Source organism: Nerophis ophidion, linkage group LG21, assembly GCF_033978795.1.
Source record: "Nerophis ophidion isolate RoL-2023_Sa linkage group LG21, RoL_Noph_v1.0, whole genome shotgun sequence".
In the NCBI taxonomy this organism is placed as follows: domain Eukaryota; kingdom Metazoa; phylum Chordata; class Actinopteri; order Syngnathiformes; family Syngnathidae; genus Nerophis; species Nerophis ophidion.
Window position 1 is genome coordinate 9,173,482 of NC_084631.1, and position 238,058 is coordinate 9,411,539.

At 42.0% G+C, this 238,058-nt stretch overlaps 11 protein-coding genes and 1 long non-coding RNA gene across 29 annotated transcripts in view; 7 read left to right on the forward strand and 5 right to left on the reverse strand.

The window, feature by feature from the left end:
* npr1b (natriuretic peptide receptor 1b) overlaps positions 1 to 6,387 on the forward strand; it is a 69,151-nt gene extending 62,764 nt beyond the window's left edge. The window contains exons 21-22 of the mRNA XM_061881797.1: positions 5,700 to 5,798; positions 5,869 to 6,387. Coding sequence (XP_061737781.1) covers positions 5,700 to 5,798; positions 5,869 to 6,014 — 245 coding nt within the window. The 3' untranslated portion in view covers positions 6,015 to 6,387. The remainder of the gene's footprint in view (positions 1 to 5,699; positions 5,799 to 5,868) is intronic.
* A 5,107-nt stretch (positions 6,388 to 11,494) lies between these two features.
* Positions 11,495 to 23,150, reverse strand: dek (DEK proto-oncogene). Of its 8 annotated transcripts, none has more exons than XM_061881805.1 (12): positions 23,038 to 23,150; positions 21,144 to 21,248; positions 20,973 to 21,065; positions 20,778 to 20,887; positions 18,496 to 18,590; positions 18,297 to 18,426; positions 17,932 to 18,228; positions 12,174 to 12,287; positions 12,038 to 12,107; positions 11,831 to 11,970; positions 11,676 to 11,744; positions 11,495 to 11,596 (listed from the first exon to the last, which is right to left on the reverse strand). In XM_061881805.1, the coding sequence occupies exons 2-12, from the start codon at positions 21,226 to 21,228 to the stop codon at positions 11,585 to 11,587; spliced, it is 1,215 nt and encodes a 404-aa protein (XP_061737789.1). In that variant the 5' UTR covers positions 21,229 to 21,248; positions 23,038 to 23,150; the 3' UTR covers positions 11,495 to 11,584. The 8 variants fall into 8 exon arrangements, with proteins under 8 accessions (XP_061737789.1, XP_061737791.1, XP_061737790.1 ...); XM_061881807.1 differs by having other exon boundaries at positions 12,038 to 12,098; positions 17,932 to 18,231; XM_061881806.1 differs by having other exon boundaries at positions 12,038 to 12,101; positions 17,932 to 18,231.
* A 1,128-nt stretch (positions 23,151 to 24,278) lies between these two features.
* On the reverse strand, positions 24,279 to 26,309 carry LOC133539445 (expansin-like protein 7). The gene is made up of 4 exons (XM_061881445.1): positions 26,272 to 26,309; positions 24,898 to 25,253; positions 24,722 to 24,826; positions 24,279 to 24,658 (listed from the first exon to the last, which is right to left on the reverse strand). The coding sequence occupies exons 1-4, from the start codon at positions 26,306 to 26,308 to the stop codon at positions 24,620 to 24,622; spliced, it is 537 nt and encodes a 178-aa protein (XP_061737429.1). The 5' UTR covers position 26,309; the 3' UTR covers positions 24,279 to 24,619.
* A 4,176-nt stretch (positions 26,310 to 30,485) lies between these two features.
* tg (thyroglobulin) lies at positions 30,486 to 77,756 on the reverse strand. Of its 2 annotated transcripts, none has more exons than XM_061881810.1 (48): positions 77,603 to 77,756; positions 77,442 to 77,532; positions 77,284 to 77,381; positions 77,059 to 77,214; positions 72,838 to 73,006; positions 72,669 to 72,775; positions 72,464 to 72,607; positions 72,203 to 72,385; positions 71,632 to 72,125; positions 71,185 to 71,569; positions 68,368 to 68,406; positions 68,052 to 68,282; positions 67,877 to 67,981; positions 67,657 to 67,734; positions 67,480 to 67,586; positions 62,268 to 62,379; positions 62,026 to 62,187; positions 59,038 to 59,229; positions 58,814 to 58,941; positions 58,603 to 58,753; positions 58,394 to 58,531; positions 57,129 to 57,272; positions 56,869 to 57,039; positions 56,698 to 56,802; positions 55,228 to 55,331; positions 55,048 to 55,153; positions 54,801 to 54,980; positions 54,560 to 54,730; positions 54,393 to 54,479; positions 54,258 to 54,314; positions 52,249 to 52,386; positions 51,970 to 52,146; positions 48,635 to 48,749; positions 48,505 to 48,572; positions 48,279 to 48,425; positions 48,149 to 48,211; positions 39,525 to 39,659; positions 39,278 to 39,460; positions 39,009 to 39,213; positions 38,855 to 38,933; positions 36,291 to 36,441; positions 35,975 to 36,165; positions 31,732 to 31,908; positions 31,525 to 31,662; positions 31,263 to 31,450; positions 31,101 to 31,205; positions 30,893 to 31,033; positions 30,486 to 30,827 (listed from the first exon to the last, which is right to left on the reverse strand). In XM_061881810.1, exons 1-48 carry the CDS (start codon positions 77,670 to 77,672, stop codon positions 30,569 to 30,571), a joined length of 7,125 nt encoding a protein of 2,374 aa, XP_061737794.1. In that variant the 5' UTR covers positions 77,673 to 77,756; the 3' UTR covers positions 30,486 to 30,568. The 2 variants fall into 2 exon arrangements, with proteins under 2 accessions (XP_061737794.1, XP_061737793.1); XM_061881809.1 differs by having other exon boundaries at positions 54,258 to 54,317.
* Positions 77,757 to 80,990: 3,234 nt separating this feature from the next.
* LOC133539704 (uncharacterized) lies at positions 80,991 to 95,726 on the reverse strand. Its single transcript, XM_061881811.1, has 7 exons — positions 95,612 to 95,726; positions 95,200 to 95,547; positions 86,650 to 86,916; positions 86,461 to 86,557; positions 81,517 to 81,577; positions 81,318 to 81,430; positions 80,991 to 81,119 (listed from the first exon to the last, which is right to left on the reverse strand). Exons 1-7 carry the CDS (start codon positions 95,655 to 95,657, stop codon positions 81,062 to 81,064), a joined length of 990 nt encoding a protein of 329 aa, XP_061737795.1. The 5' UTR covers positions 95,658 to 95,726; the 3' UTR covers positions 80,991 to 81,061.
* A 4,392-nt stretch (positions 95,727 to 100,118) lies between these two features.
* On the forward strand, positions 100,119 to 117,371 carry syt11b (synaptotagmin XIb). 2 transcript variants are annotated; one of them, XR_009803475.1, is made up of 5 exons: positions 100,119 to 100,369; positions 104,970 to 105,889; positions 112,825 to 112,945; positions 113,016 to 113,673; positions 113,763 to 117,371. XR_009803475.1 is itself a non-coding variant. In XM_061881812.1 (4 exons), the coding sequence occupies exons 1-4, from the start codon at positions 100,336 to 100,338 to the stop codon at positions 113,324 to 113,326; spliced, it is 1,386 nt and encodes a 461-aa protein (XP_061737796.1). In that variant the 5' UTR covers positions 100,119 to 100,335; the 3' UTR covers positions 113,327 to 117,371. The 2 variants fall into 2 exon arrangements, 1 of the variants encoding a protein (XP_061737796.1); XM_061881812.1 differs by having other exon boundaries at positions 113,016 to 117,371.
* A 5,670-nt stretch (positions 117,372 to 123,041) lies between these two features.
* Positions 123,042 to 133,575, forward strand: plin6 (perilipin 6). Its single transcript, XM_061881813.1, has 8 exons — positions 123,042 to 123,212; positions 126,776 to 126,815; positions 126,881 to 127,079; positions 130,359 to 130,441; positions 130,550 to 130,787; positions 130,852 to 131,033; positions 131,126 to 131,392; positions 131,909 to 133,575. The coding sequence occupies exons 1-8, from the start codon at positions 123,058 to 123,060 to the stop codon at positions 132,287 to 132,289; spliced, it is 1,545 nt and encodes a 514-aa protein (XP_061737797.1). The 5' UTR covers positions 123,042 to 123,057; the 3' UTR covers positions 132,290 to 133,575.
* Positions 133,576 to 135,105: 1,530 nt separating this feature from the next.
* dcst2 (DC-STAMP domain containing 2) lies at positions 135,106 to 146,285 on the reverse strand. The gene is made up of 15 exons (XM_061881814.1): positions 146,174 to 146,285; positions 144,511 to 144,767; positions 143,044 to 143,214; positions 142,874 to 142,975; positions 142,606 to 142,800; positions 142,472 to 142,537; positions 141,127 to 141,340; positions 140,906 to 141,063; positions 140,666 to 140,830; positions 140,430 to 140,597; positions 140,255 to 140,355; positions 138,422 to 138,555; positions 138,237 to 138,355; positions 135,623 to 135,716; positions 135,106 to 135,557 (listed from the first exon to the last, which is right to left on the reverse strand). The coding sequence occupies exons 1-15, from the start codon at positions 146,194 to 146,196 to the stop codon at positions 135,533 to 135,535; spliced, it is 1,992 nt and encodes a 663-aa protein (XP_061737798.1). The 5' UTR covers positions 146,197 to 146,285; the 3' UTR covers positions 135,106 to 135,532.
* Positions 137,544 to 141,079, forward strand: LOC133539708 (uncharacterized). Its single transcript, XR_009803476.1, has 3 exons — positions 137,544 to 138,570; positions 140,190 to 140,434; positions 140,515 to 141,079. It is a non-coding gene; the product is annotated as an uncharacterized LOC133539708 (long non-coding RNA).
* On the forward strand, positions 146,206 to 168,859 carry dcst1 (DC-STAMP domain containing 1). Its single transcript, XM_061882836.1, has 16 exons — positions 146,206 to 146,296; positions 146,425 to 146,604; positions 146,665 to 146,739; positions 146,814 to 146,942; positions 152,277 to 152,416; positions 152,488 to 152,656; positions 156,229 to 156,372; positions 156,440 to 156,561; positions 159,342 to 159,496; positions 164,009 to 164,108; positions 164,222 to 164,317; positions 164,424 to 164,550; positions 164,626 to 164,742; positions 164,816 to 164,958; positions 168,180 to 168,266; positions 168,329 to 168,859. Exons 1-16 carry the CDS (start codon positions 146,206 to 146,208, stop codon positions 168,413 to 168,415), a joined length of 1,962 nt encoding a protein of 653 aa, XP_061738820.1. The 3' UTR covers positions 168,416 to 168,859.
* Positions 168,860 to 173,860: 5,001 nt separating this feature from the next.
* Positions 173,861 to 208,166, forward strand: adam15 (ADAM metallopeptidase domain 15). 6 transcript variants are annotated; one of them, XM_061881817.1, is made up of 24 exons: positions 173,861 to 174,197; positions 185,288 to 185,385; positions 185,643 to 185,719; positions 185,786 to 185,864; positions 185,959 to 186,035; positions 191,821 to 192,031; positions 192,115 to 192,180; positions 192,259 to 192,321; positions 192,389 to 192,558; positions 192,622 to 192,706; positions 197,119 to 197,267; positions 197,336 to 197,513; positions 197,583 to 197,675; positions 197,745 to 197,940; positions 198,020 to 198,128; positions 198,189 to 198,384; positions 200,026 to 200,103; positions 200,164 to 200,275; positions 200,335 to 200,488; positions 200,549 to 200,657; positions 200,778 to 200,843; positions 206,421 to 206,486; positions 206,593 to 206,708; positions 207,910 to 208,166. In XM_061881817.1, exons 1-24 carry the CDS (start codon positions 174,080 to 174,082, stop codon positions 208,010 to 208,012), a joined length of 2,769 nt encoding a protein of 922 aa, XP_061737801.1. In that variant the 5' UTR covers positions 173,861 to 174,079; the 3' UTR covers positions 208,013 to 208,166. The 6 variants fall into 6 exon arrangements, with proteins under 6 accessions (XP_061737801.1, XP_061737800.1, XP_061737803.1 ...); XM_061881816.1 differs by having other exon boundaries at positions 173,862 to 174,197; positions 192,259 to 192,330; XM_061881821.1 differs by lacking the exon at positions 173,861 to 174,197 and adding an exon at positions 180,860 to 181,718 and having other exon boundaries at positions 192,259 to 192,330.
* Positions 208,112 to 232,122, forward strand: nudt17 (nudix (nucleoside diphosphate linked moiety X)-type motif 17). 4 transcript variants are annotated; one of them, XM_061881823.1, is made up of 9 exons: positions 208,112 to 208,273; positions 222,799 to 222,924; positions 226,235 to 226,345; positions 226,453 to 226,636; positions 226,709 to 226,734; positions 226,801 to 226,896; positions 226,962 to 227,060; positions 231,097 to 231,230; positions 231,311 to 231,873. In XM_061881823.1, the coding sequence occupies exons 2-9, from the start codon at positions 222,850 to 222,852 to the stop codon at positions 231,519 to 231,521; spliced, it is 936 nt and encodes a 311-aa protein (XP_061737807.1). In that variant the 5' UTR covers positions 208,112 to 208,273; positions 222,799 to 222,849; the 3' UTR covers positions 231,522 to 231,873. The 4 variants fall into 4 exon arrangements, with proteins under 4 accessions (XP_061737807.1, XP_061737806.1, XP_061737808.1 ...); XM_061881822.1 differs by lacking the exon at positions 208,112 to 208,273 and adding an exon at positions 220,140 to 220,268 and having other exon boundaries at positions 231,311 to 231,863; XM_061881824.1 differs by lacking the exon at positions 208,112 to 208,273 and adding an exon at positions 220,140 to 220,268 and having other exon boundaries at positions 226,979 to 227,060; positions 231,051 to 231,230; positions 231,311 to 231,511.
* Positions 232,123 to 238,058: the final 5,936 nt, after the last annotated feature.

Genomic DNA, 238,058 nt, shown 5'->3' on the forward strand with positions numbered 1-238,058 from the left:
TCTTATTATTTTTAATAACATTGTTATTCTGAAGCTAAACAACGAATAAAATACTTCTTACCATTATTGTGACTTCTTGAACTTCATGGGTGACATTGTTATCACCAGGAAGGATGAGATCACCTACCTAGGTTCCATTCTAGAGGCTAATCTTTCCTGTGATAAAATGGCAACCAAGGTGATCAAAAAGGTCAACCAAAGAACGAGATTCCTCTACAGAATCTCCTCTTTGGTCAACAAAAACACCTTGAGGATTCTAGCGGGAACTCTCATTCAACCCTTCTTCGATTACGCTTGCACCTCCTGGTACCCCAGCACCTCCAAAATCCTCAAATCTAGACTCCACAAATATCCCAGAATAAGCTAATCCGGTTACTTTTAGACCTCCACCCCTGATCACACCTCAATCCAACCCACTTCTCCAAAGTGGGCTGGCTCAGGGTGGAGGACAGAGTAAAACAACTTGCACTGAGCCTAGTCTATAAAATCCGCTACACCTCCTTGATACCGAAGTACATGTCAAATTACTTCCTTAGCGTAAATGACCGCCATAACCACAACACCAGGGGGAGCTCCACAAACCACGTTAAACCCAGATTTCGATCTAACAAAGGTCTTAACTCATTCTCTTTCTATGCCACATCAATGTGGAATGCACTCCCAACAGGTGTAAAAGTAAGTGCATCTCTATATTCCTTCAAAACCGCTCTAAAACAACACCTCCAGGCAACTTCAACACTTTACTAATACCCTCCTCCTTTCACATCCCATCTCCCCGGATTATAAACAACTCAAATGTACTTCTAATGTATATACTTGTTCTTATGCTATCTGAACTCACTATGTTCTCTGCTGGCTGTACATATCCTACTAAATAAGACCTACACTGTTTCAATGTCCACATTTCTCTGTTGATGCAATTGTTGATGACTGAAGTACTGATATCAACCGAAGCTCCTCATCCCACCCCCCGGATTGTAAATAATGTAAATAATTCAATGTACATACTATGATGATTAACTTGTGTGATGACTGTATTATGTTGATAGTATATATTTGTACCATGAATTGATTAACGTGGACCCCGACTTAAACAAGTTGAAAAACTTATTCGAGTGTTACCATTTAGTGGTCAATTATACGGAATATGTACTGTACTGTGCAATCTACTAATAAAAGTATCAATCAATCAATCAATGAACAGGTGCGGTAGAAACCGGATGGATGGGTTGAAATGCATGAGAATGGTTTATATTCAGACCGTTATTTTTAACACTGTGATTACTAGCGGAGTTATTCATTACTTATCGTGTTAAGCAATGTCAGCTAAGATGTATCTGACAGCCAGGTGCAGTCATCAAAAGAGCCACATCTGGCTCTAGAGCCATAGGTTCCCTACCCCTGACTTAGAATATGACCAATGTATGATCCTGTAGCTACTTGGTATCGGATGGATACCCAAATTTGTGGTATCATCCAAAACTAATGTATAGTATCAAACAACAGAAGAATAAGCGATTATCACATTTGAACAGAAGTGTAGATTGAACATGTTAAAAGAGAAAGTAGGCAGATATTAACAGTAAATGAACAAGTTTCTACCACTTGTCCTTAATAATGTTGACAAAATAATAGAATTATAAATGACACAATGTTACTGCATATGTCAGCAGCTAAATTAGGAGCCGTTGTTTGTTTACTTACTACTAAAAGACAAGTTGTGTCGTATGTTCACTATTTTATTTAAGGACAAACTTTCAATAAGAAACATGTTTAAAGGCCTACTGAGATGAGATTTTCTTATTTAAACAGGGATAGCAGGTCCATTCTATGTGTCATACTTGATCATTTGGCGATATTGCCATATTTTTGCTGAAAGGATTTAGTAGAAAACATCCACGATAAAGTTTGCAACTTTAGGTCGCTAATAAAAAAGCCTTGCCTTTACCGGAAGTAGCAGACGATGTCCGCGTGACATCACGGGTTGTAGGGCTCCTCACATCCTCACATTGTTTACAATCATAGCCAGCAGCAGTTAGAGCTATTCGGACCGAGGAGGCGACAATTTCCCCATTAATGTGAGCGAGGATGAAAGATTCGTGGATGAGGAAATTTAGAGTGAAAGACTACAACAACAACAAAAAAAGGCGATTGCAGTGAGATCGATTCAGATGTTATAAGACACATTTCCTAGGATAATTCTGGAAAATCCCTTATCTGTCTATTGTGTTGCTAGTGTTTTAGTGAGTTAAATAGTACTTTAAAGTCGGAGGGGTGTGGCCACGGGTGTGTTGACGCCAGAGTCTCTAAGAGAAGTCACGGCAGCTGCAGGAGGTCGCTGGCTCCGCTGATCTCCGGTAGGAGGCTACTTTTTACCTCAATTTTCTCACCGAAAACTGCCGGTTGACGTGGTCGGATCCATGTTCGCTTGACCGCTCTGATCCATAGTAAAGCTTCACCTCCGGGAATTTTAAACAAGGAAAGTGTTGGCAGTGTTGGCATTGTTGATATGCCACCTTTAGTGTGAGATGTATGGCTGTTGAGTAAGTATGCTCTTCATTCGCTCGTGTGCATTGTGCTTGAAAGCCTATTGAAACCCACTACTAGCGACCACGCAGTCTGATAGTTTATATATCAATGATGAAATATTAACATTGCAACACATGCCAATACGGCCTTTTTAGTTTACTAAATTACAATTTTAAATTTCCTGCGGAGTTTCCTGTTGAAAAGGTCGTGGAATGATGACGCGTGTTTGTGACGTTATTGGTTGGAGGGGACATATTAGCTCAGCACCACTTGCGGCTAAAAGTCGTCTCTTTTCAAAGCGCAATTACACAGTATTTTGGACATCTGTGTTGCTGAATCTTGGGCAATTTGTTCAATTAATAATGGAGAAGTCAAAGTAGAAAGATGGGGGAGAGAAGCTTTTAGCCTTTAGCCACACAAACACACAGTGTTTCCTTGTTTAAAATACCTGGAGGTGAAGCTTTACTATGGATCAGAGCGGTCAAGCGAACATGGATCCCGACTACATGTCAACCGGCAGTTTTCGTTGAGAAAATTGTGGTAATAAGTCACCTCTTACCGGAGATCAGCGGAGCCAGCGACCTCCTGCAGCTGCCGTGACTTCTCTTAGAGACTCTGGCGTCAAAACACCCGTGGTCACACCCCTCCGACTTTAAGGTACTATTTAACTCACTAAAACACTAGCAACAAAATAGGCAGATAAGGGATTTTCCAGAATTATCCTAGGAAATGTGTCTTATAACATCTGAATCGATCTCACTGCAATCGCCTTTTTGTTGTTGTTGTTGTAGTCTTTCACTCTAAATTTCCTCATCCACGAATCTTTCATCTTCGCTCACATTAATGGGGAAATTGTCGCCTTCTCGGTCCGAATAGCTCTAACTGCTGCTGGCTATGATTGTAAACAATGTGAGGATGTGAGGAGCCCTACAACCCGTGATGTCACGCGGACATCGTCTGCTACTTCCGGTAAAGGCAAGGCTTTTTTATTAGCGACCTAAAGTTGCGAACTTTATCGTGGATGTTCTCTACTAAATCCTTTCAGCAAAAATATGGCAATATCGCCAAATGATCAAGTATGACACATAGAATGGACCTGCTATCCCCGTTTAAATAAGAAAATCTCATTTCAGTAGGCCTTTAAACATGTTTCTTATTGAAAGTTTGTCCTTAAATAAAATATTGAACATATGAGAAAACTTGTCTTTTAGTAGTAAGTAAACCAACAAAGGCTCCTAATTTAGTCTGCTGAACAATGCAGTAACATCCATCCAGCAACACTAGAAAGATAAGGGATTTCCCAGAATTATCCTAGTAAATGTGTCTAAAAACATCTGAATCACTCCCAATGCAATCGCTTTTTTTTTTAACTTTATTTTTTTGTAGTCTTACATTATAAATTTCCTCATCCACGAATCTTTCATCCTCGCTCAAATTAATAGGGAAATTGTCGCTTTCTCGGTCCGAATAGCTCTTGCTGCTGGAGGCTCACATTATAAACAATGTGAGGATGTGAGGAGGCCTCACACCGGTGATGTCATCGTCTGCTACATCTGGTAAAGGCAAGGCCTTTTTATTAGCGACCTAAAGTTGCGAACTTTGTCGTCGATGTTCTCTAGTAAATCCTTTCAGCAAAAATATAGCAATATCGCGAAATGACCAAGTATGACACATAGAATGGACCTGCTATCCCCGTTTAAATAAGAAAATGGGGGGCGGCATAGCTCGGTTGGTAGAGTGGCCGTGCCAGCAACTTGAGGGTTGCAGGTTCGATTCCCGCTTGTGCCATCCTAGTCACTGCCGTTGTGTCCTTGGGCAAGACACTTTACCCACCTGCTCCCAGTGCCACCCACACTGGTTTAAATGTAACTTAGATATTGGGTGTCACGATGTAAAGCGCTTTGAGTCACTTGAGAAAAGCGCTATATAAATATAATTCACATTCACAAAATTCACAAAATCTCATTTCAGTAGGCCTTTAATGTACACTAAGATTTTTTTTGTAAAAAACAAAAAACAAAACAAAAATAAGCCAATAATGACATTTTTTGTGGTTGCCTTTTATTTAGAAAAGTACCGAAATACTTTTGGTACCAGTATGTGTCATTTGTTGGTATTTTACTTGGTAAAATGTTTGATCCGCACGCTGTGCATGTTATTATTTTTACGTTTGTAACGTGCTTTATTTATTACAGTTTTCACGGTGAATTTGAAGGGAGAGGAAGCCTTCAAATAAATCAGTTCAAGAAAGCCATTGTGTCTGTGCTATTTGGAGGGAGTTACACTTTCTAACCTCACTAGTGCCTTGCATCATCTATATTAGATATATAAGAACGGGCGGGTGTGGGTTTGATGAAATGTTGGTTCGGGTGGGTGGCGGGTGGATGACGACTTTACTGATCGGGGTTGCGGATGATATAATTGCCTATCCGCGCATCTCTAATATATATATATATATATATATATATATATATATATATATATATATATAAATATCGATTTCTTAGGTCACTGCATTTCGATGCTGGGTGCGATTCCTTTGCCTTCTAAAGTGCAAGCGGTAGAAGATTTTCCTCATAACCTCCACTATTACGGCACTGCAGGGGTTTTTGGGCATGATTATTTTTTATAATCGGTTCATTCCTCGCGCAGACTGATTGACTATGATTCAAATTCAGGGACGGCGTGGCGCAGTGGAAGAGTGGCCGTGCGCAACCCGAGGGTCCGTGGTTCAGTCCCCACCTAGTACCAACCTCGTCACGTCCGTTGTGTCCTGTGCAAGACACTTCACCCTTGCTCCTGATGGGTGCTGGTTGGCGCCTTGCATGGCAGCTCCCTCCCATCAGTGTGTGAATGTGTGTGTGAATGGGTAAATGTGGAAGTAGCGTCAAAGCGCTTTGAGTACCTTGAATGTAGAAAAGCGCTATACAAGTACAACCCATTTATTATTTATTATTTATTTACCAGTAACAAAATGTTGGTATCGGGACAACACTAATACACACACACACTGGCAGAAATGTAGATCGGCGCCTATGGGTACTTCTGCATGGTTTATAATGAACACTTAGGCCTACTTCGCTACTTGGAGAGCCAAGTCTTTTCTTAGGTGTTACTTGCTTTGAGAAAATGTGGTTTTCAAAATAAGAGTCCTGCTTGTGTGTGTGTAGGTCCGGTGTGTGCGGGTGTGGTGGGCCTGAAGATGCCTCGTTACTGTCTGTTTGGTGACACGGTCAACACCTCGTCCAGGATGGAGTCCAGCGGAGAAGGTGAACACATGACATTTGTGATGTTGCCACGTTGACCCACGCCTGTCTGTGTGTGTGTGTGCGCGCGCAGCTTTGAAGATCCACGTGTCGTCCGCCACCTGCGACGTCCTGCAGGAGTTCGGCTGCTTCCAGCTGGAGCTGAGAGGCGACGTGCAAGTCAAAGGCAAAGGAAAGATGACCACCTATTGGCTGCTGGGAGAGATCAGCAGCCAATGAATGGAAGAAAGCGGGACCATGCCGTCATCACGAACATGAACGTTCGCCTCCCCACCGCCCCCCATCTTATCCCGATTGGAGCAGTGAGCAGCTTTGTCCACTAGATGGGGGTGTTGTCACGTCTGCAGCAGCAACGCCCTGCCAGGTTCTAAGGTCAAACAAACAACGACGTCATCTCAACCACACACTTTTGAGTACACTATGTTCTCTAAATGTTGTAGTACTGTCCCAAATACATGACTGTTGTACACGCATCCATCATGATATTCACCTTCTTCTGTCCACTACTGTACTTTCCATCGCTATGACAGACCACCTCAAAAACGGATCGGAAGTTTTCCCAAATTAAAGCTATGAACGTTAAAACACTGAATATTAACATATGGAAATCACTCCTCGATGACCCACGTTAAAATACAGCAGTGTTGCAGGCCTAAGTACTCATTAAAAACAAAGCAGAGGTTTTATTTAAAGGCCTACTGAAATCAATCAATCAATCAATCAATGTTTACTTATATAGCCCTAAATCACTAGTGTCTCAAAGGGCTGCACAAACCACTACGACATCCTTGGTAGGCCCACATAAGGGCAAGGAAAACTCACACCCAGTGGGACATCGGTGACAATAATGACCCAGTGGGACGTCGGTGACAATGATGACTATGAGAACCTTGGAGAGGAGGAAAGCAATGGATGTCGAGCGGGTCTAACATGATACTGTGAAAGTTCAATCCATAATGGATCCAACACAGTCGCGAGAGTCCAGTCCAAAGCGGATCCAACACAGCAGCGAGAGTCCCGTTCATAGCGGAGCCAGCAGGAAACCATCCCAAGCGGAGGAGGATCAGCAGCGCAGAGATGTCCCCAGCCGATACACAGGCAAGCAGTACATGGCCACCGGATCGGATCGGACCCCCTCCACAAGGGAGAGTGGGACATAGAAGAAAAAGAAAAGAAACGGCAGATCAACTGGTCTAAAAAGGGAGTCTATTTAAAGGCTAGAGTATACAAATGAGTTTTAAGGTGAGACTTAAATGCTTCTAATGAGATTTTCTTATTCAAACGGGGATAGCAGGTCCATTCTTTGTGTCATACTTGATCATTTCGCGATATTGCCATATTTTTGCTGAAAGGATTTAATACAGAACATCCACGATAAAGTTCGCAACTTTTGGTTGCTAATAAAAAAGCCTTGCCTTTACCAGAAGTATGTGCGCGTGATGTCACCGGTGTGAAGGCTCCTCACATCCTCACATTGTTTATAATGTGAGCCACCAGCAGTAAGAGCAATTCGGACCGAGAAAGCGACAATTTCCCCATTAATCTGAGCGACGATGAAAGATTTGTGGATGAGGATATTGATAGTAAAGGACTATAAAAAATAAATAAATAAAAGGCAACGGCTCCGGCAGTGTGAGCGTTTCAGATGTAATTAGACACATTTACTAGGATAATTCTGGAAGATCCCTCATCTGCTTATTGTTTTAATAGTGTTTTAGTGAGATTGTAAAGACATACCTGAAAGTCGGATGGCTGCGGTGAACACACCAGTGTCTCGGAGAGAAGCCAAGCTCACAGCTGCCTTTTTTGACAGCTACTGCAGGAGGACGCATAATCCACTGATGTCTCCGGTAAGATATATATCACAATTTTCCCATCCAAAAATATGCCGGTTGACATAGAGAAACATGTTCGCTTGACCGCTCTGTGTTAAAGCTTCACAACAAACAAAGAAACACCGGCTGTGTCTCGGTGCTAAAGACAGCTGCAATCCACCGCTTTCCACCAACAGCATTCTTCTTTATAGTCTCCATTATTAATTGAACAAATTGCAAAAGATTCAGCAACACAAATGTCTAAATTACTGTGTAATTATGTGATGAAGAGACGACTTTTAGCCGTGTGTGGTGCTGGGCTAATATGTCCCCTCCAACCTGAGACGTCACAAACACGCGTCATCATTCCGCGACGTTTTCAACAGGACACTTGGCGGGAAATTTAAAATTGCAATTTAGTAAACTAAAAAGGCTGTATTGGCATGTGTTGCAATGTTAATATTTCATCATTGATATATAAACTATCAGACTGCGTGGTCGGTAGTAGTGGGTTTCAGTATAGGCCTGTAACAGGTATATGTAATATGTTTGGCCTCTGTAACATTACTCACAGTTTGAACAGTCACACTGTGTTTGAATATAGGGAAATAAAACACTGTACTTTATACAAGTGATTATTTGGCGTACCAATAGATCAGGGATGTCAAACTCATTTTAGATCGGGGGCAACAAGGAGAAAAATCTACACCCAAGTGGGCCGGACTGGTAAAATCCCGGCACGATGACTTAAAAATAAAGACAACTTCAGAATGTTTTGTTTGTTTGAACATAGCACAAGCACATTCTGAAAATGTACAAATCATAATATCCTTAGGGGTTTTTTGCACTTACATGTTGCGGTTAATAGTATTCTACCTTTGTTTGTCGTTATTTATATTTTCTGAATAAATTAGGTGATAATGTTCGTCAATTCATTAGTGTTAATTTTCAATCTGTCAAGATAAAAAAATAATAAAATCAAATTACAGGATGTTATTTATGTAGTTTGCTAATTTTCCTCAACTGGTGTACGAACATGTGGTTTATTTTAAAAAAAAAAAAACATATTAATCATCATCTACACCAGGGGTGCCCACACTTTTTCTGCAGGCGAGCTACTTTTCAATTGACCAACTCGAGGAGATCTACCTCATTTATATATCATTTATATTTATTTATTTATGAAAGAGACATTTTTGTAAACAAGTTAAATGTGTTTAATGATAATACAAGCATGTGTAACACATATAGATGTCTTTCTTTCACAAAGACAAGAATATAAGTTGGTGTATTACCTGATTCTGATGACTTGCATTGATTGGAATCAGACAGTAATGATGGTAACGCCCACATTTTCAAATGGAGGAGAAAAAAAGTTGTCCTTTCTGTACAATACCACATGAAAGTGGTTGGTTTTTGGCATCTAATTCATCCAGCTTCCATACACTTTACAAGAAAAACATTGGCGGCAAATTCCGTAGCTTGCTTGATTGACATTCAGGGCACCCGAGGGTCTTGTGAGATGACGCTGGCTGCTGCCAGTTCATTATTATGAAAAAATGACAGAGAGGAAGGCGAGAAACACTTTTTATTTCAACAGACTTTCGCGCCGTCCCTTCCGTCAAAACTCTAAAAGCCGACTGCACATTTCCTATCTTCACAATTAAAGCCCTGCTTCATGCTGCCTGCGCTAACAAAATAAGAGTCTGGGAAAGCTGGCGTGCACAAGTGATGTGCACCCCAGTTTTCTGAGGGATCGCTTGTGCACGCCAGTTTTCCGAGACTCTGTATTTAGTTAGCGCAGGCAGCATGAAGCAGGGCTTTTATTGTGAAGATAGGAAATGTGCAGTCGGCCTTTAGAGTTTTGACGGAAGGTACGGCGCGAGAGTCTGTTGAAATAAAAAGTGTTTCTCGCCTTCCTCTCGGTCATATTTTCATAATAATGATCTTGCAGCAGCCAGCGTCATCTCACAAGACCCTCCGGTACCGTGAATGTCATTTAAGTGACGTCTTGGTGAAGATTGATGATCACTCATTTTTAGGTCTATTTTTTTTAAAAGCCTGGCTGGAGATCGACTGACACACCCCCCCGCGGTCGACTGGTAGCTCGCGATTGACGTAATGGGCACCCCTGTTCTACACTAATGGACACATTTAAAACAGCAGTTTCTTTCATTGAAAAATTTGGGCTCATTTTTCTACTCATCCCTCGGGCCGGGTAAAAACCTGTTCGCGGGCCTGATCCGGCCCACGGGCCGTACATTTGACACCCCTGCACTAGATGGAGCCAACGTTTGTGTTGTTGGTTATTTGTGGACACTACATTCAGAGTTGAGTATAAATAAGGTGACGCATTCAATGCAGATTAAAGCAATTTATATCGTTTGATGATTCCACACTTGAAATGCACTACTTTTACATTTTACCACACACATGAAGTATATTTGCACAAAGATACCAGCCTGAATTGTACTCTGTATCGGATGGGAAACAAAATCTGCGGTATCACGCATCACTAATCGCCAAATGTTGCCCCTCAGCCGCCAGTATTTCAAATGAGTCCCTCCGCCATGTAGCCAATTGAGGGCGCACTTTGTCATGTGTGGATCGATACTGAAATATCGACACCAGCTCTAATATCGATTCTCAAATTAAAATACTGATACTTTAAGTATAGGGGTGTCCAAACTTTTTCCATCACAGGCCACATACTGGAATGTCAAAAGTATGCGGGGGCCATGTTGATATTTTTGATTTAAAACATTGCCAATACAGATAATATACATATTTAAAGATAGAACTTAATATTATAGCTATAATATTATTGATAGTTAAAACATTCAAACTTTTTCTCATTACATCCCGTTTTGTTTTTTTTCTTACATTTTCTGCTTTTTTTTCCTCTGTAAGAATAATAATACGATTGTGTAACTGTAAAACCTGTATGAAACTATTAATGTTCAATTACTCATTCAACAGTGTTAATTATTGTCATTTTTCAATTGATTTGTAGGGATTTTTTTTTTTAATTATCTAACTAAATGTTCTTTATATTTTAAGTGCATTTTTTTATTTTGAGAGCTTCTGATATTTTAGATCAGGGGTGTCCCAACTTTTTCCACCAAGGGGCCAAATCCTGCAAAGTCAAGTATGGGGTAGACTATTTTGATATTTTTTTTATTTGAAAAAATGCTTTAAATAACAACAAAAAACAATAACATTTAGGCAAAAAGAGAAAAAAAATTGGATTGTAATTAGAAAAATATTATTTTTTTAAACTAGTAATAATATACTTCGTCACCTAAAACAACATTTAGTCTTTAAATATGTATATCATTAGTACTAGTTTAAAAAAATTATTTTTTTGTCAGTATTTTCATATTTTTTTGCTCTTTTTTTCTTACATTTTTTATTTTTTTTAGATAGAGAAATTATTTGCAAACACAACTTTAGGTTGATTGGCAACACTAAATTGGCCCTCGTGTGTGAATATGAGTGTGAATGTTGTCTATCTGTGTTGGCCCTGCGATGAGGTGGCGACTTGTCCAGGGTGTACCCCGCCTTCTGCCCGATTGTAGCTGAGATAGGTGCCAGCGCCCCCCGCGACCCCGAAAGGGAATAAGCGGTAGAAAATGGATGGAACTTTAAGTTTTTGCAGACACATAAGCGATATTTGCACAAAGTATCGGACCGGTATCGTCGATACCAGCCTGGATTTTAGTCACATTGGAAAGAAAATCAGCAGTATCGCATATCCTTACTGCACACTCCCAGTTTGGAGTACATTTTACTGCATTTTGATGTACGTTTCAGTGTGAGCACTTGTGTACTTAAGTAAGAATACTGAGTGCAAGTACTTAGTGAATTGTACTGATGGAAGCATACTTTTAGTTGAAAGATTTTAATTAAACATGATAGAAAGGAAATGTACAAATGTTCTCACGATGCAACATAACTGTAAATCACGTCCACTCTTCATGTGATGAGCTGCGACACACAAACACTCGTTAATACTTTCTGTGTTTAAATGTGTGTGTGTGTGTGTGAGTGTGTGTGCTTGACTCACGGACTTGACCGACTGCTTGATGAAATTTTTCCTGCCGCTCAGGTCGTGATCAGCATACGTGTCAAACACCTGCAAAGTTTTCAAGCTGTCAACCAGTACGAGGAGCTAAGCCCCGCCCACCCCAACCCCCCGCCCTGGTAGGCGTGGCCACGCACCCTTTGGCAGATCTGCTTCATGGTCATCTCCTCCAGGTCGGCGTCCTTCAGAAGAGCGCGCACGGTCTCCTTCAGCTGCTTGTCACTCGGCGCTCGTTTGACCATCCTGCTGAGCGGCTCGTCCTCGTCCGACGTGTCGTCTGCGCCCGGCAGAGGTGAGAGTGGGCGCCGCCAGAAACGGGCCTGAGGCGTGCAAACGGGTCTCACCTGAGTTGGTGTTCCTGCTGCTGCTGTCGGCCTTCTTGGTCCTGGCGGCGGGTTTCTTCTTCTTCTTCTCCTTAGCCGGACAAAACAGGACGTTACTCAGCGTGGACAAACGCTATTGGGGGCGTCGACGGTTTACCTTCTCCTCGTTCTCGCTGTCTAGGTCGTCATCAGAAACGTTTGTCTTGAAACGCTTTCTGGGGGGGGCCGTTTTCTTGGCCGGCGTTCGGGAACGCTTCTTAGGCTTTTTTACCTGGTGAATTTAAAAGAGAATTTTGCCATTTTGTCCTTCACAATCCTTATGTAAGCCAAAAAACACATTTTTCTTTTTTCCATCCATCCATCCATCTTCTTCCGCTTATCCGAGGTCGGGTCGCGGGGGCAGCAGCCTAAGCAGGGAAGCCCAGACTTCCCTCTCCCCAGCCACTTCGTCTAGCTCTTCCCGGGGGATCCCGAGGCGTTCCCAGGCCAGCCGGGAGACATAGTCTTCCCAACGTGTCCTGGGTCTTCCCCGTGGCCTCCTACCGGTTGGATGTGCCCTAAACTCCTCCCTAGGGAGGCGTTCGGATGGCATCCTGACCAGATGCCCGAACCACCTCATCTGGCTCCTCTCGATGTGAAGGAGCAGCGGCTTTACTTTGATTTCCTCCCGGATGGCAGAGCATCTCACCCTATCTCTAAGGGAGAGACCTGGAAACTCATTTCGGCCGCTTGTACCCCTGATCTTATCCTTTCGGTCATGACCCAAAGCTCATGACCATAGGTGAGGATGGGAACGTAGATCGACCGGTAAATTGAGAGCTTTGCCTTCCGGCTCAGCTCCTTCTTCACCACAACGGATCGGTACAACGTCCGCATTACTGAAGACGCCGCACCGATCCACCTGTCGATCTCACGATCCACTCTTCCCCCACTCGTGAACAAGACTCCTAGGTACTTGAACTCCTCCACTTGGGGCAAAGTCTCCTCCCCAACCTGGAGATGGCACTCCACCCTTTTCCGGGCGAGAACCATGGACTCGGATTTGGAGGTGCTGATTCTCATTCCGGCCGCTTCACTTCATTTTTCTTTTTTATGCATTCTAAATAGTAAATAAACACTCGCAAAAGTTAGCTAACAATGGAGCCACTAACAGTTCCTCTATTCTGCCTATAAAGCGCTCTAAAAAGCCTCTATCAATGTTTTAAAAGCACGCTGTAAGTATATATGTAATGTAGTAAGATTCATAATATGTAATACTATTTTAAGAATGTGGTAACGTATTAAACCCACTACTACGGGCGGCGTAGCTCGGTTGGTAGAGCGGCCGTGCCAGCAACTTGAGGGTTGCAGGTTCGATTCCCGCTCCCGCCATTCTAGTCACTGCCGTTGTGTCCTTGGGCAAGGCGCTTTACCCACCTGCTCCCAGTGCCACCCACACTGGTTTAAATGTAACTTAGATATTGGGTTTCACTATGTAAAGCGCTTTGAGTCACTAGAGAAAAGCGCTATATAAATATAATTCACTTCACTTCACTACCGACCACACAGTCTGATAGTTTATATATCAATGATGAAATATTAACATTGCAACACATGCCAATACGGCCTTTTTAGTTTACTAAATGACAATTTGAAATTTCCCGCGGAGTTTCCTGTTGAAAACATCGCGGAATAATGACGCGTGCGCGTGACGTCTCAGGTTGGAGGGGACATATTAGCCCAGCACCACACACGGCTAAAAGTCGTCTCTTTTCATCACATAATTACACAGTAATTTGGACATCTGTGTTGCTGAATCTTTTGCAATTTGTTCAATAATAATGGAGACTATAAAGAAGAATGCTGTTGGTGGAAAGCGGTGGATTGCAGTGTTTCTGTCTTTGTTGTGAAGCTTGAACACAGAGCGGTCAAGCGAACATGTTTCTCCACGCCAACCGGCGAGTTTTTGGATGGGTAAATTGTGATATTAAGTCGGCTCTTACCGGAGACTTCAGTGGATTATGGGACTTCCTCCTGCAGCTCAAAAAGGCAGCTGTGATATTGGCTCCTCCAATGGCTTCTTTGAGAGACACTGGCGTATTATTTTTTTTTTTCCCCTTGGCCTCAGTCTGCACCCCCACTCCAGGGCCTAGGCTAAGACCGATTTTTTAATTTTATTTTAATCTTCTATTTTTTTCCTCCCCCCCCTGTTTACCTGTATGTCATCTTTTTTGTAAGGGGCGCTGGAAGCCGGCAGACCCGTCACCGATCCTGTTCTGTCTCCCTGTAATGTTTGTCTGATCTTGAATGGGATTGTGCTGAAAATTGTAATTTTCCTGAAGGAACTCTCCTGACGGAATAAATAAAGCACTATCTATCTATCTATCTAGCCATCCGACTTTACAATCTCACTAAAACACTATTAAAACAATAAGCAGATAAGGTATCTTCCAGAATTATCCTAGTAAATGTGTCTAATTACATCTGAAACGCTACCACTGCCGCCGCCTGGAGCCGTCGCTTTTTCTTTCTTTTATCTTATCCATGAATCTTTCATCCTCGCTCAAATTAATGGGGAAATTGTCGCTTTCTCGGTCCGAATAGCTCTTACTGCTGGAGGCTCCCATTATAAACAATGTGAGGATGTGAGGAGCCCTCACACCAGTGATGTCATCATCTGCGACTTCCGGTAAAGGCAAGGCTTTTTTATTAGCGACCAAAAGTTGCAAACTTTATCGTGGATGTTCTCTACTAAATCCTTTCAGCAAAAATATGGTAAAATCGCAAAATGATCAAGTATGACACATAGAATGGACCTGCTATCCCCGTTTAAATAAGAAAATCTCATTTCAGGAGGCCTTTAATTTCACAGACGCATCACAACCTTCGCTTTTCCTTCAACAACAACAACAGTACTAATCATGGCAGACTTCATGAGATACAAGAAAGACAACTTTGGGACAAACAATCCAGAAACTTCTATTTTTAAGGCTGAATATAACAATATAAGTTTTCGGTCCGGTGTGTCCAAACTGTTTCCATTGAGAGCCGCACACTGAAAAAGTCAAAGCACGCGGAGGCCATTTTAATATTTTCCTTTTAACTTATTTTTTAACCATCGGGGCTCCCTTCAAGTTGGGTCCTTGTGAGCCGGAATAGTCTGTCATAAAAATGTTGAAAACAAGTCATATTTTATTTTTGACTCCTGTATTCAACCCCTAAATCTCTACATCATCTGTTGATATGTTTTTTTTAATGACGTTTTATGATCTTTTTGTCCACCGTCCACTCACCATGGACAACCAAACTACCATTTTCCAAGTTCAAAATAATTCCAAGAATTCTCGGTGTCCCAAAGCTCTTTTTTTCACCTCTTCCTGGAAAGTTTTCACAGTCCGCATTTTTCAACTGTTTCTGACCGTTCCACCTTCAAATCATTACTCTTCGTCGGGACAACAAATGTTCTTATTTTTTCTTTCGTAAAAATGTACGTTTTTCCCGAAATTCCAAAATAACCAATTAAAATTCAAAACTACGTCAACATTTTTCAACCGTTTCGAAAAATTTCAACACCGACTCTTTCATATCATTTAGGACAACTATTGTATTATCTATATTTTCTAAACTTATTGTTTTATCCAAATTTCCAGGAAATTAAAATGGACATGGGGCGGCATAGCTCGGTTGGTAGAGTGGCCGTGCCAGCAACTTGAGGGTTGCAGGTTCGATTCCCGCTTGTGCCATCCTAGTTACTGCCGTTGTGTCCTTGGGCAAGACACTTTACCCACCTGCTCCCAGTGCCACCCACACTGGTTTAAATGTAACTTAGATATTGGGTGTCACTATGTAAAGCGCTTTGAGTCACTTGAGAAAAGCGCTATATAAATATAATTCACTTCACTTCACATATTTATCACCAAAAATGATTCCCGGACGCGGCACCACTGCTGCACACTGCTCCCCTCACCTCTCAGGGGGTGATCAAGGGTGATGGGTCAAATGCAGAGAATAATTTCGCCACACATAGTGTGTGTGTGTGTGACAATCATTGGTACTTTAACTTTATAGTTCTATAATGGCCGCTAAAACATTAGCTGCGGGCTACAAATGGTCCCGGGCCACACTTTGGACACCCGATTTAGAAGCTGTTTGCTTAACAGATGCAGCTTTAATGAAACACTAAGCATCATGTACCATGAATTGATTAACGTGGACCCGACTTAAACAAGTTGAAAAACTTATTCGGGTGTTACCATTTAGTGGTCAATTGTACTGTACTGTGCTATCTACCAATAAAAGTTTCAATCAATCAATAAGCAGTAGGGGTGTAACGGGACGTGTATTTGTATTGAACCGTTTCAATACGTGGGTTTCGGTTCGGTTCGGAGGTGTACCGAATGACACGGACATATTAAGTAGCGCACCATGAATTGATTTATGTGGACACCGACTTAAACAAGTCGAAAAACTTATTCGGGTGTTACCATTTAGTGGTCAATTGTACGGAATATGTACTGTACTGTGCAATCTACTAATAAAAGTTTCAATCAATCAAAAAAACAACACACGGCATGCTAGCAACGACTGGGCTATGATAGACTGACCACACCTCCTCTTTTCACGGGATATGTCCTCTTTTGCAGGGCTGTCCGGGTGGAGTTTATTAAATGCCTCGAATGTCCGGCATTTTAAGTTAGGGTTGCGTGTATTTTCAATGTACGTTCAGGGTTGAGAAGGGGTTAAAAACAAAACAAAAACGTGGTGCACGCGGCATCATTCGTGAGGGAGAGCGAGAGAGTTATGATAAACGCGCATGCGTCACCTGGCTCCGCTTTTTATCCATAGATTTATCAGATTTTATTTTTATTATCTATAGCAGGGGTGTCAAAAGTGTGCCCCGGAGGCCATTTGCGGCCCACAGCTCATGTTTTAAAGGCCCACAGCACATTCTAAAAATACTGTTAAAATAAACAAAAACATAAACAAAAGTGAAATAAAAAAGCTTAAAGGCTAAATGTAATTAAGAAAAACTTGCAACGTTGACTAATAAAACAAAGCTGTTTTTTTTCTTTCAAACTGTCATTGCCCAAAACATAATTTTGAATCAAAATCAATGTTATTATGAATTATTGACTTATCCAAGTTTCGGATTACTTCACATCAAATATTCCACTAAGAAAAATATTTTTGCTGGAAGATTTAGCAAATTTGTTAAATAAATAATCAAAAAATGTCTATTTTGTTTTCTTACCGAACCGAGATACGTGCCAAACCGAAATTTTTGTGTACCGTTACACACCTAATCAGCAGTATTGCTAAGTGCAAAATGAACATAAAATTATCACTTACTGCACAATGTCTGCTTTCACTGGGATAAAGACTGATGGGATGTTTATATCTTGCCGTTTACATGAAGAATTAATCACAATCCTCATGAAAGTAAAAAATTTTAAAAAGCGTCTTTTCATGTCTTTCTCTGCATGTCTAAGTTGGATGTCAAAGCTGACCAACTTGTGGGTTTATGTCCACAACCTTCTACTATGATTTATAATCGAGAATTTACTTTCACCAACTCAAAGGCGATGTAGCATCTCAATATGTTCATATAGCAGCATAAGCTAGTTAGCGCTCTGTGATCAAAGCTCTGCAAAAAAGTTTGTCTGCGTTAGCGCTTATGATAACAATACTGCTAATACTTGGTTAATATTTACGACATGTAAATAGAGTATTGTTAGCGAGTTTGGATTTTTTTTTTTTTAAGAGTCATTTCAGGGCGCAATAGTAGCTGCATTGTTAGCCGCCTCATACTTGCCATATTTTATGACTAAGAATGCATTAAAAAAAAAAGAAAAACCTGTACTTGTCCAAAAAGAGCGCCCTTTAAGAGGAACAAATAATGTGTGTGTGTGTGTGTGTGTGTGGCCATCTTCCGTCACCTCTTCATCTTCCTCATCTACGGACTGCTCAGACGACTCCTTGTCTTTTCCCGACGACTCTTCATCCTTTTCCGACGACTCTTCCTCTTTTCCCGACGACTTGTCCCCCGCCGCCGCCTTCTCTTCCTCGTCATCGGTGCTGGAGTCCATGACGATGGCTTTGGACTTGCTCCCCGCTCTGGACTTCTTGGGGCTGGACGAGGAGCGTCCCGCCTTGGCGTCGCTCTTCTTGCCCTTGGCGGCGGACTTGTCGGCAGACACTTTTTTCTTGGACTTCTTCTTTTTCTTGGCGGGAAGCTGCTAAGAAGGGGTTCAAGTCAGACCGAGGACCGGAAGCGGAACCTACTCCGGGGTCAGGCGCTCACCTTGCCGCTGTTCTTGGGCGAGAGCAGGTACGTCAGGATCCGGTCCACCATATCTGAGTGCGTCCCTTTCTTCTCCAGATCCAAGATGCTACAGATGACCTTCAGCTTGGCGTTGGTCAGATGAGAAGCCCTGCGTCCAATCAGGCCACGGTGCCAGGTAAGCGATGAGCGAAGATGCCGGCAAACCGCCGCGACTCACCTGAGAAGTTTTTCCCGCTTTTTCATGTACTGCTCGCTGCCGGCGGGGAAAGGGAAACCATTGAAGAGACGTAGGTTCTTCTTAACGGTGGAAATCTGACAGAGAACAAAGGTCAAGGTTAAAGATGTCCGATTGATATCGGCCGATAAATACTTTAAAATGTGATATCGGAAAATAGCAGTATCGATTTCAAAAAGTCAAATGTATGACTTTTTAAAACGCCGCTGTACGGAGTGGTACACAGACGTAGGGAGAAGTACAATGCAGTTGCGTCTCCCAGTCATACTTGCCAGGCCTCCCAATTTTCCTGGGAGACTCCCGAATTTCAGTGCCCATCCCGAAAATTTCCCGGGGCAACCATTCTCCTGAATTTCTCCCGATTTCCACCCAAACAACAATATCGGGGACGTGCCTTAAAAGGCCGGCCCAGTCACATAATATTTACGGCTTTTCACACACACAATTGAATGCAAGACATACTTGGTCAACAGCCATACAAGTCACACTGAGAGTGGCCGTATAAACAACTTTAACACTGTTACAAATATGCGCCACACTGTGAACCCACTCCAAACCAGAATGACAAACACATTTCGGGAGAACATCCGCACTGTAACACAACATAAACACAACATAAACACAACAAAACAAATACCTAGAACTCCTTGCAGCAATAACTCTTCCGGGGCGCTACACTATACGCTCCCACTTCAACCTCCTCATGCTCTTTTAGGGAGAGCATGTCCCTAATTCCAAGCTGATGTTAAAAAAAATTATGCACTTTTTGACTTCAATAATAAATATGGAAGTGGCATGTTTTTCCATAACTTCCATCCATCCATTTTCTACCGCTTATTCCCTTTAACTTCAGTTGATTTATTTTGGAAAACCTTGTTACATTGTTTAATGCAGTGGTTCTCAACCTTTTTTCAGTGATGTACTCCCTGTGAAATTTTTTTTAATCCACGTACCCCCTAATCAGAGCAAAGCATTTTTGGTTGAAAAAAAGAGGTAAAGAAGTAAAATACACCACTATGTCATCAGTTTCTGATTTATTAAATTGTATAACAGTGCAAAATATTGCTCATTTGTAGTGGTCTTTCTTGAACTATTTGGAAAAAACATATAAAAATATATGTGGGGCTTCACGGTGGCAGAGGGGTTAGTGCGTCTGCCTCACAATACGAAGTTCCTGCAGTCCTGTGTTCAAATCCAGGCTCGGGATCTTTCTGTGCGGAGTTTGCATGTTCTCCCCGTGAATGCGTGGGTTCCTTCCGGGTACTCCGGCTTCCTCCCACTTCCAAAGACATGCACCTGGGGATAGGTTGATTGGCAACACTAAATTGGCCCTAGTGTGTGAAAGTGAGTGTGAATGTTGTCTGTCTATCTGTGTTGGCCCTGCGATGAGGTGGCGACTTGTCCAGGGTGTACCCTGCCTTCCGCCCGATTGTAGCTGAGATAGGCGCCAGCGCCCCCCGCGACCCCAAAAGGGAATAAGCGGTAGAAAATGGATGGATGGATGGATGTAAAAATAACTACAAACCTGTTGAAAAATAAACAAGTGATTCAATTATAAAGATTTCTACACATAGAAGTAATCACCAACTTAAAGTGCCCTCTTTGGGGATTGTAATAGAGATCCATCTGGATTCATGAACTTAATCCTAAACCTTTTTTTCACAATAAAAGACATCTTTAACATCAATATTTATGGAACATGTCAAGAAAAAAAACTAGCTGTCAACACTGAATATTGCATTGTTGCATTTCTTTTCACAGTCTATGAACTTACATTCATATTTTCTTGAAGTATTATCCAATAAATATAATTATAAAGGATTTTTGAATTGTTGCTATTTTTAGAATATTTTTGAAAAATCTCACGTACCCCTTGGCATACCTTCAAGTACCCCCATTCGAGAACCACTGGTTTAATGCATCCAGCAGGGCATCACAACAAAATTAGGCATAATAATTGGCCCTAGTGTGTGAATGTGAGTGTGAAAGTTGTCTGTCTATCTGTGTTGGCCCTGCGATGAGGTGGCGACTTGTCCAGGGTGTACCCCGCCTTCCGCCCGATTGTAGCTGAGATAGGCGCCAGCGCCCCCCGCGACCCCAAAAGGGAATAAGCGGTAGAAGATGGATGGATGGATGGAATGTGTTCATTCCACGACTGTATATATCAGTATCGGCAATTAAGAGTTGGACAATATCGGCAAAAAAGCCATTATCGGACATCTCTAGTCAGGGTGCAACAGGCGCGCCGGCGGCCATCTTCCTACCTTCCCCGGCCGCTCAAACAAGATGACGTGCAGGGGCTTCAGGTCGCCGGGCTTCAGTTTGTTGATCTGCAAGTTGGTGCGCGGAATGTCCCCCAGCTTGTCGCCGCTTCCTGCACAGACAGACAGACGGACGGACGGACGGACGTTGGCCGGCGTCGACTCGGGCGAGGCGGTAAAAAAAAGAAGTCCACATACCCTCGCCGATCGTCAGCTCTTTATGCTTGGGCGCCTGGAAGTCGAGTCTGTCCACGCTCTTCTTGGCCCGCTTTCCCTCCACGATGACGTCCCCTGCTCACAAACACAGTGTCTAGCAAGCCCCGCCCACACCGCTTGACGGTGGACAAACAGGAAGTGGACCGGCTCTACCTGTTGACTTCAAGAAGGTTTCCTTTGCACTCAACTCGTCATCCTGCGATGTCTCCAGCAGCTCGGCCTTGAACTCGTCCGCCATGTTGCTCAGAGCAGCGCCACCTGTTGAACACACAGTCTGATAGTTTATACATCAATGATGAAATATTAACATTGCAACACATGCCAATATGGCCTTTTTAGTTTACTAAAGTACAATTTTTCATTTCCCGCGGAGTTTCTTGTTCAAAACGTCGCAGAATAATGACGCGTGTTTGACGTCTCGGATTGTAGCGGACATATTAGCCCAGCGCCACTTACGGCTAAAAGTCGTCTCATTTCATCGCATAATTACACAGTAATTTGGACATCTGTGTTGCTGAATCTTTAAAAATGTGTTCATTTAATAATGGAGACTATGAAGAAGAATGCTGTTGGTGGAAAGCGGTGGATTGCAGCTGTCTTTAGCACCGAGACACAGCCGGTGTTTCTTTGTTTGTTGTGAAGCTTTAACACGGAGCGGTCAACCAAACATGGTTCTCTACGTCAACCAGCAAGTTTTGGGATGGGAAAATTGTGATATTAAGTCTGCTCTTACCGGAGACTTCAGTGGATTATGGGACCTCCTTCTGTAGCTGTCAAAAAGGCAGCTGTGATCTTGGTTCCTCCATTGGCTTCTCTCAGAGAATCTGGCGTTCACCGCAGCCCTCCGAATTTCAGGTATGACTTTATAATCTCACTAAAACACTATTAACACAATAAGCAGATAAGGGATTTTCCAGAATTATCCTAGTAAATGTGTCTAATAGGGACGGCGTGGCGCAGTGGGAGAGTGGCCGTGCGCAACCCGAGGGTCCCTGGTTCAAATCCCACCTAGTACCAACCTCGTCACGTCCGTTGTGTCCTGAGCAAGACACTTCACCCTTGCTCCTGATGGGTGCTGGTTGGCGCCTTGCATGGCAGCTCCCTCCATCAGTGTGTGAATGTGTGTGTGAATGGGTAAATGTGGAAGTAGTGTCAAAGCGCTTTGAGTACCTTGAAGGTAGAAAAGCGCTATACAAGTACAACCCATTTATTTATTTAATTAATAACATCTGAATTGCTCATACTGCAGTTACCTGAAGCTGTCGCCGTTTTTTTTTTTGTTTTTTTTAGTGTTTCACTCTTAACTTTCCTCATCCACGAATCTTTCATCCTTGCTCAAATTAATGGGGAAATCGTCGCTTTCTCGGTCCGAATCGCCCTTCCTGCTGGTGGCTATGATTATAAACAATGTGAGGATGTGAGGAGCCCTACAACAAGTGACGTCACGTGCACATCGTCTGCTACTTCCGGTACAGGCAAGGCTTTTTTCTATTAGCGACCAAAAGTTGCGAACTTTATCCTCGATGTTCTCTACTAAATCCTTAGAGCAAAAATATGGCAATATCGAGAAATGATCAAGCATGACACATAGAATGGACCTGCTATCCCTGTTTAAATAAGAAAATCTCATTTCAGTAGGCCTTTAAAGTGAGGAGTCACGTGATCATAACACGGCTATCCGGATCACGTGACTTTGAGCTTCCGAGTAAACAATGTACATTTACGCCAAAGTAGTGGTTTAAAAAAAAAAAGGTTGCATGCAACATATAGATGGCGCCAAAAACAAAGATTACGTCGCAAATCGCGTGGAAAGTTCGGGAACAGCGCCGATGACTCCACGCAATAGATAAAAGAACCTTAGCGCTCATTTTTCAACGTCAAACTTTCTTGTTCATTTTGACTTCCAAAAGGACAGTTAGCACGTTAGCCTCACGTCCACCAATATTATACCAACGTATAACATGTTAGACAACTTGTAAAAAGCCACAGCAAACACAAACACGCACTTGGTGACGCTGTTGTGGAAAAAAGCTGCTAAAGTTGTTACCTTGTTGTCACGCGAGGAAGACACTTCCCTCTATTTGAGTCCTGATGGCGGTTTATTCGGGGGCGGGGCTACGGCCGCATTGTCTCCGTTGATTGGATAGGAGAGCAATGACGACATGTCGAACTTCTTCGATAGGGGATAGTGGCGGCGTGCAGAACTTGCTATCGCCCTCTAGCAGTCATAGCCTGTATTACGTCAACAACTCAACCGCAGTATCTCGGAGTCTTTCCCGGAAGTTCGTATGTTTTTAATGTTTTAAAGGCCTACTGAAATGAGAGTGTTGTTATTTAAACGGGGATAGCAGGTACATTTGTCATACTTAATCACTTCACGATATTGCCATGTTTTGGCTGAAATGATTTAGTAGAAAACATCGACGATAAAGTTCGCAACTTTTGGTCGCTAATAAAAAAGCCTTGCCTTTACCGGAAGTAGCAGACGATGTGCACGTGATGTCACGGGTTGTAGGGCTTGTCACGCCAAATTTCTTTCCCCCCTACAAAAAGAAACCCCCCATTTTTCCTCTAACGTCACACATGTTTCCTTTTACAGTGGGGCAAAAAAGTATTTAGTCAGCCACCGATTGTGCAAATTCTCCCACTTAAAATGATGACAGAGGTCTGTAATTTTCATCATAGGTACACTTCAACTGTGAGAGACAGAATGTGAAAAAAAAATCCAGGAATACATATTGTAGGAATTTTAAAGAATTTATTTGTAAATCATGGTGGAAAATAAGTATTAGGTCAACCATTCAAAGCTCTCACTGACGGAAGGAGGTTTTGGCTCAAAATCTTACGATACATGGCCCCATTCATTCTTTCCTTAACACGGATCAATCGTCCTGTCCCCTTAGCAGAAAAACAGCCCCAAAACATGATGTTCCCACCCCCATGCTTCACAGTAGGTATGGTGTTCTTGGGATGCAACTCAGTATTCTTCTTCCTCCAAACACGACGAGTTGAGTTTATACCAAAATGGATACATGGATGATACAGCAGAGGATTGGGAGAATGTCATGTGGTCAGATGAAACCAAAATATAACCTTTTGGTATGTGTATATATATATATATATATATATATATATATATATATACATATATTTGTGTTTGTGTTTATATATATATATATACATATATATGAATACGTGATTGGCCGGGAGTGTGGACGCCCCCCCGGCCCACACAGATTTCTGACCTAACGAGTCGCCCCATTTGGGCGTGAGCGTTGCTCCCAATGGGACATCAGTATCCATGTGTGTACGATGTAATCTGATTACAAATGTATGACAGAGTCCGACAATTGGATGATTGTGTTTATTGATCGTCTCACGTCCTTTATGCTGAGGTGATTGACGAGCAGGTTGCCATGGAGACCAAAGACCCGGTCTGAGTCACCGAGCCAAGCCCCAAAGGAACCACTTGGACTTGGACCTCCGGCATTCCTGGCCGAGGTGCTCCACCTTCCCCGCCGAAACATTAATCATTATTTTTGATCGATCAGCAAATACCGGAAACCCGCAAGAATTAAAAAAAAAAAAAAGCAAAAAAAAAAAGTTTTGTCCCGCGCCTTCGCAGACCCTCACATGGCGGCCATCTTGGCGGGCTTGTCCACGTCCTCCTGAAAGACAGAAGAGGGTCGTACCGATGTTCCCCTGACTCACGCGCCTCGGCATGGACTCACGTAAGCGCCGCTTTTGGAGGGCCAGAAGCGAGAGTGTGTGGTGTAGAGGGGGACGTCGTCAGGGCGCTCATGTCGCCCTTTAGAGCTGCAGCAGCACCACGACAGCTGGTGGGAAGAAAAAACGTGATCAGCACTGATCAATAATCAATAATAGTAGTCGTCATATAAGTAGTGACCAGTCCAACAAGCAGCAAGGTCAGTAGCAGCAGAACCAGGGCAGCCAGAACCAGCAGAGCGATTCCCCAACCGGGAACGCCCGCCGCCGGGGGCGCAGTCTTGGTGGTCGAGCCTGTCGTGGTCGAGGCCGTGGTCGACGCCGTGGTCGAGGCCGTGGTCGAAGCCGTGGTCGAGGCCGTGGTCAACGCAACGGTGGCAGATGTGTAGTCACCGGGGGTGCTGTTGGTTCCCGCAGATACAGGATGTGCCGTGGACTGTTGGGTCACGACGGGGTCCTCAGAGGTTGCCATGGTGGCGGTCGTGTTCGTCTCAGCGCCGACTGTCGCCAGGACGGCCGTCGTGGCAATGAACAACGCTGGAGACGAAAAGGAACAAACAAACACGGTAAAAGTCCAGTGAACGGATGGATGAGTCCATCCATCCATCATCATCTTCCGCTTATCCGAGGTCGGGTCGCGGGGGCAATAGCCTAAGCAGGGAAACCCAGACTTCCCTCTCCCCAGCCACTTCGTCTAGCTCTTCCCGGGGGATCCCGAGGCGTTCCCAGGCCAGCCGGGAGACATAGTCTTCCCAACGTGTCCTGGGTCTTCCCCGTGGCCTCCTACCGGTTGGACGTGCCCTAAACACCTCCCTAGGAAGGCGTTCGGGTGGCATCCTGACCAGATGCCCGAACCACCTCATCTGGCTCCTCTCGATGTGAAGGAGCAGCGGCTTTACTTTGAGTTCCTCGCGGATGGCAGAGCTTCTCACCCTATCTCTAAGGGAGAGCCCCGCCACACGGCGGAGGAAACTCATTTCAGCCGCTTGTACCCGTGATCTTATCCTTTCGGTCATGACCCAAAGCTCATGACCATAGGTGAGGATGGGAACATAGATCGACCGGTAAATTGAGAGCTTTGCCTTCCGGCTCAGCTCCTTCTTCACCACAACAGATCGGTACAACGTCCGCATTACTGAAGACGCCGCACCGATCCGCCTGTCGATCTCACGATCCACTCTTCCCTCACTCGTGAACAAGACTCCTAGGTACTTGAACTCCTCCACTTGGGGCAGGGTCTCCTCCCCAACCCGGAGATGGCATTCCACCCTTTTCCGGGCGAGAACCATGGACTCGGACTTGGAGGTGCTGATTCCCATTCCGGTCGCTTCACACTCGGCTGCGAACCGATCCAGCGAGAGCTGAAGATCCCGGTCAGATGAAGCCATCAGGACCACATCATCTGCAAAAAGCAGAGACCTAATCCTGCGGTCACCAAACCGGAACCCCTCAACGCCTTGACTGTGCCTAGAAATTCTGTCCATAAAAGTTATGAACAGAATCGGTGACAAAGGACAGCCTTGGATGGATGAGTCACATAACACAAAAGTCTCACCTGTGATCCATATTGCGAGCTCATTCCCAGACCACATTATGAAGTGTGTGTGTGTGTGTGTGTGTGTGTGTGTGTCACTCTTATAGCCACCTGCACGCCGGCAAACCACACCCACAAGCAGCCAGGAGTAATAACAGAGCACCACACAGTGGTAGTGTTGTCCCGGTACCGGTACCAAATTATATGTTGGTACTTTTTGGTACTTTTCTAAATAAAGGGGACCACAAAAAATGTCATTATTGGCTTTATTTTAACAAAAAATATTAGGGTACATTAAACATGTTTCTTATTGAAAGTTTGTCCTTAAATAAAATAGTGAACATATGAGAAAACTTGTCTTTTATTAGTAAGTAAACCAACAAAGGCTCGTAATTTAGTCTGCTGACCAATGCAGTAACATCCATCCATCCATTTTTCTACCGCTTATTCCCTTTGGGGTCGTAGGGGGCGCTGGTGCCTATCTCAGCTACAATCGGGCGGAAGGCGGCGTACACCCTGGACAAGTCCAGGTAGACAGACAACATTCACACACTAGGGCCAATTTAGTGTTGCCAATCAACCTATCCCCAGGTGCATGTCTTTGGAGGTGGGAGGAAGCCGGAGTACCCGGAGGGAAAAATACTGGAGCTAAGCAGAAAGGCAAACAAATGGTGCTAGCATGGAAGCTAGGAATACAAACAGAAAAAACTAAACTTGGCACAAAGGCACAAAAAAGGGAAAACAAACCATCAGCATGAGAGCTAGAATAAAACAAAGGCGTAGCATGTAAGCTGGCGAGAATATACATACAAGGCAATCGTCACTTGTTGCGCGAAGGCAAATTAGGATCCGAGAATGAAGAACGAAAAGGGGCGAGCTTAAATAAGGGAGGTGATTACGAGAAACAGGTGTGCGAGAACCGAGAGTAGCAGGTGGAAATAATATGTAACCATGGTGACAGACTAAACAGGAAATGGAACCAAAACAACAATCTGTGAAAATCCAAGCAGCGGATCGCAACAATATTGTGTCATTTATCATTCTATTTTGTCAACATTATTAGGACAAGTGGTAGCAAATGAATTATTATACTACTGTTAATATCTGGTTAATTTTTTAACATGTTCTATCTACACTTCTGTTTAAATGTCATAATCACTTATTCTTCTGTTATTTGATACTTTACATTAGTTTTAGGATGATACCACAAATTTGGGTATCAATCCGATACCTAGTAGTTACAGTATTATACATTGGTCATACTACTCTAGCCTTTAAATAGACCTCCTTTTTAGACCAGTTGATCTGCCGCTTCTTTTCTTTCTCCTATGTCCCCCCCTCCCTTGTGGAGGGGGTCTGGTCCGATGACCATGGATGAAGTAGTGGCTGTCCAGAGTCGGGACCCAGGATGGACCGCTCGTCGGGACCCAGGATGGACCGCTCGCCTGTATCGGTTGGGGACATCTCTACGCTGCTGATCCGCCTCCGCTTGGGATGGTTTCCTGTGGACGGGACTCTCGCTGCTGTCTTGGATCCGCTTGAACTGAACTCTCGCGGGTGTGTTGGAGCCACTATGGATTGAACTTTCACAGTATCATGTTAGACCCGCTCGACATCCATTGCTTTCGGTCCCCTAGGGGGGGGTTGCCCATACCTGAGGTCCTCTCCAAGGTTTCTCATAGTCAGCATTGTCACTGGCGTCCCACTGGATGTGAATTCTCCCTGCCCACTGGGTGTGAGTTTTCCTTGCCCTTTTGTGGGTTCTTCCGAGGATGTTGTAGTCGTAATGATTTGTGCAGTCCTTTGAGACATTTGTGATTTGGGGCTATATAAATAAACATTGATTGATTGATTGATGATATTCAAATTCCTTATGTGTCCAGGGAAATATTTCCTGACTTTATAAACATAACATATATCAATAAAAAAAAAGAAAATATTTTATGATGCTACAAAATATTGATGTAATCATAGTAGTATCGACTAAATACGCTTCTGTTATTGGTATCATTACAGTGGGTGTAGATCCACCCATGGCGTGTGTTTATATTGTAGCACCCAGGAAGAGTTGGGGCTGCAGGGAATTCTGGGAATTTGTTCCGTGGTGTTTATGTCGTCGTTGCTTAGTGGAGTTCCACTATATGGAACATGTTTATGACTGTATTGGCGTTGTTCAAATGACCACCTTTAGTGTGACATGTATGGCTGTTAACTAATCAATCAATCAATCAATGTTTATTTATATAGCCCCAAATCACAAATGTCTCAAAGGACTGCACAAATCATTACGACTACAACATCCTCGGAAGAACCCACAAAAGGGCAAGGAAAACTCACACCCAGTGGGCAGGGAGAATTCACACCCAGTGGGACGCCAGTGACAATGCTGACTATGAGAAACCTTGGAGAGGACCTCAGATGTGGGCAACCCCCCCCCCCCTCTAGGGGACCGAAAGCAATGGATGTCAAGCGGGTCTAACATGATACTGTGAAAGTTCAATCCATAGTGGCTCCAACACAGCCGCGAGAGTTCAGTTCAAGCGGATCCAAGACAGCAGCGAGAGTCCCGTCCACAGGAGACCATCTCAAGCGGAGGCGGATCAGCAGCGTAGAGATGTCCCCAACCGATACAGGCGAGCGGTCCATCCTGGGTCTCGACCCTGGACAGCCAGTACTTCATCCATGGTCATCGGACCGGACCCCTTCCACAAGGGAGGGGGGGACATAGGAGAAAGAAAAGAAGCGGCAGATCAACTTGTCTAAAAATGAGGTCTATTTAAAGGCTAGAGCATACAGATGAGTTTTAAGGTGAGACTTAAATGCTTCTACTGAGGTAGCATCTCGAACTGTTACCGGGAGGGCATTCCAGAGTACTGGAGCCCGAACGGAAAACGCTCTATAGCCCGCAGACTTTTTTCGGGCTCTAGGAATCACTAATAAGCCGGAGTCTTTTGAACGCAGATTTCTTGCCGGGACATATGGTACAATACAATCGGCAAGATAGGATGGAGCTAGACCGTGTAGTATTTTATACGTAAGTAGTAAAACCTTAAAGTCACATCTTAAGTGCACAGGAAGCCAGTGCAGGTGAGCCAGTACAGGCGTAATGTGATCAAACTTTCTTGTTCTTGTCAAAAGTCTAGCAGCCGCATTTTGTACCAACTGTAATCTTTTAATGCTAGACATGGGGAGACCCGAAAATAGTACGTTACAGTAATCAAGACGAGACGTAACAAACGCATGGATAATGATCTCGGCGTCTTTAGTGGACAAAATGGAGCGAATTTTAGCGATATTACGGAGATGAAAGAAGGCCGTTTTAGTAACGCTTTTAATGTGGGACTCAAAGGAGAGAGTTGGGTCGAAGATAATACCCAGATTTTTTACCGAGTCACCTTGTTTTATTATTTGGTTGTCAAATGTTAAAGTTGTATTATTAAATAAAGGTCGGTGTCTAGCAGGACCGATAATCAGCATTTCCGTTTTTTTGGTGTTGAGTTGCAAAAAGTTAGTGGACATCCATTGTTTAATTTCATTAAGACACGCTTCCAACCGACTACAGTCCGGCGTGTTGGTCAGCTTTAGGGGCATGTATATACTAAGTATAACCTTCATTAGGGGCGGCATAGCTCGGTTGGTAGAGTGGCTGTGCCAGCAAATTGAGGGTTGCAGGTTCGATTCCCGCTTGTGCCATCCTAGTCACTGCCGTTGTGTCCTTGGGCAAGACACTTTACCCACCTGCTCCCAGTGCCACCCACACTGGTTTAAATGTAACTTAGATATTAGGTGTCACTATGTAAAGCGCTTTGAGTCACTTGAGAAAAAAGCGCTTTATAAATATACTTCACTTCACTTCACATTCACTTGTGAGTAGTGTGTATGACGTTAAGATAGTAGATGGTTAATTATAACTGTGTATGGGTACCGGTACTTTTTAGAGGTGGTATAGTACCGAATATGATGCGTTAGTATACCGTGCAAGCCTACACAGTGGACACAGTTTGTGTGTACAGTGTCTCACACACACACACACACACACACACACACACACACACACACACACACACACACACACACACACACAATGCCGATGTTAGCAGTTTGATTGTTTTATTGATGATTGAATGAAGACAGAAGTGTTGATTTGCTATATTGCAAAATGATGATGTCATCGCTTCAGCTGTAGGAATCTTGACCACACCCACACACACACACACACACACACAATGCCGATGTCAGCAGTTTGATTGTTTTATTGATGATTGAATGAAGACAGAAGTGTTGATTCGCTATGTTGCAAAATGATGATGTCATTGCTTCAGCTGTAAGAATCTTGGCCGGCCTGCGATTGGCTGGACGGCGCAGCCAACGGGAGCTCGGGCATCAAAGTAGGCTCCGCCCCTGACGTGAGCAGCTCCCCCAGGTTGTTCCAGAAGGAGCAGCTTCTCTCGCGCAGGCCCCGCCGCTGACGGAGGGCAGGGCTTAGCTCCAAGTAGGCGGGCGGAGCCGCAGAGAACCCGACGGGAAGCCAGCGGGGAAGAACCGACGTCGGCCAAAGCGGTGACGGGTTCGGGTTCCTGCAAGCAAAAGGGTGTTGAGATTTTGCCACCTGGTTACGGTTGCTATGGCTGCGTGGCCTCACCCGGTTTTGACGAAGCTGGACACGTAGCTGATGGCGGCCAGCGAGAGGCGGCGCTCGGCCAGGGTGAAGCGGTGCCGGCTGATTGGCTGGTGAGGAGCGCCGAGCACCAACTGGACGTCCAACGGGACATGAGCATCGGCCCTGCGAGCAGGAAGTGAAACGTCAGGTCAGGAAACGATCGCAGCTCGGGACAGGAAGCGGCGGGCACCTGCTGCGCGTGCCAGCGGCGGGCTGATGATACAGGAAGACGTCGGCGTTGCTGTTGGCGAAGTGTCTCGCCATGCGCAGCGTGGGACAGATGATGAAGAGGTCTCTGCGGGACAGACACGTCAGCGCCACGCCAAAATAAGGACGACGTTTCACCTCGGACCTTGTAGCGTTGTCCAGCGCTCGGGAGAACAGGTTATAGCCGGCAGGGGCGGAGCTGTGGTCGAGGGAATAGAACCAGGCCGCCGCCCCTTTCAGGAGCTCGTTCTCCTTGGCTCCGCCCAGCGAGCGGCTCAGCGCCTCGTAGAACAGCGTTTTCCCGTCAGCGCGACCCCGCAGCGCCTCAAAGTCCTGTCCTCGCACGGTTCAAAAATCAAATGACAAAAGTTGCAAACTTCCACGCTCTCGTGCCGGTGACCTCAGACCTTTATCCTCTGCACTCGGCTGATCAGGCCGTCGTGTTCCGACGTCCCCAGCAGCAGGTCCACTCTGTGGAGAGACGGCGGGGGTGCGGCGTGACGCGTCGGCGACCAAGACCGGAAGGGTCCGGCGGTGGCCAGCAGCTGCAAGACGAGAAGCTGCGTGAAGAAGACAAACGCAGGCGCCCGCTCAAGGTGTGGCGTTGAGTCTACCTTCGTCTGAGCGGCGTTGAGCACGTGCACAGGGGTTTCTCTCAGGCACGCCACCATTCCGCCATCGTTGTCGGTGAGGTCAGAGGTCACGCAGTTCACCTCTTTGGCCAGACGGAGCATCTGCTGTCTGGCGGCCGACGGCGTTTGGGCAAATGATGGAGAAAAGATCGACCCGCCCTGCACAAACGTCACGTGACATTAACCGCAAAACTAACCCAAACCTAAACTTAATCTTGTTAGAACCTAAGTAAAACTGTACCTGACAAAGCAAATTGTAACCTAACCCTAAACCTTAAAGTGGAACATTATCACCAAACTTATGCAAGCATCAATATATACCTTGATGTTGCAGAAAAAAGACCATGTATTTTTTTAACCGGTTTCCGAACTCTAAATGGGTGAATTTTGGCAAATTAAACGCCTTTCTGTTTATCGGTCTTGTGGCGATGACGTCAGAACGTGACGTCACCGAGGTAACACACCCGCCATTTTCATTTTCAACACATTACAAACACCGGGTCTCAGCTCTGTTATTTTCCGTTTTTTCGACAATTTTTTTGAACCTCGGAGACATCATGCCTCGTCGGTGTGTTGTCGGAGGGTGTAACAACACTAACAGGGAGGGATTCAAGTTGCACCACTGGCAAGAAATCTGCCGCCAGACCCCCATTGAATTTGCCAGAGTGTCTGCCGGCGATGCTAAGACAGACATGGCACAGAGATGTATGGATAACCTGCAGATGCATTTGCAACGATTAAGTCAACGAAATCACAAAGGTGAGTTTTGTTGATGTTGTTGACTTATGTGCTAATCAGACATATTTGGTCGCATCATGACTGCCAGCTAATCGATGCTAACATGCTATGCTAATCGATTTACGCTAGCTGTATGTACATTTGAAACTACATACCCACATTTAATGCGAAACAAACACTTACCAATCGACATATTTAAGTTGCTCCAGTGTCACAAGATGCGAAAGTCCTAATCGTTTGGTCCGCAGATTTTACCGGCGATGCTAATAAGGCAGCCATGCTATGGGCCACTTCATTAGGTACACCCATGCTATGGCCGAATAGCGTCAATAGCTATTCGCTCAATAGCTTCAGTTTCTTCTTCAATTTTGTTTTCGCTATCTGCCTCCATACTCCGACCATCTGTTTCTTGAAGATGCATTTGCAACTATATTACGTTTCCTTCCACCTACATTTAATGTAAAAAAAAACACTTACCAATCGACATATTTAAGTTGCTCCAGTGTCACAAGATGCGAAAGTCCTGATCGTTTGGTCCGCACATTTTACCGGCGATGCTAACGCAGCTATTCGGCCATGCTATGGCTATGAATAGCATCAATAGCTATTCGCTCAATAGCTTCAGTTTCTTCTTCAATACTTTCATACTCCAACCATTTGTTTTAAAACATGCGTAATCTGTTGTATCGCTTAAGCCGCTGAAATCCGAGTCTGAATCCGAGCTAATGTCGCTATATCTTGCTGTGGTAACCGCCACGTTGTTTGTATTGGCAGCCCTGTATGACGTCACAGGGAAATGGACAGTCGCATCGCAAATAGCGAAAATCAAGAACTTTAAAGCTTTTTTTAGGGATATTCCGGGAGGTGTAAAATTTTGAAAAAAACTTCGAAAAATAAAACAAGCCACTGGTAACCGATTTTTATTGTTTTTAACCCTTTTGAAATTGTGATAATGTTCCCCTTTAACCAAATTCAAACTTAACGCAATTATAACTTTGACAGAAGCCACACTCAACGCTAACCTACTAATAATCTAACCCATAACAACCTATACAAACCCTAACCCGACCCTAAACCAAACCTTACCTGAACCCTTACCAAATTCTAACCTTAACCTAACATATTTATAAGATAAAACTAACCCATACTCAACCCTAACCTAATCATAATCTAACCCACAATCTCCCAACCAAATCACAACCTAACTCTAAATCTTACCTACACACTAACTGTATTCAAACCTAAACCTAACTTAATCATGACCTAGACACAACCGTCCAATCAAGCCCTAAACCTAACCCAAACTAAATCCTCCCCTGATCATGATCTAAACCATAACCAAAGCCTAACCTAACCCTAAACAAAACATAGAAACATAACCAAATTCTAACCTAAACCTAAGATGTTTATAACTTAAAACTAACCACAAACTCAACCCTAACCTAATCATAATATAACTCATAACCGCCTAACCAAAGCCTAACCTAACCCTGAAACCAAACCTTATATAAACCCTAATAAAATTCAAACCTGAACCTAACAATCATAACCTAAAAATAACCCAAAGTCAACCTTAACCTAATCATAATTCAACCCATAACCACCTAACCTAACCCGAAACCAAACTTTACCTAAACCCTTACCCAATTCTAACCTAAACATATTTTTAACCTGAAACTAACCCAAACTCAACCCTAATCTAATCATAATCTAACTGGTAACCGCCTAACAAAATCCTAACCTAACCCTAAACCGAACCTTACCTACACCCAAATGGATTCAAACCTAAACTAATAAGGACCCATACATAACCATCTAACCAAGACTTAGACCTAACCTGATCCAAACTTAACCCTAACCTAACCTAGCCCTGAAACCAAAACATACTTAAACCCTAACCAAATTGTAACCTAAAGTTAAAGGCCTACTGAAACCCACTACTAGTCTGATAGTTTATATATCAATGATGAAATATCAACATTGCAACACATGCCAATACGGCCTTTTTAGTTTACTAAATTACAATTTTAAATTTCCCGCCGAGTTTCTTGTTGAAAACGTCGCGGAATGATGACGTGTGTTTGTGATGTTATTGGTTGGAGGGGACATATAAACCCAGCACCACTTACTCTTTTCATCGCATAATTACACAGTATTTTGGACATCTGTGTTGCTGAATCTTTTGCAATTTGTTCAATTAATAATGGAGACTATAAAGAATAATCCTGTTGGTGGAAAGCGGTGGATTGCAGCTGTCTTTAGCACCGAGTCACAGCCGGTGTTTCTTTGTTTGTTGTGAAGATTTAACACAGAGCGGTCAAGCGAACATGTTTCTCTACGTCAACCAGCATCTTTTTGGATGGGAAAATTGTGTTATATATCTTACCGGAGACATCAGTGGATAATGCGTCCTCCTGCAGTATCCATCCATCCATTTTCTACCGCTTATTCCCTTTCGGGGTCGCGGGGGGCGCTGGCGCCTATCTCAGCTACAATCGGGCGGAAGGCGGGGTACACCCTGGACAAGTCGCCACCTCATCACAGGGCCAACACAGATAGACAGACAACATTCACACTCACATTCACACACTAGGGCCCATTTAGTGTTGCCAATCAACCTATCCCCAGGTGCATGTCTTTGGAAGTGGGAGGAAGCCGGAGTACCCGGAGGGACCCCACGCATTCACGGGGAGAACATGCAAACTCCACACAGAAATATCCCGAGCCTGGATTTGAACCCAGGACTGCAGGACCTTCGTATTGTGAGGCAGACGCACTAACCCCTCTGCCACCGTGAAGCCCCCTCCTGCAGTAGCTGTCAAAAAAGGCAGCTGTGAGCTTGGCTCCTCGGCTTCTCTCTGAGACACTGGCGTGTTCCCCGCAGCCATCCGACTTTGAGGTATGTCTTTACAATCTCACTAAAACACTATTAAAACAATAAGCAGATAAGGGATTTTCCAGAATTATCCTAGTAAATGTGTCTAATTACATCTGAAATGCTCACACTGCCGCCGCCCGGAGCCGTCGCTTTTTATTTTGTTTTATTTTTTTATTTTTTTTTCTAGTCCTTTACTATCAATATCCTCATCCACGAATCTTTCCTCCTCGCTCAAATTAATGGGGAAATTGTCGCTTTCTCGGTCTGAATTGCTCTTACTGCTGGTGGCTCACATTATAAACAAGGCTTTTTTTATTAGCGACCAAAAGTTGCGAACTTTATCGTGGATGTTCTCTACTAAATCCTTTCAGCAGAAATATGGCAATATCGCGAAATGATCAAGTATGACACATAGAATGGACCTGCTATCCCCGTTTGAATGAGAAAATCTCATTTCAGTAGGCCTTTAACATAATCATAACCTAAACATAACTCAATCAACCCTAACCTAATCACAATCCAACCCATAACCACCTTAACCAAATCCTAAACCCTAACCCAACATAACCACCCATAACCTAAACATAGACCAACCTAACCCTAACCCACCATGAGCAGCATTCGCTGGAAGAGAGGGGTGGGCGACAGCAGGTGGTGGCTGATGATGTCAGCGCCTCCACGCTCCGCCCCCACAGTCACGCTGCTGTTGTCTCCGCCCACCAAATGAATGTGGGCGTTAACCCAGTCAAGCACCGCCTCTTGGTCGGACAGACCGTAGTTGCCACGGAGACCTGATGAACCTGAGGTCACATGTAAGTCAATGAGGGCGTTACTGGTGTGTGTGTGTGTGTGTGTGTGTGTGTGTGTGTGTGTGTGTGTGTGTGTGTGTGTGTGTGTGTGTGTGTGTGTGTGTGTGTGTGTCTACCTGTGCTCAGGAATCCAAGTGCAGCTGTTCTGTAGCTGGCCGTTACCACAATAATATTCCCTGCAGCAGCCAGGGTGGAGCCATCCAAGATTCCTCCTGTCTGATTGGTCGAGGGGTTGAAGAAGAAAACGAGTACCGGGACACGACCCCTCTGAAACACACACACACCAATGTTATTCCTCTAGTACAGGGGTCACCAACGCGGTGCCCGCGGGCACCAGGTAGCCCGTAAGGACCAGATGAGTCGCCCGCTGGTCTGTTCTAAAAATAGCTCAAATAGCAGCACTTACCAGTGAGCTGCCTCTATTTTTTTAAATTGTATTTATTTACTAGCAAGCTGGTCTCGCTTAGCTCGACATTTTTTAATTCTAAGAGAGACAAAACTCAAACAGAATTTGAAAATCCAAGAAAATATTTTAAAGACTTGGTCTTCACTTGTTTAAATAAATTCATTTATTTTTTTTACTTTTCTTCTTATAACTTTCAGAAAGACAATTTTAGAGAAAAAATACAACCTTAAAAATTATTTTAGGATTTTTAAACAAATGTACCTTTTAAATTCCTTCCTCTTCTTTCCTGACAATTTAAATCAGTGTTCAAGTATTTTTTTTATTATTGTAAAGAAAAATAATTATTTTTTTATTTGATTCTTCATTTTAGCTTCTGTTTTTTCGACGAAGAATATTTGTGAACTATTTCTCCAAACTTATTATGATTAAAATTCAAAAAAATTATTCTGGCAAATCTAGAAAATCTTTAGAATCAAATTTAAATCGTATTTCAAAGTCTTGAATTTTATTTTATAATTTTTGTTCTGGAAAATCTAGAAGAAATAATGATTTGTCTTTGTTAGAAATAAAGCTTTGGCCAATTTGTTATATATTCTAAAAAAATTGCAGATTGGATTTTAACCTATTTAAAACATGTCATCAAAGTTCTAAAATCAATCTTAATCAGGAAAAATTACTAATGATGTTCCATAAATTATTTATTCAATTTTTTTCAAAAAGATTCGAATTAGCTAGTTTTTCTCTTCTATTTTTCGGTTGAATTTTGAATTTTAAAGAGTCGAAATTGAAGATAACCTTTGTTTCAAATTTTAATTTTCATTTTCTTTTCCTGTTTTCTCCTCTTTTAAGCTGTTCAAGTAAGTGTTTTTTTCATCATTTATTCTCTACAAAAAAACTTCCATAAAAGGAAAAAAAAATTTACCACGGAATGACAGACAGAAATACCCACTTTTTTATATATACCGTATTTCTTTGAATTGCCGCAGGGCATATAGTATGCGCCTGGCTAGAATTACTGCTGGGTCAAACTCGCTTCCCAAAATAATTAGCGGTGTGAGAGTGGCCGTGTGCAACCCGAGGGTCTCTGGTTCAATCCCCACCTGGTACCAACCTCGTCACGTCCGTTGTGCCCTGAGCAAAACACTTCACCCTTGCTCCTGATGGGTGCTGGTTAGCGCCTTGCATGGCAGCTCCCTCCATCAGTGTGTGAATGTGTGTGTGAATGGGTAAATGTGGAAGTAGTGTCAAAGCGCTTTGAGTACCTTGAAGGTAGAAAAACGCTATACAAGAACAACCCATTTATTTATTTATTTATTTATTACCGCCTGGTCAAACTCGTGATGGTACGAGTGACACTTCCCCTGTCATCATTTTCAAAATGGAGGAGGCTGATTTCAATAATTTGAAATCGCATACAGGGAAAAAGATTATGCGCTATTCAGTAGGATTTAAGGTCCAAACTTACATCACACTCAAATTTTTACTGCATGCCTTTGGTAAGTGCCGGAGTGAAAAGAGGTTTTAAAATAATTAGTGTATGCTTACTTTTACCGCATGCCTTTGGAGTGAGAAGAGCTTTTAAATTAATTAGCGCCCCGGCGGCAATTCAGGGAAATACGGTATATATAGGTTTATTTAATAAAGGTAAATTGAGCAAATTGGCTATTTCTGGCACCACTAAATTGGCCCTAGTGAGTGAATGTGAGTGTGAATGTTGTCTGTCTATCTGTGTTGGCTCTGCGATGAGGTGGCGACTTGTCCAGGGTGTACCCTGCCTTCCGCCCGATTGTAGCTGAGATAGGCGCCAGCGACCCCGAAAGGGAATAAGCGGTAGAAAATGGATGGATGGATGGGCTATTTCTGGCAGTTTATTTAAATAAATGATAAATGGGTTGTACTTGTATAGCGCTTTTCTACCTTCAAGGTACACAAAGCGCTTTGACACTACTTCCACATTTACCCATTCACACACACATTCACACACTGATGGAGGGAGCTGCCATGCAAGGCGCCAACCAGCACCCATCAGGAGCAAGGGTGAAGTGTCTTGCTCAGGACACAACGGACGTGACGAGGTTGGTTCTAGGTGGGATTTGAACCAGGGACCCTCGGGTTGCGCACGGCCACTCTTCCACTGCGCCACGCCGTCCCATTTAAGTGTGTATCAAACTGGTAGCCCTTTGCGTTAATCAGTACCCAAGAAGTAGCTCTTGGTTTCAAAAAGGTTGGCGACCCCTGCTCTAAAACGTGTGTTTGTGTATGCTGTGACATCACCATAGCAACAGGGCGGAAGATGTTGAGGAAGAGGCAGTCCTCGCTGGTGTCGAGGACACCTGGTTGGACGCAGGGGGACCTGAAGAACACGCACAGATGTTCACTGTCAATAGAAAGCTCCGCCCCCCAGCTGGTCGCCCATCCGCCCGCTTACCGCGATCTGGTGGCGTCCCAGGTTCCCGTCCAATCAGGTGGCTGCGCATCTTTGAAGCGTAGCGCTCCGATTGGCGGACGGGCGTACGGGACTCCGAGGAACTGAACCACTGTCTTCCTGTGTGGCCCAAGCGACGTTTCCACGGCGACACCCTGCAGGGTGCCGTGACCCGGGATGGCCACGGTGGTAAGTGGGCTCGACGACGCTGGGGGAGGAAACCAGCAGGTGAGCCATGTCGGCTGGGATGCCGAGACTTGGGATTGGCTCACCTTTCCTCAAGTACACCTCGGGGGCGGGCTCTCTGATCACCAGACGGCACGAGGTGGCGGGGCTCGCCGAGTCGGGGGTGGAGCTTAACCCGCACACTGTAGTATCGGGATAGAGGACGCAGCGAGTGGCGGACTCCTCCTCGGCGACGGACACGGCGGTGCAGGAGTCCGCCTCCTGACAGGCTGAAACAGGAAGCCGTCGACACGGTCATATGGAAGCGGTGATGTCATGTGACATGTATGTTACCATGGAGACACCAGTCTCTGGTCTGGATCGGGTCTGTGGCGATGTCGCGGCTGATGTGGATAACCTCGTAGGAAGAAAGCGACACGTCGAGCAGAACTGCTGAGTCAGCAAGGAGACTCCACTGGTCCTTGGGCACTGAAACACATCGGCAGAACTTACAACTCAGTGGAACTTAAAACTTAGTGGAACATAGCAGGGTTTAGGGTTTAGTAAATCTCAGAAAAACAGAGTAGAAATCAGTAGAACATAAAACTCAGTAGAACTCAATAGAACCTAAAACTAAGTAGAACCTAGTAGAACTACAGAATTTAGTATTTACTGGAACTCGGAAAAACTTGGTAGAACTCAGAAGTCAGTAGAACTCAGTGATAAAATTATAACAAAGATTCGTAAGAAAGATTTGAAAATATATATCTTGACAGTAAACTTACCTGAGGTGTTTTAAAGTAGAACTCAGTTGAAATCAGTAAATACTAGAACTCTGTAGGATTTGAAACTTAGTAGAACCCAGTATACCATAGTGAAACTCAGTAAAACCTAGACCTCTGTAGAACTTAAAACTTAGTAGGACTCAGTAGAACTTAATAGAACTCAGCAAAACATAGTGGAACTTACTAGACAGCAGTTGAACTTAGTAGAAATCAGTAAAACGTAGCAGAACTCAGAACTCTGAAAAAACTTAGTAGAACTTAAAATTTAGTAGAACGTAGCAGGGTTTAGTATTTAGTACAACTCAGTACACCTTAGTAGTTCTCAATAGAACCTAAAACTCAGTAGAACCTAGTAGAACTACAGAATTTAGTATTTAGTAGAACTCAGAAAACCTTAGTAGAACTCAGAACTCAGTAGAACTCAGTGGTAAAATTATAACAAAGATTCGTAAGAAAGATTTGAAAATATATATCTTGACAGTAAACTTACCTGAGGTGTTTTAAAGTAGAACTCAGTTGAAATCAGTAAATACTAGAACTCTGTAGGATTTGAAACTTAGTAGAACCCAGTATACCATAGTGAAACTCAGTAAAACCTAGACCTCTGTAGAACTTAAAACTTAGTAGGACTCAGTAGAACTTAATAGAACTCAGCAAAACATAGTGGAACTTACTAGACAGCAGTTGAACTTAGTAGAAATCAGTAAAACGTAGCAGAACTCAGAACTCTGAAAAAACTTAGTAGAACTTAAAATTTAGTAGAACGTAGCAGGGTTTAGTATTTAGTACAACTCAGTACACCTTAGTAGTTCTCAATAGAACCTAAAACTCAGTAGAACCTAGTAGAACTACAGAATTTAGTATTTAGTAGAACTCAGAAAACCTTAGTAGAACTCAGAACTCAGTAGAACTCAGTGGTAAAATTATAACAAAGATTTGTAAGAAAAATTTTAAAATATATATCTTGACAGTAAACTTACCTGAGGTGTTTTAAAGTAGAACTCAGTTGAAATCAGTAGATACTACAACTCTGTAGGATTTGAAACTTAGTAGAACCCAGTATACCATAGTGAAACTCGGTAAAACCTAGACCTCTGTAGAACTTAAAACTTAGTAGAACTCAGTAGAACTTAATAGAACTCAGCAAAACATAGTAGAACTTAGAACATAGTGGAACTTACTAGAAAGCAGTTGAACTTAGTAGAACTCAGTAAAACGTAGCAGAACTCAGAACTCTGAAAAAACTCAGTAGAACTCCGTAGAACTTAAAACTTAGTAGAACGTAGCAGGGTTTAGTATTTAGTACAACTCAGTACACCTTAGTAGAACTCAATAGAACCTAAAACTCAGTAGAACCTAGTAGGACTACAGAATTTAGTATTTAGTAGAACTCAGAAAAACTTAGTAGAACTCAGAACTCAGTAGAACTCAGTGATACAATTATAACGATTCGTAAGAAAAATTTGAAAATATATATCTTGACAGTAAACTTACCTGAGGTGTTTTAAAGTAGAACTCAGTTGAACTCAGTAAAAACCAGAACTCTGCAGAATTTAAAACTTAGTAGAACCCAGTATACGATAGTGAAACTCAGTAAAACCTAGACCTCTGTAGAACTTAAAACTTAGTAGAACTCAGTAGAACTTAACAGAACTCAGCAAAACATAGTAGAACTTAGAACATAGTGGAACTTACTAGAAAGCAGTTGAACTTAGTAGAACTCAGTAAAACGTAGCAGAACTCAGAACTCTGAAAAAACTCAGTAGAACTCCGTAGAACTTAAAACTTAGTAGAACGTAGCAGGGTTTGGTATTTAGTACAACTCAATGCACCTTAGTAGAACTCAATAGAACCTAAAACTCAGTAGAACCTAGTAGAACTACAGAATTTAGTACTTAGTAGAACTCAGAACTCAGTAGAACTCGGTGATAAAATTATAACAAAGATTCGTAAGAAAAATGTGAAAATATATATCTTGATAGTAAACTTACCTGAGGTGTTTTAAAGTAGAACTCAGTTGAACTCAGTAAAAACTAGAACTCTGTAGAATTTAAAACTTAGTAGAACCCAGTATACGATAGTGAAACTCAGTAAAACCTTGACCTCTGTAGAACGTAAAACTTAGTAGAACTCAGTAGAACTTAATAGAACTCAGCAAAACATAGTAGAACTTAGAACATAGTGGAACTTACTAGAAAGCAGTTGAACTTAGTAGAACTCAGTAAAACGTAGTAGAACTCAGAACTCTGTAAAACTCAGTAGAACTCCGTAGAACTTAAAACTTAGTAGAACGTTGCAAGGTTTAGTATTTAGTACAACTCAGTAGACCTAAGTAGAACTCAGTAAAACTCAGTACAACTTAGACTTAATAGAACGCAGCAAAACGTAGTATGACTCTGAACATAGTAGAACCTACTAGAACTCAGGAGAACTTAGTAGACCTTAGTAGAACTCAGCAAAACCCAGTAGAACTCAGTAGAACTTACAACAGGGTAGAAGTTACTAGCACTTAGTAGCTTGGAACTCTGTGAAACTTAGTATAACTCAGCATGACTTAGGACTTTGTAGAAATAAGCAAAACCTGGTAGAACTTAGTAGAACCCAGCAGATTTTAGAACATGGTAGGGCGTTGTAGTACTTACAAGTACTCAGTTGAACTTAGTAGAACTCCGAAGACTTTAGTAGAACCCAGTAAAAGTCAGTATAACTTAGGAATTAGTAGAACTCAGTAAAACTCAGTATAATTCAGTAGAACTGAGAATTCTGCAAAGCGTAGTAGAACTTAGAACGTATTGGAACTTACTTGAACTTAAAACTTAGTAGAACGTAGCAGGGCTTAGTATTTAGTAGAACTCAGTAGACCTTAGTAGAACTCAGTAAAACTCAGTACAACTTAGACTTAATAGAACGCAGCAAAACGTAGTAGAACTCTGAACATAGTAGAACCTACTAGAACTGAGGAGAACTTAGTAGACCTTAGTAGAACTCAGCAAAACCCAGTAGAACTCAACAGGGTAGAAGTTACTAGCACTTAGTAGCTTGGAACTCTGTGAAACTTAGTATAACTCAGCATGACTTAGGACTTTGTAGAAATAAGTAAAACCTGGTAGAACTCGGTAGAACTTAGTAGAACCCAGCAGATTTTAGAACATGGTAGGGCGTTGTAGTACTTACAAGTACTCAGTTGAACTTAGTAGAACTCTGAAGACTTTAGTAGAACTCAGTAAAACTCAGTATAACTTAGGAATTAGTAGAACTCAGCAAAACTCAGTATAATTCAGTAGAACTGAGAATTCTGCAAAACGTAGTAGAACTTACAACGTATTGGAACTTATTTGAACTTAATAGAACTCGGTGGAGCTTGGTACTTTGTCAGACTTAGTAGAACTCATCAATACTTAGAACTTATTAAAAATCTGTGACACCTGTTAAAACTCAGTAGAACTTAGTAGATCCCAGTAGATTTTAGAACTTGGTAGGACAGAGTACAGCTTTGTAGAACTGACAATAACTCAGCGGAGCTTGATAGACCTAAGTACAGCTTAGAACTCAGTAGAACTCAGTAGATTTTAGAACTTTGTAGGATGTAGTAGAACACAGTAGACCTCGGTAGAACTCAGCATGCCAGAACAAAGTATGGGACAACTTGTGGCAATGTTCTGTTTAGTCACCTTTCAAGCTGTCCCAAAGCGTTTGAAGCACATGGCAAGGAAAAACTGAAATTTTTTTCATATCATGCAATACATTGAAACTACCGTATTTCCTTGAATTGCGCCTGCCTTGAATTACTGCCGGGTCAAACTCGCTTCGCAAAATAATGAGCGCATGCTTAGTATTACCGCCTGGTCAAACTCGTGACGTCACGAGTGACACTTCCCCTGTCATCATTTTCAAAATGGAGGAGGCTGATTTCAATACCGGTAATTTGAAATCGCATAAAGGGAAGAAGATTAAGATCTATTCAGTAGGATTTAAGGTCCAAGCTTACATCACACTCAATTTTTACTGCATGCCTTTGGTAAGTGCCGGAGTGAGTCGAGGTTTTAAAATAATTAGCGCATGCTTACTTTTACCGCATGCCTTTGGTAAGCGCAGGAGTGAGGAGAGGTTTTAAATTAATTAGCGCCTCGGCGGCAATTCAAGGAAATACAGTAAGTATTCCTGTTCATTCTTCATGTGTTAATAACTTGAATTAGGTATGTCTCCCATGTTCAGAACCACACCAATTATGCCTTCAAATAAATGCCCTGCCACCTCAAATCAAAATGTTTGAAGTTGAGAAAGTACATTTTACTATGAATTGATTAACGTGGACCCCGACTTAAACAAGTTGAAAAACTTATTGGGGTGTTACCATTTAGTGGTCAATTGTACGGAATATGTACTGAACTGTGCAATCTACTAATAAAAGTATCAATCAATCAATCGATCAATCAATCAATCAATCAATGTACCCACAAAACCTATATATTACAAATTGACAATGTTATCCGGATTAATGGAGGAATCCTCTGAAAAAGGAACTCGCATGACGTCATCTTTCCTCTTTTCTGTCCATCACCTGTCAGGTTGCGGCAAAAAATAAATAAATAAATAAAATAAATAATAATATTAACATTATTAATAATAATAATATTAATACTAAAATAATACTAATAATGATAATATAAAATAAAATAAAAAACTGTCCGGTTCCGCTAGTGCGCGCGCACACCTCTCCCCTCGAGAAACCAGAGTTGACGAATCAAAAGCGAGACTAAAAATTGTCAGAAACAAAATCCAATCATATTCGAAATTGTCAGGTAAATGGGCGGGGCGAGTTCGGAATATATCCAATCACAGTTATCGAATAGCCTACATTTTGACAGAGGGTGGAGTTAGCGAGAACGGTGGGCCAATCAGATGCTTTTCCTTCCGAGATGAGGAAGTTGAAGTTGAACGTCTCACCGGCAGCGCCAAAACTAAAAGTTACCGTGTTTCATGTTATGTGAACACCTGGAATAAAGTCATTAGGACACCTTTTCAACACTATTTGTTTCATGATGTCTGCAGCAGGCTCGCCATCCATCGTGACATCAACACAACTGTAAGTTAAAACTCTTTTGTGTTTCCTTCTTAAACATGTTCTGTCCAAATGAGCTGTTTGGTCCTGTTTAAAACGCTGATGAAAACCAATATTTTAGCCGCCACGATAAGCGAAAATGTGGACTTGCAAGAGTACATAGTGAAATAATATATTGTAGTGATGGGTTGATGAGGCTTCATGTATCGTTTCGACACATTGCAAAACTGTATTGATACTGTGTCAATACTCCATCCATCTTCTTCTGCTTATCCGAGGTCAGGTCGCGGGGGCAACAGCCTAAGCAGGGAAGCCCAGACTTCCCTCTCCCCAGCCACTTCGTCTAGCTCTTCCCGGGGGATCCCGAGGCGTTCCCAGGCCAGCCGGGAGACATAGTCTTCCCCACGTATCCTGGGTCTTCCCCGTGGCCTCCTACCGCTTGGACGTGCCCCAAACACCTCCCTCGGGAGGCGTTCGGGTGGCATCTTGACCAGATGCCCGAACAACCTCATCTGGCTCCTCTCGATGTGAAGGAGCAGCGGCTGTACTTTGAGTTCCTCCCGGATGACAGAGCTTCTCACCCTATCTCTAAGGGAGAGCCCCGTCACACGGAGGAGGAAACTCATTTCGGCCGCTTGTACCCGTGATCTTATCCTTTCGGTCATGACCCGAAGCTCATGACCATAGGTGAGGATGGGAACGTAGATCGACCGGTAAATTGAGAGCTTTGCCTTCCGGCTCAGCTCCTTCTTCACCACAACGGATCGGTACAACGTCCGCATTACTGAAGACGCCGCACCGATCCGCCTGTCGATCTCACGATCCACTCTTCCCTCACTCGTGAACAAGACTCCTAGGTACTTGAACTCCTCCACTTGGGGCAGGGGCTCCTCCCCAACCCGGAGATGGCACTCCACCCTTTTCCGGGAGAGAACCATGTACTCGGATTTGGAGGTGCTGATTCTCATTCCGGCCGCTTCACACTCGGCGGCGAACCGATCCAGTGGGAGCTGAAGATCCCGGCCAGATGAAGCCAACAGGACCACATCGTCTGCGAAAAGCAGAGACCTAATCCCGCGGCCACCAAACCGGAACCCCTCAATGCCTTGACTGCGCCTAGAAATTCTGTCCATAAAAGTTATGAACAGATACTGTGTCAATAGTGTGTCACTAAATACTGACATCTGCTGGACATTAAAAGTCACTACAGGCAACCTATGGACCGACTCAACTGACACTGATTTTATGACCTAGTACAGGGGTCACCAACGCGGTGCCCGCGGGCACCAGGTCGCCCGTAAGGACCAGATGAGTCGCCCGCTGGCCTGTTCTAAAAATAGCTCAAATAGCAGCACTTACCAGTGAGCTGCCTCTATTTTTTAAATTGTATTTATTTACAAGCAAGCTGGTCTCGCTTTGCTCTGTGGGCGCAATTTGCAAAATGCGCAACCGCATTTGAAATAATATGTTGTATATTGATAAACATTTTTTTTTTGCAAATAATCATTAACTTTAGAACTTGATGTCAGCAACACGTGACAAAGAAGTTGGGGAAGGTGTCAATAAATACCGAAAAAGTTGAGAAATTCTCATCAAACACTTATTTGGGACATCCCACAGGTGTGCAGGCTAATTAGGAACAGGTGGGTGCCATGATTGGGTATAAAAGCAGCTTACATGAAATGCTAAGTAATTCACAAACAAGGATGGTCACCAATTTGTAAGCAAATTTTCGAACAGTTTTAGAACAACATTTCTTAACGAGCTATTGCAAGGAATTTAGGGATTTTACCATCTACAGTTCATAAAATAATCAAAAAGTTCAGAGAATCTGGAGAAATCACTGCACATAAGCGATGATATTACGGACCTTTGATCACTCAGGCGGTACTGCGTCAAAAACCGACATCAATGTGTAAAGGATATCACCACATGGGCTCAGGAACACTTCATAAAACCACTGTCAGTAACTACAGTTGGTTGCTGCATCTGTAAGTGCAAGTTAAAACTCTGCTATGCAAAGCAAAACCCATTTATCAACAACACCAAGGAACGCCGCCGGCTTCGCTGGGCCCGGGCTCATCTAAGATGGACTGAAGCAAAGTGGAAAAGTGTTCTGTGGTCTGACGAGTCCACATTTCAAATTATATTTGGAAAATGAAGACGTGGTGTCCTCCGGAACAAAGAGGAAAATAACCATCTGGATTGTTATAGGCGCAAAGTTCAAAAGCCAGCACCTGTGATGGTATGGGGGTGTATTAGTGCCCAAGGCATGGGTAACTTACACATTTGTGAAGGCACTTGACTATTAATGCTTAAAGGTCCATACAGGTTTTGGAGCAACATATGTTGTCATCCAAGCAACATTATCATGGACGCCCCTGCTTATTTCAGCAAGACAATGCCAAGCCACATGTTACAACAGCGTGGTTTCGTAGTAAAAAAGTGCGGGTACTTTCCTAGCCCGCCTGCAGTCCAGACCTGTCTCCCATCGAAAATGTGTGGCGCATTATGAAGTGTAAAATACGACAGCGGAGACCCCGGACTGTTGAACGACTAAAGCTCTACATAAAATAAGAATGAGAAAGAATTCCACTTTCAAAGCTTCAACAATTAAGTTTCCTCAGTTCCCAAACGTTTATTGGAAAGGTGATGTAACACAGTGGTGAACATGCCCTTTCCCAACTACTTTGGCACATGTTGCAGACATGAAATTCTAAGTTAAGGTTCATTTGCAAAAATAAATAAAGTTTATGAGTTTGAACCTCAAATATCTTGTCTTTGTAGCATATTAAACTGAATATGGGTTGAAAGGGATTTGCAAATCATTGTATTCCGTTTATATTTACATCCAACACAATTTCCCAACTCATATGGAAACGGGGTTTGTAGTTTCCTTGAACCATTTTGTAAGAGCTGAAAGTTAGCAATCAGCAGGTAATATGAGTGCTAAGAGACGATTATGCGTATCTTAGTGTATTTTTGTTTTTTTAATTTGTTTTAGTTTACAATTGTATTGTACTGTTCATTGCTGTTTACCTTTTATTATAATTCTGGGTTAAATTTTTAAGAGATATACATCCTGACTGTAAAGTCACCTTAACTGGGATGCTAGCTAGCGTGCTACTTACCGCTTGGGAAAGTTGGCAGTTGAAACGCAGGACACAACGCTGGAGACAACGTCCACTGATTTACTGAAAACACAACCACGCCAGTTTTATACACATTTTGTGTGTGTGTGTCCACGTGTTTTCGTGCTACCTGGTTTCTGGTACCAGCCAAAGGGTTTTGGTGTGGTCTTGACTTCAGACGGTCTACAGTCTTGTGTCCCCCAATCGGTCTGATGGTCTTCACTGCACGTTTGAATTCCGAGGCTGATTAGAGACACACACACAACACCTGTGCTCCCTATATAAAAGGAAACACACGTACACACACAGACAAAATTTATTGGCGTGTCATATGACGTTGGATTTTGTGTGTTTACCATCTCTGATGAAACCGAAACCTCGGCAACAGGTGTCCTCATCACAACGTCGCTCACAAGCCTTAAACCTGAAAACACATACCTTGTCAGAGGTGTGTGTTTGTGTGTGTCACGTGTGTGTGTGTGTTACCCTTCAGTCAGCAGCGTGTTTTCCTTCAGGCTTACTCGACTGCGGACTGAGTAAGAGACCATTTTCTGGAAGGAAACTCTCTGGTAGAAACTCTTCACTGGTCCCGAAAGATCCACTATACACACACACACACACACACACACACACACACACACACACACACACACACACACACACACACACACACGTAAACATTTGTTGTTGCTTGACTTAAAGACCTACTGAAATCCACTACTACCGACCACGCAGTCTGATAGTTTATATATCAATGATGAAATATTAACATTGCAACACATGCCAATACGGCCTTTTTAGTTTACTAAATTACAATTTTAAATTTCCCGGGAGTTTCGTCTTGAAAACGTCGCGGAATGATGACGTGTACGCAAGACGTCAAGGGTTTTAAGGAAATATGAGCGCTGCACACACACACACAGCTAAAAGTCGTCTGCTTTAACGGCATAATTACACAGTATTTTGGACATCTGTGTTGCTTAATCTTTTGCAATTTTTTCAATTAATATTGGAGAAGTCACAGTAGAAAGATGGAGTTGGGAAGCTTTAGACCAGGGGTGCCCATTACGTCGATCGCGATCGACTGGTCGATCTCGGAGGGTGTGTCAGTCGATCTCAAGCCAGGCATTAAAAAATAGACATAAAAATGAGCAATCATCAATCATACCAAGACTTCACTTTCGTCAGTTGTTTGACATTCTCGGCACCCGAGGATCTTGTGAGATGACGCTGGCTGCTGTGAGCTCATATTTAAGAAAAAAATCACTAACAGGGCGGACGCAGAGAAACACATTTTATTTCTAGAGACTCCGTACCTACTGTCAAAACTCTAAAGACCGACTGCACAGTTCCTGTCTTCACCATAAAAGACCTGCTTCATCCTGCCTGTGCCAACAAAATAAGAGTCTCAGAAAGCTAGCGTGCACAAGCTAGCAAGCTACGGAGTTTGATGCCAATGTATTTCTCCCCCGCCCTCAGCGACCGCTTTCTCACTTGCTTGCCCACCCGCACTCTCACTGACGTCACTCACCTGCTGCCAGACATTAAAGGGCCACACACATATGCTACTCTCATAACAAAGTGTTTAAAAACGAGTATGCAAGTTGGACAAATGAGATGCCAAATCCAACCACTTTCATGTGGTATTGGACAGAAAGGAGGACTTTTTTTTTCCTCCATTTGAAAATGCGGACGTTATCAGCACCACTGTCTAATTCCAATCAATGCAAGTCATCAGAATCAGGTAATACACCAACTTATATTCTTGTCTTCATGAAAGAAAGGACTCTATGTGTGTTAAACATGCTTGTATTATCATTAAACACCATTAACATGTTAACAAAAATGTCTCTTTCATAAATAAATAAATATAAATTATAAATAGGAATGAGGTAGATCTCCTCGACTTGGTCAATTGAAAAGTAGCTCGCCTGCTGAAAAAGTGTGAGCGCCCCTGCTTTAGACTTTAGCCTCACAAACACACGGTGATTCCTTGTTTAAAAATCCTGGAGGTGTAACTATACTATGGATCAGAGCGCGGTCAAGCAAACATGAATCACGACGGAATGTCAACCAGCAGTTTTCGGTGAGAAAATTGTGGTAAAAAGTCGCTTCTTACCGGAGAAAAGCTGAGCTTGTGCCGTCCATAAAGCTGCCGTCGACTTCCCTGAGACATTGGCGTCAACACACCCGTGGACACACCCCTCCGACTATCAAGTACTATTTAACTCACTAAAACACTAGCAACACAATAGAAAGATAAGGGATTTCCCAGAATTATCCTAGTAAATGTCTCTAAAAAGATCGGAATCCAGTAATCCAGTGTTTCCCACAGGTCAGGCATCTATTTGTGGTGGTGTGGTCGGGCGGTGGGGGGATGGGGGGCAGCGGCGGCGGCGATGACCAAGAAGAACGCGGAGTTGGAATATAATTACAACACTTTATGTACATATTTATATAATATTTACATATTAATATTATATGTAACTACAAGCTCCATTCACAGACAGAGTCCCATTGCTTTTATGAGCGGTCGAGCTAGTCAAAAGGCGAAAAAATAATAATAATAATAATAATTTTTTATTTTTTTTATTTGTGGCGGTTGTAATTCTTTCGTGGCGGGCCGCCGCAAATAAATGAATGTGTGGGAAACCCTGGAATCCGTACCAATGCAATCGCGTTTTTTTTTTCAACACATTTTTTTAAATCTTTTTTTTTTTTTTCTAGTCCGTCGCTATCAATATCCTCAAACGCGAAACTTTCATCCTCGCTCAAATTAATGGGGAAATTGTCGTTTTCTCGGTCCAAATAGCACTTTTTGTTGGAGGCTCCCATTAAAAACAATGTGAATATGTGAGGAGCCCCCACATTTGTGATGTCATCGTCTGCGATTGATTGATTGATTGATACTTTTATTAGTAGATTGCACAGTACAGTACATATTCCGTACAATTGACCACTAAATGGTAACACTCGAATAAGTTTTTCAACTTGTTTAAGTCGGGGTCCACGTTAATCAATTCATGGTACAAATATATACTATCAACTTAATGCAGTCATCACACAAGTTAATCATCATAGTATGTACATTGAATTATTTACATTATTTACAATCCGGGGGGTGGGTGGGGTGCTTTGGTTGATATCAGAACTTCAGTCATCAACAATTGCATCAACAGAGAAATGTGGACATTGAAACAGTGTACGTCTTATTTAGTAGGATATGTACAGCCAGCAGAGAACATAGTGAGTTCAGATAGCATAAGAACAAGTATATACATTAGAAGTACATTTGAGTTGTTTATAATCCGGGGAGATGGGATGTGAATGGAGGAGGGTATTAGTAAAGTGTTGAAGTTGCCTGGAGGTGTTGTTTTAGAGCGGTTTTGAAGGAATATAGAGATGCACTTACTTTTATACCTGTTGGGAGTGCATTCCACATTGATGTGGCATAGAAAGAGAATGAGTTAAGACCTTTGTTAGATCAAAATCTGGGTTTAACGTGGTTTGTGGAGCTCCCCCTGGTGTTGTGGTTATGGCGGTCATTTATGTTAAGGAAGTAGTTTGACATGTACTTCGGTATCAAGGAGGTGTAGCGGATTTTATAGACTAGGCTCAGTGCGACTCCCGGTAGAGGCAGGGCTTTTCTCTTAGCACCGAAAGTTGCGAACTTTATCGTGGATGTTCTTTACTAAATCCTTTCAGCCAAAATATGGCAATATCGCAAAATGATCAAGTATGACACATAGAATGGACCTGCTATCCAAGTTTAAATAAGAAAATCTCATTTCAGGAGGCCTTTAAATGTTAGTGTACGTTACCTGTCTTGCTGTATGTGGTTTTGGGTCTCCTGTCCAGTAGGGGGCGGCAGGGGCGTCTCAGGGGTGTGTCGTAGGCGCCGCACACCTGGGTGTTGGCAAACAGGACGCAGCTGTAGAAACCTGGCAAGTCGGCGTCCGTCAGATCGGCCACGGAGCACTGAGGCTCGCTGTCGCAGCCTGCTTACACACACACACACACACACACACACACACACACACACACACACCGCGTGAGCTTGAAAGGCACAACCACTAGAGGGCACTAGTGTGAGGACGCACGTGTGAGGCACCACAGCAAAGCCTGCTGGGACGTGTGCTGGTTTTTGTTGATCCAGAAGGAGAGAACAGGAATTTTCCTCTGAGGATCCACCTGGACGTTGTCTTCTGACAGAGAGACAAACTTCCTCTGGACTGAACCTACACACACACACACACACACACACACACACACACACACACACAGCTATCATTAGTAGCAAAAGGCACCGTAGGAGGCGCAACTTTCAAGGCCTACTGAAACCCACTACTAGCGACCACGCAGTCTGATAGTTTATATATCAATGATGAAATATTAACATTGCAACACATGCCAATACGACTGGGTTAGTTGACTAAATTGCAATTTTAAATTTCGCGCGAAGTATCCTGTTGAAAACGTCACTGTATGACGACGCGTGCGCGTGACGTCACGGATTGTAGCGGACATTTTGATCCAGCACCGATCCAAGCTATAAGTCGTCTGCTTTAATCGCATAACTACACAGTATTCTGGACGTCTGTGTTGCTGAATCTTTTGCAATTTGTTCAATTACTAATGAAGAAGTCAAAGTAGAAAGATGTAGGTGGGAAGCGGTGTATTGCAGCCGCCTTTAGCCACACAAACACAGCCGGTGTTTCCTCGTTTACATTCCTGAAAGCTGACGGTGAAGCTTTACTGTGCAACAGAGCGGTCAAGCGGACATGGTTCCCTACCACATGTCAACCGGCAGGTTTCCGTGAGAAAATGGTGGAAATAAGTCGGCTCTTACCGTAGACATGAGCGGAGAGTTTGCGTCGTTCCTCCTGCAGCTGTGGACTCTCTTGCCTTCTGCCACCGGCCACCCACGACCGTCGGATGGTTACACCGTGGAGGAGAGGGGGGGGGGGGGGGGGAATCTCAGCCCAGCTGCCTTTCCTCGTCGAGAAACGTGGCTTCCATCGGAGACACTGGCGGTCACCACACCCCTCCGACTTTCAGCTACGACTATATAATCTTACTAAAACACTAGTAACACAATAAGCAGATAAGGGATTTTCCAGAATTATCCTATTAAATGTGCCTAATAACATCTGTATCGCTCCCACTGCCCTCGTCTTTTTTTTCTTTTCTTTTTTCTAGTTATTCTGTCATGATCCACATCTTGGATCATGGCATATTCTGGTTTTGGTTTTGTTTATCACATTCTGTCTAGTATTTGTCTTCCTCAGTTCTTTGTGGCACTTCCTGGTTTTGTTTCCGTTGTCATAGTTACCCATTTAGTGTCACCTGTCTCTGCTTTGATCACGCGCACCTGCCCTTGATTATTTATCTCCCTATGTATGCCCGCCTCTGTTTGACATTCAGCCTTGGACTCTTGTTTGCTCCCACGCAACAGATGATGTCACATTCCAGCATTGTGGTAACTATTAGCGCTCGATTAGCTTCCACGCTGTTTTGTTTGTTCTTTTCCCTAGTTCTCACGCTAGCGCTTTCTGTTCTTCCTAGCTTCCACGCTAGATCTAGTTTTGTTTGTTAGTGCCTTCATGCAAAGTGTTTTGTTTCCTAGTCTGTTTTATAGTGTTCTTTAGTGTGTAAATAAATCATTATCTTTACCCTCACGCTGTGTTCCATCTTTGCTGCACCCACGAGAGAACAAGTCGTCACCACAACGCCACTGAGACATCACATCTTCACTCTCACTTTCCTCATCCACGAATCTTTCATCCTCGCTCAAATTAATGGGGAAATCGTCGCTTTCTCGGTCCGAATCGCTCTCGCTGCTGGTGGCTATGATTGTAAACAATGTGAGGAGGTGAGGAGCTCCACAACCCGTGACGTCACGCGCACATCGTCTGCTACTTCCGGTAAAGGCAAGGCTTTTTTATTAGCGACCAAAAGTTGCGAACTTTATCGCCGATGTCCTCTACTAAATCCTTTCAGCAAAAATATGGTAATATCGCGAGGTGATCAAGTATGACACATAGAATGGACCTGCTATCCCCGTTTGAATAAGAAAATCTCATTTCAGTAGGCCTTTAAAGGTACTAACCGTCTAAAGGCGGAGTTAAGCCCGCGACAGGATCACAAGAACTGGCGGCCGACCTGTCTTCTAGAAGAAATAAAAAAGTCATGTGACCTTGTCAGCATCAAGCGAAGGATGTAAAGTCAACGGTTTACACAATACCTGTCTTCAGGTAGACGGCCTGGAAGGATACGATGGATGTTTGGTAACCTTTCCCGTCCTCCTTGTCCACTGGAAGAGCTGATGCAGCTGAACAGCAAACGTCACAAATGTTAACTCTACTTTTTGATCATCTGACTTCTTATTGATTGATTGTACTCCCGTCTTGCCGATTGTTAGGTTTTGTCCTCCAAAGTTGAACAGGAAGCTCCGCCCCTGCTCGTCATAAGTAAGCCCCGCCCCGCATACGCGATTGGCGGCTGCTTGACCTGTCACGTCCCAGTCGCCCCGCCCACACATCAGGATGGACGGCTCTCTCAGCCAACCACAGAGCAGAGAACCTGTGGAAGAAAGGGTGGGTTAGGCTGAGCCACAAAGGGTTCCTCTAGTAACGTCTCCGTGGCAACGTACCCCCGCTCAGGCTGTTCTGGTTCAGGATGAAGCCGCTGCAGCAAGCGTCACTGCGGCAGCCCGTCTCACAAAAGCGGCGAGCGTCTGCGAGCGACGCACCGGCGAACACTTGAGTCCTGAACACGCCCGAGAGTGCCTTCGCCTGTGCTAGCCTAGTGAAGCTTGAAGAAGACTCCGCCCCTGAAAGACAGCTGACTGTCAAAACAAGCACACATGTCCCACCCGGTGGTTGCCATGCCGACATTACCACTCTTCCTGATGACGAGCACATTTGAGTCCCCGCCTCTCACCCGCAAGGAGCACCTCAAACCACCAAAGAGCTCCGCCTCAGGATTACCCAGAAAGCCACTGACCTGCCATAAAACACACACATCTCCTTGGTAACATCATCAAAGACTGCTGTCTGTGAGTGCGTGCGTGTGTATACCTTAGTAGAGGTGTTGCAGTGTGTGTTGAGGGTGTGTGTACTGTATAGTTGACACTGGCGGTTGAACAGCGCCACATGGTGGCAGGAAGTGTTCACGGCACACGCTGAGAGAAAACAACACCACAATACGCAATGTGTCAGTACACATTGTTAAAGGGGAACATTATCACAATTTCAGAAGGGTTAAAACCAATACAAATCAGTTCCCAAAGGCTTATTTAATTTTTCGAAGTTTTTTTCAAAATTTTACCCATCATGGAATATCCCGAAAAAAGGCTTTAAAGTGCCTGATTTTCGCTATCTGTGAATCCACCCGTCCATTTTCCTGTGACGTCACTGCGTGACGCCAATACAAACAAACATGGCAGAGAGAATAGAAAGATGTAGCGATATTAGCTCGGATTCAGACTCGGCTTAAGCGATTCAACAGATTACGCATGTATTGAAACGGATGGTTGGAGGGTGGAGGCAGATAGCGAAAATTGAATTGAAGAAGAAACTGAAGCTATTCAGCCATATCACGACGGACAAAGGCAATGAGTATGAATTCGGCGATCGCCTTCTAACCAACAATTGCATCTTTTGACCACTCGTGTAGCTGAATCCGTCAATTGGTATGTGTTTGTTTGGCATTAAATGTGGGTGGAGGGAAAGGCTGGATGCAAATATAGCTACAAATGTACATACAGCTAGCCTAAATAGCATGTTAGCATCGATTAGCCGGCAGTCATGCCGTGACCAAATATGTCTGATTAGCACATAAATCAGTAACATCAACAAAACTCACCTTTGTGATTCCGTTGACTTTATCGTTGGAAATGCATCTGCTTTGAGTGTCGCAGGATATCCACACATCTCTGTCGTAGCATCGCTATCGTCAGTAAAACGTGCAGAACAAACGAGGGACTTTTGCATCTTTTGACCACTGGTGTATTTGAATCCGTCGATTGGTATGTGTTTGTTTGGTATTAAATGTGGGTGGAAGGAAAGGTTGCATGCAAATATAGCTACAAATGAGGCATAATGATGCAATATGTACATACAGCTAGTCTAAATAGCATGTTAGCATCGATTAGCATGCCGTGCTAATCGATGCACACTCCACGTAAGTCAACTTGAATCCGTCCCTGATCGTGTTGTTACACCCTCCGACAACACACCGACGAGGAATGATGTCTCCAAGGTACGGAAAACAGTCGAAAAAACGGAAAATAACAGAGCTGATTTGACTTGGTGTGCGTAATGTGTTTGAGAAAATGGCGGATTGCTTCCCGTTGTAACGACACGGGTGAAAGGTTATCACTCCGACAGCGAACAATTGAAAGGCGTTTAAATCGCCAAATTCACCCTTTTAGAGTTTGGAAACCGGTTAAAAAAACATATGGTCTGCAATATCACGGTATATATTGAGGCTTACATAGGTCTGGTGATAATGTTCCCCTTTAAGGCTGTGTGTGTATGTGTGTTTACCTTCAGCACATGTTCGGAAGTCAGAGGTTATTGTTTGCAGGACTTCAGTGTCTTCAGCTCCAAAGATCACTTCTGATTTGGGAACAGCCTGGAACCTTATGAGTACTACACACACAAGCACGCACGTGTCATTTAAAGGCTCTTGCGCTCTGATTGGCTGTTAAATTTCACCTGAGCAGTCCTGGTCGGTGAGAGGAGTGTCACTCTTTGTCCAGTCAAGCTCCGCCCCCTCACTGTTAAAGCAGCTCCACCTGCCGGACAGGAAGTTAGGCTGTGCCGGCAAGTAATTACCTTGGTCAGAGCAACGAAGGCCCCGCCTTTCACAGTCGGAGTCGGTCACACCTGCGCACGTGCACACAAACATACGCACTGGTGAGCTAGCAGGTGTTGATGTTTGACCAGCAGGTGACATACTGACATGGACGACTCACATTGATTGACAGAGAAAGACCCGGCAGCTGAGGAACCTCTAGGACACTTGTTACAGAAGTCCCGCCCCTCTGTATCCTGGTAAGTTCTCTCTGGACACAGAAGACATGCTCCTTCCGTGGAATAACTCCCGGCAGGACAAATGACTGCGGACAGAGACAAGTGATGTCATCAAGTTGGCGCCGCAAAATTTCCAGAGCACGGACAACTCTGTTTCAGAGTTGGTCTCAAACATGGCCCCGGGTACTCACGTGAGGGGTTTGCGACTAATCAGAGAAGAGTATGGCTTTTTTTTTTTTTCCAAGATGGCGCTGCTGTAGTGGCTGCTGTAGGCAGGAGCTCTGTGCTCTTGTGTCATCCTTTTGTGTTTCCCTCTTGTTTTCATGTGTTATTATATTTTTTTGCATTTTGGTCCGGGACCCTTTGGGACTGTGTGACAAGGGGTGGCACTTTCGTTACCTCTGTGGTGCTTTTTTTGTGGACTTCTTGATCTGCCTCCCGGGAGCCTCTTGGCCATGGAGACCAGCAGCTGGGTCTCTGCTACACCAGAGTCTGTTTGGAGGGACTGGAGGAGATGCGGATGAGGGGACAGGGCTGCGGAGCTAGCACTGAGCGCTGGGACGGAGAGGCTACGCGGTGTCTTGACTGGGTGAGCAGGTGTCGGACACCTCGGTCACCTTGGACGTATCCTCGCTCATCCATGCGGACTGGACATTGGCCGAGAGTGGAGTCGGCTGTCTTGGTTGCTTTGTTGGGTCTGCTCCTGTCTCTGGCCACGCTCCCTCCTCCCCAGCGGACGATGGCGTGGAACACCGCAGAGGCCACCACAGTGGATATGTTTCTTTTACTTTTTATTCATAGCTGTATGTAGAAGTGTCTGGTTGTATCTGCTGCTTTAATGTCTTTAATGTCCTCTGTGTTCTTTGATGTTTGATGTTTCCCTCTTACACACATGGAAGAGGGATGTGTACTATGGCTATGAGTTGTTTACCTGTATGTCATCTTTTTTGTAAGGGGCGCTGGAAGCCGGCAGACCCGTCAGCGATCCTGTTCTGTCTCCCTGTAATGTTTGTCTGATCTTGAATGGGATTGTGCTGAAAATTGTAATTTTCCTGAAGGAACTCTCCTGACGGAATAAATAAAGTACTATCTAATCTAATCTAATCTAGACAATCTCTTACATGATAGGTCAAAATCCCCTCTCATGACTGCATGGCACCATGTTTGGGACCAACTCTGAAACCAAGTTGTAGCTAACCAGACTCACCGCAACTGTCGCCTTGGTCGCTCAGGCGGTAACCGGGGGAGCAGCCTAAGGTGGGACTGGTCTCAGAAAGTTGTCCAGGCTGCGAAGTGAAGCCAATGTGCGTCACCATCCCCTTAAAGTCCTCTTGGAGTCGACTCGCTGAAAACGACAGTATTTTAGTGAGTTCTAGAACATTCCACGTACATGCTCTTTGGACGTGTGCTGCTCACCAGCGTCAAGGAGGTCAGGTAGATCTGAGGCCGGGAGGTCCGACAGCAAGGCGGTCCAGGTGACCGTCATCATCAACACGTCCTTGCCGACGCAATGCATACGAACCGACGAGTCGTCACACAGCAACACTTGGCGTCCCAACGCTGGCAGCTACAGACCCAATTGTTTGAGCATGTGTGCGGGTATGTGTGTGTGGGTGTGTGTTTTTACCTGAGCAATGCAGAGCCCCCTGCTGGTCATATTTTTGAAGAGCAGGGAACGCAAGGTCTGCAGCTCGGAGCAGGACGTCCTCATCATCCATTGCTGTGACATGGACACACTCTGTGCGGGCTGACCGACTGAACACACAGACACACATACACACACTGAGGACTACCCAACAGCGTGACCAGTAAAAATGTTCTGGAACATGGGTCCGTGTTTAGTGGTCATACTCTGGCAGGCTCCAGGCAGAGGTTTGTTGTCTCCCTCCCAGCTACGGCCAATCATGTCACACGTGAAGTTTTGGACAGAAAGTGAGTTCTGGTAACCACTAAGACAGATGAGATCGCATGTTTGACGGCCATCTTGGGTGGGGCGGCAAACCAGAGTGCCGTGCGTGACATCGGAGTCGGTACAGGCGGGCCCTGGACACCAACAGAGGACAGGGCGCCTAGTTAGCACAGTAGCTTGTGTTGGTTGTGTGAAACTATTTTGATACCACTTAACTGATTCAAACATTCCAAAATGTTCAGGTGCCTCATGTATTAAGCGTGCATGTGCACAAATAGTAAGAAAGTACGTAAGTACAAAATATAGGTGAATTTGAAAAAAATATTAAAACAACAGAGGCTACTTTATACAAAGGATAACCTTTACCAAAAGATTGTTTGTAAAACAAAGTCTTCAAATGTTTGTTTTTTTTAAAAAGTCAACGCAGAGAAGCAAATACCTAAGAAGAAACAGATCGAATCGTGTTGTGTCCCGCTCCTGGTGCATAACGTTGACTGCCATAACAAGTGGATTTCTGCCATACGGAGCATGATACAAAGGGATCACCCGATTCCTACAGAACACTCCAGAATGTGCTGTGAACATTTTGCCTCTGGAGCTGCCATGCAAGGCCCTAACCACAACCCATCAGGAGCAAGGGTGAAGTGTCTTGCTGAAGGACACAACGGACATGACAAAGCTGGTGGAAGGTGGGGATTGAACCAGGAACCCTCAGGTTGCTGGCACGCCCACGCTCCCAACCGCGCCACGCCTTCCCCACGCAGTCCTCTCCAGCTGCAGCCGCATGAATCAATCAGCAATTTACATGATGAGGCACCACGCTTCTTAAGCCAGCGCAACCTGCATTCCGGGGCCAGAACATAGCCCCCTCTATGCGTTTCTCCGTTTCCTGGTTTCCAGCTGTGTCTCGACTCCCCGTAATCCCTCTGGTTCCCTAGCTGCCTTCCTGGATCTCGACTTCTCGCATGGACACAGACCTTGACGCCTCGCTCCTGCCTTTGACCTCTCACCTGCCCACTGACCTCCGAGCTTGCCTCGCCCTCCCTGGAATACCGCATCTCGCTTAACACGCACCTTCAACAACTCCTGGTAACATTCTGTTAAACACAACACATAGTCACACCATACATATCTTGATTTTTTACACGCATCATTTTATTATAAAAATAAATACACCTAGAGCTAAACAATGGAAAAAAAAAAAAAAAAAAGTCAACGCAGTCAAGTTCCTGGAGGGACTGGTGCAAGTCATTCCAGAGTTTGGGGGATACAGCCTGGATTGCGAGGTCTCCTACGGTTTTAAAATTAGTTTTAGGGAGCTTTAGGAGACCCTGGCCTGTAAACCAAAGGCTGCGCCCTGAAGTGTAGGAGCGCAACAAATCAGCGATATACTGAGGGGCCTTACCCTGCAACGCACGGAAAGTCCATCCATCCATTTCCTACCGCTTATTCCTTTTGGGGTCGCGGAGGGCTCTGGTGCCTGTCTCAGCTACAATCGGGCGGAAGGCGGGGTACACCCTGGACTAAAAGTCTGGACTAAAATCTTAAACTATGCAAAACCTCACTGGAAGCCAAAGAAGACTGGGTGCACCGGTCAAAAGTCTGGCAGCCGCATTTTGTACAGTCCGAAGTCTCTTTACAGTTGACTTGTTGAAACAAGTGAAAACAGAATTACAATAGTCATTGTGAGACGAGATGAACATGTGAATGATCATTTCGAGATTCGATTTTGCCAACAAATTTCTCACTTTAGAGATGTGACAGTTTTGGGTCAGTGGATGACCATGAACCTCCAAAGACATGGACCGATCAAACACAACCTCAAGGTTTCTGTGGCTGGTTTTAACAGATGCACTCAGAGCACCAAGGGAGCTCTTCGTCGGGGGGATCTTTTTATCGGGAGCAATGATCAGAGTTTCCGTTTAATTAGAATTTAGGACATTCGAAGACAACCGGTTTTTGATACAGGATACACATTCCAAGAACTCTGTTAAAAGGTGAAACTCTTAATCATTGAAGGCACAATACAGCTGAATATCATCTGCATAGAAATTATATGACACATTTTCAAAACTATGGATCAACCGATCAAGACAATCAGATTCGGACTTCCTCTGAATCTGATGCGAAAAGATCAGATTTGAAGAACTTGGGAGCTTTTACACCGGCAAACAAAGTCAAATGTGTGGCAAAAAATACGATTTGGTGTGCACTGTAAAAGGGGCCTTTGGCAAAGGATGACACCTGGTTCATCAGCCGCTTTACGTTCCCTCGAACGCTCTTCCTGGAACAGTGAGCAGAGCTTAAGGGCCGTTTGTAGAGCCTATGCCCACACAAGTGCTGGAAACACTGGGGCATACTCTCACCTGGGGCCTTCCAGAGAGAACTGGTCGACTGATCAGAACAGGTTGGGAGATACTGTTGGGGACTAGACCAAACCTTGGGAGCCTCATACATCAAAGAGGTGAATGCCAATGACACAAGCCTCAAACTCTACTCCCAGCATCGCATTGCGTAGAGCAAACGGTTTAGCGTACAGAAACCCAGCACTACCACTACCTAAGCATGAAGTCAAAGACTTCCTGATTGAATATTCCTGATGGACAAGGTGCACACCCATGAACAAGCTGGTGTCATCGACTACTCAAATTCTACTAAGACCTGAGCTGACCGTACCATCAGAGGACAATCTAGCAATGTGGAAGTACAAAAACATTCCAACAGATATTAGTTCGACCACCAAGTTACAAGCGCTGTCACAGAACCAACTAAACTCGTAAGCTGAGGTACTTCTGTAGATTAGAAGTAAATATTTTGTGACACCAGTCCTGGAACTAGTCCGACCCAAAGTTTGCTTTGCCGCATGACTACAACCACTGTGACGATGCCCTCGAGTGGACAACGCGTTGCCGATGTCGTCAAACACCTACGGTCACATGACGGCGTGAGTTCTGCCAGACGTCGTTTCCGGGTCCCCACCAGTTCGTGTCCGTTGTCAGACACGCACCAGCAAGAAGTGACATCACATTGGAGCGGGACGAAGCCACCGTCGGAGTCACACTGGCGTCCCTGAAGCTCACACCAACTGGGACCTGAACGCACCGCCAACACAAACCTTTTTACTGCATTGTACTACGCGTGCGTGTGTGTGTGTGTTTTTTTTTTTTTTTACATGTGAGTTGTCCATCAGGGCTGAGGGTGGCGGTCTGCATTGTCTCTCCACTCAAAGGGTTCACACACCAGCCTGTAGTGCCCTCAGACTGCAGCACTGAGAAGCGACCATCCTAAAATGTAAAACCCACATTTTGTCAATAATTATTTGATCTGTGACGTGCATGTTTCGCTGTGGCCTTTAGAGGGCTTATCTTCATCGTGTCGTCCTGTTTTATTTTTTACTTTTTAAAAACTATTTTTAGGGCCAGTCGCAAAAAGCTCCGAAGACCCTGTTGAAATTGTTTCGTTTACTATCACTCTCCAATTTCCGTCGCATTTTTTAACGTTTTAAATGCACAAAGACTCAGATTTGAGCAAGTATGTACAGTCTAGAAAAAAATCTGATATTTTAAGGGTCCCCGACCCAGAATTGGTTCTCTAGCAGCAACTTAAAATGTGAAAATTTTGTCCCAGGATCATTTTTCATCACAAAAATTGCCGGTGACATCGATTATGGCAGGACGAACCTAAAGATCTCAAGAACCCATTATTGAAAACAAACGGGGTGTCGGCCATCTTTGTGTCCGTCAGCCATTTTTGAGTCAATAATTGTTAATAATTATTTGATCTGTGATGTGCATGTTTCGCTGTGGCCTTTAGAAGGCTTATCTTCATCTTGTCGTCCTGTTTTTTTTTTACTTTTTAAAAACTATTTTTAGGGGCAGAGTCGCAAAAAGCTCCGAAGACCCTGTTGAAATCGTTTCGTTTACTATCACTCTCCAATTTCCATCGCATTTTTTAACGTTTTAAATGCACAAAGACTCACAGATTTGAGCAAGTATGTACAGTCTAGAAAAAAATCTGATATTTTGAGGGTCCCCGACCCAGAATTGGTTCTCTAGCCGCAACTTAAAATGTGAAAATTTTGTCCCAGAATCATTTTTCATCACGAAAATCGCCTGTGACATCGATTATGGCAGGACGAACCTAAAGATCTCAAGAACCCATTATTGAAAACAAACGGGGAGTCGGCCATCTTTGTGTCCGTCAGCCATTTTTGAGTCAAAAACAGGGGGCATACTTCAGAGAACTCCTCTTGTGGACTTGGACCAAATTAGTTGCAATTCAAATGTAAGATACTGGACATATGGTTGATGATAAATTGTGAAGGAATTTTGCCTACGCCGTAGGATGTGGGCGTGGCAAGGGGCCAAACTTTGATTTGATGGCTCGCCACAAAACTTTCAACATTTATAACTTGGCTCCACAAATTCTGATCCTGAATGTGTATTCATTATCATCCAGAAGATGATAATGAAACCCTGTACTGGGGGATGGGTCAGTACCTACTTTTACCCATTCATTGTAGGTGGAGCCTGACGGCAAAAATTGCTCCTCGCCATCAACCATCCAACGCTCATTACTTCACAGATGATCGAATCGCCTTTCAAACTGATATGAAGCTTTTAGGTTGGGACTAGATGTTAATATCGACACCAACATCGCCCCCTTGTGGTGGAAAATTATAACAGTCGTAACTTCCATCTACATCATTTTTGATGATGTGTCGGGAGTTGGGTTAAGGACTGGACTGCATGCGTCACGCTTGCCTGCCGGTTCACTGGAACACCGAGTTGCATGGTGGTGCGAGAGCCCTCTTAACGCTGCTCGCAGCTTTAATTAGGGCCCGGGCAGCGGAGCAAGAATTGCGGGTGCGATGCAGAGCGCCGCTAGGGCCCTATTGAATTTGCTCTCTTTTTAAAATTATTATTATTATTATTATTATGGTGCCTTTTTAAGGCCCTTAACATGCACAAAATGTACCCAAATTTCGCAAGCACTTCCATACTTGCCAACCCTCCCGGATTTTCCGGGAGACTCCCGAAATTCAGCGCCACTCCCGGAAGAAATTTTCTCCCAAAAATCTCCCGAAATTCAGCAAAGATGGAGGCCACGCCCCCTCCAGCTCCATACGGACCTGAGTGGGGACAGCCTGTTTTCACGTCCGCTTTCCCACTATATAAACAGGTTTCCTGCCCAATCACGTTACAACATCTACGGATTTTTAATAAAAAAACTGCACACACAAGGAGACGAAGCAGAAGAACAAGGAAGTTACAGCCATGGCAACGCTGTCTGTAATAGAGTGATTCCCTGTTGTCTGTCGCCATCTCCTGGTGAATGTTGGGGTTGCTTTTTGACTGGCCAACGATTTACGTGGTGTTGTGCACCTGACGGCAAGTGACTCTCGCCAGTACGCAAATGGCAGAACAAAGGTTACTCAAATAGTGAAAGTTAGTAAGCAGCAAGCACAGTACAGTTAGTAGAACAACTGTGTTTTTATTACTGTGTATTTGATAGGTGCCATCTGAAATTCAACTATTTATTTTATTTATATATATTAACATTTTGAAGTGAAGTGAACTATATTTATATAGCGCTTTTCTCTAGTGACTCAAAGCGCTTTACATAGTGAAACCCAAATATTTAAGTTACATTCAAATCAGTGTGGGTGGCACTGGGAGCAGGTGGGTAAAGTGTCTTGCCCAAGGACACAACGGCAGTAACTAGGATGGCAGAAGCGGGAATCGAACCTGCAACCCTCAAGTTGCTGGCACGGCTGCTCTACCAACTGAGCTATACCGCCCCATAAATAAATATATATAGCTAGAATTCACTGAAAGTCAAGTATTTCATACGTGTATATATATTTATATATATATAAACATACATATATATAAGAAATACTCAAGTTAGTGGATTGTAGATGTAAATATACTCCTCCCCTCTTAACCACGCCCCCCGCACCGACCACGCCTCTGCCCCACGCCCCCCACCTCCCGAAATCGGAGGTTTCAAAGTTGGCAAGTATGGGCACTTCAGGTATGGCGAAAATGTTTATATTTCGGGGTTCCCGAAAACAAAGTTTCAAAATTGTCTCTTTAGCGCCGCCTTTAAATGTGAGAAAAAGTTGCCCCTCACCGGTTTCAAGTAGCCCCACAAAAATCGCTGGAGACGTCTATCCTATCATATCACTTAAAAGTCTCAAGAACTTGAAAACTTTGTTTCCGCCGGCCATTTTTCGGCAAAAAATAAAGGCCGCACTTTAAAGGCCTACTGAAACCCACTACTACCGACCATGCAGTCTGATAGTTTATATATTAATGATGAAATATTAACATTGCAACACATGGCAATACGGCCTTTTTAGTTTACTAAATTACAATTTTAAATTTCCCGCGGAGTTTCTTGTTGAAAACGTGGCGGAATGATGACGCGTATGTTGACGCGTGCGCGTGACGTCTCGAGTTGGAGGGGACATATTAGCGCAGCACCACTTGCCGCTAAAAGTCGGCTCTTTTCATCGCGCAATTACACAGTATTTTGGACATCTGTGTTGCTGAATCTTTTGCAATTTGTTCAATTAATAATGGAGAAGTCAAAGTAGAAAGATGGAGGTGGGAAGCTTTAGCCTTTAGCCACACAAACACACGGTCTTTCATTCATCCATCCATCCATCCATCTTCTTCCGCTTATCCGAGGTCGGGTCGCGGGGGCAACAGCCTAAGCAGGGAAACCCAGACTTCCCTTTCCCCAGCCACTTCGTCTAGCTCTTCCCGGGGGATCCCGAGGCGTTCCCAGGCCAGCCGGGAGACATAGTCTTCCCAACGTGTCCTGGGTCTTCCCCGTGGCCTCCTACCGGTTGGACGTGCCCTAAACACCTCCCTAGGGAGGCGTTCGGGTGGCATCCTGACCAGATGCCTGAACCACCTCATCTGGCTCCTCTCGATGTGAAGGAGCAGCGGCTTTACTTTGAGTCCCTCCCGGATGGCAGAGCTTCTCACCCTATCTCTAAGGGAGAGCCCCGCCACACGGCGGAGGAAACTCATTTCGGCCGCTCGTACCCGTGATCTTATCCTTTCGGTCATGACCCAAAACTCATGACCATAGGTGGGGATGGGAACGTAGATCGACCGGTAAATTGAGAGCTTTGCCTTCCGGCTCAGCTCCTTCTTCACCACAACGGATCGGTACAACGTCCGCATTACTGAAGACGCCGCACCGATCCGCCTGTCGATCTCACGATCCACTCTTCCCCCACTCGTGAACAAGACTCCTAGGTACTTGAACTCCTCCACTTGGGGCAGGGTCTCCTCCCCAACCCGGAGATGGCACTCCACCCTTTTCCGGGCGAGAACCATGGACTCGGACTTGGAGGTGCTGATTCTCATTTTTTTGAGAGAGAATCAGCACACGGTCTTTCCTTGTTTAAAATTCCCGGAGGTGAAGTTTTACTATGGATCAGAGCGGTTAAGTGAACATGGTTCCCGACCACTTGTCAACTGGCAGGTTTTGGTGAGAAAATTGTGGTAAAAAAATCACCTCTTACCGAGATCTGCGGAGCTTGCGCTGTCCATGCAGCTGCCGTGACTAATTCCCTCAGAGACTGGCGTCAAGACACCCGTGGACACACCCCTCCGACTATTAGGTACTATTTAACTCACTAAAACACTAGCAACACAATAGAAAGGTAAGGGATTTCCCAGAATTATCCTAGTAAATGTGTCTAAAAACATCTGAATCGCTCACAATGCAATCGCCTTTTTTTTTTTCTTCTTTCTAGTCCTTCGCTATCAATTATGCTCAGCCACGAATCATTCATCCTCGCTCAAATTAATCGGGAAATTGACGTTTTCTCGGTCCGAATAGCAATTTTGTTGAAGGCTCCCATTATAAACAATGCGAGGAGCCCTCACACGGGTGACGTCATCATCTGCTACTTCGGGTAAAGGCAAGACTTTTTTATTAGCGACCAAAAGTTGCGAACTTTATCGTCGATGTTCTCTACTAAATCCTTTCAGCAAAAATATGGCAATATCGCGAAATGATCAAGTATGACACATAGAATGGACCTGCTATCCCCGTTTAAAATAAGAACATCTCATTTCAGTAGGCCTTTTAATATTAGTATTATTATTATTCATCCATCCATCCATCCATTTCTACCGCTTATTCCCTTTCGGGGTCGCGGGGGGCGCTGGCGCCTATCTCAGCTACAATCGGGCGGAAGGCAGGGTACACCCTGGACAAGTCGCCACCTCATCGCAGGGCCAACACAGATAGACAGACAACATTCACACTCACATTCACACACTAGGGCCAATTATTATTATTATTATTATTATTATTAAAAATTATTTCACACCCTGTCAAACCCCGAGTGCGTTTACCTTTTCACAACGTGGGCGGTACCATGACATGGAGCCACTGACATCAGAAGCTGCCATCCAACCAGAGAGCAGCGAGTGACTCTGTGCTCTCTGACAGCGCGTGAGACCTGCACCACACACACACACACACATTTACACCATGTGCACATTACCATTTTTGCGGGTGTTCTACCTTACATTTGACCGGAGGATGTGGGCGGCTGCTCAGCGATCCAGGAACGTACTCCCCATTTTCATCAACACACCAACACTGACCTGGATACATGCACACACTGATGAGCACAACCTGTGTACATCTCTTTTTTTTTATATTTGTATCATTTTTAAATTATATTTTACTTGTTCTATATTGAAAAAGTTTTGTATGTGTTTATCTTGACAAGTGTGTGTGTGAGACCTGTGCTGCGGTAACACTGGGTGGGCAGCCAGCCTCCATCGGTGTCGCACTGGGGGCTGAACATCTGTTTGGAACGACGTCCTGGCGCCAGCAACGTCCGGGCGGCTGAAAAACCAACAATCAGGACATGAAGGAGGAGCAATCAGGTCAGAAAGTGTAAAAGGGCGGGACTCACTGGAAAAGGCAGCCAATCGCAGAGAAGCTCTGGAGTTGCTCAGAAGCCAATCTGCGACGCGCGGCGCCTCCTCTGATTGGCCGACATCCAGCTCCTTGGCGGTCAGACGCAGACCCTCGGCCAATAGGAAGCCGTATCCCGCCGGGAATTGGGCGGAGTTGGAGACAGCGACGACTTTGTCCACTTCCTGTTTGAATGCGGACACTTCCTCCAACGCGCGCAAGCACTGACCTGCAATGAGCTCTCAGCATGACTACCGGCTAAAAAACAATGACCAAAACAGGAAATCAACTTTCAAATACTAGTTTCTCCTCACCTGAAGGGGACGGAGACTTCTGGGGTTTCGTGTCTGAACCTGAAACAGAGAAGAACGTGCGAGCTAAAGTAGCTAGCAAGACGGTGAAGGGGAACTGCACTTTTTGGGGGATTTTCGGCTATTGCTCACAATCCTTATGTAAGACAAGATCACATTTGTTTTTATTTTTTATGCATTCTAACTCGTAAATACACACTAGCAAAAGTCAGCAAACAAGGGAGCCAATAGAAGTCGTTTTATTCTCACTTGAAAAACCGATAAAAACCTCCATCAAGATTTTATTTTTACACTGTCCGTATATACAGTGGGGCAAAAAAGTATTTAGTCAGCCACCGATTGTGCAAGTTCTCCCACTTAAAATGATGACAGAGGTCTGTAATTTTCATCATAGGTACACTTCAACTGGGAAAGACAGAATGTGAAAAAAAAATCCAGGAATTCACATTTTAGGAATTTTAAAGAATTTATTTGTAAATTATGGTGGAAAATAAGTATTTGGTCAACCATTCAAAGCTCTCACTGATGGAAGGAGGTTTTGGCTCAAAATCTCACGATACATGGCCCCATTCATTCTTTCCTTAACACGGATCAATCGTCCTGTCCCCTTAGCAGAAAAACAGCCCCAAAGCATGATGTTTCCACCCCCATGCTTCACAGTAGGTGTGGTGTTCTTGGGATGCAACTCAGTATTCTTCTTCCTCCAAACACGACAAGTTGAGTTTATACCAAAAAGTTCTATTTTGGTTTCATCTGACAGTACACATGACATTCTCCCAATCCTCTGCTGTATCATCCATGTATCCATTTTGGTATAAACTCAACTCGCTGTGTTTGGAGGAAGAAGAATACTGAGTTGCATCCCAAGAACACCATACCTACTGTGAAGCATGGGGGTGGAAACATCATGCTTTGGGGCTGTTTTTCTGCTAAGGGGACAGGACGATTGATCCGTGTTAAGGAAAGAATGAATGGGGCCATGTATCGTGAGATTTTGAGCCAAAACCTCCTTCCATCAGTGAGAGCTTTGAATGGTTGACCAAATATTTATTTTCCACCATAATTTACGAATAAATTATTTAAAATTCCTACAATGTGAATTCCTGGATTTTTTTTCACATTCTGTCTCTCACAGTTGAAGTGTACCTATGATGAAAATTACAGACCTCTGTCATCATTTTAAGTGGGAGAACTTGCACAATCGGTGGCTGACTACTTTTTTGCCCCACTGTATGTAATGTAATAACATTCACAATACCATTTAATATTTATGTAATTTGCTCATTTTAAGCATACGGTGGCGTATTAATTTCACAGACTCATCACAACGTTCACTTTTCCCTTCATCAACAAAAACACTACTAATAAAGACAGATTTCATGAGACAAAAAAAAGACTACTATGTATGAGGATGATCTACTAGTTTTAAAAGCTGTTTGGTAAACAAATGCAGCTTTAGTGAAACACTAAGGATCAGGTAGCTGTATTGCTAAGTGCTAAACAGGATACACAAACATAAAAAAATAATCACCTACTGTACAATGTCTGCTCTCACCGGCATGCCCATTGATGGGATTGTTTATATCTTACCGTTTGGAAGAAGACTTATTCATAATCCTCACGAAATGATGAAAAGAATGGAGTGCCATCTCCGGGTTGGGGAGGAGACTCTTCCCCAAGTGGAGGAGTTCAAGTACCTAGGAGTCTTGTTCACGAGTGGGGGAAGAGTGGATCGTGAGATCGACAGGCGGATCGGTGCGGCGTCTTCAGTAATGCGGACGTTGTACCGATCCGTTGTGGTGAAGAAGGAGCTGAGCCGGAAGGCAAAGCTCTCAATTTACCGGTCGATCTACGTTCCCATCCTCACCTATGGTTATGAGCTTTGGGTCATGACCGAAAGGAAAAGATCACGGGTACAAGCGGCCGAAATGAGTTTCCTCCGCCGTGTGGCGGGGCTCTCCCTTAGAGATAGGGTGAGAAGCTCTGCCATCCGGGAGGAACTCAAAGTAAAGCCGCTGCTCCTCCACATCGAGAGGAGCCAGATGATGTGGCTCGGGCATCTGGTCAGGATGCCACCCAAACGCCTCCCTATGGAGGTGTTTAGGGCACGTCCAACCGGTAGGAGGCCACGGGGAAGACCCAGGACACTTTCAGAACACTATGTCTCTCGGCTGGCCTGGGAACGCCTCGGGATCCCCCGGGAAGAGCTAGACGAAGTGGCTGGGGAGAGGGAAGTCAGGTCTTCCCCGCTTAGGCTGCTGCCCCCGCGACCCGACCTTGGATAAGCGGAAGAAGATGGATGGATGTAGAAAAAAAAAATGGTGCCGCAAACGAGCCTCTTTTGGTGTCTTTCTTGCCATCTTCGGGTCTAAGTTGGATGTCAAAGTTGACCAACTTCTCGGTTTATGTCCTCAACCTTCTACTATCCAGGTGAAAGGCATGATTTAAAATCTGGAATTAACTTTCACCGACATTGCTGCAGATAAGCGAGTTCGCGCTCTGTGATCACGGCGCTGTTAAAAGTAATCCCTCGACATTAGCGCTCATAATAACAATATAGCTAATACTTGGTTGATATTCAGGTCATGGCATGTAAATTGAGTAATGCTTTTTTGGTAGTTTTTTTTTAGAAATCTTTATGAGTGCAATACTGGACTCATCACCAGAGTCACTGGTGATTGCCAATTTTACGAGTTAGAATGCATAAAAAAAGAGAAATTTGTTCTTGTCATATATTAGGATTGTGAATGATTGATGTCAAATTTTTGAAAAAAGTGAAGTTTCCCTTTAACAAGTCGAAGATGCACTAAAGTGTCCTACATGTAACGACACCATCTGCTGAGACGGCATTCGCTGGCGCCCCTTGGCGGTCCACGCAGAAGCACTGTGAGCCCACGCACTGCAGCGACAGGAAGTCGCCATCCTCGGAGCATTCTGGGACATGGAGGACGCTGCCCGCCGCCATCGTCTCCTTCAGCTTCAGCGCTGCGGATTGGGCTTCCTCGCAGCGAGACGGACATCGAGGTCTGGCGCCGGCGACCCGTGACCCCGCAATCTCTTGACCTTGCGGTGTGACGCACCAGCACTCGCCGCCCTGACACTGAACTTCCTGGAAGCTGCCGTCAGGCGCGCAGCTGGGCACCAGGGCGGACGCCGCTTGTTCCTCGCTCTCGGCCGAGCAGGACGCCACCACGGGCGCCAGGATCTGGAAGACAAGAGGATAGTCACCGATGCAAAAAGGTGTAGAAAACGTGCTCAGGAGGATACCTGGCGCAGAGAGGCGGAGCCTGAGCTGCCCGTGGCCCTGAGTGTGTGGCGCAGGGCAGACAGGAAGTCAGGGTCCTCCAGGACCTTGCTGACAGAGCGAACCAGGTTCTGCTGTTTGCGCAGGGAAGTAGGTGTGTCCACGCGAATGACTCCTTGTGTTCCTACGGCGCCGCTCAGGTTGAAACTGGCGGCGTTCTTCAGGAACTTTCCTCCAAAGAGATTCTCCTGGAAGCGACGAGGTGAAGAGTGAGACAGCGCCTCTAAGGCCCCACCCACTGAGGGAAGGAGCCCCTGGAGGACTTCCACCATGATGGACAGGAAGGAAGTGAGCTCCGCCTGCGGAGGCAGGAGATCCCTGATTGGCCTTAAGAGGGCACGACAGAAAGCATCTTGTTTTTCTGAGGAGGCAGGAAGACGAGGTTCCAGCGGGCCCGAAAACAAGCGGACCAGCGCCGTGCGTCGGTGAGAGCGACAGTCGTCAGCCACGCCTCCACCTTTGATGATGGTGTTAAGGAAAGATATTAGACACATGACAAGAACTCACGTTGGCGACACGTGTCACCATAGCTACCACAAAACAGGACGTCTCCATGCTGTCGCGTCCCAGGAAACTCCGCCCCTGTGGGGTCCACACACCAACACTGCCCTTGGTGGCACTGTTTGGAGGCATAGGCCCCGCCTTCCTCGCAGGACGGAATCAAAACGTCGGAGTCCTCCGTTGCCGCCCGCCGCGCCTCCTCACAGGGGGAGGGACCTGCCGGGGTTAAAGGAGGCTTTTTGTATTTAGCAGGCTCCGCCCCTTAGCCCTAGAGTTTATGCGCAGCGTGTTTACATCTGAAGCGTCCGCTGACGGCCAAGAGAACCCCCAACGTCCTCCTGCTCAGAACCTTGTACACGTTGGACTCGGAGAAGGAACGGGCCATGCCGGGTCCGGAGAAAGCAGAGTCATACACTTCAGAAAAGAGGAGTTCCACGCCTGGAAGCAAGCGTCAAATCAGCGTCCTCGCCATCTGAGGGGGCGGAGCTATCTGAGTTACCTGTGTCGGCCATCTCGCGGCCTCCGCCGTCTGAGCAGAAGCAGTAGGACGAGACAAGCGGGAAGGACTTCCTAAAAGCGGCAAATGTCGCGAAGGCTTGCGGGAAACTGCAACGAGACGAAGGCCGTCAGCAGATGACGCGGCGTGAGCGTGTGTGCGCGTGCATTACGTGTTGAAGGCGTGCAGCAGGTCCAGCTCCCGACGGTCCGTGGTGTTGATCAGTTTGCACTGAACAGGAAGGAAGCGGCCGTCCTCCGTGCACTGAGGCGGCGAAGGTGGAGAAGGAGACTCGGGGGCGTGAAGTAGTCCCCTTGCTCGCACCTCACAGCTGCCGGGGCCTGCAGGGACAAATTAAACTTCCAGAAGAGCGACATTGTGGCTTCTCAGTCATCCATCCATCCATCCATCTTCTTCCGCTTATCCGAGGACGGGTCGCGGGGGCAGCAGCCTAAGCAGGGAAACCCAGACTTCCCTTTCCCCAGCCACTTCGTCTAGCTCTTCTCGGGGGATCCCGAGGTGTTCCCAGGCCAGCCGAGAGACATAGTCTTCCCAACGTGTCCTGGGTCTTCCCCGTGGCCTCCTACCGGTTGGACGTGCCCTAAACACCTCCGTAGGGAGGCGTTCGGGTGGCATCCTGACCAGATGCCCGAACCACCTCATCTGGCTCCTTTCGATGTGGAGGAGCAGCGGCTTTACTTTGAGTTTCTCCCGGATGGCAGAGCTTCTCACCCTATCTCTAAGGGAGAGCCCCGCCACACGGCGGAGGAAACTCATTTCGGCCGCTTGTACCCGTGATCTTTTCCTTTCGGTCATGACCCAAAGCTCATGACCATAGGTGAGGATGGGAACGTAGATCGACCGGTAAATTGAGAGCTTTGCCTTCCGGCTCAGCTCCTTCTTCACCACAACGGATCGGTACAACGTCCGCATTACTGAAGACGCCGCACCGATCCGCCTGTCGATCTCACGATCCACTCTTCCCCCACTCGTGAACAAGACTCCTAGGTACTTGAACTCCTCCACTTGGGGCAGGGGCTCCTCTCCAACCCGGAGATGGCACTCCACCCTTTTCCGGGCGAGAACCATGGACTCGGACTTGGGGGTGCTGATTCTCATTCCGGTCGCTTCACACTCTGCTGCAAACCGATCCAGTGAGAGCTGAAGATCCCGGTCAGATGAAGCCATCAGGACCACATCATCTGCAAAAAGCAGAGACCTAATCCCGTGGCCACCAAACCGGAACCCCTCAACGCCTTGACTGCGCCTAGAAATTCTGTCCATAAAAGTTATGAACAGAATCGGTGACAAAGGACAGCCTTGGCGGAGTCCAACCCTCACTGGAAATGTGTTCGACTTACTGCCGGCAATGTGGACCAAGCTCTGACACTGATCATACAGGGAGCGGACCGCCATAATAAGACAGTCCGATACCCCATACTCTCTGAGCACTCCCCACAGGACTTCCCGAGGGACACGGTCGAATGCCTTCTCCAAGTCCACAAAGCACATGTAGACTGGTTGGGCAAACTCCCATGCACCCTCAAAAACCCTGCCGAGAGTATAGAGCTGGTCCACAGTTCCACGACCAGGACGAAAACCACACTGTTCCTCCTGAATCCGAGGTTCGACTATCCGGCGTAGTCTCCTCTCCAGTACACCTGAATAAACCTTACCGGGAAGGTACGCAGTACACCTTTAATAGGTGTACTGCGTACTTAGTCCCCGAGTGCACTGGGAAGACTCAAAGCGGTCATATTATGACTTGTTATCTATTTTTAAAACACTTTATTTTGGTCTACATAACATGTAATAACATCATTGTCGACACCAGGACCTTGAGGGTTCCAGGTTCAATTCCCGCTACTGTCCTCCAAGCAACTGACGTTGTGTCTTTGGGTAAGACACTGTACCCCCGACCTTCAGTGTCACCCACACTGGTTTAAATGGAGTTTAGAGATGTATATCAGGGGTGTCCATACTACGGCCCCTGCCGACGTCTTCAAAGGGGCCCGCAAGATGTCATGAGTTTAATAAGGAATTTTTCCAAATTTGCATTCATTTTTAAAGTCGCCACATAGATGACATCAACAGATTTTCCTGGTCGATTGCCTTTTATTATGCTCTGAATGGGGCCCTGCAAAGAATGTATTTATATGACCAGATGCAAACAACCTTCACTAGTCATGGTCAAAAAATAAAATCCAACCGACACAAAATGTCAGCTGACATGGTCCCTGAACATTATGGACAAAAAAAGTCATATTCACCATAAAAATGTTCTAAATTACACCCATGGGAAAAATGCAAAACTCCCTCCACACTTATCCATGTTTGGCGCATTTTAGCTCCTTAACATTTCTGATTGATTACAAAACTTTAAGGAGGCCTAAACCTAAGCTTAGGTCAGGCTGATTAAAAAAAACAATTACTAACCAAATATACTGCACAAGAAGGGACTCATAAATAACTGCCGAAAAATATATTACAATCTAATTATATTGTGCTTAACTAAATTATTTATAAATATGTTACATAAGTGAACTGTCAATAAAATTAAAGTGCAAACAAAATACAACTTTAGTCTTAATTTTTGCACTTAAGAAACCCTATGGTTAAGAAACACTGATTTAGAAAGGACGACATTGTGGCTTTTACAATTTCTCAGTACACTTCAGTAAGAACACTGCGTACTTTGTCCCTGAGTGCACACAAAAGTGCGGAAGTGCTGTACTGTAAAATGAAGTACACTGTCAGTCCCAGGATGTTGTACTCAAGCACTGAAAAGTGTGAGTGTGCAACTAAGTACACATAGTGTACACCAGGGGCTCTTAAACTTTTTGACATGGGAGGTCCAACTTTTCGACTATAGAGGGGCCCGGGACCCACTCAAAAATTAACACTTAATCTGTCATTTTACTCTTGATTTCAATCCCATTCAATAATTATATCGAACTTTTTTTACAGTTTTCAAGGTTGTCAAATTATATGAAAACATATGTTAATCAGAATGATTATTATCAAGGCTAGGGTCAGGCTGATTACAAAAGTAAATGCTTATCAAATTCTACATACAATTACGCAGTGCTAAAATGAATAAATGATATCTTAATTAATAATAAATGATAATAATAATTTATGTTTCTTTTAAAAACTGTCAATAAAATTAAAGTGCAAATGAAAACAGAGTCACCACTTTGGTCATAATTTTTGCGCTATATAACTTCTCTATGACTTAAGCTCAAGACTTCTTCTGTTTGTTTATTATTGTCTTTACTGCCACAGGTGGTGGAAAAGTGTATTGCATACGGACCTCAGCTGTGAAACAAATGTTTCACAGCTGCCCCCTCTTGGCTAGGGTCAGGCTGATTACAAAAGTAAATGCTTATCAAATTCTACATACAATTACGCAGTGCTAAAATGAATAAATTATATCTTAATTAATAATAAATGATAATAATAATTTATGTTTCTTTTAAAAACTGTCAATAAAATTAAAGTGCAAATGAAAACAGAGTCACCACTTTGGTCATCATTTTTGCGCTATAGAACTTCTCTATGACTTAAGGTCAAGACTTCTTCTGTTTGTTTATTATTTTCTTTACTGCCACATGTGGTGGAAAAGTGTATTGCATACGGACCTCAGCTGTGAAACAAATGTTTCACAGCTGCCCCCTCTTGGCTAGGGTCAGGCTGATTACAAAAGTAAATGCTTATCAAATTCTACATACAATTACGCAGTGCTAAAATGAATAAATTATATCTTAATAATAAATGATAATAATAATTTATGTTTCTTTTAAAAACTGTCAATAAAATTAAAGTGCAAATGAAAACAGAGTCACCACTTTGGTCATAATTTTTGCGCTATAGAACTTTTCTATGACTTAAGCTCAAGACTTCTTCTGTTTGTTTATTATTGTCTTTACTGCCACATGTGGTGGAAAAGTGCATTGCATACGGACCTCAGCTCTTGGCTAGGGTCAGGCTGATTACAAAAGTAAATGCTTATCAAATTCTACATACAATTACGCAGTGCTAAAATGAATAAATTATATCTTAATTAATAACAAATGATAATAATAATTTATGTTTCTTTTAAAAACTGTCAATAAAATTAAAGTGCAAATGAAAACAGAGTCACCACTTTGGTCATCATTTTTGCGCTATAGAACTTCTCTATGACTTAAGGTCAAGACTTCTTCTGTTTGTTTATTATTGTCTTTACTGCCACATGTGGTGGAAAAGTGTATTGCATACGGACCTCAGCTGTGAAACAAATGTTTCACAGCTGCCCCCTCTTGGGGGCAACAACGGGCCCCCGGCCCTATGGTTGAGAAACACTGGTGTACACAGTATACTTGCTTGAAGCGTTCAATTTAAGCGCACGTACAGTGGTTCGGCGTCCCTCTCTGCCGCGTCCCGTAGAGTTCCATGCCGTCCTGGTCCACGCACCAACACTGCCCTCTGCTGGCGTCGCATTGCACGGGCAGGAAGTGGCCCGACGGCGAGCACCGCAGGACGGACTGCAGTTGGCACGCCGTAGCACCTGGCCGCAGGTGACACAACATCGTTAGTAAGTCCGCTGACGGACATGTCATGCGATCACGGGACTCACAATGCGGAATGGAGCCGTTCGTTCGAGTCCCGCCCACCTCCCGGCCATCGGCGTCCACGCACCAACACGTCTGGCCCCGCCCACCGCACTGTACAGGCCTGCGCACACACACACATGCGCATCACTGACGTTTCTCGGCATGGCGTCATTTAACGCACCTGAAGCGTCCATCTTTCGTACACTGCGGGGCATCGGCCCCGCCCTTCAGCGCCTGGCACGGAGTCGGAGCGTCCAGGTCCAGCTGGTACCCTGCACAGCAAATCGCCGTCAGTATCACCGACGTAACCATGTCTCTCTCGCCGTCACATGACCGCCTCACCTGAGGGCTTCGCCGGGAGCGTCCGGCAGAAGACGATCAGAACGAAGAAGGCGCTCAGCAGCCGGGCCATGGTCTCTGATGCCTCCCACCCAGCCCGCTCCACTTCTTATACCCACCCCGAGCTGCTGAGTCAGGCCGAGTCCCTCTTGTGTCCATCTTAGCACAACCAAGTGTTCTCCGCCATTCAACGTGACGCCTTCTGATTGGCGGAGAGCATTTGTCAGACGCACACAAAGACTTGGTGAGGCAACCAGCTGAAACTTTTTTTTTTTTTTTTAGGTGTGTTCTTCGTTCTTTGCTAGTTTGGTCGCTAAACTCCCTACAAGACATCACTTCCTGTGTGGAAATAGAGCAGGGGACCACCGACCTTTGCTGAGTCAGCACCATTGTGGTCGTGTACGACCATGAAGTGACAAAAATAAGCTGAGATGAGTGACTGCAAATGTAGTTCCTGTCGAGCACTGGTGTAGAAAGTGCGGCACATTCTAAAAAATACTATTATAAATTCAAGTAAAAATGTGGGAAGACCCGATTCCTGATAAGCGGTTGAAGATGGATGGATAAAAGAGCAAACAGGTTAAATGTACCGAGAAGAAGTTGCATTGTTTACTCTGATAACAAAACTTGCTGGACTAAGTGGCCGGGGAGAGTCTGTGCTTCTCTGCTTAGGCTGCTGCCCCCGCAACCCAACCTCGGATAAGCGGAAGAAAATGGATGGATTGATGTATGGACGGTGATGCTATTTTCTTACATTAGGCAGGCTACACAACAACTGGAGCTAACATTGCTAACGTATAATTTCCAAATTTCGAACATACTATTATTACTTACCGTTTCATTGCCTCCTCCGTTGCCATTAAAAGTACTTTTTCGGAAGAGCCATCTTTTTGTGAAAGTTTGTGGGTGAAGCAGGACTCTTCTTGGCACACACTTCGCAATTTGAAAGCGCATTGCAGCGGGTACTTTAGATGAAGTGAAGTGAAGTGAATTATATTTATATAGCGCTTTTCTCTAGTGACTCAAAGCGCTTTACATAGTGTAACCCAATATCTATGTTACATTTAAACCAGTGTGGGTGGCACTGGGAGCAGGTGGGTAAAGTGTCTTGCCCGAGGACACAACGGCAGTGACTAGGATGGCTGAAGCGGGGATCGAACCTGGAACCCTCAAGTTGCTGGCACGGACGCTCTACCTATCGAGCTATACCGCCCCAAGGACACAACGACAGTGATTTGGATGTCAAGAGGCGGGGAGCGAACCTGCAACCCTTAGGTTTCTGGCACGGCCGCTCTCCCCACTAAGCCAGACCTGGGCAAATTAGTGGTCCCCAACCACCGGGCCGCGACCCAGTACCGGGCCATGGCCCGATTGGTACCGGGCCGCAGAAGAATTGTGTATTCATTTTTTTAAAAACAAAATAATTTTTTTTTTTTTTTCTTATTAAATCAACATAAAATACACAATATACACTTACAATTAGTGCACCAACCACAAAAACCTACCTTTTTCATGACAAAAACGTCCCTTTTTCATGACAAATAAAAAAGCCACACAAACACACGGTGTTTCCTTGTTTAAAATTCCCGGAGGTGAAGCTTTACTATGGATCAGAGCGGTCAAGCGAACATGGATCCCGACTACATGTCAACTGGCAAGTTTCGGTGAGAAAATTGTGGTAAAAAGTCGCCTCTTACCGGAGATCTGCAGAGCTTTTGTCCTGCTGCTGCTTCGTGACTTCTCTCAGAGACTGGCGTCCACACACCCGTGGACACACCCCTCCGACTATCAGGTACTATTTAACTCACTTAAACACTAGCAACACTAGAATGATAAGGGATTTCCCAGAATTATCCTAGTAAATGTGTCTAAAAACATGAAAATTCTGGTAAGAAGTCACCTCTTACTGGAGATCTGCGGACCTTCTGTCCTGCTGCAGCTTCGTGACTTCTCTCAGAGACTGGCGTCAACACACCCGTGGACACACCCCTCCGACTATCAGGTACTATTTAACTCACTTAAACACTAGCAACACTAGAATGATAAGGGATTCCCCAGAATTCCATCCATCCATTTTCTGCCGCTTATTCCCGTTCGGGGTCGCGGGGGGCGCTGGCGCCTATCTCAGCTACAATCGGGCGGAAGGCGGGGTACACCCTGGACAAGTCGCCACCTCATCACAGGGTCAACACAGATAGACAGACAACATTCACACTCACATTCACACACTAGGGACAATTTTAGTGTTGCCAATCAACCTATCCCCAGGTGCATGTCTTTGGAAGTGGGAGGAAGCCGGAGTACCCGGAGGGAACCCACGCATTCACGGGGAGAACATGCAAACTCCACACAGAAAGATCCCGAGCCTGGATTTGAACCCAGGACTACAGGACCTTCGTATTGTGAGGCAGACGCACTAACCCCTCTGCCACCGTGAAGCCCTTCCCCAGAATTATCCTAGTAAATGTGTCTAAAAACATGAAAATTGTGGTAAAAAGTCACCGCTTACCGGAGATCTGCGGACCTTCTGTCCTGCTGCAGCTTCGTGACTTCTCTCAGAGACTGGCGTCAACACACCCGTGGACACACCCTTCCGACTATCAGGTACTATTCAACTCAATTAAACACTAGCATCACTAAAAAGATAAGGGATTTCCCAGAACTATCCTAGTAAATGTGTCTAAAAACATCTGAATTGCTCCCAATGCAATGGCTTTTTTTTGTTGCTTTTTTCTAGTTTTTCACTCTAAATTTCCTCATCCATGAATCTTTCATCCTCGCTCAAATTAATGGGGAAATTGTCGCTTTCTCTGTCCGAATAGCTCTTGCTGCTGGAGGCTTACATTATAAACAATGTGAGGAGCCCTCACACCGGTGACGTCATCGTCTGCTACTTCCGGTAAAGGCAAGGCTTTTTTATTAGCGACCAAAAGTTGCGAACTTTATCGTCGATGTTCTCTACTAAATCCTTTCAGCAAAAATATGGCAATATGGCGAAATTATCAAGTATGACACATAGAATGGACCTGCTATCCCCGTTTAAATAAGAAAATCTCATTTCAGTAGGCCTTTAAATAGACAACCTTTTTTATACCAGTTGATCTGCCGCTTCTTTTTCTGCTCTGCCCCCCTCTACTGCGTGGGGAGGTTATCAAGCGGCCGCGGATCAGTTTCCATGAAGGAAGTGCAAGCTGTTTCCAAGTCGGGACCAGGGGTGGACTCCTCCTCCCGGCCTCCCTATGGACTGGACTTGGTTGAGTATATTTCTTCCTCGGCTCTGGGTTCAGATCTGAGGGTGTCGTCGTGGTTTGTGAAGCTCTTTGAGGGGTTTGAAAATGCAGTTCCCCTTTTAGTGTGACGATGCTTTTGACCAATCATGAGTCAGCGATCCTCACCATTTTTTTTGTTTATTGAACACTTATCATAGGGCAACTTTCATTGATCCTTAATCCTGCTGAGTCATCACAATGCGCTCGCCACTGCTGAGTAGACCACAAAGTCTCCGCTGTCCATCGCTGGTCTGAAGACAACAACACACTTTCCATGTGGGCACTACTGTGTGTGTGTGTGTGTGTGTGTGTGTGTGTGTGTGTGTGTGTGTGTGTGTGTGTGTGTGTGTGTGTGTGTGTGTGTGTGTGTGTGTGTGTGTGTGTGTGTGTGTGTGTGTGTGTGTGTGTGTGTGTGTGTGTGTGTGTGTGTGTGTGTGTGTGTGTGGTACCTGCTCACTGTCTTTTGTTTAAACTGGACAGAGGCGTAGCTGACTTCCTCTGTGCTGTGGCTCATTTCCTGTCTGTCTGGTCCAGCACGCTCTGCAGGCGACGGCAAATTACTCTGCACACACACACACACACACACATTTAAAAGTATGCACTCATCGCACAGGTGCATGATGGGATACTAGTCGCTCACATACTCACCGAGTGCTCCATCTCACCGTCCGGACCTTTGACGTTCTCGGCTGACGCCTTCCGCCAATTCCTGCAAAAACGCCAGAGCGCCACGTCAAACACATGCTAACCGTACGGATGCTAAGTGCGCTTATATTAACCGCGCATATGTGAAGTATGCTTATGCTAACCTTGCGGATGCTGAGTGTGTGTATGCTAACCGCACAGATGTTAAGTGTGCTTATATTAAACGCACATATGTGAAGTACGCTTATGCTAACCGCGCGGATGATAAGTGTGTGTATGCTAACCGTAAGAATGCTGAGTGTGTTTATGCTAAGTTAGCATCCGCATGAATGCTAAGTGTCTTATGCTAAGTATCTTATGTTAACCGTGCGGATGCTGAGTGTGTTTATGCTAACAGTGCGGATGATAAGTGAGCTCATGCTAACCGTACCAATGCTGAGTGTGTTTACGCTAAGTTAGCATCCGCATGAATGCTAAGTGTCTTATGCTAAGTTAGCATCCGCATGAATGCTAAGTGTCTTATGCTAAGTTAGCATCCGCATGAATGCTAAGTGTCTTCTGCTAAACGTGCGGATGCTGAATGTGTTGATGCTAACCGCACGGATGCTAAGTGTGCTTATATTAACCGCGCATATGCGAAGTACGCTTATGCTAGCCGCATGGATGCTAAATGTGTGTATGCTAACCGTACGAATGCTGAGTGTGTTTATGCTAAGTTAGCACCCGCATGAATGCTAAGTGTCTTATGCTAAGTTAGCATCCGCATGAATGCTAAGTGTCTTAAGTTAACCGTGCGGATGCTGAGTGTGTTTATGCTAACCATGCGGATGATAAGTGAGCTTATGCTAACCGTGCCAATGCTGAGTGTGTTTAGGCTAAGTTAGCATATGCATGAATGCTAAGTGTCTTATGTTAACCGTGTGGATGCTGAGTGTGTTTATGCTAACAGTGCGGATGATAAGTGAGCTCATGCTAACCGTACCAATGCTGGGTGTGTTTACGCTAAGTTAGTATCCGCATGAATGCTAAGTATCTTATGCTAAGTTAGCATCCGCATGAATGTTAAGTGTCTTCTGCTAAACGTGCGGATGCTGAGTGTGTTGATGCTAACCGCACGGATGCTAAGTGCTTATATTAACGGCGCATATGCAAAGTATGCTTATGCTTACCGCACGAATGCTGAGTGTATTTATGCTAAGTTAGCACCCGCATGAATGCCAAGTGTCTTATGTTAAGTTGGCATCCGCATGAATGCTAAGTGTTTTATGCTAAGTTAGGAGCCGCATGAATGCTAAGTATCTTATGTTAACAGTGCGGATGCTGAGTGTGTTTATGCTAACAGTGCGAATGATAAGTGAGCTCATGCTAACCGTACCAATGCTGAGTGTGTTTACGCTAAATTAGCATACACATGAATACCAAGTGTCTTACGCTAAGTTAGCATCCGCATGAATGTTAAGTGTCTTCTGCTAAACGTGCGGATACTGAGTGTGTTGATGCTAACCGCACGGATGCTAAGTGTCCTTATATTAACCGCGCATATGCGAAGTATGCTTATGCTAACTGTGCGGATTCTGAGTGTATTTATGCTAAGTTAGCACCCGCATGAATGCTAAGTGTCTTATGCTAAGTTGGCATCCGCATGAATGCTAAGTGTTTTATGCTAAGTTAGCAGCCGCATGAATGCTAAGTATTTTATGTTCACCGTGCGGCTGCTGAGTGTGTTTATGCTAATGGTGCGGATGCTGAGTGTGTTTATGCTAACAGTGCGGATGATAAGTGAGCTCATGCTAACCGTACCAATGCTGAGTGTGTTTACGCTAAGTTAGCATCCGCATGAATGCTAAGTACCTTATGTTAACCGTGCGGATGCTGAGTGTGTTTATGCTAACAGTGCGGATGATAAGTGAGCTCATGCTAACCGTACCAATGCTGAGTGTGTTTACGCTAAGTTAGCATCCGCATGAATGCTAAGTACCTTATGTTAACCGTGCGGATGCTGAGTGTGTTTATGCTAACAGTGCGGATGATAAGTGAGCTCATGCTAACCGTACCAATGCTAAGTGTGTTTACGCTAAGTTAGCATCCGCATGAATGCTAAGTGTCTTATGCTAAGTTAGCATCCGCATGAATGCTAAGTGTCTTCTGCTAAATGTGCGGATGCTGAGTGTGTTGATGCTAACCGCACGGATGCTAAGTGTGCTTATATTGACCGCGCATATGCGAAGTATGCTTATGCTCAAACACATGCTAACCGCACGGATGCTAAGTGTGCTTATATTAACCGCGCATATGTGAAGTATGCTTATGCTAACCTTGCGGATGCTGAGTGTGTTTATGCTTACCGCACAAATGTTAAGTGTGCTTATATTAAACGCGCATAGATGTTAAGTGTGTGTATGCTAACCGTAAAAATGCTGAGTGTGTTTATGCTAAATTAGCATCCGCATAAATGCTAAGTTTCTTATGCTAAGTTAGCATCCGCATGAATGCTATGTATCTTCTGCTAACCGTGCAAATACTAAGTGTGCTTATGCTAACCGCACGGATGCTAAGTGTCCTTATATGAACCGCGCAGATGCGAAGTATGCTTATGATAACTGTGCGGATGCTATGTGTGCTTATGCTTACCGCACGTATGCTGAGTGTGTTTATGCTAAGTTAGCATCCGCATGAATGCTAAGTGTCTCATGCTAAGTTAGCATCCGCATGAATGCTAAGTGTCTTAAGTTAACTGTGCTGATGCTGAGTGTTTATGCTAACAATGCGGATAATAAGTGAGCTTATGCTAGCCGTGCCAATGCTGAGTGTGTTTACGCTAAGTTAGCATCCGCATGAATGCTAAGTGTCTTATGCTAAGTTAGCATCCGCATGAATGCTAAGTACTTTATGTTAACCGTCCGGATGCTGAGTGTGTTTATGCTAACAGTGCGGATGATAAGTGAGCTTATGCTAACCGTGCCAATGCTGAGTTTGTTTATGCTAGCTGTGCGGATCATAAGTGAGCTTATGCTAACCGTGCCAATGCTGAGTGTGTTTACGCTAAGTTAGCATCCGCATGAATGCTAAGTGTCTTATGCTAAGTTTGCATCCGGATGAATGCTAAGTATCTTATGTTAACCGTGCGGATGCTGAGTGGGTTTATGCTAACATTGCGGCTGATAAGTGAGCTTTTGCTAACCGTGCGGATGCTGAGTGTGTTTATGCTAACTGTGCGGATGATAAGTGAGCTTATGCTAACCGTGACAATGCTGAGTGTGTTTATGCTAAGTTAGCATCCGCATGAATGCTAAGTACCTTATGTTAACTGTACGGATGCTGAGTGTGTTCATGCTAACAGAGCGGATAATAAGTGAGCTTATGCTAACCGTGCGGATGCTGAGTGTGTTTATGCTAACTGTGCGGATGATAAGTGAGCTTTTGCTAACCGTGCGGATGCTGAGTGTGTTTATGCTAACTGTGCGGATGATAAGTGAGCTTATGCTAACCGTGCCAATGCTGAGTGTATTTACGCTAAGTTAGCATCCGCATGAATGCTAAGTACCTTATGTTAACTGTACGGATGCTGAGTGTGTTTATGCTAACAGAGCGGATAATAAGTGAGCTTATGCTAACCGTGCGGATGCTGAGTGTGTTTATGCTAACTGTTTGGATGATAAGTGAGCTTATGCTAACCGTGCCAATGCTGAGTGTGTTTATGCTAACAGTGCGGCTTATAAGTGAGCTTTTGCTAACCGTGCGGATGCTGAGTGTGTTTATGCTAACTGTGCGAATGATAAGTGAGCTTATGCTAACCGTGCCAATGCTGAGTGTATTTACGCTAAGTTAGCATCCGCATGAATGCTAAGTACCTTATGTTAACTGTACGGATGCTGAGTGTGTTTATGCTAACAGAGTGGATAATAAGTGAGCTTATGCTAACCGTGCAGATGCTGAGTGTGTTTATGCTAACTGTGCGGATGATAAGTGAGTTTATGCTAACCGTGCGGATGCTGAGTGTGTTTATGCTAACTGTGCGGATGATAAGTGAGCTTATGCTAACCGTGCGGATGCCGAGTGTGTTTATGCTAACTGTGCGGATGATAAGTGAGTTTATGCTAACTGTGGCAATGCTGAGTGTGTTTACGCTAAGTTAGCATCCGCATGAATGCTAAGTGTCTCATGCTAAGTTAGCAGCCGCATGAATGCTAAGTATCTTATGTTAACCGTGCGGATGCTGAGTTTGTTTATGCTAACAGTGCGGCTGATAAGTGAGCTTATGCTAAACGTGCGGATACTGAGTGTGCTTATGCTAACTGTGCGGATGATAAGTGAGTTTATGCTAACCGTGGCAATGCTGAGTGTGTTTACGCTAAGTTAGCATCCGCATGAATGCTAAGTGTCTCATGCTAAGTTAGCAGCCGCATGAATGCTAAGTATCTTATGTTAACCGTGCGGATGCTGAGTTTGTTTATGCTAACAGTGCGGCTGATAAGTGAGCTTATGCTAAACGTGCGGATACTGAGTGTGCTTATGCTAACTGCACGGATGCTAAGTGTCCTTATATTAACCGAGCATATGCAAAGTATGCTTATGCTAAACGTGCGGATGCATACCGCACGAATGCTGAGTGTGTTTATGCTAAGTTAGCATCCGCATGAATGCTAAGTGTTTTATGCTAAGTTAGCAGCCGCATGAATGCTAAGTATCTTATGTTAACAGTGCGGATGCTGAGTGTGTTTATGCTAACCGTGCGGATGCTGAGTGAGCTTATGCTAGCCGCACGGATGCTAAGTGTGCTTATGCTAACTGCGCATATGCGAAGTATGCTTATGCTGAGGGTGTTTATGCTAACCGCACAAATCCTAAGTGTGCTTATGTTGCCTGCACGGATGCTAAGTGTGTTTATGCTAACCGCGTATGTGCTAGGTGGGCTTATCAGCAGGCTAACGACTCTAACTTAGCCACCTTTTAACGATGAAAATGATCAGGATAGAACTCAGCAACACCAAAAGAAGGCCAAAGGTTCCGCCAAGAATCGGTGCGAGCAACCCATCGAGTGAATCTGCGAAAAGAAGAACGCGTGTGATGAGCTTTGGATTGATGAACGGGACGTTCCAAAGTGAGACTGACGAGCGAAAAAAAGAAATAATTTACCGGATTTATGCGCTTCCACGTTCAAACTGAAGGGCAGCGACGTTGTCCCGGTGTCCCTGGCCAGTGCGCACGTGTAGTTGCCGGACTCGCCCGTGGTCAGCGGGCCCAGCTGCAGGGTGGGGCCAGATTCTACCAGGGCGTGGCCGTCTCGGAACCAGCGCACCTCCAGCTGTTGGAAGGAGCAGCGGCAAGCGCAGCTCAAAATCACCTTGTCGCCCTCTGTCACCCTGGGGCGGGCACTGCTTAACACCACCATCTGGGCCTCATCTATTGGAGCGCAGACGACACAGGGTTGGACTCGGACACTTGTTACCGTGGAAACACCATCAGCAGCGAGCATGCTAATCGTACCCATGCTAATTTTGTTTATGCGAACTGAATTGATGATTCACTAACTGTAGTGATGATAATTGTTTCTATGTTAACAGTATAGATGCTAATTGTGACTATGCTAACAGTATAGCGCAGGGGTCACCAACGCGGTGCCCGCGGGCACCATGCCGCCCGTAAGGACCAGATGAGTCGCCCGCTGGCCTGTTCTAAAAATAGCTCAAATAGCAGCACTTACCAGTGAGCTGCCTCTATTTTTTTTTTTATTTTATTTACTAGCAGGGCTTCACAGTGGCAGAGGGGTTAGTGCGTCTGCCTCACAATACGAAGGTCCTGCAGTCCTGGGTTCAAATCCAGGCTCGGGATCTTTCTGTGTGGAGTTTGCATGTTCTCCCCGTGAATGCGTGGGTTCCCTCCGGGTACTCCGGCTTCCTCCCACTTCCAAAGACATGCACCTGGGGATAGGTTGATTGGCAACACTAAATTGGCCCTAGTGTGTGAATGTGAGTGTGAATGTTGTCTGTCTATCTGTGTTGGCCCTGTGATGAGGTGGCGACTTGTCCAGGGTGTACCCTGCCTTCCGCCCGATTGTAGCTGAGATAGGCGCCAGCACCCCCCGCGACCCCGAAAGGGAATAAGCGGTAGAAAATGGATGGATGGATATTTACTAGCAAGCTGGTCTCGCTTTGCTCGACATTTTTAATTCTAAGAGAGACAAAACTCAAATAGAATTTGAAAATCCAAGAAAACATTTTAAAAGACTTGGTCTTCACTTGTTTAAATACATTCATTTATTTTTTTACTTTGCTTCTTATAACTTTCGGAAAGACCATTTTAGAGAAAATAATGCAAACACCTCATTCTGTTTTTAATTTGTTTTAGGAGTCTTTTTACATGTTTTTTTAGGAGTATTTCTACGTGTTTTATGAGTTTTTTTTACGTGTTTTAGGAGTCTTAATGTGTTTTAGGAATCTTACTATGTGTTTTAGGAGTCTTGTTGTGTGTTTTAGGAGTATTTTACGTCTTAGATGTCACTGTGCATCTCTTCGGAGTCATTTTATGTGTTTTGGAGTCGTTTTTAATGTTTTAGAGCAGTGGTGTCAAACTCAAATACAGAGTGGGCCAAAATTTAAAACTGAACAAAGCCGCGGGCCGAGGTTGAACAAATTAATCCTTTAATAGGGACCCAAACAAGTTTTGCATTGTTTGTCTCTCGATAATACATCCAAATGTGACATTAGCAACGCGTCTTTAGTGTAATCGCTGGAAGACATCGTCAAACATGTTGAAAGAGTTGGTGAAGGAGCGACTAATGGCGGCAGCTGATGAAATATTCGCGCTGTTTGAAAAAACAGTAGCGTCGTACGAGAAGGAACTTTCTCGAACAAGAGAGAAGGAACGACAACTGGAAGCTGTTAGCGAGACTCAAACGGTGCTAAGCATAAAACGTATGTTTACTATTTTTCTACTTAAAACATAAAGTCTGTATTAAATAAGGGACATTTTTTTATTTATTTTCCTGTCTCCAGCAAACTAGGCTAATTTCATTCAGTCCATACACGATTCAAAGTGCAAATTACTAGAAGGAGAAACAGAAAGAGAAAATAATAAAAAATAATTTAAAATCATAACACAATCATAATTCAAATTAAAGTCAAATAGTGTGGATTAAATAATGCCAGTTGTCATATTCTGAATAAAGGCTTTTCAGCCTTGATTTGAGCATTGCTAACTTTCAGAATCCAGAAATACTTTTATTACACCCCGAGGGGAAATTAAGATTTTCAGCACAATCCATTTCAAGAGATAGACCATGAATTGATTAACGTGGACCCCGACTTAAACAAGTTGAAAAACTTATTGGGGTGTTACCATTTAGTGGTCAATTGTACGGAATATGTACTGAACTGTGAAATCTACTAATAAAAGTATCAATCAAAGACAAACATTACAGGGAGACCGAACAGGATCCCTGATGGGTCTGACAACTTCTAGCGCCCCTTACAAAAAATGTGAGAATTAGGTCAGGTCAATGCTGGAGGAGAAGGGGTCCAGACTGAGGCCAAAGCGAATAAAAACCATATAGCAATAGCACACTTAAACATGTGTGTAAGAGGGTTAACATCAAAGAACAAAACTTAGTCTGCTTTCTAAATCACCCTTCAAGTAGACATGCACCGTTATGTATTTGTTGTTAGTTAGTTGGTCAATCTGCTGGTAACCAAAAAGTGAAAAAACTGCTAGCAAGAGGCAGCTGACAATACATGTAATGCAGATGTGATCTATTCTGCCTATGAAGCAAACGTTACAATATTTACATAATTTAATTTTCATTTAGCATTGGTTTTATTTTACTGCTTTTTGAGTTTAGTTAAAAAAAACTAATTTAAAACGGCGTGGCGCAGTGGGAGAGTGACCGTGCGCAACCTGAGGGTCCTTGGTTCAATCCCCACCTGTACCAACCTCGTCACGTCCGTTGTGTCCTGAGCAAGACACTTCACCCTTGCTCCTGATGGGTGCTTGTTAGCGCCTTGCATGGCAGCTCCCTCCATCAGTGTGTGAATGGGTGAATGTGGAAAAAGTGTCAAAGCGCTTTGAGTACCTTGAAAGTAGAAAAGCGCTATACAAGTACAACCATTAACCATTAATATTGACCAAGCAAGGCTTATATAACTTTATAGTGACATACAAAATCCAGTTTCAAATAATAATTAAAAAATATCAATGGCATATCAAATTAAATAAAAACACAAATTTAATGCCTTTTTTCGGCGGCGGGTTTGAGTTGGGACGGGGATTTGGTGGTAGCGGGGGTGTATATTGTAGCGTCCTGGAAGAGTTAGTGCTACAAGGGGTTCTGGGTATTTGTCCGGTTGTGTTTATGTTGTTTTACGGTGCGGATGTTCTCCCGAAATATGTTTGTCATTCTTGTTTGCTGTGAGTTCACAGTGTGGCGCATATTTGTAACAGTGTTAACCTTGTTTATACGGCCACCCTCAGTGTGACCTGTATGGCTGTTGACCAAGTATGCCTTGCATACACTTGCGTGTGTTTGTATGAGCCGCATATATTATGTGAGTGGGCCGGCACGCTGTTTTTATGGAAGAAAAGCGGACGTGGCGACATGTAGAGAACGCCAAAAGCAGTGCTTTTACGGCCCGCCCCCAATATTATTGTCCGGGTGGAAATGGGGGGAAATTTGGGGGTGGCACTGAACTTCGGGAGTCTCCCGGGAAAATTGGGAGGGTTGGCGAGTATGCGTATTAGCAGTGAATGTGGTGTTACAGCGGCGGGCCAGCTCTAATGTTAATTTGATATTGCTTCAAGGGCCAAATGAAATTACACGGCGGGCCAATTTTGGCCCGCGGGCCAGAGTTTGACACCCATATTTTAGAAGTTGGTTGTTGTGTTTGTAAATGTTTTACTAGTCATTTTAATGTGTTAAGTCATTTTATGCATTTGTGTTTCGCACAAGAGGTAGAACATCTCAGTCTGTGTTTTCTGGAATAAGAGAAAAAATACAATCTTAAAAATTATTTTAGGATTTTTAAACACATATACCTTTTTACCTTTTAAATTCCTTCCTCTTCTTTCCTGACTATTTAAATCAATGTTCAAGTGAATTTATTTTTTTTTATTGTAAAGAATAATAAATACATTTTAATTTAAGTCGTCATTATAGCTTCTGTTTTTTCGATGAAGAATATTTGTGAAATATTTCTTCAAAGTTATTATGTAAAATAAAATAAAAATATTCTGGCAAATCTCGAAAATCTGTCGCATCAAATTTAAATCTTATTTCAAAGTCTTTTGAATTTCTTTTAAAATTTTTGTTCTGGAAAATCTAGAAAAAATAATGATTTGTCTTTGTTAGAAATATAGCTTGGCCCAATTTGTTATATATTCTGACAAAGTGCAAATTGGATTTTAACCTCTGCGATGAGGTGGCAACTTGTCCAGGGTGTACCCCGCCTTCCGCCCGATTGTGGCTGAGATAGGCACCAGCGCCCTCCGCGAACCCAAAGGGAATAAGCGTTAGAAAATGGATGGATTTTAACCTATTTAAAACATGTCACCAAAATTCAAAAATTAATCTTAATCAGGAAAAATTACCAATGATGTTACATAAATTATTTTTTTTATTTTTTCAAAAAGATTCGAATTATCTTGTTTTTGTCTTCATATTTTTCTGTTGAATATTGAATTTTAAAGAGTCGAAATTGAAGATAAACAATGTTTCAAAATTAATTTGTAATTTTTTTCGTGTTTTCTCCTCTTTTAAACCGTTCAATTAGATGTTTTTTCATCATTTATTTTGTACAAAAAACCTTCCGTAAAAGGAAAAAAATGTACGACGGAATGACAGACAGAAATACCAATTTTTTATATATATAGATTTATTTATTAAAGGTAAATTGAGCAAATTGGCTATTGCTGGCAATTTATTTAAGTGTGTATCAAACTGGTAGCCCTTCGCATTAATCAGTACCCAAGAAGTAGCTCTTGGTTTCTAAAAGGTTGGTGATCCCTGGTATAGATGCTAATTGTGACTATGCTAACCGTACTGATGCTAAGTGTGCTTATGTTAACAGACATGATGCTAAGTGTGCTTATGTTAACCATATTGATGCTAAAGGGATAAATCTTCCTATAATAATATTAGTAATATTGGATTAGATTTATATAGCGCTTTTTCTATCGACTATGCTAATCGTACTGATGCTAATTGTGACATGCTAACCGTACTGATGCTAAGTGCGCCTGTGCTAAAGTTGCTAATGCTAGGAAGGCCTATTCTAATCATTTTAATGCTAACTATAGCTCGGTTGGTATAGCTCGGTTGGTAGATTGTCCGTGCCAGCAACTTGAGGGTTGCAGGTTTGATTCCCGCTTCCACCATCCTAGTCACTGCCGTTGTGTCCTTGGGCAAGACACTTTATCCCTGTGCTCCCAGTGCCACCCACACTGGTTTAAATGTAACTTAGATATTGGCTTTCACTATGTAAAGCGCTTTGAGTCACTAGAGAAAAGCGCTATATAAATATAATTCACTTCACTTCAACTAAAATTGTGGTAATAAGTCGCCTCTTACCGGAGATCAGCAGAGCCAGCGTCCTCCTGCAGCTTCGTGACTTCTCTCAGAGACTCTGGCGTCAAAACACCCGTGGCCACACACCTCCGACTTTAAGGTACTCTTTAACTCACTAAAACACTAGCAACACAATAGGCAGATAAGGCATTTCCCAGAATTATTTTAGTAAATGTGTCTAAAAACATCTGAATCACTCTCACTTGCCCTCGCCTTTTTTTTTTCTTCCAGGCCTTCACTCAAAATTTCTTCATCCACAAGTCTTTCATCCTCGCTCAAAATATTGGGGAAATTGTCGCTTTCTCAGTCCGAATAGCTCTTGCTGCTGGAGGCTCCCATTATAAACAATGCGAGGATGTGTGGAGCCCTCACACCGGTGACGTATTAAGTCGGCTCTTACCGGAGACTTCAGTGGATTATGGGACCTCCTGCAGCTCAAAAAGGCAGCTGTGATCTTGGCTCCTCGGCTTCTCTCAGAGACACTGGCGTTCACCGCGGCCATCCGACTTTCAGGTATGTCTTTACAATCTCACTTTATTAAAACAATAAGCAGATAAGGAATCTTCCAGAATTATCCTAGTAAATGTGTCTAATTACATCTGAAATGCCGCCTAGAGCCGTCGTCTTTTCTTTTTTCTTTTTCTTTTTTCTAGTACTTCACACTAAACGTCCTCATCCACAAATTTTTCATCCTCGCTCAAATTAATGGGGTAATTGTCGCTTTCTCGGTCCGAATAGCTCTTGCTGCTGGAGGCTATGATTGTAAACAATGTGAGGATGTGAGGAGCCCTACAACCTGTGACGTCACGCGCACATCGTCTGCTACTTCCGGTAAAGGCAAGGCTTTTTTATTAGCGACCAAAAGTTGCGAACTTTATCGTCGATGTTCTCTACTAAATCCTTTCAGCAAAAATATGGCAATATCGTATAATGATCAAGTATGACACATAAATGGACCTGCTATCCCCGTTTAAATAAGAAAATCTCATTTCAGTAGGCCTTTAATGCTAAGTGTGTCTATGCTAATTGTATTAATGTTAACTGTACTGATGCTAAATGTCCTAAGTGTGCCTAAGCTAACCATACGGAAGCTAAGGGTGCCCTTTCTAATCATACTAATACTAAATGTGCTAAGTGTCCCTATGCTATCGGTATAGCTCGGTTGGTAGAGTGGCCGTGCCAGCAACTTGAGGGTTGCAGGTTCGATTCCCGCTTCTGCCATCCTAGTCACTGCCGTTGTGTCCTTGGGCAAGACACTTTACCCACCTGCTCCCAGTGCCACCCACACTGGTTTAAATGTAACTTAGATATTGGGTGTCACTATGTAAAGCGCTTTGACTCACTAGAGAAAAGCGCTATATAAATATAATTCACTTCACTGTACTGATGCAAAGTGTGCCTATGCTGACCGTACTAATTCCTAATGTGCTAAGTGTGCCTATGCTAATTGTACTGATGCTAAATGTGCTAAGTGTGTCTATGCTAACTGCACTGAGGCTAAGTGTGCCTATGCTAACCGTACTAATGCCAAATGTGCTAACTGTGCGTATGCTAACTGTACTGATGCTAAGCACGTCTATGCTAAAGGCCTACTGAAATGAGATGTTCTTATTTATAGGGACGGCGTGGCGCAGTGGTAGAGTGGCCGTGCGCAACCCGAGGGTCCATGGTTCAAATCCCACCTAGTACCAACCTCGTCACGTCCGTTGTGTCCTGAGCAAGACACTTCACCCTTGCTCCTGATGGGTGCTGGATAGCGCCTTGCATGGCAGCTCCCCCATCAGTGTGTGAATGATTGTGTGAATGGATGAATGTGGAAGTAGTGTCAAAGCGCTTTGAGTACCTTGAAGGTAGAGAAGCGCTATATAAGTACAACCCATTTATCATTTATTTATTTAAACGGGGATAGCAGGTCCATTCTATGTGTCATACTTGATCATTTCGCGATATTGCCATATTTTTGTTGAAAGGATTTAGCAGAGAACATCGACGATAAAGTTCGCAACTTTTGGTCGCTAATAAAAAAGCCTTGCCTGTACCGGAAGTAGCAGACGATGTGCGCGTGACGTCACGGGTTGTGGAGCTCCTCACGTCCTCACATTGTTTACAATCATGGCCACCAGCAGCGAGAGCGATTCGGACCGAGAAAGCAACGATTTCCCCATTAATTTGAGTGAGGATGAAAGATTTGTGGATGAGGATAGTGAGAGTGAAGGACTAGAAAGAAAAAAAAGACAGGGCAGTGGGAGCGATTCAGATGTTATTAGACACATTTACAAGGATAATTCTGGAAAATCCCTTATCTGCTTATTGTGTTACTTGTGTTTTAGTGAGATTATATGGTCGTACCTGAAAGTCGGAGGGGTGTGGCCACGGGTGTGGTGACCGCCAGTGTCTCTGAGGGAAGCCACGTTTCTCGACGAGGCGAAGCAAAGGCAGCTTTTTCTTCCCCCCTCCTCCACGGTGGAAGCATCCCACGTTTAGGGGCGGCCGGTCGGAGGAGGCAAGAGAGCCCGCGGCTGCCTCTTTGACAGGTGCACGAGGAACGACGCAAGCTCCGCTCATGTCTACGGTAAGAGCCGACTTATTACCACAATTTTCTCACCGAAACCTGCCGCTTGACAGACATGTGGTAGGGAACCATGTTCGCTTGACCACTCTATTCTATAGTAAAGCTTGACCTTCGAGAATGTAAACAAGGAAACACCGGCTGTGTTCGTGTTGCTGAAGGCAGCCGCAATACACCGCTTCCCACCTTCATCTTTCTTCTTTGACGTCTCCATTATTAATTGAACAAATTGCAAAAGATTCAGCAACACAGATGTCCAGAATACTGTGTAATTATGCAATTAAAGCAGACTACTTATAGCTGGGATCGGGCTGGAACAAAATGTCCGCTACAATCCGTGACGTCATGCGCACGCGTCATCATACCGCGACGCTTTCAACAGGATACTATGCGCGAACTTTAAAATTGCAATTTAGTAAACTAAAAAGGCCGTATTGGCATGTGTTGCAATGTAAATATTTCATCATTGATATATAAACTATCAGACTGCGTGGTCGGTAGTAGTGGGTTTCAGTAGGCCTGCTAATTGTGCCTATACTAACCGCACTGATGTTAACCATACCGATGACGTTGACCTTTACCCCCGTGATGCCAGTGAAATGTCCAATGGAATCAGCAGCCTCCATCCGGAAGCGGAGCACCCCGTTGTCCGTTTTCCGGACGTCGTGGATCACAAGCGTGCAGTTTCCCTCCAAGTCTCCCAGGTACTGGTAGCGCGAGCCAGGGCGGGGCCTGGCGCTGTCGTACACGGACGGCGTGGAGCCGTGACAGATGAGGTGGTCGACGCACCACACCGCCCTGACGACCGCCATGAGAGGCGTGAACGTGCAGCCGACGGCGAGCGTGGAGCCTCTGACCGCGCACGGGGCCGACGTCTGGTAGCGCACGCGAGCGACCTCCCTCGCCAGACCTGCCGACAGGCCACGTCCTCATGAGCACGGGGTCACGTGACCCGTCCGAAATCGGTTACTCACCTGTCAGGAGCAACGCCGCGAGCACACACTGACGCCAAAACGCCATCTTGGAGGACAAAGGCGGCGACACGCTGAAAAGAGGAAGTGAGTACGTTGGGAAAGAACACTTCCGCCTCTTTCACTTTTTCTTTTCCTCTGCGGTGGAACAAGAGAAGGAACGCGGTCAAGTACCGTGAACAATTTTCATTTAAAAAAAAAAAAGTTTGGATTTCACTTATTGTTAAACTTATCCATTATTATTATTATTATTGTTGTTATTATTATTACTATTAATGCTCACGGTCACGTGACTGGATGGTGGTGGTGATGGGGGGCGGGGGGACTAGGGAGTACCAGCACATGAAGGAGTGGGATGTTGTAAGGAGGTCTCACTCTGACCACAATTTCCCTGCCAACTTGAAACGCACACACTGAAAAAATCAAAACATGCGGGGGACATTTTGATATTCACCATTTTCAAAACCAATACAATATTTATTGTTTTTTAAAAACATTTATTGATTTTCAGACACATTAAAGGCCTACTGAAAGCCACTACTACCGACCACGCAGTCTGATAGTTTATGTATCAATGATGAAATATTAACATTGCAACACATTGGCATGTGTTGCAATGTCTCGGAGAGACAAGACGCACATCTCGTCGTCAGGGAATAGAATAGAATAGAGTAGAAAGTACTTTATTGATCCCTGGGGGAAATTCAGCACTACAGTTTGCTCACAATAAACAATAATAATAATAAATAATATATAACATATATTATATATATAATATATGGAGAATGGAGGAATGCTGTCTGAACGGCACGGGAACACGAGACAAATGAAACACGGAGGAGGAGAAAACACAGAGAGAGAGAGCGCATAAAGCTTGACACGAGTTGGCTTATATTGTACGAAACAGGAAACTACGTTCTGGCCCGGAATGCAGGTTTGCACTGGCTTAAGAAGCCCAGGAAGCTCAACAGCGACTGGTGTGTAGAGCAGTGGTCCCCAACCACCGGGTACCGGGCCGTGGCCCGATTGCTACCGGGCCGCAGAATAATTTTTTATTAAAAAAAAAAATATATATATATATATTTTATTTTTATTTTATTTTATTAAATAAATCAATCAATCAATCAATGTTTACTTATATAGCCCTAAATCCCTAGTGTCTCAAAGGGCTGCACAAACCACTACGACATCCTCGGTAGGCCCACATAAGGGCAAGGAAAACTCACACTCAGTGGGACATCGGTGACAATGATGACTATGAGAACCTTAGAGAGGAGGAAAGCAATGGATGTCGAGCGGGTCTAACATGATACTGTGAAAGTTCAATCCATAATGGATCCAACACAGTCGCGAGAGTCCAGTCCAAAGCGGATCCAACACAGCAGCGAGAGTCCCGTTCACAGCGGAGCCAGCAGGAAACCATCCCAAGCGGAGGCGGATCAGCAGCGCAGAGATGTCCCCAGCCGTTACACAAGCAAGCAGTACATGGCCACCGGATCGGACCGGACCCCCTCCACAAGGGAGAGTGGGACATAGAAGAAAAAGAAAAGAAACGGCAGATCAACTGGTCTAAAAAGGGAGTCTATTTAAATCAACATAAAAAACACAATATACACTTACAATTAGTGCACCAACCACAAAAACCTCCCTTTTTCATGACAAAGAAAAAAAAAGGACCCCCCCCCCCCCCCCCTACAAAAAGGTTGGGGACCACTGGTGTAGAGTGCTGATTGATTGACGATTGAATGCAGCCGGCGTGACTCCCGCATGCACGCTCTGGAGGTAACTGCGCAAGAGTGCGTTTATAAGTTATATCAACATTTTTTTTGTATGCCCGTTTTGTCGAAGAAAACTTTTTATATGGCAACACACTAAATATGCGATATTTTCCCCCAAAAAACATTTTTAAGTGTAATATTTGACGTGGCGTGCCTTGAAAGGTTAATAATTCATAACAACGTTGACTTTTAATAATAATTTTTTTGAGCAGAGACCGTTTTAAAGGCCTACTGAAACTCACTACCACTGACCACGCAGTCTGATAGTTTGTATATCAATGATGAAATATTTGATGTATAAACTTTGATATTCGCTGCTGCTGCTCCCAAGCTTTGGAACGACCTACCTCTGAGTATTAGACAAGCCTCCTCTCTTCCTGTTTTTAAATCTCTCTTAAAAACATACTTTTATTCCTTGGCTTTTAACATTAAGTGATATCCATCCTGCAATGGCGCCCCATTATACACCTGCTGTGAACCTGTTTTTATGTTTTATTTATTTATTTTTTATCATGTTCTGTTTGTGTTGTGTTGTTTGCTCGGTCCTCGTATTATCTTTTAACCTGCCCATTGTACAGCACTTTGGCTAACCCTGTGGTAAATTTTAAATGTGCTTTACTAATAAAGTTGATTTGATTTGATTTAACATTGCAACGCATGCCAATACGGCCGGTTTAGTTTACTAAATTACAATCTTCAATTTCCCGTGGAGTTTCTTGTTGAAAACGTCGCGGAATGATGACGCGTGCGCGTGACGTCTCGGGTTGTAGCGGACATGTTAGCCCAGCACCACTTACGGCTAAAAGTCAGCTCTTTTCATGGCATAATTACACAGTAATTTGGACATCTGTGTAGCTGAATCTTTTGCAATTTCTTCAATTAATAATGGAGACTATAAAGAATAATCCTGTTGGTGGAAAGCGGTGGATTGCAGCTGCCTTTAGCACCAAAACACAGCCGGTGTTTCCTTGTTTGTTGTGAAGTTTTAACACAGAGCGGTGAAGCGAACATGTTTCTCTACGTCAACCAGCAAGTTTTTGGATGGGAAAATTGTGATATTAAGTCGGCTCTTACCGGAGACTTCAGTGGATTATGGGACCTCCTCCTGCAGCTCAAAAAGGCAGCTGTGATCTTGGCTCCTCGGCTTCTCTCCGAGACACTGGTGTTCACCGCGGCCATCCGGCTTTCAGGTATGTCTTTACAATTTCACTAAAACGCTATTAAAACAATAAGCAGATAAGGGACCTTCAAGAATTATCCTAGTAAATGTGTCTAATTACATCTGAAACGCCGCCTAGAGCCGTCGCCGTTTCTTTTTTTTCCTAGTACTTCACTCTAAACGTCCTCATCCACGAATCTTTCATCCTCGCTCAAATTAATGGGGAGATTGTCGCTTTCTCGGTCCGAATAGCTCTAGCTACTGCTGGCTATGATTTTAAACAATGTGAGGATGTGAGGAGCCCTACAACCCGTGACGTCACGCGCACATCGTCTGCTACTTCCGGTAAAGGCAAGGCCTGTTTATTAGCGACCAAAAGTTGCGAACTTTATCGTCGATGTTCTCTACTAAATCCTTTCAGCAAAAATATGGCAATATCGCGAGGTGAGCAAGTATGACACATAGAATGGACCTGCTATCCCCGTTTGAATAAGAACATCTCATTTCAAAAAAAGTCTGCGGGCTATAGAGCCTTTTCATTTCGGGCTCCAGTACTCTGGAATGCCCTCCCGGTAAAAGTTCGAGATGCCACCTCAGTAGAAGCATTTAAGTCTCAACTTAAAACTCATTTGTGTACTCTAGCCTTTAAATAGACTCCCTTTTTAGACCAGTTGATCTGCCGTTTCTTTTCTTTTTCTTCTATGTCCCACTCTCCCTTGTGGAGGGGGTCCGGTCCGATCCGGTGGCCATGTACTGCTCGCCTGTGTATCGGCTGGGGACATCTCTGCGCTGCTGATCCGCCTCCGCTTGGGATGGTTTCCTGCTGGCTCAGCTGTGAACGGGACTCTCGCTGCTGTGTTGGATCCGCTTTGGACTGGACTCTCGCGACTGTGTTGGATCCATTATGGATTGAACTTTCACAGTATCATGTTAGACCAGCTCGACATCCATTGCTTTCCTCCTCTCCATGGTTCGCATAGTCATCATTGTCACCGACGTCCCACTGGGTGTGAGTTTTCCTTGCCCTTATGTGGGCCTACCGAGGATGTCGTAGTGGTTTGGGCAGACCTTTGAGACACTAGTGATTTAGGGCTATATAAGTAAACATTGATTGATTGATTTTAGTAGGCCTTTTAATAAGAAAAGTCAATATTGCGACTTTTTTCAATCATTACATGTTACCTGTTTGCTCTTTTATTGCACATTTTTTGTTTTTTTTTGCGGTATAGCTCAGTTGGTTGAGTGGCCGTGCCAGCAGGTTGCAGGTTCAATTCCCGCTTCCGCCATCCTAGTCACTGCCGTTGTGTCTTTGGGCAAGACACTTTACCCACCTGCTCCCAGTGCCACCCACACTGGTTTAAATGTAATTTAGATATTGGGTTTCACTATGTAAAGCGCTTTGAGTCACAAGAGAAAAGCACTATATAAATATAATTCACTTCACTTCACTTTGTTTTATAGTAGTATTTTTAAAATGCTTTTAAAATATTTATTTTACTTTTGTACATTTCCGCCCGCGGAGTGACGCCTCACTCCCAATAAACCACCTCTGTGCTGCCTCACTGCGCAGACTCCCTGCATCTCAGCGCGAGAGCATCAGTCAGACGCCGCCTGGACGACACGCCCGGACCCGAGCCGACGGACCGGACCAGACCGGATCGATGCAGGCTTCGTGTGCTTCTTGCTGACTCTTGTCGTCGGTGGACACTCAATAAACAAGCAGTGGTTGCTCGCTAACCTTTTCCCGCGCCTGGCTTTTCTCGTCTGGACGCTTCCCACCCAGTCACAAAATGGCGGACATGACAGATCTGCGACCCTCCTACGGTAAGAGGCCCGTCGGACGTATGTTGTTTATATCAATATTTCTTGTTAAGGCAGAGCATTTGAGCGAGTTGACGCGTTTTGGTGATGATTTTTTATTCAAACTTCACTCGACAGCACCGAAATACCGAATATTAGCTGCAGTTTTAAGCGGACAAAATGTCCAAAGATTTGTGTACGGGCGTTCACTATCTCTTCGTGGGCCGAGGGGTGACGTCATGTCTGTACCCGGCAGTCCCAGTGCGCCCTAGCATGACGTCATAATCAGTACCCATATATGTGCGTGTGTGTGTGTTGCCAGGCAGCCAGCTGAGCTCTTTAAACCATTTCCAAAACATGACATCATGTGACTTAGAGTGAAGGAAGCTCTTTATTCTGATTGGCTGCAGACAAACTCAGAGGGGTGTATACGTCCATCCATCCATCCAATTCCTACCGCTTGTCCCTTTCGGGGTTGTGGGGAGTGCTGGAGCCCATCTCAGCTGCATTCAGGCAGTAGGCGGGGTACACCTGGACAAGTAGCCACCTCAGATAGACATGTGAAATTACTGCCAAAACTCCCCAAACACAAATGTTTTTGTATTCACTCCCAACGATTCGCAATGAGATGTTCTTATTTAAACGGGGATAGCAGGTAAATTCAATGTGTGATACTTGATCATTTCGCGATATTGCCATATTTTTTGCTGAAAGGATTTAGGAGAGAACATCGACGATACAGTTCGCAACTTTTGGTCGCTAGTATAAAAGCCTTGTCTTTATCGGAAGTAGCAGACGATGACGTCACCGGTGTGAGGGCTCCTCACATCCTCACGTTGTTTATAATGTGAGCCTCCAGCAGCAATAGCTATTCGGACCAAGAAAGCGACAATTTCCCCATTAATATGAGCGAGGATGAAAGATTTGTGGATGAGGAAATTTAGAGTGAAGGCCTAGAAGAAATAAAGAGTAAAACAAAAAAAAAAGGCGAGGGCAAGTGAGAGCGATTCAGATGTTTTTAGACACATTTACTAGGATAATTCTGGGAAATCCCTTATCCGCCTATTGTGTTGCCATTTTTTTGGTGAGTTAGAGTACCTTAAAGTTGGAGGGGTGTGGCCACGGGTGTTTTGACGCCAGAATCTCTGAGAGTCACAGCAGCAGGAGGATGCTGGCTCTGCTGATCTCCGGTAAGAGGCGACTTATTTCCACAATTTTCTCACCGAAAACTGCCTGTTGACATGTAGTCGTGATCCATGTTCGCCTGACCGCTCTGATCCATAGTAAAGCTTCACCTCCGGGAATTTTATACAAGGAAACACCGTGTGTTTGTGTGGCTAAAAGCTTCCCACCTCCATCTTTCTACTTTGACTTCTCCGTTATTAATTGAACAAATTGCAAAAGATTCAGCAACACAGATGTCCAAAATACTGTGTTAATTGCGCGATGAAAAGAGACGACTGTTAGCCACAAGTGGTGCTGGGCTAATATGTCCCCTCCAACCAATAACGTCACAAACACGCGTCATCATTCCGCGATGTCTTCAACAGGGAACTCCGCGGGAAATTAAGTTGTAATTTAGTAAACTAAAAAGGCCGTATTGGCATGTGTTGCAATGTTAATATTTCATCATTGATATATAAACTATCAGACTGTGTGGTCGCTAGTAGTGGGTTTCAGTAGGCCTTTAAAAAAACTACTTTCTTCAATTGAAAAAATTATTCGCAAGTGAACTAACAATTTTGCGCAAGTAAAAAAACGGTCCACAATTCTGTTCAATTAAAAAAAGGCTTGCAAGTATGAAAACAAGTTTCTTCAATTAAAAAAAGGGGCTTCACGGTGGCAGAGGGGGTTAGTGCGTCTGCTTCACAATACGTAGGTCCTGAGTAGTCGGGGTTCAATCCCGGGCTCGGGATCTTTCTGTGTGGAGTTTGCATGTCCTCCCCGTGAATGCGTGGGTTCCCTCCGGGTACTCCGGCTTCCTCCCACCTCCAAAGACATGCACCTGAGGATAGGTTGATTGGCGACACTAAATGGTCCCTAGTGTGTGAATGTTGTCTGTCTATCTGTGCTGGCCCTGCGATGAGGTGGCGACTTGTCCAGGGTGTACACCGCCTTCCGCCCGATTGTAGCTGAGATAGGCCCCAGCGCCCCCCGCGACCTCAAAAGGGAATAAGCGGTAGAAAATGGATGGATGGATAGATTCGCAAGTGTCAAAACAATTTTCTTAAATTAAAAATACGATTCGCATGCTTAAAAACTATTTTCTTAAATAATGATTCGCAATTATACAAAAAAAATTTCCTAAATGAAAAACGAGTTTAAAGATAACGAAAATATTAAAACAATTTTGTAAAAAAAAATGTTTTTGCAAGTATAAAAACTATTTTCTTCAATTAAAAAGACGCTTTGCAAGTATAAAACTATTTTCTTCTGTTGTAAAACTGTATCCCAAGTTAAAAAAAAAATGTGTGCAAGAAAAGAAATGATTCGGAAGTATAAAAACAATTTTCTTAAATAAAAAAATTATTCCCAAGTATAAAAAACGTTTTTTTTAATAAAAAATGATTCGCAAGTTTAAAAAAATGTTCTTAAAAAATATATTTGCAGGTATAAAAACAACTTTCTTAAATAAAAAAAATGCTTTGCAAGTATAAAAAACAATTTTCTTCTGTTATAAAACTGTATCTCAAGTTAAAAAAAATAATAATTCTGCAAGTAAAAAAAAAGATTTGGAATTTTAAAAAAATTATTCTGAAAGCGAAAAAACGATTTGCTATCAAAAACATTCTGCAAATAAAAAAACGATTCACAAGTAATTAAACAATTCGGGGTTACAAAAATATTTTTCTTCAATTAAAAAAGTAATGTGCAAGAATAAAAACAACTTTCTCATAAAAAATGATTTGCAAGTAAAACTATTTTCTTGAATAAAAACATGCATTGCAAGTATAAAAACTAATTTCTTCTGTTGTAAAACTGTTCCCAAAGTTTAAAAAAAACTATATTCTGCAAGTAAAACAATGATTTGGAATATAAAAAAAATAATTTTGCAAGTGAAAAAACTCTTCGCCAATTAAAACAAATTCTGCAAATAAAAATTCACAACAATTCTCAAGTAACAAAACAATTCGCAGGTATAAAAACTTTTTTCTTTAATCAAAAAAATAATCTTCTGGTATAAAAACGATTTTCTTAAATAAAAAAATTATTTGTAAGTATAAAAACTTTTATTAATGAAAAAAATAATTCGCAAATTTAAAAAAACAATTTCCTTCAAGTTAAATTATTTGGCAATGACATCCACAGAAGAAAGGGGAATCAAGCTCAACCTGTACGTTAACCTGTACATTTCACCTCTCTTCTGTCCACCATTTTACTCCATGCCCATCTTCTTGTGTTATTATTTTTGGCAGAGGGCACCATGCACAAATAACTTGAATAATTTGACTCAGCAGCACCAAATGTCGTTTTAGAGTGTGAATTACGGGGGCTTGGAGTGCAAGTGTGTGGATCACGCAGGGTGGAATTTTACTGCCAACAGTTTTAACTTGTAAGAAAATAGTTTTTATCCTGTACTTGTAAATCATTTATTTAATTGAAGAAAATATTGTTTTACTCGAAAACCGTCTTTCTTTAATCCAAGAAAAACATTATTTTTACCCGCAAATCTTTTTTTTTTATTGTAGAAATTTGTATTTTTACTTGCAAATCATTTTAAAATTGTAGAAAATATTTTTTCTACCTGGAAATAATTTTTTTAATTGAAGAAAATAGTTTTGTATTTGCAAATAGTTGTTTTTATTTGAAGCAAATAGTTTTTTATTTGCAAAGATGTTTTTTTGTAGAATTTTTTTATATAGTTTTTATTCTTGTGAATCGTTTTTTAAATAGAATAAACTTTTTTTATTTGCAGAAAATAGTTTATTTTTTGGAGTCGTTTTTTTAAATTTAGGAAAAAAAATAGTTTTACTTGTAGCAATTTTGTTTTTATACTTGCGTAGTGTTTTTAAATTTAGGAAATCCGTTTTTTTACTTACCGTAAATCATTTTATACTTGCAAATCTTTTTTCAAATTGAAGAAATCAGTTTTTTATATTTTTAGAAAATTGTTTCTATACTTGGGAGTTGTTTTTAAATGGAAAAAACAACATTTTTTTTTTTCCAGAGAATCGTTTTTATAACCAAAGAAAATTGTTGTTGTTTTTTACTTGGGAATCATTGGGGTGAGGAAAAGCATTTTTGTGTTTGTGGAGTTTCAGCAGTAAATTAACAATTAACATTGTCATCCCACTGGGTTGAGTATTTCCTTGCCCTGATGTGGGAACTGAACTGAGGATGTTGTTGTGGCTTGTGCAGCCCTTTGAGACACTTGCGATTTAGGGCTATATAAATAAACATTGATTGATTGATTGAACTGTGTGTGTGTGTGTGTGTGTGTGTGTGTGTGTGTGTGTGTGTGTGTGTGTGTGTGCGCGTGCGCGTGCGCGTGCGCGCGTGTGTGTGCATGTATGCATGACAACAAAGAACTTAACAAACAGCGTCCCCTCCAATCCGAGCCCCCATCCAAAAGAAAAAAGGCTTTGTCACTGAAGGTATTCGCACTTCCTGTTTTCCCCCACAGCCATGTCTCCCGTCCTGGCGGGCTTCCTTGGAGCGGGCGTCCTGGTTCTGGTGGTGATTGTGGTGATCCTGCTGTGGTCCTTCTGCCAGCGTCGTTACCTGCACGCGTCGGGGCGCTACAAGCTGCACGGCGACCGCTACTGCGACGCTGAGGACCCGCCTTACAAGTTCATCCACATGCTGAAGGGCATCAGCATTTACCCAGAGTCCCTCAGCAGCAGCAAAAGGATTGTGCGCAGCGCCAGGCGTACCGAGCGGGATGGAGAGCGAGGGTGTGTGTCGGCCGGCGGGAGGGGCCTGGTGCTGGTGGACGCGGAGAACAACATCCTGGATGTCCCGGGTCAGCTGCAGATGAGTCACCTGGTGGCCCCCGCCGGATCAGGCCACGCCCACACAGAGCGAGCGCTACCGGTCCGCGCCGACTACTGCTGCCTGGACAGCAGCTCGGCCAGCAGCAGCCAGACCAGCAGCAAGACCGCTTCGCCTTTCACGCCCGCCTCCTCCGAGCCCGAGCCCGAGCCAGAGGCCAGCCTGGGCGCCGTCAGCCTCACCGTGGACTACAACTTCCCCAAGAAGGCGCTGGTCGTCACCATCGTCGGGGCCCGGGGCCTCCCCGCCATGGACGAGCAAGCCGGCAGCTCCGACCCGTATGTGAAGATGACCATCCTGCCGGAGAAAAAGCACCGCGTCAAGACCCGCGTGCTGAGGAAGACTCTGGACCCGCTCTTCGATGAGACCTTCACTTTCTACGGCGTGGCCTACAGCTCGCTGCCAGAGCTCACGCTGCACTTCCTGGTCCTCAGCTTCGACCGCTTCGCTCGCGACGATGTCATCGGGGAGGCGGTGGTGCCGCTGAAGGGTGTGGACCCGAGTACGGGCCGAGTCCACCTGAGCCAGCAAATCACCAAGAGGAACATGCAGGTGAGGAGGGGCGGGGCTGATTCCTACTCTTGCTCAAGCATGGTCTTCTTTTATGTTACGCACGATGCTAGTATGGCTAATGCTAGGACAGCTGACTCTGTGTTGTCATGACAACTCACACTGCCAACCTTCCATATCAGTTACTTTAGTCTCGATTTGTTTGTTTATAAAACTCCACGTCAGCTGCTGCAATTGACAAGGCAGCTAACAACTGCATTATTAATATTGACATCATATTTAAAGGAGCTGTTTGGAACCTTTAAGATGCCTGGTAGCATTAAATCCCGCCCACTTCCTGCTTTTAGCACAACATACTGATAAACCATGCCCGCTCGGCTAATTATAGCAAAGTTGAACTACTAACGTTAGCAATCATACATTGTATATTGTATGATAACAACATGACTGAAAATGAGCACACAGCCAACATTTTAAAGGAATGGAACTCTGTAAATGTCCTGGAGCGGCCCAGCCAGAGCCTAGACTTGAATTCCATTGAACATCTCTGGGGAGATCTGAAAGTGGCTTCCCATTCAACCTGATGGGGCTTGAGAGGTGCTGCAACGAGGAAAGGGAGAAACTGCCCAAAGATAGGTGTGGCAATCTTCTGGCGTCTTATTCAAAAAGATTTGAGGCTTTAATTTCTGCCAAAGGTGCATCAACAAAGTATTGTGCAAACTTTCTTAATTCTTATGTACATGTGATTTCTTACACTTTTAGTTTTAATACATTTGCAAAAAAAAAAAAAAATGTCACAATATCCATCCATCCATCCATTTCCTACCGCTTATTCCCTTTGGGGCCGCGGGGGGCGCTGGTGCCTATCTCAGCTACAATTGGGCGGAAGGCGGGGTACACCCTGGACAAGTCGCCATCTCATCGCAGGGCCAACACAGATAGACAGACAACATTCACACTCACATTCACACACTAGGGCCAATTTAGTGTTGCCAATCAACCTATCCCCAGGTGCATGTCTTTGGAAGTGGGAGGAAGTCGGAGTACCCGGAGGGAACCCACGCATATTGTGTGGAGAATGTTGAGACAAAAATGAATTTATTCCACTCTGGAATAAGGCTGTGACATAACAAAATGTGGGGGGGGAATGAAGCCCTGTGAATACTTTTCAGATGCACTGTACATACTGTGCCATATATACATCATATTTATTGTCATTTTCCCATATTTAATGTTGTGCCATGTTTATATATTTGATATGTGATATTCACATTATAGGGCTTCACGGTGGCAGAGGGGTTAGTGCGTCTGCCTCACAGTACGAAGGTCCTGCAGTCCTGGGTTCAAATCCAGGCTCGGGATCTTTCTGTGTGGAGTTTGCATGTTCTCCCCGTGAATGCGTGGGTTCCTTTCGGGTACTCCGGCTTCCTCCCACTTCCAAAGACATGCACCTGGGGATAGGTTGATTGGCAACACTAAATTGGCCCTAGTGTGTGAATGTGAGTGTGACTGTTGTCTGTCTATCTGTGTTGGCCTTGCGATGAGATGGTGACTTGTCCAGGGTGTACCCCGCCTTCCGCCCGATTGTAGCTGAGATAGGCGCCAGCGCCCCCCGCGACCCCAAAAGGGAATAAGTGGTAGAAAATGGATGGAAGGGATGGATATTCACATTATATTTAATGCTGTGCCTTATTTATTTCTTTAATTTGTAATATTCACATGATATTTAATGTTGTGCCATATTTATGTATTTATTGTGAGATAATCACATTATATTTAATGTTGCCATATTTATATATTTAATATGCGATATATACAATATATTTAATGTCGTGCCATATTTATATATTTATTGTGCAATATTGACATATTTAATGTTGTGCCATATTTAAATCATATTAATTGTGATACTCACATAATATTTAATGTTGTGCCATATTTACATCATATTTTGTGTGTGATATTCACATTGTAATTAATGTTTTGTTATATTTACATTTTTATCTTGCAATTTTCTTGATATATTTAATGTGCCATATTTACATCATATCTAATGTGCGATATTCACATATTTAATGTGCCATATTGACATCATATTTATTGTGCAATATTCATATTAAGATTCATGTTGAGCCATATTTACATCATATATTTACATTATATTTAATGTTGATCAATATTTACAACATATTTATTGTGCGATATTCACATTATATGTAATGTTGTGCCATATTTACATTATATTTTTTGAGCGATATTCACATTATATTTAATGTTGTGCCATATTTACTGTGCCATATTCACATTATATTTAATGTGCCATATTTACATCATATTTGATATGCAGTATTTACATTATATTTAACATTGTGCCATATTTACATATTTAATATATGATTCTCATGTCATAATTAATGTTGTGCCATATTTACATATTTAATGTGCAATATTTACATTATATTTAATGGTGTGCCATATTTACATCATATTTAATGTTGTGCCATATTTACATCATATTTATTGTGCAATATTCACATTATATTATCAATCAATCAATGTTTATTTATATAGCCCTAAATCGCCAGTGTTTCAAAGGGCTGCACAAACTACGACATCCTCAGTAGAGCCCACATAAGGGCAAGGAAAACTCACCACAATGGGACGTTGGTGACAGTCACAATGATGACTATGAGAAACCTTGGAGAGGACCACATATGTGGGCAAACACATATGCAACGCCACTCCCCTCCCCATATTTACATTATATTTAATGTTGTGCCATATGTACCTTATTTTATCGTGCGATATTCACATTTAATGTTGTATCATATTTACATATTTAATATGCAATTTTCGGATCATATTTAATGTGCGATATTTCCATCACATTTATCGTGCAATATTTACATTAATGTTGTGCCATATTTGAATTCTATTTATTGTGCAATATGCACACTAAGTTTAATGTTGTGCCATATTTACATTATATTTATTGTACGATCTTTACATATACGCATCATGATAATCTCCTCTTGCATCATAATAATCCTCTCATTTCCCCCCAAAAACGGATTAACTCGCTGGACTATAAAGACAATATAACATACATCCATAAACATGGATGCATACGCAAAAGTGCAATATATTTATCTGTACAGTAATCTATTTATTTATCAATGCACCTTATTGCTCTTTTATCCTGCACTACAACGAGCTAATGCAACAAAATGTCATTCTTATCTGTACTGTAAAGTTAAAATTTGAATAACAATTAAAGGAAGTCTACATCTGATTATATTTAATGTTGTGCCAAATTTACATCATATTCATTGTGCAATATTCACATTATATTTAATGTTGTGCCATATTTACATAATGTGCGATATTCACATTATATTTGTTGTTGTGCCAAATTTACATCATATTTATTGTGCAATATGTACATTATATGGAATGTTGTGCCACATTTAAATATTTAATGTGCGATATTCAAATTATATTTATTGTTGTACCAAATTTACATAATATTTATTGTGCAATATTCACATTATATTTAATGTTGTGCCATATTCACATTATATTTATTGTTGAGCCTAGGTTTGCAAAGGGGTGGAAAGTTTCCTGTAAATTTCTGGAAACTTTCTGGAAATTTACCACGGGAAGTTAAGCTTGGGAAGTTTGGAAATTTTGACCATTTTTTGATTATTCAAAGTTGGACACCGTCCATCTTGTTCTGTAGAATAAGATGGGAAGCTTGTAAAACTAGGGATGCACCGAAATGAAAATTTGTGGCCGAAGCCGAATAAAATTTAAACGCTTGGCCGAAGGCCGAATACTGAATACCGAATAATGAATGCAGTTTTTCACAATTTTTTTTAATATTGCATAAATAGCCTAGAATACATTTTTAGACATGTTTTTTAAATAAAGTCAATTTTTATTGAATATTGAAATTTTTTTAATATTCCAATAGCCTTTGCTTTTCAAAAAAAGCACAATGTTTTTCATTTATATTAGGCCTTAAAACAAAACATGCATTGCAAAAAAAAACAAAGTGCATTAAAGTGGATAAACCCACAATAAATGAATTATTGTCCTTTTGTCAAAAGTCTGCTTAGCCCCAGTAGATAAACTAATAGGGACGGCGTGGCGCACTGGGAGAGTGGCCGTGCGCAACCCGAGGGTCCCTGGTTCAAATCCCACCTAGTACCAACTTTGTCACGTCTTTTGTGTCCTGAGCCAGACACTTCACCCTTGCTCCTGATGGGTGCTGGTTGGCGCCTTGCATGGCAGCTCCCTCCATCAGTGTGTGAATGGGTAAATGTGGAAGTAGTGTCAAAGCGCTTTGAGTACCTTGAAGGTAGAAAAGCGCTATACAAGTACAACCCATTTATTTATTTATTTATTTAATAATGTAAACAGAAGGCTCAAGTAAATCTCAATTAAGTGCGTGCTTGTAACGTCATACACTTATATGGGTAGCCTACACAACAGGCTAATAATGTAAACAGAGGCCCCACTAAATCTCAATAAGGGTGTGCTTGTAACCTCATACACTTATATAGGTAGCCTACATAACAGGCTAATAATGTAAACAGCACACACACAATGTAAAGAACACACATCAGAGAAATACCGTCTGCTCGGTATCGTGTAACGGGGCTCAATGTGCTCCATGAGTCTCCGAAAGCCAATGTCCTCCACAACACTAAACGGTTGTTCATCCAAAGCCATAAACTCCATTCCCTTCTTTGTAATTCCGTTTGCTTTGGCACTGTCAGTCGCAAACTTTTTCGCCCTCTCAAAGACGTCGGCCAGGAGGCACCTCCTCGAGACAGTTTGGCTGAACATTCGTTGCAAACTGCAATACTTTTGTCACTTTCCGAAACCCTTAAAATATCTCCACACTGCTGACATTTTTCCAAAGGTGCCGGGTTACAACGTCACCGCACGTTGGTTGATTGCGTCACCGCGTCAAAAAATTGCGTCACCGCGTCACACGCCACTATTTTCGGCCTTGCATTTAACTCATTCCACCGAAGGCCGAATGTGGCTTTTTTTGCCATATTCGGTTACCGTTTATTCGTTGCATCCCTATGTAAAACACTAATGCAATGCCACACACAGATATAAATAGTGATCTAAACAATTGGAGTGGTCTTTAACAATATTTTACTGATTGACAAATGAATAGAAATAGGCTAGATGAATAGAACAGAAGGCAGAGAAAACTACACGTTTTGATTTAGTATTTGCTAGTTGAACTTTACAGATCACAAAAAAGGTAGATTCGGATCGCTAACGTTGTTAACATAAATGAATGGGATTTAACATACAGAAAATTAGCGAATCAGCTAACGGAGAAATATTTTCGTTTCATTATGAGACTGTGGTGGTACATAAACCTAGCTAGCTAGAGATATTGCCCCAAAATAATTTAACAAGAACAGGAACAGCTAGAAAGCTTGAGTGGAAGTGTGCTGGAGTAGTCTACAGTCATACAGTAACAAGCAATAACACCCCTATTAAACTTGAATACCATACAAATATATTAACCCACTAATATCATCAAAACGTACCTGACTGGATGAAGTCCTTGGGCTCAAATACTAGTATGGCCTCAATAGCCCCGCTGTAGTGTGTAGCATGCTGGGAAGGATCAACCATGCAGTGTTGAAATTCAACTGAATTTCCATTAAATCTGGTTGGTTTAGCTAATAATCATGCTGTAGGATCTAGCATGTTGCATTCAATGTTTATACCCATTAAGTTCCAATCAATTCCCGTTAATTCCCATACATTCCCGTTAATTTCCATGGACAGTTTCCAACTCTGAATATTCCCGGAATTTTGCAACCCTAGTTGTGCCATAATTACATATATGCTATACGATATTCACATTATATTTAATGTTGTGCCATATTTCCATCATATTTTTTGTGCGATATTAACATTATTAGTAATGTTGTGCCATATTTAAATTGTATTTATTATGCAATATTCACATTATATTTAATGCTGTGCCATATTAACATCATATTTATTTGTGTGATATTCACATCATACTTATTGTTGTGCCATATTTAATATGCGATATTCACATTATATTTAATGCTGTGCCATATTTACATCATATTTACTATGCAATATTCAAATTATATTTAATGCTGTGCCATATTTACATCATATTTATTTGTGTGATATTCACATCATACTTAATGTTGTGCCAAATTTACATCACATGTATTGTGCCAAATTTTCATCATATTTATTGTGCAATATTCTCATATTATTTTTTTAATGTTGTGTCATATTTACATTACATTTATTGTGCGTATTCACATTATATTTAATGTTGTGCCATATTTACATATTTAATATACAATTTTCACATTATATTTAATGTAATGCCATTTCAACGTCATATTTATTTGTGCGATATTTGCATAATATTTAATGTTGTGCCATATTTACATCATATTTATTGTGTGATATTCACATTATATTTAATGTTGTGCCATATTCACAGCATATTTACTGTGCGATATTCACATATTTAATGTTGTGCCATATTCACAGCATATTTATTGTGCGATATTCACATTATATTTAATGTTATGCCCTATTTACATTGTATTTGCTGTGCGTATTCACATTATATTTAATGTTGTGCCATATTAACATATTGAATGTGCGATATTTACATTATATTTAATGTTGTCATATTTTTTGTTGTGCCATATTTACATTATATTTAATGTGTCATATTCTCATCATATTTAATGTTGTGTCATATTCTCATCATATTAAATGTTATATTTACATCATATTTAATGTTGTTATATTCACATTATATTTAATGTTGTGTTATATTTTCATCATATTTAATGTGCTGTGTATACATTATTCTGGCAGTGACATATAACATATTTAGGACAGGAAGTGGCATATTTTAATTTTTATTTTTTTCCCATCAGTGCGAAAGCCGTGGCGAGCTGCAGGCGTCGTTGACGTACCAGCCGGTGTCTCACCGTCTCAGCGTGGGGGTTCTGAAGGCTCGACACCTGCCCAAGATGGACATAGCCGGCCTGTCTGCCAGTGAGTGTCACGTGTCTCAACGCCGGCCGGTTAAGCATCCGAGTCTTGAACGCCCTGCTTGTGTCCACAGACCCCTACGTGAAAGTCAACGTCTTCTACGGCCGCAAGCGCATCGCTAAAAAGAAGACCCACGTGAAGAAGTGCACGCTGAACCCGGTCTTCAACGAGTCCTTCATCTACGACATCCCGCCCGAGCTGCTGCCAGAGATCTCGGTGGAGTTCCTGGTGGTCGACTTCGACCGCACTGCCAAGAACGAAGTCCTCGGCCGCCTGGTGCTCGGCCTCCAAAGCCCCGCTCCTACCGGCTCCTCCCACTGGCGGGAAGTCTGTGAGAACCCGCGTCGGCAGATCTCCAAATGGCACACCCTGAGCGAGTACTGAGGACCACGCTGGGACTGGACCAGCGAAGACTCCTGGAACTAGACTAATCCAATGTACAGCACACACACACACACGCACACACATACACACACACACACACACACACACACAATGTGATGCTAGTTATTAAACACTACTATTATCGTCAACATGTGCATCTGCTAAGAAAATGCTGAGCTTTTGAAAAAGAAAACCGACGTTTGTGACGTCTCGCCTCTTGTGTGTGTAAAGCTAAGTATAAGACCCTCCTCCCATCCCCTCCCCCCGTGGTTGTCACGGAGACTGCATGTGTTTGTGAAGAACTAAACGAACTAAGAAGCTTCCGTCATGCTGTGGTGGTCTCAGAGGTGAGTTAGCGTACAGGTAACCCGCGCGTGTGTGTTTTTTGCAGCATGAATGTTTGATTTGTTTTTTGTTGCTTTGTGTCGCTACCAAGATCTTCTGGAGGCCCCAGTGTCCACTCCCCGCCCTCCTGTCAGTCGCCAGGGCGTGTTGAGCCTGGCTGTCCATCAAAGCAACAACGCTAGTAAGAATGCTAAGCTAACCACATGGTCACAGTTGGTGCGAGCGACCCACATTGCAAGGTACCCCACGGCAAAGCTCTCGACCTCATATTATGAAATGGGACTTTATTGTCCTTGCACTTGACAAGGGCAACAGACTTATTGACAAATCCGCCCAAGATCAGACGTACAGTTGCAGGGACAACAGAACGGGAAGGCTGATGGATAGGAAAGTCCCTAACTTTTGGGGTTGCTCAGTTCGACACCAGGAAAAAACCTCAAGCAAAGCAAATGCACGTATAGATTTGAAGGGTCTTTGCTCCACTGTCCTTTGGGGGGGGGGGTCTCGTCACAACGACCTTACCATGTCGTTCCAGCCAGAGAAAACAATACAGTTTAAAATGTTTGCGTTTGAACGAGCGAGAACAAATAAGAATTTTCCTCGCCCTTCAATTTATCATAACTTCGCCTTGCAGAGCGGACAGCTTTTCCAAGATGTTATCCAGTTTGCAATTTTGCCCAGAAACCACAAAAGTCTGAGTGCTTACAGCTCTGCTGGATTCCGAATTGGTCAATACAGCAGAGCAACGCTTACTCCAATCAGCAGATGTCCTCTCGCCTTTCCAAATAGGTAGACGTCCTCGACTAGAAGGCCCCGTTTACACTGCACTTCAAATCTGATTTTTGTTTTTGTTTGCCTTCAAGTGACACCAATTTTTCGCCAGTCTAAACGGATCAGACCTGATCTTTTCGCTTCAGATTCAGTCCACGTCAAGAAGTAGTCCAAATCCAGTTGGAATGCAATCTTTTCAAATGTGACTTGGCGACTTTCACGTCATCTTTGGGTGAGCTGCATCATTCATGTGCACGGGCAAAGACACAGCCCGCCAACCTAAGCGACTACGTGCTCACAACATCCGGTTTCTGGAAGCAAAGTATTTTTTCGGCGGCCAAATTTTAAATAACAAATGATAGGCTATATTTAATATAATAAATACTTTTAAGTTCAATGAAAAAGTGATTGTTGTAGGGCCGGAATTGATGTGTACGCTGTCCCGTATTTGCTTACATGTTACGTACATTGCGTAAGTTGTTTACGTAAGGGAGTTGAAAAATTAAGCTAATGTAGATCCAAGCTGATGTCTGTGCCTCCATTACTTAACAACCATAAAAAGTTTAGAACCCTCCCAAATATATTACACTATGTATATATATACAGTATATACATAGGAATTCATACATTATATTACTTAGATTTATTTTCACGTAAATACCACTCCTTTTTTAACGTGTGGCGACTTTTATTTTATTTTGTAGTAGTGACTTCCTTGTTCATTTACAAAATCCGGTCAACTTCCTATGTTTTAAATTTAAGTCGGACTGCGCATGCAAGTGACATCGAGGCCACTTGCATGCCTCGATGGGGGCCGGTGGACGTTTATACTACAGTCTGGTTTATATCACTTTTTATTTGCAGTGTAAACAGTCAGCTTGGGGAAAAAAATTATTTTGAAAAAATTTGATTGGGGCCACTTTGGCCTGCGGTGTAAACATAGTCAAAGAGTCGCAAGGCACACAACACTCCACTTCTCCCAAAAGCTCATTGTTGGTCTAGCACAGGGGTCACCTACCTTTTTGAAACCAAGAGCTACTTCTTGGGTACTGATTAATGCGAAGGGCTACCAGTTTGATACACACTTTAAAAAATTGCCAAAAATAGCCAATTTTCTCAATTTACCTTTAATAAATAAATCTATATACCGGTATATATAAAAAAAATGATTATTTCTGTCTGTCATTCCGTCGTACATTTTTTTTTCCTTTTACGGAAGGTTTTTTGTACAGAATAAATGATGAAAAAACACTTAATTGAATGGTTTAAAAGAGGAGAAAACAGGGAAAAAAATGAAAACATCTTCAATTTCGACTCTTTAATATTCAACTGAATAAAAGAAGAGAAAAACTAGTTAACTTGAATCTTTTTTTTAAAAAAAAAAGAATTTATGGAACATCATTAGTCATTTTTCCTGATTAAAATTAATTTTAGATATTTGATGACATGTTTTAAATAGGTTAAAATCCAATCTGCATTTTGTTAGAATATATAACAAATTGGACCAAGCTATATTTCTAACAAATCATTTCTTCTAGATTTTCCAGAACAAAAATTTTAAAAGAAATTCAAAAGACTTTGAAATAAGATTTAAATTTGATTCTAAAGATTTTCTAGATTTGCCGGAATAATTTTTTTGAATTTTAATCATAATAAGTTTGAAGAAATATTTCACAAATATTCTTCATCGAAAAAAGAGAAGATAAAATGAAGAATTAAATTAAAATGTGTTTATTACTCTTTACAATAAAAAAGATAAATTTACTTGAACAATGACTTAAATTTTCAGGAAAGAAGAGGCAGGAAGGTAAAAAGGTATATGTGTTTAAAAATCCTAAAATCATTTTTAAGGTTGTATTTTTTTCTCTAAAATTGTCTTTCTGAAAGTTAGAAGAAGAAAAGTAAAAAAATAAATGAATTTATTTAAACAAGTGAAGACCAAGTCTTTAAAATATATTCTTGGATTTTCAAATTCTATTTGAGTTTTGTCTCTCTTAGAATTAAAAATGTCGACCAAAAGCGAGACCAACTTGCTAGTAAATAAATAAAATTTAAGAAATAGAGGCAGCTCACTGGTAAGTGTTGCTATTTGAGCTATTTTTAGAACAGGCCAGCGGGCGACTCCTCTGGTCCTTACGGGCGACCTGATGCCCGCGGGCACCGCGTTGGTGACCCCTGGTCTAGCAAGAACTGTTCCATCAAGACAGGCAGGTTCCTCCGAACCCGATCTTCTTGTCAATTCCGTTGTTTAGAGTTTGGAGAGCCGGGCAAAAAGAGGCTCCAAGACAAGCAAAACAAAAGCAGGAGAGATAGGGGAGAGGGTAGGAAAAGCATTCGCCTTCGATGAGAGCCAGAGAGTAGATATTTCTTTCACATCTTTCTGTCATGATGATGATGTCATTGTTTATTGTTAAGTCACAACTTCAGCCAACATACTTTCTTGATATCCTGCCAGCTGGCGGCGCTGTTGTCCCCAGAAAAGCACACATGGTGTTGATCCGGTGCGCTCGTGAACACGCACACATGTCCAACCTTGGTCTACCGGTTTTTAACATCACCTTTTTTTTTTTACTTATATTCCAACATTTTGCTCTTTATTACCATTTTTCTTGGTAATGATATTTTGGAACCCTTAAGTACCCGTGAGCTGCAAATTGGAGAGCTGCAGTTTGGACACCCCTGCCACAATGTAACGTTTTGAAAGTCGTGTGACCTGACCTTGCATCGCTCGTAGCTAACAGGAAGTAGCCGACATCCCAGTGTCCACCGGACAGACCGCGAAAGCTCCTCCCATCAATCTGTGGCGTGAACGATGCGTCACGGAGACTGTAGATTTTGTACAGACTTCCTGTTTGATGAACGTTTCCCTGCTGTAGACCTGAATGATGCTAACCTTCCTTTGACGTGCAAATAAAAGAAGTTAGCCTGATGCTTTTTTCCTTCCTTATTTCCGACTGGAGACACGCGCTTACTTCTTGTGGTGTCAAATACTGACAAGCTGGGGCCGCTGCACGTAGGCAAAGTGCTGAGTCATCCCGCACAGGAAGGCCGTTGTACAATAAGAGGTCACAAGGCTGAACTTCCTGTCTGCTCCAAACGTCTGCGGTGAAGCGCATTAGAAAGTCGCGGTCACATGAGCGAGCGGGCACACTGGAGCTTTATGCTCTCGGAGTGTGCGTGTCAGCACCCGGCCTGTCTGCAGGTCGCACGTCTTCCTTATGTGCCGTTTCTTTCTAGGAATCTGAAGTATATTAGATGAGGTTTACATTTGACCATTTACATTGTCAGCTGACCACGATGATGCTTCTCAGCTGTTTTTGGTGCATCTGATGCGTCATCCGGGTTACCAGATGCCAGCTAAATACCTCTTCATGTACCCAAAACTTGTCGGAAAGTCGGAAACTAAACCAGTGTAACCCTTGAAAGCATGTGGGGGCCATTTTTTATATTTTTCCTTTCCAAAACCAATACAATATATAGTTTTGTATTTAACCTTTAAGGGCTCCCTTCAGGTTTGGTGGCGGTCTCAGTCATAAAAATGTTAGAAATAAGTCATATAATTCTTTATTTTTTTGAATGCCTAAGTCTTTAGATCTACTTCAAAGCTAGCTGTTGAGGTTTACTTCTTTTAATATACTTTTCATGTTTTCTGACCTTTTTGTTGAATAAATAACCCCCCGTTCCCATTCAAAGTGGAATATTTGATGTCAAGTAATTGAAGCCTGGGCTTCACGGTGGCAGAGGGGTTAGTGCGTCTGCCTCACAATACGAAGTTCCTGCAGTCCTGGGTTCAAATCCAGGCTCGGGATCTTTCTGTGTGGAGTTTGCATGTTCTCCCCGTGAATGCGTGGGTTCCCTCCGGGTACTCCGGCTTCCTCCCACTTCCAAAGACATGCACCTGGGGATAGGTTGATTGGCAACACTAAATTGGCCCTAGTGTGTGAATGTGAGTGTGAATGATGTCTGTCTATCTGTGTTGGCCCTGCGATGAGGTGGCGACTTGTCCAGGGTGTACCCTGCCTTCCGCCCGATTGTAGCTGAGATAGGCGCCAGCGCCCCCCGCGACCCCGAAAGGGAATAAGCGGTAGAAAATGGATGGATGGATGGATAATTGAAGCCTTAAATAGGAAAATATATTCACAGTTAAAAAAAATCCCAATAATATTATTCGCTATGCAAGGGTCCAACCCAGGGGTGTCAAACTCATTTTAGATCGGGGGCCTCATGGAGAAAAATCTACTTCCAAGTGGGCCGGACTGGTAAAATCACGGCACGATAACTTAAAAATAAAGACAACTTCAGAATGTTTTCTTTGTTTAAAAAAAGAACAATCACATTCGGAAAAAGTACAAATAATAATGTTGTTGTTTTTTTACCCTTGCATGTTGCGTTTAATAGTATTCTATGTTTGTCGTAATTTATATTTTCTGAATAAATTATGTGATAATGTTCATCAGACAACTCAATAGTGTTCATTTTTCCATCTATCAAGATAAAAAAATGTGTATCAAAATCAAATTACAGGATGTTATTCATGTAGTTTGATCATTTTCCTCGAATGACATATGTAGCATCATCTACAAAGAACAAAATAATTGCTATTGTGACATCCAGTGGACACATTTAGAACAGCTGTTTCTTTCATAAAAAATTGTCAGGTTCATTTTTATACTTAGCAAACTCATCCCGCGCCCCGGATAAAACCGGTTCGCGTACCTGATCCGGCCCCCGGGCCGTACGTTTAACACCCCTGGTCTAACCCTTTAAAGTGTTTAAAAAGGAATACATTATTGTTTTACTTTCCACACTTAAATGTCAAGGTCAACTTCAGATCTCTGCGTCCATACTAAGTTTGTATTATTATTATTATTTTTTTTTAATTTATGCCCTTGTTTTCATAGAAAACAGACACAATATGCAATAATTTAACCCCGAAATATTTCAAATTGCAATATGGCAACACCATTTTTCTGTCTATTGAATTTGGCCTACGACATCAGTGGCAAAAGCCTCCAATCAGTCAATAATTCATCACAACATAGATTTTGATTAATTATTATTTTTGAGCAATGACAGTTTTGGAGAGAGAAAAAAATCACACTAAAATCCTCAGGGATCCAAAAGGGTCCCACTCATAAAAATGTTGACAATATGTAACACATTGTTTAAAACTTCAATCTCATGATCAATTAATTTCAATTTATTGTCATTGTTAATACATTTAATTCATCTATGATTTATGTGTTGAATATAGTTTTTTTTTAAACTTTTTCTTTTTTATTTCATTTAAAAGTGGAACATTTGATGTGAAATAATTGCCCCTCAAATAGGTCAATACTTCATAACAACATTGATTTAGTTGAGCGAAGACAGTTTTTGGAAAGAAAAAAAAACAGTATAATTCTCAGGCATTCAAAAGGTTTCCACTCATAAAATTGTTTCAAATAAGTGATGCATTCATTTTTATTTTTTTACTTTGCACGCTTAAATCTTGAGATCAACTTCAGATCTATGCGTTGATTATATACTTTTTGTTTTCTTTCATATTGTTTGTTTGTTTTTTGCCATAGACCACTTGGGTTTTCATGACAAACACACGCAGTTAATGGGGAAAGAAACACTGTAATTCTCAGGCATCCAAAAGGTTTCCACTCATAAAAGTATTTCAAATAAGTAATGGATTCATTTTTTTAATTTTTTACTTTGCACGCTTAAATCTTGAGATCAATTTCAGATCAATGCTTCGATTATATACTTTTTATTTTATTTTTTTCATTTTGTTTGTTTTTTGCCATGGACAACTTGGGTTTTTATGTCCAACACACAGACAGTTTTTTGGGGGGGAAAAAACACTGTAATTCTCAGGCATCCAAAAGGTTTCCACTAAATAAGTGTTTTCAATAAGTAATGCATTCATTTAAATTTTTTTACGTTCCACGCTTAAATCTTGTGATCAACTTTGGATCAATGCATCAATTATATACATTTTTTAATTTTTAATTTGTTTTTTGCCATAGAGAATTTGAGTTTTTAGGACAAAACACAAAATATGCAATTATTTCACCCCAAAATATTTCAAAGTGGATTTTAGCAACACTATTTTTCTCCATCCATCCTTCCATTTTTCTACCGCTTATTCCCTACGGGGTCGCGGGGGGCGCTGGAGCCCATCTCAGCTACAATCGGGCGGAAGGCGGAGTACACCCTGGACAAGTTGCCACCTCATCACAGGGCCAACACAGATAGACAGACAACATTCACACACTAGGGCCCATTCTTGGTGTTGCCAATCAACCTATCCCTAGGTGCATGTCTTTGGAGAACAACATAGATTTTGATTCTTTTTTCTTTTTTTTTAGCAAAGATAGTTTTAAAGAAAAAAACAGCCTGCATGGCAGATTTGTGTTATGCGAATCAACATTGCAACTTTTTTCTCGTTACATTTTATCTGCGTACTCTTTTATTGTACTTTGTAATGGTTTTGTTTTGTAATTGTATTTTTTAAATTAACTGCGGGCAGCAATTAGCCCCCCGAAATTTCTTATTTATTTGATTAAAATAAACTAATTTCATCTATTGAAACCGTCTGTTCAAGCACAGTTTTCAAAATAAAAGCATCAATCATAAAACTTTGTCCACTGAGGGCTGTATACATAAAAAGAGATAGGGCAACTTCAATCTCATAAATTGAGCAATCTGTAGAAAACATCCACATATTAGCTTTGGGGCGGTATAGCCTGGTTGGTAGGAAACCGTGCCAGCAATTTGAGGGTTTCAGGTTTGATCCCTGCTTCCACCATCCTAGTCACTGCCGTTGTGTCCTTGGGCAAGACACTTTACCCACCTGCTACCACTGTCACCCACACTGGTTTAAATGTATCTTAGATAATGGGTTTAACTATGTAAAAGCACTTTGAGTCACTCGAGAAAAAGCGCTATATAAAATATAATTTACTTCACTAATTCACTACTCACGTAGCATTATGATATGTTACATTTATCGTTAGTATATGTTTCTCACGTTGTGTTATGTTACTCACGTATGGTTACAAAATGTCATAGTGCTCTAATATGTTATACATGAAGCGTTACAATGTTACTCATGTACTGTTATATAGTATGTTACATTTATCGTCACAAAATGTCTCTCACGTAGTGTTATGTTACTCATGTCTTATTTCAATATGTTGTCTCGTGTTATGTTATACATGTAGTGTTACAATGTTACTCACTTAGTGATATAATGTCATATTTATCGTTACAATGTGTTATTCCCGTAGTGTTACAATACGTCATGTAGTGTTTTAATGTTATACATCTGGTGTTACAATATTACACATGTAATGTTACACAGGTATTGTTACAATATGTCAGTTTTATAGAATGTTATAATTTTACAATATGTTATACACATAGTGTTAAAGTCTTAACCACATAGTGTTGTAGTTTGTTACATTTATTGTTACAATGTGTTACACACGTAATGTTATAGTATGTTACACGAGTATTGTTACAATATGTCTTATAGTGTGACATGTTATGCACAAAGTGTTAAAGTGTTAACCACATAGTGTTGTAGTTTGTTACATTTATTGTTACAATGTGTTACACACGTAATGTTATAGTATGTTACACGAGTATTGTTACAATATGTCTTATAGTGTGACATGTTATGCACACAGTGTTAAAGTGTTAACCACATAGTGTTGTAGTTTGTTACATTTATTGTTACAATGTGTTACACACGTAATGTTATAGTATGTTACACGAGTATTGTTACAATATGTCTTATAGTGCGACATGTTATACACATAGTGTTAAAGTGTTAACCACATAGTGTTGTAGTTTGTTACATTTATTGTTACAATGTGTTACACACGTAATGTTATTGTATGTTACACGGGTATTGTTACAATATGTCTTATAGTGCGACATGTTATACACATAGTGTTAAAGTGTTAACCACATAGTGTTGTAGTATGTCACATTTATTGTTACAATGTGTTACACACGTAATGTTATAGTATGTTACACGGGTATTGTTACAATATGTCTTATAGTGTGACATGTTATGCACAGTGTTCCAATGTTACTCATGTAGTGTTATGGTATGTTACCCTTGGCAGCAATTACAGCCTCAAGTCTTTTTGAATACGATGCCAGAAGCTTGGCACCTCTCAAGCCCCATCAGGTTGGATTGGTAGCCATGGTTTTCATCCTGGATGTCTCTGTACATTGCTCCATTCGTCTTTCCCATTATCCTATGTAATGTTACAGTATGTAAGTAGTGTAGAATTATGTAGTGTTACAGTATGCAAGTAGTGTAGTATTATGTAGTGTTACAGTATGTATGTATGTATGCAATATTATATAGTGTTACAGTGTGTATTTATGTAGTATTATGTAGTGTTACAGTATGGTACCTTCTGTCTTGGTGCTGATTAGTCTCCCTGTGGACGGAGTGATCCTTCAGTTTTTGATGTCCAACATGTGGTCTGTGAATTTTTGAAGGTTGTTCAAGGGACAGGACGAACAAGTTCATTAAATACACGCATGGTTTCCTATTCATATTTGAAATTATTTTCCCAAGAGTGAAGACTTTGGCCCTCAGATCAATGATTCCATTCATCTGGCGCGTCGATGACATCACACAGAGTGACAACCAATCACGTCCACAGATCTCCTCCTCAAAAGTTGCCCTGGCGGATCCCCAGCAGGTCCCAGACTTCCACTCGTCTTCGTATTCGTCACACACATCTACTCTGATGGGGTGAGTCCCGGATTATTGATACATGTGGATTGTTTTTTTTTTCTGACATTCTAATAGCTTACCTGCAGTCAACTTCCTGTGTTTGCGTCTTGGCGCCCGCGCCACAAGTCCTCGGATATTCCAAGTCTTCTATCGGTGTGGCGTCAGGGTGTGGTCTTTTTTTCTTTTTTTTTTTTCTTCCATTTCAGCTTTTTCCAACTCTTTTGTTTTGTTGCAGATTTTTTAAAAGGCACAGAGTATTTCCCCATAGTTCTTGCCCAGAAATAGACCTGGTAGACCACCACAATGTATTCCACCTGATATATTTCCAATACATTAAGTTTCGGAAAGTGTGCAGTTGGTCCAACGAGTGGGAAAGAGACTAAATTCATCTGTTTTCTATAACACTGGTCGTCATCAGGTCACAGGTGTCGTCATTACGGTCACGTGTGCGCTGGAGCCTATCGTTTGGAGTGAGAGGACTGGTTGCTTGGCAACATGGCACATATACGCAAACATATACAGACCTTTTAACGTCTTCAATTACGGTACTTGTTCTCCAACAGCGCGATGCCAGCTTTAATGTACAATTAATAACGCATATGCATGTTTTCAACATAAAAGTAATATAACATGCATGTTTTCAATGCACAATTTATATAACACACATGTTTTAATGTGCAATTAATATTACATGCATGTTTTTATTGTTAAAGTAATATAACATGCATGTTTTTAATGTACAATTAATACAACACATGTTTTTAATCTACAACTAATATAACACACTTGTTTTTAATGCATAATTAATATAACATGCAGGTTTTTAATGCACCATTAATATAACACACATGTGTTTAATGTAAAATTAAGATAACATGCATGTTTGTAATGTAAAAGTAATATAACATGCAGGTTTTTAATTAATGTAACACATGTTTTAATGTACAATTAATATTACATGCATGTTTTTATTGTTAAAGTAATACAACATTGATATTTTAATCTACAATTAATATAACGAGAATGTTTTAATTTACTCATAATATAACATGCATGTTGTTAATTCACAATTAATACAAGACACATGTTTTTAATGTACACGTAATAGGACATACATGTTTTAATGTACAATTAATATAACATGCATGTTTTTAATGTGTACTTAATATAAAAATGCATTTTTTTAATGTTTGATTAACATAACATGTCATTTTTTAATGTTTCATTAATATAACATGCATGTTGTTGATTCATTAACATAACATTAATGTTCTTAATGTTTAATTAATATAACATTCACGTTTTTAATGTATAGGTATTATAACACATGTTTTGATATACAATTAATATAACGTGCATGTTTTTAATGTGTAGTTAATATAACATGCATTTTTTTAATGTTTAGTTGATATAACACACGTTTTAATATACAATTAATATAACATGCATGTTTTTATGGTTTAATTAATATAACATGCATGTTTTTATGGTTTAATTAATATAACAAGCATGTTTTTTATGCTTTAATTAATATAACATGCATGTTTTTATGCTTTAATTAATATAACATGCATGTTTTTATGCTTTAATTAATTCAACATGCATTTTTTATGGTTTAATTAATATAACATGCATTTTTTTTATTGTTTTATTAATATAACATGCCTGTTTTAATGTACAATCATAAATGTCGGATGTTAATCCAAGGAAACCCACACAAACTAATACGTAGAGAACTAAAAGAAAACACGTAAAGAACGCAGAGAAATCACGCGGGGAACATGTTTGGAACAGATAGGGAACACACAGAGAACACGTAGAGAAGACATAGGGAACACACAGAGAACATGTATAAAACACATTGGGAACACACAGAGAACACGTAAAGAACGCATAGAGAACACGTAGAGAACACAAAGAGAACATAGATAGATAGATAGTACTTTATTGATTCTTTCAGGAGAGTTCCTTCAGGAAAATTAAAACATGTAGAAAAGGAAAAGACAATACATAGAGAACATGTAGAAAAGAAAAAGAACACGTAAAGAACACATCGAGAACGTGCAGAGTACAAAAATAGAACACGCATAGGACACAAAGGGAACACGTAGAGAACACATAGAGAACATATAGAGAACACGTGTAGGACACAAAGAAAACATGTTGAGAACACAAAGAGCACATGTAGAGAACACAAAAAGAACACGTAGAGAACAAAAAGAGAACACGTATAGGACACAAAGAGAACATGTAGAGAACACGTAAAGAACACTAAAAGCACATGTAGAGAACACGTAGAGAACAAAGAGAACATGTAAAGAGCATGCACAGAACACGCAGGGAACACAAAGCGAACAGTACAGAACAAAAAGAGAACACGTAGAAAACAAAAAGAACACACTGAGAACACGTAGAGAACCAAAAGAAAACACGTAGAGAACAAAAAGAGAACGCATAGAGAACACGTAGCGAACAAAAAGAGTACACGTGGAGAACACATGGAGAACAAAAAGAGTACACGTGGAGATCACGTAGAGAACAAAAAGAGGACACGTATAGGACACAAAGAGAACACGTAGAGAATACTAAAAGCACATGTAGAGAACACGTAAAGAACAAAGAGAACATGTAGAGAGCGTGCACAGAACACGCAGGGAACACAAAGCGAACAGTACAGAACAAAAAGAGAACACGTAGAAAACAAAAAAAACACATTGAGAACACGTAGAGAACAAAAAGAAGAAGACGTAGAGAACAAAAAGAGAACGCATAGAGAACAAAAAGAGTACACGTGGAGAACACAGAACAAAAAGAGTACACGTGGAGATCACGTAGAGAACAAAAAGAGGACACGTATAGGACACAAAGAGAACATGTAGAGAACACGTAAAGAACAAAGCGAACATGTAGAGAGCGTGCACAGAACACGCAGGGAACACAAAGCGAACAGTACAGAACAAAAAGAGAACACGTAGAAAACAAAAAAAAACACATTGAGAACACGTAGAGAACAAAAAGAAAACACGTAGAGAACAAAAAGAGAACGCATAGAGAACACGTAGCGAACAAAAAGAGTACACGAGGAGATCACGTAGAGAACAAATAGAGTACACGTGGAGAACAAGTAGAGAACAAAAAGAGTACACGTGGAGGACACGTAGGGAACACGAAGAGAACGTGTAGAGAACAAAAAGTGTACACATAGAGAACGCGTAGAGAAATGCTAAAGCCCTGGATGGCGCGGCGGTAACGCACGCAAGCCACGTGTGATGTACTGTGGCAGGGTCATATGTTGTTGCCGCAGCCTATGGGAGCTACAGCGGTCACATGACCCACACCGCGGTCACATGACCTGCGCAGCAATCACATGACCTACACAGACGTCCTATGCACAGAAACCGAGGTGCGTCAATGTGAGGACGCTGCTAAAAGAGTCGTTTGTGCCAGCGTGCATTCGCCAAAGATCACGATTTCCACGCTGGTGGAGGCGGAACATTGCGGAGTTGAGCAGAAGAGCAGCTGACTCACTCGTGGCGCCCGCCTGCGACCTCTGACCTCTGCTCTGTTTGCGCTCCCCTTAGATTTGGCCAAGAAGACATGTCTCATCGCCAGGATCACGAGGTGAGACACGCGTCCTGTGGCGCCGTCAGACACCTGTCACTCAACTGGCTCTGATCTCTGCTCAGATGAGTGCGGTGCTGAGGGTCTCGCACCTTCCTCTCCTTCGCTCGGCGCTGCAGTCGGTCACCTCCGTCTACTCAGAGGTCAAAGATCGCTACCCTCTCCTGGGCCTGGTTGGAGGAGTGGCCGAGGTCGGCGTCCGCAACGCCTCAATGGTGGCCATGAGGAGAGCCACGCCCCTCATGCAGACCCTCAGACCTCAGAGTGCGTGTAACTGCATTAAAGTTATCCTCCACTCTTAAAGTTGATGCTAACTCATGCTAAATCCATGCGCTAATGCTAACACTAGCGCTCTTGATGATGAACTCATGAGTTAATGCTAACACTAATACTCTACGATGCTAAATCCCTGAGCTAATGCTAACGCTAGCGCTCTTTTATGATGAATTCATGAGTTAATGCTAAAACTAATACTCTATGATGCTAAATCCCTGAGCTAATGCTAACACTAGCGCTCTTTGATGAGGAATTCATGAGTTTAATCTAACACTAATACTCTATGATGCTAAATCCCTGAGCTAATGCTAACGTTAGCGCTCTTTGATGATGAATACATGAATTAATGCTAACACTAATACTCTATGACGCCAAATCCCTGAACTAATGCTAACGCTAGTGCTCTTTGATGATGAATACATGAGTTAATGCTAACACGAATACTCTATGATACTAAATCCCTGAACTAATGCTAACGCTAGTGCTCTTTGATGATGAATTCATGAGTTAATGCTAAAACTAATACTCTATGACGCTAAATCCCTGAGCTAATGCTAACACTATCGCTCTTGATGATTAATTCATGAATTAATGCTAACACTAATACTCTATGACGCTAAATCCCTGAACTAATGCTAACGCTAGCGCTCTTTGCTGATGAACTCATGAGTTAATGGTAACACTAACACTCGATGATGCTAAATCCCTGAGCTAATGCTAACATTAGCGCTCTTTGATGATGAACTCATGAGTGAATGCTAACACTCTATGATGCGAAATCCCTGAGCTAATGCTAATGGTAGCACTCTTTGATAATGAATTCATGAGTTAGTGCTAACACAAATACTTTATGATGCTAAATCCCTCAGCTAATGCTAGCGCTCGTTGATGATAATTACATGAGTTAATGCTAAAACTAATACTCTATGATGCTAAATCCCTGAGCTAGTGCTAACACTAGCGCTCATGATTAATTCATGAATTAATGCGAACAGTAAAACTCTATGACGCTAAATCCCTGACCTAATGCTAACGCTAGCGCTCTTTGCTGATGAACTCATGAGTTAATGCTAACACTAACAGTCGATGATGCTAAATCCCTGAGCTAATGCTAATGCTAGCACTCTATGATGATGAATTCATGAGTTAGTGCTAACACGAATACTCTATGATGCTAAATCCCTCAGCTAATGCTAGCGCTCGTTGATGATCAATACATGAGTTAATGCTAACACTTATAATCTATGATGCTAAATACATGAGCTAGTGTTATTGATTGATTTATTGTACAGTACGTATTCTGTACAATTGACCACTAAATGGTAACACCCGAATAAGTTTTTCAACTTGTTTAAGTCGGGGTCCACGTTAATCAATTCATGGTAAAATGCTAGTACTTTATGATGCTGAATCCCTCAGCTAATACTAATGTTAGTACTTTATGGTTTTGACTCCCTGAGCTAATGCTAACGCTAGTACTCCTTAATGCTGAATCCCCTCGCTAATGCTAATGCTTGTACTTTATGATGTTGAATCCCTCAGATAATTCTAATGTTAATGCTCCATGATGCTAAATCCCTGAGCTTATACTAATACTACTACACCATGACGTTGAAAAGCTGAACTGACGTTCGTACTTTATGATGCTTAATACCTGAGCTAATGCTAACTCGAGTACTTCAGGATGCTGAATCCCTGAGGTAATGCTATCTCTCCTACTCTATTGTGCTGAAAACCTGAACTAACACTAGTACTTTAAAGGCCTACTGAAATTAGATTATCTTATTTAAACGGGGATAGCAGGTCCATTCTATGTGTCGTACTTGATCATTTCGCGATATTGCCATATTTTTGCTGAAAGGATTTAGTAGAGAACATCGATGATAAAGTTCTCAACTTTTGGTCGCTAATAAAAAAGCCTTGCCTTTACCGGAAGTATGTGCGTGTGACGTCACGGGTGTGAGGGCTCCTCACATCCTCACATTGTTTATAATGTGAGCCACCAGCAGTAAGAGCAATTCGGACCGAGAAAGCGACAATTTCCCCATTAATTTGAGCGAGGATGAAAGATTTGTGGATGAGGATATTGATAGTGAAGGACTAGGAAAATAATAATAAAATAAAAAGCGACGGCTCCGGGCGGTGGCAGTGTGAGCTTTTCAGATATAATTAAACACATTTACTAGGATAATTCTGGAAGATCCCTTAACTGGTTATTGTTTTAATAGTGCTTTAGTGAGATTGTAAAGACATACCTCAAAGTCGGATGGCTGCGGTGAACACGCCAGTGTCTCAGAGAGAAGCCGAGGAGCCGAGCTCACAGCTGCCTTTTTTGACAGCTACTGCAGGAGGACGCATAATCCACTGATGTCTCCGGTAAGATATATATCCCAATTTTCCCATCCAAAAACATGCTGGTTGACCGCTCTGTTCCATAGTAAAGCTTCACAACAAACAAAGAAACACCGGCTGTGACTCGGTGCTAAAGACAGCTGCAATCCACCGCTTTCCACCAACAGCATTCTTCTTTATAGTCTCCATTATTAATTGAACAAATTGCAAAAGATTCAGCAACACAGATGTCCAAACTACTGTGTAATTATGCAATGAAAAGAGACAACTTTTAGCGTTAATATGTCCCCTCCAACCAATAACGCCACAAACACACGTCATCATTCCGCGACGTTTTCAACAAGAAACACCGCGGAAAATTTAAAATTGTAATTTAGTTAACAAAACCGGCCGTATTGGCATGTGTTGCAATGTTAATATTTCATCATTGATATATAAACTATCAGACTGCGTGGTCGGTAGTAGTGGGTTTCAGTAGTCCTTTAATATGCTGAAGCCTTGCGCATATGCTAACGCTAATACTCCATGATGCTCCATACTAGTGCTACTACAGTACGACGATGAAAACCTGAACTAATTGAATCCCAGAGCTTGTGCTAACACTAGCACTCCGTGATGCTAAATTCATGAGCTAATGCTAACCCCTGTGCCATATGGTGCTGGAGACTGAGCTAATGCTAGTGCTCCACAATACTAATGCTATGAAGCTATTTTTTTCCAGATGCATGTTGTACGTACGAGGTAACATGGACTGTGACACACTTTTTGATTGATTGATTGATTGATTGATACTTTTATTAGTAGATTGCCCAGTTCAGTACATATTCCGTAAAATTGACCACTAAATGGTAACACCCGAATAAGTTTAAGTCCACGTTAATCAATTCATGGCTTCCTGTCTTCTGTCTGCTGTAGTTGAAGTTGCCAACAGTTTTGCTCTCGTGGGTCTGGACCAGTTGGAGAAGACATTTCCCTTCCTGAACCAGTCCACAGGCGAGGTTGTGATAGTGTCGCCCGGCGCCGCCATGTTTGTCGTTGACTTTGATGTTCAGTGTTGGTCCCTGTGGTTGCCATGTTAATCGGGCCTGTCCGGGCTCCTCCACCAGGTGATGGGTCACTTGAAAGACGCCTTTTTCCTGACGCTGGACGATGTGCAGCTGTGGATGGTGGACGGAATGGATGGCGCCCTGGACCAGCTGGAGCGCCTGTCTCACTCTGCCTGGATGGTAGTGCGACAGCTGCAGGACTCTCAAGTTGGCCGCGCTGCCACGTTTGGCCTGGACGATGTGCTGACCCGCATTGAGAACGCCACCGCCTACTACCTGCCCCTCCCGCCCACCCTGCGTGAGGACCACCATGTGACCTGCACGGATGTCGGAGCCTCATCATGATGGTTTGTTATTGTCAGGTCGCGAGTGGGAAATGAGAGTCCAGGAGTACGAGGATGAGGACCACGACGAAGAGCCCGGCATATGGACTAGGGTCCGCAGCCTCCTGCTGGGTCTCAGTCTGCAGTTGTACCACCGCATGATGAAGATACAAAAGCAGCTGGAGGAAGCCTACAGAACGCTGGGAGACGCCGCTGACACGGTAAGGCCGCTGGAAAAAAATGCTCAGCTCAAACTTTTTTTTTTAGGAGGCCACAGCGTCTGTGAACCACGTCTGGTTTGTCGCCCTCGCAGGTTGGTCTGGGACGTGTCATGGAGCTGGTGGGCGATCTTTTGCAATACTTGCAAAGACTCCTGGTGGCACTACTGTACCGTGCCGAGAGTCTCAGGGAGCTGACCCTGGGCAGTGTTAGAGGTCAAGTAATCATGTTGATGGAGCTGCGTCCAGTGCGTCAGGTTCGAGAGCTCCCGGTACAGGTCCAGCATCTCCTTGGAGACCTGCAAGAACTCTCCAAGATCCTTCTGCAGCTCATCATCAATGCTACGCCACTGTACAACATGGTGAGGTCACTAGAATAGAAAAGAATAGACTTTATTGTCATTATATTTGCATATAACAGGATTAAAGACTCCAACTTAAGGTGTGGTTGTGGGAACAAATATGGAGTAAAATACATAACACAAGATCTAATAAAGGAAAAACTAACAATTGAAATAAACAGACTACTATCCAATAAAAATAACAATAAGGTGCGGTTGTGGGAACAAATATGGAGTAAAATAAATAACACAAGAGGAAAAACTAACAATTTAAATAAACAGACTACTATCCAATAAAAATGACAAGCAATCCTGTACAATATACAAAACAATATACACAATCCTGTACAATATACAAAACAATATACACAATCCTGTACAATATACAGAACAAGAAAAGAGTACCGAAGTAATAAATAACAATCAGTGGTGGCGTCTCTGCGCTAGGCTCACACTTAATTCTGGTACTTGACTGGTGTTAACTGAGTGTCCCCACATGCTAAACTAGGCTAACTTCGAAGCATTGTTATGTGTCAGCTTCAACAGCCCTCTGAGAAGGAGGTGGAGGACTTCCTGAACCAGGAGGACCTCCGGTCCGACAGCTCGTCCCGCCGCAACTCCGCCAATAGCCTCTTCTTGAAGGCAATGGATGGACGTCCTCTGCGCCGCAGGAGTCTGTTCTCTCGGGCCGTCCGCAGTCCCGGACCCGATACCAACACCGGCAGGCGTTCCAGCCTAAAGCAGGACTCGGAGGCGGAAGGTTCCCCTCTCCCGTCCGAAGGCACCGCTTATCGCAGACCCTCTGCCACCGAGCTGCTTCTAACGCCTCTCAAGCAGTTCGTCTCTCAGAGCCAAAAAGCCTTCGAGTACCTGAACCCCAACACGGCCGAAGAGTGCAGCAACGGCACCACCGACTGATTAGCGCACCGTCCCGCTTCTCCCCCGCTCATCCTCACCTGATGCTGTCTGCAGCCTCTGACACATTAAGCTTAAAGGGCAACATTATCACAATTTCTGAAGGGTTAAAACCAATAAAAATCAGTTCCCAGTGGCTTAATTTATTTTTCGAAATTTTTCTCAACATTTTACCCATCACGCAATATCCCGATTTATACCATCGCTATATCCACCCGTCTATTGTCCTGTGACGTCACTGCGTGAAGCCACCAGAAACAAATATGGCGGATAGCACAGAAAAGTATAGCATAGTAGCTCGGATTCAGACTCGGATTTCAGCGGGGCAAGCGATTAAAGAGATTACGCATGTATTGAAATGGATGGTTGGAGTGTGGAGGCAGATAGCGAAAACGAAATTGAAGAAGAAACTAAAGCTATTGAGCCATATTGCTTTGAACCGTATACAAACGAAACCGACACGGGAGGAAGCGAGGACGAATTCGGCGATCACCTTCTAACCAACGATTGGTATGTGTTTGTTTGGCATTAAATGTGGGTGGAGGGAAAGCTCAAATATAGCTACAAATGAGGCATAATGATGCAATATGTACATACAGCTAGCCTAAATAGCATGTTAGCATCGATTAGCTTGCAGTCATGTTGGACCAAATATGTCTGATTAGCACACTCCACATAAGTCAATAACATCAACAAAACTCACCTTTGTGCATTCACGCTCGTTGGAAATGCATCTGCTTTGAGTATCGCAGGATATCCACACATTCTTGCCATCTCTGTCGTAGCATAGCTGTCGTCGGTAAAGTGTGCGGAACAAACGGTCATCGCTCTGACAGCGAACAATTGAAAAGCGTTTAAATCGCCAAATTCACCCTTTTAGAGTTCGGAAATCGGTTAAAAAAACACATGGTCTTTTTTCTGCAACATCAAGGTATATTGACGCTTACATAGGTCTGGTGATAATGTTCCCCTTTAACATTTTATTTGTATTATTATTTTAACGTCTCCGCCGCGTTCAGTGCTTGTGAGTGTGTAAACCCTCTCCGACCAAGCCATCGTCAAACAGGCGACCGCTAACGCCTGCGGACTGATACAACGTGACGAGCTAGCAGATGAGCTAAGAGCTAAGTGTTACACAAGCTTTGATGTTCCGCACCATTGACTGGCTGCTAACGAGCACTCGCACTAGCTTTTAAACTAGCTCTCCTTGAGGGGGCGTGTCTTAATGGAAGATGGAGTTTGTCGTTGAAATGTTCTCCAATAAAGCTTTGACTGCCTTCCCCACCTCACTGCTCGTCTTCATCACATTCCTCCTGCCGTTCACCTGGAGCATACTTGCTAACTTTGAGACCTCCGATTTCGGGGGGTGAGGGGTGGGGCGGAGGCGTGGTTAAGAGGGGAGCCAATTTACCAACTCGAGTATTTCATATATATTTCATATATATATATATACATATATATATGTATGAAATACTTGACTTTCAGTGAATTCTAGCTATATATATTTATGATATTATATATATAAATAAAATAAATAGTTGAATTTCATACGGCACCTATCAAATACGTGGGCTTCAGGAATCAGAACAGACTCCCCATTCGCCGTCAGGTGCGCAACACCACGTAAATCGTTGACCAATCAAAAAGCAACCCCATAACGCAATAGCCAACATTCACCAGAAGATGGCGACAGACAACATAGATCACTCTATTACAGACTGCGTCGCCATGGCTTTAACTTCCTCGTTCTTCTGCTTCGTCTCCTTGTGTGTGCAGTTTTTTTTATTAAAATCCATAGATGTTGTAACGTAATTGGGCAGGCAAGCTGTTTATATAACAGGAAAGCGGACATGAAAACAGACTGTCCCCACTCATGTCCGCATGGAGCTGGAGGGGGCGTGGCCTCCAGCTCTGGCTGAATTTTGGGAGAAAATTTCTTCCGGGAGGTTTTAGGGAGAGGCCCTGAATTTCGGGAGTATCCCGGAAAATCCGGGAGGGTTGGCAGGGTGTGTGTGTGTCCACAAACTTGAGATCTCGCTTTGTCTTGCATCATAGTTTTGGTGGAGAGGACCGTAATATTAGTTCAAACAAAAGTCAACAGTCAAAAGGTGTCCATCAGCGCGGGTATCCTTATCCAAAGGCCAGTGCAGGGTGGGAGGGAAAATGCAGATTAAGATGTTTGGGTCAATGCTTGTCTACTCGAATTGTCTAATGATGACCCTCTAATTCATGGGTGTCAAACTCTGGCCCGCGGGCCAAATTTCACTTGGCCCTTGAGGCAATATCAAATTAAGATTAGAGCTGGCCCGCCGCTGTAACACTGTATTCACCGCCAATACTCTTACTTGCCAACCCTCCCGATTTTCCCGGGAGACTCCCGAAGTTCAGTGCCCCTCCCGAATTTCATCCGGGACAAAAATATTTGGGGTGGGCTTTAAAGGCACTGCCTTTGGCGTTCTCTACAACCTGTCTCCACGTCCGCTTTTCCTCCATACAAACAGCGTGCCGGCCGGCCCAGTCGCATAATATATGCGGTTCATACATACACACAGGTGAATGCAATGCATACTTGGTCAACAGCCATACAGGTCACACTGAGGGTGGCCGTATAAACAACTTTAACACTGTTACAAATATGCGCCACACTGTGAACCCACACCGAACAAGAATGACACATTTCGGGAGAATATCCACACCGTAACACAACATAAACACTACAGAACAACCTGCTTCCCGGTTTTTGCTGATGCGGTGCGCTCCCGCCAGAAAACGTTATGCAAATGAGTAATGCCCACGAAGATGATATGCGAATGCTCCGAGTTCTGAACTCATTTATTTTGCGTTGATCAACATCAAATCAATCCCATTGGATCAATTATGAGAAATTTTATGTTTCACTGACTAAATATATATGTGTATATTTTAAAACTAGATATTTTTGAATAAATTCAACAATACTTAAATGTGTCACATCTAAGAAGGGCTTGAATCATTTTTTTGGAGTGTAGAATGTAATTGGGGTGTGCAGGTGGCTCCGCCTACAGGAACGCCAAACATGGTCGTTACAAAGAACACAACAGTAGAGACAATGTACAAGTACACACACAACGCTTTCCAACGTCATTCACGCCGGTCGGCGGTGTTGAGGAAGGAGGCGGCGTGCGATTCACCGGAGGGGAGAATGTGTATGAGCATCACCCGCCTGACATCAGAGCCTGGTGGCACGACGCTCCGCACCTTGATGGTCTAACGCTCGTCAGCACTGGAGTCACTGAAACAAACGGGTTTCAGCAGTTCACACCGACTTTGGTACCGTTTGTAACCTTTGGCACTCACATCTCCTCTTCGCTGTACTGCTGCAAGGTCAAGGGTCGCGCACACGCGTCACACACCTTCCCCAAACTGCAGAAACATGGCCGACAGTACACACCTGCAACACACACATCCACTACAAACATGACCGACAGTACACAATATACCGTATTTCCTTGAAGTATGCACCTGCCTTGATTTACTGCCGGGTCAAACTCGCTTCCCAAAATAATTAGCGCATGCTTAGTATTACCGCCTGGTCAAACTCGTGACGTCACGAGTGACACTTCCCCCGTCATCATTTTCAAAATACATGAGGCTGACTTCAATACCGGTAATTTGAAATCGCAAAAAGGGAAGAGGATTGAGAGCTATTCAGTAGGATTTAAGGTCCAAGCTTACATCACACTCAAATTTTTACTGCATGCCTTTGGTAAGTGCCGGAGTGAGAAGGGGTTTTAAAATAATTAGCGCATGCTTACTTTTACCGCATGCCTTTGGTAAGTGCAGGAGTGAGAAGAGGTTTTAAATTAATTAGCGCCCCGGCAGCAATTCAAGGAAATACGGTATTCAACTACTACAAACATGGCCGACAGTATACATATATACAACTACTACAAAAATGGCCGCCTCATACTTGTCTACGCTATCAGGCGTGCCGGACTGGCCTGGTTAATTGACTTCCTAATACCATGTCTATAAGTAGTCTTGGCGGCTAGAGCTTGACTAACTTCCTGGTAGCCTGGCTAACTTCCTGGTTGCCGGACTAACTTCCTGGTAGCATGACTAACTCTCTGGTAACATGGCTAACTTCCTGGTAGCTTGACTAACTCTCTGGTAACATGGCTAACTTCCTGGTAGCTTGACTAACTTCCTAATAGCATGGGTAACTTTCTGGCAGCCCTGCGATGAGGTGGCGACTTGTCCAGGGTGTACACCCCTTCTGCCCGATTGTAGCTGAGATAGGCACCAGCGCCCCCCGCGACACCAAAGGGATATAACCGGTAGAAATGGATGGATGGAACTTTCTGGCAGCTTGGCTAACTTCCTAGTAGTAAGGCTAACTCTCTGGTAACATGGCTAACTTCCGGGTAGCTTGGCTAACTTCCTGGTAGCTTGGCTAACTTCCCGGTTGCTTGGCTAACTTCCGAGTAGCTTGGCTAACTCTCTGGTAACATGGATAACTTCCTGGTAGCTTTGCTAATTTTCTTGGAGCTTGGCTAACTTTATGGGAGCCGGACTAACTTCCTGGTAGCCGGACTAACTTCTTAGTAGCATGGCTAACTCTCTGGTGACATGGCTAACTTCCTGGTAGCATGGCTAACTTCCTAGTAGCAAGGCTAACTCTCTGGTAACATGGCTAACTAACTGGTAGCTCGCGGCTAACTTTCGGGTAGCTTGGCTAACTTTGTGGTAGCCAGTCTAGCTTCCTTGTAGCATAGCTAACTTCCTGGTAGCTTGGCTAACTTTCTGGTAGCTTGGCTAACTTCCTGGTAGCCGGACTAACTTCCCAGCAGCCGGACTAACTTCCTAGTAGCATGGCTAACTCTCTGGTAACATGGCTAACTTCCTGACAGCTTGGCTAACTTTCTGGGAGCCGGGCTAACTTCCTAGTAGCATGATTAACTTCCTGGTAGCTTGGTTAACTTCCTGGTAGCATGGCTAACTCTCTGGTTACATGGCTAAATTCCTGGCAGCTTGGCTAACTTCCTAATAGCATGTCTAACTTCCTGGTAGCTTGGCTAACTTTCTGGGAGCCGGGCTAACTTCCTGGTAGCATAGCTAACTTCCTGATAGCTTGTTTAACTTCCTGTTGGCATGGCTAACTTCCTAGTAGCATGGCTAACTTCCTTGTAGCTTTTCTAACTTTCTGGTAGCTTGGCCAACTTTCTAGTAGAATGGCTAACATCTTGGTAGCTTTGTAACTTCCTGGTAGCTTGGCTAACTTAATAGTAGCATGGCTAACTTCCTAACAGCTTGGCTAACTTCCTGGCAGCTTGGCTAACTTTCTAGTAGCTGGACTAACTTCCAGTTAGCATGGCCAACTTCCTGGTAGCTTGGCTAACTTCCTAATAGCATGGCAAAATTCATAGTAGCATGGCTAACTTCCTAGTACCATGGCTAACTTCCTGGTAGCTTGGCTAACTTTCTGGGAGCCTGTCTAACTTCCTAGTAGCATGGCTAACTCTCTGGTAACATGGCTAACTTCCTGGTGGCTTGGCTAACTTTCTGGTAGCCGGACTAACTTTCTAGTAGCATGATTAACTTCCTGGTAGCATGGTTACCTTCCTGGTAGGTTAGCTAACTTTCTGGTAGTCGGACTAACTTCCTGGTAGCATGGCTAACTTCCTAGTAGCATGGTTACCTTCCTGATAGCTTGGCTAACTTCCTGGTAGCTTGGCCAGCTTCCTGGCAGCCAGGCTAACTTATTTGTAGCATGGCTAAATTCTGTTTGGTTCTTTGAACTTTCCTGTCATAAAGTGGCTTTTGGGTTTTTTGTATAAATTTGGTAGTTTTTTTGATCCTGCAGCATTTTTATGTTGTTTGCGTATGTATCATTTATGCACGTTTGTCCTCGTCGCATACCATAAGACACAACACTATCGCCATAGCAACTCTTGCTCTTCGCCGGCTTTACCTGGACAATTAGGAACATCGCAGACGAAGGACGTAGACCCCGCCCCTCTGCCACAGGCCAGACACATGTCTGATGACGAGGCCAGCAGGTCAGACAGGTAAGCTCCTCCCCTTGGTAGCCTGGCGTACACAATGGTGCTCATCATTTCCCTGCAGCCAAACATCCAGACGTGACCGAGGACTCACCTCAGCAACAGCGCAGCAAGATGGCGGCGTAGCTGCTCTTCATGCGCCTGCTTCTTGGGCCTCACCCTCACTAGCGCCCTTCCCGTCGCCCTCCTATTGTCCATGATCAGCTGGCGCAGGAATTTGACACGCTCCTGTAAAAACAGGAGGTGAGCTCATTTATTTCATGAATCCATTTTTACAAACCCCGTTTCCTTTTCAGTTGCGATATTGTGTTAGATGTAAATATAAACGGAATACAATGATTTGCAAATCCTTTTCAAGCCATATTCAATTGAATGCACTAAGACAAGATATTTGATGTTCAAACTCATAAACTTTTTTTTTTTTTTTTAATAATGATTAACTTTAGAATTTGATGCCAGCAACACTTGCCAAAGTAGTTGGGAAAGGGCATGTTCACCACTGTGTTACATCACCTTTTCTTTTAACAACACTCAAACGTTTGGCAACTGAGGAAACTAATTGTTGAAGCTTTGAAAGTGGAATTCTTTCCCATTCTTGTTTTATGTAGAGCTTCAGTCGTTCAACTCCGCTGTTTTTTCCGCTTTATAATGCGCCACACATTTTCGATGGGAGACAGGTCTGGACTGCAGGCGGGCCAGGAAAGTACCCGCACTCTTTTTTAACGAAGTCATGCTGTTGTAACACTTGTCTTGCTGAAATAAGCAGGGGCGTCCATGATAACGTTACTTGGATGACAACATATGTTGCTCCAAAACCTGTATGGACCTTTCAGCATTAATGGTGCCTTCACAGATGTGTAAGTTACCCATGCCTTGGGCACTAATACACCCCCATACCATCACACATTCCGCCTTTTACACTTTGCGCCTATAACAATCCGAATGGTCCTTTTCCTCTTTGTTCTGGAGGACACCACGTCCTCTGTTTCCAAATATAATTTGTAATGTGGACTCATCAGACCACAGAACACCTTTCCACTTTGCATCAGTCCATCTTAGGTGAGCTCGGCCCCAGCCAAGCCGGCGGCGTTTCAGGGTATTGTTGATAAATGGGTTTTGCTTTGCATAGTAGAGTTTTAACTTGCACTTACAGCTGTAGCGACCAACTGTAGTTACTCACAGTGGTTTTATGAAGTGTTGCTGAGCCCATGTGGTGATATCCTTTACACCCTGATGTCGGTTTTTGATGCAGTACCGCCTGAGGGATAAAAAAATCCGTAATATCATCGCTTACGTGCAGTGAATTCTCCAGATTCTCTGAACTTTTTGATGATTTTACGGACCGTAGATGGTAAAATCCCTACATTCGTTGCAATAGCTCGTTGAGAAACATTGTCCTTAAACTGTTTGACTATTTGCTTACAAAGTGGTGACCCTCACCCATTCCTTGTCTGTGAATTACTTAGCATTTCATGGAAGCTGCTTTTATGCCCAATCATGGCACCCACCTGTTCCCAATTAGCCTGCACACCTGTGGGATGTTCCATATAAGTGTTTGATGAGCATTCCTCAACTTTATCAGTAATTACTGCCACCTTTCCCAACTTCTTTGTCACGTGTTGCTGGCGTCAAATTCTAAAGTTAATGATTATATGCAACAACAAAAAAATGTTTATCAGTTTGAACATCAAATATGTTGTCTTTGTAGCATATTCAACTGAATATGGGTTGAAAATTATTTGCAAATCGTTGTATTCTGTTTTATATTTACATCTAACACAATTTCCCAACTCATAAGGAAACAGGGTTTGTATATTTTTCATCTATGTATATCCTCGGCTGATCAGTTTTTTCTTTTGAAGGGAATACCAACGCTGATCGGGAACCGAGTCCAGAACCAGCAGGTGTCAAACGAGCGTGTACATACCAGCTCGGTCTCAGGATAGAGATAAGCGCACATGAGTCGTCGGGCGCGCTGCACAGGTCCTCCGACGAGCGACACCAGCAGGGCCAGACCTAAAAGGAAGCCTGAGACCAAAAAGGCGGCGTATCAGAACTGGACCATGGCACCAAGCTGATGTCACGTCCTGCAGCGCCCCTACCTAAGGTGAAGCAGTCGGCGTAGTCCGGTTCCGACGGCGCCAGCATACACTTTGTGCTGATTGCTGTGACCTTCCCTCCCTGCAGGACGTTGAATGACGCCACCACGTCCCGCATGATGTCCGCCATATAACCCGACCCGTTAACCTGCACCGCCACGGAGACCGGAGCTGTGGGACAGAGGGACACGGTCGCCGTGGTTACCTCAGTCACGACAGCACCGACGACCATCGCTCACCTTGACCCAGGACGTCGCTCTGGACCTGGCGGTGCACCTGGTCCAGGAGCCAAAAGACCAGGAAGTCCAGCGCCACCAGCAGGCCGGCCGCCAACGCGTGCCTCAGCACCCAGGCCCCGCCCACCAGGGCCACCCGCCACTCACGGCTCGTTAGTCGCAACGACACTGCGGTAAAAGACGCCTCATGGTCACTCGGTTCCGTCAAACGCGGAACTGACGCTGACCTGCGCATGTACTCACGCGGCGTGATGAACATGGTCGACTCTCTGCGAGTGATCGGCAAGACGGAAGCCCCGCCCCCAGCGGTCACCTGACGGTCCAGCTCTACAAACTGAGCGCTGATGTATATGTTGTCAAAACTCATCAGACTCAAGTATCTGCGTCTGTACTGCACGGCCCTGCGCACACACACACACACACGTCAGGAGCGAGGTCGCCACAGGCACATGGCGTTCGCGAACCTGAACAAAGAGCAGACGAGCAGCACCGGCCCGGCGAAGGCGAATGGACCCATCAGCTTATTCAAGACTCGCAGGTCTGAGGTCAGCTCCTCAAGGATGTCTTGAGCAGTCTTCCCCAATGTCCGACTTACGTTGGCGTCCGCCTCCAAGTTGGCCGCCACCGTCACGTTGAAGTCGAACTGGCGCCGCATGCGCTGAAAGGCCGAGACAGCAGCTGCACGCACATGTAAGAGTCAGGCGGCGGCATACTTGCCAACCCTCCCGGATTTTCCGGGAGACTCCCGAAATTCAGCGCCTCTCCCGAAAATCTCTTGAAATTCAGGCGGAGCTGGAGGCCACGCCCCCTCCAGTTCCAGACCTGACTCAATGTTGTGACCCTCTTAAATAGGACAATACTGCCATCTACTGTACATAGAATAGAATGTAAATATATTCTACATTTAAGTGCAGTCAAGGAACATGGGGTCTGTTCTGAAGCCCACAGTAAAGAGACGTAACTTCATCACGTCGCCTGGTTATTCACTCCGACCCAGTATATTACACCGTCGACGAGCAAAATGAAGAAGTACGCTTGCAAGTTCCAGAACGATTGGAAACAAGAATTTCAGTGTATCAAGGAGAGTTCGAAGGGGAAGGGGTATGTTGCCTGTACATTTTGTAGAACAGACTTCTCCATTGAACACGGCGGCCGAACGGATACGCAGCCATGAACGGTCAGTCAGCGAAGCACAAAGCGTCCGCAGCGCAGCATCGCTCACAACCCAGTATTATGGCCCACCTCGCAAAATGGAGACCCCATGGTGTATCTTATGCTGAGACAAAGATGGCTATGCTGATAGCTGGAAGCAACATCCCGTTCTCATTTGCGGATGTCTACAACAAATCCGTGAAGGATGTTCCCGAATTCGGAGATTGCTCGCCAATACGCAAATGGCAGAACAAAGGTTACTCCAATAGTGAAAGGTAAGTGTTGTTGTTTTTTCTTAGTAACCAGCAAGCACAGTACAGTTAGTAGAACAACTGTGTTTTTATTACTGTGTATTTGATAGGTGCCGTCGGAAATTCAACTATTTCTTTTATTTATATATATAGAATAAAATAAATATATATAGCTAGAATTCACTGAAAGTCAAGTATTTCATACATATATATATTTATTTATATATATATATGAAATATTCGAGTTGGTGAATTATACGCCACCCCTCTTAACCACGCCCCCCGTCCCAACCACGCCTCCACCCCATCCCCGACCACACCCCCCACCTCCCGAAATCGGAGGTCTCAAGGTTGGCAAGTATGGGCGGCGGTGCCGAGAGGCGGACACACGCAGAGGGGGACTCACGCTCGGCCAGGTGTTCCCTCAGGTGCTCGGCGACGTAGGCGGGGATGACGCAGAAGAGCTCGCCGGCTGAAAGACAGAAAATGAACATTGAAGCGCGGCGGTCTTGTGGAGGAAGATCGAGACGGGCGACGCACCGCGGGCCAGCTCGCAGAGGCGCATGAAGCCGCTGACAATCTCACACAGGAAGTTGAAGTCCCCCAGCTGGGCGTCGCAGTCCACACGGGCCTGCGTGAAGATGCTCCGGCACTTCTTGTACGGCGAGCCCATCTTGTCGTTGCAGACGTCTCCGATGTCCACCAGGAAGTGGAGAACATTCCTTAGAGTGCGAGCTGCGGAGGAAGCGGGTCACAGCTCACCTGAGGACACCGGACACGGGTTTCCTCCCACACGTCGTCAACTCACCGACATGGCGGACGGCGTCGGTCAGGGACAGGATCAGCTTCTCAACCCTTGTTGACGTGGCGACGGCGTTGCGGCAGATCTCGCGGATCTGATCCAACGCGGCTGCGACACACACGCGTCCTTAATCAGCCGGCTGTAGCTTTGAGATGCAGGGAGTGGGCGGGTCTTACAGAGGAGGGGCGCGGCTGCTTTTTGCATCAACTCCCGCGTTTGTTTGGCCGCCAAATCGGCGCCACACTGCAGGCTGGCGGCGGCTCGTTCCGTGTTCTCTATCGTGTTGGCGAGCGGTCCGGACAGAACCAGCGAGGTGGAGAGGAAGAGCAGGAAGTTGCGTCCGTGAGCTGAAACACACAAGAGGCGCCCTGTTAGACCCCGCCTCTACTCGCTCCACCCGCATTTGCCGCCGTCAGCGTTTGTCAAACGACTTACTCAGTGGCCTATTGACCACTCAGTGGCCTAGGGTCTCCCCATGTCTAGCATTAAAAGATTACAGTTGGTACAAAATGCGGCTGCTAGACTTTTGACAAGAACAAGAAAGTTTGATCACATTACACCTGTACTGGCTCACCTGCACTGGCTTCCTGTGCACTTAAGATGTGACTTTAAGGTTTTACTACTTACGTATAAAATACTACACGGTCTAGCTCCATCCTATCTTGCCGATTGTATTGTACCATATGTCCCAGCAAGAAATCTGCATTCAAAAGACTCCGGCTTATTAGTGATTCCCAAAGCCCAAAAAAAGTCTGCGGGCTATAGAGCGTTTTCCATTCGGGCTCCAGTACTCTGGAATGCCCTCCCGGTAACAGTTCGAGATGCCACCTCAGTAGAAGCATTTAAGTCTCACCTTAAAACTCATTCGTATACTCTAGCCTTTAAATAGACTCCCTTTTTAGACCAGTTGATCTGCCGTTTCTTTTCTTTTTCTTCTATCTCCCACTCTCCCTTGTGGAGGGGGTCCGGTCCGATCCGGTGGCCATGTACTGCTTGCCTGTGTATCGGCTGGGGACATCTCTGCGGTGCTGATCCGCCTCCGCTTGGGATGGTTTCCTGCTGGCTCCGCTGTGAACGGGACTCTCGCTGCTGTGTTGGATCCGCTTTGGACTGGACTCTCGCGACTGTGTTGGATCCATTGTGGATTGAACTTTCACAGTATTATGTTAGACCCGCTTGACATCCATTGCTTTCCTCCTCTCTAAGGTTCTCATAGTCATCATTGTCACCGATGTCCCACTGGGTGTGAGTTTTCCTTGCCCTTATGTGGGCCTACCGAGGATGTCGTGGTGGTTTATGCAGCCCTTTGAGACACTAGTGATTTAGGGCTATATAAGTAAACATTGATTGATTGATTGATAGTGGTTAGAGTGTCCGCCCTGAGATCGGTAGGTTGTGAGTTCCGAGTCATACCAAAGACTATAAAGAAATGGGACCCATTGCCTCCCTGCTTGACACTCAGCATCAAGGGTTGGAATTGGGGGTTAAATCACCATAAATGATTCCCGGGCGTGGCACCACTGCTGCCCACTGCTCCCCTCACTTCCCAGGGGGTGATCAAAGGGATGGGTCAAATGCAGAGGACAAATTTCACCGCACCTAGTGTGTGTGTGACAATCATTGGTACTTTAACTTTAACTGACCTGAGCACATCGAGGGCAACATGACCATGATGCTGCCGCGCATGTCCGCCGACAGTCCCATCCCGAAGGCCGCCACCGCCGCCACGCCCAGCGTGCTGTAGACGCACACCCACAGCGACTGCTTCTGCAGGGAGAGCATTATGGCGCCGTATGCCGTCGCCATGAGCAAGCCGGACGCGAACCCCAGCAGGCTCCAGCCTGCCTCCATCAGGTGGCTTCTGATCTTCCATCGCCGGAAGTGAGCGCACAGCGCTGACCTTTGGAAGGAGGGCACGTGAAGACGCATTTAGCACCCCCTGGTGGCCATTGGTAAGTAGAACAAGAGCGCTGGCATCATTGTGAATATCGTATTTCCTTGAATTGCCGCAGGGCATATAGTATGCGCCTGCCTTGAATTACTGCCGGGTCAAACTCACTTCCCAAAATAATGAGCGCATGCTTAGTATTACCGCCTGGTCAAACTCGTGACGTCACGAGTGACACTTCCCCTGTCATCATTTTCAAAATGGAGGAGGCTGATTTCAATACCGGTAATTTGAAATCGCATAAACGGAAGATTAAGAACTATTCAGTAGGATTTAAGGTCCAAGCTTACATCACACTTAAATGTTTACTGCATAACTTTGGTAAGTGCCGAAGTGAGAAGAGGTTTTAAAATAATTAGCGCATGCTTACTTTTACCGCATGCCTTTGGTAAGCGCAGGAGTGAGAAGAGGTTTTGAATTAATTAGCGCCCTGGCGGAAATTCAAGGAAATACGGTGTACGTTTTTGATTGATTGAGACTTTTATTAGCAGATTGCACAGTACAGTACATATTCCGTATATTCATACTTGCCAACCCTCCCGGATTTTCCGGGAGACTCCCGAAATTCACCGCCTCTCCCGAAAACCTCCCGGAAGAAATTTTCTCCCGGAAATCTCCCGAAATTCACGCCCCCTCCAGCTCCAAGCGGACCTGAGTGCGGACAGCCTGTTTTCACGTCCGCTTTCCTGTTATATAAACAGCTTGCCAGCCAAATCACATTACAACATCTTTTGTTGATAAAAAACTGCACACACAAGGAGACGCCGTCTGTAATAGATTGATTCTATGTTGTCTTTCGCCATCTTCTGGTGAATGTTGGCTATAGCGTTTTGGGGTTGCTTTTTGATTGGCCAACGATTTATGTGGTGTTGTGCACCTGAGGCAAGTGACTCTCGCCAATACGCAAATGGCAGAACAAAGGTTACTCAAATAGTGAAAGGTAGGTGTTGTTTTTTTTTTTTTAATAACCAGCAAGCACAGTACAGTTAGTAGAACAACTGTGTTTTTATTACTGTGTATTTGATAGGTGCCGTCTGAAATTCAACTTTTTATTTATATATATAATAAAATAAATAAATATAGCTAGAATTCATTGAAAGTCAAGTATTTCATACATATGTATACACATATATATGAAATACTCCAGTTGGTGAATTATACTCATCCCCTTTAAACCACGCCCCCGCCCAAACCACGCCCCCAACCCACCGAAATCGGAGGTCTCAAGGTTGGCAAGTATGCGTATATTTGCCCACTAAATGGTAACACCCGAATAAGTTTTTCAACTTGTTTAAATCGGGGTCCACGTTAATCAATTCATGGCGAACGTGACGTCATACACCTTGATGTCAACGTACCTGCTGCGCGCGTCTCCTCTCATCACGTGTACATGCACGGCGATAGTTTGATGGCCGCAACAACGGCTGCCAATGTGCACGCGTCACGCGTCTTTGTCGCGCACGCTCCTTTATGGCGCGGGGGTGTGCGCGCGCGCGCCCTCGTGATTTAGCTGTGAGCGGGAAGGCGGTTGATGACGTGTCACGTGTCAAGGATCGCGTGGACCATCATGGCCAGTGACGCCGCCCCTTCGAGGCCTCACAGCAGTAAGTTGCATCTGTGTTACCATGGCAACTTCCCCCCTCTCACCTACGTGTCTTTACAGCTGTTGAGCACGTGATCAGGAGCGTCCTCCCGATTGGCTGTCATCGCTTCTTCCTCGGCCGCGCGGAGGAGGCGGGGCCAGTGCACGTCATCCTCAGGGGCGTGTTTGGCGCGCTGAGTGGCTCAGGTAAAAAAACAACACTATTGATGTTGAGTCATGTGACCAATTGCGTGACGTCTTTTTCAGCCATTTTTCTGGGCGTGGCGCAGAGCCTCCCATTGACCTTTCACCTCAAACTGGCCCTGGGATGCGTTGCCGCTGGTGAGGAAACCGGAAGTGTTTTAAAGGCAATCTCCCGCGAAGTTTCCAATCAGTGTCCTTGTGGGCGTGTCCAGGGCTGTGTCTTGTGGGCGGGGCTGTGTCGTCATCCTTCAGGTGCTCAGTCCTGCTGGTGTTTCCCAGCATGCTCGGCTCCCGGGGTCGGGCCTACCTCATGCTGTTCATCGTCACAATGCTCTACTCAGGTAAACCATCACAAAGTCATCTAGATGAACACATGACTGAATGAATCGATCAATGAATGGATGAGTGAGTGAATGGATGACTAGAATGAACAACTGATGATCGTTTGCACTTGCACTTGCATGGCTTAATCTTTGAGACAAGCATATAGGCTACTGGCAGGATCAACATGGATGAATGGCTGAATTATGAATGGATGAACTAATGAACCCAATGATATACCAATTAATGCAAAATGGCTGAATAACTGCTGCATGTATTAATTAAAGCAGTCTGAATAAATACATGGGTGATGAATAAGTAAAATCACGGAATTAATGCATGAATGATGACTGACTGAATGCCGCATGAATAAATGCAGGAAAAAATAATGAATGATGAATTAACTCACTCACTGAATGAGTGGATAGATAGATTCATTAACGACTGAGTTAAAACTACATGGATGAATACATGAATGATGGCTAACTAAATGATGGATGGATGAATTACTGAATGCTGCATGAAGAAATAATCCTGACGACTGAATCGGTGCTATATGAATTAATGCAAAATGAATGAATAATAATGAATGACTAAATGATGAATGAACTAGATGAGAAAATTCCGGAAGGAATTGAGTGTGAATGCTCCAATGCTGAAGTTTAACTGAAATGCTGACAGAATGTACAAACCCCGTTAAAATATGAGTTGGGAAATTGTGTTAGATGTAAATATAAATGAAAAGGTGGCAATAAAGACTGATAAAGTTGAGGAATGGTCATCAAACACTCATTTGGAACATCCCACAGGTGTGCAGGCTAACTGGGAACAGGTGGGTTCCCAAAAAATCCTCAATCTTTCACAAGAAAGGACGGGGCGAGATACACCCCTTTGTCCACAACTGCGTGAGCAAATAGTCAAACAGTTTAAGAACAACGTTTCTCAAAGTGCAATTGCAAGGAATTTAGGGATTTCAACATCTACGGTCCATAATATCATCAAAATGTTCAGAGAATCTGGAGAAATCACTCCACGTAAGCGGCATGGCCGGAAACCAACATTGAATGACCGTGACCTTCGATCCCTCAGACGGCACTGTATAAAAAAACGTCATCAATCTCTAAAGGATATCACCACATGGGCTCAGGAACACTTCAGAAAACCACTGTCACTAAATACAGTTGGTCGCTACATCTGTAAGTACAAGTTAAAGCTCTACTATGCAAAGCGAAAGCCATTTATCAACAACACCCAGAAACGCCGCCGGCTTCGCTGGGCCCGAGCTCAGCTAAGATGGACTGCTGCAAAGTGGAAAAGTGTTATGTGATCTGACGAGTCCACATTTAAAATTTTTTGGGGAAACTTTGGACGTTGTGTCCTCCGGATCGAAGAGGAAAAGAACCATCCGGATTGTTCGAGGTGCAAAGATCGAAAGCCAGCATGTGTTATGGTATGGGGGTGTATTAGTGGCCAAGGAATGGGTAACTTCCACATCTGTGAAGGCACCATTAATGCAGAAAGGTCCATACAGGTTTTGGAGCAACATATGTTGCCGTCCAAGCAACGTTATCATGGACGCCCCTGCTTATTTCAGCAAGAAAATGCCAAGCTACGTGTTACGACAGCGTGGCTTCGTAGTAAAGGAGTGCGGGTACTAGACTGGCCTGCCTGCAGTCCAGACCTGTCTCCCATCGAAAATGTGTGGCACATTATGAAGCGTAAAATACCCCGGACTGTTGAACTACTGAAGCTCTACATAAAACAAGAATGGAAAACGAATTCCACTTTCAAAGCTTCAACAATTACTTTCCTCAGTTCCCAAACGTTTATTGAGTGTTGTTAAAAAAAAGGTGATGTAACACAGTGGTGAACATGCCCTTTCCCAACTACTTTGGCACGTGTTGCAGTCATGAAATTCTAAGTTAATTATTATTTGCAAAAAAAAAAATAAAGTTTATGAGTTTGAACATTAAATATGTTGTCTTTGTAGTGCATTCAATTGAATATGGGTTGAAAGGGATTTGCAAATCATTGTATTCCGTTTATATTTACATCCAACACCATTTCCCAACTCATATTTAAACAGGGTTTGTAGTATGAATGTAAGAACAATTTGAATGTTGGAATGGTTTCAATGTTGAAGAGTTTGAATTTCCAGGGAAAACGGAATTTGGTTTGGAACTTGGGAAAGTGTTAGTGTGAATGTCCAGGATGAGTGGAATGTGTTGATGTTGGAATGGTTTGAATAGGTTGAAAAAATGTGAGAATTGTGCAACTTGGAAAAATGTCTCATTCATTTCAATGGCAACTTCCTGGAAATGTTGGGAAAAGGGGGATTTTTTTGAAAATACTAAAAATAAAAAAAAATCGGAACGTTCCGAATGGTTGGTGTTAGAATTGTTTTCAAAACAGTCGAGAAATGTTGAAGTAGTAATATTTTTAATTGAGAAATTGTATTATACAATACCTGGTATTTCGGGAAAACTGGGAATTTTTCCAGTTAAAAAAAAACACTTAGTTTTTTTGTTCTGATCAAAAGGAATGTTTTGACGGTGGAACGGTTGAAGCGGGTTAAAAACTGTGGAAGTAGTCGACAGAAAAAAGGGTTTGAAAACACGGGATTAATGGGAATTCCTGGAATTTTTTGAACTTGGAAAAATGATAGTTTGAATGTCCATAATATGTGGAATGTGTTGATGGTGAAATGGTTTGAATCGGTTGGAAAAATGTGGAAATGGTGAAAGTTTGAAAAATGACCAATTCATTTTCAATGGGAAAAATGTCCCGGAAAACCTGGAATTCTGGGAAATCTGGGATCTTTTGGAATTTTTCAAAGAATAGCCCGCGATTCCCAAATAGGCTGAACAGTTTGAAGTTGGAACGGTTTGAATCGGGTGAAAAATGTGGAAGGTAGAGTGCACCAAAATGTGGAGAAGAAGAAGAATTTTATTAATTTTGGTGTATAAAAACCATATGGGTGAGCATTCACACAATGAAATGACTGAATGAATGCTGAATAAATGATGGGTGTGTGGAATACTGAATGCAGTGTGAATAAAATGCATGAATGATGAATTAGTAAAATCACAGAATGAATGTGTTATGGGTGAATATTGGCCGGACAAATGAATGGATGAATGCTGTTTCAATAAATGCAAGATGAATAATAGTAAATTCATAAAGTCACTGACTGAGCGATGGATGGATGAATTATTGTGGAGCTGCAAGGTATGATTTCATCCAGCAGAGAGCGCTGCTGGACCAAAATACAGCAAGTATGAATAATAATAATATTAATAATAATGGATTCGATTTATATAGCGTTTTTCCATTGATACTGTATGATACTGATAAAGCCCCCTTACTCTTGCACATAAAGTCTATTGATAGCATTGACTTTACATTCTGGTTCTTAAAAGCAAAGTGTTACAATTTACAGTAATTGTCAACTTTGTAATTGTTCTAAGTTTACCACATAATGTAGACAAGAACGTCAAATAAAGCAATAAAATATATCATCACTGACATTTCTCTATATGGTGGTGATGTACATGCTTTTTACACACGGTATTGTTAAAACTTTTATTGCATATCATATTGCAATATTGGTATAGTATATAAGTTGTTGATAACACGACTTAAAGGCCTACTGAAACCCACTACTACCGACCACACAGTCTGATAGTTTATATATCAATGATGAAATATTAACATTGCAACACATGCCAATACGGCCGGTTTAGTTTACTAAATTGCAATTTTAAATTTCCCACGAAGTGTCATGTTGAAAACGTTGCTGTATGATGACGCGTTTGATGACGTTGGGTTGTAGCTGACATTATTTTCCAGCCCGATCCAAGCAATAAGTAGTCTGCTTTAATCGCATAATTACACAGTATTCTGGACATCTGTGTTGCTGAATCTTTTGCAATTTGTTCAATTAATAATGGAGACGTCAAAGAAGAAAGATGGAGGTGGGAAGCTTTTAGCCTTCAGCCACACAAACACACGGTGTTTCCTTGTTTAAAATTCCCGGAGGTGAAGCTTTACTATGGATCAGAGCGGTCAAGCGGACATGGATCCCGACCACATGTCAACCGGCAGGTTTTGGTGAGAACAGTGTGGTAATAAGTTGGCTCTTACCGTAGTTATGAGCGGAGCCTGCGTCGGATGCGTCCTCCTGCAGCTTCCGTGGACTATTACATCCTCCCACGCAGACACTGGCAGGCAACACATCCGTGGCCACACCCTTCCGACTTTCAGGTACTGTATAATCTCACTAAACAATAGGCAGATAAGGGATTTTCTAGAATTATCCTAGTAAATGTGTCTAATAACATCTGAATCGCTCCCACTGCAATCACCCTTTTTTTTTTCTAGTCCTTCACTCTAACTTTCCTCATCCACGAATCTTTCATCCTCGCTCAAATTAATGGGGAAATTGTCGCTTTCTCGGTCCGAATCGCTCTCGGTGCTGGTGGCTATGATTATAAGCAATGTGAGGATGTGAGGAGCCCTACAACCCGTGACGTCACGCGCACATCGTCTGCTACTTTCGGCAAAGGCAAGGCTTTTTTATTAGCGACCAAAAGTTGCGAACTTTATTAATTCATTAAATAAGTGAATAAATTATGTATTAGTGAATTGAAGTGAATTATATTTATATAGCGCTTTTCTCAAGTGACTCAAAGCGCTTTACATAGTGACACCCAATATCTAAGTTACATTTAAACCAGTGTGGGTGGCACTGGGAGCAGGTGGGTAAAGTGTCTTGCCCAAGGACACAACGGCAGTGACTAGGATGGCTCAAGCGGGAATCGTACCTGCAACCCTCAAGTTGCTGGCACGGCCACTCTACCAACCGAGCTGTGCCGCCGTATTAATCACTTAAGGAATGGATGGATGGACGAAATTACTGAATAAATTAATGAATTTAAGAGGAATTCATGAAATCCCTAACTGAATCCTAAATGATTGAATGAATGACGGATTAATGAAACCACTGAATGAATTCATGAATGATACATTCTGTAAAACACTATATGAATGAATGATAAATTCATTAAATCACTGAGCGATGTAATAATGAAATAATTGAAAGATGAATGAATGATATGATAATGGAATCGATGATCGATGAATATATGAATGATGAACTTATTTAATTGAGGAGTAAATGATGAATGAATGAACAAATTATGTATTAATGAAATCCCTGAAAGAATTAATGAATTGAAGGATGGATGGACAAAGTTACTGAAAAAAAATATTGAATTCAAGATAAGTTGATTAAATCACTGAATAAATGTTGAATGATTAAATGAATGACATATGAATGAATGAATGAATGACAGGTCCGGTGTCCAACATTGAGAGGAACGTTCAGGCGGCTGCAGAGAGTCTGAGCTGCAACTTGGACCTGCAGCTCCACAACAGCAAGTTGCTTTGGAGAGACGCCATCAAACCTTTTCTCACGCTGGCCCAGGAAGTCACGGTGAAGCTGACAGGAAGTCACGGGACAACGCCTCGGTCACGCAAGGTAAAGGGTGTAAACGTTCCTTTCAGGAGGACGAGGCGGAGTTGCAGTCGGAGGCCCTGGAGGCCGACAAGAAGTTCCGGGTCATCCAGGACCAGGTTGCCCATCAGTACGGCTACGAGCCGCTGAAGAGCGGAGACAACGCCAGCAGGAGCACGCAGGAGCAGTTCGTCAGCCAGACCATGATGCAGTGCGACAGTAAGCAGAAAGGGGACTAAGGGGGGATGATAGAATAGAATAGAATAGAATAGACTTTATTGTCATTATATTTGCATTTAACGAGATTAAAGACTCCAACTTAAGGTGCGGTTGTGGGAACAAATATGGGGTAAAATAAATAACACAAGAGGTAAAACTAACAATTGAAATAAACAGACTACTATCCAATAAAAATAACAAGCAATCCCGTACAATATACAAAACACTATAGAAATACAAAATACTGTACGATATACAGAACAAGAGTACCGAAGTAATAAATAACAATCAGCGTCGGACGTATTGCATTTGAAGGCAGGATATTGTACAGAGTTGAATTATTGTTATTAAAAGTTAGAGTTCAACATGGTGACAGCTCTGGGGAAAAAAGCTGTTTTGTTCTGGCTCTGATGCACCTGTAGCGCCTGCCCGATGGTTTGCTTTCTTGAGGCAACGGGAGTTATGTAAATCCTTCAGGGAGGGGAGGGGGCAGCCGATGATTTTTTGTGCAGACTTTTTGGCCCTCTGAATCGCCTGTTTGTCTGCTTCAGTGCAGCTGGCGTACCACACTGTTATGCAGTACAATCCAATCCAATCCAATCCATCCATCCATCCATTTTCTACCGCTTATTCCCTTTTGGCGCCTATCTCATCTACAATCGGGCGGAAGGCGGGGTACACCCTGGACAAGTCGCCACCTCATCGCAGGGCCAACACAGATAGACAGACATCATTCACACTCACATTCACACACTAGGGCCAATTTAGTGTTGCCAATCAACCTATCCCCAGGTGCATGTCTTTGGAAGTGGGAGGAAGCCGGAGTACCCGGAGGGAACCCACGCATTCAAGGGGAGAACATGCAAACTCCACACAGAAAGATCCCGAGCCTGGATTTAAACCCAGGACTGCAGGACCTTCGTATTGTGAGGCAGACGCACTAACCCCTCTGCCACCGTGAAGCCCTAGTAATAATAATAATAATAGTAAAAAGATAATAAAAATAAATAAAATCTAAAACTAGAAATTCTAGAAACAGCCCAATAGCTAGAACCAGCATGCATGTCTATAAAAAGGCTTTTTTAAAAAGATGGGTTTTTAAGCCTTTTTTTAAAAGCATCCACAGTCTGAGGTGCCCTCAGGTGGTCAGGGAGAGCGTTCCACAGACTGGGAGCAGCGGAGGTTAGCCTGTGTGGAGCGGAAGTGTCGTGTGGAGGATTTGGGGGTGAGCAGTTCCATGGAGGCACTGGTGAGTTAGAAGGGAGATTTTGAATTCAATCCTGAGTGGAACAGGAAGCAAGTGAAGGGTTTTGAGAGTTGGTGTGATGTGGTCATGTTTCCGCACTCTCACCAGGATCCTCGCAGCACTATTTAGTATGTACCGCTGCTTCTGAATGTTCTAGCTATGGACAAGTAGCGCGTTGCAGTAGTCGAGCTTAATGTCCCACAAACATAACAGCGACAAAGCGGAAGAACGAAGAAGGAACATGGCGACGACGAGTAAGAAGAAGTACGCTTGCAAGTTTCGAAATGATTGGGAAAAAAAATTCAGTTCATCCAGGACGGCTCGAAGGGGAAGGGGTATGCTGCTTGCAAGTTTTGTAGATAAGACTTCCCCATTGGTGGCCAAACGGATATACTCATTCATGAACGGATTGTGTGTGTGTCTATATATATATATATATATATATATATATATATATATATATATATATATATATATAGACACACACACACACACACACAGTGGGGCAAAAACGTATTTAGTCAGCCACCGATTGTGCAAGTTCTCCCACTTAAAATGATGATAGAGGTCTGTAATTTTCATCATAGGTACACTTCAACTGTGAGAGACAGAATGTGAAAAAAAATCCAGGAATTCACATTGTAGGAATTTTAAAGAATTTATTTGTAAATTATGGTGGAAAATAAGTATTTGGTCAACCATTCAAAGCTCTCACTGATGGAAGGAGGTTTTGGCTCAAAATCTCACGATACATGGCCCCATTCATTCTTTCCTTAACACGGATCAATCGTCCTGTCCCCTTAGCAGAAAAACAGCCCCAAAGCATGATATTTCCACCCCCATGCTTCACAGTAGGTGTGGTGTTCTTGGGATGCAACTCAGTATTCTTCTTCCTCCAAACACGACGAGTTGAGTTTATACCAAAAAGTTCTATTTTGGTTTCATCTGACCACATGACATTCTCCCAATCCTCTGCTGTATCATCCATGTATCCATTTTGGTATAAACTCAACTCGTCGTGTTTGGAGGGAAAAAGAATACTGAGTTGCATCCCAAGAACACCATACCTACTGCGAAGCATGGGGGTGGAAACATCATGATTTGGGGCTGGTTTTCTGCTAAGGGGACAGGACGATTGATCCGTGTTAAGGAAAGAATGAATGGGGCCATGTATCGTGAGATTTTGAGCCAAAACCTCCTTCCATCAGTGAGAGCTTTGAATGGTTACGAATAAATTCTTTAAAATTCCTACAATGGGAATTCCTGGATTTTTTTTTCACATTCTGTCTCTCACAGTTGAAGTGTACCTATGATGAAAATTACAGACCTCTGTCATTTTTTTTAAGTGGGAGAACTTGCACAATTGGTGGCTGAATAAATACTTTTTTGCCCCACTGTTTGTGTCTGTATCTCAATCTGTTTGTGTAATCAGGTCTGTGTGTGTGTGTTTTTTAATTTGTTTCCGTATTTCCATTGATGTGTGTGTAAAAAAAAAAAAAAATATATATATATATATGTCTGTCCGTATTTCGATATGTGTGTGGAAAAAACGTTAGTTTGTGTATTCCGATTTGTGTGTAGCAACAATGCTGTCTTGTAACACGCAACTTTTACTATTTGTGTGTCCGTATTTCGTGTGTGTTAAAAAAAACCTAATTGAATTACGGACACACAAATTAAAATACGCACACATTTAACATAATTTATTTGTAAATTATGATGGAAAATAAGTATTTGGTCAACCATTCAAAGCTCTCACTGATGGAAGGAGGTTTTGGCTCAAAATCTCACGATACATGGCCCCATTCATTCTTTTCTTAACACGGATCAATCGTCCTGTCCCCTTAGCAGAAAAACAGCCCCAAAGCATGATGTTTCCACCCCATTGCTTCACAGTAGGTATGGTGTTCTTGGGATGCAACTCAATATTCTTCTTCCTCCAAACACGACGAGTTGAGTTTATACCAAAAAGTTCTATTTTGGTTTCATCTGACCACATGACATTCTCCCAATCCTCTGCTGTATCATCCATGTATCCATTTTGGTATAAAAATGTTTTATTCTCTTCTTGTAAAAGAAAAGGCCACTTTTTAATGGCAAAGACAACAAAATATTCAACATTTTTCCCTCCAAAAAGTCAAATATTGTGTCTTGATTTTTGAATAAGGTTCAAAATGTTTATCAGGATTATTCTTCTTTGCACTTTGTGAACACTTTGTGGCACCCGTGCTACACCCCCCCTCAATACCTCGCCAGCCCCCCCTTTCCCGGTGTTACTTGTTACTACCGCCCCTCTTCCTCATCTTCATCTTTGGGGCGTGTCCAGATATGGTCAACCAGGGCGTCCAGCGCTGTGCCGATTGGTTCGGTCTCAAGTGGGCGGAGTGCATGGAGGCCGTCCACGTGCCCGTCATCAACCACATCCTGTGTGTGCCCATGAAGTTCCACTTCCTGTGTGACATCATGAGAGGTGAAAGGTCACGGTGGCTGCCCGGCGGCAGGCGGAGCAACGTTTGTGACGCCTGTTGTTTTCTCAGTGATGACGCCGTGGTGCAAGGAGCACGTTCCTGTGGAGGGAAACTTTGGACGCCTCTTTGACCGCCTCAACGACTCCATGGACCTTCTAACGCGGGAGTTCAGCACCAACCTGGTCATGGAGGTCAGCAGCACCTCCTTCACCAGTCACTCATTCACCCTTTCACTTGTTTACCTATTCACCTATTGATCTGTTCACCAGTTCGCCTGTTCACCTATTCACGATTTCACATATTCACCTGTTCACCTGTTTATCTTTTCACGGGGCGGCATAGCTCGGTTGGTAGAGTGGCCGTGCCAGCAACTCGAAGGTTGCAGGTTCGATTCCCGCTTCTGCCATCCTAGTCACTGCCGTTGTGTCCTTGGGCAAGACACTTTACCCACCTGCTCCCAGTGCCACCCACACTGGTTTAAATGGAACTTAGATATTGGGTTTTACTATGGAAATCGCTTTGCTTCACTAGAGAATAGCGCTATATAAATATAATTCACTTCACTTCACTTCTGTCATCCTAGTCACTGCCGTTGTGTCCTTGGGCAAGACACTTTGCCCACCTGCTCCCAGTGCCACCCACACTGGTTTAAATGTAACTTAGATATTGGGTTTCACTATGTAAAGCGCTTTGAGTCCCTCGAGAAAAGCGCTATATAAATATAATTCACTTCACTTCGCCTGTTCACCCATTCAGTTGTTGACCTGTTCACCATTTCACCTAGTTAAGTTTTTCATCTGTTCACTTGTTTATTTATTCAACTGTTCAACTATTCTTTTATTCACTTGTTCATATGTTCACTTGTTTCTCTATTCACCTGTTCACCTATTCTCTTATTCACTTGTTTAACTATTCACCTGTTCAGCTATTTACCTAATCACCTACTAACCTGTCACCTATTCACCAATTCACTTGTTCACCACACCACAAGTTGTTTATCTATTCACCCGTTCACTTATTCATCTTTTCACCTGTTCAGCTACTTACTTATTCATCGATTCACTTGTTCACCTGTTCACAAGTTGTTTTATCTATTCACCTGTTTCCTTTTTCATCTATTTACTTATTCAACTTCTCACCAACGAACATCAACTTTTTATCTGCCATCTATTCACGTGTTCACGTATTCATCTATTCACCTGTTCAGCTATTTACCTAATCACCTATTAACCTGTCACCTATTCACCAATTCACTTGTTCACCACATCACAAGTTGTTCATCTATTCACCCGTTCACTTATTCATCTTTTCACCTGTTCAGCTACTTACTTATTCATCAATTCACTTGTTCACCTGTTCACAAGTTGTTTATCTATTCACCTGTTTCCTTTTTCACCAACGAACCTCAACTTTTTATCTGCCATCTATTCACGTCTTCACGTATTCATCTATTCACCTGTTCAGCTATTTACCTAATCACCTATTCACCAATTCACTTGTTCACCTCCTCACAAGTTGTTTATCTGTTCACCTGTTCCCTTATTCACCTGTTCAACTATTTTACCTATTCACCAATTCACTTGTTCACCTGTTCACAAGTTGTTTATCTATTCACCTGTTTCCTTTTTCATCTATTCACCTATTCACTTATTCAACGTTTCACCAACGAACCTCAACTTTTTATCTGCCATCTATTCACGTCTTCACGTATTCATCTATTCACCTGTTCAGCTATTTACCTAATCACCTATTCACCAATTCACTTGTTCACCTCCTCACAAGTTGTTTATCTGTTCACCTGTTCCCTTATTCACCTGTTCAACTATTTTACCTATTCACCAATTCACTTGTTCACCTGTTCACAAGTTGTTTATCTATTCACCTGTTTCCTTTTTCATCTATTCACCTATTCACTTATTCAACGTTTCACCAACGAACCTCAACTTTTTATCTGCCATCTATTCACGTGTTCACGTATTCATCTATTCACCTGTTCAGCTATTTACCTAATCACCTACTAACCTGTCAGCTATTCACCAATTCACTTTTTCCACCTCATCCCAAGTTGTTTATCTGTTCACCTGTTCCCTTATTCACCTGTCCAGCCATTTACCTATTCACCAATTCACCTGTTCACCTCATCACAAGTTGTTTATCTATTCACCTGTTCACTTATTCAACTGTTCACCAACAAACTTCAACTTTTTACCTACCATCTATTCACCTGTTCACGTATTCAGCTATTCACCTGTTCAGCTATTTACCCAATCATCTACTAACCTGTCACCAATTCACTTGTTCACCTCATCACAAGTTGTTTATCAATTCACCTGTTCGCGTAATCATCTATTCACCTGTTCAGCTATTTACTTAATCACTTACTAACCTGTCACCTATTCACCACTTCAGTTGTTCACCTCATCACAAATTGTTTATCTATTCACCTGTTCGCTTGTTCACCTGTTCAGCTATTTAACTATTCACCTATTCACCTGTTCACTTAATCACAAGTTGTTTATCTATTCACCAGTTCCCTTATTCATCTATTTGCCTGTTCACTTATCCACCTGTTTATCCATTTACCTATTCACCATTTCCCTTGTTCTCAAGTTGTTTATCCCTTCACCTGTTTGCATATTCATCTGTTCACCTGTTCACTTATTCAACTGTTCACCAACGAACCTCAACTATTTACCTGTCATCTATGCATTTGTTCACTTATTGACTTATGTACATATTCACCTGTCACCTATTCACCCCTCAGCTATTCACCTCACCTTCTCACTTATTCGCCTCAAACATTCACGTGTCATCGATTCACTTTTCGTGGGGCAAAAACGTATTTAGTCACCTGTTCCCTTATTCACCTATATGTATACTCGCCAATTCATCTATTTATTTACTTCTTCACTTACTCACCAATTCATGACGACACCTCTCACCCATTCACTCGTCACTTGTCACCCATCAGGAGCAGGAACAGGACGTGTTTGAGGGACAGATCCTGGATCAGGAGTTCACACAATCCGTGCAAAGTTCTTTCCAAAAAGTGACAACTCGGATGCAACAACTGCTGGACCTCCTTCACCTGCTCTTGTCCTTCACCTTCATCACCTTCTTCACACAGTAACATCTAATCATCTTCATCTACATGTCCATGTTATCAATGTTGATGTGGATGTTATCAATGTTATTAATGTTGTTATTAATGTTGTTGTTATTAATGTTGTTGTTAATGGTGAAGTTGTTTTTATTGTTAATATTAATAATATTTGATGTAAATGTGGATGTCATGTTAATGTGAATGTCAATGTTAATGGTAACGTTGTTGTTTTTGATGTTGATGTTGTTAATGATGATATTATTAATTTGATGCTGATGTTAATTTTGATGTTTGTTAATGTTGATGTTGATATTATTGATGTTGATGTTAAAAATGTTGATGTTATTGAGGTTTTTAATGTTAATGTTGATGTTGATGTTATCGATTTTATTGATGTTGATGTTGGAGAGGTTGTTAATATTGATAATATGTCGATTGTAGCTGAGATAGGCGCCAGCGCCCCCCGCGACCCCAAAAAAGGGAATAAGCGGTAGAAAATGGATGGATGGATGGATGGATGTTGATGGTAGTAATGTTAATGGAAACGATGTTGATTTTGATATTAATGTTGATGTTATTAATGTTGATATTATTAATGTTGACATTAATGTTGATGTTGATATTATTGATGTTGACGTTAATATTAATGTTGATGTTAATAATATTGATGTTAATGTGAAATATTGATGTTTTAATGTTAAGGTTAAAAATATTGATGTTAATAATGTTGATGTTGATGTTAATTTTGATGTTTGTTAATGTTGATGTTGATATTATTGATGCTGATGTTGATATTGATGTTGTTGATGTTTTTAATGTTAATGTAGATGTTAGAAGTATTGATGTTGATGTTAATAATGTGGATGTTACCAATGTTATTAATGTTGATGTTAATGTTGACGTTTTTGACGTTGATAGTGTTAATGTTGATAATAACACTGACGTTGTTGGTATTGTTATTGGTAACATTGATGTTGATTTTGATATTACTGTTGATGTTTTTTTATGTTGATATTATTAGCGTTAACATCAATGTTGATGTTGATATTATTTATGTTGATGTAATAATATTGATGTTGATGTTAAATGTTGATGTTTTAATGTTAAGGTTAATGTTAATGGTGATGTTATTAATGTTGATGTTAAAAATATTTATGTTGATGTTGATATTGATGTTGTTGATGTTTTTAATGTTAATGTAGATGTTAGAAGTATTGATGTTGATGTTAATAATGTGGATGTTACCAATGTTATTAATGTTGATGTTAATGTTGACGTTTTTGACGTTGATAGTGTTAATGTTGATAATAACACTGACGTTGTTGGTATTGTTATTGGTAACATTGATGTTGATTTTGATATTACTGTTGATGTTTTTTTATGTTGATATTATTAGCGTTAACATCAATGTTGATGTTGATATTATTTATGTTGATGTAATAATATTGATGTTGATGTTAAATGTTGATGTTTTAATGTTAAGGTTAATGATAATGGTGATGTTATTAATGTTGATGTTAAAAATATTTATGTTGATGTTAATAATGATGTTGTTGATGTTAATGTTGATGTTAATTTTAATGGTAATGTTAATGATGATGCTATTAATTTTAATGTTAATGTTGATGTTATTAATGTTGATGTTAATAAAGTTGATGTTATTGATGTTTTTAATGTTGATGTTTGTGTTAATATTAATGTTGATGTTATTAGCATTAATGTTGCTTTTATTAATATTGATGTTGATGTTAATGTTATAGATGTTATTAATGTTGATGTTTTTAATGTTGATGTTAATTTTGATGGTGATGTTAGTAGTGATGTTATTAATGTTAATGTTAATAATGTTAATTCTGATGTTGATGTTATTAATGTTGTTAATAATGTTGATGGTAGTAATGTTAATGGAAACGATGTTGATTTTGATATTAATGTTGATGTTATTAATGTTGATATTATTAATGTTGACATTAATGTTGATGTTGATATTATTGATGTTGATGTTAATCATATTAATGTTGATGTTAATAATATTGATGTTAATGTGAAATGTTGATGTTTTAATGTTAAGGTTAAAAATGTTGATGTTAATAATGTTGATGTTGTTGACGTTATCAATGTTGATGTTAATTATGATGTTGATGTTAATTTTGATGTTTGTTAATGTTGATGTTAATATTATTGATGCTGATGTTAATAATATTGATGTTGTTGATGTTTTTAATGTTAATGTTAAAAATATTGATGTTGATGTTAATAATGTGGATGTTACCAATGTTATTAATGTTGATGTTAATGTTGACGTTTTTGACGTTGATAGTGTTAATGTTGATAATAACACTGACGTTGTTGGTATTGTTATTGGTAACATTGATGATGTTTTTGATATTACTGTTGATGTTTGTTTATGTTGATATTATTAGTGTTAACATCAATCTTGATGTTGATATTATTTATGTTGATGTAATAATATTGATGTTTATGTTAAATGTTGATGTTTTAATGTTAAGGTTAATGTTGATGGTGATGTTATTAATGTTGATGTTAAAACTATTGATGTTGATGTTAATAATGATGTTGTTGATGTTATTAATGTTGATGTTAATTTTAATGGTAATGTTAATGATGATGCTATTAATTTTAATGTTAATGTTGATGTTAATAAAGTTGATGTTATTGATGTTTTTAATGTTGATATTTGTGTTAATATTAATGTTGATGTTATTAGCATTAATGTTGCTTTTATTAATATTGATGTTGATGTTAATGTTATAGATGTTATTAATGTTGATGTTTTTAATGTTGATGTTAATTTTGATGGTTATGTTAGTAGTGAAGTTATTAATGTTAATGTTAATAATGTTAATTCTGATGTTGATGTTATTAATATTGATAGTAATGTTGATGGTAGTAATGTTAATGGAAACGATGTTGATTTTGATATTAATGTTGATGTTGTAAATGTTGATATTATTAATGTTAACATTAATGTTTATGTTGATATTATTGATGTTGATGTTAGTAATAATGTTGATGTTAATAATATTGATGTTAATGTGAAATATTGATTTTTTAATGTTAAGGTTAAAAATGTTGATGTTAATAATGTTGATGTTGTTGACGTTATCAATGTTGATGTTAATTATGATGTTGATGTTAATTTCGATGTTTGTTAATGTTGATGTTGATATTGATGCTGATGTTAATATTGATGTTGTTGATGTTTTTAATGTTAATGTTGATGTTAAAAATATTGATGTTGATGTTAATAATGTTGATGTTACCAATGTTATTAATGTTGATGTTAATGTTGACATTTTTGACGTTGATAGTCTTAATGTTGATAATAACACTGATGTTGTTGGTATTAATGTTGCATTAATGTTGCTTTTATTAATATTGATGTTGATGTTAATGTTATAGATGTTATTAATGTTGATGTTAATTTTGATGGTGATGTTAGTAGTGATGTTATTAATGTTAATAATGTTCATTTTGATGTTGATGTTATTAATGTTGATGTTTTTGATGTTGATGTTAATAATGTTGATGTTATTGATGTTATTAATGTTAATGTTGATGTAAATAATGGTGATAGTGACATTATTGATGTTATTAATGTTAATGGTGATGTTTGTGTTAATATTAATGTTGATGTTATTAACATTAATGTTGATGTTGATATTATTGATGTTGATGTTAGTAATAATGTTGATGTTAATAATATTGATGTTAATGTGAAATATTGATGTTTTACTGTTAAGGTTAAAAATGTTGATGTTAATAATGTTGATGTTGTTGACGTTATCAATGTTGATGTTAATTATGATGTTGATGTTAATTTCGATGTTTGTTAATGTTGATGTTGATATTGATGCTGATGTTAATATTGATGTTGTTGATGTTTTTAATGTTAATGTTGATGTTAATAATGTTGATGTTACCAATGTTATTAATGTTGATGTTAATGTTGACATTTTTGACGTTGATAGTCTTAATGTTGATAATAACACTGATGTTGTTGGTATTAATGTTGCATTAATGTTGCTTTTATTAATATTGATGTTGATGTTAATGTTATAGATGTTATTAATGTTGATGTTTTTAATGTTGATGTTAATTTTGATGGTGATGTTAGTAGTGATGTTATTAATGTTAATAATGTTCATTTTGATGTTGATGTTATTAATGTTGATGTTTTTGATGTTGATGTTAATAATGTTGATGTTATTGATGTTATTAATGTTAATGTTGATGTAAATAATGGTGATAGTGACATTATTGATGTTATTAATGTTAATGGTGATGTTTGTGTTAGTATTAATGTTGATGTTATTAACATTAATGTTGATGTTACTCTTGATGTTCTTAATATTGATGTTGATGATATCGATGTTGTTATTGATGTTAATGTTATTAATATTAATGGTGATGTTGATATAATTGTTAAGGTTAACGTTAATTATGGTTATGTTGATGTTATTGATGTTGAGGTCATTAATGTGGATGTTGATGCTAACGATGTTGATGTTCAGGTCGCTTGGTTACACGCGTCAGTTCCGAGGAGACATCTATTTTGACAACATGTACATCACAACATATTTCAAAAACATAGACAGCCGCAGGAAGACACGGGTAACATCTTCATCATCATCATCACCGCCATTACCAGTGCTTCAGTTTAAGTGTGTGCGTGTGTGTGTGTGTGTGTGTGTGTGTGTGTGTGTGTGTGTGTGTGTGTTCCGCAGGGTAAACGTTGTTTGTTGCCTCTCAGTGCGACTGACAGAAAAAAGTTTGTTGACCCCTGGAGTCCCAGAATTCATCCTGAAGAAGTCAAACAAGTGGTGGGTCGACCTCACACGCACACACACACACACACACACACACACACACACACACACACACACACACAACAATTTGTAACTCTGTGTGTGTGCGTGTGCATGTCAGTTATCGGGTGTGCTGCAGGTGCTATGTTTGCTGGTGGTGGGTGTGGTCCTGCTGAGTGTGGATTGGTCCGTGGTTCGTGTTCTGGATGTGGTCAGCAGACACACTCAGACCCAATTCAACTTCACCAGTAAGCACGCACACACACACACACACACAATAGCAACACATGGTGAGGCATTGTGGGTAACGCAGTCTTCCTCAGGCAGCCATCAGGTGGACATCAGAGTAGGCGGAGACTCTATGATGGCCCGCCTCCTAAGGAAGACGGTGGAGGCGTTTAACAGCTCCTCCAGTGTCCACATCATCACGGACAACCGTCGTAGGTCAAAGGTCACGCACATTTATCACTGTGCGTGTTCACAAATGACGATGCCCCGCCCCTCGTCCGTCAGGGTGCGTGACTCCGCCGTCCTTCCTCCCCGCCAGTGCGTATGTCAGCTGTGTTTGTAGCATCCTGCTGGCGGCGCTCCTCAGCTGCATTCAGGTGTACACCAATCGCCTCCGCAGGGTCATCGCCGCCTTCTTCCACCCCAAGGTACGCTTTGCCACGCCCACCTCGACCACAGATTTATACATTTTTTTTAACATGTTATTAATCGTTTGTATTGTATTTCAACAGCGCATAAAGACGCAACCTGTATTTAGCTCACACTCGTGTTTGATGACGGTGTCATGTTAGCTAGCGCTCATGCCACAGCAGTAAGAAAGTCCCGGGTTCGATTCCCGGGCTCGAGCTCTTTCTGTGTGGAGTTTACAGTGGGGCAAAAAGTATTTAGTCAGCCACCGATTGTGCAAGTTCTCCCACTTAAAATGATGACAGAGGTCTGTCATTTTCATCATAGGTACACTTCAACTGTGAGAGACAGAATGTGAAAAAAAAGAAGTTCTATTTTGGTTTCATCTGACCACATGACATTCTCCCAATCCTCTGCTGTATCATCCATGTATCCATTTTTGTATAAACTCAACTCCTCGTGTTTGGAGGAAAAAGAATACTGAGTTGAATCCCAAGAACACCACACCTACTGTAAAGCATGGGGATGGAAACATCATGCTTTGGGGCTGTTTTTCTGCTAAGGGGACATGACGATTGATCCGTGTTAAGGAAAGAATGAATGGGGCCATGTATCATGAGATTTTGAGCCAAAACCTCCTTCCATTAGTGAGAGCTTTGAATGGTTGACCAAATACTTATTTTCCACCATAATTTACAAATAAATTCTTTAAAATTCCTACAATGTCAATTTCTGGATTTTTTTTTCACATTCTGTCTCTCACAGTTGAAGTGTACCTATGATGAAAATTACAGACCTCTGTCATCATTTTAAGTGGGAGAACTTGCACAATCGGTGGCTGACTAAATATTTTTTTGCCCCACTGTATATGTTCTCTCAAATGGATGCCAAATGTAAAAGTTCCGTAATACAGATATATTTTGCACATTTAGCTCACTTTTCTCCCATTTCACTCATTTTCATCACACATAAGTTCAAATGTAATAGTGACTCTAAATGTCACATCTAAAAGTTAATATGAATACTAAATATAAATGTTGAATGTAAATATAACTGGTAAATATAAATATTTAAAAATATTTAAATGTTAAATATAAATGTTAAACCTAAATGTTGATTTGAACTCTAAATGTTAATTGTAAACGTTAAATCTATATGTTAAACATAAATATAACCGTTCAATATAAGTATTTAAAAATATAGATATGTTTAATATAAATGCTAAACCTAAATGTTAACTTTTATGTTAAATCTGAATTTTTCAATATGAATTTTATGGTACAAAATGGATGGATGGATGGATATAAATAGAAATGCTAAAGCTAAGTGTTTAATTTAAATCTAAATGTTAAAGCTGAATGTTAAATATAAATAAAAATGTTAAATTTGAACTTCAAATTTTAATGTTATATTTAAATATCAAATCAAAATGTTAAGTCTAAATATAGATCTAAATGTTGAATATATATCTAAATGTCAAAGCTAAATGTTTGATGTAAATATGAATAATATATCTAAATGCTAAAGCTAAATGATAAATCTAAATGTTAAATATAAACAGTGTATATCAATGTTAAATCTAAATCCTAAATGTTGAAGCTAAATACTAAAATATAAATATAAATGTTAAATTTGAATATTAAATATAATTTTTAAATTGAAATCTACATGTTAAATAAATATGTTAAATCTAAATGTTAAATATTACGTTTAAATCAATACCTAAATGTTACAACTAAATGTTAAATGTAAATGTAAAATAATCATATTGTTAAAGCTGAATAATAAATATAAATCTAAATGTTAAACATAAACGTTTAATCTTAATAGCGAATATTCATTTTAAAGCTAAATATTCAATCCAAATACAAATGTGTAATCTAATTATTAAATCTAAATCTACATGTTAAATATACGTTTTATACCTAAATGTTGACTATACCTCTGAATGTGAAATATAACCGTTAAATCTAAATGTTAAAGCTAAATGTCAAATATCAATGGTAAATATAATAATGAAATATAAAGCTAAATGTTAGGACTAAATACAGATGTTAAATCTAAATATTTATTCTAAATGTTAAATCTAAATGTTAAAGCTAAATAATAAAATGCATCTAAAATTTAAATATAAACATTAACTCAAAATGTTAAATCTAAATGTCAAATATAAATGTTAAAGCTAAATATTAAAAATAAATGTAAAAACTAAAGGATAAATATAAATGTTAAATATAAACATTAAATCCAAATTTTAGACATAGGTGTAGAATCTAAATGTTAAATATAAACATTAAGTCTAAATGTTAAATCTAAATTCAAGTGTAAAGCTAAATATTTAATCTAGATGTTAAATCTTAACCTACATGCTAAATAGAGATGTTAAATCTAAACCTGCATGCTAAATATATATGTTACATCTAAATTTGGGATCTAAATATTTAATCTAAATGTAAAATATAAGTGTTAAAAATAAATGTTAGATATAAGTGTTAAAATTAAATGTTAAATATCCATCCATCCATCCATTTTCTACCGCTTATTCCCTTTTGGGGTCGCGGGGGGCGCTGGTGCCTATCTCAGCTACAATCGGGCGGAAGGCGGGGTACACCCTGGACAAGTCGCCACCTCATTGCAGTAAATGTTAAATATTTACGTTAATTATAAATGTTTGGTCAAATGTAAAGATTAATATTTGGAGAATATGTAAATATTCCACCAATCCATGATCTCTCAGCTGCAAAGCCACTGTGAGATAATGGATGTTTATTCTATTCTTTGGAAAACTGAACAAGCAGACAGTGCATAAAGAGTTGTGTTAATACTATGTTGTTATTGTTTGGTAACTGCTGTCATGTTAGGTTATTGTGGATTTGTCATACTATTTTGTTGTTGTGGTGTCATGTTGTCGTTGTGCTGTCATAGTGTTGTCAGGTTATTGTTATGTTATTATAGTGTTGTCATGTTGTGATCGTTTTATTGGTGAGTTATATTGTCTGTTTTTTGTTGTTGTGCTGTCATAGTGTTTTGTTGTCATGTTATCGTGGTGATGTTGATGTGACAACGTGAGGTTAGTTTGTGTTGTTATTGTTTTATTGTTGTGTTATGTTTGTTTTGTCATTGTGATGTCGTGTTAGTGTAGCCATGTTGTGTTTGTGGGTTTTCCATGTTATCGTTTTATTGTTGCGTAATATTGTCCGTTTCGGTATTGTTGTGTTGTCATGTTGTAACTGCGTTGCAGAGGGAGAAAAGACGAGTGTTGTTTCTATACAACGTCACCCTGTACGGACACAAGTCAGACACAGAGTCGGCGCCGAGCAGCATAAAGGTACTGATGCTGGCGTCCTCCTGGTGGTTTTTGGTTGTGGGTCTGACCGTGTCTCCCTGCAGGTGTTGGACTGTTTCACCGTGTGCACTCGTGCGTGTGCAGGGCAGCAGGAAGCGTCTCGCTCTGAGGGAGGTGAAAGGTCAAAGTAGTTCTGTCCTCTCAACACGGGCAGCTGAGGGCGCTGTCTGCGCATTTTCACCTCCATAAGTTTTTTTTTATAGAACATTTCCATAAATCAATCAGTTGTATTTATTTGGAACACGTGAAAAACATTTAACAATTCAACAAGTTCAAAAAGGGCAGCACGGTGGAAGAGGGGTTAGTGCGTCTGCCTCACAATACGAAGGTCCTGAGTAGTCCTGGGTTCAATCCCGGGCTCAGGATCTTTCTGTGTGGAGTTTGCATGTTCTCCCCGTGACTGCGTGGGTTCCCTCCGGGTACTCCGGCTTCCTCCCACTTCCAAAGACATGCACCTGGGGATAGGTTGATTGGCAACACTAAATTGGCCCTAGTGTGTGAATGTGAGTGTGAATGTTGTCTGTCTATCTGTGTTGGCCCTGCGATGAGGTGGTGACTTGTCCAGGGTGTACCCCGACTTCTGTCCGATTGTAGGTGAGATAAGCACCAGCGCCCCCCGCGACCCCAAAGGGAATAAGCGGTAGAAAATGGATGTATGTATGTATGTATGTATGATAGTATATATATATATATATATATATATATATATATATATATATATATATATATGTATATCCATCCATCCATCCATTTTTCTACCGCTTATTCCCTTTTAGGGTTGTGGGGGGTGCTGGCGCCTATCTCAGCTAAAATCGGGCAGAAGGCGGGTTACACCCTGGACAAGTCGCCACCTTATATATATGTGTATATATATAAATATATACTGTATGTATGTATAAATGTGTGTGTGTCCGTATGTCTGTCCGTCTGTCCGTCTGTATGTGTGTGTGAGTGTGTGTGTTAGGTCAGGAAAAAGCACAAGAGGCTATATCTCTCAGAGTTAGTTGTTGACGAACCCCAAGATGCAGAGATGGAGGCAGGCATGGAGTGAGAAAACATGATTTGATAAAAATACTACAACAAGAACAAACCAAAGGGGTACAACAAAAAACGCGCACGTGGGCAGATAACAAATTAAGAGAGCTAGCATGGGAGCTAGAAAATAAATGGAACTTAGCATGGAAGATAGCAAAAACAAAAAGGGGCCTAGCAGGTATCGAGCAGAAAACAGAAGTCGTACATGTAATATGAAAACAAACTTAGAAGCATGGAACAAAAGGCAGTAAGCTAAAAACCGCAATCAAATGTAGCTTACCGCAACGCTGCATTGACAATACAATAATCCAGCACTGACTGGAAGACAAAGCAGGAACAAATATAAGTGGGCTGATTGACACCAGGTGTGGCCAGGTGCCAATCCAAGCAGCTGAGGGGAAAACAGCACACGGGGGAAAAAAACAGGAAACAGACAAAATAAGAGCGCTGACAGGAACTAAAAACAGGAAATACTAAACACACACAGGAAAAACTAAAACACGAACAAACTGTCAGTGGCAAGCCTGACAATATCATCACTACAAGCCTGTTTCGCTGTGTATATATACAGTATATATATATATGTATATATACATATATATATATATATATATATGTGTGTTTGTGTGTGTATATATATATATATATATATATATATATATATATATATATATATACATACACATACGTACATATATATATATATATGTTTATATATATATATATATACACACATACATATATATGTGTGTGTATATATGTATGTATGTATAATTATATATATATATATATATATGCACGTGTATATATGTTATGTATATATGTGTATAAATGTATGTATGTGTATATGTATATATATGTGTGTGTGTATATATACACACACACACATCTATCTATTTATATATATATATATATATATATATATATATATATATGCACGTGTATATATGTTATGTATATATGTGTATAAATGTATGTATGTGTATATGTATATATATGTGTGTGTATATATATACACACACACACATCTATCTATCTATATATATATATATAGATATGTGTGTGTGTGTATATATCCAAAAATATTTGTGTGTGTGTGTGTATAACAAAAATAGACGCCTGCATTGCAGCGTTGTGTTATGATTATAATATCAATATTCACCGTTATATTTCACCTGTATCCTCTTTTTATCCTACTTTTTTTTTCTTTTTCTTTTTGGAATAGCATTTTTTAAATGCGCCACAGGCCGTTATAAATTTAGCTGCGGGCCACACTTTGGACACTCCTGGTTTAACAGTTCTTTGTTATACTTTGTGAATGCCATTTTCTTATAATAACTCTTAAACTGACCCAAGTGTTTACATTAACTTCCTGCCTAAACCATTCCATAGTTTTTAACTCTACACACAGATGTACTGAATGCTTTCAATCTCGTGCATAAAAATGTTTTACATTCTGCTATAGTTGTATGTCTCTTCCCTTGTTGACAAGGATTGTGCCAACACATTGCTCTCTGCTCTGCACATGAATATCGCTGTACAAGAATGTTAGCATTTTAGATTTGATTAAAAATGTGTTTGTGTGTTCCTGGATTATCCAAACTGCTCTTTTCTGCGGCACTCCCAGAGAATAAATTGTACTTTTGCAATTCCCTCATATCTTCACACAATAACTCATCCATGATAACACCCGGGAACAGTACAGAGTATTTTAGATTAATTTAACCTTGAAATATTCCTAGCCACTTTGTTGTGTGTACTTAACGAATGGTTTCCAGCCCATTTTGGTTTCTACCCTAACTCCTAAAAATTGTGGTTTCTGTACAATGTCAAAGTCTATACAACCTATTTGTGTTTGAGTATGTTGCTTTTTTCTTTGGGAAACTGCACTTTCTTTTGGGATTTTGTCTATCATTCACAATCTTTGTGTACGTATGTTTTTTATGCATTCTAAACTATAAATGAGCGTTAGCAAAAGTCAGCTAACAATGGAGCCAATGAAAGTTGCTCTATTCCGCCTATAAAACGCTCTAAAACATTCAAAAACCTCCGTCAACGATTTATACACACACTAAGTACATTTTAATATAGTAACATCCATAATAACATGCATTATTTACCTATTTTGATACTTTTAGGCATACAGCAGTATATTAATTTCACAGATGCATCACAATGTTTGCTTTTCACTTCAACAACACTACTAGTTATGGCAAGCATGAGGGACAGAAATAACACTTTGGAATAAATTATGTTCCAGAAACTTCTTTTTTTGAGCCTGAATATAAGGAGGATGATTTACAAGTTTTAGAAGCTGTGTGCTAAACAGATGATGCTTTAGTGAAACACTAAGCATCATGTAGCAGTATTGCTAAGTTCTAACTGAACATAGTAACACAATCACTTACTGTACAATGCCTGCTCTCACTGGGATGTTTATATCTTCCAGTTTAGACAAATAATTATTTATAATCCTCATACAAATGTGCCGCAAACGTACTTATTTCCGTGTCTTTCTCGCCATCCCCGGGTCTAAGTTGGATGTCAAAGTTGACCAACTTGTGGGGTTTATGTCCACAACCTTCTACTATCCAATTAAGAAGCATGATTTATTATCGAGAATTAACTTTCACCAACTAAGAGGTGACGCAGCAGCTCAATGTGTCGTTATAAGCAGCATGAGTTAGTTAGCTCCCTGTGATCACGGCGCGGCTAAAAGTAGTTCCTCGACATTAGCGCTTATAATAATATCGCTAATACTTGGTTAATATTTAGGTTGAGATAAAAATGGAGTATTGTTGGAGTTTTTTTTGGGGAGTATGCCCATTAGCTGCATTGTTAGCCACCTCATGCTTGCCGTATTTTATGACTTACATTGCATAAAAAAGACAAACATGTTCTTGACATACATATGGATTGTAAATGATAGGCAAAATTACAGAAAAAAAAGTTCAGTCCCCCTTTGAATTCAAAGAAAATCTGATTTTATCGGACCATTTCGTAAATTTTTCATTAACTACTGTAGGTTTCCCCCGCGCTTATCTGAAAATAAAATGTACTTGAGGTCTTCGGTTTTCCTGATGTCGATCGTTCATATTTAAATAGTCCTGGTCCCAGACCTGATTGGAGTTCGAGGGTCTAGTTCAGGGGTCACCAACGCGATGCCCACGGGAACCAGGTAGCCCGTAAGTACCAAATGAGTAGCCCGCTGGCCTGTTCTAAAAATAACTCAAATAGCAGCACTTACCAGTGAGCTGCCTCTATTTTTTAAGTTTTATTTATTTACTAGCAATCTGGTCTCGCTTTGCTTGACATTTTTAAATCTAAGAGAGACAAAACTCAAATAGAATTTGAAAATCCAAGAATATATTTAAAAAACTTGGTCTTCACTTGTTCAAATAAATTCATTTATTTTTTTACTTTGCTTCTTATAACTTTCAGAAAGACAATTTTAGAGAAGAAATACAACCTTAAAAATGATTTTAGGATTTTTAAACACATATAACTTTTTAAATTCCTTCCTCTTCTTTCCTGAAAATTTAAATCAATGTTCAAGTATTTTTTTGTTGTTGTAAAGAATAATAAATAAATTTAAATGTAATTCTTCATTTTAGTTTCTGTTTTTTCGACAAAGAATATTTGTCAAATATTTCTTCAAACTCATGATTAAAATTCTAAAAAATTATTCTGGCAAATCTAGAAAATCTGAAGAATCAAATTTAAATCTTATTTCAAAGTCTTTTGAATTTATTTAAAACAATTTTGTTCTGGAAAATCTAGAAGAAATAATGATTTGTCTTTATTAGAAATATAGCTCGATCCAATTTGTTATGTATTCTAACAAAGTGCAGATTGGATTTTAACCTATTTGAAACATGTCATCAAAATTCTAAAATCAATCTTAATCTGGAAAAATTACTAATGATGTCCCATAAATTATTTTTTTCAAATTTTTTCCAAAAGATTCGAATTAGCTAGTTTTTCTGTTCTTTTTTTCAAGTTGAATTTTGAATTTTAAAGAGTCGAAATTGAAGATAAACTATGTATTAAATGTAAATTTTTGTTTTCGTGTTTTCTCATTTAAACCGTTCAATTAAGTGTTTTTTCGTCATTATTCCCTACAAAAACCTTCCGTAAAAAAAAAAAAAATGTACGACGGAATGACAGACAGAAATACCCATTCTTTTTTATATACATATAGATTTATTTATTAAAGGTAAATTGAGCAAATTGGCTATTTCTGGCAATTTATTTAAATGTGTATCAAACTGGTAGCCCTTCGCATTAATCAGTACCCAAGAAGTAGCTCTTGGTTGGTGATGCCTGGTCTAGTTTTTAAAAATAAAACTTTTTTTTTGTACAGCAGTTTGTTTTTGCCGTGACGCACAATGATGGAAAGTGCGATATAAAAAACGATTTGATTTAATTATTGTTTTGTCTTCTCTATTTCAACGACGTCATGCAATATAAAGAACAATTCGGTTTAAAGAACTTTCCGATGCTTTTGTTTTGAAAGACCACGCTGTGATTTCGTCTTCCTCTGTGTTGCCTATGACGTCACAGGTAGTGGTCCTTATAAACATTAGCCGCTCCCGCCGGGCGACGAGTCCCCTGTGCCCGCGAAGTATTCGGCGGAACAGAGCCGGCCCGGAAATGTCTCCTCGGTCGACCGGACAAGCTTCGGGGAGAAAGAGCGGATGTTAGCGATGGACCGCTGGTTCTGTTCGGACTCTATCAAGTAACGGGCGGACCGCGCCGACATGAGAACACTTTTGGCGTCGCCGCTGCTGCTGTTGCTGCTCGGCACGGGCGCTGCCTTCACGGCCGCCAGGTCCTTGAACGCAGCACGGCACCAACGCGTGGACCGAACCGCGTCAGGTAAACTTTGAAGTGGGTCAACTTTCCAGGCGCAGATGGCGTCGCAGCGGGGGGCGGGGCTTAGGTTAGATACAGCCGTCAAGCAGGGATGTACAAAAGCTCATTTTAAAAGAAAAATGCTAATATAAATAAAAAATAATCAAGTGGAATAAAAGAGCAAACAGGGGAAATGTGGTAAGAGAAGAAGAAAAAAATAATGAATCAAAATCAATGTTTTTGTGAATTATTGACCTGATTGCTCTAATTGAAATATTTTGGGGGGAAATATTGCATATTTTTTGGGTTTGCCATTTCAAATAAAACTTTTTTAAAAAGGGCATAAAACAAACAAAAAAAACATTACAAAATTATTACAAAAAATAATTTACGGATAGATCTGAAGTTAATCTACTACAAATTTATTACAAAATGTGGTAAAAGAAGAAGAAAAAAATAATGAATCAAAATCAATGTTTTTGTGAATTATTGACCTGATTGCTCTAATTGAAATATTTTGGGGGAAAATATTGCATATTTTGTGGGTTTGCCATTTCAAATAAAACTTTTTTTAAAAAGGGCATAAAACAAAACCAAAAAAAACATTACAAAATTATTACAAAAAATAATTTACGGATAGATCTGAAGTTAATCTATTACAAATGTTTTACAAAATGTAAGAGAAGAAGAAAAAAATAATGAATCAAAATCAATGTTTTTGTGAATTATTGACCTGATTGCTCTAATTGAAATATTTTGGGGGAAAATATTGCATATTTTGTGGGTTTGCCATTCCAAATAAAACTTTTTTAAAAAGGGCATAAAACAAAACAAAAAAAACATTACAAAATTATTACAAAAAATAATTTACGGATAGATCTGAAGTTAATCTAGTGACTTAAGTGTTGAATGTTGTTTTAGAAACTTTTATGAGTGAGGTCCCTTTGGATCCCCAAGAATTGTAATGGATTTTTTTTTAAACTATTGCACAATTATTACAAAAAATAATTTACGGATAAATGTAAAATTTTAACTTATAAACTATAAAAAGTTAACAATGTAAAAAACAAAATAAGTTAAAAACCATTAAACTTATAAAACATGAACATAAAAATAACAAAAAATATAAAAGGGTAATGACTTAACATCAGTAAAACATTAAGAACAAAAACTATGAAAGGTGAAAAACATAAAAAACATTCAAACGTTAAACATGAAATGTTAACTTACAAACTATGAAAAGTTTACGTAAAAAAATAATTTAAAAACCATAAAACGTTAACTGGGGGATAGGTTGATTGGCGACACAAAATTGGCCCTAGTGTGTGAATGTGAGTGTGAATGTTGTCTGGCTATCTGTGTTGGCCCTGCGATGAGCCGGCGACTTGTCCGGGGTGTACACCGCCTTCCGCCCGATTGTAGCTGAGATAGGCACCAGTGGATGGATGGATAGATCTGAAGTTAATTTAGTGACTTAAGTGTTGAATGTTGTTTTGGAAACTTATGGGCAGGGTCCTTTTGGCGGCATAGCTCGGTTGGTAGAGCGCCCGTGCCAGCAACTTGAGGGTTGCAGGTTCGATTCCCGCTTCCGCCTTCTAGTCACTGCCGTTGTGTCCTCGGGCAAGACACTTTACCCACCTGCTCCCAGTGCCACCCACACTGGTTTAAATGTAACTTAAATATTGGGTTTCACTATGTAAAGCGCTTTGAGTCACTAGAGAAAAGCGCTATATAAATATAATTCACTTCACTTCACAATTGTAGTGGATTTTTTTTTTAAACTGAACAAATTATGTTTTTTTTAACTGACATTGCCGGGAGAAAAAATAATGAATTACAAAACAATGTTGTTATGAGTTTTAGACCTATTTAGGGGTCAAATTACTTAATATAAAAATCCACTTTGAAATATTTATTGGGGGAAAAAATGCATATTTTGTGGATTTTCCTTAATTTTTTTTAATTACGAAAAAGGGTAAGCAATGTTTTTAGGAATTATTGACCTGATTGCTCCAATTGAAATATTTTGGGGGAAAATATGGCATATTTTGTGGGTTTGCCATTTTAAATAAAACTGTAAAAAAGGGCATAAAACAAAAAAAAAACATTACAAAATCATTACAAAAATAATTTACTTATAGATCCAAAGTTATCTAGTGACTTAAGTGTTGAATTTTGTTTTAGAAACTTTTATAAGTGGGGTCCCTTTGGATCCCCAAGAATTGTAGTGGATTTTTTTTTTAAACTGAACAAATAATGTTTTTTTTTAACTGACATTGCTGGAAAAAATAATGAATTAAAAACAATGTTGTTATGAGTTATTGACCTATTATTTAAGCGTCAAATAATTTCAAATGAAAAATTCACTTTGAAATATTTATTGGGGAAAAAAATCCATATTTTGTGGATTTTCCTTTTTTTATTACAAAAAAGCGTAAGTAATGTTTTTAGGAATTATTGACCTGATTGCTCCAATTGAAAAAATTATGGAGAAAATATAGCATATTTTGTGGGTTTGCCATTAAAAAAAACGTTGTTCAAAAAGGGCATGAAACAAACAAAAAGATTACAAAATGTCCTCTTGGATCCCCAAGAATTGTAGTGGATTTTTAAAAAACTGAACAAATGTTTTTCTTAACTGACATTGCCGGGGGAAAAAATAAGGAATTAAAAACAACGTTGTTATGAATTATTGACCTATTTAGGCGTCAAATTACCTCACATAAAAATCCACTTTGAAATATCTATTGGGGGGAAAAAATAGCATATTTTGTGGATTTTCCTTTTTTTTTAATTACAAAAAAGGTTATGAAACAAACAAACAAAAACATTAAAATGATTTCAAATAACTTAGTCAAAATTTGAAGTTGATCTGGAGACTTAAGTGTTGAATGTTGTTTTGGAAACTTATGAGTGGGGTCCTTTTGGATCCCCATGAATTGTAGTTGATTTTTTAAAAAAACTGAACAAATAATGTTTTTTTTTAACTGACATTGCCGGGAGAAAAAATAAGGAATTACAAAACAATGTTGTTGTGAGTTATTGACCTATTTAGGGGTCAAATTACTTCATATAAAAATCCACTTTGAAATATTTATTGGGGGAAAAAATGCATATTTTGTGGATTTTCCTTTTTTTGTATTACAAAAAAGGGCAGGAAATGTTTTTAGGAATTATTGACCTGACTGCTCCAATTGAAATATTTTGGGCGGAAAATATTGCATATTTTGTGGGTTTGCCATTTAATAAAACTGTAAAAAAGGGCATAAAACAAAAAAAAAAACATTACAAAATTATTACAAAAAATGATTTACGGATAGATCTGAAGTTAATCAAGTGACTTAAGTGTTGAATTTTGTTTTAGAAACTTTTATAAGTGGGGCCCCTTTGGATCCCCAAGAATTGTAGTGGATTTTTTTTTTCAAACTAAACAAATAATGTTTTTTTTTAACTGACATTGCTGGAAAAAAATAATGAATTAAAAACAATGTTGTTATGAGTTATTGACCTATTATTTAAGGGTCAAATTATTTCACATAAAAATCCACTGTCTGGGGGTTTTCATGCCCCCTGGTAGGGTCTCCCAAGACAAACAGGTCCTAGGTGAGTGATCAGACAAAGAGCAGCTCAAAGACTTCTATGGAATTACAACGAAATGAACCCAGATTTCCCTCGCCCGGACGTGGGCCACCGGGGCCCCGCTCTGGAGCCAGGCCCGGAGTTGGGGCACGATGGCGAGCGCCTGGTGGTCGGGCCTGTTCCCATGGGGCCCGGCCGGGCACAGCCCGAAGAGGCAACGTGGGTCATCCCTCCAATGGGCTCACCACTCAAAGGAGGGGCCATAGAGGTCGGGTGCATTGTGAGCTGGGCGGCAGCCGAAGGCAGGGCACTTGGCGGTCCGATCCTCGGCTACAGAAGCTAGCTCTTGGGACGTGGAACGTCACCTCACTGGGGGGGAAGGAGCCTGAGCTAGTGCGCGAGGTAGAGAAGTTCCGGCTGGATATAGTCGGACTCACCTCGACGCACAGCAAGGGCTCTGGAACCAGTTCTCTCGAGAGGGACTGGACCCTCTTCCACTCTGGCGTTGCCGGCAGTGAGAGGCGACGGGCTGGGGTGGCAATTCTGGTTGCCTCCCGGCTCAAAGCCTGTACGTTTGAGTTCAACCCAGTGGACGAGAGGGTAGCTTCCCTTCGCCTTCGGGTGGGGGGACGGGTCCTGACTGTTGTTTGTGCTTACGCACCAAACAGCAGTTCAGAATACCCACCCTTTTTGGGTACACTCGAGGGAGTACTGGAAAGTGCTCCTCCGGGTGATTCCCTTGTCCTACTGGGAGACTTCAACGCTCATGTTGGCAACGACAGTGAAACCTGGAGAGGCGTGATTGGGAAGAATGGTCGCCCGGATCTAAACCCGAGTGGTGTTTTGTTATTGGACTTTTGTGCTCGTCACAGTTTGTCGATAACAAACACCATGTTCAAACATAAGGGTGTCCATATGTGCACTTGGCACCAGGACACCCTAGGCCGCAGTTCCATGATCGACTTTGTAGTTGTGTCATCGGATTTGCGGCCATATGTTTTGGACACTCGGGTGAAGAGAGGGGCGGAGCTTTCTACCGATCACCACCTGGTGGTGAGTTGGCTGCGATGGTGGGGGAGGATGCCGGACAGACCTGGCAGGCCCAAGCGCATTGTGAGGGTCTGCTGGGAACGTCTGGCAGAGTCTCCTGTCAGAGAGAGTTTCAATTCACACCTCCGGGAGAACTTTGAACATGTCACGAGGGAGGTGCGGGACATTGAGTCCGAGTGGACCATGTTCCGAACCTCTATTGTCGAGGCGGCTGATTGGAGCTGTGGCCGCAAGGTTGTTGGTGCCTGTCGTGGCGGTAATCCCAGAACCCGTTGGTGGACACCAGCAGTGAGGGATGCCGTCAAGCTGAAGAAGGAGTCCTATCGGGTTCTTTTGGCTCATAGGACTCCGGAGGCAGTGGACGGGTACCGACGGGCCAAGCGGTGTGCAGCTTTAGCGGTCGCGGAGGCAAAAACTCGGACATGGGAAGAGTTCGGGGAAGCCATGGAAAACGACTTCCGGACGGCTTCGAAGCGATTCTGGACCACCATACGGCGCCTCAGGAAGGGGAAGCAGTGCACTATCAACACCGTGTATGGTGCGGATGGTGTTCTGCTGACTTCGACTGCGGATGTTGTGGATCGGTGGAGGGAATACTTCGAAGACCTCCTCAATCCCACCAACACGTCTTTCTTTGAGGAAGCGGTGCCTGGGGAATCTGTAGTGGACTCTCCTATTTCTGGGGCTGAGGTCGCTGAGGTAGTTAAAAAGCTCCTCGGCGGCAAGGCCCCGGGGGTGGATGAGATCCGCCCGGAGTTCCGTAAGGCTCTGGATGCTGTGGGGCTGTCTTGGTTGACAAGACTCTGCACCATCGCGTGGACATCGGGGGCGGTACCTTTGGATTGGCAGACCGGGGTGGTGGTCCCTCTCTTTAAGAAGGGGGACCGGAGGGTGTGTTCCAACTATCGTGGGATCACACTCCTCAGCCTTCCCGGTAAGGTTTATTCAGGTGTACTGGAGAGGAGGCTTCGCCGGATAGTCGAACCTCGGATTCAGGAGGAACAGTGTGGTTTTCGTCCTGGTCGTGGAACTGTGGACCAGCTCTATACTCTCGGCAGGGTTCTTGAGGGTGCATGGGAGTTTGCCCAACCAGTCTACATGTGCTTTGTGGACTTGGAGAAGGCATTCGACCGTGTCCCTCGGGAAGTCCTGTGGGGAGTGCTCAGAGAGTATGGGGTATCGGAATGTCTTATTGTGGCAATCCGCTCCCTGTATGATCAGTGTCAGAGCTTGGTCCGCATTGCTGGCAGTAAGTCGGACACGTTTCCAGTGAAGGTTGGACTCCGCCAAGGCTGTCCTTTGTCACCGATTCTGTTCATAACTTTTATGGACAGAATTTCTAGGCGCAGTCAAGGCGTTGAGGGGTTCCGGTTTGGGATCCCCCGGGAAGAGCTAGACGAAGTGGCTGGAGATAGGGATGTCTGGGCTTCCCTGCTTAGGCTGCTGCCCCCGCGACCCGACCTCGGATAAGCGGAAGATGATGGATGGATGGATGGATGGATGGAAAAATCCACTTTGAAATATTTATTGGGGAAAAAATCCATATTTTGTGGATTTTCCTTTTTTTCATTACAAAAAAGGGTAAGTAATGTTTCTAGGAATTATTGACCTGATTGCTCCAATTGAAACATTTAAGTGGAAAATATAGCATATTTTGTGGGTTTGCCATTTAAAAAAATGTTGTTGAAAAAGGGCATGAAACAAACAAAAACATTAAAAATGTCCTTTTGGATCCCCAAGAATTGTAGTGGATTTTTAAAAAAATGAACAAATGTTTTTTTTAACTGACATTGCTGGGGGAAAAAATAAGGAATTAAAAACAATGTTATGAATTATTGACCTATTTATGTGTCAAATTACTTCACATAAAAATCCACTTTGAAATATCTATTGGGGGAAAAATAGCATTTTTGTGGATTTTCCTTTTTTTTTTTTTAATTACAAAAAAGGTTCTAAAACAAACAAACAAAAACATTAAAAGGATTTCAAATAACTTAGTCAAAATTTGAAGTTGATCTGGAGACTTAAGTGTTGAAAGTTAAAAAAAGTATCACTTATTTTTAAAACTTTCATGAGCCTTTTGAACTTTAGTGGGACTATTTTTTTCAACTAACTTTGCTCAGAAATAATGATTAATGAAAAACAATAGAGTAATGAAAGTTTTGATACTTAAAAAATATTAGACAAACATACAAAAACATAAAAATTATTTAAAAAAACGTTCAATCGAGATTTGAAGTTGATCGAGACTTAATGTATTTTCCGGACCATAGGGCGCATTAAAAGAGTCATATTATTATTTTTTTCTAAATTGGAAAATTTTCTTGTGTTCTACATAAGATGTAATGGTGGTTCTTTAGTCAAAATGTGGCATAGATTATGTTTGACGGATCATATTCAAGCCGCTTTCCGACAGTCGCTTCTGGATGCACCGTTTAGTGGTCGGTCTTATTTAAGTGGCTCACCTTTGGCAGCGTCTTCTCCCCGCCATCTTTGTTGTAGCGGTGTAGCGTGCAAGGACGTGTGTGAAAGAAGTGTCAAAAGATGGCGCTAACTGTTTTAATGACATTCAGACTTTACTTCAATCAATAACGGAGCAGCATCTCCTCATCCGGAAACAACAACAAAGGAAATGTCTTGTGAAAAACCGTCCGACCGGAACTCTAATAGCTAAAGTTCCTTGGGTGAATAATGTAAACTCACTACACCGGTATGTTTTAGCACTTTCATGGCGAGTTTACTGACAGATATAAGCAAGAACTTTACACTACTTTATATTAGAAATGGCAACAGCGGAGGATAAATGTCCCATAACAAGAAGATAAGAGGAAAAAGAAGACGCTTATCAACCTGTGGACGCACACAATTTTTCAGGACTTCTACAGATCCAAAATGCAGATCAGCAGGTACCAGAAGGTAAGAAAGTTGCTTTCGCATAATATTGCGAAACAAAACGCCAGATAATATGTCTTACCTTATACACATACCATAATAATACTCCTATGTTTAATGCGCTGACAATTATTCAAGCGGCACGGCTTCATAGCTTACCAAAGTCGTACTAAAGCATTTTGATAGAATTTTGAGCACTGTGTGTAATGTTCTATATTTTCAATAGAACATTTAAAATGTTGGTGTTGTTTACTTGAGACATATTGCCATCACAGTGCTGTCTACACGTATCTCTTATGTCTGATTGCCATCTACTGGTCACACTTATCATTACACCATGTACCAAATAAAATAGCTTCAAGGTAAGTAAGCTCAACCAAACGTATTCCTTACATAAGGCGTACGGGGTTATAAGGCGCACTGTCGAGTTTTGAGGAAAAAACAAGGATTTTAAGTGCGCCTCATAGTGTTGAAAGTTAAAAAAAAATAATTATGACTTATTTTTACATTTTTTATGAGTAGAAAGGTTTTGGATCCCTAAGAATTTTATTTGTTTTTTTCTGACATTGCTGGAAAAAATTATTAATCAAAAATAATGTTATTAATTATTAACCTTTTTAAGAGTCCGATTACTTCACATAAAAAAAAATCCACTTTTATATGTATTTTTGGGGAAAACTTGCATCTTTTGTTGGTTTGCCAATTTAAAAACAAATTGACAAAAAGGGTATAAAATAAACAAACAAAAACATTTAAAAAAAAGATAAAAACTTTGCAACAGATAAATCTGAACTTAATCTTGATTTTTAAGTGTTTTTTTTTTAAGTATGACTTATTTTAAAGGGGAACATTATCACCAGACCTATGTAAGCGTCAATATATACCTTGATGTTGCACGAAAAAGTCCATATGTTTTTTTAACCGATTTCTGAACTCTAAAAGGGTGAATTTGGCGATTGAAACGCCTTTCAATTGTTCGCCTGTCGGAGCAATGACCTTTCACCCGTGACGTCACATTGTGAAGCGACCCGCCATTTTCTCAAACACATCACACACACCAAGTCAAATCAGCTGGGTTATATTCCGTTTTTTCGACTGTTATCCCGTACCTTGGAGACATCATGCCTCGTCGGTGTGTTGTCGGAGGGTGTAACAACACGAACAGAGACGGATTCAAGTTGCAACAGTGGTCAAAAGATGCGAAAGTCCCTCAATTGTTGTGCACACTGTATCGACGACAGCTATGCTACGATAGAGATGGCACAGAGATGGCAGGAATGTGTGGATATCCTGCGACACTCAAAGCAGATGCATTTCCAACGATAAAGTCAACGAAATCACAAAGGTGGGTTTTGTTGATGTTATTGACTTATGTGGAGTGTGCTAATCAGACATATTTGGTCACGGCATGACTGCAAGCTAATCGATGCTAACATGCTATTTAGGCTAGCTGTATGTACATATTGCATCATTATGCCTCACTTGTAGCTATATTTGCATCCAGCCTTTCCCTCCAACCACATTTAATGCCAAACAAACACATACCAATCGTTGGTTAGAAGGCGATCGCCGAATTCGTCCACGCTTCCTCCCGTGCCACTGTCTGTCGTTATATGGCTCAAAAGCTTCTGTTTCTTCTTTAATTTCGTTTTCGGTACCTGCCTCCACACTCCAACCACCCGTTTCAATACATGCGTAATCTGTCTCAATACATGCGTAATCTGTTGAATCGCTTACGAAGCTGAAATCCGAGTCTGAATCCGAGTTTATATCGCTATACCTTTCTGTGCTATGCGCCACATTTGTTTCTGGTGGCTTCACGCAGTGACGTCACAGGACAATAGAAGGGTGGATATACCGCTAGTGAAAATCAGGCATTTTGAAGCCGTATTTCGGGATATTGCGTGATGGGTAAAATTTTGAGAAAAACTTTGAAAAATAAAATAAGCCGCTGGGAACTCATTTTCATTGGTTTTAACCCTTCAGAAATAGTGATAATGTTCCCCTTTAACACTTTTATGGGTGGGACCCTTTCAGATCCCCAGGACTTTAAGTGGATTTTTAAAAAACTGTCATTGTCCAAAAATAATAATGAAAACAATGATGTTCTGATGTAATTAACCTGTTTAAGGCTCCGATTATTTCACATCCAATATTCGACTTTGAAATTTTTCGGGGTGGGAAATATTGCAAAGTTTTCTTTGACCAAAAGGGCATTAAACAAAGTAAAAAAAATGTTAAAAAAATATATAAGAAAAACTTAAAATGTACAGAAAGACCTGAAATTGATTTAGGGACTAAAGTGTTGAAAATTAAAGAAAAAAGTATGACTTATTTAAAACATTTTATGAGGGGTACCTCTTTGGATCCCCAAGATTTTTTATTGTTTAGTTTTTTTAAACTGTCATCTTTCAATGAGTACAATGATGTTATGATGTAATTGACCTATATATGGCTCCAATTACTTCACATCCAATATTCCACTTCAACATTTTTGGTGTGGAAAATATTTCAGATTTTGTCTGTTTGCCATTTAATTTTTTTTTTTTTTTTTTTTTTTGACAAAAAGGGAATAAAACAAACAAAAACATTAAAAAAATTATAAACAGTTGTAATTGACAGATACATCTGAAGTTGATCTACAAACTTAAGTGTTGAAAGTAAAAAAATAAAAAAAAAGTATGACTTATTTTTACACATTTATGAGTGGGACCCTACTGGATCCCCAATATTTTTATTGTTGCTGTTTTTTTAAACTGTCATTGCTCAACAAATGATAATGCAACCAATGATATTATGATGTAATTGACCTATTTAAGGTTCTGATTACTTCACATCCAATATTTATCTTCGAAATTTTTGGTGTGAAAAATATTTTGTGTGTTTGATATTTAAAAGCAATTTTGACAAACAGGGCATACAACAAACATAAAAAAATATATGATAAAAAAAACTACTTGTAATGAACAGATAGATATGGAGTTGATTTAAAGGCTTAAGTGTTGAAAGTTAAAAAAAAAAAGAAAAACAAACTTATTTTACCAGTTTTATGAAAGGGACCCTTTTGGATCACCAAGACTTTCAGTGGATTTTTTAAAACTGTCATGGCTCAAAAATAATAATGAAGTTATGAAGTATTTACCTGTTTAAGGCTCTGATTACATCACATCAAATTGAACATTTTTTAGGTGGAAATTATTGCATATTTTGTGTGTTTGCCATTCAAACAAGTTTTCTTTGACAAAAAGGGCATACAATAAACAAGAGAAAAACATAAAAAACGATAAAAATGTATAATTGCAAGAAAAATCTGACCAGTATACTTCAGTGTTAAAAGTAAAAAATAAAATATTAATAAGTATAACCTATTTTAACACTTCTGAGTGGGACCTAAGGATCCCCAAGAACTTGAGTGGATTTTTTTAACTGATATTGCACAAAAAATTATTAATGGAAACAATGATAACATGAAGTATTCCACTTCGAAAATTTTTGGGGGGTATAATACTGCATATGTTGTGTTTTTGCCATTTGTTTGTGACAAAAACGGGCATAAAATAAACCTTTTTTATTTTTTTATTTTATATCAATAGATAGAGACCTGAAGTGGTGGCCGTCCACCCTCGTGGAGAAGACGAGTCCCTTCGTGATGGTGGATGGGCAGAGGCGGAGCCTGGCAGAGGCGCTGCAGGTGAGGCATGTCTACCTTTTTAAAGTCCATGTCATGATGTCACTGTTGAAGAAGGAAAAAAACCCACTTCCTGTTAGGCCTTGTACAGGAAGTGGCTTCAAGGCACTGATTAGATAGCGGATATTTTTGGCCACGCCCACATCCTGAGGTGAACATTGCAGCTGATCTAAACAAGCACTCATCAAGTCATTGAAAGTCCAGCACTGGTCCTGGTCCTGGTCCTGGTTTTGTCCAGTTTAACAAGCTAATGCTTTCAGGCCGGTCACCCAGAGCGACTGCAGTGTGGCTTGGAAGTCCGAGGTCAGCTGCTCCTTCTGGACCTGGAGAAGAACCGGTGAGTGAGCAGCCACGCGATGACATCATTTCCCAGCTTTGTGCTGATTGTCCTCGCTCTGTTCAGCGACTTCCTGCCCGACGCGCCAAACATCTTCTTTTACCTGCCAAACGGCACAGGCGTGTCCGCGACGGACGACCCCGTGGTGAGTCTTTGAACGCCCCCCTACCACCCTTCCCCACCCGTCTCAAGGCGGCGTCCATCTGTGACTCGTTTCGTGTGTGTGTCCCTGTCCACAGACGCACTGTTATTACCATGGCAACGTGCGAGGGTTTCCTCACTCCAGAGTGGCACTGAGCACCTGCCTGGGTCTCCGGTGAGTCGTCACCTTGAGAAGCTACGTGACAGGATTATCAATCAATCAATGATTATTTATATAGCCCCAAATCACCAGTGTCTCAAAGGGCTGCACAAACCACAACAACATCCTCGGTAGAGCCCACATAAGGGCAAGGAAAACTCACACCCAGTGGGACGTCGGTGACAATGCTGACTATGAGAAACCTTGGAGAGGACCTCATATGTGGGCAATCCCCCCCCTCTAGGGGAACTGAAAGCAATGGATGTCGAGCGGGTCTAACATGATACTGTGAAAGTCCAGTCCAAAGTGGATCCAACACGGCAGAGAGAGTCCCGTCCACAGTGGAGCCAGCAGGAAACCTACTCCCTCTCGCCAGCACAGACGTGGCCTGTATGGCGCTAGCGCCTGTGCCTAGCGCCCTCTGAAGTTTGAGTGTTGTTCTTGTGGCGCGTGTCAGGACGTGAAGAAGTTGTCAGCAGTTTCAAATCTCTTAATCCGTTTATTCTTCTCAGCAGAAAACGTGAGGTTTTCTCTTCGGGATTACTAACTCTGCTGACCTCTGACCCCGAGCGATTAGCGGATTTATTCATCGGTACACGTCAACGCCATGTCCCGCTTTTTGGACATTTCTTGATTGTTGTCCAGCGTGTGCGCACGTGTTGTGTACAAGTATGTCCTCAAATATCACACCGCTCGTTATTGGTCCCCGTCTTTCACCTGCAGCTAAATCCTCTTGGTTACTTCTAGTGAGGAACTAAGTCCATGTAGCAAGTAACTAATTCAGTGTAGTGATGAACTAAGTCCATGTAACAAGTAACTAATTCAATGTAGTGATGAACTAAGTTCATGTAGCAAGTAACTAATTCAATGTAGTGATGAACTAAGTTCTTGTAGCAAGTAACTAATTCAATGTAGTGATGAACTAGGTTCATGTAGCAAGTAACTCATTCAATGTAGGCAGTAATTTAGTCCACGTAACAAGTAACTAATTCAGTGTAGTGAGAAATTAAATCAATGTGGCAAGTAATTATTTCAATGTAGTGAGTAATTAAGTCCATGAGCACATAACTAATTCCATGCGGTGAGTTACTAAGTTAATGTAGCATGTCATTATTTATGTGGGCTCTACTAGGATGTTGTTGTGGTTTGTGTTGTGGTTTGTGCAGCCCTTTGAGACACTAGTGATTTAGAGCTATATAAATAAACATTGATTGATTGATTGATTATTTCAATGTAGTGAGTAACTAAGTCCATGAGCACGTAACCAATTCCATGTAGTGAGTAACTAAGTTAATGTAGCATGTCATTATTTCAATGTAGTGAGTAACTAAGTCCATGAGCACATAACTAATTCCATGTAGTGAGGAACTAAGTTAATGTAGCAAGTAATTAAATTTAGTGAGGTAGTTCCTCACTCTGTAGCAAGTAACTAATTCAATGTAGTGAGGAAATAAGTTCATGTCGCACATTACTAATTCAATGTAGTGATTAACTAAGTCCATGTAGCAAGTAACTAATTCAATGCAGTTATTAACTAAGTCCATGTAACAATTCATTAATTCAATGTGGAGAGTAACTACGTCTGTGTAGCAAGTGACTTATTCAATGTACTGAGTCACTAAGCCCATGCAGCAAATGAATAATTCAGTGTAGTTATTAACTAAGTCCATGTAGCAAGGAATTATTTCAATGTAGTGAGTAACAAGTCCATGAAGATGTAACTAATTCAATGTAGTGAATAAGTTAATGGAGCAAGTAATTAATTCAATGTAGTGAGGAACTAAGTCCATGTGGCACTTAACTAATTCAATGTAGTGATTAACTAAGCCCATGTAGCAAGTAACTAATGCAATGACGTTATTAAGTAAATCCATGTAGCAAGGAAATATTTAAATGTAATGAGTAACTAAGCCCATGAGCATGTAACTAATTCAATGTAGTGAGGAACTAAGATAATGTAACAAATAATTATTTCAATGTAGTGAGTAACTAAGTTGATGTCGCAAGTAATTAATTACATTTAGTGAGGTAGTTCCTCACTAGGTAGCAAGTAACTAATTCAATGTAGTGAGGAAATAAGTTCATGTCGCACATTACTAATTCAATGTAGTGATTAACTAAGTTCATGGAGCAAGTAACTAATTCAATGCAGTTATTAACTAAGTCCATGTAACAATTTATTAATTCAATGTAGAGAGTAACTATGTCTGTGTAGCAAGTAACTTATTCAATGTAGTGAGTCACTAAGCCCATGTAGCAAGTGAATAATTCAGTGTAGTTATTAACTAAGTCCATGTAGCAAGGAATTATTTCAATGTAGTGAGTAACTAAGTCCATGAGGATGTATCTAATTCACTGTAGTGAGTAACTAAGTTAATGGGGCAAGTAATTAATTCAATATAGTGAGGAACTAAGTCCATGTAGCACATAACTAATTCAATGTAGTGATTAACTAAGCCCATGTAGCAAGTAACTAATGCAATGAAGTTATTAAGTAAGTCCATGTAGCAAGGAATTATTTAAATTAAATGTAATGAGTAACTAAGCCCATGAGCATGTAACTAATTCAATGTAGTGAGGAACTAAGATAATGTAGCAAATAATTATTTCAATGTAGTGAGTAACTAAGATAATGTAGCTAGTAATTATTTCAATGTAGTGAGTAACTAAGTCCATGAGAATGTAACTAATTCAGTGGAGTGACTAATTAAGTCCATGTAGCAAGTAACTAATTCAATGCAGTTACTAAGTCCATGTAGCAAGGAATTATTTCAATGTAGTGAGTATCTAAGTCCACGAGAACGTAACAAATTCAATGTAGTGAGTAACTAAATTAATGTAGCAAGTAATTATTTCAATTTAGTGAGTAACAATGTCCATGAGCACGCAACTAACTCACAGTAGTGAGTAACAAAGGTATTGTAGTAAGTCATTATTTCAATGTAGTGAGTAACTAATTCAATGTAGTGAGTAACTAATTCAATGTAGTGATGTAACTAAGATAATGTGGTGATGTAACAACATTGAACTATCAATGTGACTAATTCAATGGAGCGATGTAAAAAAAAGTTGATGTAACGACCGTATTTCCTTGAATTGCCGCCGGAGGACTTATAATTTAAAGCAGGGGTGCCCATTACGTCGATCGCGAGCTACCAGTCGACCGCGGGGGGTGTGTCAGTCGATCTCCAGCCAGGCTTTTAAAAAAAATAGACCTAAAAATTAGTGATCATCAATCTTCACCAAGACGTCACTTAAATGACATTCACGGTACCGGAGGGTCTTGTGAGATGACGCCGGCTGCTGCAAGATCATTATTATGAAAATATGACCGAGAGGAAGGCGAGAAACACTTTTTATTTCAACAGACTTTCGCGCCGTACCTTCCGTCAAAACTCTAAAGGCCGACTGCACATTTCCTATCTTCACAATAAAAGCCCTGCTTCATGCTGCCTGCGCTAACTAAATACAGAGTCTCGGAAAACTGGCGTGCACAAGCGATCCCTCAGAAAGCTGGCGTGCACATCATTTGTGCACGCCAGCTTTCCGAGACTCTTATTTTGTTAGCGCAGGCAGCATGAAGCAGGGCTTTTATTGTGAAGATAGGAAATGTGCAGTCGGCCTTTAGAGTGTTGACGGAAGGGACGGCGCGAAAGTCTGTTGAAATAAAAAGTGTTTCCCCCCTTCCTCTCTGTCAGTTTTTCATAACAATGAACTGGCAGCAGCCAGCGTCATCTCACAAGACCCTCGGGTGCCGTGAATGTCAATCAAGCAAGCTACGGAATTTGCCGCCAATGTTTTTCTTGTAAAGTGTATGGAAGCTGGATGAATTAGATGCCAAAAACCGGCGTTATCATCATTACTGTCTGATTCCAATCAATGCAAGTCATCAGAATCAGGTAATACACCAACTTATATTCTTGTCTTTGTGAAAGAAAGACATCTATATGTGTTACACATGCTTGTATTATCATTAAACACATTTAACTTGTTTACAAAAATGTCTCTTTCATAAATAAAAATATAAATGATATATATAAATGAGGTAGATCCCCTCGAGTTGGTCAATTGAAAAGTAGCTCGCCTGCAGAAAAAGTGTGGGCACCCCTGATTTAAAACCTCTTCTCACTCCTGCGCTTACCATAGGCATGTGGTAAAAGTAAGCCTGCGCTAATTATTTTAAAACCTCTTCTCACTCCGGCACTTACCAAAGGCATGCAGTAAACATTTGAGTGTGATGTAAGCTTTGACCTTAAATCCTACTGAATAGCTCTTAATCTTCTTCCCTTTATGCGATTTCAAATTACTGGTATTGAAATCAGCCTCCTCCATTTTGAAAATGATGACAGGGGAAGTGTCACTCGTGATGTCACGAGTTTGACCAGGCGGTAATACTAAGCATGCGCTAATTATTTTGCAAAGCGAGTTTGACCCGGCAGTAATTCAAGGCAGGCGCATACTATATGCCCTGTGGCAATTGAAGGAAATACGGTCAGTCCAATTAGTGAGTAACTCCTTCAATGTATATAAGTCAGTTGTTGCAATGTAACTAAGTCCAAATAGTGAGTAAAACTGATTAATGTAATAAGTCAGTTGTCACAATGTAACTGAGTCAATATAGCGATGTAACCGAGTCTAAGATTGAGTTTTTAAGTCGATATACTGAGTATTTTTTTTTTTCCAAGATGGCGCTGCTGTAGTGGCTGCTGTAGGCAGGAGCTCTGTGCTCTTGTGTCATCCTTTTGTGTTTCCCTCTTGTTTTCATGTCTTATTATATTTTTTTGCCTTTTGGTCCGGGACCCTTTGGGACTGTGTGACAAGGGGTGGCACTTTCGTGACCTCTGTGGTGCTTTTTTTGTGGACTTCTGGATCTGCCTCCCGGGAGCCTTTTGGCCATGGAGACCAGCTGCTGGGTCTCTGCCACACCGGAGTCGCTTTGGAGGGACTGGAGGAGATGCGGATGAGGGGACAGGACTGCAGAGTTTGGAGGGATTGGAGGAGACGTGGGTGAGGCGACAGGAATGCAGAGTTTGGAGGGACTGGAGGAGGTGCGGATGAGGGGACAGGGCTGCGGAGCTGGCACTGAGCGCTGGGACGGAGAGGCTTCGCGGTGTCTTGACTGGGTGAGCAGGTGTCGGACACCTCAGTCACCTTGGACGTATCCTCGCTCATCCATGCGGACTGGACACTGGCCGGGAGTGGAGTCTGCTGTCTTGGTTGCTTTGTTGGGTCTGCTCCTGTCTCTGGCCATGCTCCCTCCACCCCAGCGGACGATGGCGTGGAACACCGCAGAGGCCACCACAGTGGATATGTTTCTTTTACTTTTTATTCATAGCTGTATGTAGAAGTGTCTGCTTGTATCTGCTGCTTTAATGTCTTTAATGTCCTATGTGTTCTTTGATGTTTGATGTTTCCCTCTTACATACATGGAAGAGGGATGTGTACTATGGCTATGAGTTGTTGTTTTTTTCCCTTGGCCTCAGTCTGCACCCCCTCTCCAGGGCCCAGGCTAAGACCGATTTTTTTATTTTATTTTAATCTTCTATTTTTTTCTCCCCCCCTTGTTTACCTGTATCTCATCTTTTTTTGTAAGGGGCGCTGGAAGCCGGCAGACCCGTCAGCGATCCTGTTCTGTCTCCCTTTAATGTTTGTCTGATCTTGAATGGGATTGTGCTGAAAATTGTAATTTTTCTGAAGGAACTCTCCTGACGGAATAAATAAAGTACTATCTAATCTAATCCAATCTAATCTATTTAAATTGACATAGCGAAAATTCACCTTTTAACTGTTCCGCCCACAGCGGCGTCATCGCCATCAACGCCACTCTGAGTTTTGAGCTGCAGCCGCAAGAGCTCCGCCCCTTCAAGCTGGACGTGGCAAGCGAAGGGGATGAAGGAGACGGAGACCACCTGCTGTACTCTACCGGTCACGTGAAGGCGGGGGCAGTGGGGGGATGCGGGGTCTCGGTGGGCCCAGCACTCCCTCCCCTTCAGCACAGCAGTGTGGGACGCGTGCGTGACTCGATGATGACGTATCACTTTGATGTGGCCAACACACCTCTGACCTGTGTGTGCGTGTGTGTGTGTGCGTGCAGAGCAAGCGGGACATCCTGTCGGAGACCAAGTACATAGAACTGGTGCTGGTTGTGGACCACCAGGAGGTCAGTGGTCCCCCCTGACAATACTTGCATGGCCACCCATCACCATGGCGACCAATGTTATAGTTGTCCTTTTTCCAGTTCATCAACTACCAGAAGAACAACAGGACCATCATCTACCGCATGCTGGACGTGGCCAACCAGGTGGACTGGGTGAGACCCTTGATCCCTGCTGCCGAGACTCCAATTTATTTACCTACCCCTCGCGCAGTTCTACCGTCCTCTGAACGTGCGCGTGGCGTTGATGGGTTTGGAGATCTGGAGCGACAGCGACAAGATCCGCGTGGAGAAGAACCCTACCGACACACTCAACAACTTCCTAGAGTGGCGGACCAGAGAGCTGCTCCCCCGCCTCCGCCACGACAACGCCCAGCTCGTCATGTACCGTACACCCGCTGCCAGGTCGCCTGCTACCGACTCGCCCTCACGACTTTGTGTCCGCAGGGGCAGCGCCTTAGACGGCACCACGGTGGGCATGGCGTCGCAGTCGTCCATGTGCTCCAGAGACCGGTCTGGAGGGGTCAACGTGGTGAGTGAGATGGCGGACCGCGTCTTGTCGCCGTCGCAACGCTCTCACCCTGTCGGCTGTGGCAGGATTATGGCGTCACATTATTGCCAAAAATCCAAGCCAAAATAACTGTTATCGCGCGCTGTTTCGCCACTTTGTGCGCGGCGCGTGTACCGTCTTCGTTTTGGCACTTTGGGGGCGGGTATGCTTAGACAGCCCCTCCTTTTTGATTGGTCAGGCGGAAAAATGATCAAGGCCAATCAGAAGTATAGCAGGGCGGGTCATTCAGTTGTGCTTTCACAAGTTCAAAGAGTTCCTACAAAGTCCGGATAATAGCAGCTGGTACTTGAATGTGGTTGGATAGGGCCTGCAGAAGTTACAGCTCCAGTCGACAAACAAATTCTAAAAAGTCCAAATTTAGTGGAGTTGTGGAAAATGCCAATTGAATTTTATCTAAAAGTCTTTGAAGAAGGTATTGTCTCATCTGTTGAGAGAAAATCCATCCATCCATTTTCTACCGCTTATTCCCTTTTGGGGTCGCTGGCGCCTATCTCAGCTACAGTCGGGCGGAAGGCGGGGTACACCCTGGACAAGTCGCCACCTCATCGCAGGGCCAACACAGATAGACAGACAACATTCACACTCACATTCACACACTAGGGTCAATTTTTAGTGTTGCCAATCAACCTATCCCCAGGTGCATGTCTTCGGAAGTGGGAGGAAGCCGGAGTACCCGGAGGGAACCCACGCATTCACGGGAAGAACATGCATACTCCACACAGAAAGATCCCGAGCCTGGATTTGAACCCAGGTCTGCAGGACCTTCGTATTGTGAGGCAGACGCACTAACCCCTCTGCCACCGTGAAGCATCTGTTGAGAGAACGTCACATAGTTAATGAAGTGTCAAGATCAATATCTCTCTTTTCATACACAGACAACCAGTCAACATATGTCAGTCAATGATGGAAATTATATTTTCAAATATGTTTTCTTTCCTCACTTGTCTGTTTTAAAAAACATTTTAATTTATTTAATATTTGTAAACGTAAATATTGAATGTATGCCACAATGTGGGACTATTAATTTTCTTTCCTCTATCTACTTTAAGTTTACACCAGAGTCTACCCGAACCCACTTATCCATGCGTACTTCATATCAGGACCACATGATTAGCATATGGGCCTAATTATTGATGTTATGATTGCAATTACTATTTTAGTAGAATATTGAATGACAGGTTATCACTACTCAAACTCATTGGCATAGTGGGTAGAGTGTCCACCCTGAGATCGGTAGGTCATGAGTTCAAATCCCGGCTGAGTCGCACCAAAGACTATAAAAATGGGACCCATTACCTCCCTGCTTGGCATTAAGGGTTGGAATTGGGGGTTAAATCACCAAAAATTATTCCCGGGCGCGGCACCACTGCTGCCACCACTTGATTGACTCCCAGGGGGTGATCAAGGGTGATGGGTCAAATGCAGAGAATAATTTCGCCACTTCTAGTATTTGTGTGACAATTATTGGTACTTTGACAGATGTCAGTCAATGATCGAAAGTATATTTTCAAATATGTTTTCTTTCCTCACTTGTCTTTTTAAAAAAATATTTGTATTTATTTAATATTTGTATATGTAAATATTGAATGTATGCCACAATGTGGGACTATTCATTTTCTTTCCTCTATCTACTTTAAGTTTACACCAGAGTCTACCCGAACCCACTTATCTATGCGTACTTCATATCAGGACCACATTATAAGCATAAGGGCCTAATTTTTGATGTTATGATTGCAATTACTATTTTAGTAGAATAATGAATGACAGGTTATCTCTACAATTAATGAATATGGTTTTGATATTACTATAAAAAGTACTTACGTTTCTGCAAACAACTCAAACTATGGAAAATTAGATATCAGCCCAGATCAGTATAGATGGCAGAGTTAAAAATACGTATTTAAAAAAAAAAATAGATAGCTCCATACATTAGACAAATTAAACCATACAATACTCTGACATTTATAACAAATCGAACCGTTTGGAAATTAGCTGAAAATTCAGCAAGTTATGGTTATTTAAAGGCCTACTGAAATGAGATTTTCTTATTTAAACGGGGATAGGAGGTCAATTCTATGTGTCATACTTGATCATTTTGCGATATTGCCATATTTTTGCTGAAAAGATTTAGTAGAGAACATCGACGATAAAGTTCGCAACTTTTGGTCGCTAACAGAAAAGCCCTGCCTTTACCGAAAGTCGCAGACGATGACGTCACCCGTTGATGGCTCCTCACATCTTCACATTGTTTTTAATGGGAACCCCCAACAAAAAGAGCTATGCGGACCGAGAAAACGACAATTTCCCCATTAATTTGAGCGAGGATGAAAGATTCGTGTTTGAGGATATTGATAGCGATGGACTAGAAAAAAAAAAAAAGTTAGAAAAAAAAAACGCGATTGCATTGGGACGGATTCAGATGTTTTTAGACACATTTACTAGGATAATTCTGGGAAATCCCTTGTCTTTCTATGGTGTTGTTAGTGTTTTAGTGAGTTTAACAGTACCTGATAGTCGGAGGTGTGTGTCCATGGGTGTCTTGACGCCAGTGTCTCAGGGAAGTCGACTGCAGCTTTATGGACGGCGCAAGCTCAGCTGATCTCCGGTAAGAAGCGACTTTTTACCACCATTTTCTCACCGAAACCTGCTGGTTGACATTCGGTCGGGATCCATGTTCGCTTGACCGCTGTGATCCATAGTAAAGTTTCACCTCCTTGAATTTTAAACAAGGATTCACCGTGTGTTTGTGTGGCTAAAGGCTAAAGCTTCCCAACTCCATCTTTCTACTTTGACTTCTTCTGGGTTTCAGTAGGCCTTTAAAGGCCTACTGAAACCCACTACTACCCACCACACAGTCTGATAGTTTATATATCAATGATGAAATATTAACATTGCAACACATGCCAATACGGCCTTTTTAATTTACTTGAAAACGTAGTGTAATGATGACGTGTACGCAAGTGAAGTGAAGTGAATTATATTTATATAGCGCTTTTCTCTAGTGACTGAAAGCATAGTGAAACCCAATATCTAAGTTACATTTAAACCAGTGTGGGTGGCACTGGGAGCACATGGGTAAGGTGTCTTGCCCAAGGACACAACGGCAGTGACTAGGATGGCGGAAGCGGGAATCGAACCTGCAACCCTCAAGTTGCTGGCACGGCCACTCTACCAACCGAGCTATACCGCCCCAAGACGTCACGGGTTTTTAGGAAGTATGAGCGCTACGCACACACACACAGTTAAATGTTGTCTGCTTTAACGGCATAATTACACAGTATTTTGGAGATCTGTGTTGCTGAATCTTTTGCAATTTGTTCAATTAATATTGGAGAAGTCAAAGTAGCAAGATGGAGTTGGGAAGCTTTAGCCTTTAGCCACACAAACACACGGTGATTCCTTGTTTAAAATTCACAGAGTTGAAACTTTCGTATGGATCACAGCGAACATGGATCCCGACCACATGTCAACCAGCAGGTTTCGGTGACATAATTGTGGTTTAAAAGTCGCCTCTTACCGGATATCATCTGAGCTTGCGCCTCCCGTACAGCTGCCGTCGACTTCCCCGAGAGACTGCGCGTCAACACCCGGCCGTGGACGTACACCTCCGACTATCAGGTACTGTTAAACTCACTAAAACACTATCAACACAATAGAAGGATAAGGGATTTCCCAGAGTTATCCTAGTAGTCTCTAAAAAATTTTGAATCTGTCTCAATGCAACGCGATAAAAAAAATGTTGTTGTTTTTTTCTAGTCCGAGCTATCAATATCCTCAAACACAAATATTTCATCCTTGCTCAAATTAATGGGGAAATTGTCGTTTTCTCGGTCCGAATAGCACTTTTTGTTGGAGGCTCCCATTAAAAACAATTTGAAGATGTGAGGAGCCCTCAACGGGTGACGTCATCGTCTGCGACTTCCGGTAGAGGCAGGGCTTTTCTCCAGTTGCGAACTTTATCGTGGATGTTCTCTACTAAATCCCTTCAGCAAAAATATGGCAATATCGCGAAATGATCAAGTTTGACACATAGAATGGACCTGCTATCCCCGTTTAAATAAGAAAATCTCATTTCAGTAGGCCTTTAAATAGTACATGTTCCTTGACATCTATGTACTGGGCGGGGTCAGCTGCCTAAGGTAAGATGCTCAGAGCCAATCAGAAAGAAGGGGCCGTCTAAGCATACCCGCCCCCAAAGTGCCAAAACAAACATGACAGCGCGAAGAGAGATGCCAGGAGTACAAATAGAGCGCACAGACCGAGACGGCGCGCGCGCAAGAGGGTGTTGCGCGCCTGCGCACAAAGTAGAGAATCAGCGTGCGATAACAGTTTTTATGCGCTTGGATTTTTGACACTAATGTGACATTATACAGGATCACCTGGTCAGCGTTCTGGGCGTGGCCTCCACGGTGGCCCACGAGCTGGGCCACAACCTTGGCATGAGTCACGACACGGCCGAACGCCACTGCTCCTGCCGCAACGACGCCCGGCTGGGGGGCTGCATCATGGAGCCCTCGACCGGGTTAGACCCTGCAGGTAGAACGTGCGGCTTTGACGTGTGATGAACTTTGACCTCTCCGCCACCCCCAGGTTCATGCCCGGGCAGCAGTTCAGCAGCTGCAGTGCGTCCGACCTGTCCGTCAGCCTGCTGCACGGGGGCGGCATGTGCTTGTTCAACGTGCCGCAGCCAGATCGCCTGGTGGGCGGACCCCGCTGTGGGAACCTGTACGTGGAGCGTGGCGAGGAGTGCGACTGCGGCCTGATGCAGGTACTCACCGGAGGGACTGCGGGGGCGGAGCTAGCGTGTATTCACTGCTGCTGCGCTCTGATTGGTCAGGAGTGCCAGGACCCCTGTTGTAACGCGTCCACCTGTCTGCTGCTTCCCGGAGCTCAGTGCTCTTCCGACGGCGTCTGCTGCCACAACTGCCAGGTTGGCGCCTTTTCACGTCTCGCCATACCCACACGCCACCTCTTGACTTCAGCTTCTTTGCCTCACCAGCTGCGGGCGGCGGGTTCCGTGTGCCGGGAGCCAATCGGAGAGTGCGACTTGCCCGAGTTCTGCACAGGCTCCTCCCCCCATTGCCCCCCCAATGTCTTCCTGCAGAACGGCGAGACCTGCGAGGACGACGAATCCTTCTGTTACGGCGGCGTGTGTGCGAGCATGCGCGCGCAGTGCCAGACGCTGTGGGGACCCGGTAGGTGACACCGAGCTCGCCAGCTAGTCCAGATGAGTTAGTACTGTGGATAACGTCTGAAGCGCTCTCACCCGGCAAGACGCCAGCAGCGCACCTGCCGTTTGTTTCTCGTCGGTCAACAAACAAGGAAGCAAGTTTGGAAACTGCGGACAGCTGGCCAACGGCTCCCACGCCCCCTGCGGGTCAGCGTGAGTACCCTCGCCACGCCGTTAAAGCGCCGTAGCCTTGGCTGATGTCATTTCCCGCAGTGACGTGCACTGCGGCAGGATCCAGTGTCAGGGCGGGAGTGAGCGCCCCCTGCTGGGCACCAACGCCGAGATCCTCACCACCACCGTGCGCTTCAACCACAGCGACCTGGTGTGTCGCGGCACCTTCTTCCACCTGGGAGACGACGTGTCCGACCCTGCCTTCGTGGCGGAAGGCTCCGCCTGTGGCCGCGGGAAGGTATGTATGGCGTCACATTAGTGCCAAAATTCCAAGCGCATAAAAACTGTTATCACGCCTGTGTTCGTTTTGGCACTTTGGGGGCGGTATGCTTAGACGGCCCCTCCTTTCTGATTGGTCAGGCGAAAAATGCTCAGGGGCCAATCAGAAGTATAGCAGGGCGGGTCATCGGTCATAATGGGTCCCATTTTTCTGGTCTTTGGTATGACTCGGCCAGGGTTTTGAACTCACGACCTACCGATCTCAGGGCGGACAGTCTAACCACAAGGCCACTGGTGTGTGTGTGTGTGTGTGTGTGTGTGTGTGTGTGTGTGTGTGTGTGTGTGTGTGCGTGTGTGCGTGCGTGTGTGCGTGCGTGCGTGCGTGCGTGTGTGTGTATATATATATATATATATATAAAATAAGAATGTGAGATGGATGGATGGACATCTAAAACCAGCATTGCAATATTTAATTATTTTAATCTGCTGATTAAGAATTGTAAATTTGAAAAAGAATGGTAAACTAATGCAATAACTTAAAATAAAACTTATGTTTTATTTCATTGACTAAAGATAACCTCACAATTAATTTGTATCCAATACTGTAGGATAATAATTTGTAGATTTTGTAGACTGATATATATATATACATATATATATATATATATATGTATGTATGTATGTATGTATATATATCAGTCTACAAAATCTACAAATTATTATTATATATATATATATATATAATAAGAATGTGAGATGGATGAATGGATGGACATCTAAAACTAGCATTGCAATATTTCATTTTTTTTCTTGCTGATTAAGAATTGTAAATTTGAAAAAGAATGGTAAACTAATACAATAACTTAAAATAAAAACTTATGTTTTATTTATTTGACTAAAGATAACCTCATAATTAATTTGTATCTAATACTGTAGGGTAATCATTTGTAGATTTTGTAGACTGATATATATACATATACATATATATATATATTTTGTAGACTGATATATATACATATACATATATATATATATTTTGTAGACTGATCAGTCTACAAATATTGTAATGCTGGTTTTAGATGTCCGTCCATCCATCTCACATTCTTATGTATATTTGTATATATGTATATGTATATATCTATATCTATCTATATAGATATATACATATAGATATATACATATATACATATAGATATAGATATATACATACAGTATATACACATCAGTGGCCTTGTGGTTAGACTGTCCGCCCTGAGATCGGTAGGTCGTGAGTTCAAAACCCTGGCCGAGTCATACCAAAGACTAGAAAAATGGGACCCATTATGTCCCTACATTTTTTTATGACCGATGACCCGCCCTGCTATACTTCTGATTGGCCCCTGAGCATTTTTCGCCTAACCAATCAGAAAGGAGGGGCCGTCTAAGCATACCGCCCCCAAAGTTGCAAAACGAAGACGGCGCGCACGCGCATAGGCACCGCACGCAAAAAGTCACGCGGGTGCACAAAGGCATCACGCGCGCGCACACGAAGTGAAGAATCAGCGCACGATAACAGAGTTTATGCGCTTGGATTTTTGCCACTAATGTGACGCCATAGGTGTGACCCGCGGCCGTGAGCGCGCAAACACGTCAACCGAAACACTCGTTCTTCTGTCTGCAGGCCTGTCTGGACCACAAGTGTCGGGACGCGTCCGTCTTTGGCGTGGACGAGTGCCGCCGGAAGTGCAACGGGCACGGCGTGAGTCGGCGCCGCCCGTTCTCACGCTGACAGTCCGTTCAGCCTCCCGTGTGATTTCAGGTGTGCAACAGCAACAACAACTGCCACTGCCAGGAGGGCTGGGCGCCGCCCGATTGTGCCCACGCCGGGAACGGGGGCAGCGTGGACAGCGGACCCGCGCACGCCGTCGCAGGTACACACACGTGCACGCCGACCAGCGGCTGCAGTCCTATTCAAACTGCGTGTGTGTAGAGTCCGATCCAGTCCGAGTCGCCCTGCTGGTCCTCTTCCTCTTCATCCTGCCCACGGTCCTTCTCCTCCTTGCGCTACGCTTCGCCCGCACCCGTGGACTTTGGTCGCGCTTGCGAGTCCACAAGCTGTTTTCTAAATCCACACAACACAACCGGTACGCCACAGTGTGCGTGCGTGTTTGTGCATATCGTCACTCCTGTGACTTCCTGTCCAGGACGCCAGCGACAGAGCGACAGAACAACGTTGACGTCGAGCAGGTGCGTCCGCTGAGATGCCATGGCAACACGCTGACGGACATCTCCGAGGTTCCGCCCCTCATCCAGGTACTTGCCTCGCCTTCACCGGTCCTCGTGGAGATTCCAGGCTTTTATTGTGAAAGAGAAGCTAAGGAGGAAGTGCCGGCTGTCGCTCTACTTCCTGCTTCCTTTTTTCTGTCCTATCAGGTTTATGACAGACCTGCTCCTCCCACTAAGCCACTCCCCTCGACCCCTGTATTAACCGCCCCGCAGGTAAACGGGTAGAAAGTAGACATTACTAGAAGATAAAATATAGAAAGTTGGACCTTCTACCGAGTAGAAAAGGTGTGTCAAACTTTTTTATTGAGTCCCACATCGAAGTTGTGGTTGGCCTCAGAGGACCGCATTGACAGTAACTAATAATATTTTATTATATTTTTTTGTACTGGATGTACTATGCAAACAAATCTGTAAGTTTTACAGTAAATTGGCAGCTCAATCGCAATAATTTACCGTATAATTTAGTGTGTTTTCTACAGCATATTACTATTAACGGAAAAATGCCACGCCGTTTTTTTTTTAAGGGAGCTCATTTGCCAGAACTTTGCTGTAAACATTTACGTTTTTTTTTTTGTTTTGTTTTGTACTGTAATAGAAAACTGCTTCTTTATGTTACAACAGAGCTGTCAGTTTTTTACCGTTAAAAACAACTAGATTTTACGGTATATTATTGTGAATTCAAGTATTAGTTTTTTTTACCGTAAAAAAGCAGTTTTGTATTTACAGTTAAAAAAAAACATCATTTTTATAGTAAAATTCTGGCAACTGAGCTGCCAGTTTTTTTCACCGTAATGAAACCTTGTTACTCTTTTCCCATTTACAGTAATATGCTTTAAAAATCACATAGAATTTTACATTAAAATTATTGCAACTGAGCTGCCAGTTTTTTACGGTAAAAACTGTAGCTTTTACGGTGTATTACTGTAAATGGCAAAATGGCACCACTATTTTTTTACAGTAAAAAACTGGCACCTTAGTTGCCAGAATTTTTTTTTTTTTTAAAAAGCACTTTTCATTTTACTGGAAAAAAAACTTAAATTTCACAGTAAAATTTGGGTAATTGAGCTACTATTTTTTTTACCTTTTTAAAAAAACAGCGTCACTTTTTTCATTTACAGTAATAAGCTGAAAAACACTTTACATTCCACCGTAAAAGTAATGCGACTAAGCTACCAGTTCTGTATCGTGTAAAAACAACTGCAGATTTTTTGTTCTATTATTGTAAGTAGAAAAATGGCACCACTTTTTTTACAGTAAAAACTGGCAACTTAGTCGCAATAATTTTACCGGGAAATGTACAGTGTTTTTTACAGCATATTACTATAAACGGAAAAAAAGTTCCGCTGTTTTTTACGGTAGCTCATTTGCCAGAACATTGCTGTAAAATGTAAGTTATTTGTTTTTTTTTTACTGTACATAAAAAACTGCTCATCTACATTACATTTTGCCAACTGACCTGCCAGTTTTTTTACCGTAAAAACAACTGTAGATTTTACTGTGAATAGAAAAATGACACTTTTTTTTTTTACCGGAAAAAAGGAGTTTTGTATTTACAGTTTAAAAAAACTGTAAATACAAAACTGTATACTGTAAAATTCTGGCAACTGAGCTGCCAGTTTTTAACCGTAATAAAACAGTGTTACCCTTTTCCCATTTACAGTAATATGCTGTAAAAGCCACATAGTATTTTACGTTGAAATTATTGCAACTGAGCTGCCATGTTTTTGCCGTAAAAACAACTGTATATTTTACAATGTAAATTGCAAAACTACACCACTATTTTTACAGTAAAAAAAACTGGCAGCATAGTTTCCAGATTTTTTTTTTTTTTTTTTAAAGCAGTTTTCTGATTACGGTAAAAAAAACAAAAAACGTAAATTTTACAATAAAATTTTGGGAACTGAGCTGCTATTTTTTTTATCTTGGGTCACTGTTTTTCCATTTACTGTACCATGCGAAAAAAACACCGTAAATTTTACCATAAAGGTATTGCGATTAAGCTACCAGTTTTTTACCGTGTAAAAACAACTTAAGATTTTACGGTCTTTTACTCTAAATGACAAAACGACACCACTGTTTTTTTACAGTAAAATCCGGCATCTTAGTCGCAATAATTTTACAGTAAAATTTATGGTGGTTTTTACAGCATATTATTGTAAACGGAAAAACAGTACTGCTGTTTTTTTACGTTGGCTCATTTGCCAGAACTTTGCTGTAGAAATGTTTTTAATTTTTTTTGTGTGTACATAAAAAACTTTCTTTACGGTAAAAGTTTGCAAACTGACCTGCCAGTTTTGGATTTTACAGTGTATTACAGTAAATGGCAAAATAGCACCACATTTTTTTACAGTAAAAAACTGGCAGCTCAGTTGACAGATTTTTTTTAAACAGTTTTCTATTGACAGTAAAAAAAAATTACCTTAAACAGCGGCACTGTTTTTCAATTTACAGTAATATCGCCCCCCGCGATCCCAAAGGGAATAAGTGGTAGAAAATGGATGGATGCTGAAAAGAAAAACACAGTAAATTTTAACATAAACTTATTGCAACTTTTTTTTTTTTTACAATAGAAAATGGCAGCTCATTTGCCAGAATGTTACTGTTAAAAAAATTGTTTTTTATTTACAGTTTAAAAAAACAGGAACATTTTACAGTAAAATTCTTGTACCTGGGCTGCCATTGGTTCAACCTTAAAAAACAGCAGTGCTACTTATCCATTTACAGTAATATGCTGTAAAAACCATCGTAAATTTACCGTAAAATGTTTGCGACTACGCTACCAGTTTTTACCGTATAAAAACAACTGTAGATTTTACGGTGCATTACTGTAAATGGCAAAATGGCACCACTGTTTTTTTAACTGTAAAAACTGCAAGCTCAGATGCCAGAATTTTGCCGTAACAAAGCAGTTTTCTCTATACATTTTTAAAAAAACATACATTTTACGGTAAAATTCTGGTTACTGGTCTGCCATTTTTTAATCTTAAAAACAGCAGCACTGCTTTTTTCTTTACAAGTAATATGCTGTAAAAAACGCCGAAAATTTTGTGGTGAAATTATTGCCACTGAGCTGCCAGTAGATTTTACAGTGTGTTACTGTAAATGGAAAAACGGTCCCATAGTTTTTTTTAGGATAAAAAAAACTGTCAGATCATTTGAGTTTGACACCTGTGAAGTAGAAGGTTCTAGAAAGTCATTTTAAAAAGTACATGACTTCAAAATCAGCGGATAAAAACACTTCCCAGAGAGTGATTTTATGTTTGCGGATTTTGTCCCCAAAGATTCTGTAGTAAGTAGAAACTGTGCTTGGAAGATTTTCATCGCATGCACGTTAGCTTTTTAGTATGTTTCATGCACGTTCTGCATGCATGTTAGCATTAGCATGCTTTTCATACTTATCGTATTTACATTTTTGCATTAGCCAGACCCATGCACACCCATGTTAGCTTTAGCATGTTTCATACACATCCCGCATGCATGTTAGCATTAGCATGCTCTTCATACTTATCGTATTTACATTTTAGCATTAGCTAGATCTGTGATCGCTCATGTTAGCTTTAGCATGTTTCATACACATTCTGCATGCATGTCAGCCTCAGCATGCTATTTATCCTTATTGTATGTCCATGTTAGCATTAGCCGGACCCACGTGCGGTCATGTTAGTTTTAGCATGTTTAATACACATTCCCCGTGCATGTTAGCTTCAGCATGTTCTTCGTCTTTATCGCATGTTAGCATTAGCCAAATCGATATCTTCTCTTCACACTCTTGTTAGCGCTAACATTTTTCATACACATTTTGCAAGCATGTTAGCATTGGCATGTTCTTCATCTTTATTGTATGTGCATGTTAGCATTACCCAGACCCATACTTGCCAATCTTCCCGGATTTTCCGGGAGACTCCCGAAAACCTCCCTGGACAAGTTTTCTCCCGAAATTCAGGCAGAGCTGGAGGCCACGCCCCCTCCAGCTCCAGCGGACCTGAGTGAAGTGTCGACAGCCTGTTAACATGTCCGCCTTCCCACAATACAAACAGCGAGCCTGCCCAATGACGTTATAACTGTAGAATGATCGAGGGCGAGTTCTTGGTTTCTTGTTGGCTTGATAGAAAAAAAAAATGTTTAAGTAATTAAAAAAAAAAAAAGAGAATCGAATCTGAATCGCACAAAGTGAGAATCGCGATTCGTATTCAAATCGATTTTTTTCCCACATCCCTAATATATATATATATATATATATATATATAATCCACTGGGTCATCATTGTCACCGACGTCCCACTGGGTGTGAGTTTTCCTTGCCCTTATGTGGGCCTACCGAGGATGTCGTAGTGGTTTGTGTTGTGGTTTGTACAGCCCTTTGAGACACTAGTGATTTAGGGCTATATAAGTAAAGATTGATTGATTGATTGATTATGTGGGTTTATTGTTAGGCAGTTTCATTACCGTCCTCCCAGCCCGGTAAAAATACACAACAATAGCAGTCACGTTTTCGTCTATCGTAAAGCAGTTTGTCTGCCGTAAACAGCAATGTTGTGACACTCTTAAACAGGAAAATACTGCCATCTACTGTACATAGAATAGAATGTAGAATAGAATGTACTTTATTGATCCCTTGGGGAAATCCGGCACCACCGTTCGCTCAAAATAAACAATGATAATAATATAATATATATATATATATATATATGCCGGTATATATATTCTACATTTAAGTGCAGTCAAGGAACATATGCATTATACTGTCTGACGGCTGTCAGTATGAAGGACCTCCTGTGTCGTTCCGTGTTACATTTTGGGATTCTGAGCCTTCCACTGAACGTGCTCATTCTCTCCGCAAGGTCCGAGTGTAGTAGGTGGGAGGTGTTGTCCATAATGGCTAGGAGTTTTGCTAAACTTCTTCTCTCTGACACCACCGCCAGAGAGTCTAGCTGTGTCAGCTATGGTTCGAAAAATAGTGACAGGGAATATGGACAATTCAACCCTTAACTCAACAATGAGTAGATTAGTGTTATGTGTGTGTATATGTGTAAATAAATCAACACTGAAATTAAAGTATTTATTTTATATATATAGGGGGAACCCCTCATGAAACAGTTCTGTAGAGATGAAGTACTCTTGTGATTTTTCCCAGACATACATATTGCGCTCTACCACGGTATCAAGCACTATTCTCTGGATAATCTAATTAAGACATATATATATATATATATATTTAATAAAATAAATATATAGATATAGCTAGACTTCACTGAAAGTCAAGAATATATATATATACTGTATATATATATATATATATATATATATATATATATATATGTGTATATATATATATATATATATATGAAATACTTGACTCTTAACCGCGCACCCCCCACCTCCCGAAATCGGAGGTCTCAAGGTTGACAAGTATGCCCAGACCGATGGTCGCCAATGTTAGCTTTAGCATGTTTCATGCACATTACGCATGCACGTTAGCTTTAGCATGTTATTCGTCCTTATCGTATGTACATGTTACCTTTTTAGCCAGATCCAAGCAGGTTCATGTTAGTTTCAGCATGTTAGCATTAGAATGTTGTTCGTCTTTATTGTATGTGCATGTTAGCATTAGCTGATCCATGCGCGGTCATGTTTGCTTTAGCATGTTTAATACGCATTCAGTGTGCATGTTAGCATTAGCATGTCCTTCGTCTTTATCGCATGTGCATGTTAGCATTAGCTGGATTGATGTGCTTGCTAGCATGTGCCTTGACGCTCCTCTCACGTTCTCATCTTCTTTGCTAACATCCAGCCGCTAGTGAACCGGCCAGCTGCGCCCAATAAGCCACTCCCCCCTGACCCTGTCACACCTGGACAGGTAAAACACCTGTTAGCATTTGGCTAAGGTGTTGGACGTGTGCGAGGATTGTTTATCGCGAGGTTTTTGTCATGTTTTGCTGACAATGTTGTCGACGTCTTGACAGGCTCCGCCCAAACCAGCACTGCCCAGAAAGCCCTCGGAGGTCCCGCCCCTCCCCCACAGAGCAGCACTTGGCGCCAACGTACTGCCTGCCCTACGCTCTTCGGCGCTAGCTAACAGGTTGGACCAATCAGAGGAGAGGACAAGCAGGGAAAACAGGAAGCGACTGCCCCGCCCCCCCCTTAAAATCTTCCCATACTCGTACCCATTGTTTATTTTTTAACGAATTATGAGTAAAAAATATAAAAGGTTATAAACTTAAAAACATAAATTAAATTAAAACTATAAAATGTTAACATAAAAACATCAATAACATAACCGTAAAATGTTAACAACTTAAATGTAAAACGTCAACATAAAACTCTTTAAAAAAAAAAATAACATAACAAAACTTTAATGACTTAAAATCTGTAAAACAACAACATAAAAACCATCAAATGTTAACCTAAGAAACATAAAATGTTAATCACATAAAAAACACAAAACGTTAACAACTTAAACATAAAATGTTAACATAAACTTAAAAGTTAACAACGTAAAAAAACAAAATAACTTAAAAACCATAAAACAACTTATAAAACATTAACATAAAAATAACAAAAAATATAAAAGGGTAATGACTTAACATCAGTAAAACATTTGGAACAAAAACTATGAAAGGTGAAAAACATAAAAACCATTAAAACGTTAACAAAATGTTAACTTATAAACTATGAAAAGTTTACGTAAAAAACCATAAAACATTAACATAAAAATAGCATAAAACATTAAGAACATAAAAACTATAAAAGGTTTGAATCCTAAAAACCATAACATGCTAACAACTTATAAAATGTTAACATAAAAATTGGAAAAACTTCAATGACTTAACGTCCGTCAAACAGTAAGAAGATAAAAACCATAAATCGCTAACAACTTATAAAATGTTAACATACAAAGGAAAAATAATTGGGAAAAAACGGTAATGACTTAACTTCTGTTTAACATTAAGAACATAAAACCTAAAAAGGGTTAAAAACCATAAAACGCTAACAACTTAAAAACGAAAAACGTTAATTTCAAAAAAGTTAACTTAAAATGTTTTAAATGTTAACAAAAACATTAATAACAAAAACTTGATATACTTAAAAACCATAAAACGTCAACAACTTAAAAACAGAAAACCTTAACTTAAAAACCTTAAAACAGTAATAACTTCAAAATAAAAAACACATTTTTTAAAGCACGTGGCGGGCGTGTTCAAATTGTTAACAGCTGACGTAATTGACGTTCAGCCCATGCAAAACAGGAAGTAGTAAATCTTTGTCTTTCCTCCTTCCAGCCGACGCCCTCTTCCTCCAACACGACCCTCAGTCCCGCCCAGACCGCCCCCTGCCGCCTGCGGGGGTGTACTGCCTTTCTCTCACCGGCTTGGAATCTATTAAATGCGGGAGCTTTTTTAAGTTGTTTTTTTTTTAGTCCAGACGACTGGGAGCCACGCCCACTTCCTGTCCAGCGGCGGGAAAAGGAAAAATAGGGACGTTTAGGGATTGACGATGTCACGTCATGCTGCTTGACAAAATAAAAGTCATGTGATTACGTGCGGTCGTCTTGTGCGGCGGTCAAACGGGAAGGGAAAGAAGAAATGGTGGAGCCTCTTCCTGCTGTCTGTCAGTCTGTTTTGCCGACATGGCTACTCCTTCTGAGTGAGTAGTTAGCATGTCCCGCTAAATGTTTTTTATATTTCAATGTTTATTTATAAATTTCAACAATTACAAACAGTAAGTCCAACAACACTATGAAACATTATGAAAACGGTACAAAACAGTGCCAGGGGGTTGTAAATTCAAAATAACAAAAATAGAATACAAATATATATATATAATAAAGTGCAAAGTCATAGGCTCATTCAGATTCATTAAAGGCCTACTGAAATGAGATTTTATTATTTAAACGGGGATAGCAGGTCCATTCTATGTGTCATACTTGATCATTTCGCGATATTGCCATATTTTTGCTGAAAGGATTCAGTAGAGAACATCGATGATAAAGTTTGCAACTTTTGGTCGCTAATAGAATAGCCCTGCCTTTACCGGAAGTATGTGCGCTTGATGTCACGAGTTGCTGGGCTCCACACATCCTCACATTGTTTATAATGGGAGCCACCAGCAGTAAGAGCAATTTCGACCGAGAAAACTTCAATTTCCCCATTAATTTGAGCGAGGATGAAAGATTTGTGAATTAGGATACTGACTGTGAAGGACCAGGAAGAAAAAAAAGCGATGGCTCCGGGCGGGGTCAGTGTGAGCGTTTCAGATGTAATTAAACACATTTACTTGGATAATTCTGGAAGATCCCTTATCTGCTTATTGTTTTAATAGTGTTTTAGTGAGATTTTAAAGATTGTATAAACATACCTCGAGGTCAGATGGCTGCGGTGAACACGCAGTGTCTCAGAGAGAAGTCGAGGAGCCAAGCTCACAGCTGCCTTTTTTGACAGCTGCTGCAGGACGACGAATAATCCACTGATGTCTCCGGTAAGATATATAACACAATTTCCCCATCCAAAAACATGCTGGTTGACGTAGAGAAAACATGTTCGCTTGACCGCTCTGCTTCACAACAAACAAAGAAAGACCGGCTGTGTCTCGGTGCTAAAGGCAGCTGCAATCCACTGCTTTCCACCACCAGCATTCTTCTTTATAGTCTCCATTATTAAATGAACAAATTGCAAAAGATTCAGCAACACAGATGTCCAAATTACTGTATAATATATGCGATTAAAGCAGACTACTATTAACCACTAGTGGTGCAGCGCTAATATTTCCTGACAGTCTATGACATCACGCGTACGCGTCATCATTCCGCGACCTTTTCAACAAGAAACTCGCGGGAAATTTAAAATTGCAATTTAGTAAACTAAAAAGGCCGTATTGGCATGTGTTGCAATGTTAATATTTCATCATTGATATATAAACTATCAGACTGTGTGGTCGGTAGTAGTGGGTTTCAGTAGGCTTTTAAATTACTTAAATTTGGATCACAGCATCATCGTTTTCCCAGCTTTTTTGTTGTTAGAGGTAGAGAGCGTTTTAATGTAAAGTTCAAAATCTTTTTTAAAGGCACAAAAGATGGGTCGGGTATTGAGAAACTTACATTTATGAATATAAAACTTAGCCAATAGAATAATGAGGTTGCAAAGGTAGAATTCCTTTTCAAATTTTTGTTCATACATTGTAAAACCGAAAAATCACATCTTTAAAACAAAGCACAAATTAGTCATGAATATTGTCCAGGGTGAAGCGACAGGTGCACTGCCATAGTGATCGAGTGTTTTCACAAGTCCAAAACAAGTGGTTAACAGTCTCTGGATGCATGTTACAAAAGGTGCAGATAACATCAATGTCCTTCTTGTATCTAACCATCACAGTCTTTACAGGGTAATAACCATGAATGATTTTAAAGGCCTACTGAAACCCACTACTACCGACCACGCAGTCTGATAGTTTATATATCAATGATGAAATATTAACATTGCAACACATGCCAATACGGCCTTTTTAGTTTACTAAATTACAATTTTAAATTTCCCGGGAGTTTCTTGTTGAAAACGTCGCGGAATGATGACGTGTACACGGGACGTCACGGACTGTAAGGAAATATTAGCACTGCGCGCACACACAGTTAAAAGTCGTCTGCTTTAACCGCATATTTACACAGTATTTTGGACATCTGTGTTGCTGAATCTTTTGTAATTTGTTCAATTAATAATGGAGAAGTCAAAGTAGAAAGATGGAGTTGGGAAGCTTTAGCCTTTAGCCACACAAACACACGGTGATTCCTTGTTCAAAATTCCCGGAGGTGAAGCTTTCCTATAGATCAGAGCGGTCAAGCGAACATGGATCCCGACAAAATGTCGGTGAGAAAATTGTGGTAAAAAGTCGCCATTTGCCGGAGATCAGCTGAGCTTGTGCTGTCCATACAGCTGCCGTCGACACTGGCCTCACTCGTGGACACCCTTCCGACTATCAGGTACTATAAAACTCACTAAAACACTAGCAACACAATAGAAAGATAAAGGATTTTTTGATTTATTTTTTTTTTTTCTAGGCCGTCGCTATCAATGTCCTCAAACACGGATCTTTCATCCTCGCTTAAATTAATGGGGAAATTGTCGTTTTCTCGGTCCGAATAGCTCCTTTTGTTGGAGGCTCCAATTAAAAACAATGTGAGGAGCCCTCAACGGGTGACGTCATCGTCTGCGACTTCTGGTAAAGGCAAGGCTTTTCTATTAGTGACCAAAAGTTGCAAACTTTATCGTCGATGTTCTCTGCTAAATCCTTTCAGCAAAAATATGGCAATATCGCGAAATGATCAAGTATGACACATAGAATGGACCTGCTATCCCCGTTTCAATCAATCAATCAATGTTTATTTATATAGCCCCAAATCACAAATGTCTCAAAGGACTGCACAAATCATTACGACTACAACATCCTCGGAAGAACCCACAAAAGGGGCAAGGAAAACTCACACCCAGTGGGCAGGGAGAACTCACATCCAGTGGGACGCCAGTGACAATGCTGACTATGAGAAACCTTGGAGAGGACCTCAGATGTGGGCAACCCCCCCCCCTCTAGGGAACCGAAAGCAATGGATGTCGAGCGGGTCTAACATGATACTGTGAAAGTTCAATCCATAGGTGCTCCCACACAGCCGCGAGAGTTCAGTTCAAAGCGGATCCAAGACAGCAGCGAGAGTCCCGTCCACAGGAGACCATCTCAAGCGGAGGCGGATCAGCAGCGTAGAGATGTCCCCAATCGATACAGGCGAGCGGTCCATCCTGGGTCCCGACGAGCGGTCCATCCTGGGTCTCGACTCTGGACAGCCAGTACTTCATCCATGGTCATCGGACCGGACCCCCTCCACAAGGGAGGGGGGGACATAGGAGAAAGAAAAGAAGCGGCAGATCAACTGGTCTAAAAAGGAGGTCTATTTAAAGGCTAGAGTATACAGATGAGTTTTAAGGTGAGACTTAAAGGCTTCTATTGAGGTAGCATCTCGAACTGTTTGAATAAGAAAATCTAATTTCAGTAGGCCTTTAAAGGTTATCTCTTTGACTTTGTTGGTAAGTAAATACCTGTTCGGAAGGGACCACGTTTTGACCCAACAGATGTCATTTACAACATTATTCCACAGGGCAATTACATAGGAGGCAGACAAACAATCATTTTTGAATAATCTGCAGATTTTTCTGTTCAAAGCACAGTTTCCCCACAGGAGTGTCAAGTGGATCATTCACATTTTTTACAGCAGAAAGAGGAGGTGTGTAAGCCCTGTACAACATAATAACTCCTGCTGGAATGGCATCAAATACGATGGCAAATTGTTTGGGAGTCACAGGTATCTTAAAATGTTTGAGAAATTCTTGGTAATTAAAAAGTTGACCTTCCTTATTGAAAAGCTGACTGACTAAAATAATGATATTGTTGCACCAATTGTTGAGGAAAAGAGATTTCCTTTTGTAATATATGTCTTTATTGTTCCAAATGAAATATTTGGTAGGTGAAAAATTGTGGTTGTAAATAAAAGACCATGCTAGAAGGGCTTGTTTGTGGAAGTTTGAAAGAGCAACAGGAATCCTATCAATATTATGATTAGCAAAAATTTTAGACCTCTAAGGTTAGAAAATACATCAACAGAGATACAGTCTATAGCAGTGGTTCTCAAATGGGGGTACGCGTACCCCTGGGGGTACTCGAAGGTATGCCAAGGGGTACGTGAGATTTTTTTAAAAATTCTAAAAATAGCAACAAATAAATAATCCTTTATAAATATGAATGTAAGTTAATAAGCTGTGTAAAAACAATACAACAATGCAATATTCAGTGTTGACAGCTAGATTTTTTGTGGACATGTTTCATCAATATTGATGTTAAAGATTTCTTTTTTAGTGAAGAAATTTTTAGAATTAAGATCATGAATCCAGATGGATCTCTATTACAATCCCCAAAGAGGGCACTTTAAGTTGATGATTACTTCTATGTAGAAATCTTTATTTATAATTGAATCACTTGTTTACTTTTTCGACAAGTTTTTTTGTTATTTTTATATCTTTTTTTCCAAATAGTTCAAGAAAGACCACTACAAATGAGCAATATTTTGCACTGTTATACAATTTAATAAATCAGAAACTGATGACATAGTGCTGTATTTTTCTTTTGCACTGTTATACAATTTAATAAATCAGAAACTGATGACATAGTGCTGTATTTTTCTTCTTTATCTCGTTTTCCATCCATCCATTTCCTACCGCTTATTCCCTTGGAGGTCGCGGGTTTTTCAACCAAAAATGGTTTGCTCTGATTAGGGGGTACTTGAATTAAAACATTTTTCACAGGGGGTACATCACTGAAAAAAGGTTGAGAACCACTGGTCTGTAGGTCTGTAAGATATATAGATTTCTAATGTATTTATACGTTGTTTCTGTAGGATATACGCTTGTGTATATATAACCCAGTGGTTCTTAACCAGGGTTCCGATCGAACCCTACGGGTTCGGCGGAGCCTCTGCCGCGGAGGTCATGATACACCCGACTCATTGTGTAAATAAAAACTTCTACCTATCTGCGTATTATGGACACCCCTAAACAATGTTCCCTCTAATTTTCCATCTGATTTGCAGGTGTGTAGTTTGTTGTGAGTTCATGCACTGTGTTGGTTATGTTCTATGAACATGGTGATGTTCATGCACAGTTCATTTTGTGCACCAGTAAAAAAAAAAACCTATAACTCTGTCTTGAATTTGAAAAATATTTTTATATTTCATTAAAGAAGGGTTTGGTGAATGCGCATATGAAACTGGTGGGGTTCGGTAACTCCAACAAGGTTAAGAATCACAGATATAACCTAATCATATTGTTTCTTGAACTGGAAAATACCTGACCGTTTTTTTCCCCCTTCTCTGAGATGATATTCCCAGTTTTGATCTCGGACGTCTGGTCACTTATAGCAGTGGTTCTCAACCTTTTTTCAGTGATATACCCCCTGTGAACATTTTTTAAATTCAAGTACCCCCTAATCAGAGCAAAGCATTTTTGGTTGATAAAAATAGATAAAGAAGTAAAATACAGCACTATGTCATCAGTTTCTGATTTATTAAATTGTATAACAATGCAAAATATTGCTCATTTGTAGTGGTCTTTCTTGAACTATTTGGAAAATAAGATATGAAAATAACAAAAAATTTTTGAAAAATAAACAAGTGATTCAATTATAAATAAAGATTTCTACACATAGAAGTAATCATCAACTTAAAGTGCCCTCTTTGGGGATTGAAATAGAGATCCATCTGGATTCATGAACTTCATTCTAAACATTTCTTCACAAAAAAATAAATCTTTAACATCAATATTTATGGAACATGTCCACAAAAAATCTAGCTGTCAACACTAAATATTGCATTGTTGCATTTCTTTACACAGTTTAGGAACTTAAATTCATATTTTGTTGAAGTTTTATTCAATGAATATATTTATAAAGGATTTTTGAATTGTTGCTATTTTTAGAATATTTAAAAAAAAATCTCACGTACCCCTTGGCATACATTCAAATACCCCCATTTGAGAACCACTGCAATTAATGACGCACTTCTTACCTCTACGGCGTATTTTTTTTTTTTAAATGTTGATTTTTTTTATTTTTACGATATAACTACATCTGAGGCCTGACAAAAAGTTGACTTTTAAATGATAGGTATTGTGAATTGATGTAAGTAAAGTAGTTAAAAAAAAAGATTGATTCATTAGCCATTTACAACTGCTGAACATATCATTACGGTATCAAAATAAGTTTTAATTGTTTTGTATGTAATATTTTATTTGACACTCCGATGAGGTGGCAACTTGTCCAGGGTGTACCCCGCCTACCGCCCGATTGAAGCTGAGATAGGCACCAGCGCCCCCCGCGACCCTAAAGGGAATAGGCGGTAGAAAATGGACTGATGGATGGATTTTATTTGACGTTGCTATTCAAATAAAGATTACAATGTCAAAGTTTGTTGTTGACGAACCCCAAGATGCAGAGAAGGAGGCAGGCATTTTGTAAGTAAACATGATTTAATTAAAATACTAAAACAAAACAAAACCACGCACGTGGGTGGATAACAAACTAAGATAGCTAGCATGGGATCTAGAAAACTGTGATGAGGTGGCGACTTGTCCAGGGTGTACCCCGCCTTCCGCCCGATTGTAGCTGAGATAGGCGCCAGCGCCCCCCGCGACCCCGAAAGGGAATAAGCGGTAGAAAATGGATGGATGGATAGGATCTAGAAAACAAAAAGGATCTTTAGCATGGAAAACAGAAGTCGTTCTTGTACTTAGAAAACAAAACGGAAGCAGGGAACAAAAGACAGTAAGCTAAAAACCGCTATCTAACTTAGCTCACCGCAACGCTGCATTGACACATCAAGATACGACACAACAGGTAGCAAAGACAAGTGCAACATGTGGCAACTACAATAATCCAGCAATTGACTCAAGACAAAGCCGGTACAAATAGGAGCGGGCTGATTGACAACAGGTGTGGCCGGGTGCCAATCAGCCGCATCTGAAGGAAAACAGCACACGGGGAGACAAACAGGAAGCTGAACGAAAATAAGAGTGCTGACAGGAACTAAAGACAGGAAATACTAAGAACACACAGAGGAAAAACGAAAACACAAACAAATTGTCAGTGGCAAGCCTGACATACAAAAGGAAAACCATGATAACAGTGACAGCGTGCATCAACTTAACTGCTGAAAAACAAGTTGATGGAAGTGACGTAGCGCGAATAACGTGTGACGTCATTCGAACAGCAAAACATGGCGTCCTCATCCGTCACCACGCTGGGCGGTCTGGTGATCGTCACTCAGGTCATCCCTCAGGATCAAGCTTCTATCTAGCTCTAGATGCCCGGAGGCGGCGCCGCGGAAGACCTCGCCCCCTGTGTCCCCCACCAAGACTGAGGATGATGTGCCCAAAGCGAGCCTGGAGGGGGCGGTGCTGCTTGGCCTCGGGGTTGGTGAGCGTGTCCCGCCACGCATGAGCGGGCGACTTCAAGGCCTACTGAAACCCACTACTACCGACCACGCAGTCTGATAGTTTATATATCAATGATGAAATATTAACATTGCAACACATGCCAATACGGCCTTTTTAGTTTACTAAATTACAATTCTAAATTTCCCGCCAAGTGTCCTGTTGAAAACGCGTAACGATGATGCGTATGATGACGTTATTGGTTGTAGCGGACATTTTATCCCAACACCACTTACGGCTAAAAGTCATCCGATTTAATCGCATAATTACACAGTATTCTGGACATCTGTGTTGCTGAATCTTTTGAAATTTGTTCACTTAATAATGGAGACTACAAAGAAGAATGCTGTTGGTGGAAAGCGGTGTATTTCGGTAGCAACACAAACACAGCTGGTGTTTGTTTGTTGTGAAGCTTTGATATGGAACCGAGCGGTCAAGCGAACATGTTTTTCTACCACATGTCAACCGGCAGGTTTCGGTGAGAAAATTGTGGTAATAAGTCGGCTCTTACTGTAAACATGAGCGGAGCTTGTGTCGTTCTTCCTGCAGCTGTCAAAAAGGCAGGTGCGACTTTCTTGGCTCCTCCATGGCTTCCCTCAGAGACACTGGCAGTCACCACACCCCTCGACTGTATGACTTTATAATCTCACTAAAACACTAGTAACACAATAAGCAAATAAGGGATTTTCCAGAATTATCCTAGTAAATAGGCTTCACGGTGGAAGAGGGGTTAGTGCGTCTGCCTCACAATACGAAGGTCCTGCAGTCCTGGGTTCAAATCCAGCCTCGGGATCTTTCTGTGTGGAGTTTGCATGTTCTCCCCGTGAATGCGTGGGTTCCCTCCGGGTACTCCGGCTTCCTCCCACTTCCAAAGACATGCACCTGGGGATAGGTTGACTGGCAACACTAAATTGGCCCTAGTGTGTGAATGTGAGTGTGAATGTTGTCTGTCTATCTGTGTTGGCCCTGCGATGAGGTGGCGACTTGTCCAGGGTGTACCCCGCCTTCCGCCCGATTGTAGCTGAGATAGGCGCCCGCGACCCCGAAAGGGAATAAGCGGTAGACAATGGATGGATGGATGGATGGATCCTAGTAAATGTGTCTAATAACATGAATCGCTCCCACTGCCCTGTCGTATTTTCTTCTTTTTTTTTCTTCTAGTCCTTCACTCTCACTATCCTCATCCACGAATCTTTCATCCTCGCTCAAATTAATGGGGAAATTGTCGCTTTCTCGGTCAGAATCGCTCGCGCTGCTCGTGTCCATGATTGTAAACAATGTGCGGATGTGAGGAGCCCTACAACCCGTGACGTCACGCGCACATCGGCTTCTACTTCAGGTACAGGCAAGGCTTTTTTATCAGCGACCAAAAGTTGCGAACTTTATCGTGGATGTTCTCTACTAAATCCTTTCAGCAAAAAAATGGCAATATCGCGAAATGATCAAGTATGACACATAGAATGGACCTGCTATCCCCGTTTAAATAGGAAAATCTCATTTCAGTAGGCCTTTCATGTGTGTGTGTGTTTGTGCAGGTGGTCCAGGTGGTTATCGGGCTGCTGTTGGTTCTTTTCAGCTTGACCGCCGCCTACCCGCCATTCCTAACGCTCCACGTGGCGTTCTGCGGCGGTGTGTTGGCGCGTCCGACGCAGACTGTCATATTTTTTTCCCCCCCATCAATGAGTTTGTTTTTCTGTTCTTGAGAGTTTGTGGCTTCAGGCTGGTTGGCAGCGTTGTCCAGGATGCGGGCCTCGTCGGCTTGGGTGTGTCGATGATGTCATAGACTCCCTTTTTAGACCAGTTGATCTGCCGTTTCTTTTCTTTTTCTCCCATGTCCCACTCTCCCTTGTGGAGGGGGTCCGGTCCGATCCGGTGGCCATGGATGACGTACTGGCTGTCCAGAGTCGGGACCCAGGATGGACCGCTCGTCCAGAGTCGGGACCCAGAATGGACCGCTTGCCTGTGTATTGGTTTGGGGACATCCCTGTGCTGCTGATCCGCCTCCGCTTGGGATGGTTTCCTGCTGGCTCCGCTGTGAACGGGACTCTCGCTGCTGTGTTGGGTCCGCTTTGGACTGGACTCTCGCGGCTGTGTTGGATCCATTATGGATTGAACTTTCACAGTATCATGTTAGACCCGCTCGACATCCATTGCTTTCGTCCTCTCCAAGGTTCTCATAGTCATCATTGTCACCGATGTCCCACTAGGTGTGAGTTTTTCTTGCCCTTATGTGGGCCTACCGAGGATGTCGTAGTGGTTGTGTTGTGGTTTGTGCAGCCCTTTGAGACACTAGTGATTTAGGGCTATATAAGTAAACATTGATTGATTGATTGATTGCCGCCGCGCTCTGATCGGCCGGCTTGATTGTCGCCCCGCCTTGCAGATGTGGGCGTGTCTGGCGTTGAACCCTATCAGCATGCTGTTCAGCCTCAGAGGCATGGCCTACCTGTTCTGGCTGCTGGCCTCCAAGCCCCTCTCAGAGTATTTGTGCGATGACCCCGACAGAAAAAGCTGGTGTGTCCACCAAATATGGCAGCTAGACGTACGTTTACCAGCTCTAATAGTTGCCAGTAGGTGGAGCTTTGCCACACTCGTCCTGACGGAGGTGACGTGTGTCTCCCAGGTGGTCGTGTCGGGCCTGCAGGGTTTCTTCCTGCTTCTGCTCGTCCTCCAGACGTGTGTCGCCGCCGCTACGGGCATCAGACAACTCAGCCGCTACGTGCCCATCACGGTAAGGCGGGGCGCTGTGGCGTCGTTCCAAATGATTTGTGTGACCAAATGCAGCCGCTGAGCAGACCTTTGACCCTTCAGATGCCGATTGAGGAGCGCCGCTGTGACGGCAGGAAAGAGGAGGAGCCACAGTCCCCCTGATAACAAATAATTGAGGATTAAATGAATCGATAACATTTACCTTGAATTAATTAACGTGGACCCCGACTTAAACAAGTTGAAAAGTTTATTCAGGTGTTACCATTTAGTAGGAGTGTAATGGTATGTGTATTTGTATTGAACCGTTTCGGTATGGCACACGGGTGTACCAAACGAATTTGTAGGCAAAAGTCTTCACAAGCTGCTCTGTTTTCTGCCTCTGTCTCAGCACCCAGCATTGTCCCACCCACACAACCATCTGATTGGTTACATACAAAGCCAATCAGCAGTGCGTATTCAGAGCGCATGTAGTCAATGCTTCAGCTTCGAGCAGATATGTGTTTAGCAGGGGAGCAGCGGACAGCGTACTCTCCCTAAATAATAAAAAACACCTCCCAGTCACAACTATTACTAACATCACTATGAGCCCGTTGACCTTCTAGAAACTTAAACTGCAGCTCCGCTCGCTCGCAGTTCTGGCTTGAGGTGAAGGCTAATTAACTTTTAGCGTAACGTTAGCTCATTTTGCTGTGTGTGTGTGTGCGCGAGTGTATGTGCACGTGTGTGTGCGCGTGTGTTAGGGGCAGCAAAGCCTTGTCTGTCTGTTATTTCATTGAACTCCATGGTGTTCAGGGATGAATAAAGACTTGGTCTTCACTTGTTTAAATAAATTATTTTATTTTTTTATTTTGCTTCTTATAACTTTCAGAAAGACAATTTTAGGGAAAAAATACAACCTAAAAATGATTTTAGGATTTTTCAACACATATTCCCTTTGAAATTCCTTCCTCTTCTTTTCTGACAATTTAAATCAATGTTCAAGTAAAACATTTGTTTTATTAGTGTAAAGAATAATAAATACATTTTAATGTAATTCTTCATTTTAGCTTCTGTTTTTTCGACAAAGAATATTTGTGAAATATTTATTCAAAATTATTATGATTAAAAATAAAAAAAAATAGTTCTGGCAAATCTAGAAAATCTTCAGAATCAAATTTAAATCTTATTTCAAAGTCTTTTGAATTTCTTTTAAAATATTTGTTCTGGAAAATCTGGAACAAATAATGATTTGTCTTCGTTAGAAATATAGCTTGGTCCAATTCATTATATATTCTAACAAAGTGCAGATTAGATTTTAACCTATTTAAAACATGTCATCAAAATACCAAAATTAATCTTAATCAGGAAAAATTAGTAATGATGTTCCATAAACTCTTTTTAAAAAAAAATTCAAAAATATTCGCATTAGCTATTTTTTTTCTTTTTTTTCGGTTGAATTTTGAATTTTAAAGAGTTGAAATTGGAGATAAACTATGTTTCAAAATTTAATTTTCATTTTTTTCCGTTTTTCTCCTCTTTTAAACCTTTCAATTAAGTGTTTTTTTCATCATTTATTCTCTACAAAAAAACTTGCGTAAAAGGAAAAAAAATGTACGAAGGAACGGCAGACAGAAATACCCATATATATATATATATATATATATATATATATATATATATATATAATTAAAGGTAAATTGAGCAAATTGGCTATTTGTGGCAATTTATTTAAGTGTGTATCAAACTGGTAGCCCTTTGCATTAATCAGTACCCAAGAAGTAGCTCTAGGTTTCAAAACGGTTGGTGACCCCTGCTGTACGCTGAGGACTATACCGTGAGCTATAATGCATAACCTTTATTGTGAAGTGTCGTACCGGATGTAGGGTCAAACTTCATCCGTCTGGCAGGAAGTTAGCTGGTTTTCCTTCTGTCTCGTAAGTCCACAACTTTACACTAAATGTGTTAAAGTATTATGTTTGTCACGACATTGTTTGATAGAACACTCCGAATGCCCATTTTTATTACCGTGGATTGAGCTAGTTAGTCGTCAAGTATTAGCATTAGTTAGTATTGTTAGCAAAAAGCCAGTATTTTAATTTGACTTAGGTTAGTGTGCTAAATGTCGAAGATTAATTGAGATACTTGAAACCAGTTTTATCAGACAGGTCTTGCAAAGATGATTCGAGTGATATAGGTAACATTTTAATGTGATAAATATTAAGAAAGGTATGGTGGTCCCTAGTGTGTGAATGTGAGTGTGAATGTTGTCTGTCTATCTGTGTTGGCCCTGCGATGAAGTGGTGACTTGTCCAGGGTGTACCCCGACTTCCGCCCGATTGTAGCTGAGATAGGCACCAGCGCCCCCCGCGACCCCAAAAGGGAATAAGCGGTAGGAAATGGATGGATGAATGGATTATTGAAACCGGTGATAATGCACTCATTTCTTGTCACCTTTCTAAAATGAAAGCAATATTTGTTAATATAACAAGTCTGACCTTTTTATTAAAAATATCCTCATTTCCTGTTGATTTATCCAATTTTAAAAAGGTTGGTATCATTGGAAAGCTAATAAACCGAAACTGATAACATGATACTGTGAAAGTTCAATCCGTAGTGGCTCCAACAAAGCCGCGAGAGTTCAGTTCAAGCGGATCCAAGACAGCAGCGAGAGTCCCGTCCACAGGAGACCACCTCAAGCGGAGGCGGATCAGCAGCGTAGAGATGTCCCCAACCGATACAGGCGAGCGGTCATCCTGGGTCCCGACTCTGGACAGCCAGTACTTCATCCATGGTCATCGGACCGGACCCCCTCCACAAGGGAGGGGGGGACATAGGAGAAAGAAAAGAAGCGGCAGATCAACTGGTCTAAAAAGGAGGTCTATTTAAAGGCTAGAGTATACAGATGAGTTTTAAGGTGAGACTTAAATGCTTCTACTGAGGTAGCATCTCGAACTGTTACTCGGAGGGCATTCCAGAGTACTGGAGCCCGAACGGAAAACGCTCTATAGCCCGCAGACTTTTTTTGGGCTCTAGGAATCACTAATAAGCCGGAGTCTTTTGAAGGCAGATTTCTTGCCGGGACATATGGTAGAATACAATCGGCAAGATAAAATCCAATGTACGCCATTCTTCTCAAAAACAGCTAAAAGGAACTCACCAAACTAATTAACTTAAAATATTTATTAAAACTGAGAGAGCACAAGACCATCCATCCATCCATTTTTCTACCGCTTATTCCCTTTGGGGTTGCGGGGGGCGTTGGTGCCTATCTCAGCTACAATCGGGCGGAAAGCGGGGTACATCCTGGACAAGTCGCCATCTCATCGCAGGGCCAACACAGATAGACAGACAACATTCACACTCACATTCACACACTAGGGCCAATTTAGTGTTGCCAATCAACCTATCCCCAGGTGCATGTCTTTGGAAGTGGGAGGAAGCCGGAGTACCCGGAGGGAACCCACGCATTCACGGGGAGAACATGCAAACTACACACAGAAAGACCAATGTTTACAAAATAAAGGCCGAGAAAATAATGGCCAATCAGAGCTCAAAATGGCTGTCACGTGATCTAATCGTCACGTTGAATTAGAACATTTGGCTTCCAAAATATGTGTAGAAAAAGCAAATTGATTGCCCAAAATAAACAACCGCGCCATAAGTTGTTTGAATATACAGTAATGATATACTTAAAGGACATCTAGGGTGTATTTTTAACTGATTCAAATCATGAAATTAGCTTTGGAAGTAAGGGAAAAATGTGACTAAACATGGCTGCTCAGACTTGGCTTGTGAGTCACAAAACAAGAGACCAGGGTCCAAAAAATTGTTGTTATGCGGAGGAGTTTTGTCGAGTGTAAACTTGGAAAATGTGGTGAGAGACTTTAGGCGCGAGGACTTGTTCAAGCTGAAAACGTCGCTCAAACTCCCACTTCAGACAGCAATTGGCTTTCCACGTACCAACATAATGACCAACATTAATTTGCAGTAGCATAGTAGGCCTAAGTATTGATTATAAAAAAGGCAGAGGTTTTATTTAACAAGTATATTTTATCATCTGGGCCACTGTAACATTACACACTGTTTGAAGGTAAGAAAAACAACACTGTACTTTAATGGAGTGTTTCCTAGGCGTACCACTAGATGTAGCCTGCGTACAACCACAGTCTCGGAATCACTAAATTAGGATATGTATTCCACCGTCGTCATCACTATTGGTGTATTGTGGTGATGAAAACAACATGAAGGCAGTTGTACTACTACTACTACTACAGCTATTCAGATTGCGCGATCAAGTGTGAAACGAGTGACCACTGCGGATATCCTGCCAGCGGCGAATACACACCTATTTGATTTGTTTCTATTTACAGACTTTAGCAACAACACCACTACTACACAAGTTACCACTTGTGTTATTTTCCCAATTAAATGATTTTTGATACTTGATGTGTTTCACCCCGTAAGTGGCGCGACATGGACTGACGGGGGCGCTAACGAGCAGGAGAACGAGGCGGGATGGAGAAGGTTCGCAGGGTTCTGGTGTCAGTGTGTCGGGACGGAGTGGCGCCACAGAATGTTCCCTTTCTTCAGGTGTGCGCGTGTATGGATGTATTATTGTAACAACATTTTTTGCAAAGGCGTAGCTCAATGTGTGTGTCTGTAATATTATTTATGTGTCCGTGTACTAATGTGTGTTTGTATACCAATCTGTGTGTGTGCAATCCAGTTCATGTGTCCATGTACTAATGTGTGTGTGTGTGTAATCCATCCGTCCATTTTCTACCACTTGTCCATTTCGGTGTCGCAGAGGGTGCCGGAGCCTATCTCAGCCAATTCATGTGTTTGTGTGTTTATCTGTATCTCAATATGTGCATCTGCAATCCAAATTGCGTTTCCATGTATTTATATGTGTCTCTGTATCTCAATGTGTGTGTGTAGTCCAATTCACATGTCCATGTATTCATGTGTGTCCGTATCTCAATCTGTGTGTGTGTAATCTAGTTCATGTGTCTTTGTACTAAGGTGTGTATCTGTTTCTCAATATGTGTGTGTGGAATCCAATTCATGTGCCCATGTAATAATGTCTGTCTGTATATCAACCTGTGTGTGTGTGTAATCCATCCATCCATTTTCTACCGCTTCTTCCTTTCGGTGTCCCAGAGGGTGCTGGACCTTATCTCAGCTAATTCATGTGTCTGTGTGTGTATCTGTATCTCAAAATGTGCGTCTGCAATCCAAATTGCCTGTCCATGTATTTATGTGTGTGTCTGTATCTCAATGTGTGTGTGTAGTCCATATCACATGTCCATGTATTTATGTGTGTGTCTGTATCTCAATCTCTGTGTGTGTAATCCAATTAATGTGTCCATATACTAATGTGTGTGTGTGTAGTCCATATCACATGTCCATGTATGTATGTGTGTTTGTATCTCAATCTGTGTGTTTGTGTAATCTAAATAATGTGTCCATATACTAATGTGTGTCTGTATATCACTTTGTGTGTGTGGTGTGTAGTCAATATCACATGTCCATGTATTTGTGTGTGTGTATCTAAATCTGTGTGTGTGTGTGTAATCCAATTAATCTGTCCATATACTATTGTATGTCTGTATATAACTCTGTGTGTGTGTGTGTGTGTGTGTGTGTGTGTAGTCAATATCACATGTCCATGTATTTGTGTGTGTTTATCTAAATCTGTGTGTTTGTGTGTGTGTAATCCAATTAATGTGTCCATATACTATTGTATGTCTGTATATAACTCTCTGTGTGCTTGTGTGTGTGTAGTCAATATCACATGTCCATGTATTTGTGTGTGTTTATCTAAATCTGTGTGTTTGTGTGTGTGTAATCCAATTAATGTGTCCATATACTATTGTATGTCTGTATATCACACTGTGTGTGTGTGTGTGTGTGTGTGTGTGTGTGTGTGTGTGTGTGTGTGTGTGTGATCCAATTCACGTGTCCGTCCCCTAATGTGTGTGCCTGTATCTCAATCTATGTGTGTGTAATCTAAATAATGTGTCCATATACTAATGTGTGTCTGTAGATCACTTTGTGTGTGTGTGTGGGTGTGTGTGGTGTGTAGTCAATATCACATGTCCATGTATTTGTGTGTGTGTATCTAAATCTGTGTGTGTTTGTGTGTGTGTAATCCAATTAATGTGTCCATATACTATTGTATGTCTGTATATAACCCTGTGTGTGCGTGTAGTCAATATCACATGTCCATGTATTTGTGTGTGTTTATCTAAATCTGTGTGTTTGTGTGTGTGTAATCCAATTAATGTGTCCATATACTATTGTATGTCTGTATATCACACTGTGTGTGTGTGTGTGTGTGTGTGTGTGTGTGTGTGTGTGTGTGTGTGTGTGTGTGTGTGTGTGTGATCCAATTCACGTGTCCGTCCCCTAATGTTTGTGCCTGTATCTCAATCTCTGTGTGTGTAATCTAAATAATGTGTCCATATACTAATGTGTGTCTGTAGATCACTTTGTGTGTGTGTGTGTGGTGTGTAGTCAATATCACATGTCCATGTATTTGTGTGTGTGTATCTAAATCTGTGTGTGTTTGTGTGTGTGTAATCCAATTAATGTGTCCATATACTATTGTATGTCTGTATATAACCCTGTGTGTGTAGTCAATATCACATGTCCATGTATTTGTGTGTGTTTATCTAAATCCATATGTTTGTGTGTAAATATACTATTGTATGTCTGTATATCACTCTGTGTGTGTGTGTGTGTGTGTGTGTGTGTGTGTGTGTGTGTGTGTGTGTGTGTGTGTGTGTGTGTGTGTGTGTGTGATCCAATTCACGTGTCCGTCCCCTAATGTTTGTGCCTGTATCTCAATCTGTGTGTGTGTGTGTGTGTGTGTGTGTGTGTGTGTGTGATCCAATTCACGTGTCCGTCCCCTAATGTTTGTGCCTGTATCTCAATCTGTGTGTGTGTGTGTGTGTGTGTGTGTGTGTGTGATCCAATTCACGTGTCCGTCCCCTAATGTTTGTGCCTGTATCTCAATCTGTGTGTGTGCAATCTAATTCAAGTGTCTGTGTATTTACGTGTGTCTGTATCCCAATCAGTGTTTTTAATCAGATCTGAGTGTGCCTGTTCTAATTAGTTTCTCTGTATTATGATTTGTCTGTGGGTAAAAAAAAAAAAACAAGATGTCCTGATTTCGATCAGTACGTGTGTAAAAAAAAAAAAAAAAGTGTGTGTCTGTATTAAGAATTGTGTAAAGCACGAACCGATGATAGGTTATTTAAACATGACTTTTGCTACAACTCTGTTCTGGAAGATGTGTTTGCGTGTATGAATTAGATTAGACACACACAGGGACGGCGTGACTCGGTTGAAAGAGCGGCTTTGTCATCAACTTTAGGGTTCTTGGCTCGATCCCGGCTTGCAGCATCCTCGTAACGTACATTGTGTCCTCGGCAAGACACTTCACCGTAGCTCCTGCTGGGTCTTTGTTAGTGCCTTTCACGGCAGCTACCACCATCAGTGTGTGAATGTAGAAGTAGCGTCAAAGCGCTTTGAGTACCTTGAAGGTAGAAAAGTGCTATTCAAGTATAACTTAAAAAAATAAATTGTTCAAACTTTTTTGCACGTGTAGTACAATCTGTGTGTGTGTATCCAGATGCAGGATGAGGTTTTTAAATGTTTTACCCACAGACAAATCATACTACGGACACACAAATTAAGACACGCACACATGGACCTGATTACACACACACAGATTGATATACAGACACACACATTAGTACACAAACCCATGAATTTGATCACAGACGCACAGATTTCGATACAAGTTTGCAAAAAATTTTGCTACAATAATGTGTGTGGGTGACTTTTCTCATTCTTTGAGTGCATGAACTCACCTTGGATGCGGGTCTTCCTTCAGAGCGTCACAGGTCACTTTGGCGCTGCTGACCAGGTGAAGGTGCGCTGCTGGCTGGAGCGGAACCGCTTAATGGTTCTCAAAGACGACACGGACAGAGGAGTTCCCCTGAAGGTGCCACAGGCGCACGCTCTTCACCACAGTCACATGACCTGTGTCGTGATGGACAGCCGTCTTGGTGATGGGATGACATCATCGACACCGTTTGTTTTATTCGCCAGAGGGCCGCCTCTTGTCCAATCAAGTACCTGTCCGCCGAAGATGCAGCTGCCATCCCATTGGACATTCAGCAACGTGGAGTGGATGTGGGCGTGGCCGTCATCCTGCAGACAGCCAATGAGCGGGTGTTGCTGACACGACGGGCGACGCAACTACGGATATTCCCCAACGTATGGGTTCCGCCTGGTGAGTGGCCACGTTCTACGCAGCCCCCCACTGCTAACCACCTCCTAACGGCCCTGCTTGTCTCTCCGACAGGTGGCCACGTTGAACCCGATGAGACGGTACGTTCTCTCAGACTTTAGTTTAGACGCCGATGTTGTGCTAGCGAGCAACATGTGTGTGTGCAGCTGCTGGAGGCGGGCCTCAGGGAATTGAAGGAGGAAACAGGATTGTATCTGGAAGCGGAACAGTTACCGAGTCCAAAGATTCTTGGTGTTTGGGAGGTGAGAGGGTGATATTTAAATGGGAACTGGGGGGCATGTAAAAAAAAAAACTAAAGTGTTAGTAGTCAGTGTATCCCTCCAGGCTGAGCGCAGGACTCCCCCACAGACACCATCTTGTCATCTACCTGCTGCTGCGCTCGTCACGCACACACCTGCAGCTTCAGGTAACTACTACGGAAGCATTATTGTAGCAAAACTCTTTGCAAATGCATATCTCAATCTGTGCGTCTATAATCTGATTCACGTGTCCATGGACTAATTTACAGTGGGGCAAAAAAGTATTTAGTCAGCCACCGATTGTGCAAGTTCTCCCACTTAAAATGATGACAGAGGTCTGTAATTTTCATCATAGGTACACTTCAACTGTGAGAGACAGAATGTGAAAAAAAAATCCAGGAATTCACATTGTAGGAATTTTAAATAATTTTTTTGTAAATTATGGTGGAAAATAAGTATTTAGTCAACCATTCAAAGCTCTCACTGATGGAAGGAGGTTGTGGCTCAAAATCTCACGATACATGGCCCCATTCATTCTTTCCTTAACACGGATAAATCGTCCTGTCCCCTAAGCAGAAAAACAGCCCCAAAGCATAATGTTTCCACCCCCATGCTTCACAGTAGGTGTGGTGTTCTTGGGATGCAACTCAGTATTCTTCTTCTTCCAAACACGACGAGTTGAGTTTATACCAAAAAGTTCTATTCTGGTTTCATCTGACCACATGACATTCTCCCAATCCTCTGCTGTATCATCCATGTATCCATTTTGGTATAAACTCAACTCATCGTGTTTGGAGGGAAAAAGAATACTCAGTTGCATCCCAAGAACACCACACCTACTGTGAAGCATGGGGGTGGAAACATCATGCTTTGGGGCTGTTTTTCTGTTAAGGGGACAGGACGATTGATCCGTGTTAAGGAAAGAATGAATGGGGCCATGTATCGTGAGATTTTGAGCCAAAACCTCCTTCCATCACCTTTGAATGGTTGACCAAATACTTATTTTCCACCATAATTTACGAATAAATTCTTTAAAATTCCTACAATGTGAATTCCTGGAATTTTTTTTCAAATTCTGTCTCTCACAGTTGAAGTGTACCTATGATGAAAATAACAGACCTCCTGTAATTTTTTTTAAGTGGGAGAACTTGCACAATTGGTGGCTGAATAAATACTTTTTTGCCCCACTGTTTGTGTCTGTATCTCAGTCTGTGTGTGTAATTACCTCCCTGCTTAGCACTCAGCATCAAGGGTTGGAATTGGGGGTTAAATCACCAAAAATGATTCTCAGCTGCTGCCCACTGCTCCCCTCACCTCCCAGGGAATGATCAAGGGGGATAGATCAAATGCAGAGAATGATTTCGCCACACCTAGTGTGTGTGTGACAATCATTGGTACTTTACTTTTAATCCAATTTATGTGTCCGTGTACTAGTTTGTGTGTCTGTATCTCAATCTCTGTGTGTGTAATCCATTCATGTGTCCATGTACTAATTTGTGTGTCTGTATCTTCCGCTCGAGTGCAGCTGGGATAAGCTCCTACATCCCCCGCGACCCCGAGAGGGACAAGCGGTAGAAAATGGATGGATGCATGTATCTCAATCTGTTTGTGTAATCAGGTCTGTGTGTGTGTGTTTTTTAATTTGTTTCCGTATTTCCATTGATGTGTGTGTAAAAAAAAAAATATATATATATATATGTCTGTCCGTATTTCGATGTGTGTGTGGAAAAAACGTTAGTTTGTGTATTCCGATTTGTGTGTAGCAACAATGCTGTCTTGTAACACGCAACTTTTACTATTTGTGTGTCCGTATTTCGTGTGTGTAAAAAAAACCTAATTGAATTACGGACACACAAATTAAAATACGCACACCAAGATCTAGAATCTTTTTACGTGTGACTTTTAGACTTTATTGATCCACAAGGGAAATTGTTCCACACAGTAGCTCAGTTTCAAAGGATGGAAAGGATAATGCAGGTATTAAGTAGACTAAAAATGTACCATAGTAGCAATATAAAATATAACATATATGTAAAATTTACGTATCATATATATATATATACAGTATATAGTATATACTGATGTAATATAGTAAAAACAATTTTATATAATATATACAATATATAACAAATCCCAAATACCATGTACAATATTACAGCATATGTAACACCTGCAGCAAAAAAAAAAAAAAAAACGAAATTGGGATTTTTGTGTCCAAATTTCGATTTCTGTGTGTGTGTAAAAAACAAAAACACAAATATGTCTGTCTGTATTGCAATCTGTTTGTGTGTGTTTGAGTGATAAAACACGTGTCTGTGTATTACGATTAGTGTAGCAACAACCCTGTCTTTATACACACAACTTTTAAAATATGCTTGTACGTATTTCGAGTTGTGTGTGTGTGTAAAAAAACAACAAATTGAAATTCTGACACACAAATTACCACACACACACCAGGATCTAATTACACACACTGAGATTGAGATATAGACACACAAATCTTACACAGCAGAAGTGTCGCAAAAGTCATGTGTAAAAAGACAGCTAATCAGGGCTCCTGCTTAACACAAATCTGAATACACAAACACATTTTTTACACACACTCAGATTAAAAATCGGACGGACAGATTTTTTTTTTTTTACACACACGCACATACACACACTCATTCTTGTATTTGTTACTTTCTTGAGACCTGCGAAAAATGCCTACCTCTTTAGGACCACCCTTTCTAGATATATAAGGATTTATATTTTATTTACAACATTAATAATATATACATACTAAGTAAATATAAAGAAACTTTATTTTATTATTTTTGTAAATGTTTTTTAATCTTCATTATTTACTTTGTTACTACGGTATGTTTCTGTATACATTTTAATTTGTTTTATTAATTTTGTTCAAAAGGGGCGCATTCCAATTTCTTACACACGCGTGTTATTACATATGAGTTGTCCTGGCTTCAATCCCGGGCTCGGGATCTTTCTGTGTGAAGTTTGCATGTCCTCCCCCCAACTGCGTGGGTTCCCTCCAGGTATTCCGGCTTCTTTCCACCTCCAAAGACATGCACCTGGGGATAGGTTGATTGACAACACTAAATTAGCCCTAGTGTGTGAATGTGAGTGTGAATGTTGTCTGTCTATCTGTGTTGGCCCTGCGATGAGGTTGCGACTTGTCCAGGGTGTACTCCGTCTTCTGCCCGAATGCAGCTGAGATAGGCTGGAGCAACCCCCCGCCGCGACCCTGAACGGGACAAGCGGTAGAAAATGGATGTAATTGTTTTTTAATGTTCATTATTTACTTTGTTATTACAGTATGTCTCTATATACATTTTTTTAATTTTTTTATTCATTTCAATTTCTTACACACGCGTGTTATTACATATGTTGGCCAGAGGGGGAGCACTTCAAATTTTTACAAACACTTATTATGTTATATGTTAACCAGAGGGTTGTTTTCTCATGAAGGGTAGATATACAAGAACACACACGTTCTTGTATTTTGACCTTCTTAAGACCTCCGAAAAATGCCTACCTCTTTAGGACCACCCTTTGTAGATATATAAAGATTTATATTTACATCATTAATAATATATACAGTACATACTATGTAAATATAAAAAGGTAAGCTTTGTTATTTTTTTGGTAATTTTTTCTTTAATTTTCATTATTTACTTCGATATTAAAGTATGTCTCTGTATACATTTTTTTTTTTATTAATTAAGGGACGGCGTGGCGCAGTGGGAGAGTGGCCGTGCGCAACCCGAGGGTCCCTGGTTCAAATCCCACCTAGTACCAACCTCGTCACGCCCGTTGTGTCCTGAGCAAGACACTTCACCCTTGCTCCTGATGGGTGCTGGTTGGCGCCTTGCATGGCAGCTCCCTCCATCAGTGTCTGAATGTGTGTGTGAATGGGTAAATGTGGAAGTAGTGTCAAAGCGCTTTGAGTACCTTGAAGGTAGAAAAGCGCTATACAAGTACAACCCATTTATTTATTTATTTATTTAATTTTGAGATTCAGACACAAATTAGTACACTGACACCTGCATGGGATTACAGAGTGAGATACACATTTGCAAATAGTTTTGCTAGAATAATACTTGTTCATTTGTTCATTTACTTGCTCTTATATGCATTGATTCATTGTTGCATGTTAGCATGCTTAAGCTTCAAAAAAAGCAACGGAATTGGTTACGCCACCAGGACTGTCTGCGCCCCTTCCCCACCGAGGTTAGCGCTTGTCTTTGGGCCGACGTCCGGCTGGTCGGCGCTGTTGTGTCGGCGACAGACGGACACGACGGCGAGGTCCACGCGGACCACCTTCCCACCGCCATCAGGTGTGACTGCCGAATGTTTTGAGTCGAGGCACGCCTTAGTGACCTTTCGCCCTGTCCTACCCCCTTCGCCTCCCCCGCAGGGTGTCGGAGGTGTGCCCTGAGGGAGGACTGCGGGACGCCACGCTACCGCTGAGCGTCTTGGTCAGCCGGATACCGTCCAGTGGTCCGGATGTAGAGCGGGTCAGCACCGGGACAAAGTTTGCTCTGGACCTGTGGCTGAAGACCACCAAAGACACAACTTCTGACCCCCACCCTTGTCAAACTGACCATGTCACTCTGACCAGTACATGACATTAAAAAAAAAGAAAAAAAGTAGTTAAAACTAATTGCACATATGGTTTTCGACACAAAAATTTATGGATTTATTATTCAACTTCTTCTCCAGATTTTGGTGCGCTCTACCTTCCACATTTTCCCCCCCGATTCAAACCGTTCCAACTTCAAACTTTTCAGCCTATTCGGGTATCGCAGGTTTTCCCAGAATTCCCAAAACTCCCTGATTTCCCAGAATTCCAGGTTTGCCTGGAAAATTTGCCCCATTGAAAAGGAATTGGCCATTTTTCAAACTTCTACCATTTCTACATTTTTCAAACCATTCCACCTTCAACACATTCCACCATTCTGTAAATTCAAGCTACCTTTTTCAAAGTTAAAAAAATGTCCAGGATTTTCCAGGAAGTCCCATTTCCACCATTTTTTCTGGCGACTACTCCTCCCACATTTTTCAACCGTTCCACCGTCAAAACATTCCTCTTAATCAGGACAAAAACGAAGTTGTTTTTTGAACTGGAAAAATTCCCAGTTTTCCAAAATTCCAGGAATTCCGTAATTCCATTTCTCAATTCAACATCATGTTACTACTTCAACATTTCTCGACCAATTTGAAACATTTGAAAACCAACCACTTTAACTCTTTCAGACCATTCAAGTTTTTTTGTTTTTTTTTACCATTTTCCCCCCCAAAAAAACGCTTTTCCCGAAATTCCCAAATTGTTTGCAAATTCCCATTGACATCAATGGGACATTTTTCAAAGTTCCCCAATCCCCACATTTTTCATCTGAGTCACACGGTTCCGACTTCAAAATATTCACCCTGTTTGGTAATTGTGTGCTCTACTTCAACAATTCTAAAAAAAATTTCAGGATTTCAGTTCAACTTCAGCATTGGAGCATTCACACGCAATTCCTTCAGGAATGGCCTCATCTAATTTTCATTGAGGGCCACATCGCAGTTATGGTTGTCGTCAGAGGGTCACTTGTAACTATATATGAATTTAAATGTTTAATCGCCTTGTGGTATTATACAATTTCCTTTGCCAGTCATACTCAAACTTGACCAAGTAGCACCTTAGAAAACACTTGGCCCTCCAAGTACCACCATAATGACCAACATCAAATACAGTAGCGTAGCCGGCCTAAGTATTCATAAAAAAAACAAAAACAAGGCAGAGGTTTTACTTGACCAATAAGTTTTATACTTTTGACATTACGTACAGTTTGAACAGTAACACGGCGTTTGAATGTAGGTAAATAAAACCCTGTTATCACATAATGAATCAAATATTTGGTTTACCACTAGATAGAGCCTGTGTGTGCCATAGTTAAAAGTTAAAGTATCAATAATTTTCACATACACAGTAGGTGTTGTGAAATTATTCTCTGCATTTGACCCATTACCCCCAGGGAGGTGAGAGGAGCAGTGGTGGGCACGCCCGGGAATCATTTTTGGTGATTTAACCCCCAATCACTTGCCTATGTATTTGATTATTAGATATTTGTACGTAAAACATGATGGATATCTTGCTTTGAAATCATAAGTCTAGGTGGCAAGCAGATATGATCGTAAGATACATCCGAGGGTGCACTGGGACACATCATCAGTGATATGCCTGAGATCATTGGGGGTTTCGGGTCTTTCAACATCATACCCCCTCCCTCAGGTGACCCGGATTGTGTCCCAGTAGCATTGGCCCACAGATTGCTCTTTCGGATCCAAAGCCATCTAGAGGCTCTCTCTGCTGCCTCCATGGTGGCCTTGATGGGCTTTCTTTTCTCAGCACCTTGGATGCCAAGTAGTGTGAACACCTTGCACAGCAAAGCCTCCACACCCCCACTTCAATGGGGTCACAGTGTGCCTTCCAGCCTCCTCTTCGGCATTGCTCCACTAGTTCCTGGTACTTTGTCGGTTTCCGCTCGTTTGCCTCTATGCGATTCTCACAAGGAACTGTCAGTTTTATCAGTAGCACCTGCCTTGAAGATCTTGACGTAAGCAAGATGTCCGGCCTCAACAAAGTTGTTGTCAATCAATCAATCAATCAATGTTTATTTATATAGCCCCAAATCACAAATGTCTCAAAGGACTGCACAAATCATTACGACTACAACATCCTCGGAAGAACCCACAAAAGGGCAAGGAAAACTCACACCCAGTGGGCAGGGAGAATTCACATCCAGTGGGACGCCAGTGACAATGCTGACTATGAGAAACCTTGGAGAGGACCTCAGATGTGGGCAACCCCCCCCCCTCTAGGGGACCGAAAGCAATGGATGTCGAGCGGGTCTAACATGATACTGTGAAAGTTCAATCCATAGTGGCTCCAACACAGCCGCGAGAGTTCAGTTCAAGCGGATCCAAGACAGCAGCGAGAGTCCCGTCCACAGGAGACCATCTCAAGTGGAGGCGGATCAGCAACGTAGAGATGTCCCCAACCGATACAGGCGAGCGGTCCATCCTGGGTCCCGACGAGCGGTCCATCCTGGGTCTCGACTCTGGACAGCCAGTACTTCATCCATGGTCATCGGACCGGACCCCCTCCACAAGGGAGGGGGGGACATAGGAGAAAGAGAAGAAGCGGCAGATCAACTGGTCTAAAAAGGAGGTCTATTTAAAGGCTAGAGTATACAGATGAGTTTTAAGGTGAGACTTAAATGCTTCTACTGAGGTAGCATCTCGAACTGTTACCGGGAGGGCATTCCAGAGTACTGGAGCCCGAACGGTAAACGCTCTATAGCCCGCAGACTTTTTTTGGGCTCTGTGACGTAGTCTGGAAACGTGAGCTGCTTTCCCAAGTCCACTCGTAGATCCCAGTCCAATGCTGGTTTGGGCCGTGACCGTGGCTACTCTCCAGCCTTGACTTAGGCGATTTTCCTTTTGCCAAGTTGTTGCTTGCTACTGTTGTTTTTGGCTATGGCTTCAGCAACGGTCTTCAGCACTTGGTCGTGCCGCCAGCAGTACCGGCCCTCCCCCAGAGCTTTAGAGCAGCTGCTTAAGATAGCGTTTTTCAACCACTAGTGTGCCATTAGATACAGTCTGGTGTGCCGTGGGAGATTATGCAATTTCACCTAATCGGGTAAAAAATATTTTTTGCAAACCAGTAATTATAATCCGCAAATATTGTGCCGTTGTTGAGTAACCATGTTATACACATCCATATCAGTAGGTGGCAGCAGGTAGCTGATTGCTTCGTAGATGTCAGAATCATGGTTTGTTGTCGTGATCACAATATGCAGGCGACAGCGGGAGCCAGCATGCAGGAAAAAAAGTATCTAACGCTTAAACCAATAGTAAACAAAAGGCGAGTGCCGCTAAGAAAAGGCATTGAAGGTTGGGGACGGCTATGCAAAACGAAACTAAAACTGAACTGGCTGCAATGTAAACAAAAACAGAATGCTGGACGACAGCAAAAACTTGCAGCGTGTGGAGCAGAGACGGCGTCCACAAAGTACATTCGTACATGACATGACAATCAACAAAGAAGGATATGCAATGACTTCAACAGTCTCGACTTATTTTTACAAAGCAGGTGCAGGGAATAGCGCTCAAAGGATTGATTGATTGATACTTTTATTAGTAGATTGCACAGTTCAGTACATATTCCGTACAATTGACCACTAAATGGTAACACCCAAATAAGTTTTTCAACTTGTTTAAGTTAATCTATTCATGTAAGACACGAAACTGCGACAGGAAAAGCCACCAGAATAGGAGCGCAAGACAATAACTAAAACACTACACACAAGAAAACACCCAAAAGCTCCAAATAAATCACGGTATGATGTGACAGGTCATGACGGTATACCTACTTTGAGACAAGACCTATAGTGATGTATGTTTTGTTATGGTTTCAATTCACTCGTGAGAACCATTTAATACTTTCAATATCGGCTGTTGAGTTAAATTTTTTAATGTTTTCTGTTGGTGGTGTTTCTCCGAATTTTTTCTACGAAAAAAATGTGCATTGGCTCAAAAAAAAGGTTGAAAAACACTGGCTTAGGATGTGAACCAGCGAGCCTTTCGCACAGGCTGGAGAGTCATTCATGCCCCAGAGATGGAGATTGGCTGGCCTGGGGAGGACGTGGTAGACAGCTTGAGCCATGAATTTAATGGGGTTCTGCCTGCCTGATCTCAGACCACCAGGTCACCTTCCCCTCCAATGCACCCTCCCACCTTGTCCATGCTCCCTGCTGTTTGCACGACCACCATCCTGCTGGTACGTTCCTCCTGAACCTCTGCAGGCACCTCCTTCAGGACTATCTGGCGTTTGTCCTTACCTCGTGCCTTTTCACAGCGAGGTTGGGGGAAGGCTCCCAAGCCCAGCATGGCCTGTTTCCACCGTGCCCATCAGGGCCTTATGTCTCAGCCGAGACTCAGCTACCTCTTGGCTTTCCTGAGCCCTCCACTTCCTTCCTGTTTGCATCACCATACCCGCCGATGTCACTTTAGAGTCCTTGGAGTGACGATACCGCAAAGCAAGAGACCCTGAACTCCTCGTCCAGGTTGCTAAAAAGTGAGCTGCAGATTGTTGGTCTTCCCATACAGTGCTGTGCTGCACAGGCTGTGTGGAAGTCCCATCCATCGGCGGAGGTAGCTGCTGATCTTCCTCTCAAGAGTCTCCACTGTTGACAGAGGAACCTCATACACCAACAAAGGGCCGGGTAATTATATATATATTTTTTTTTTTACTAAAGAGTGTAATACAGTATGATATAGTTGTTGCATGATGACATAAAATTAAAGTTTAATTATTTTCAATTTCAACGGGGCATGCGGTAGAAAGTGGATGGATGGTACGATGGATGGATGGACATACAAAATGGGACCCATTACCTCCCTGCTTGGCACTCAGCATCAAGGGTTGGAATTGGGGATTAAATCACCAAAAATGATTCCCGGGCGCGGCACCGCTGCTGCCCACTGCTCCCCTCACCTCCCAGAGGGTGATTTAGGGTGATGGGTCAAATGCAGAGGATACTTTCGCCACACCAATAGTGTGTGTGACAATCATTGGTACTTTAACTTTTTTGTTTTATATATTTATATTTTGTATTTTTTATATAGTTTTTTTTCTCTAGTTACTCAAAGCACTTTTACATAGTGAAACCCAATATCTAAGTTAAATTTAAACCAGTGTGGGTGGCACTAGGAGCAGGGGGGTAAATTGTCCAGCCCAAGGACACAACATTTATTCAGTCAAAACTGAAAGAATGGATACATTTAGTTCGACAGATGACATACTTCATTTATTTTTTATAATTTATTTATTTTGCATTTTTTAAGTACTAAATTGACACACACATTATTTTCAGGCATTCGCGGGTCACATTTAAAGGCCTACTGAAATGAGATTTTCTTATTTAAACGGGGATAGCAGGTCCATTCTATGTGTCATACTTGATCATTTTGTGATATTGCCATATTTTTGCTGAAAGGATTTAGTAGAGAACATCCACGATAAAGTTCGCAACTTTTGGTCGCTAATAAAGCCTTGCCCTTACCGGAAGTATGTGCGCATGACGTCACCGGTGTGAGGGCTCCTCACATCCTCACATTGTTTATAATGTGAGCCACCAGCAGTATGAGCAATTCGGACCGAGGAAGCGAAAATTTCCTCATTAATTTGAGCGAGGATGAAAGATTCGTGGATGACGATATTGAGAGTGAAGGACTAGAAAAAAATAAAAATAAAAAGTGACGGCTCCAGGCGGCGGCAGTGTGAGCGTTTTAGATGTAATTAGACACATTTACTAGGATAATTCTGGAAGATCCCTTATCTGCTTATTGTTTTAATAGTGTTTTAGTGAGATTGTAAAGACATACCTCAAAGTCGGATTACTGCGGTGAACACGCCAGTGTCTCTGAGAGAAGCCGAGGAGCCAAGCTCACAGCTGCCTTTTTTGACAGCTACTGCAGGACGCATAATCCACTGATGTCTCCGGTAAGATATATATATCACAATTTTCCGATCCAAAAACATGCTGGTTGACGTAGAAAAACAAGTTCGCTTGACCGCTCTGTGTTAAAGCTTCACAACAAACAAAGAAACACCGACTGTGTCTCGGTGCTAAAGACAGCTGCAATCCACCGCTTTCCACCAACAGCATTCTTCTTTATAGTCTCCATTATTAATTGAACAAATTGCAAAAGATTCAGCAACACAGATGTCCAAATTACTGTGTAATTATGCGATGAAAAGAGGTGACTTTTAGCCTTAAGTGCTGCTGAGCTAATATCTCCCGTCCAAAGGCAAATCCCAGTAACTCAATTTTGGTCAAAACTGAGCTGATAATAATTTTGGAGTTCCTAGGTGATATGCTTTACATTAGTGTTTGCGATATTGTCATTTGTTCCGTAAGTAAGCAGCTTAAAGGGACGGCGTGGCGCAGTGGGGAGAGTGGCCGTGCGCAACCCGAGCGTCCCTGGTTCAATTCCCACCTAGCACCAACCTCGTCACGTCCGTTGTGTCCTGAGCAAGACACTTCACCCTTGCTCCTGATGGGTGCTTGTTGGCGCCTTGCATGGCAGCTCCCTCCATCAGTGTGTGAATGTGT

What these genes read in the sequence shown, in the direction of transcription:
- dcst1 (XM_061882836.1), top strand. Translation starts at nt 146,206, where the DNA reads ATGCACGGCGATAGTTTGATGGCCGCAACAACGGCTGCCAATGTGCAC. An exon ending in CGCTCCTTTATGGCGCGGGG is followed by an intron (nt 146,297 to 146,424) that starts GTGTGCGCGCGC and finishes CACAGCAGTAAG; the next exon opens with TTGCATCTGTGTTACCATGG. An exon ending in CCTGGGATGCGTTGCCGCTG is followed by an intron (nt 146,740 to 146,813) that starts GTGAGGAAACCG and finishes GGGCGTGTCCAG; the next exon opens with GGCTGTGTCTTGTGGGCGGG.
- syt11b (XM_061881812.1), top strand. Translation starts at nt 100,336, where the DNA reads ATGGCGGACATGACAGATCTGCGACCCTCCTACG. An exon ending in AGATCTGCGACCCTCCTACG is followed by an intron (nt 100,370 to 104,969) that starts GTAAGAGGCCCG and finishes TTTCCCCCACAG; the next exon opens with CCATGTCTCCCGTCCTGGCG. An exon ending in TCACCAAGAGGAACATGCAG is followed by an intron (nt 105,890 to 112,824) that starts GTGAGGAGGGGC and finishes TTTTCCCATCAG; the next exon opens with TGCGAAAGCCGTGGCGAGCT.
- LOC133539445 (XM_061881445.1), bottom strand. Translation starts at nt 26,308, where the DNA reads ATGTGGTCTGGGAATGAGCTCGCAATATGGATCACAG. An exon ending in GCTCGCAATATGGATCACAG is followed by an intron (nt 25,254 to 26,271) that starts GTGAGACTTTTG and finishes TTTCGTCTCCAG; the next exon opens with CGTTGTTCATTGCCACGACG. An exon ending in CCTCCAAAAGCGGCGCTTAC is followed by an intron (nt 24,659 to 24,721) that starts GTGAGTCCATGC and finishes TCTGTCTTTCAG; the next exon opens with GAGGACGTGGACAAGCCCGC.
- LOC133539704 (XM_061881811.1), bottom strand. Translation starts at nt 95,657, where the DNA reads ATGGCGTTTTGGCGTCAGTGTGTGCTCGCGGCGTTGCTCCTGACAG. An exon ending in ACGGTGAGATGGAGCACTCG is followed by an intron (nt 81,431 to 81,516) that starts GTGAGTATGTGA and finishes GTGTGTGTGCAG; the next exon opens with AGTAATTTGCCGTCGCCTGC. An exon ending in AAACAAAAGACAGTGAGCAG is followed by an intron (nt 81,120 to 81,317) that starts GTACCACACACA and finishes TGTTGTCTTCAG; the next exon opens with ACCAGCGATGGACAGCGGAG.
- plin6 (XM_061881813.1), top strand. Translation starts at nt 123,058, where the DNA reads ATGATTCCATTCATCTGGCGCGTCGATGACATCACACAGAGTGACAAC. An exon ending in CACACATCTACTCTGATGGG is followed by an intron (nt 123,213 to 126,775) that starts GTGAGTCCCGGA and finishes CGCTCCCCTTAG; the next exon opens with ATTTGGCCAAGAAGACATGT. An exon ending in CTCATCGCCAGGATCACGAG is followed by an intron (nt 126,816 to 126,880) that starts GTGAGACACGCG and finishes ATCTCTGCTCAG; the next exon opens with ATGAGTGCGGTGCTGAGGGT.
- dek (XM_061881800.1), bottom strand. Translation starts at nt 21,228, where the DNA reads ATGGCGGACGAGTTCAAGGCCGAGCTGCTGGAGACATCGCAGGATGAC. An exon ending in TGTTTGAGCGGCCGGGGAAG is followed by an intron (nt 18,591 to 20,777) that starts GTAGGAAGATGG and finishes GTTCTCTGTCAG; the next exon opens with ATTTCCACCGTTAAGAAGAA. An exon ending in CAGCAGGAACACCAACTCAG is followed by an intron (nt 11,971 to 12,037) that starts GTGAGACCCGTT and finishes TGCCGGGCGCAG; the next exon opens with ACGACACGTCGGACGAGGAC.
- dcst2 (XM_061881814.1), bottom strand. Translation starts at nt 146,196, where the DNA reads ATGAGAGGAGACGCGCGCAGCAG. An exon ending in CGACGCCGTCCGCCATGTCG is followed by an intron (nt 142,801 to 142,873) that starts GTGAGTTGACGA and finishes CTTCCTCCGCAG; the next exon opens with CTCGCACTCTAAGGAATGTT. An exon ending in GAGGGAACACCTGGCCGAGC is followed by an intron (nt 141,341 to 142,471) that starts GTGAGTCCCCCT and finishes ATGTGCGTGCAG; the next exon opens with CTGCTGTCTCGGCCTTTCAG.
- tg (XM_061881809.1), bottom strand. Translation starts at nt 77,672, where the DNA reads ATGGCCCGGCTGCTGAGCGCCTTCTTCGTTCTGATCGTCTTCTGCCGG. An exon ending in CGTCAGCGGACGCTTCAGAT is followed by an intron (nt 72,386 to 72,463) that starts GTAAACACGCTG and finishes TAACCCCGGCAG; the next exon opens with GTCCCTCCCCCTGTGAGGAG. An exon ending in GGCCGTCTACCTGAAGACAG is followed by an intron (nt 54,318 to 54,392) that starts GTATTGTGTAAA and finishes TATTTCTTCTAG; the next exon opens with AAGACAGGTCGGCCGCCAGT.
- nudt17 (XM_061881823.1), top strand. Translation starts at nt 222,850, where the DNA reads ATGGAGAAGGTTCGCAGGGTTCTGGTGTCAGTGTGTCGGGACGGAGTG. An exon ending in ACAGAGGAGTTCCCCTGAAG is followed by an intron (nt 226,346 to 226,452) that starts GTGCCACAGGCG and finishes TTTATTCGCCAG; the next exon opens with AGGGCCGCCTCTTGTCCAAT. An exon ending in ACGTTGAACCCGATGAGACG is followed by an intron (nt 226,735 to 226,800) that starts GTACGTTCTCTC and finishes GTGTGTGTGCAG; the next exon opens with CTGCTGGAGGCGGGCCTCAG.
- adam15 (XM_061881816.1), top strand. Translation starts at nt 174,080, where the DNA reads ATGAGAACACTTTTGGCGTCGCCGCTGCTGCTGTTGCTGCTCGGCACG. An exon ending in AGCACCTGCCTGGGTCTCCG is followed by an intron (nt 186,036 to 191,820) that starts GTGAGTCGTCAC and finishes TTCCGCCCACAG; the next exon opens with CGGCGTCATCGCCATCAACG. An exon ending in CCGCCTGTGGCCGCGGGAAG is followed by an intron (nt 198,385 to 200,025) that starts GTATGTATGGCG and finishes TTCTGTCTGCAG; the next exon opens with GCCTGTCTGGACCACAAGTG.